At 39.2% G+C, this 221,731-nt stretch overlaps 1 protein-coding gene across 2 annotated transcripts; it reads left to right on the top strand.

Annotated features, from left to right (window-relative positions):
* The first annotated feature begins 251 nt into the window (after window positions 1–251).
* LOC124160200 (moesin/ezrin/radixin homolog 1) lies at window positions 252–190,059 on the top strand. Of its 2 annotated transcripts, XM_046535981.1 has the most exons (12): window positions 252–339; window positions 3,127–3,190; window positions 121,299–121,478; window positions 173,459–173,563; window positions 176,571–176,740; window positions 177,704–177,787; window positions 179,088–179,234; window positions 179,593–179,853; window positions 182,680–182,890; window positions 184,533–184,679; window positions 186,177–186,407; window positions 187,646–190,059. In XM_046535981.1, exons 2-12 carry the CDS (start codon window positions 3,179–3,181, stop codon window positions 187,808–187,810), a joined length of 1,713 nt encoding a protein of 570 aa, XP_046391937.1. In that variant the 5' UTR covers window positions 252–339; window positions 3,127–3,178; the 3' UTR covers window positions 187,811–190,059. The 2 variants fall into 2 exon arrangements, with proteins under 2 accessions (XP_046391937.1, XP_046391936.1); XM_046535980.1 differs by lacking the exons at window positions 252–339; window positions 3,127–3,190 and adding an exon at window positions 93,674–94,038.
* The last annotated feature ends 31,672 nt before the right edge of the window (window positions 190,060–221,731 follow it).

Here is a 221,731-nt window from a genome sequence, read left to right as displayed (position 1 = left end):
GGAAGGGCATGGAACAGTGCGCAATGTCCGTTGAAACGATTCAAAACATAAACACATGTGCGAATTAAAATATTACTTTGCGTTATGTAATAATGTCAAAAATATCAATAAAAATAAAAATACGAATATCTGAATGTACTTCATCATTAAAATTGAAAAAATATATTTGAGTTATAGCTTACTCCAACTATAGGCGGAGTGGCGGACGCTGGTACCACTTCCCCCGGGCCTGATAAACGGCCTTGCTTTAACTGCGGCCATATTGTCAGTTCAGTTTGGTGTCAACGTGAGTTAGGTGTGTGTGCGAGGACGTACTCCGTACTTTCTGTGACTAAGGATGTAAGTATATTGTTGTAAACAGATTGGAATGTCCATGTCTATTCCTTAAGGTTGTGGCTGTTCTTATGTGTGGTTATTGTGGTCATTTAATATGTTTTACGTGTAAAGTGCCGGGTTATGTGGTGGCGCTAGTATCATTTTACTTGCTTACGGTACTCTTGCCCTGTATTTTTGAGTGCTCTACGTGATTTCATTGAGATTATGTTTTATCATGTTAATTCACAGAACTGTAGCTTAGAAATCAGTTGGCTCATTTCCTTTAGGCTTATTAGGTGTCGCTTACGTATTATGGTTAGATTGTTAGTTTTGTCACCACCTGTGAACTTGACGATTTTCATTTGTTCGTGATTTGTCACGTTTCAGTTGCACGTAGAACTCATACTTACAGCAACTCTGGGGTGTTGCGTTTCTAATCGTCATTAAGGTTTAGCTTAGCTGTTCTACACCATTGCCCTCCATAAACTTCATCTATTAATATGTTGGTGCCGTGTGCTGCCGCAATTGAAGTCCAGAATGGACTACTGTGAGCCTGCTGAATTCACATTCTGAAGCAAATATATTTGAATGAACGTAGTCTGTGTCCCTAAGAACTAATGTTGAAGTTTTGAAACAACTAACCATTCGATGAATACGGGCTATTGGCCTAGTGATACTTCTTGTTTCATGGTAAAATTATGTTTACATTGTGTAAGAATTCTTGTCTTGTTCGGTTAGTAATATGTTGATTTTTTTGATTGCCCATTTGATTATTTTATAATACGAGAGGGAGTTCCGAATCCTTGATCTGACTGCTTGACATTTCTTGCAACAGTGGAACGTGGCGTAAAGGCATAATTTTGACATTGTCACTCCACGTATTTACTGAACGTACTAACTAGGCACATATGTTACTGAAGCCCCAGCACGTCGTAAAAATTTTATAAGTAACGTCAGAGTCATATTCAGTTGATAATTGGTACAAGTAAGTCCTGGTAATAATTTACATTTTTTGATCAGCTCCTAGAATGAGAGAGGATTGTGATAACCTAACTGTTTTAAAGTAATTTATTCTTTAGTGCGGTCACTTATGCTATATCATAGTTTGTTCTTAAACTACGTCAGTTTCAGTTATCTAGCGCTGGGTCTGATCAGGAGTCTGATGAAGTTACAATTTATTTTGCCACCATATCCCACACGTTTAATAATTCCTCTCAACTTATGTCAGCCAGATATTTTCAACTTACCAGACTTGAATGAATAGCATAACATTATCAGAGCTCTTTAAATTGTGTATCTTTTAGGGAAGGAAATTTCAGGCTTACTATCAGTAATAGGTAAATTATGTTGCAGTTTGGTTAGGTCAATGGTGTTTTTTATTCCTTTCGAAATTATACCTCTTGCCAGTCGTATCATTAGAATGGTTCGAATAATGTAGTACTTCATCCCCATGAAGTAGTGTGTTTTGCTATTTTTGTCATAAGTAGGGCTGTGCGTGTAAAAAGCTGCATTTCGGGCAAAATTCTCTCAAGTTCTCGGTGATTTGCCATGAGAATGCTCGTGAAGTTCATTGCCTACTATCTTTTCTATGTTCTCTAATTATTCAATTAACACTGGTTGATTTCAACTGTCGACATGAGGCAATGCCAGATATAGGGGGCAGAGGGGCTGATAGCCGCTGCCAAAAGAATGGCATTATGAGGTTTTTAATGTCGTTTTAGCAAATATTTCTTCTGATAGGAGATTTTACCTGGGGTCCCTTTGGGTCTAGAAAATGTAATCCTATTTGGGGTACGGCATGTGATACTGCTGTAGTGAATCCTGTTACTTCGACTTCTTTTGCCTCTGCATCTTGTCTTGTGAACTTTTTGTATCCCTGTATTGCATTCTACCTACATAAAAACGGCCTTAGGTTTGAGAAGCTGGTGATTTTAGGCTATGAAATAGAGAAATGTGTAAAAACAATACCATCAATGTGAGTCTGTTGTGTGGTGCGTTCTAGAAAAAAGTTTGCTCGATGATGGGTCACCATTGATGGGTATGTGCAGTGAGAGAAGGAAGTGGTGATATGTGTTTTTTCATTGGCTACTACTTTTTGGTCGCCTATGGGTATTTTTTATTGTGTATGATCAGTTTTTAATGTTATGGAGACTTATTGATTACTATACGGAGAAAGTTAGGCCACAGTATAGTATTCGCAATGCATCAGAAGTCGAAGAGTGCTCTTTTTTTATGCATGCAGGGGAATCTATGAGACAAGTCAGCAGAAGGTGGAAGTGCTGTTTGTTGTCTCTTACTATAATGTAATCTAAATTAACTAATCTTTACCAAGCACAATAGTGGTCATTAGAGACGAAATCATTTCGAGACCGACTCATGGGATCTCCTGCAAAGTGACACGCTTAAATGGCAAAAAATAGAAATGGAAATTTATGAATTGAAAGCTATTCACTCTCTGATGAACGGGTGTTCCTGTGATATACTTGGAAGTTAATATATTTGACCGCCGGACGTGTCGTTGTGCGGCAGAGTGTATTCATGTGTAACTGAGAGGATTTTTTGGGGCTGCTCACGTCGTTCCATCACCTCGTGAGCGCCAATATTTCTTGTGCGAGAAACTATCCGTGGACAGAAAGGGTCAGGCAATCCCGCGCTTATTTCGAAATTCGGGGCGGTGCGACTGTGGGTGATGTCAGTCATTTGTTTTCATTGATGCATGCCGCGCCCACCCTCCGCATGCTTCACGATCGAAAGGTCATATTTCTCCTGTGTATGTGCCAGTTGATAATTTATGTTTTCATTTGCTTCCAGAGACACCAGGGTGGTATTTGATATTCGGTGGGAAGAACCCTAAACCATCAAGATGCCGAAGTCGGTGAGTAGCGACTTGCACATTAATCGGTGATGAGCCCTTATCCGGTGTGTCCCCACGCTTGTGTAATTCATATCCGCCGGTCGCCGTCAGCTTCCATTGGTCCATGGTCGCGTCTGCGTGCTTTGTGGATTTTTGCTCGGATGCCGGCGGCGGGGTGGTAGGGGAAATACGTTTCCGCTTTAGTGCCTGCGGTATCGCGTACGAAAGGGATGCTTCTCAAGTTATGCTACCTCCGCACCTCTGCCAAAAATAAGGAACGACTCTTGTGGAGTATTTGCTCACTGCAATTGGAGATGTTGGTGTTACGGATTTCATATTCAAAAGCCACCATTCCGAAGATTCGATCGACGCAGCTCTTCGCTCAACTCTACTATCGGCTAATGTTTTCGTACTGACTTATTTCTTCCCTTTTACATCCTTAATAACATGTGCTATGTAACTCAGTCGAGGTCACCCTTCGCCCATCTTCGTATCCAACTGTCTTCAACTATTGTCTTCATGTGACCACCATGTCTCATGATGTGGCCGGCTAAGTTCTCCAGACTTCTTCCCTGACTTAAAATACTTTCCTTCTTTCCCATTCTTCTTAGCACTTCATTATTACTTCTTTGTCGATCCATTTTTATCTTCACCATTCTACGAAAGTCTGTCAATCTCTTCAGTATTATGGTATCGAAGAGAACGCATCACTGCTCGTGCTGGGTCTTAAGGGGAACGAGTTACTTGTTTTCAGGTTACGTTTTCAGCTTGAAATTTTTAGGGTTCTTGTATAGTACACCTTTGTCAAAATGTGGCTTTATTTCAAATCCAAAAATACAGCATCTAAAAAAGATAATGAGTGTTATTTTCTAATTTGAGATGCTGCCAAATATTGACAAGGCTTTATTCTCACTACACTGAACTTATCAAGAGGATAGCGTAAATATTTCACGAGTAATTCGTCGCTGTGATGTAAACTGAAGACTGATTTAGCAGGAGCGATGCTTCCTCCTAATCATTATTTTTGGAAATGCGGGTACATGCGGTGATCTAACTTCCTGCGATTAAATTAACCTCATGTATGAAAGTGAATATTCGTGTGTATATATCTTTGTACTTCATGCAAGTATATAGTTTTTTAGGTGAAGTTTTTGAAGTGAAAATTGTGTGTTGTATGTGTGAAATAACGTCAATATTTCATCAATAACTCGTGGAAATCTGTTTTATGCACGATTATATTTTATTTCGTGAAAATAATCCCTCGGAACGAAACCCTGTGGGCAAAGTGTCATTCCCACCGGAAAAGCTCAGGATAGGATTCGGAGATGTTTTCATATCCTTTCTTTAATAATTATTTATATCTGAAGTTCTTATTCGTAATTCTCACGAGCGGCAGGAGCATATAAGTTTTGTTATTATGTTTGAGTATAATGTTATATCTTAACCATTGCCCACGATTCTGTGTAATGCACAAGTTCAAGGCTTAATTAAAACCGTGGCGAATGAAGCTTGGGAAATGTTGAAGTTGGCATGGTACCGTTGAATGTTACTACAAGGCAATTGTTATGGGTTCGCGGCTTAACTTTGTTGAACTACGATATAGGGAAACAAAATTCTCGCTTTACCTTCTACACTGAATATTAATGAACACCGACCGCACTTGAAAATGTTGTTGCTACAGAGAAACGCGTCGTGCCCAAATTCAGTCAGTGGAAATATTGAAAATTTTCATTTAACTCGGTAGTATTGATAACCTCCACTACATTGTGTCATATATCATAGAAAATATGATTTTGATACTTCGAAACCTTGATAATGATTTTTTAAAAATTCCGGAAACATTATCAGTAGTAATAAATATTCAGTGTGAAAATTACGGTGTTTGTTTTATGAAAGCCAATTGAATCGATCACCCAGGTCCGAAATAGCTATTAATTAGGTAATTTAGTAAATGGGTGGGAAAAGTTAGCTATAAAAGCTATTTTCTCACAGCTTTAAAATGAAAAATGCAAAAGTTATCGCCCATTTTTATGAATAAGTGACGCAATTGACGGACAGAATCACGTATTAGATTTTTAATGATTGCGAACCGCATGAGACGGATGCGCGAGCAGGAGGAATAGCGGATAAGTGATATGCCCCTCGGCAAGAGTTAGTGACGTCATCAACTTCTCAGCGAGAAGGTGAGGTAAGCCCGTCGCTCTTTCGTCGTGAATAGCTGGAAAAGCTGGCGAAAGATCTAAAAATGGCATTATACCGTTTATTTATTTTTCAAACAATTTTTTTTTAATTTTGCAATAGGCAACAGTAAAAAAGTGAGAGTCCATTCTTTTTTCATTATCTGAAAGTTGAAGTCGGACCTGTGTTTAATGCTATTTATTTGGCTAAAAGAGGTCGGTATGAATCTTCTGTATTCATGTTGAAGAATTTCCCTCGGATGTTGGTGTGAAGTGGGAGGGGAATACCGTTTCCGCTCGCGTGCCCACGTTATCTCATATTAAGTTCCTTGCTTTCGTTCCCAATGCCTCTCAGCTAAAGTAAAGAATTTCTATCCCGTAACGTATTCTCTAAAGTGTTTACCACGCGCAACTAATTTTCCTTTTTAGCGGCGTCAAAATGGGGTGTGCGTTATACACGCGGATACTCAGGTCACCCTAGTATTTCCATTTTTAATCGTATGTGTGGGAAAGACGCTTAGCGGCAATGAAGTCAACTAGCGAGCAGCTTGTGTGTTTCTTTAACCCTAATACGGGCAACATATTTTTCTGACGTAATCGGGCAAGGTGAGTCCGATGGACTCTTTTAACTTATGCTTTTAATTTAAACTATTAAACAGTGAAAAATATTACTTTTCACATCAAGTTTTACATATTGTGCACTATAGAATCATTTAACATAAAATTGATTATTTTTTGTTTAACAAAAGTTTTACATTACTTATTAATTTCATACATAGTCAAACAGTGAGTACAGTGGACTCTTTTTACTAATTATTTCTGTTTTCACTACATAAAATACCAAATATTTATCTTTACATGTAAATAGTGATAATTTTACATTATTTTGACAATTCGAACCAAATATTTGTAAAATGCATATTGCTTTTTACATTTCGTGCAAACAGACTCACCTTGCCCGGATTTGTGGGAATTCACGGGAAAAAATTATTTCTATGTTACTTTCATTCCGAAAGAAGTTTGAATTACTCTAATTTATAAGAAATATACAATTAGAAGAAGTAAAAAATTTACATCATGCTGACATTTGATTAACATAATAAAATTCTCAAAAATGTGATGCGATGAGTCCAAGAGACTCACCTTGCCCGTATTAGGGTTAATCTTTCCGTGTCGGTTTCGGTGCCTCGAGGGTTGAGAAGGTGAAACGGACGGAGAAGAAAAGGGAAGAGGAAATGTTAGACTTGTTGGGCGAGAAGTGAAGGCACCTAGATGATGCCTATCGCCTAAAATGTTTTCATTGCTCGATTGATTAATCCGTCGGTTGTAAATTTTCTATGCTTATGCATTAATATTCATGACTTGATTACCACATCATTTTACCGCTCCTTTTTCTGCTGCCCTTGAGTTATCGAAACATAAATACGTGGTATCAATTTTGACACCCATGAGCATTATATCATCTTCACCAATTGTCTGAAATCCGACGATTGGTTTGACGTTGCTCATCACTCAAGTCTCCTGTCGGCTAATCTTTTGAAACGAGCATAATTATTCTCTTTTACTTCCTCCCATCATCTGCTATTTTTATCTTATCCACTGCATTCATTTAGCGTTTTTCTCTTCTTGTTTCGACGGTTCGTTTCGTCAGACCATTGCGTCTCATGACGTTGCCACTAAAGTTGCCCATGAGTCATTTAATGGGTACGTATTGTTATTGTGTTGGTTCAGTGGCTAGTTAGTAGGTAATGAGTTTCGGCTGCGGAATACATTTTTATTCGAACAGACCATGGCGCATTGCCCGAAATTTGCTTCGTGAACTCTGGTATTAGCTCTGCGAATGGACGCGATTTGTGTTTATAAAACTGTGCTTGCTCATGTTTCCTGCCAAATGTGCATGCCTAAGTGATATCCTTGAATGCACCCTTCAGATTCGGGATAAGTTTTCTTCTCATTTTACTAATAAATAACGCATTTGCGATCCAGGTGACCGTGACTCTCTATGCTTTCATGTAAATTTGATGATGATGGAACGCAAATAGTATTTTTTTTATTGTTATGGGCGAATATACAACGATCAAGACAAGGAAAACGACCGCCAAGTTTTCCATTGTGTGTGAAATTCCACAGTTTTCACTTTGGAATCCACATTGTAGAATTTTCATGCCCTGTTACCTGTTGTCTGCTTCAAAGGAGTTTAACCTGAAATATATTTATTCAGTGATTAAATGTCGAATAGAGCAACGTGTAATAACGGAAATTACTATTTTTCAGAAGAATAGCGTGGACGCTTACGACAGATGGTATTGAACAAGGCCTTATAAGTTTTTTCTTCACCTTTAATATTTTTCTTGTCCGATTCTATGTCCCATTGCCTAACTTGGGGTGAGGGTATTCTTGGGCTATGATCAAATTACCACAAAGTGAGTGGAATCACACCCAAAATAAGTATGCAAAAGAATCGCAATGTATTATTTACTTTAATACTCTGGCGGACAATTCGTGCCCATACTTTCGGAGGGTCTCTGGGAGTTGTTTGTGGCTCTATCTCTTGGAATTCTAACATATTAGTGAACTAAACTTTTCTGGCTATGCTCATCAAATAATTAAATTTAGCAATACATTTTGTGCTGAAGATAGTGCAAAATGTGTTGCTATTGGTCATGAAATAAAAATATTTTTTGGAAAATTGCGAGTATGTTTTGGATTACTAATTATGAAGGGGAAGTTCGCTGGATATTTGTTTGCATCAGTGCCCTAGCGTTCTCTATGCTGCGTGTCGCGTGTGACACCACTCCTGGCGAAGACAGTAAATCATGCCATGCATCACGAAGCGTAATAAGCGGATTAACGCATGGTTTTTTAATCACCGATATTTAGGTCGAAGTCTGCGTCGTAAAACGGCAGGGTACCTTCCAATGAAGTTCATCCTATGCCTTCATTGCCGATCTTCAGGGCAAATAGATTTGATTGATGTGCACAGGCTTGAGTTTGCAGTGACTCATTTTTCTCTGGCAAATGGAGTAATTGCACCTCTCAAGTTCTCGACTCCATTTTCCAGACTTTGTGATCTTAAGTAAGGCATCTCAAAGATTATTTTATGTCGATGTGAAAACGAACTAAGCGGAATTTTTGGAATATACTTCATGTCCATGTAAGGGTTTAAGAATATGGAAAGTTAACCCACTATGTTTTAGTAAAGACGCCACGATTAAAACGGGATGGTTATTTAATTGAAAATACCAATAGGTGCTGAAACCATGTCGGTTTTCAAGCAATCATAATATATTTGTTTAGAAAGTTACTACTGTCGGCATATTAATGTGGATGAGTGTGATTTCTTTTGAAAAATTTTCACATACCTAATTATTTAAGATATTCCTTCGGAGGATTAGAACAGCATTCAGGCAATGGTGGACGTCCCCAATACGGAACTATATTCTAGTGATTTCGACGCTAAACGTTGTCTTCCAAATCATTACACTTGTTTTTTTGGGCAAGTTAACAATATTTATGGAGGTTTTATACCTAACAATCTACTCATCGAAGTGTACAGTGCAAGCTTCGCTATGGTGTTTTCAAATGCTGTGTGAAATCTCTTAAGACTTCCTTATTGCATCGACATCCTGTAAGATAGGCCCAAGAGAATATTGCGAGCTTCGTGTGCGTGGCCTTGGATTTGCTTACATCGGTAGATGGTCTTATTTTGTCCTAGAAAATAAGTTCAATTCGTTGTTCAAAATTCAATAATTCACTCAGCTCGTCGGGTGACCTTTTTGACCTACAGTACCGATTACCGATATTGCTAGGTTAATTTTAAGCTTTTTGAGTTGCCGTCAGCCAGTGTTTTACCTACGTCCCATATAGGGCCACAAGACACATGTTTGGCAGCCTGCCTTGACCCTGAGTGCCTCGTTGGTCGCCCTCTGCTTTTTTGTCGTTTTTCCACGGTCGAAGCGAAAGTGCTGCCTCGCACCGCCATCCATCCATTGTTGCGTCCCTGGCCGATTGTTTCGTCACCTTTGGGCCCTTGGGCGGTGTCACTGTGTCATTCGTGTGATCTCCGCCCTGCCGTAAATTTATCCGTGCTTTCTGTTCGCTCTCGCGCTCCAACGTCCCATTTCATTCCCTACCCACTATGGTTTTATTCGCGTCCTGTGTGCGTCGGGAGAAGATGAAGCTGCAGAATAAATAAGAACAGTGCTTAGAAATTGTTGCACAGTAACCAAAAGGTGAGGGTATCACTAAAACCCTCAATTTCTCCATAATTACGGTAGGCGAGGTGATTCGTGGCTTTTGGAATCAAGCAATGGCCAGTTTTTCTTTGTCAAAGAGAAATAAATATTCGATTTCGGCCGTTGCTATTAAGGCAGGTATTTGGCGGAAGTGAGGTTATCTCCTTCGCAAACGCGCCTGTTCGAAAAAGGTATTATCTCTTATGCAGTTTTCAGTGTGCGCTATGAGATAATGAGATGCTCGCTGCTTAAGAACAAAATGAGGCTCATCGGCATTTTATTAAATTTAGCTTTCGATGGGCGTTTTTGTTTTTCTCTATGTGCAAAAATGTAATTATGAAAATTAATGTATTATTTCTCTTTTTTTCATAGTTTTTATGCATATCTTCAGCTTGGTGAACTAATTCTGCAGTAGAGTAATAGGCCTGTATCGTTTATAAAATATACTAATTATATTGCCGACGTTTCCGAATGTATGCGCCTGCAGAGCCATGTGTTCTTGTGTTCCTCTTAAATTAGTGCTGTTAAAAACCATATGCGCAATGAAATGCTGATACAAGTAGGCAAAAGGATTGGTTTATATTATTAAAAAATAGTGACCTTCTCTTAAAACACATTGTGATGCAGCGGACCCGCACTCCATGATATTAATCTGTTCCGGTGGACCATTCGTCGATCGAATTCCATCGTATGTAGAATATGCATTTTTTCAGATGAAGAACCGGTTAAAAATGCATCAGCCATGAAAATATTGTAATGTAAATTTATTTCGTTGAAACATAAGGCGTAGAATTACATTATTGATGACATACTAGGCGAGTAGAAAAATAGCCCGCGAAATTAGAAATTATGAAAGTCGCGCGTATAATCATTTCACGTCGTGTGCCGAATCTGTCGTAATTCGAGCCGATCGTAAAGCGAGTGTCTACTTTGTATTGTTAAAATTGTATATGAGAGTCATATTTCATGGATATTCCCCGTTCGACCTTGTCTGCGAGGAAGAAATCGACGCGACGCTCATACGTTGGCCGGCTGTGAGTTACCGAGACGCCGTGGTACCGTAACGCTGAAACTCGCGACACACGCCGTGAGCGGAATGCCTAATGGGCTCCGTTGCGAGAGTCGTGTTTTTGTCATCTCCCCCCACCGTCCGTCTCCAGCCAATCTCCTCTCCCATTGTTCGGGGAAGGAGGTTAGAGCGGGGAAAGGAGAAGGTACATATATTTTTATGTATAATTATTAAAAAGCAGCCGATTTGGCGTGATAATGAATACAAAACTTACCATCTGCAGCTTTAACAAATATAAATTATGAAAAAAACTATAGAAATAATGAAAGCATTATGATTCGGAAGAAGTCTTTTCGAAGCTGCCTCTTGAATGTTCCGAAGTGCGTATAGAGATTCAGGGAAAGGTAGGTGGACAAAATGGTGTTGAATAAACTAGGAAGCCTGGGAAAAAGTGATACCTGGGAAAGAGAAAGATGGAATTTTGGTTGGTGTAGTAAGTGGTTGTTACGAAAGGCCCGGGTGGCGATGTGAAGGGAAAAGAATGGATGAAGAGTATTTCAGAGGATCGCTCTAACAAATTATGGCAGTGTTAATAAAAGAATGATTATAATTTTTAATACGGTGAATTGTGGGGCCAATAAAAGGGCAGGCATTGTTCTAGAGCTAGAAAAAGTAATTTCTATTATAATTTTGAGTTATAGTGAGGAAGTTCCTGTATAATCTTCTAACTGTACTTCATCGACGCCCGTCCTAAAAAAATAAGCCTCCCGTGCCGCATTTTCTGAAAATTTATCATCAATTGCAATTTGAGGATCCGTTTTTTAAACACGCTTTATGAAAGCACTTCTCTAAGCATGGAACATTTGTTATTTTCTACAACTTACATGTCATGTTTACAAAAACATCAATATTTTGCTCGGTATGCCGTGATAGTATTGCACACAATAAAGTGGCCCACTCGTCTTGACGGCGAGCCACTTCACCTCTTTTTTTATTATTGGGAAACGGATATGCCGGATGAAGTCGATGAACGTTAGGTACCCTAACTAGTTAAAACGATATGAGCTTTTAGATCTGATTAATGAAAGAATCCTTCTTCAGCAATGTATCCGAAAGTTTCTTCTCATTGATGGCATAATTGAGAGTAAAGGGAAAAAAAGGATTGAATGAATCACGCCTGAGGATGACGCAGTGCGTTGAAACCATGGTAGTGATCTAAATATTTTATGTGGAAAAACATAGTTTAATTTTCATTCAATATGGATAAATTCAACGCCTCAAACCATCAACTTCTTTGAGGAAAAAAGGATGTTATAAGTCAATATGGTTCAGTCTGTCTTTTTTTTAGTATAATCATATCACAGCTCTTTGTTATCATTGTTTCCTACCTGTTAAGGTAGGTTCACAGAGAGCATTTCACGATTTGCCTCATTCGCTTTCATTTTATCGATAAATCCTATTCTCTTACTTTCTTTTTCTCGCTTACCTAATGTTCTTCCCTCTTACACGGTTTTTAGCGTCCCCTCCCGCTCCCGCTCACTCCATCCAAACATTCTATCTTTTACCTGTGAATATAAACCTCCCTTATCTCATTTAGGAGCTTCCTCCATTTCCCCATGTCCCGTCACCTTTTAAATTCTTCTTCACGCTCGCATCTCGAATGCCTCAAGTATTTTCTCATCCTCCACCCTAAGTGTCCCATGTGTGTTTTGCACCCTAAATCGCTACACTCCAAATCATAAACCTTTATTTACATAATTCTTACCTAATGATGCTTTAATCACTGTTTCCTTGTCATGAACGCCTCCTTTGGTGACGCAATTACTTATGCCAATTCTTACGTCTTTAATGTTGTGTCCGTTTTCCAGTAATGTGTTGCCCAAATGGTGCTCTACCTGCTCAAGTTTTCGCCCTCCTACTTCTATCTTTAGTCTCACATTCCTCGCTCGCGATGAATGTGAGGCTCAACAATTTACAAAACAGCATGACCTGGTCTTCTGGATGTGTCATATTTATTGAGTTATATGATTTTATGCGCTCTGGTGATTATAATGAATACCCATTAATATGTTTTTCGTTTTTTAGAACTTGTCACATTGTCAATAAAATAACGTTAATTGGGAAAAGTTCTTACTTAATGATTCCCTGATCGGCTATTTTCTTTTCATGAATACCTCCTTTGCTATTGTCCGTATGTCTTTACTGCGGTGTCCATTTTCAACTTACGTGCTGCCAAATTAGTTGAACTTTTAAGAGTAAGGTGTCACGAAAGGAATTCGGTTCGTGCGGGAGTGATGCGTATTCTTAAAGACGTTTGTGAGAAAGGGGGCTTGCCGTGGTGTTCTGCGCGGTGTCGGCTTCGTTGCGTAAGGGGCCACGGTGTCTCGATCGCGCAGTCAAGACTTACGATCGGTGGGGGAGGGGAGTGGGTAACGGTCTTCTCCTCGCCGCTATCCGCGTGGACTGAATGCCGGTGGAATGAAGGAGAGGCATATTTCATAGCGTGGCATTCCATTGGGAATCCGGGAGCTTCTTCGACGCATCCCCAATGTATGGCTTTGATTGGCTCTCAGGAGTGCCCTGGCGGATGACCTATGGGCCTCGTTAATACTGTATACTCGTACAGAATGCACTATAGAATCATTTTGCTCCCTAATTTTTTGTCCATGTTAGCCGGGACTAATCCATAAGATTGGTCCAATGATTTCATCTCTCTCTTTTTAGCCAAAACAGTCTGTCTGGCAATAAATACTCTTACAGATATCTATCTTCGCTCACTTGGCAGATGTATTAATGTGATAGGAGCATTGGAAAATTATCTTTGAAACAAATTTGGTAAAATACATCGTGAAAGTTATGGAGCATCATCCGGATATATTGTGGAGAGGTGTTTAAGTATCGACTTGTTACCTGGGAGTTGAGGGGATGAGGGAAAAATCAACGGATGACCAAGGGGAGCTCATGGAAGGAGGCCCCATTCCACCACATTGGAGATGGATTTCTTTTCATTCCTTCTGATTGAATTGATGAAGGCTACCAACAACGCGACGATGTATGCCGCGCTATACGATGTTTACTAAGTGTTTGCAATTCCGAGGAATAGCATTGAGAAGTTTTGAATATGATAGTTCACTTCATCAGGACTGTAAATTTTGGTTAACAGTCCCGAATATAGATTGTATCTCCACGAAAATCGGATCGCTTTGGCCGTCGGGGACACGAGTGACGACCTCTGTAAACCCAATTAATAGGGTAGTTTCCTTCATCAAAGAAAACGAAAGGCATTGATTGCGATTCGTTACCCACCATTAGTGTATTCATAATATACAAATTGTATGTACAAATTATTTGGTTTTAAAAATCCCAGTTTAGACGAATGACAATGGTCAATTTTAACCGCATTTGAAAAAGGCCAGATTAGCGGCCATGCGTTGCCACTCCACGTGACGTCACAGGGACCTAGATTCTATGCTAGTAGTTAGGAGTTTTACATCGTCTGAGATTACCAATGCATGCATGTGGCACAGATCTCAGGGAAACATCTCTTAATAATCACTTATTAAAATTACCTGTGGTCGGAAAGTTTCCTTCGTTTGATAGGGTATTAATAATCCTTACTTAAAACAAGCGCCACCTGCTAGCAGCCTGCATCGTAGCGGCGCTCATAACATCGCACCAAGGTGGCCTCACACAGCGGCAGCCGGAACCATAATGATATCACACGGGCTTTTCCCAGCATTCATACTTAGCCGTCGCGTTTTAAATATCTAAAAGCGGGAAATACGTACTCCAGGAGTAATAATCTTTCGATTTAGGCAGTAAAAAAATAATAGGAAACCACCCTATTGCGCTGAGGGTGACAACACATCTACAGATGGTTTAGGGATCCTTTTTTCTAATATTCGTGCGAATGGCCTACAAAGCTAGGATGATTTTTGTCCCATTTTTTTACGTTTTTCTTGAAATTTCATGATTTTCCAGGCGCAATGAAATCTCTTGACCCTCCAGGTTTTTTCAGAAGAGTGACTACTCTGGAGCACCAACTGTTTTATGAGAGGCCAAACTGTGATATTGCCATGGCACTCCTGTTTATGTTGTAACTGGGGTCTTGCGCGCTTCTTTTTTGTCGCTTTTCCTCGTATTCTCATCGCCGCGGAAACCGCATCTCTCTCTCTCTCTCTCTCTTTGTGCCTCTATCTCTCGTCTGCTGCAGCTCCATCGTCCAATTAGCCTGGAAAGTGTCCGGAGGGACATCCGGTCGAGAATCCGCCACTCAATCAATCGCCAGTGGACAATGGCCAGTCTATTCCCTCCCTCCCTTTTCTCTCCTCGCCAATCTATCCCATGCCCTGCCCCGGAACACGAATTCTTCTTCTCCATCATTCCTCGCGGCATAAGCTTTTGACCTCTAATTGCCCCCAGGGAAAAAATGACACCATTTGATTCGTTGCTTCGTCTCTTCCGTTTGAGATTCGGCCTTGTTGCCATCCTCGTAGGCTCGCGATGGAAAAAAAGCGTCGCTAGCATTGTGAAACACCCATGAATTCGTTTTTATGGATCGCTAGCAATGCCCGTTTGCCCTCGTATCGTAGAGGTATATTGGCTAGAGCGATTTTCGGCGTCTGCTCACGTCAGTCAGCATTAGCAATCGTGAATACTGGCGATAACTAGTTTTAAAACCCCATAAGCATTTAACATTCCCTTATACTTTCGTTCCATTAGAGGCTTTAATATGTACAATAAGATTGAACAAAAAGTATCATTTTGTTTTCATTATTTATTGATTTGGTTTTTCAAATTATTCATTTCTAGTTTACTTGGATCTATGTTTTCTCATTTTTCATTTGACGTTTTGACTGACCCTTAATTCATTTGGTCCAGTTGTGTCTGATGTTTAGTTACTAACATTCAACCAATGCAATCCTGAAGAGATGGAAGCGAAACACTATTTATAAATAACATTTTTCTTGCAATGGGTGTTGGGCGGATTAATGTGGAACCCCCAGAGCTCAGAGAAATGTTTAAGTTTAATCCATTTTACTTAATTGTATTAATATTACTTACGGAATAGTGTAAAGATTAATAAAACATCCCTCCGAAAGCCGCAAAACTCGCTATTTTGAACTATTTACCTTAAAAATTTTCTAGGGGAGGGGCCCCGCACCTCCCACTTACCCTAGCAGGTATTCCATACACTCCAGACATCCTAGTATTTGTTGCGTCTAAAACCCCCCTAGCCTTAATTCCTAGCTGCGCCCCTGTGTACAGGCACTCCTTTTTATGCTCGAGACGTTTCATTCCTTAAGCAGTCGGGATACAAACAAAAAAAATTGCATTTATACCTACCGATAACGTTTTGTTGACTTACGGAGATGGAATTGGATCAATTTAGAATGTTCACCCAATTTATTGTGATAGTTGCCTTCCATATTGCTCCTTGTCACCTCCAGGAAGATCACCTGTGACAATTTACCGCGCTCAGTTGCTGAAAAAGTTATTTCCCCTTTGCGTTCTGTGTAGAGCAACATACTGTTTGAATATATTGACTTGACGGGCCCGTCGGTCTTATGAGAGCGATGAAATGAAAAAACTTCATACGCACCCATTTAAATGGAATTAAGGTAAACTTGCTGGTTTTATGGAGTTGGCCATCTCGTTTTTCTCCTGTAGCAATCGGTAGGAAAAAAAATTTTCCTCCTTTTCTGGTTTAAGAGTGGTACGAGAATGTTTTTTACTCGTTTTGTTCTGGCGGGTTTACCTGTCTCTGACTTTGTGGTCATTATTTCGTGCGGCTGTTGCATCTTCGGCGGGATACTACTGAATGTAGTCCATATTTACCGATTATGATCTTTGAAGCCTCCAAAAAACGATTCTCCGATAATAGTACATTTAATACACAAGATTTATGAAGAAGCGTTTCAACTGAACATGGTGGCAGTGGGTTCTGACCGATTTTGATTCAGATTGTGAGTTGTCCTTCCATTTCAGGATACGAAGTGATTCTTAATTACGATTAATGAATCATCATTACTCGAGCCATTTTATTTGTAAGTATTCGAAGAAGTTGCTTCGTTCGGCGCTGCCTGAACAATCACTTTATAATGAGGAAGGTACGGGAGTCACTGCGTGATTAAAAAGTTTCGCCATAATGAAGGCCACATTCATCGAGGCTAAAAAGCGAAACTAGTGTACTGAATGTGTATTTTACAGCAATTTACAGAATACTACTTTCACTACATCAGCAGCAGCAGTGGTCAACAATCCTAAGTATAGTTTGACAATGCTCTTCAATCAATTATACTCTCAGCTTGTCTTTTCACGCCTGTGTATTTTTTCTTTTTCACGTCCTTCTGGTCCTGCTTCATATATTTAATTCGAGATCTTCCTTTTCCATCCCTTCCATCCACTTGCTCTTCAGCAATTGACTTCGTCAGGCCACTATGCTGTATTTCCTTTATACAGTCTTTTGAGCCAACCATCGTTTTAATTACATGCCATGAACATGATTCGACTTGTATTACTAGATTCATTTTCTAGTTACGCTTACATAAGAGCAGTCCGGTGACGAACTTCGTTTTTATTTTGATCATGATTTATCTGCTATTACTCGCCTTGTGTAAAAATTTTTAGTCAAAATGACATGTCTATTGTAGTATTAATCTGCATTTTTCATGTACTTAGACATCGGCATAAGAATCGGTGTAGCAATATTTCAAAATTAAATTTTCCTATAAATATAGTATGGAAATACCTACTTCATTGGCCTTCAGGCAACGAAGTAAAATTATTAGATATATTTTGAAAATTTCATGTAAATCACACGTATTTCATTTATCCTTTCAACATCTTATCTAGTGTTATATAGGTGTTCGATTGGGATGGGTGAGATAGGAGATAGGATGATGAACTTGAGGGGAATATGAAGGACTTACGGTTATGGAAGATTAATCTCCTGTTTGGTTAGCGAAAACTACTGTAAGGCAGGATGTCCCAGTGAATTCTTAATCTCGACTCACGTCCGTAATTATTAAAATTACAAGATTTTAGGATAGAATGTGGACCAAATTTGGGAAAAATTGTGGAGCTCACGACGTGAGGGAATGCGTTGATATTGCCATCACCTAGATTTCCAGCAGACGAAGAGAGTCTGGGGTGAGTTGCCAGTAGTTGAATTTGCGCGAGGATTTCCTCGACTGCTCCTCGGCAACAGCCAGTCTCGCCTTTCTCTTGTTGAAGCCGAGCCAATTTCTTTCTCGACCCCTTCTTTTTACTCCGAAAGGTCGTTTCGAGTCGAAAGAGTTGCGATCATGCACTGCGAGCGGGAAAAAAAAGAAGTGAGGTGACCAAGCAAGTGCACAAGCACGCTATTGGATATATGTACGTATGCATGCATGCAATCGGTCCTCCAGTGAAAGTTGCCCAACGCGTCTCCAGTGCGTGTTTGCTCACGCGAGTGGTTCATTACCGTCGGGTTGGTCGCGCTGGTCCTTCCACGATATAGTCGCAGCACACCAACCTCTCTCACTTTTTCAGTGCTTGCGAGGTTTCCCATCTTGTTTGTGTGCCCAAGGAGCCGCCGACGTCACCGCCGTAAAAAAAATTCGATGCCTTTCGGCGGGGATCTGTGGGGCTGGTGTTAATGGCCTGAGGACATATATTCCATCCACTCCTCCCCCCCCCCCCGCCCCCCCGAGGGCTGCGCCTAATAGGAACGCCTCTCCTTCAACAACCATATTTCTCACTCGCCTATCGGAGAGACATTCGTTCATGCCTTGGTTCCTCTACGAAAGCTCTATACTATGGTTGAGAGGATGCTGGGTAACCTCGAGCGCTTCTGGGAATACACACTTAAACAGAAAACTGGTTTGAAAACTGAAATGCTGATGAACTTATCCACGATTTTGTTAAATACACAGCGCATTTCAACGCACACGGTCATCCTCAGGTGCAAGGATGTCTCTGGGAGTTAAAACGCGTTGTTTGTTTAATGGATTTGTGGAGAAGTGCGTCGGGATTTCAGCTATGTATAACTGACTGAATATGGACTGAATAAAACATCGAAATTTTGGACACGCATTGCTACCGCTGAACAGGTCTCTTTCATGACGTATTACTTCTTAAATCTCACGCAAAAGTCTATTAGTTTTCAAAAGTTGTTTTTACAAAATTTGTGTTAATCAAATATGAAAAAAATACCTCATTATCTCAATTGTTGCGTTTCCATATTTGAGATTCAGTTAAATATTGACGAAGGTGTGCTAGGATATTTCAAGATTATAGTTTAAGTTTTAACCGAGTTTGTTGTCGTGTAAAAAGGAAAATGTGACCGGTCGCGTGATGCGTGCTCTTTTAAATTCTTCGGCCAATGAAAGAAAGTTTTGGACGTCGTACCAGTAGCTGCAGACACACAGCTAGCGCCCCCCTGCGTTTTTAAACCTGTGTTATCGGCTAACCTGCGTCATACATCCTGGGATACAGTTCTAACTTCAATTGGCGCTGACTGCCGTGTCCACGACGAAAAGTAACCGTGGTTGGACTAACCAGCATAATATGAGCGTAGTGGAATCGAGACGTTATGGAGTCGGGCGTGGGTCCTCGGAAACTTGGTTATTTCAACATCCCAATCAGAGCCGTGCAGTGATGTCCTTATTCTCCAGACTATGTTTGGTTTTTCTTGGGTATGCCTAGATTCCCACCTAGAGGTCCATACGGATATTCTAATGAGGGGTGTAACTTTTGGTGTTATAGGACTGAGGAGGCGTTAACTGTTGTGGAAAAAAAGTGTGAGAGAATATACTTCTAGGCATTTACAGGCATTCCAAGTTTGGGCATGGATGAGAATGTAGACGGTGTGGACAACTCATTAACTGATTCAACACAAAGGCTGGTTGGGATCGGCGAGGCTTGAGCTCACCCCAGACTAAGCCACGGGCGTGTGAATATCGCAGTAGACTGGGTATGAACCGGGGGTGCGCTAAAAGTAATTACTCATTTTTACTCCAATACTCTTGTGATCGTTTGAAGTCTAATGATTACTTGAGTGCTGAAAATAATGCATGATTTACCGAATTAATGCCGAGGACTCATGTAGTGAAAAGAAAATTAATAGCTCTGCTAACGCTATTCCTTTCAATTTTTCTTCATTCCGAAGACCATGACGGCGGCACTTTTCTTTTCTTAATTATTAAATGCGTAATGACTGCTCAGACGAATTCCATCGATACCAAGTTCATTTAATTGTTTTGACGGGTTTAACATTTTACCAAAAAACTTCGGGAAAATGGAAGTGCAGTGCAATAGTTCATTTGTATTTCTCCTTCCATTCATCTCGTTAGTAAATTGCCATAAATACCCAGTAATTATTCATAAATCGATTTAGCTGTCCAGGTATGTGTCCTAGAAATGCAATGTCATTACGCGCGACCCCCAGACACAAGTTGTTGTACCGGAGCTCAGCCAATTTCAGTGAATGAATTGGGATTTCCAATAATATCTATAGTCTCCCGCTCTACTCTATGGAAGTTCATTCTAACAACTGAAAGAAAAACATGTACGCAGTAACTATGTGTATGCAGTTATTTCATCCCAAGGATTCTACATCTGGGATTCCCAAGTTTTTTGTTATTATGTTATTTATGCTACAAATGTATCAAATGTATCATTAAAATCTCCGCAACATGATTTGTCGAACTGCCGGGCATCTCCCGATCATTATTCATTTTACAGTAATTACCAATTATTGTACATTTTTATTACTAATCTTTCAAATGTCTTCTATTGCATCATAGGGAATTTGAAGTAAGCCTACCTAATTTTCTGTTTTATGACTTCCTGGTGTTGTCATGTGACTGGTCTTTTAACCACTCTAATATGCCCCATTTCCCCCGAACGATCTCAACAATTTCCTGGGCGGCCTGGTGTTACCGTCATTCATCTGTTGCTCCAGGTTTTTTTTCAATGGCTCAGCCCCGTCGACGTCTAAGAAATCGTTGAGAGAGGGAGACCACGACATGTCAGTCAATCATCTTCTTAATTGCTCTAAAGACGTCATTTAGACCTAAGCGTCAGTTCGTTCGATCGTTTCAGATCACGCCTTCCAAATTTTCACCAAGTGATGTCGCGTCTAGTTTGATGCCTTTTTTCTCGTCTGGCATTCATTTGTGCAGTCCCGTTAGTTCTAGTGCCACTGCTTGGTCGTTGACATTATAATGGAGTTATCTGTCGGTTCAGGTTGGAATTGGAGGAAAATATTCTCACTAAGTGTTTGCCATATCAGAATTTACTTGTTCTTTGGTGTTGCTCAAATTTGGGTCGAGTACAAACAAGTGACGTACTCATTTAATTGGCAATTATTTTCAGGTACAAGTTTCATTTCGTGAAAACAAACCAGTTTCAAATAGATTATAATACATTTTAACATTTTTGCAAATCGTCGTAATCGATAAACACGATTATTTATGTTAATAACATTATTTCTATTTTATTATTATTCACATTATTTTTTTCCTTGCGTTGTTAGTTTTAAACACTTATTAGTATTCACCTCTTTTTTTTTTAAAGTGCCCGTGTCATAGCCTTCGGAATATAGAAGAGGAAGGGATTGCGTCAGCAGTGCTATTCATTTTCTTAAATTATTCCCAGTGAATGCTTTGATAGTAGTATAGTAGGCACTACAAAGAAATGAGTCCTGAAAGTAGGGTTTGTGCGAACACGCGGCTGCGTTTCTCGCATTTGAAAGACTTTCGTTGAATTGCATGGGTATCCGTATTTCGCATAAGTTTTTCCGTGTATTTAATCTCTCATTTTCTTTAATAATTTAATGATGCTTTCCTGTGAAAGGATCATTCATCAACTAGGCTTCCAATTGATTTTGGCTTGGATAAGCGTTTTTCGAAGTTATACTATTTTCGACTTCATGTCGTTTTCTCGCGTAAATATTGTCATTTTGCTATTTTCTCATCGCGACTGGAAGAGATGGGTGACATCTGTATTCCAGCATTAGCGCAGTGAGTCACCAACTGGTCGTGCTTTCTATCGTGTGACCATGCTGCCTTGATAGCCTCTCTCTTACACTGTGACCTCTAATTTTATCGAGAGTAAAACCGCTCACGTTCTTCAGATTAATGTCATAACGCTTACATTGTACGATTAGTATGATTGAACAGTTATTTTAGACATATCGTATACGCTCATGTTTTCAATCGCTTAAATTAGAATATTATTTGTTCCGCAGCGTTGTATAAATTCAAGGAGCGCAAAATGTGTAAGTAATGTCACTGTTGAACTGAAATGCTCTTTCATGTTACCGTGAGTAACCAAGAAACAAGTCTAATTTCTTTGTTGTTTAATTCTTAAGTTTTGCTGTTCTCTATTTTTATTTTTCATCGCCATTTTTTTTAGTCGAAACAGTTACTCCATTTCGGAATATTTTTATTACTATAATATAAATTTTTCTGTTATTCAGACTACCTACTTTAGATTTAGTGCTTTCCTGGAGTTATTCGAAGGAGCTTTTTTGTCAACTTTGTATGAAATTGAAAGAAAATTAATTCCCCAAGGCCGTAATCTAAGAGTACGGCCTTGGGGAATTAATTTTCTTTCAACTGTTAAACGGCCGTAGTTCGTTCAATCACTTATATTTTTATGAAATTGATTTTATGAATTTCCCTCCAGATATATTTTTCCCTTTGAACTAATTTGAGTGCATGACAAATGCGTTTTTATTTATTTTTATTCACATTTGTCTTCATGTATCAACAATCAATGATTGGTATGACAGAGGCCGCCACTCCAAGAGGCTTTTTCACTTAGGCCCGCCTTCTTCCTCTTCCCTCCTCGGCGAATTGTATTTTGTCACTTTTCGTGGAATATTGCTCCTTTCCAAATCAGGCTATCATCTTGAAATTTTCAGGATATATGCGATAAATACCTTACAATTAATTGCTGCTCATATTCTGTTGAGAAAAGTTCATGTTTGAGATTAAGGTTCCCTCGAAAGTTAGCAGTTAAACCTCTGGAAAATGCTGTGGTAAAATTATTGTATTTAAGAGACGGGCAAGTTATGTTATGTCTCGTCCATCTATTCTAAAAAGTTTGAGCTGATATCATAGAGTACAAACCAGTACTGGGCCATGAAAATTGTCAGTACTAACGGAGTCGATGCTTCCTCTACCATTATTATATTACTGTGCATTACAATGAAAAATCCTTCTTTACTGGCATCTGGCAGTGTTCTCTTGACATTCGCGACGTCTCATGCGTTGGCTATTTGTTAGTCGATGTCTGTGGACCAGTTGAGCATGTGTGTCTTCCGACCGACTGGGAGGAGGATGACGTGAAAGAATTCCTCCCTCTCTCTGGCTTCAGAATCTCAGCGTGAGGTAATGTTCCCGCGTGGGGCGAGTGTCATCCTCGAATAAAAGCCGCTCTATAGCTGCGGTGACGTCTCCCTCGCATCTGCAACTGACTCAGACGTGGTTCGCGGTAACGTTTTATTAGCCTCTGGTCGCGCCTTATCATTTTCGCTCCCATTGTATGGAATCCGCAATGAAAATACCTATCGTTCGTGATACATCAATGTTTTTTTCACGGGCATCCGGTCAGCGCAATCCTCGGAAAACATCGTCATTGCTGTGATGATTACATTGATCTTTGTGTTTAATGATGAGATGATAGACCTCATTAGTCAACTCTTTTTCAAGAAACTATGTTTGTTAATCTTGCTGCCTTATGTGATGCGGACGATTTGTGTAAAGTAGTCGAAGGGAATGACTAAGTCATCTCAAAGAACTGAATGAAATAAAGAGTACTCCGAATCTCTTGGGAATTCAGTCAAATTTTGTGTGATAATTTAAAATCATGCATGTAAGTATATTTACCTTATTGCCAAAGCTTAATTTAAGCCATATGCATTTCGAATGCCTCAGCTCTGAACGGATTGGAAATTAGCATAGACTGTTATCGGTTATTTTTCGGATTTGAATGGCCGTGATAATTCATTATCTCCTAAATCCACATGAACTGAAAACCTTGTAACCTCACAATTTTTGTGCACTTGAACAAAGATAACGCTTTTCTGTGAAATCTCTCTAAAATGATCTGGGAAGAAGGTAGTTGATTTCCGTCACCCTTTGAAGTAAGTCCTTCTAATTTTCTCAGGCGTCACATCGGTATTGATAGCAGCCATATTTCTGAATTCTCTCTTCTCAGTGACTAAATTTCGTCTCTCATTTTTAGCATTGATATTTCGAATGGCTTCAAAAGTAAGTGTGTCCTCTGATTGCTATTTTTTCGTCGTCCCATATATTTGAGCTGTAAAAGATCTAATCTGTGATGCCTTAATAAAAAAGTCTTGTGGCTGTAGTTGCTGAGCATCTTTTCAAGCGTATCGCATTAACTCTTTGTAGCGTAAATTTTCTAGGAGATTTCACAATTCCCGTCAGGTGTAGGCGTTTTCTTGCATCGGTTATTTTCGTGATGGATACAAGCCAAAATCATCAGGTTCTCCGTCTTCTAAAAGTCTTAAAAGTTGTTTTTTTGATTCATTGTTATCGAGATATCGTATTTTTTTTATGTATTTGCTACCTCAATCATTGAATGGTGTGTACGTGTGTTAAGGGATGGAATTATATCTTCTCCGTACTTGTTATTAATTGTTTGTCATTTCCACACTTTGTGTCCCGTGGGGCCCTACTAAACGGCAATGTGTCTTCCCACCCTTTGGGTCCGGGTTCTAAACCTGGATGGTGGTTATTTTTCTGCTACTGCCCGATCTCTTCTTGATAGCTTTTTGGAAGACACTTCGATTACATCATTCTGTCCATCATAAGGAACGTTAAAAAATGGTAAAAAATGGCCCCCATCAAAACAGAACACAGGATTTTTATCATTTACGTTTATTTTTATTCCTCCGCTCCTTTCGTTAAGAGAATGCCAGTACCGAAGCCGGGTTTTTCTCCACCCTTCGTTCAAAAACCTCATCTGACGGTCGACTCCTCCGTACCACTGACGTAAAACGCGGAGATACATACTGCATAGGGTATTGCGTAGTAAGGTTCTTTTTTAATGCAGTCTCGCGGATATATTTTTGCTCGTCGGTGTTTTGTGCGTGGGAGGGAGTCATAGTCAGCCGCTGGCAACGACTCGGTAGAACCTACGCTGTCACGGAGATGCCTTCCTCCATTTTGCGACTCACGGCCATGCAGCAGCCGATGACGACGACTAGGATTTGATTTATGCCTGTTGCTTTGATTTTTCCCTCCCGCATGATGCTTGCTCCAAGCCCTTCTTCCTCGCTCATGCCATCTTTTCGTATTCTCCTCGGTATCATCTCTGCTGCCGCCGTCTCAGCCTTATCTTTCCTGCCACTCAAATGTGTATGTTCTTGGTGGCACACTTAAGCCTTTCTTGAACGATAAGTCAAGTCATCTCTTGTGAAACAATGGCGATGCTGGCGCAAATATTTCTCCATCCTTCCTTTCTCCAAATTTTTGAAACTCTATCATCCGACTCTAGTTCTGTACTAAAACTCTCCTGCAAGATATTTCTATCGTCAAACTTTATTGAGGTTGTTTCGAGATGCTTGTTGCATGTATTTTTCACTGTAATTTCTAAATATGTAAATTATAATTTTAATTAAACACTATCGGGCTTAGAAAATGACTCAGTATGTTGTATTTTTGGTAGTTGCGTTCGAAAGTCTGCATGTTTAATCTGGTAACAGTGAATTAAAAATCTCACGATGAATTGTACCAATATCGACTTTTTTTATGATATACAAGGCTTTTCTATGCTATGATTTTAAATTGATCTCTCTCCGGCTCTACACATTCAAGAGCATCATCTAATGGAAGTTTGTGTTTTATAGAATATTGATATTTCTGTCCCATTTAAAGCATTCTTTTGCAAATGTATTTGCAATAATTGGCAACATTCACGAACGAGCCTGCGACCAAACGTGATGGAGGCACTTGCAAGTTCAGTCGAAGTGTGAAGTTTCTACAGGAGTGTCCGAATTATTATATTTGTTTACCATTTAATTTTACTTTCGCAATTTTTAATGACTATTTTGACTGTGAAATCATAAATTAAGACCGTTAGGTGGTGGAAATCCATCTTTTATGCAGTCTTTCGTTGCTTTCGATTTGCCATTTCGCTGTTGCTTCGGGGATTATTTACACGAAGCCAAAATCAATGAGCATAATCTCTTTGCTCCAAAAAAGATTTTTTTTCTAGAAACACGTGATTTGTATTATTAGCGTGCCATCTCGACAGCAAATATATCCACGACAGGTGATTCCAGGTGTGACAACGTGGCGTTTAGTACGGCTTTTGATCGCGCTAATGAATTCCTCTCGTGATAAATTATCCGTCTGCTTCGGTGCAGGTTGAGTAATGGCTTTAGCCCTCATTATTTACTTTTAACTCTCGCCCCCCACCTTCTTACTCTCGATTGGACCTTTGCGTTTCACCAACTGCTATGTATTCTTAAATGGACGATGCGTCCTTCACCCATATTCGTACGCCCGAAATCACTGATGCGTTCCTCGTTTTTACGGCCTTTGAGTCCCTTGACTTTCCATTCTTGGTTTTCATGTAACCTCTTTCACTTGTCTTCCGAAACAATAAAAAAAGGGATTGCCTTCCTCAAAAATCTTTTTCTTCCAGTGAGAGGTCATTAATAATCAAGTATGGGACGTGGCGAAACTGTTTTCTCGAGTCACTGCGTTGATGAATAGTTCGCGAATCCTCACCATGAGAAAATAGTCATATTGAGGCTCTTGCTAGGTTTTTTTGCACTGCTAAGCGTAGTATTCTTGATGAATACTCTCGTATTGTAGGTTATAATGTCATGCTTGCTCTGTGCACATGCCTTACCTTCACGAGTAGATGGCAAGTTTAGCCTTTGAATGAATGTGGAAGTTTAAATTGTTAATATACGTAGGTAACATTTTTATGACTGTGTGTTGTGCATGTGGGAATCTTTTTGCATGCTGGTAATCAATCACCCCCTGCCAAACACCCTAGAGGTGGCTATTGTGTATATGTAGATTTTTTTAGTGTCTGCGTAAGTTATCCTCCAAAGATCTGCCAAAAGGAACCAAGTTATCTTAACCACTCTTGCGTTTTTCAAACCTCGGCATGAGATGACTTTTTACCCTTATTATAGTGCGTACAATAATAATATTACTACATTTCATTCGTTTCCATATTTAGAGCGTGCGATACATATCTGCGATAATGGTATGAAATTAGGAACCACGGAAAAGCACTCTTTTTGGTGGGGTTGCTATTCGATATGTATGGTAGAACATATAAACAAAAATGCATAAGCATCAAAGCAAGTTTACGCTCATAAAAGTGTTCATTATTACAAAAATATCAAAATCAGTGCAGAATGACAACACAGAAATCATTTAAAAATATATTTTAGGGATACTCAAAATGCTTATCAAATGAATCCCTATTCAAGAGTATTAAAATTTTCTAATATATGTGTGTACTCCTAAAGAGGACATATGAGGTGAAGTGATGGCCGGCGGTGTAGCTCGACGCCCACCTAACCCGAAATCTGGAGATGGGGTTCATGTCTCGTTACAGTCTAATGTAATTTTTTGCACGAAAATTTCCACCTTTGATATTTGCATCCCTTATCGTTTGTCGTTGAGAATGCCGTCAATGTAGTTTTGTCGATGCAGTTTCCCTTAAAGCATATATTTCATTGCTTGTTTCATGTATTCTCTCTATTTCCGACGCAAAAGTGCATTAAAAGAGTTATTTTTCCGAACGGAGAAGAATTGGAATTAGTTTTTCCTCTGGAAAATATAGTACTTCAATGAATGTTTGGTGGAACTCAGTACGCGCCCTTTTTTTCGGTTTGTGTTCTAACGCCTTCCGCCGCACTCCTATTGAGGAGACTTGCGGGGTGGTAAGTTGGTGTAACGTAACATATGCTATTTTGTGTGGAGTGCCGACGTGTGAGGGACCACCACGATTGGGCCAGTCGGTGAACTTGAATTATTCATGAGGATAATGAGCCTTGTGAATCCTCCTCGTGATGATATTGCATTGACCTATTGGCTCAGCCTTGGCCATTTTTATTTACCGGAGGCCGTTGCGCGTAAGAATTTCGAAGGCTCGAAATATCTTACCCTTAAAGGGAACTTCTTTTTGCTTGTTAAATTTTCCCTCTCATTCACTTCCTTTGGTGATTTCACAGACGTGAGTCATCCCATTGGAGTGTTGGCTGTGCCATAACATTTTGTCATGCTTCTGCTAACTACGATTGGCAGTGAAGCAGGTGATGATGACATTCGTGCCATTTCCTTGTAATTGAGATGTTTTCTTGCGGAGTAGCATGGTTATTTTTCGCAATTTTCTAACGTGTCTGTTTTGTTGTGGAAAAGTTCTTTCTTCGGAGTCGAATCATCCGTCAAAGATATGTATTTGGTGACGACATTCTAGTGCACAAAGTTCTGTTTTACATGCATTTGCTTGCTCATTTCTGCACACCCAGTGTAATAGAGGAGTAATATAGTTTTCAATAAATTGAACCATCTTCCTTGTGGAAAAAGTTTTCTACTTGTAGTCAATGGCCATTATTGTTTCGTAAAAATCACCGCGAATTCTTTTCCTTGAATCATTTCTTTTTGCTATGTTTTTATTGCAGCTATCTTAGGCGTCGTTTTTTTCTTAGTGCCCGACTTGTATTTTTCGAGCGTGGTAAAGTGAGCATATTTATCTAAAGCGTAATTTGCTTTATAACCATCAAAGAATAATTTTTAAAAACTTATTTAGGGTTTGGATATAATTACTACGTTTTCCAGTACCGTGTTGCCTTTTTTAGATGAGTTGGGCAGTTTTTAAAATAAATCCTAGGTCTTTTGAGGAAATTAAAAGAAAAACACGAATGAGTTTAGTCATTATGTCTTTACAACGTAGCGTTTTCTGACTCTGAATTCAATATTATAACTCTTACTATATTTTTCCCATCACTTTCTCAAAGTGATTTCATGTGTGATATCTTTACCACCCTTCGATCGTATGTTACCTTTCTCTACCTTATATCCCTCTCTTGTTCTTAACGCCAATTAGAGGTCTTCGCTTTGCTACGAGTCTCGTACATCGGTTGATGCAAGCGTGGTCATGTCGGGTCCTTTCGTGTCGACCCTTTCGACCGTGCACGACACACGTCATCGATTCCCGCCTCGCCTGTTCAGCCGTCTCTTGTCACCCAAAGAGATTAGTGAGTGCGGGCGATAAATCATCATCCAGCGGTGTTCGCTAGGTCTTCCGATTGAGTAAGGCGATGGTGGTGGGGTAGATTCATTGGTTATTCGGTGACGGATTGGGCTCCTATGCCCGTTTATTTTTATTTCGCATGTCCAGCCTGGTTTAAAGTACTTAAAATTGACTTATGGTATGAGGTCACTTCTGTTAGTGTTTCAGAAAATTGCTCATGTGTCCGAGAAAATGCGTATAATACCTTTTCATCCATGCCAATGCTGTTTAAAGAAGATGTAACTATTGCGACAATTGTTACGAATCATCATTAGGCCATAGGATTTTGGGATCCTTGTGGCCACGATGTTGAGTTATTGAAAATTGTTATTTAGAAGTTTTAAATGCTTATATTTGATGTATTAGTCAATGTCACGAAACGCATAGTTCGTATTAAATTCTGCGATTATTTTTTCTATGTATTACTTCGTTTTGTTATTCCAATGGGAACTAAATTCTCAGAGTGCCTCTCAAAGTATCAAATGCAGTGATGAAATACTCAGTCACCAGGGTTCATTATTCAATATCATGTGACATTTTATTGTTTGATTATTGTCTTTTATGCCATTCGAGTACGTATATATGTCTTGTATCAGCAAAATGCTTAGCAGATGGACTTATTAAAATCAGAAATTAAAAATGTTCTTCCTAAAAGTCCGGAATAATCTGCTCTGCTCTGAAAACATTTACTAACAGGGGATTTAGTTAAAATATTTCAATATGGATACACTGCTAACTTTCATCGTGTTTATTTAATCTTTAACAAATTTTCCTGTCCCAATAGCTCTAATTATACCTGCAACAAAAATCTAACGCGCCTAAGAAATTATTTTATTTTAAAAATTTCCGGTCAGTTCAGTCGCCGGAGGCGTGAAGTGACATTCTAGGAATTTTCTCGTCATTGTAAGCAATTTTTTCGAGCCCCGACTGGTTTTATTCCGTAGTAGCCGAGCTCGGAAACCGTTTGTGAGAAGTGATGTGTATGCGAATTGGTTGCTTTTCATAATGGAGTTAAACACTCCTTTTATCTGCTTTGCAATTGTCCGCTTCATTTACGTCACTCCTCCACGGTCAAGACATGCTATTACTCTTGCACCGTGTTCTTTTACGGTTGAGTATGATGGACGGGCGGTGTATCGCCCATGTCAAATGATGTGGACGGGACCCCGCCCATTCGGTGTGGAAACCCGCCAGATTTGGTGCGCGATTTATGGTGCCAGTCTGTTCGTTGGATCGATTCACTAAGTCCATCGCTGGGCGATATGATTTAAAGGAGAGGCGATACCGTATTTATTTTTATTCCAGGCTGACCACGCGGCTTGCCTCCTCCTCCGCACGGTCCCGTTTTTCTTCTTCAATTGATGGCCTTCCTGTTTATTCACTCCAGTGCGGCTCCAATCAATGAACCGCGGATATGGTCTCGATTTTTAGATTGATGGCTCGGCATAATTTAAGTAGAGCGTGCAGGTTCATCGAAATTCTTGCCTTTGTTTGCTCGATCCGGTTCGAGCAAGAGGTTGCTCGTTCATTTGTTTCTGTGTTTTTAGATGACGTCGTGTTGTTTTCGAGTGACGTCACGTGGTCACACGCCAGTCACATGGTACCAGTTAGTAAGCTCTTCGTTAATCCCTCGCAAAGTTGGCGGGCTAATGATTGTCAGAATTCAAATTCTTCAATATTTCTTACTGAATATATTTCTATTTCCTGGAAAAAAGATATTATCATAGTTAATGGTTACAGTAAAACGACTATTTAGAGGGTAAGATATGTTAAAAAACGTGTTACAGGAAAAAATATTAATTAAACTTGTTAGGGGAGGAAGAGAGTATATGATGAAAGTGAGTTAAGGGAAAGTTTGTCATATATTGAATTGAAGATAGAAGTCCAATTTGAGGAAGGGAGACAGGCTCCGTAATTCGCAAAATGCTTTATGGATACCTACCATAAACGGTAGAACACTTAAATATTAAGAATAATACCGAAAGCAGGGTTTATTATTTCCTTCCCTTGATGAAGGGGAGTGTCAGTTTCTTTGAAGATATTGATAGTGTCACCTTAGTTCAAGTACAATCGGATTACGGTCGAAATTTAGTTTTAGTCACGTTGAGGATATTTTTGTCCAAACCTCATCCTGTGCCATTGTTTTTCTTTGGGGCGGCCTCTCTTTTATCGAAACGTTTACTTCTTTTCCTTCTCGAATTACTGAAATGTTTAACCACCGAGGGCAATGTACAGTGGACCACTTTAAGGGTGTGTATCAGTACGAGAAGTGTTAATGAATCTGAATAATTATTTTCCTTTTTATGGTTAATATTTGATTTTGCGATGCCGTGAAACATGGGTCTTCTCATGTAATCAAGAATAGCTTCAATATCTATTAAGGATGGTGTGCCTTACTGAAACTCACACTTATGCTTTTCCAGTATTAAAAATTCTAGATAAAGAGTTAATCATGGTGTCATTGCCATGTCATAAAAAATTAAGAGAAATGGAAGCATCTCACGAACAATATTTTCTTGCATGCCTCTATCTCGAAGGAGAAATTTTTCACCTGAATACAAGTATAGGTATTTATTGTGAATAATCCACTGCACATTCAATGAACATTTAATGTGTGAGCGACTGCTTTTAATGAGCAAGTACTGCATCATTACATTGAGACAAAATACGACTGAATGACAGGGGATGATGTCTCCCCATAAAAAGGAATATATCCTCCTCATTGTTTACTTTTCACTTTCAACAAGCTACGTAATCTATCTTTCACTTTCGTCATGACGTCTTGAGGTCGTGACCGGACCCCCTTCGTCATGGGTTACGAGTTGAATTCGTCACGGATTTTTTCCTTCATGCTTCGCGAAATCGTTTTTGAATTCTTAGCCCGGTTCGTCTTCATCAAAATTTTGTAGCCAAGCACTTTCTTAAACAATCAACTTTTCCCCCAGCGGCAGGATTTTTTCTCTCGTCGCTTTGCTCGCATCAATGTTTAGCATGTTTTAGGTAAGTGTTTAGGAGGCAGCTGTCCGCCCTTTCCACCCCATCATACTGTGGAAGTAGAGGAGTTCAAAGAGTAATGGGATTTTTAAACTCAAGTTTTTATTTCACCTGCTCGATGTGCTGTGCTTACGTGTTGTTGGTAGGTAGGCGTATCATGGGGTGTACGGTAGGTTGGGCAGAAAAGAAATTTTTTACAGGATCAATTGTGTCTTTTATGGGACAAAATAACCGTCCTCGGGATATTATTTTTCTGCGGTACGCCCTCAATACAGCTGTGGACCCCAAAAATAAAGATGTCACGCAATAGCAGTAAATGTTGGTCCTTATATCTTGCTTAGACGGAATAGTAAACAATAGTTTCATCAATGAGTGTCATGCTGCACTATGGAATATGTAAACTCATCTTCGAGTTTTTTCGCCGATGTGTTCGTGGTGTAATAGAAACTCAAAACGGTCATTCGTATGTTACCCAAGTTAAAGGGGTATTCCGTCCAATAAATCCCTGCTAAAATCATGGGTCTCAAGTGCACCGCTATTGCACTTGGAGAGAGCATCCTCGAGACAATTTAGAGGTTCTGGGTTTGAAACCCAGTCCGGCCACATTTTAACCCTCTGATTTTTTGATTCTACCATAAATAACCTGTTCCTGTTGTTAATATAAGGACTTTTTGCTTTCTACGTAGGTAATGAGCCTCCTTAAGATTCTAGCCAGTTTCCGCTGTTAGATCCTCCAGTACCTCTGTCATTGCTTCTGGTCCTTTCTTTAAGATTTTCCTGTCGATCCATAAAGAATTGAGCCTCACTCCCCGGAAGAACTGCCTTCACCCGGCCCTGGTTATTTGGTCGAAACTCGACACCGGCGGCTCTAGCATCCTACATGATGTGAAAAGCTTAGCAGATGTGGAGTGTTGCGACCCGCCAATTCTTGAAGAAAGCATCACCGTATCCTTTAATTGCTCGGTTCAGAATGTTTACCATACTTCGGACGACCCTCGCTTTGCGTCTGTTTTCCCTTTCTCTCAGACCAGCTCTGTCCTTTTTAATTTCGGCGGCGTTCAATTCGTAGATATGAACGGGCGTGAGTAGCTTCTATGAGATCGTAGAATATTTCCTAAACTATATCCGCATTACCTTCTTCGTTTTTAATTACGAAATTCTCACGCTTGCCCGGTCTCCATAGTGATTTATGGCGGGGGTTGGTTTTAGTACATTGGCAAGTGTGTTAGCTTATGATTGAGAAGGTCCTGATGTAAATCCCGGCGGATATGTTGATTTATAGAAGAAGCGCGGTAGGTGTGGTGGTGTGTGGAGGAATTTTCTTGCACTGCGCACTCTCCGTTGGATGGGATGTTGAGGAAGTAGCAGAAGAAACGAAGTACATGCATGTCATTTTAGATAAATTCCGAGTATGTTTTTCTAATTATCCTTCATCGACTCAAGATCAGGGGCGCCGACTAATAAAAAATATTGGGGGGGCCCATATCGGAGGTCTTGCCCCGGGAAGAGGTTAAATTCAAAGTGTGTCGCAGCACCGAAACACTACCATGATTATAATCAACAGATTTAGGCGTTACTTGGTGGAACGATGAGATATTCATGGTTAAATAAAAAACACAGTACTATTCCACAACCTTATATTTTTGCAGTCTACTAGTTTCAACGATACAACGTCATTATCAAGACTAACTGAGAGAAGCATACAACATCCAGCCTTATTTATCCAACAATACGTCCTATATTTATGTGATTCCTTCTTCCCTCACACTATTGTTGGATAAATAAGGCTGGATGTTGTATGCTTCTCTCAGTTAGTCTTGATAATGACGTTGTAACGTTGAAACTAGTAGACTGCAAAAATATAAGGTTGTGGAATAGTACTGTGTTTTTTATTTAACCATGAATTATTTAACCATGAACTACCATGATTCACACCACTTGATTCAGTTAACCTGCTTAACCTTATAATTATTTGTTTCAACACACATCGTTGAATTTATTTTAAAAGGTAACTATCGTCAAACATGGGAAATAAAAATAACAAATATATTTATGTGATTTCACAAAGCATAATATAAATTAATTATTTTCTTGAATTATTGAGGGGGCTCCGCCCCCCCAAACGAATCTTTGAGGGGGCTGGGGGCCCCCTCAGGCCCCATGGAGTCGGCGCCACTGCTCAAGATCACAAAAAAGTATACTTTCCATGCTTTTATTTTCTGGAAATCACATCTGAAATCAGTATTGTTGCCCAGTCGCATAACTGCTCCATAAAAAGTGTAGGAAGAAATATGTTGGTAATTGTCATATGTGTCATTTAGATAAAAAAACCTGACGTGACGTGCGGTATGCCTTGAGAATCGAGACAAAAATAAAATGTCGTCACTAAACTGTATTACCTTTGGATTTATTTTTCTTCCCTCAATGCGCTCTTGAGATTTGCGAAAGGTGGTCTCCTCCAAATACCATACCGATAAAAGAATGTAATGGCGGTGATTCCATTCTTGATTTCGTCTTACGAAGGTCTCAGACGGCCCTCGGGAATTATCTCAGGTCAATTTGTATGACTGTTGCCTCGGGAAGGCGATTTATTTCTGGAGCACGCTAACCGCTCACAAGTCGTGAACGGAATGGTATCTTTTTGTTCTGGACGTTGATATCGCTTGATCCTCGGCATTGATAGCCTTAATTCGTCAGTCTGTCATTTCTCAAGCGATTGAGGATTTTTGGGAATGGGTCACATGTCGTCTGATAATCTCTGCCCAACGTCTCTCTGTGTGAATAACTCTATCTATTTTTGAACACATCCATGGTGCTTCATGTATGCTGTTGTCGCTCGAAATTATGTGAATATAGTTCTTTGATTCGACTCGCGTTTCTCCTCTCTTACCCATTGCATGTAAAGTGTATGCAAACACGTTAAGCGCGAAATATTGCGCGGGTTATCTTTATTTTTTAGTTAACTCTCTAAGGCTTGTTGAGACTCGGAGCAGTAGACTAGCATTAAAAAAATGTAGTTATTAATTTTACATATGGTGTTAAAGTGTACGTATATTTTGGTCTTAATGGGAACTACATCCAGATGTTGATATTGGCGTGATTGCTTGCTCCGCTGTCTCTCCGACGTCTTATTCCTGCGACCTTTCGTCAATCGCCTCGCCGATGCTAAGTGGGCATGAATTGACTGATAGACGACTGAGTCATGTGCGTCTTGAGAAATTATCACTGGCCATCCGCGTAAGTTTTCGCTCTCAACAGTTCGCTGCTTGGCGAGGGGACCATCGGGAGTGGATATGAACTAGAGAAATTTTTGGCCTTGGCGCGTGCGACCAGATTGAAATGGCCAAATCCGTGATCACGTGACAGATCTGATTCCGAAGATAGCGTTTGGTTTCACGTTTTTAACATCGGTTTGAAATTCTACTTCAGATAAATTTAATGCACACTTACGGGAAGAATTTTCAGGATTTTTAAAAATTAATCTTATTTCCATTGTTAAATTTTTCTATTCCCTGTTAAGAATGAAGTTGGAGTTTGAATGCTAGCCTTAGCTTTTGGGAACCGCGTTGCCACCACCGCTATATCATCTGTGTGTATAAAATTATCGTGAGAAAAATTTAATCGCTGTTATTTCAACGCACCATTTCTTTAGCCATTAGTTACAGAGTGCTTTAATATAAGTCAAAATACGTTTCATCCACACCCGTTAATCACACTTTTATGGCTTCTCCAATTGTTCATGGAAATGATGGCTCTTATTCGTTCATAACCGAAGGTGAAAATATGTGTTCACTTTCCTTTTGTGACTTTTCTGCAACCCGTGTATAGCGGTTTATCTATTTAAGCTAAGACCAAATTCTCGACATGAAAGACCGGCTTATTACCGCATTGGCACTTTAGGGGATCTAAAGAAGGTTACTAAAACTCTTACGGAATGTTTTACGTTATATGACGCGGAAGGAAACCCAGAAGAGTAGTTTATTTTGAGTCCGTCGTTGATAGGTACTGTGTATAAGAAGGTAAAGGTTTTGATGATGTCGATAAAAATATTTCCCTCTGCCAGAAGCTAGTTATTTAGTGTTGTGCTAAGTAACTCGTTGATTGCGTACCCAAATGATTTCTTGAAGACTCAGATGAATACTTGATTACCAAATTGATTACAGGAGTACTCTTTTAATCAAAGCGAACTCTCGAATACGTTAATTAAAGGGCAGACTAGTATTACACGGACAGTATTACCTTTGCATTGTATTCCTACTTAATGGTATTCACTGCGGAACCTTAGAACTTGATTGGTTACCTACCTGATATTCATTGTAACAATGTTATTACAAACTTGACCATTTGAGTTCTAAATTATCCATTCTATTTCGCAGGTAATCATTAATGAAATGAAAGTTATTTAGCATATTCTACTTTAACTTTGTTCACTATCCTATCCGACGCGTTTCGATCTTTCACAAGTTTATTCGTTTTCCATTGATGTGAAAGCATCCCAACGCGTCAAGTAGAAGTAGATATGTATTTATTTTTCTATATTTTATGTAGTTTATGATCGGGGAACTACCCTTGGAGCAAAACAAAATTTACAACGAATGTCGCATTAAAAAACTCATTAGGTAAATCCATAGGAAGTAATGACAGTATGGCACAGGAATAATAAAAAGAATAAAAAGAACCAAGGCTTCAACATTCGGCTGCATTTTATGTAGCAGAGTTTTATTTTCTGCTCCATTGAGTAGAGCCGTATATAATTTGTATTTGAATGCATGATTGGAACCTTTCTTTTGTAAGCACTCTGGGAAAGAATTCCAGAATTTATATGCCGTTAGAATTGATTTTTGCTGGCAATCGTTCGTGGGATTGGGCATGGCAAAGAATAGTTCCGTGTGAGAGATGTCATCTGAGTGGTTTCTGATCTGTTTCGAGACATTTCCGTGAGGTAATTAGGAATCGTCTCCCTGAAAATCTTTAAGAAAAGTAGGGTAATAAATAAAGTGAAAACTGGTTAATATCTTTCATTTGCAATGGAACGGTTCCACCACATCTCACCTTAAACTACCAGTTTAATTGAAAGGATAAATAGATTATTCAGAAGAACAAAGTCGGGGACTCGTTTAGCAATGAGTTGTTACTTTTGGCACACCCCTTTAGTGATTGCTTGTGGAGCGAGAACTCCCCTTCCATCACGTTGCAACGCCCTGTCCGACTGTCTTCTGTTCTCGGGGGCATTCTCCATTGTCTAGTGAGCACAGCGCTGTCACCATGGAATACCAGCACTGCCTCTCAACCACACCCCGTTCTTTCTCTCAGCCTCTTTTTCTTTCTCACGCTGCTTTTAACTAACACTCTCTTCTTTCGAGAATCGCGATATGAAACATTTTCGCCACCTTAATTTTTTTAATGCTTTTATACTCCGTTGTGAAGTGAGATATTCTGAAAAAAATCTTTGGACGCGCCGGATTCCGTTTTCATTTCATCTTTTTTTTTTTCAGAAAAATATTCTCGTTAAATATTTCTCGTCATTCGAGAGCTTAAATGGACGCCTTAACAGGAAAACATTTTATCAGGAATCTGCCGGTTTTTTGTGCAAAAGAGCCAAGAGCAGTTGACAGTTCTCTTCAGCTTATAGTCATGTCTTAATAGTGGCTTGCTACGGTCTGATTTCTTGCGAGATGACATCGAAGGAATGGTATAATCATACGAGGTTTAATCTTTTAAATTGATGTTGCAAGCCATTTTGCAGATAGGTATATGTAGGTATTCGTAATCAGTTCGTCCGTTTACTGGAATAATCTTATCATGCTATAGAAGAATGTGTGAATTTTATTTCAAAACAATGCTGACAGTTCATTTTGAAACCAACTTCTTTCACCTCGTACGTTATGGTCTCCTCCCGTGATTGCATTTAACTACCACTCTTTTCGTTGTTTTCTCTATTCTCCGCATTATCTGTCTTTCATTCAACATCGAGGTAAGCTTTCATCTTAGAAAGTAGAATAATGAAAGCGTTATTTACAAGAATTTGGAATGGCCAAAGCTAGTTGTTACGCGATGCGAAGGAACGAAAATATTGCTGAGCGAAAATTATTTAAGGATATTATGTACTATTATTTTTTAAATACACTGACAAAATGAGTTTCGCTTCGATTCAACCGTTGCAGGAAGGTGGAATTCACTCTGATATGGGGGTTAGAATTTAATATTTAATCAGAATATTTTGTATTGCGGCTTTTAGTATTTAAATAGGGTGGTCCAGTTAACCAAGTGAATGACCTTTTCAAGAAAATTTCGAAATACGCTCCTCTAAAAGTATATTATCCACCAACGGTCACAAAAATAGGCTTCGCGTGCCATTGCATTGGGATATCTACATATTTATGTAGATGACTATGGTGATTCTTAACTAACAGAAGCATAAGAAAAATGCTGATTAATACTGGATTAATAAATATATGACGTGTTGAAACAAAAGGATATACTTTTCGCTCCGCAAGCTGGAAGCAAAGTTAGCTAAAAATACATGGTAAAATATTCACTAGGCAAACGTTTTTATGATCCAGATATCTTTATTTTCCGACCCAAGTTTCGTGCGAAATATCCACAGAGAAAAAAATCATCCGCCTTGACCGGGATTTTTTTCTCTGGATTTTTCGCACAATTTGTGCATTGCGGGTGACTCCCGTAAAGGTTATCACTGTGGATAGTCCCGGTATACTAAAAAAAAAACAAGTTTTAACGTGCTGTCGTTAACAAGGACTTTCCTATTAAGTGGCGCAGTTTTTCTAAGTATAGGTCGGTTAATAGGAGTCTGTGGATCATACAAACGTTTGTCTTAGATTGTTACCTGCCACACGGTTCCACAAAAAGATCGCCATCTACCCTTAAGTTGGGGAGTGATTCAAGTTGAATACGTTAATTTCTTGCGTTTAGTTGAGTGAGGGTCACTGGAAAGCAAAGTTTTTTCAACAACCTGCGCAAGAACTATTTGTGCTGGCTTGCTTAGTCACGGTCGAATAAGTGTAACTCAGCCAATGCCCATTTATCTATCCTCTGTTCTCTGTGTTGTAGTTAGTTCTGAATTCTAACCAGTCGAGGAAATCATGGGGAAATACACATATTTGTGATTTTAGTTGGCCAGTGCATCACTTTCTTTTTTAGACCAGTTCAACGAAGGCAAGATCTATAATCATTGTTGCGGAGTTTTCTTTAACGACAATGATGATGAGAAATAAATATTAGGATCAAATTATTCACACATTTTGTCTTCTTAACCTGTACGGATATAGTCTATAATGGTAAAACGTTATATTAAATAATATATGCGATTATTAATCGTTTTGAACTCACCTTTTTCTGCACCCAAACCCTCCTCGATGCTGACGCCTTCCTCTTCCCACCCTGCTCTATCCTGTTGACAAGTTGCACGTGCTGGAGGAGGCGTCAGCAGCCCCGTACTCGCCTGCTACTTCAAAGGACCTTGCTCTTTGTCTCTTCCATCCCCGACGTCTCACCCCCGGAATTCACGCACTTTCCTTCACTCACCTCCATCTCGAAGGCCTGGCTAAACTTCACCAAAGGCGCCGAAAGTGGCGCTAAATAAGTCAAGGGATCCACTAAACTGTAAGAATACAAGCCTTGAAGTAAGGCAACACTTGGATCGTTCACTCAGACCGAAAGTCTCAATTCTTTAGAAGAATGGAATGATGAATGGAGAAGATAAAAAGTCCTCCTCGTTTAGCCATTTTTTATTTTCTTAAAAATGAAAAAAAAATGCGAACGTTACCTCCCACTTTTCTGGAGTTGGTGTCGTAATTGGAGTTTTGGCTCATTTAGGTACTCGTGCAAAGAGAAGCTATTCATCATATGCCGCATCTGGAACATGTTTATATTAAGTAGTGAGGCATGGTTTTCGATTTGCTTCCGAACCTAATCGGTTTTCCTCATTCATTCTCCTTGTTTACGTTATTATTTAATTGGTAATAAGTTTTCTCTTCATTGGAATACATGTTGGACCTCTTCCAGTTTAGTAGTGTATTTTTTATGTTCTCAGGATTCTATTTTTTCCGATCAGTATTGATTTATTTTAATGTGTTTCTTCGCCGGCTTTGCGTACTTACACTCAAAAAAAGGATTGGATGTGGCATCCAATTTTTATTGGGTAAGTGAAAGTTGGATGCAGTATCCACTGCAAAAGACACGGCAGCTAACGCTATTGGGTGTACTATCCAACTAAATTGGACGCTCGCAACTTGGTTGTAGGGTCCACGTGTTGGTCCCTACACCAATCTTGAAGAGATCGCTCATCCAACAGTTGGATCCCACAGCCAACGCGGTGGTGAATATTGCTTCTACGCCAGAGCCATCTAGCGATAAAATCCCATACAGTTCTTAAGTGCACATGTTTAGCGTGCTTGGAGGTAAGTAAATGGTTTTTCTGTTTGCTCTTGCATTTGTGAAAATATAGCCATCCATTGGCATAATACTTTTTTATATTCTTAGAACACTTGAAGACGAGAAGATATGGATAACCAAACTAGGGCTTTTCTTGATACTTTGGACCTGACCAGTCTCGCGGGAAAATTTACTGGTAAGCTTGCTAATTGTACTTCCGTTACTATGCGCAACTCTTATTATATTTCGCCGTTAAAGGTTTTACCTTGTTATTTGATGTTATCCTCAGGTTGGTTATTGTGTTTTTAACCCTTGTTTTCTCGAAAATAATTCCGGTCAATGTTCAATGACTGCCATACAAATTATGGTTTTTGTTACTAAATGAATGAATACATTTTAGCTTGCATTTAGTACATGTGTAGCATAATATCACTACTACTAAATGTTATATTGGAATTCTCTATTAATCCATTAACGAAAAATTTCAAGCAGTTTTCCACAAATTCAATATCCACTAAATGTGTGTCAACTCGAGGATCATCACCAGAAGCCAGACTCTCGTGGATGATGTGACATCATGTGACTCAAAAAAGGCTATAATGAGATAAAAATTTGTGGAAAAGTACTTGATAGTTATCATTTACGGATTTCATTATCAATGATAATTTCATGCAAACTATAGCCTGAGTATCACTATGCAAGGTGAAATGCAGACACTTGTATACTAATTATTCAAGGCCTGTACCCTAAATGCATACAATATCATGCGTATGAACTGCAATTCAGAACTGTGTATCACGAAATTTAGAACTCTGGTCGATATAAACCTTTTCTGCCCGTATTCGAAGCTGTGTAACATATCACAGAATTTTATCTATAATTTTCCTCCTGATATACTTACTCTTGATGTTTGCACGTGCAAAAAATAGATACTGATTTTGCATTAATTGTAATTGTAATGCATTAATGGCTTATGCTAAGAGTAGGAAGTTGCTGTCTTTTCATGTATAACCTAGGCAACTAACTGTAAAAGAGGAACCAATAAACGAAACACGTATTTAATGGTGTAGAGATTTTAAGTATGGTCAATAAGACTATTTAGCAAGAGTATTACCTTTCTTTGATCATCATTCATTCATTCAACAGCATTCTTTCTTTGATCTATGAAATAATTAAAAATGGAATATTAAATAAGCTCTTTTTCCATCATGAGTATTTTTAATGGCATAGTTATTTCTTTTTTCAGATGAATACATTGACTACACAAACCTAATGATGTTTACGAGAGAGAACGTTCAATGTCAAGTGCCTCCCATTAGGCCTTCAGAAAAAGTAAATGAAAGGTGATAAAATACTTCATGTTCGGAAGCACGAAGGTAGTATCATATTAAAAGGATATAGACTATCATTTATTATTTGAATTGACTTTAATGTATTTATGAATTTTGTGACTATTGAAAATATTTTTCGTGAAGATCATTTGATATATGTATGTGACTATATATCATCAAATTTCTATTGTGAGTGTGTAAGGCAACTGATTTTTTCTGCCCCTTGCCAAGATTTGCCACATGACAAATTTGAATATGCTCGCGATACAGTGATGGCTACAGTAAAAATTATGTTTTCTAATAAATTTTGAGGGACTACGATGTTTGTGTACACATACGTCTTCATTCGTGTTTAGCCTCTAACAAGTGTCCTAAGCAAAATATGCGTTACACGTGCTCATACGTTGCCTCCAGTATTACATTAATTAGACGTGATTAAAATATCTTGGGTAATTTTATGTGATAGACATCGGAAAATTAGTGAAACCTCCAGCTCTAATGTTTCTAGCATTCTAATCATTATTCGAAATTTATACCATGGAATTTGGACTACCACTTATTATATCTGTACTTACATTTTGCAGAATTTTCATCTTCCTGATATCTATTCCCGATATTTGGCTGTTGAACTGTGTATATGTCGAAACAGGGGATGGAATGACCGAGTTTTTGGGAAGTTTTTATCTATTATGTTATTCACTTCTTCCTGAAGTTATAGGAGGTAAATATTCCACTTAAGAAAGAAAAGGACTCTTTTGAATTACGTTAACTAGAGGTGACATAAAACAGGTAGTCTAAAAATGCAAACAAAAATAACAGGCTACCTGAGAACAGAATCGGCATAACTTTAGCCTATTAAACCACACTTTCAAAGAAAACGAAAACGAACACACACAACTTCAAACCATTTGAATGTACAAGAAGCACTGAAAAAATTCATCTTCGACACTTGAATCCAAAGTACGCACAGTTAATTCCTTGAAAATCGTGTGTGAACTCATTTCACTCCGTTCTTCTCGAGAATCTTGCCGTTACTGGAAGGACGATTCAAGAGAGATAGTCCACTAATGCCATGGTCCACTAAGACTGATTCAGCTGAGGGACGAAATTGAGGTAAAAAAAATGCATTTAAGTAAACAAGAGACGTCACGGGCCATCTCCTTGAGAGCCTAATATTAATGTGTGGTAAACTCACGAGACACTAATGGGCCTCATGCGGATATAAATGACCACGCCTGGCGTAATCACGTCTAAAGTAGTCACGCCTTCGTAATAGTTGCCATGATGAAATAGAAAATAAATTCCGGATAGTAAAAGTAGAAAACTTTTAGCCACAGATGGAAGCAGTTAGAATATCCGCTCTCATATGAGCTCTTCGAAGCCACTTAAATCATGCCCAAGTGGAAATGTCAGACAAAAGTACCTTTGCCGTTAGGGGGAGTGCGTCACCAGAGAATAATGTAGATTTTTTAAGTTGATGAACATGAAATAAGTAAAAGGACGGCTAGAAGGTGAGGGGCACTTCTATACACCATACACTTCTATGTCTCGCCACTAAACACCTCATTATTAGGAAATATCTTTTTAGCCCTTCTTTCTCGTTGTACAAATAGAAAAAATACCCAAACTCTAAGGTCTTTAACATCCTTGTGGAAGGCATAAATTGTATGCAAAAGTATGGAATTGAGGCTGATGCAGAGGTTGGCAAGCAGAGAATTCTTTTTTTTCTCTCTTTGGAATTCTTGAAGATAATTTGGGGTTAAATGACATATTGGGATTTGTTACTACAGTTTAAAGCCAATTATTTCTGTCATAGATGTAAAAGTCAAATGCAAGTCACACAGATTTACAGGAGAGGAAGGAAAGTGTACGGAATATTGATAGTTATGATAATGATGATGTCTTAACAGGATTGATAAATCTGGCATTGTAGAATGTTCTGTTTGGAAAAATGTGGAAAATTTTCAACAGTACCTTTGGCATATGTATGTTCTTTTTAAATTTCTTTATAAAAAGTTTCTTCCATTTTTTAATAAAGGCGTATATTAAAATATTATTGTTATCTTTTATTATTTAACCTACATACAATATTTAACTGGTGTCACTAGTAATAATAATAATATACGCTAAAATATTACCCATTCATTAAACGCTACGGCAACAATTTCGCAAAGCTGCGGCATCCAATATAGATGGGCGTAAGACCCAACGACGCTGGCTGTGGTATCCAACGAGTTGGTTGTCACAGCCATCTCTTACCCAGCCATTTAAAATGGCTACCTCATCCAACTAAATGGATGGCGCCCCAGCATCCATTTAAATTGGGTGTGGGATCCAACTCTTGGATACCACAACCAATTTTTTCTTTCAGTGTAGCTTTTTTGTATTCCTCTGGGGAATTTTGTCTTTCCAAATGCTATACTGCTGGTTATTTAATGTATCATTCGCCAATCAGTTGTCTCGTCTTGTCGACTTTAAACGATATTTGCCATAGATTTGTTAGTATGCCTGTAATTAGACATCTTCACCGACCTTAGATGGTCGACGATCTATTCCGACATCGTTTCATTAATGAGAGGTTGGGTGAGATTATGCATGTATAATATGCTAATGTAATGATAACAATACCGGAGTGAATGTATTTTAGGAATTCTTCAAACGATATGAGGTTATTTAATTATAAATAATGAGGAACGGTTGTATTCGCTCTCCTATGTACTCATATCGTGAATTTATTTATATCCATCTTTGTCCTTGTATGAATTTGATTAACGGAGGAATTAAGCCTTTGAAGATATTAAAGTTCTTCTCCCTTCTCCCTAAAGTTTTGATCCCAGTTGAAAAAATATATTTACATGATAACCTGAAATATTATTTCCTTTTAATAATTCGCTTGGGTAGGTGATGGTAGATGTTGATGTTAGTCCATAGGTTTGCCGGGCCGTTGCCAGGATTATTGGCCAGTTGGGGAGACAGGTTGTCATGGCGGACAATAAGTGTACGTTACTTGGGGTTTATGGGTTGGGTTTATGAGTACAACGAGCGTGATGCGCCCACTCCCAGCGGGCTTCCTCCGCTCTTTTCAATGCAGGTCCACAGAGGGATAGGCGCGTTTCTAATTTTAAAATGTAGAAAAAAAGGCAGGATGTTTTGTACAAATTTAATTGGAATGTTAATGTACAAATTGAGGTCAGAGAACCTCTTTAAATACAACATTGGAAGTAATTACATTATCCTCTGTTAAACGAACATGATGACTCATACTTACGTATCAACAGGAGACTTTAATGTGGAATTAGCCGCATTTTGATAAAAGTTATTTAAAGAATGCGAGATATTGTTGCAAATGAACAAATGTATCAGTTTGTGCGCCGTTAATGTCAGGAATATTTACCGGTTTTTGTTCTTTTTTTGTTTTTTTGTTTAATTATTTAAAAACCAATTTCAGGAAACAATAGCAATATTTAGGAAGTAAGGTATGTCGTCGCATGTTCTCTGATAAATTCTGTGCATTTTGGTACCTCATTTGTATGTTTGAGTTTGGTTGCGTATAAGTTGAGAAAAAGGTATCTATACAGTAGAAATAATATAGAAGAAGATAGTAAAATGCCTGCAGTACAAGTTAAGTTTCGTCTCCTCCGGCTTAGGCCCTGGTTGTTTGTATTTTCGTATAATTTGGATAAATTTAGTATAGCTTTTAGACTCAAATCCGTAAGAAAAAGTCGATCAATTCGGGTTTGGGAAGTGTAGATGGGGCTTCTGCTTTGGATTTGGTAGAGTCCTCTCATAAGAATGAATTTCGATTGGGAAATACTCGATGAGGAGGATTAAGCAGTGTGTGTGTGGTCCGGAGAAACGTACCTTTGATCGGTCTATTATCTTCGATGGTGACTTTAGTCTAACTATGGAATTCTGTTATCGGATTATCTCCTCGGTGTGCAAAACTGATTTATCATGATCCACGGTGAGAAGATTGATAAGCAGTTGTGTACGCTAAAAGTCAATCGTAGGTACCTGGTACAATCATCAGAAGAAATGATTTTGAAGCTTAAATCTCCATACGACATTGAATTTTATTTGTGATGTACTGCGTTCTTAGAATTTCTCTTGGCAGTGGGTTTTGAATAGGGCATGCATTAAATTTTGCGTATAAAAGGTCATAGCATGAAGCCGAGCAGTATTCCGAAAATAGTGAAATAGCAGCAGTGTTCTCGGGAAAGATTTATTCATTTACTTATATTTGTGAAATTTATAATAAGCCGGCCTCGGTAGCGGCGGGGTAAAGTCGTCGCATGCCAAACATGAGGTCGCGGGTCCGAGTCCCGCCTGGTAAAGTTACCCCTATCCAGGTCATGGTTGTTTGTGTACTTTACTGGTGACATGTTAATAACCCCGATGTAAAAGGCCATTTAGCGCTGTTTTCGGTGCTATGGAAATAAATAATTGTTTATGTACTTCCAGGACCATTGAGAACCAAGTAGGGGTCGCCATAAGCCGTCTTCAAACATTTCTATCCTTTTGAATTTCAGAGATTCTGCTTCGATTTTTCTCGATTCATTCTCTTGTACACCTGGCTCCCTTCTCGTTTTCCTTTTCATGTTTTCTTTGGTGCACGATTTTAATCCTGTATTGTCACATTATCTTACTACATTATTCTTTTGCTTTTTTGTCCAAAATATTTGCTGTTTCACAGCTCTCTTATAATTTTCTAACCGCCATGTCTCTCCGTATGGGGTAGGATTAGGTGTTCGTCTTTTAAAATTCACTTTCTGAAGTCATAATATTTTATTTATTGACCTTTACAATTATTAAACCATCCATTCAACTGGAATTATGGCTAGGTTGATTAATAGGCATATTGGAGGAGGAAATTTGGCGTGGAAATAGTTAGGTTTTGGTGATAAGTAAGATACTATATTTAAACCTAATCTTACCCTAATATTACCTGAAATTACCGGTCCAACTCAAAAGCTGGTTTTGTTAGGTTGGGTAGACCTCACCTCAGGTTAAGACTCAATTTATTACATATGATCAAAACTTATTTGCGTCTCGAGTGAGCATCGCGAAGTTTTATCTCTATGGTAGGATTTCCGTAGTCTGTTTCTACACGCAATATCTTCCGGTATGTTATTCGAAGAATATAGTCTTTCGTCGTACACTCTTTTCCGAAGAGTTATCCCTCGTCCGCTTTTTTGGTTCTTTAAACGGACCATTTTTTAGCGGCCTTTAAGCAAATGGTCCCGGAGAAGTATTTACTCTCCGTTCGTGTATGGGAAACTGCTTTGAGAGACTTTTAGACGACAGTTACAAAAGCGGCCTCCTGTTCGCTCGTGGACATGGCGTGACGTGTGCGCTCGCGTTCGTTCAATTGTTTGCTCTGCCTCCGTCTCTCGGGACCTGTCGTTCACGGTCACGGAAAGGTACTTGGTCACTAATCACGCGAAGGACTCCCAGGTGGGAGATTTTGATAGGAGGAAGTTTCAGTCAGGGAAAGTCTGTTATCGTATCTATTTTTATACCCTCCATGAAATTTAATTTACGTATATTATTCATTACCGAAGGTATTCAAATTGTTAATGTAGGATCACTCTAATTACTCCCTTAATAATGCAAGTAATATGTAATTTTGTTCGCGATAATGTGCCCCATTGCAAAGTTAATTGCACTGAGGACGAAATTCACCATGAAAAATCATCCCGGCTGTGTCAAATGATTTTGATACGGTTAATTTCGACTTTGGCCTAAATTACTCGGAAGTGTTTTCCTGTTTACCCCCCCCTCTGTTCGCCTTCCCTCACTGAACTTCCATTTTAAAATCGAACTTGGGATGTTCAAGACATCTCACATTAAATCTCTCCCTCTAACAACTTATGGTCTCGTACAATGGGAGTTTCATAATTGATGTACTGATGCCTATCCGTAGGAAAAATGTTTTGTTTGAATATACTTCAACGCGGAGATGAAAATGGTTATGACGGGCAAATTATCAATGGTGTAAGAGAGGAGACATGAGTAAATATGAAAAGGTTAGCCGATGAGAGGGTTCTGTTGAGAACTTGCGCCAAAACAGTCCTGGAATTGCTGACCCATGGCGATGATAAAGATTTACTCAAATCCCAGATAATCAACCGTCGCTGTTGATCCCATTGATTCACCTATGAAGAATTCTAGGAAATCGCTGTAAATACACTCCCTGTCGCCTGCCTAATTCCTTACTTATTGTTAGTTGCCTACGTTCCAGCATGGGCTATGGGCAGCTGTTCGTAAAAAAGATGGTTTGCCTGTACCCAACTGCACCTAGAGGTTCATTCTATTTTTTATGGTCTCGTCGCATTTTCTCCCGAAGAGAAAATTTCGCTTTGAACTAATACGCATGCGTTATTCATGCTGACGCTGTGTGTGTCTTGGAATTTATCATTAATCTTGGTAATGAAATTTCCTTAAGTATTGCGAAATTTAGAGATTTAGGAATAACCAGGTGTTCCCTTTACCCGTGACAAATCGCCCACGTCTGACGGTTATCGGGGAAGTAACATGATTCCTTCCTTCGTCGTATGGTTTCCCGTCTTATTGCTTTTGTATTCATTTTACCTCTTTGGTTTTCCTCGTATGGGATCATTTTAAAATTTGTTTCCTCCCTCTGTTTCGAAACCCATTATCGGTCGTTAAATAGGTAATACCAGTTTTTGTATTTTCTACTAAGGGTACAAACCTATTTTGCAACTCGTGTTTATAGCATGGGAGTATTTGTTGCATTCACAATTGCAACTCGATTTTAATTCAGTTCAGAAATGGTTCTAACATAGTTATTCCATTATTATATGGCCTTCTCCCTACTATTTTTATGAGGACTTTCTTTCGGTGTCGTAACCCGATCTAATGTGACTAATGAGGACATACTGTACCTGCCTGCCTAGTTACCTTGAAAATTAAACTTAGAATTGCAGGCCTTGAAAATGGATTTTTTTATTCAAGCCTAACTCAGATTAGTTGCGGAGAGAAATGCAATTGTGGAAATTTGGAGGTGTTAGGTCCTGCATTTACCTTTCATTCATTTTGGTATTGATATTTAGGGAGAATTTCATAAACGGCATACCTCTTTTACGTTTCTCTGCGAAATTGTTTTTTCATGACTTTTTCGCCTTTCTGTACGTCTTGCATGCCTTAATTCTAAAAAAAAATAGTTCTCAATTTTCCTTTCTCCACCTCCTCAATATGCGTCCGATTAATGACTTAAGCATCCCATCACCAACTATAATTGTTGCTACAATCCACTCTGTAATCTCTTTATCTTTTCCAAAACTTATCTCAACTCACGGACTTGTCTACCTTCCTTACGCTTCCCTTCATTCATGTCTATCAGATGGTATGCCCTCTCCTTTTTTACCTGCATATTAAAAGACAGCAGTCTTCTCCGAGCTACCCGTCCATGTTGGCCACTTTTTCGCAAATTGAAATAAACACGCAATTTCATAACCGTGGAAAATTGCAAGTGTTGATTTCAATGTGGAAAAATTCCACTCCATCACGCTTGGGTCTTCGGATTTTTTTTACTTTTTCGCAACACACAAAGTGACCCTACGTATGTCTTTTCTCGAAACTACTTAGGGGAGTACTAGCATGAATCCCCTCTCCCTGTAGCTGAGTATCTTTTTTGCCAAATTCAACTTAGCATGTTTTCAGCAAGCGTTCTCGTTAATATTTGCTTTACTCAATGGACCGAAATACGGGTACTCGGTATCACACCTTCGAGTAAAGCCAGAATTGTGCATTTTTAAGTATACCGGGACTAGCCACGGTGATAACTTTACGGGTGTCACCCGCAATGCACAAATTGTGCGAAAATCCACAGAGAAAAAAATATTCGCCTTGACCGGGATTCGAACCCGGATCCCTCGATTTCCGGCCGAGTGCACAAATTTCCACAGGGAAGAATGACGCCTCGGTAGCTTAACTGGCTAAAGCACTCGGCCGGAAATCGAGGGATCCGGGTTCGAATCCCGGTCAAGGCGAATGATTTTTTTCTCTGTGGATTTTCGCACAATTTTCCCAGAATTGTGCATTATATTATTTGGAAAGGACTTCCGAGCATGGTTTTACTTTTGAATGCTTCAAATGCATGACAAATATTTCCTTAAGTCATGTAATATACGAGATTAATTACTGGTAGTACCGTTGGATTGCAAATTGTGTAGTCATTCACGACAGTTACGCGCTTCAAAAAAAGCTCACATTCGTTATTTTCATGTATTACTATGTGAAATACTTACCTCTCTGCCGTCATCTTCGCTGATGCCGACTTTGGTAAATTCTCATAAATATGCGGTGGGTAACAGCACGTCAGTGGAATACTGGAGAATCTTGTATTGTCGGTTGTCGGCCTCGGTGGCGCGGGGATAAGTCCTCGACTACCATACCGAAGGTCGCGGGTTAGAGTCCCGCCTTGATAGGTTTCCCCTTGCAGGAAATGGGTGGGTGTTATCCTCTGTTGTTGATTTTTTAAACTCCCGATGTAAAGACTTCATTGTGCTATTTTCGGTGGTGATTGAGATAAATAAATGAAATAAATATTACTCGTGGCGATGTGCTTTAATCATCTTTTCCCGACTTACAACTTGAAATATCCCTCTGGCCCGCATGTATGCCATCATGTGGGTGTACATTTTCAAATGACATGGAGATGGAGAAGTTCGAGGTACGTTAGGTTCAACTCCTCGAGTAATCAACTCAACTACGGAGCACATGTCTAATGATGCACGGTCGGTGGCCCTTCGCTTGGAGTCTGGAGTCTCGCGGAGCACGTTACTCGACTGTTTTGAGGTGCTTTCGCCCTTGAGGAAGGGCAAGGCGAGAAGGAAAGAGACCATTCGCAACGCCTTGGTTTTCACGTGCGATCGGGAGGCGGCGCCGCCGATCTCCCCCCTCCCTCCCTCCACCATTCTTTATGTGCCGGGGCAAGTGATCTTCTTCCGTGCAGCCAGACTCCCTTCGTAATGACTCCGCGCCATCAAATCCCTTACGGCCTTTGAGAGCTGCTGCACTTTGTCCCTATACTCATACCCGAGTAAAAGTTCAACGTTCTCTTCATTTTTATTTAGCCTCGCATGTTTTTTTTTTCTTCCGCAGTCATTGTCCTTTCTACTCTCCTTTCAGGTTTCTGTATTGCTGATGATTGTTAAAAACAAAACCTCCTTTAAATGCGAGTGTCTTAAATCGGTTTGAAAGGCGTCTTAAATTAATCGCTGGGTTATTTCTCCATTCGTCATTTCATAGCGGCAGTCATTGCCCACTCTGCTGTTCTTTTTTGGTTTCTCGAAGATGATGATCGTAAAAATGAATACGCTTTTTTATGCGAGTTTGTAAAAACGGTTCTAAATGCGTGTCTTCCATTACTCGTCGTTTCATTTCACCCACTGTCTTTTATTCCTTTCATGGCGGAAGTCGTTGTAGTTCTACTTGTCTTTTTGGCTAGTTAACAGAAGCCGATGGTGGTTGGACGAGACTTAAGTCGTGGTTGTGTCGTAAAGGCTGTACTCTGTTCTAACATGACTTTTTTTACTTAACATTAACTTTCTCTGCGTCTATTTAATTTCTTGAGGGATGTTAATTACGCAGTCATGTGTAATATTTCCCCCGGTCATATCTCTGTAGAACTTTCCTATTTCCTCACGGTATGCGATTTTTGGGGGCCATCTGCCAGCTGAAATAATTTACTAAATGCGAATTTGCCAAGAAAAAACTGATAAAAGGTGTTTTAGATTAGTCCTATATTTCTCTTCAATTGCATGTATTCTTTTATTGCCGTCTATATTCTATGTTTTCACTGATCATAATATTGTATATTGCTATGAATATTGCTTCTCCTAATGGACTCCATTTAATGGTATACCTGCCCGTAGCCATTTGTTAATGCCAATCTATGATTGGAGTTCAACGTTTTCTTCATTTTTTTTTCGAACGAGCTGTTGTGCTAAAGTCGCTCTCGGATGTCTATGTCTTTCTGGATGACTTATTAAAGTCGTTTATGTTGAAGAGAGACTTGTTGTAAGTGAAATAAGTTTTAAAAGTGTAATTAATTATACTCGTTTTCTATTTATACCTGTGTATTTCCTGGATAGTTTTTATTCGGTGAAATTATTTGTAAATTTCAGTTTTTGCAATGAAAATTCGTCGTGCCGTAATTTAAAGCTATTACTCCGCTCTGCCATTTCGCAGGGCACATCTCCAGGAAGAGTTCAACGTTCACATCTTACAATCTGTTTGTAGCAATGCTAGTGGATTAGTAGTTGAGTAGCAGCTACACTAACGTCTCTACCTTGTCTAATGATCTTATTTCTGAAACCCGAGTGTCAATAACGTATATTCCCCTTGTTTCGGACGTTAACTAGAATATTTATAGGCACAAACAGTGTTCAAGTTAGTTAAAAAGTCGTTTGTGAAAGACATTTTAATGGATTATTGTCAGCAAATAAGGCTTTGGAGGGTGGGGGGATCACATTATTGCCACTATCATATCTCCCTAATGTGGAGTTGAAGAGGAAATGTAATGTCTCTTGTTCAGTTTTCGTTGAATAGCAAATTTAATATCAAGTTTACCCACATTCCTATGACATTACTGTCCCGCAATAAAAAATCTCTTTCCTCGTAAATTTCGGCATTCTTTTCGCAACAGTATGGATTCATTCTAATTCCTGTGAGTTAACTTCTATTTTCTCGCTGTTATCACTTACGGAATTTTTGCGAGGCCGAGATAATTTTAATCCCCCGTGTGTCGATGGCGTCACAGTTGTGGCATGCCAGGAACTTCCTCTGCTCGCGTCAAGTCTTGAAGCTTTTGCTAGAGCTTTTTGTCACGCAACCTATTCCCCTTGATAAATTCAATTCCTCGAAATCGGCATGAATACAGCATGCACACCGAGAAAAGTTCGCTGTCCTTATGAAAGGTTCCAGTTAATATTTGGAGGCCCTTAATTTTACTGATATTAATGTTAATTATTTTAATCAGTTGTAATTAGTTGAATTATGATATAGTCCTCCAAGCTGATGGACCACAGGAAGTGTTGGGAACGTTTTAAGTGTATTTTATGGAATATGGGATGTACACTGGGTACACTAACTTGAGTACATAAAGTTTCCTATCCAAAATCCAGCGTTAAATGGCTTGGGAAGGTGCGGTGTTCTGTTTCATTTGGTACGAATAAGATTGAGATTTTTTTGGGAAAATGATGATCGTCGAGGTTTTTTATTTTTTAAATACGATATTAGTAAACGAAATGGGTAGATATCCAAGTAATTCTCGGATCGTTTTAGAATGCATTAATTAGTGTTTTACTCTTGTTAGTATCAATTTTTTCTTACCTTTTATTTGCAACCATGTATTCACAAATCACCCTCATTGTCCTCGCCCAGTTTTGGCGTTTCTCATCATAAACATCTGTATTTCATTATATATCTTGTCATTCACACGCTGATCTACGAATGCTATTAATCATTTTATATCTTAGCTTGTATGATTTTCCCCACTAGTAACTCTTTAATAGCACTCAAACATATTTTTTTTATTTTAAACATGTTCATTTTCCGTAAAAAATCACTGATATTTATGAACGTCAGGAAAAATGTAATACTGCTTCGGGAATCTTTGCGAAATCGGAGACGTCAAACTTGAAATTTCACTACGAGTAGTTCTTAGCGATCTCTTTGTAACGAAAACTTGACCGCCGTGTGTGGAGCGGGTTGCGTCTCTCTTCTTAGTGGTGCCCTCTTTCTAACGATCGCCTCCGTGGAAACAATGCGGGCGTGCGTTTCTTCGAGCAGAGTTCGGGACATCAGTGTCGTCTCCCGATGGCACGAGGCAACTCGAAGTTGTAAGGTTTCGTGTTGTCTATTGATACCCTCGATTGATTTTTTTTCGTCTTAAAGACAGCCGAGAATGCGACGAGAAAGTCCTTTGGGTCAACATCGCCTTTAAGAAATCCATGTCGTTTTTACCCTCTGGCCCTTCAAAAATCTGGCTGGCTTAGTAGACGTTCTCTTTTATCCTAATGCTTCTATAATATGCCATCGCTCACCAGCAGAACTTTAGAGTTGCAGTTATTATGTACTTCCTTATGGAAAAAACTGGAGTGCTTCACATATCCTAGTTGATTAGAATGATTCCGCAACTAATAGAATTGGCTACCCTTAGACATATCGTATTAATAGATACGCTTTAGCCGTAATTTGTCGTGAAACTTCTTTTTATCACAATAAAACGTTTTGTTTCAATTTGGCTTTTTATGGTAAGAGTTTTTATATGCATATTAATGAAATTTTTTAGGAGATGCTATTGATAAATTTTACTTATTTGTGATTATGACTCAAAAAATGTTTTTGGGTCACCGAAATCCAATTTTTTAAATATAAGGTCTATGGTCTCCCATTTATCCTCATACTTTGGTGTGGTTGCTTTCGGTGAAAGTAGCTACTCAGTGTTTTACAGGCTTATTGTTCTTTTACTTAGTAATGGCTCTCATGAATGTATTTGCTAATTACCATTGTGCTTGTTTTTACTATCTATAATAATTTCTGGTCGTCTTTCTCTTTCAGGTAAGTGATTTTCGTGTCTATCGCAGTGCTGAGGCTTAATAACATTCGCCGTTGGCTCCAATATCGTAAGTTGTATGTAGCAAAGAGAATTTCAATCATTTTCAAGAATGGAAATTTTACTATAACATTCTCTTCTGTCGTGGCAGTATGTGTGTGTGTGCATATTTTCGATCGATGGTAATCATAGGTAGGTTTGGCGTTATCACGGGATTATTCTCAGCATCAACGGAATATCCTATACACGCTCTTGACGCCGTAAGTACTCCGAATTGAATTGTAGATACCGAGTTATTTCATGGAGAGTACGATTTGTTGAGGAATATAAGGTCACTGTTAATCGTGTCGCGAGTATTCGCGATACTGTTCTATTAGGCGTGTCATCGCGGTTGTGAAGCGGTATATCTTCTTAAAAAATGTCGTTTGACGAGTTGTTATTCTCCGTGTGAGCCTCATGAGGCTGTGGTGTTGTTACGACGACTTCCGGTGCGAGTGAGTTCATCTGCACCCATCGCTGCATCCTAATTTGGCCGCCTACGTGGTAGCGGAAGTAGGGACTGGCGCAGCATCTTGAATTCACCACATACACTCAACGGAAGGGAGGATAGGGTGCAGTGCGTATGCCTCATCCCCTGGAAAATTTCCAATTGGGGTTATAACGGAAAATGTGTTCACATAAATTAAAGTTTGAAGTGCGAATTATATCACTGGCGGTTCGTAATTAATGAAACCTAGAATAAAATCGGCTAAACGAGCTCTATGGCTTTTGGCATTTTAACACGTTGCGTTCGGATCACGAGAACCCTCGTTTCTCTGAGCCATGAGAGAGACGGATAAAAAGAATCTTCGTTTTTACTGTTGATTCCATTCATTTTTCCAATTTAATTTAACTATGCATGTTTTGTTCGTATTTAACGGGTATCTTCCATTAATGCAATTTTGCATAAGTTGTACACTTTTAGAATGTCTCCATATATTTTTCGTATAAAGAAAGTCACGTTTTCGAAGTTTCTACTTTCAATTATCACACTAAAAAGGATCACTAACATCGTACCTGAGGAAGTACGAAAAAAGTTTAGATTAAAAATTAGTAAAAAGTTGGAAACAATGGCTATTCAAAGAAAAGTGAATATTAAAGTGTTCAGGATTAAATACCTGTCGTAACTGAGGGGTACGATGGATTTAAACTCTGCCGTACACAACATGTTAAAATACGAAATTACGCCAATGGCCGGAACGTTACGGAGATATTTTATATTTTAATGAAACTTCGGTCTTGATCACATATTAACGTTGTAGTTTTTAAGAAGAATCCTCATGATCCTCGTGGAAGAATGTTACAGATTTAAAATGAGCCTAGGCTACCTTTCATCAATTCTCATGAATTAAGTTTGCTCAGTCCCGTTTTTACCATGGAAGTATCTTGAAGTAATTAGTTCAATATCTCGGTGCATCTTTTAACTGGAAATTAACACCTGATAATGCTCGCTGCGTTATACGTGATCGTGTATTCAACTCTTTTTGTTATCTACGGACTGCCGCTGTTGTCTTATCCGAACCGAATTCTTTATCCCATGAATTTTTCTGATTTTTTTCCCTTTTAGATATGACGTGGTGTTGGCTAATGTCTCCGATGGCACAAACTTATCTCTCTCGCAATGAATTCATCCTCTTTTTGTTTTACGGTGTGCGTCGGTAGTTCTGAATCATTTACGAGCTCGTACGTCCGTGGTCGTAAATCTTACGGACAGATATATTTTGCCGCCCGTTGCAACACTCGAGGAGCACTGTGATAGTTTTCATGTGTGGATAAAATTGAATGCTATAGGCGAGTGGCGGAGATGACGTAGGCGAATTGTTTCTACAGAGGCTCTGCCTTCCGAGCAGTCATGAGAAAGCGGCACCGGTGTGCGCCAGTTTCAATTTCTCCCCTCCACTTGCCCACACTACCGTTGGCGTCGTCCTTGTCAAGGCGAGATGCTGACACACGGGGATATGGAGGGTGAGGTACACCTACCCCGAGAGTGAACTTTCTCGTATAGAGGTCCTTTCAAGCACCTAGCAGCCGTTGGAGGGAATTCCATTGTAGGGTAGTCTATGTTGCCAACTTCTCTCCCCCAGAATCCAAAGAGTTTAATGATATTAATTATAAATTTACCCGTACTGCATACATTTTCTCTTTTTCATACTGTCACGTAACTGCTGGAGTGCAAATAAAATGTACAAAGCAGACACATAAAACACAAAAAAATGTAGTGTCCAAAAGTGGTAATTAAGTATGCAAAGTTAGGAAAGTAAAAAGATAACAACTCTTCACAGCACCCGTGCATCACACCTCGTGTGTTGGCGGTAGCTCCTAATCTAAGAAAGTGAGCAAAATCTCAACAACCTTAACAGTTTCAAGCAACCGGTCTTTTAGTGATTTCATGAACTTCATTGTACTACTATGGTCAGATCCGGCGGTAGTGAGCAAAATATTTTTGTTCCCAAATTATTAAAGGATTGTCTACTCCGTTCCTTTTTTTGGTCAAATAACCTGAGGTTCTCAAAAAATAAACCGTTTCTTGCTAAGTTTTAATTTTCGGAAAAAGATATTTTTGGTCGTAAATGTTGTTCACCCACTTAGAAAGCCAAGTGTTTAAATAATACTTTTGGTACTAGTTAATATCCGTTTTCGCATTTTAACGACTTCATTTTATAGAATACCGATGAAATTTTTGCAGAAGTCTTTCATTGGCATTTTTTGTGGTTGTGGTGAATGAATTTAATAAATCTTATTTCGAGTAAAATATCTCAATTGTATTTGTACTCGCAATCATGATGGGGTAAGGTTTAAATTTGAATATTTTTAAGGCCTTAAATTACTTTTAAAAGTTTACACAATTACAGCTACAATATTCAGAAGTGAAGTGGATTTAGTTTTGGGGTGGATTGGGGTGAAGTGGATTTGTTGATATGCCCCCTCAACCTAATTTGAATACCGCTAATTTTGGTTAAACCTGTTAAATATATGTAATTATATTTCATGTTGATGTTATATATTTTTCCCGGCATTTTTTCATTTGTTTGCTGTTCAAACCTATTTAATAAGTCTTTGTGCCGTTTGTGGGACCTTCGCAATTAAAATGTGTTGATTTGGCTTAGAAGATTTCTCGAGGTTTACATCGGGTAAGGTCCTCCATATCTCCTTCCAACGTTTTCATGTGGAACTCGCCCATCGTGCATTCAGGTATCCAAATTAAAATCAATGGCTTCCTGAATCCCTGAGGACTAGGGGCGAATTGTTCATCGAAACGTTGGAAGGAAATACAGGGGACCTTATCCGGTGTGAAACCCAACAAATGTTCACTGCCACAGTTGGCTGGGAAAAACTTGACATTACAACAAGGCGTTTATTGAGTTTCCATACCTTGCTTATCTTGTCGTACCCCGGGGTGTAGATGCTCTTTTGTTGTGTGCATCACCCTTTCAACGATATTTTCCTTTTGGTCACCAGCAGTCGGATGCGTCACGCGCACGGATGACCGCGTGACTTCGTCATGCCCCCGCTTCTTGTGTCTCTCTTGGCTCGCGACCAAGGCCGCCATCGAGGGGTGCAGCCGCTCCACGATTGACCCTCTTCGGGCGAAAGTCCTTTGTTTTCTGAGAAAATCTGATTCCTCAGCGCGGCATTCTAAGCTCCAGATAGATTGCTGTCATGTTGAGGATACGAATGGGTGGACGCGTGAATCTACAAGTCGTATGTCCATTGCGTTACCGTTTGCCATTATCGGGTTGCCACTCTTCTATGAAACCTGGAAATTCTGGGGGAAATTGTTCGAAATTTATCGTGTCTGGAAAGACGTGGAATGCTAGGGGAAATTAAAAATGAACTTGGAAAAATCATGTTTGCTCAATAATTCCATTCGTTTAAGTATTCTACCGTTTAGGGAGGTTTCCTTATAGTATTTTAAACGTTTTCTGTCATTCTCCCTCTCTTCATGGACTTCCCTCTTAAATTCACTATTAGGCCTACTCCCTTTCATTCTATATAAAAATCCTGTTCTCTTCATTCGTTTACCTCGTTTACCAAACAGTCTACCCTCTAACACTGTTCTCAACGTGCTCAATAATTTAAATGTTAATTTTTCCTCTCGTTTTGTCGTTGTATGTATTTTTAACAAATGAGTAACTTTTGAAGCCAACCGTATTGCTTAATTTGACTGAATATTATCGTCACAAATAAATGAAAATGGAATCATAGTCAGTACTAGTCATATGTATCATTGTTGAGCGTCCTTCAATCGATTACTTTCAGGATGTCACCAAGCTTTCTTTATTCCATCCATTGAAGCCTCTCTTCCTCCCAATTCACCATTTGCCTTACACTCTTCCCTCAAATTCTGTGTCTAGCATCCCACCTCCTTCGTTTCCATAGGTACGGTTCACATGCACACACTCTTGCTTAAACTCGTCGTACAGTTTATTCTTTTCGTGTGCCATACTTACTCTTTTTTTCGTCCTCCTCTCCGTCTAACGTGTGAAAAAGGCTGAGAATACTGGGAAAAAAATTGATGAGACTAGGTTGACGTCAGTTTGACGTGGTAGATATTGCGTCAAGCCCGCTGTGGACATTTCGAACCGAGGAAAAAGGTAAATATGCAGCCAATCTCATTGATTTACTATTCTGTCTTACGTCAGTTATTTTTGTGAACTTGTTTTATAGCTAGTGCCTTTAACAGGTAAAATGAACTTCGTAGCCTCATTGGGGAAACATATAAGTAGACTCCTTTGGCCGGAACGTGATTTTAATGATTGGTTTTCATTGTCAATGGTGACACTGTGAAACGAATTCTTTACGTCGAAAGGAGCATATTTTCGCCTTCAGAGAAAACGTAGTCTTTAGCTTTATGTACTAAGTCAAGGTTGTTCTTGATGAAGAGCGGACTATGAAAATTCAACTGTCCAAACTGGGCTACTAGTCATTCCGATATGTGCTAGGTGGTGGTCAATCCCGGACACAATGGGTCTCATGAGGTAAATGGTCTTGTTCACTTCAGGTAGACATTATCATCGAGGGAGGTTAGGATTGGAAACACTAATTTTGAAATAATTAAATAGATAAATTGCGAGTGAACAATCTTTTAGTACAGATTGAACTGAAAAATTGTCTGATAGGATTCATGGGTACGTTATAGCCATTGAGAGTTAGCTATTCTGTTTCAGCTGTCATCCTGCTTCTGCCACAAATATCACGATCAGTCGTTATCTTTTAATCCATAACTTCCCGTTGACTTGGACGGCCTAATAGGGTAGTTTCCTTCATCAAAGAAAATGAAAGGTATTGATTGCGATTCGTTACCCATCGTTAGTGTATTTTAATAATATACAAATTATTTGTTTTTAGAAATCCCAGTTTAGACGAATGTTAATGGTCAATTTTAACCTCATTTGAAAAAGGCCAGATTGGCGCCCATGCAATGCCACTCCACGTGACGTCACAGGGACCTAGATTCTATGCGAGTAGATAGTAGTTTTACATCGTCTAAGATTACCAATGCATGCATGAGGCACAGAGCTCAGGGAAACATCTCTTAGTAATCACCTATTAAAAATGCCCATTGTGGGATAGTTTCCTTCTTTTGATAGGGTATTAATAATCCTTATTTAAGCCAAGCGCTACCTGCTAGCAGGGTACTCTACGCTACCGCCATGCTCGGCAGCAAGCAGCTTGCATCGTAGTGGCGTTCGTAGCCTCGCACCCAGGTGGCCTCACACAGCAGAAGCCAGACGTCACATGGACGTTTCCCAGCATTCATACTTAGCCGTCGCGTTTTCACCCACTTTAAAATTTTCACTTTTCATTAAATCGTAAAAAATAGATATTGTCAGTAAAAAATCTAAAAGCGTGAAATACGTACTCCAGGAGTAATAATCTTTCGATTTTGGCAATTAAAAAATAGGAAACCACCCTATTATCCTCACCTGTTGCATATTGCTGGATATGATTTGGCTATGCATTATGTAACTTAAGCCCTATCGTACTAATGAATTTCAAAGTCAAGGAAATTCTGAGCCTAGAAGCATACCCCTCATCTTTCCAACGCAATACGGATATTAGTCTCACGTTTGCCAGTTTGGTATGCGTTATCAAGGTTTTCGCTCGGGCTCTAATATCAAGGCCGATTTTATTAGAGTTTTTGAAGAGCTTTTCTCGCATGGACTCAAAACTGTTACCCAAGCTATGGTAGACCTTGCCAACCAACGGTTGCTTGTGTAATAACCTGTCTTGTCTATTAAGCGTGTGTCGTCAGTGGAAATCGTGATGATATATTTCTTGGTGATGGATCTACTAAGTCATTACCATAATTATTTTTTTTTTCCTTCACTGGGAAGACCATTTCAGTTTTTATCTGATGTTAGTTGAACTGGGCAATTACCTCCCGCATCCCTATGATTGTGTTTCGAGGGCCTCGCATGCTAGTACTCCCCACTGACGTCCCTGCAGTTGTAGATATGTCATAGATACCTCCATGAATAATCGTATATGTTATCTTGTGGTATGCCGCTAAATTAATCTTCTCGTGTTGTCCGTATGTATTGCCATTTTATCTCCGCTATTAGTGTTGTTGTCACATCTTTTCCTTCTTAAGACCTTATGATTGTTCTTGCGGTCATATAGTATTAAAGATCTGAGTGCAAGAACCAGCTTGTGATCACTTTTTGCTATTATTTGATTTCCACAAAAACGTGAAGCCCTTCTTCCCCACTTCCAGCGTACATTGTTTTTTTCTACAAACATTTCAATAATAAGTTCAACAGGCATTGTTTAAAACTTACGTTACACTCTCAGAATGCAAGAACCATTATAATTTGCTAATTTTACTCCCAACTTCACCTTTGGTTATTAACTGATTCTAGCACCGTGTCTTCATTACTTAATGACTGCAAGGACAATTATAAAGGGAAGAGATGTGTCACTAACACTTATAGCGGAAATATAATGGTATTAGATACGGAGACCACGAGGATATGAAGATAGTAGCAAAGCCGTTTACGTGAGTGATTTCGTATTAATCAATAATATCTCATTAGATTATTTCTGCAGATAATCACAGTTCAAAATGTATTACATAGAACTGCACATAACCGTTTCACTAGCCCTTCCGTCTATCCTTATTACCATTATTCCCACTTCTATCCGGTATGTGATCTGTCGTTCGTATCTTCGTTCTTGCCGTAATTTACGTTCCCTTACCATCTCTTTTAGGCTTACTTTATGTCACACCTACTGTGTGTTCAGACGCACCTTAGCCGTCTGTGCTGTCTCCTCGAAATATGATCAGTTTTTTATCCCATATTTTTGGCGTGATAGGGTGGAAAGGTTGTATTCCTCCACGAAAAAAAGCGTTTCAATTCCTAACGTAATTTATTTAATCCTACCAATTCATTAAATCCTACCACTCTCAGCTCATTTTTTCAAGTGAACTTGGGGCGCAAAATATTTTTGCGGTAACAGTAAGTCCGCCGTTTTAATTGGCTCCATTCTCGACGATGTGATGCTATTTTCCTTGGTTGCGGAATTTGATTTGCTCTTGTTCGTCGCCGGTTGCGGAGGACCAGAAGGTGGTCGAGTGGTGGACTTCAGCGAGTGATTGGGCTTGGGATTTGAAGTGGGTGGTGGTTTACCTCCCTCCCTCTCGTCCGTCATGGCCGATCGAAGGCCCCTGACGACGCCGGCGAATTACGCGAGGGGTGCAGGGGTCGCTGGCCATCGATCCAGACACCCCTTTAATTCCACCCCTTGGTACCCTCGTTGAGCACCGTCAGCTCCTTATAAAAGGAAACATTCGAGCAGTTTTCCTGTCTCCACTTTTTTAAAGAGGAGGCCCCTAAGAATAAAAATAAACAGTTCACTCAATTTGTCTGCGCGGTAGCCAAAACTGGCGAAAATATAGAAACCCCCGACTTCAGTATTAGTGCCCAAAATTGAAATTTTAAATAAATTAATTACTTCTAAACAGTTTTTATTTAATTCCTTTGTTCTCTCCTAAATCGTGAGCGTTAATGTTTGGAGTAGCAAAATGTTCAGTTCAGTTCATCCGGACACCCTTAATTACTATCCCTTTATATCCACGTAGATCATCGTCAGCTTCTTATAAAAGGAACTTTCAAGCAATCTTTCTTACTTCTTTTTTATGTAGGATACCCATCGGAATTAATATATATTCAGATCACGCATTAATGTCTATTCAGTATCTAATAACCGAGGTCGTCATTCAAACTCCAAACTTTGATGTTACGACTGGAAATGGAAGAACTCAAGAAATAAATTACTTTAGGACTTTATTAAAATCCTATCTTTTTCTTCTTGATTGTAATTTTTGATGGAGATGAAATATTCAATCGAAATAAACTATATGTAGGAAAACGCAATTTCCAGAATCGACGATCCTCCTAGATACGGGAACATCGGAGGGGAAGTGATGGGGATCAGGTGATCTTTTTGGTTAACACAGAAACGAAAGCGAATATCGCTCTTGTTTGCATTTATGCCTTGTATTCCACAGGATAATGTGATTCAAAACAAGCACATAAGTACATAACCGTCGAGGTTCACAGTCCCGAAATATACATGAATTGCCATAACAATAAATTGCCGAAATAAAGCCCGGGACCGGGGATAGGGCCACGGTCCAAAGGCTTTCTGGGCCGCTGCTTAGGCCACTGTCCAGGTTCCGGATTCCCCATAGCAATTGTACCGACTCATACGGCTCATGGTGCTAGATGTTTGGCCCTCGCGGTCTACCAAGGATAGTAACGCGAAGGAGAAAGGGCTCCGATGAAGCCACTACCAGTTGAGATCCTTAAACCTGCACTAAAGGCGCGCATAGCGGCATATGTAATATTTCGATGTCAGCCGCGTGAATGGTGGTTAAGTATGCATGAATTGCCAAGAGAATATATTCCCCTGGACCGGGAATTGAACCACGGACCTTTGGCTTTCCGAAATAGTCCAAGGTCTTCTTAGGGTTATTAGATGACGTCCGATTTCTCTAACTCTTCGGAGCACTTATCAGTCACTCTGTCATTCCACATAATTTTCATTTGAATTTACCAGTCAGCTTAAAAGCCAAAGGTAGACCACGTACGTGGGTGTAAGCCAAAGTATATTTTCTCGTGATTTTTCCAGTTTTTTTTGGCAACCCTTACGCTATTTCCATTCATCTACCTTTTTTGACTTCTCTTGACTCGTAAGTGTTTTAATGGCTGCGAAAATGTAGTGTTAGCTCCTATATAAGTTTACATTAATCTCGACCTTTATTTTGACATATGTATCAGTGTGGCGGTGAAAGCAGATGCCCTAAATGTTTACGACTGTTTTTACAACGTCTTCGTAAGTGTAACAGCAGTTAGGTAGAATATTTATGTTACGTCCCTTGGATAAAGCGTTAATAGCACATTTTTGAACGCCGGATGGAATAAGTGTTGTTAAAATTGAATACTATAACACTTAAAGAAAAACTACAGTAACATTTATTATAATTGGATCATGAATAGACAGAAAGCCATAAACAATAACAAACCTCTAGCCTTTGTTAATCAGCGCGTGGAGTTAATGGCGTGTTTTATCAGAAATGATATAAAGTGCCTCATAAAAAATATTGATGTCTTCTATTTTGAAATACGACGCATTTCTTTGAATTTAGGAATCACTCATGGAATCGAATTTATAGCGCGTAAAAGTAGCTATTGCTGACAGGAAGTGAACGGCCTGGTGAAAAAATGTTTATTTGGGCGGCTTTTGATTTGAAAAGGAAGTCATGTTTGAAGCTGATAACGATATCCGTCTCTGTTATCCGTTCTATTTTACATTTATATGATACCCCAAGAGCCACCCCTAGGGCGTCTGAAAAGGGGCTGGTTATTTCTCCCAAGCATGCTCTCCTGGGGCACATAGTCAGGGGGAGGGGGATTTGGCGACTGCATTCCAGAGTGCAGTAGAAATATTTTTCCCTTATGTCGACTACCCGCAATACACCTGTTGATGATACATCTAGCCCTAGGGTGCCTAAGCTGTGGCACCCCATTTTTCGTTGTAGTTATTTTCATATTATCTGCAAACAACCAACGGTTATTTTAACTTTAAGCACAATGCAAACAAAATGCACACTTGATTAATTGAAATGCATGGTTTTCTGATTCGTAGGAATTAACGACAAAATATCAGTAGGTACAGGCAACCCGCATACCAACCTGTCAAAGATCAAAGCCTATTTCTGGTTACATGCCTGGTTCTACTAGTCATCTACCGGCAAGTGTCACCAAAATAACACTTGCTATTGTGTGTCAGGGGTTGGCTGTTGCCAAACGTGCACCATTAATTCGTTTACAACAATATTTAGACAGACCTTAATGCTTTAAAAACTATGGGCATCCAAAGTCATGTAAAAAGTTATAGTTCAATGCATGTATACTTTATATTTCTATGGTTCTCTGTTGGTGATTCATTAAATTGGACATAGAAGGAGTGATTTTTGAAAACCCTTTGCCATGTTCATTGTCACCACAAGTGATTATTGCCTGGTAGATTACGTGTTGTAATGAAAATACAGCAAAACACTTCAAGTAGTCACCCTGGTTTAGTGCTTGCGCGGTGGCCACTCCAGTGGAAAACAAGAAAAGTGAGAGAATTTCATTTGTGGCGGAAATTTCTAGGAACATGAAATGTTAAATCTAGAAAATTACATTTCCTGTAAGAGTGAAATGGTGATATTTCCTCTACCTCTTCAAGTATTGGTAAATATACTATTACGGGCGAATTAAGGAGGAGGACGTGCCCCCCTCCCGCCCAGGCGTTTAAAAAATAGATAGATGTTTTGTGTATCACGGAGCCTCGATCTTTTAATATCATATTAATAACTATTACATTAAAAAGAGAATATTCCGTTCATTAATTGTTGTACGCCGTTTTTAATCTCAAATACGAGAAGATCGTTAGTCTGTCAGACCTTTGTGCCCCCATCCCCTTGAAAAAATTCTCAATCCGCCCTTGTTTATGGTATTTGAAAACATTGCGATGTTATGTACCTGTATATAGTCAATCATTCATCGAGTTAACATGTAGCTAGGCCAGTCTCAATTCCAATGAGAATGAAATAAATTTAATCTGTAGCTTATGCTTTAAAGGTATTATTCCTTTATTATTAGCTTTTGTTTACTCGTTATTAATTTCTATTGAATACTTACTTCATTTTTCTTAAAGTTAACATTCATGAAGAAAGAGAAGGTCCAATGTTTTCGTTAAATCTATGAATTTTATTGCAATTTTTATATTTTATGACTTGTATATATTATTTATTCTAAGCATTTTGTTTATTTTTCTGTGATCAATAACTGTTTTGAGGTCAGGGGTTTCAGTATTGTTCTTTGATTTCGGAAGCGGGCAGCAACATATGCCGCTATGTTTATATTTATATACGGAATTTTCACACTGGATCGATGGCTGGAAGGTGATTATCTGTGTTGGCCCACGCGTCGCAGAGCCATTAGCTGACCTGCCTCAACTTTCCCAAAGTAGAATGTGTGCGGGGGTTCCTCTTTGGAGGGCGCTGCCGCCTTTGGAGGATATCGGAAAAGGGGGCGTGGTCGATCCAAACCCCACTCGTCCCCTCCTCCATTGCCCCCAGACGCCCCCCGTCGCCGACCGCCCGCATTCCAGGCCCATGTCCGCAGTGCGTGGCGTGTGACGGTATGCGTTGGCTCTGCAAGAAAGACTCCGGGCGACGGGCCAAAGGGTTTTTTTTTTGGTCTCCCCTCAAGGACATCCGACCCCAATGACATTCCACCCGTGGTCATCTCCAAAATTTTCGTCCCAATTATTTTTCCGCCAATAAATTTGTCCGCTTGTAGGCATCCCTTAAATGTAGTCTTCCACTTCTAGTTGATATTTAAAGAATAAACTTTGATGTATTCCACCCAGTGTTTATTAGTATACTCGACCGGTTTCAACCTTTGCAGTTTATTGTCTTTGATGGAGCTATCAGTTATGACTTGCGAAGGTGGAAACCAGTCGAGTTTTTTAATGAATACTGTATGGAATGGAGTAAAGTTTATTCTTTAATTTATAGTGCCAAGATTCCACGAATTAAACCCACAAACCATTGATTTCTCCATTTCTAGGTTTACATTTAGCTGAAATACATGTGTATCTCCTCAATGCATCTCCTAAAACTGCATCTTTAGTCTGTATCTAATAAATAATAAAACCAGTATTCTCCTTAATTCCACGGCATTTTTCCTCGTATATTGCACGTGCCGGGGAATATTTTCTCCTAACTCCCTAGCATCCTGCGCTAATGAAAGTAGGATTATTTTTCGCGTCGATGACGTTTATCGTTTCAGTGATAGTTGCTTTCTTTGAAGTTGGCAGAATAGTCTGAGGATGGATTTGTACTATATTTCTCCCTATATGATTTTTAAGCTAGCGTTTATATAAATATTCACGTATGAAATTCCTTTAACTATTAACCAGTGTATTCGAATTGGTCACAATCCATCTAGTGTATTATAGGTAAATACTCGAGAGAAAAATTTTCCATTTTTTAATTTTCCATGCATCAGGGAAATTTGGGTTTCACAAGTATTTTTAATGACTGAACAATGTGATTAGAGATGCAAAATTGTTCTTGTGATATCGTTTGAATCTCATCTTTTCTTTTACATCTTCAAGTAGTGGAGAGTGAAGGGATGTGCACTTGTTTACGAAATGGGCGCAAATATGCCTTTGAATTGATGAATTTAATATTTTGATGACTTCAAAGCATAATTGTGTTCATTCCTAAATTCCATCAAATTAATGTTTCTTATTTCTCTCGTATTCTTAGCTTATGTGTATACCCTTGCTTTACGGTTGGTCGCCATGGCATGCATTTTTCAAGATACAGCCATTTGTCCTTGAAACGCCGGTCCATATTTCTTTGTATGGAATAATAAGTATCATGGATGATAATAATAATATTGTAAAAAAAACTTCGCTTTTTATAATCCAATCTGTTATTTTTTAGCGTCGTTGGCGTTAATTGGTTCTGTGCCTATCAAAGTTGGCTCTATCACTGTCACAATGCCTTGATTCGAACTATAACTTTTTAATCTATCCTCGTAAAAATAAGTGCGGAGTGTATGTAGCGGGTAAAGTTTCTTTCTTGTGACAGTGCAATCTATGGAAGCCTAAAACTTAAAAACTTGGTTGAAAAATTTTTCGGGACAATAATTGAATATCCAAGCAGCACTCAGAATACTGTTTTGTCAAAGTTCTCTTTATTTCTTCAAATTTCACCCATGAATCGATAGGTTACTCTTTCCATTCATTGGGCATAAATTATAGCAGTAGTTTTAGTAGCCCCAAAGATACGTTAAAAAATCTGTTCATCATAAATTCCTGTCCAAAGCTCGTTTGACACTTTCCAATTAATTGGCCAACAAATCGGCGAGCAATATTGTTTAAAATATTGGTCGTTACGTAATGTATGACTCGCATCAATATTTGTACCAGTATTGGCCGAAGTAGTGTTCTAATGTTCCGCGAGAGAAGGCCATTGTATTTCAATGATTTTACTTTGTATAAGCATTCGTGTGACTTCTTTCGTCCACATTTTAGAATCTTCAAGCGAATTTTCGGAACAAAATCAGTGTTTTACAGCCAAACCGGATGTTTTGCGAAGAGCTTCTTGGTTTGGCCACTAGTAGTCAACAAAACTGACTTCTGATTGGAGATTGGCCGCGAGAATATAGAACATGTTCTAAATTCCAAACTGGGCGGGAAATTGTGTCCAATACTGTGAAAAGGATATTGAACTAGAAGTTGGTGTGTGTCAGTTGGACCACAATCCAATATCCAATGGATTGGTCAATAAATTGGGAAGTGTCATACGGGCTTAACGGGCGTTGTGGGTTCAATTGAAATGGCTATTTCTGTGACATTTTTCGCGTTTTTATTCAAACTTCAGCCTACACTCTCAAAATATGAATGACTACGTTCTTCTTTTCGATTGCGGCGATATCTCATCGTTGAAGCTCACTCCCTTCTTTAATCCCAATCGTCCAACTAGAATGATGCGAGCAAAGCTTATCTTGCGCCGCAAGTCAGCTGACAAAGTGGACACGATAAGTCGTTTAAGAATTACACCCCAAAACTTTTATCGGGCGTACGCATAGCATTCATGCCCGATTCATTTCGTCTTTTCATTAGAACTGTGCGTCTTCTCAATGGCATCTAATAAATGCGAGCGCTGTGCTCCTTTTTCGACTGAATTTATGTAATTCGAATAGCTAAATTAATAGCGTGGAAAGACTGATAGTATCCCAGTGACTAGAAAGATTAACAAAAAAAGCTGGGTTGACAATGGGCTCGGTTGGCCTTACAATGTGCAATAGTGGTGATGGCATTGTTCCTTTTTCCTCCCAATAAAAAAGCCTGTATGTGTTTATCTCTTTGGTATTTTCTTCTATTTACGATGGATGAATTACGGAATCTTTTTTTCAACGCTCTACAGTTATCTGATTGTCACATCTAATTTCATTGGGGAAAGGGTTAGCCGTTTAGTTCTAATCCGATTTTGCCTATTTATTTTCTAGGTATTACACGACAGTTTACTGTTCACTCAGATTTAAATTACTTCGTGTGTGTTACTTGTAGCAATAATTTAAATATTTTAAAGAGTTGTAGTGAGTCGGTATGAGGAGCATGTAATTTTTACGAAGTATTAAGTTGGATTCTTGATAATTTTTGCTGGAAACAATAATATTTTTCTGGTTCATAAATTAGTATACATATGTATGAAGTTGACAAATCTAATAGTTATGTACTATATCGTGTTGAACGTAATTAAAAGTAAAATCTGTGGCACTCTTAAAACAAAAAGAAGATATTTGGATGGCAATATTCAAAGTATGCATTGCTTTGCGTTCGGACAAAAATTTATGAATAATGGAGAAAAAAAACTTAACTCACGTGAGGAATTTATCCCCTACCTCATATATTGCGTATTAAAAAAATAGTTTTAAGCCATCTTCTGATCTCCATATTTTCCTTTCGGTGAAATCATCGTGGAATTCCAGTTTTGGATACTTCTAATGACTATTACCTGCCACCACCAATTAGATAAAGGCTCCAAACTCATGTCATGTCAGTAATTAATTGGTTATGTAATTGAAGTCATGAATTCCAAGTCAGTAATTCTCAACTCAGCTAAGTTTTGTAACAAATCACCTTTTCTGCACATCTTCTTGGGTACTTCAGTAATTCCTTCAACTTTTCGAATAGATATTTTTACGCTTTGTAATATCCGTTAATTGATAAAATCATAGATACAGCTTATAGTAATGGAATCCTTTCCGTTTCGTTCCGCTAAATAATTCGTTAATTGAGAAAATGTGCTGCCCAAATTCTTGCCAATGGCAGCTTGTCGTCTTGGAAATCATGGCTGCAATTGTTACTCGGTTGCGGATGATGAAGCAATTTCCACCATATTCAACCAGGAGAGTTGTCCCGTACGTTTCCATTATTTTATTTTCGCCGAGAAATATTCCGCACGCGGGTTCTTGCCGTTGCGTGCCACCTGTTTCATTGCCATCACGATTTTTTCTGGTCTAGAACTCAAACCTTTGGCCTGACCGGGCAGGTACTTAATGAGGAAAAAGGTTTACTCGTCATCATGTGCATAGCACGTCGCTTGCTTTTTTTATGGAGGCACGCGTCATTTAAGCACGTGCTCAGTTTCATAAGTCGTGCCACGGAATTCTCTCCTCCATCGTCCGTAGAATTTCGAATTTTCCTCATCGTAGTGCGGACATTTAGAAAGTTCCCCTCAAGAGTAAACTCGAGTCTCTTTGCGCTGACCCCAATTTCTAGGGTGGTTTGCTGAAGCTAGTCCCCGGCATAGCTGCATTGATGTACTCGGGGCTCCTTATTCCATACCCATTTCTCCAGATTTATTTAATTGCGCTTGATCTCATTAGTTCGTAATTGCGCTTATTCTCTGTGTAATAATAATAGCAATTCATTTATTTTCTCGATCCCCCTGGTCCATTAGAAAGTAACCGTACATAAATCGTAACATTTTCGGGTCGAGCCATATATTGAAACAAAGGAAAAGAATATACATTAAAACAAATGAACCCTGAGCGAAGCGACGATACAATGGAGAGTATCCAAGATAACAATAAAGTTACTCTGACGCATTAGCTCGCGAACAGTGTGCATGCACAGTACAATACAAACAACAAATCCCGCATCGGTATTATAGTAATTCGGTCGTTAGCTGTCCTTGGTTTATACGCCAAGCAAAGAAAAGAAAAAATTGCACAATATCAAAGACCTAAGAATACGACCCTGGATGTCCCAACACGTCAACTCATTAGGTATGTCAACGTATGATCAGAGAGTACCGAAAGCATATAAAACATACTTACTTTGTACGTATACATAGAAAAAAAGAAATATTTGTGCCGGATTTGCGTCCAAAAATAAATTTATCTCAATACTCGAACGACGATTGAAGAGATTAAACGATAATTAGAAAAAAGTGATGGATTCTTTGCGTCCTTTCATTATTCATTTCGTTGTATTAATGTTTGACTTCATTACACTGTTTGCTGTTTTATTGTTGGAGGCGTAGTTAATGATACTTAGGAAAAATGAAGAACATTCATTGCGAACTCGAATGATTTCTAGTATGGTTAAAATGCTTTCGGTGCAGCGGCTTTAGCTAGGGGCTTTTTCAAAAATTCCCGCCTATCGGCTGAAATTACTGGCGAGGGTCAATATTTTTTAATGCTTTTTTTTCATTGTTGCAATATAACATCTTTTTATTATTGCTTTATGCAGTATTTTTCACATGGTATAACATAGTTAATTAATTTTCAGGAGTAGAAGAAGAGTTAATCTTTCACTTCTCAACAATTTTAAGGTCTTTGTCTTGCGGTTTTTTGATTGATTCAGTAAAATTTAAAAAGTTCTGTATGGATACAGCGGAAAATTTTGTAAGACATTATGGTTGGTTTTACATGCCACCCACTGTGCACAAAGTGGTGCAGATGACATCGAGTCGGCTCTTCGTATTGGAGAACTGTCGGAGGAGGCCCAGGAATCTCGCAATAAAGACATTAGAATATATCGCGAGCATCACGCGATAAAAATATCTCGACTTCAAACTAATGAGGATATTTTCCGGAGACTGATCCTAATATCGGATCCTTTTATTAGCACATTAGGAACTGAACTAAACAAATGCCGGGGCCTTTTAGATCTTCCGCAGGAGGTTCGTGATCTCTTGGTCTTGCAAGAGTCAAAATTTTTCGAGTGAATGAGAAGAGGAGGATGGGTGGGATTCAGAAGAATCTGATGCTGAACAATTATAATACATAATTGTAAATTTATGAGGAATTAACCATGCTTTTATGAGAATAAAAGAGTCACTTAAATACTATTTTGACACTAATTTAGTAATTACTTTTTAGTCCATACAGAAGAATCTCTCGAAATCTGGAAATCGTACCTCTTTAACGTAAGTCAATGCACCCAAAAACCCTACTTTTAGCCGTTTTTTTATTGACTAATTTGAAAGAATATTAACTCATTCTATACAACTAATTATCATTTATTTTCATATTTTATCATGATTACCGTTTATCTATGCAGTCAGCGTTACAATTAGCGAGTTAATAGGTAAAAGTTCCACGATATCGCATGAAATAATAGTTTTTTCGTAAAAATAACTGCAGAAATGAAAATAGCTCGCCAAATAACATGTAGGGAGCAATTTTTCAAGACATCCAACGAAAATCTGATTTTTGTCTGACTTTCTCGCGATCCGGACCACTGTGCGACGTTTCCCTCGTTGTCCGTGATAATCTTCTCACGAAGAATATCGGATTCAATAAAGTGTTTTTCACAAACAACTTGCGGATACTTGACGATAAAATTATCACGAGGAATGCACCTCTGCCACTCAGCTCGTAGTCTTTCTTCCCTTGGCACCAAAAAGATATGCACCTTTTCTAAGTTAGAGTCATACCCAGAGGTACAACCTGGCACGATACATCTTTTGCCCACCATTTTCCTTTTAAACCGAAATAGAGAGTTTTTCAAACTCCTAAACACTCGATCAACGATATACCATAAGTAAAACTGGCCTCCGTTGCAGGAAAAGACTGTAAAAAACGTGGTTTATCGCAATGAATCACCAAGACGCATTACTTCCCATGCAATCGCAAGGCTGACGTCGGACGAGTGCACAAGTAGCGCCAGCGGCGAAAATGACGAACTAATCGGACAGTAGGGGTCGCATGAGCCTGCAGGGGAGAGGTAGGGAGAAGCCGGGGGCTGGCTAGACCAGAAGTTCCCTATCCTTGGCGACTGTCTTATATTTATAGACTCACAGAAGTTGTACTTGCTTTTTTTATTCATAGTAAGCCCTCTTTAGCCCAAATGCAGGGTGGTTTCCATGACATGCTGGAGTTTAGAGCAAATATGACATATCTCTGAAGTGTTTCTGATTTAAGGAATATCCCATCCCTTGAATTTTCTTCCGGCAGTCCAATATTGCGGTGCGTCTACAGGTGAAAATGCGAATGCCCGTCCTCTAATGGCTATTGACGTAGATAGCGCAATTTGATGGGCAATTGGGATTTCCAGCTCACCAGAGACGAGAAAATGTTCCCATAATTGTTGTAATGCTCTCATTTTTTCCTTGTAAGTTTTCTGCATTCCCCCTGTTGTTTTCGTCACGGTGATGGTATTATCCTAATTTCAGTTGCATTGAAATGGCTCTGGGCTGTTTCTTAGACCGATGCTAAAGACCTCTGTCCCATTAGCTATCCGACTTTTGCATGAATTAGGCTGGGAGTGAGAAGAGATTCGGAGGCTCCTAGCATGGTTTATATTGCTTGAGCAATTAAGTACAAATATCTTTAAGGCGACGCGGTAATTATAATGTGAGGATGTCACTGTATTACCTGGCCTACCGAAACGATGAAATAATGGAGCTATATTGTCAAACGGATACTCATATAAATTCGTTTATTCCCCTAGCAGTAGGGACTTGAAGAAATAATTGGTGAAAGTCATTAGTGAAATCACGGCGACGCGTACTTTTCTGACGGCTAGTGTCCTTACACGTCTCTTCGGTATGTAGATACATGTAAGTGTCTTTACGTAATTTCAGTGAAAACTGGGTTTTGTCGGCACTGAGGACGTGGAATTCGACGATGCTCAAAGACGGCGTATCCGGTTCGCCCACTCTGCTGAGAACTCTTGAAACTGTAATGCCTACAATTCTCGTTGCGAGTGGACATACCCATTCACCCACGCTGCTTTACTCCCTGGTGCCCTCCCAGATTTCCTCTCTCGGTTTTTTCAGTTATGCCTCTACCTGAATAATTCGATGTTGCTCAGGAGAAATGAAAACCGCCTGAATAATTTTTAAGTGGGGCACTTTTGGCCAGTGTCTCGTTGGAGTTCAGTATAAATTGTTGATTGTCTCGCCTTTTTTATCACTGTATTGATTGTTATTAAAGTATTCACCCGCTTAGAAAGAAGACGAGAGAAGATTGGAGGCATTCGAGATGTGGGTATGGAGAAGAATGGAGAGGGTGAAATGGACGGAGAGGAAAAGAAACGACGAAGTGCTGGATATGGTTGGCGAGGAGAGGCAGCTTTTAGATGAGGTACGGAGGAGACAGAATGTATGGATGGAGCGAATACTTAGCGGGGAGGGGACGTTTAAAATGGTGTTAGAGGGTAGAATGTTGGGGAAGCGAGGGAGTGGAAGGAAAAGAATAGGATTTTTAGATAGATTGAAAGGGAGAAGGCCTTACAGTGAATTGAAGAAGGCAGCGCTGGAAGGAAAGGGAGGCTTCCAGATCACTTCTTTAGTACTCCATGGAAACCTACCTTAATCGGTAGAATACTGTAATAATAATGGTGGATTTCAATGGAGAATTAAGATTAGTATTCCTGCAATCCTCCTTTCATGGACTGCCCACTTAAATTCACAATGTGGCCTACTTCAACTTTCATTCTATCTAAAAACCCTATTCTCTTCCTTCCCGTCCCTTGTCTATCAAACATTCTACCCTACAATACAGTTTTCAATAAATCCCCCGATCAAAACTCACTCCATTCATACCTTCTGTCTCCTCCTTAACTCATCGTGAAGCTTCCTCTCATCACCCACCATGTCCAGCCTATACGTCGTTCCTCCTTCGCTCCGTCCATTTCTCCTCTTTTAGTAAATATAGACTTCTCACTGAACCTTGTGATAAACAATGGATGGATGAAAATGTCGGTTCCTCATATATTTTGTTTTCCTAGAGAGGTATTTTATTCTGATCAGAATTCGGTTGATAATTGTGGAAATAGATGTAATGCTAAAGTTGAGACTCAGCTGAAAACTATCATACCACTAGAAATGTTCACTTTTGTCATTTGACGGGATAATATTATTTTCTTCCCTTCAGTACATTGAAGGGAAGAATTTTAAGTTAACGCGGAAGCGGGGGGAAGAGGAAAGGATAAATAGATATGATGATAAGGAGTGGGGCTTAAAAAGTTTATATTGATTTTTTCATCAACTTTTTGCTTGTTTACTCCGATAATGAATTTTTTCGTCTCCCATGCTGGTGATGTTTTGACGTGTAAGTGAGCAAATGGTCTTTTCATGCCCACATTGCTATACACTTATTATTTAATCATGCTCTGCCCTTCTTGAATTCTATTGTGCGTCAAATGACCTCTTTCTTGGCCGTAGTTGGATTGAAGAGGAGTGTTGTTTTGTACACTCATCTATCTCGTGTTCTTATCGTGAGTGGGATGAATTTCCGCTCTCTGATGCTGGAGCAACTGCCCTGTGACTGGTATTATTACGCACCCTGCAAAGCTTTCACATGAATTTTCCAAAATTCAATAGTCCGTTGCTTTTTTAAATGTTCATAACTTAAGTTCAATATGGGTGTATGTTTTTAGTTACGAAAATCTTCATTGATCTTTTCATTTATCGTCATGGCGAATCATTTTTAACCCAATGCTTCCAAAATTTTCTCTCCATTGTATTTTGCCGATATTTTTCGTTTATTCATGTATCGGTATCTTTTTGTAGTCGTTGAAATATGCGCAAAGCAATCAACCTTTAACCTTCTAATCAAGTCAAATACAATATTAAGTCGCGCTATTTCAAAATTCTATGTTAAATGAATATTTCATTATTTATTAATGCAAAAAATGTGTCCGTTCCTCTGACAAATATACGAACTTTGAATTCATTCAGTATCGTCGGTGGATGTTTTCGAGCACGATTGCTGTCCTATGTTGTGGTATTGGGCCGGTATGCTCCCCAATAATCATGCTTGCTCGCCAAGTGTTTCCGTCATCAATAAAGTTATGGTTCACCTTATACCCTCAGTGGTGAACGAATTTCCATTTATTTGTTTACCATTTCTATAATCACCTTTGTGTGTTGTTAATAACTTTTTGAAGTTTTGCTATTTTGAAACACACCCATATCGAAGTTCCTTTTTGGGATCTATGTTTATGTATTTTTTCATATTTTTGTGTGCAAAATTCAATTTCGGGTACCACCTGAATATTCATAGCTTGGCCCGAATATGAACAGGAATATTTGTGTGTGGGAGTGTTCAAGTTCAGTGATCTTATCAGCGACATGGGACGCATGACATTACCTAAGTTTTGTGTCTATACTTAGTTGAAGCAGTCTTCCATTCGCTACTGCTGCATCGTAGAGGCATCGTGTGGCATCATATTTAGATTATGTTGCTAATCGGTGACATTTTGAAGTCTCCGATTTCTACTTCCTCGATAAAGCTATGGATTAGTGTTCATATTTTTTACCGCGGCAAAAGCGAATTTTTCCTTGTGCCGTGCTGGCATCATTCGTCCTTATCCGTTTTTCAATGCACAAGTTACCTTTTCCTAGTTAGCCACTATTTTTAGTTACCGTCTTGCGTTAAGATTAGCTAGAATCCGCCCGTTTCCTTAGTGGAGGCGCTTCGGAAAACTTCTTTATCTTCATTTCCTTTGGAGGAAACATTTTAGTGTTTTCTGGGTCTCACCCGCATTGCTCATCAATTTCATTCCCCTTCTCCCTTTGCTACCAAGTTCTATGGAAAACTCTTTCAACTCAACTACGCATACGCAAGATTGGTTTACACGGAGCATTTGGTGAATTACCCGGGCTTGCCCTTCTTCCCAATTTTAACATATCTTTACCTCTCGGAATGAGACCTGTGCCGTATGATTCCATGTATAAATCCTTTTTTCTTCCTTCCCTTCTCTCATTTACCTAAAAAAATCATCCCTCGAACACGGTTTTAACATCGCCTCCCCGCACAGAACTCGCTCCATCCAAACCCTTTCTGTCCTTCGTATCTCATCCAAAATTTTCCTCTCCTCGCCAAACATGTCTAGAAATTCGTCGTCCATCTTCCTCCTCATTCAATCCACCTTCTCTTCCATTCTTCTCTTCACCCACAACTCGAACGCTTCCAGTCTTCTCTCATCATCCTTCATAAGTGTCCTCGCTTCTACGCTATAAAAGCTATTCCCGAGAAAAGACTCTTTCCTGGCCATTTTTAAAACTCTTGCCCCTACGATCCTCTCATCAGCTCCCTTCCTTATTTCCCTAATGCATTATCCGTTTTCCTCTTACTTTCCTCTCTACTAGTTGAACTGTTGCTCCTGCTCAATTTTATTTCATCTAAATATGTTAAGCATCACAGTCCTTGCTGGCGATGCTTTATAATACCCGCATGAATTTGATCTTCTTGTGTTTAACTCGGAAGCATGGCAAAAGAAAATAATTCTCCCACCTTTCCTGTTTTTCTTCGCGACGTGCCTGGAACGCGCTCAGCTTTTCTTCAGCGATGGCGCCACGTGCTCAAGGCGTCTTTCTCTTCATCCTTATCCCTAATTTTCCGTGGCGCACACTGAAGAGTATTCCCCATTCCGTTTTACGACCGCGGGCACTAGCATACACCTTCCTCCTTCTATCCATCCCTCCTGTTTTTGGGGGGGGGGAGGGGAGGGGTTTCCCCACGGGGAGATCAACTTTCCCCTTTTCCTCGTCTCCCACGGCCGTAAAACATTCCCCTCGTGCAACAAACACGGGGGAACAGGGGCTTGGGGGTGTGGTCGGCCGGCTTGCGGTGCTAAAACTTCTCTCCTCCGCGAATCCCTTGGGTCCCTCATCCTCTCCATCCGTCCCTTCCACTGTTACACCGGCGCGGCGGTGCTGTGGTAGGCAGGTATCGATCTTCGAGATGGTGTGAAGAGAAACATTCTTGAGGAGGGTCCAACGCGAGCACGTGGTTCTGCACCTATATTTTATTCTAAAATTATGCTAAATCTGATGCTTAAATTAAAGTAGTGGTAGTAAAACTTATATATTCAAAAGAGTTTTAATATTTATTTTGAGACAAAGAAGTCGTTGAAACTGTATAAAGTTTTTTTTTCGATGCGTGAATATGGGGTTTTAGTCAGTTCAGGAAATATAGTTCGTACAGCGCCTATCAGCCGATACGCAATTTCCCTTTCCAGTTGGAGAAACAGAATGCTTTAAGTACATTAAAAATTAAAGAGGTTTATGTTTAAATTTTGTGACCAAATCGTAATCACTTTTTCCTTGGGGTTGAATACTGGGTATGGTATTGAAGGATGGTATTGAGGAAACGATATTTTCTGAGTGGTATATGAGAGTATTTAACCACCTCTGGGTTTTTGTTTAGTCCTCGGTATTCATGAATTACTTCGCACAATAAGGGACGCTGTACCGAGTGTATTTACTTATTATAGCTGTAGAAACTGGTTTAATCGTATCATTGAAACGTTTTTTAACGTTACTGGTTTTTATAGTAAAATATTTTTATAACGGTTCCATTTGGATATGCATGGTGTTACATTTGTTTATTTAAGTGGGTGATGCTCTTAAATTATTCATTCAATCGATAAATGTGAAAGTAATCATTCCTTACCTTCTAGTAAGTCACGTCCTCCTATGCTATATTCTCCATGCATGCCATGAATAAACAATTAACACTTGTGTAATTCGATGAAAATAAGAATTAAAGCGTGTTTACGGTAGGAAGAAATATTCCTATTTACATGTGCATCAAAACGGCACTCGAATCATTAGCCGAAAATAAATCATATGGCCAGTCATTGAGATACAATGTATCGAATATTTTCAATTTTAAAGAAGAGATCTCATTACTCTTTCCGCTTATTGATGGGCTTTGCGTTTGCAACCTGTCCTCACGATTCGGTCCTGAATGAGGGAAGACTTGCATTTGGAGTTATTACAGGTTGTTTCGTAAACTTCGTTTTTAAATGGTCCATTTTTAACGGTCCAGTTGCTCTGTTAATGCGAGAGAAAGTAACATTCGCGAATCTGTTGTGTAACTCTCCTTCGCCTAGGAGGAAGTCATTTTTTTCCAGAATTCGATTACGATAGAATTTTCTGAATCGTGATAATATGCCATTTACGCCATTTTCAGGTTGCTACCGTGTTAGTGGCAACGTTTTTCCGCATGAGCCCAATGACATTGGTCCTTTGAATTTTGCTACGCCAATTTTTTTCTTCCGTAAGATCTTATGGCATTAATAATAATATTAACGAATCTCTGTACGCTCAAAGCGTTCATGATGATTGTGTGAAGGTGAGTGGAGAAGTAGCGACTCAAGGTAAAAGAGCGACGAATGGGTAGCGATGTTTGAGGATGAGGAAAGACTTCTGTAGGAAACGACGAGGCAGAATTAGACCGAGTAGATAATCAAAGATAATGGGAATGCTGGAGTTGGAGTGGGGTCGTTCACTTAACCCTGAAATCGCGTAGTACTGAACAAATTCTGTAGATAGATGTAACGTCGATAACCAAAATTCATCATGTAGCCATTTGCTCAAAATTTCAATTTTTAAAAAAGAGAACTCGAAAGTTGACGCCCACTTTTCATGTGTCGTTGGAGATTTTAGAGTTTTAAGGTCATTAAGTATTTCAGAGGCAATCTCTCATTGAGTGAAGGAATTGCTCGCTAGTGTGTCAGTAATTACGTAACTCGAGAGGCCCATGGGTGAAGCCTTGGGGATGCTGAGAAGCGGTGCCCAGCTCATCGTGAGCGTGAGGAGATGTCATTAACATGTCTCCAAAGCGTTTATTCCGGAGTCCATTTTTCGCGGTGAATAGCTGGAGAAGTAAGCGACGAAACAAGAATTGGAATAATGCAGGTCTCTCTATTTTTCAAATCTATATACTACTCCGCAAGACACCTCAGTAGAGGGTTGATTGGGCACCAGCAGTTTACAAATGTAAAGGAAATGGTCTGACGAAGTTCCGCCTAGGGTTTATTTAAGTCCTTTATGAAATGAAATTCCCTATCCTAACCGTTCGGCGAAATATCTCTCTTAATTTATCGTTTCCGTCGAACCCGGAAATATTGTGGGATTCTAATACAATGTTATCCGTGTCGCTCTCGAAGATATGAGCGTGTGGTGATGTCATCTATTCTCAATTTGTCAAGACATTTAACCCTATCGCGCAGCCGCGGGGTCTCACGCGGCTCCTAGTCTAATTCGTTTAGCATATGTGTAAAGGCCGTTTTACACTGGGCACGGAATTGCGCAGGTTAGAAATGCATTAATTTCTAAAATGGTGTGGAAATGCGCGAATGTATGAACGAAATTAGAACAGGGGCTATTTTGCCATCTCACGTCAACGCATTTTCACATGTTTTCTAGCAATTCACCGCTTTATACGACGCAATTTTGACTGCGCCTTCGTACGCACGTCAGACTGTGCAAGTGCGTGCCCCGTGTAAAACGGCCTTAACACTTTCTATAACCCCGTAGCAGTTTTTGACGAATCGCCCATGTTTCCGTCATATTTTTCTTTATAATTTCTTTTATAGCTGGACACCCGGCGTTGCTAGGGAAGGATAGTATCCAGAGAAGTGGGAAACCTAGAACTTTTCATGGTCACACGGTATGATTTTTGTCTTCTTTTTGATCGCGTCGAGAGGTGTGCCTACCCATCAGGATACCAAACCGCAGAAGTTGTATGACGCGACAAAACAAACTGTAATGAGGAAAAAACGCTAAGGACGCGTCGGACGCAACCGAATATACCACTAGGGGTACAAGAACATGAGAGGCACTTATATACTAACTTTGGTCGCGATCTGTTTGGCCGTATGGAAACTCATAGCGGACAGACATCCTCTTTTATATATTTTAATAGATTAAGATAGAATAAGTTAAGTTCATTTATAGATTAAATAGTTAAGATAAATTAACGGATTGAGTCTTTGGGTGCCGGATCCCTTATCGCTGTATGTTCAAAGTGTGGCCGAAAGGCAAGTCCAAATTAGGTATCGTAATCGCATGTTTAATAGAAATTGATGTGAGAGTCTATTGTACCACTTCTTAAGCGTGCCCGTGGAGCAGCGTTGATAAGCGCCCTGCCGGAGGAAATGCTGGATGCTAATCCTCCCCTCCTTCCGCCCTCCCCATTTCTTACTCACTCCTCCTCCTCCCGTCTCCCTCCCTTCTTTATTTTTTTATCTCGATCCCCTCGGCTGACTCGAAATGAGTAAGCACGTAGAGGGAGTCCGTTTCACTCTGGAAGGGGAGGGAGAGGGGCAAGGAAGTACATGCGTATGGGTACAGTGTGTGTGGCAGCCAGCCGTCTTTGCTGGTGGATAGGAGCGGCTACCAACCTCAAGAGGAAAACCCAAGTTTCCTTCCGTTCTGTGGCCGCGGTTTTGTTGACTTTGTGATAAAAAGTCTTCGCCGTGTAGAGTTTGATGGATGGGTCATCATTTCATCCCGATGAAAAATAATATCTTTGAAAGCTCTCGGTCATCAAAATTCTTTTGGTTTGCGCTCAAGAACAGGTTAACGTGAGACGGTCCTTAAAGAATTTGCTTTACGGTTGGTTAAAAAAAAATATATTCTATACATTTTCTTGCGATGCATGCACTAATTAATGCCGACATTCTGTACCTTATCCTTGAACACCTGCCTATTTTGACGGGGTTGGAATTATGTTATTATAAATCTTGGTTATCAATCACAGACACTTTCTTACTTCTGTTATTCATAATATGGAGCCCTTCCACCACGCACAAGCTTAAAGTTTCGAAATAAATCTTGTTTTTTTTTGCTGATCTGCTGACGCTAATGTCGGGGCGTGGTACCCTTGTTTTTGGAGCGTTGTGCTGCTGATCGGTGGGTCCCGGGTTCAAAGCCCTGGAGTCTTTGGACATCCCTAAACAAAAATCCAAGAAGTATGGGGCGGCCCAGAGATAGAAACATGCCTCTCTACCCTGGCTGTGTGCAATTCACACGCATGTGATCTTACCCTCGCCTATCCAAATCAACCTACGAGTTGAAACCACTGATATAATCGTGAATTTTACTTACATTTAAAGGTTAATGAATGTAATCTGCGTTGTCACTTCGTCTGAAAGCAGAATACTGTTGGTTCTCCGTTTCAAGAAACACACTGCGACTAGCTTTGTCATTGACAACAGTTACGCAAGTTATCCTCTCAGCCACCGTCGTCAACGATAGTGGCGGGTTGTTCACTATAGATCTGTTCATAATGATTGCACCATCGAGTGTATGAAAAGACTCATGATACATTGAGCTAATACAAGTCGATCATCAATCGGAGTTCCGGTTTCATCAACTTGATTATTACGACTACCGGTTTAGCTAGAAAGTGATGTTTAACACCTGGGTTAGAGGATTGACTGTTCGTCTCTTATATAACTGTATGAGCTTCAATTTAGTGAAACATCATTCTTTGGTTCAAAGAAAGTATATTATCAAATACAACAATGTATAAAACTATAATGCGGTGATTGTAGCACACACCTTTCCTATTCAAATGCTTGGCTGTATGAGGGCTTCACTGCCGCGCGAGCCCATGTTGTATTTTTCGTTTACCTTGTAACCCGTGTAACTTAAATAGCATTATCATTCTTGGAATCTAGAATCAGTCTTGGGCGATACGGTAAGCGTCTTCCATATCAAGTTGTTCGAGCGATCTGCACGCCGCCATGCGAACTTTAAACGGTTGTTTCAAGTTCATTGAGCAACATGATTTAATGACCTATGATGGTTTTAATGAATGATTATGTTTTTTATCCATGTGTAGGTAAGTCTGCATATGCAATAAGAAAGTAATTACGACCGGAGTAGGTATCAGGGAGTTTTTCTTCTCTGTATTCATTTCGAATAGACGTGTTCAATTAAATCTCTTTCGTCGGTTTTTTTTACGGTGGTCTTTGGGTATTGCCTTATTGCTACAACTAGTCTTATAGAAATGACTTAGGTATGACAAAGAATATGATATCTTTGCCGAAGAATATTTCGAATTATTCCTATCCCAAAGATTTCTTAACAGAAATCAAAATTCACCTTCGGACGATAAAGATAATTTGTGCATTTAATTATCCTGATCGGGTGTGTTTACTCGGTCGCCTATGATTGATTCTTAATTTTATTATATTGCTCCTTATAGTTTTTGGTTATATTTTTTCAGTAAATATCTTGTCATGAATAGTTGAAAATGTACCCTACGGATTGAATTTTTTTGCCAACACTAAATCTAAAACATAGAAATAGTGTGCTAGAGTTGAAGAAACTCTATAGGTTTCGGCGGTAGTCCCTTCATGGGTGGAGCCATTTTAAAGTTTCCTTTAATTAATGCCGTTAAACCGCAAAGAGTGGGTATGATTATGCGTTTGTACTGGGCTCCCATGCAACCGTGAAAAAGCGTGAATTTTATCCACCGTGAAACAACCTGGAAAAAGCCGTGAATTTCGTCATAAAACCTTTATGCATCTCTCAAACTTGATTTTAGATCTACTATTGACAGATCAATAGTAGATCTAAAATCGGTGATAAATCGGTTTGTCGATCATATTTCAAGGTCAGTCACGATACTGTCCACGCATTTATGTGCAATAGTATATTCTAAGCTCAATTATGGGCCCATGTGCCATGATGACACATTGATCTTAAGCCTGTACCAAAGTCATAAGACTGGTAACGTAAAAGTGTTCATTAACCCTGGCGAAAATTCAGACTCTTCTTAACTTCCCTGGCACCCCGGTCCCTCCCTTGTCCCACTCGCAACCTTTAGCCGAAGCTGAATTTTGCAAACGATATTTGAATGTGACGTCTGGAGAGATAGCACTTTCATTGCTGCGTTTCCATTCACGGCGTCTGTCGCGTTTGTGAAATTTTTAGTTAACGTGCGGCCGATGATTGCGCGATCAATATTTCTGCCTAAGATTGTTTATCTACTAACCGTGAATTTGACGGCATGTAGACCGTGGAAACTTAAAAAAACGTGAATTTTATAATGTAGTTGGAGTAGGAACCCTGGTTTTTAGTTTTCAGCGGAAATGCGTGCGAGAATATCGGAATTTAAGTAGAAATCGACGCCGAAAATCTCTTTTTTTGACTTCCGCAAGGTGTGGCCAACATTAGTACTCACGCCCTTTGCTTCATTGTAGCTATCTGTAACGCGTCTCCATAAACAGGTCGCATCGTGTATGCAGGTCACATTGTTATCTACACTATTTCCGTGCGCGGGTTAGTAACTCTCTCATGTTTATGCTTCTGCCAAATTTGTCTCTTTTTGTTTATTCTAAGAATTATAAATTGAGATCCACTTTTTTTCCATTTCTCATGTTTCCGTCGGTCTTTTTGAAAATTTGGTTTCTTGTTTTCCCAAGTACTCTTCTTCCTGTGCATATATGCGTACGATGGAGTGCGTGGTCTTTTCAGATAAGATACCGGTTCGTGTCGAAGCCTTCGGGAAAAGCTTTTGATAAGGTTTGGCGACGGCTGTAGTGAAGAGGTGTATTGTTTCTTGTGTTTGCTGATGGCTAAGAGTTCTTCAAAAGCCGCGGCGTAGTTTGTGCTTTTTAGAATCATTCATTGCAAACATAAAATCACTTTCCAACTTCTTCGATCATAATCATATCCTCGATATTGTCAATTGAATTGGAAGCATTTAATAAAGCAGTAAGCAGATTTCTGGGTGTGTTTTGTCACAGTTTAATTGAAGTAGAATTTTTCAGTGTCACCTTAAACTATTGTGTACATTGTTTGCCTTACAACACACATCTCCTTTACTAAATTTTCCCTTCTTCCTTTCGTTTAAATTTCCTAATCGCATCTCCAAATTATTTGGATATCAACAATGCCTCTCTCAATGCAGACCGTGAGTGCCAAGTGAATAAAATTACTGAGAAACGTTATTGGCATTGATTCAAATTTTATCCGCGCTAGAAGGCACTTCGCACCGTTAGGAGGTAATCAATAGTTGGCCGAACACTGGTAAAATATTTTGTTTGGCTCAATCATGTTTTGAGCACAATCTTCAATTCGACTTGCCATTGCGCACCCTCTATGTGTTTTAACTCCTGCTGTGGCATTAAAAGTTTGTAACCTTCTGGAAGTAGTTAAATCGTACGTACAACTTTCATGAACACATACCTTAACCGGCAGACTGCTTTGAATGAGAATCGTCCGTAAATGCGAAGATTTTCTTTCCTCGGGTTCGTTTTTCTCTTGACCCATATTCGTTGCGTTCTCTCGAGGCGGCGAGGTCTGTGATCCTTTTTCGTCTCGTTTGACCGTCGCACCCCGGGTTCAAGGACTGCTGTTTCTCTGCCCAGCCTCACGTTTTCGGGAAGGATTTTTGTGGGGAGATTAATGGGTATGCTTAAGATGATGGGTATGATGAATGGGTTCTAATTCTTTGTAACGTTGAGTCGTTGACAATATCCTCGCGAGGAAAATGGCACCAACTCATACCTCATGGTTGCTCGCCAGTGGGGTAACACGGACCCCTGCTCGATTTAGGGCCGATTTTACAATACATATATCTGGTTAGCGCCAACCACAACATGATGCTACCGTAAACTTTCTTGTGAATAACAAATGAAAAGAAAACTATGTACTTATCCACCAATTCATTCTCGCGGTACAACTAGTTTCGACGCAGTGGCGTCATCTGGTATTAAGGTTACAAGCATAAAATACGTCCTTATATATCATGAAAGTGATGTGATTTCAGTGGGGGAGGAAGAAGGTAGGTGGAAGGGGTGGCTGGAAAAATCTCAACGAGGTGATTGGCGTTGTGAGTTTCTTGTGAATCTTATAGTGTTTTCATGCCCCGCAATTTTAACTATGCATTATAGAACCGGCGCGTAATGTTTCTTAATAGAGCAACATTGAATTCCTCGCAAGGGATTGATGATACCGTCTCCACGAGTAAAGCCGAGAAGTTGTGCACTTTGGCCAACTAGGTCAGTGCCTCAGGCATTGCGCTCCGTTTAAATATTTGGTATGAAGTTTTAATTTGTTTTTTTTTTTGCTCTACTCTTTATTGATCAGGTTGAGCTTTAATTTGAATTACAAAAATATTGTAGACCTATGCGAGAGTTAAAGCTAGTTAAATGCGCTAACCGTACCTGCCAGTTTATCGCATTATCCCATGTAAAATGAAAGGTAGTGAAATGAGTTATTTGGGAGGAGTACAGGGAGTAATTGTAAATGAGGATTTCGGAGTGAGGTTTTTCGGAAAGGAAGGTTTATAGCTTATTTTTAAGTTAGTAGAGAGAGAAGTTTCCTGTTTTTATTTATTATTGATCAGTCAGAATTTTTCACGCCATCTCCCGGACTTCTTTTTCGATGTATTCTGTATGACCTCCTTGTTGTTCTGTCCCTTCCACTTTCGTTCTCGTGGAGACAAATGAGTTTAAGGTGCCTCGCATTTCGTTTTATTTGGTGAAAGTGTTTTTATCGGAGCCCCTGTCTCGGCTCTGCGTCGTCGGTTTCCCTCTGAGCGTGGCTGACAGCCCAGGATCATTCGAGATGAGAGTGCTCGTTGCTGGATGGAGAAAGCTAGCGGGGTCCTGTGGGATATTTTCCGAGGTTCATTGTTCGCCCGTTTTTGTTGATGAGGTTTCGTCTCAAAGTGGTTCCGCGGAGAAACCAAGAAAACATATTTCTCATTCCAAAATAAGCTAATAGTGCTTCGTAGGCTGGTGGTTGAAAAATAAAATTCTATTCCATATTTTCTGTAAAGAGCCATTGAAGTTCAGAAATATTACAAAGGTGTTCTGGCGGTACTGGTCTTTACGTAGCAGATTTGTGTATAAGTAGGACAAAAAAATCCCCGAAATGGGGAAATATTTATTTTTAATGTGAAATACCCTGGGTTGCGCTAATTCAAAATTACTTTTCCTAACTTTACTTTCGTCTTGTTCCCCTCACCATAACTATAACCATAGAGTAAGTATATTTATTTTATGTACATAAACTAAGCTATAACACATTCTATGTACGCTACTTAAGCACTGTAATTTTAGAGATGGCTTATCATTGTCGTTCTGACAGAAAGTTGATACAAATTTTGCTCTGATGTATGCCTGTCGATATGTAATGTCTGTTATACATGTACTCAGCATTTTACCATTCTTGCTGGGATAAGGAATTCAAATTGAAAGAATAAGCCAGCAATGCGAAAATTGGCTCGACCTAGCTCTCTTTTCAGCTAACTTCAATAATATTTACGGATTTTTTTCTCTTTGATATCCTAAATTTTCCGTCATAAATTACTCATTCGGGGCCATCCTCTACCTTCCTTTCGGTCCACCTTCTGTCTTTCGAAGTTTGTCTTCATCAGTTTGTCGCCTCTACCTCGTAAGGTGTTTGGAAGACTTCTATTTTCTTCTTTAATTGAAATAAATTTCCTCATTTCTTTCGATTGATCCATATTATCTTTACCATTCTTCTGTTGCGCCATATTTCGAATGCTTGCACTCGGAAATGAGCATTTAATTAGTTCGAAAATATTCATTACAGGTGGAATGCGGTTTGATTTACGCATAAATAAAAGCTATAAATGGGCAGTCGCGAGCATCAGTTCCAAATTATTGAATTAGCCTTGCGATGAATGTCACGATGGATATCTAAGAATCGCGTGAAATAATCTTAATGTGGATCACGGCCTACTTCGTGGTATCTTTATCTCCGGCTATTGAGCAATTTCTCTGTCGCGAAATGTGTCACTGACTCTTGGTATTCTAGTTTTTTATTATCGTGTACATAGTTGATTTTATCATCCCCATATACATCGAATCGCTTCACGTCATTCTCATCATCAAAAAACCGATTGAGATCTCCGCATGATATCAATTTATCATATTATCAACACTATTTTCTTTCGTTGATTGAATCCGACAGAGCAACTAATAGCTACCAAATTCCTCATCTTTAAGAACCGCGTTGACTTATGTACTTGGTAATAAACGCGTGAGAAAGAAAAACTATCATACGGCTGGGTAAAAATATAAGGTCTTAGAAGAACTGATTTTGAGTGGATTGCGTGATCGAACGAATTTTGAGATATTATATTCATGATGATAAGTCTTATCTCATTAGTAGAAAGCCTGTAATAGACCATCGGTCAAGTTGTATTTGAATCCAGCTCTGGGGAAATCTAAATTGCTTTCTAATCAAATGAAAATTTTCGAAAATCAGGTTATTTGTTAAGTGGGGTGTGAGAAGAATAGTATATATAGATAGATCACGTCTAGTAAGCCTATTTGAGAATTGAAAAGGAAGTTTTCTTGTGGGAAGGGAGAGAGGTCGGGGTGATTAGAAAATGCTCCATGTAAACCTACCTTTATTTAAAGAATATTTTTACAGTAATAATGTTCGGGGTGATCTATCGTAAAGTGAATCGTTTCTACCAGTCTCTCTCCCCCCGCCTCCCCCTCCCCGTAGATTTGGCCACATTCTGAGGAATCTGGTAGACGCCAGGCGTCATTCGGTCTGCGGGGTCTTTTCCCCTCACTTGCTGGTTTTTCAGTTTACTATTTGGCTTATTAAAATTAAAAATAAGAACTTTGTGCTTTCACATTAATATTTGGCTTATGTATCGTATTTACGTTGTACTTCTGAGGACACTGGAAATCTTGGTCGATACTGTTGAGACGGCAGTTAACTGTTACAATATACGGCAGAACGGCCCTGACTACAGTTTTAGGCTCTTAATTTTCTTGCGACTTGCGAGATTTGCGTTGTATGTTCTTTTCATGGCCTAAGTGATTTTTCTATCGCTGTATCCGTTTTTTCTGGAATGTTTTCTTCTAATAGCTCATAGCTCAGCTCATTAGGGAGACTCCCGGTGTCAGCTATGGCCATTGCACTATGTACTAGGGTTGAAAGTTAGGTTGGTATGCATGTAATGCTTTCCGTTTCATTCCTTCATATTTTCATTTTCCCTCTAGCCCTCGTTTCGCTCTCTCCTTGGTTTTATAGTCGCCTTTTTCAAACCATTCCCCTCATGTCATCCTAAAAGGTTCTTCCCCTCTTCGTTCTGCACTTACATGGCACTCGCTTGCCACTAAGGGAGGACGACTTTACGACTCGTCTTCCCCTTCGCTTCTCGTGCTTTTTCCTTCTCTACACCTGACCCTCCATCCAGCTCTTCCTTCACTTTCCAGCCACTAACCACTATTACTTATCATTTATTCGGTTTCCAACATGAAAGCTTTTCAGTTGTTTACGGGATGATTGATGCTGTTTTTATGATGTGTAACTTATTCTCCGACGAAAGTGTTTAGGGTCCACGTGTTTTTATTAACCGACCTAAGTGTCGACAAACTTATGCCGTTATCAATGAAAATCTGTGCACAGTAGTATATTTTGTCTGTGATTATGTTACCTCTCACACGGTTCCTCAAAAGATCCTTAATCCTTAAGTGGGTTAGTTTATAGGTTGAAGCCGACAGTACGAACCCAAGTAATTTATTGCCTTTATGAGCAATTTTGCTGGAATGAACAGAAATCCTTTTAACATTAAGTGTGCCCGTATAGGCCCGAATTAAGAAACCTAACTCAATGCCCGTAAAACACTCGGTGCTTTGCGTGCCCATTATTTGGCCATACTGTCCATTGGCTGTGACTCAGAAGCCGATAATTGACGATAGTTTTCAATCATTGTTTTCAGATATCTGTTTAATTTAAGAACTTCGTTTTTCAACCTTCAATAGCAAATATTTAAAAAGAAAAACATTTTCATTCTATCATTTGCTTTATAATGTCCTGAAGTGATCACCAAGCAGCAAAGGTTGGCCATTGGGAATAATTTAATTATACCTGGCAAAAAATTGTATGTACAGCCTCAGACTCAAATTCAGCCTTTTCGCTTCCATTTTAACATCGGAGTAAGTATAAAAAAGGCTATTTTCGATTGAAATTGCAAAATTGCTGATCGTGGCATCCCTAATGGCTGTGATTGGCTGATTCCGACTATAGTGGTTACATGTGTTGAAAATTTTATTTCAGTTCATTTTTATGCTCAAGAAGGAATAGAGGATTCATCCTTAAGTCTTTAATCTTTGGCCTAAGTTTTGGTTGATGATTGATCGCTTTTGTTTATGTGCGTCCTTCGGTAAAAATCGACGAGTGACTTCAACTAACATTTAAACGACGGGTTGTAACTTTGGTCGTACTTGACCAGAACATGGGAAATATAAGTATTACTTTCACCCCATTCCTTACGGCATCGACTGGGCTTGGCAGGGTAGGAGAGAAAAGAAACCCTTTCCCAATTGGTTAACCGTAGGGGTATTAGCCGAGATCTCACCCTCTTCCCCCCTCACACTGAAGGGCTCGTCACGAAGGAAATTCAAATGCATAACGAAGCGTCCCACTCTGGCCATTTTCCGCCCTCCCCCTTCTGTCCACCCACGCGCCTTCTCCAAATCGAATTAGGCCCTTTGGCGTTAGCGGCTTTTGGGGGTTGGAACGGTCGCGCCTAATGTGTTTGGCTGGCGGCCTAGGCAAGTATGCGTGTTATGGAGTCCGCGTAATATCTTGTGACGAATTTCAGGTCACCGTGTGACCCTTTTCCTTCGTAATATTTGTTTACATTAGAATCCATCTACCTCATATGGGTAATTTATTTTTATTTCCTCGGTTTATTCTGGGGAACTAAAGTGAATAACAGTGCAATCAGTTCATACATTCCCGTAGCACATTATTTGAGTCGAGAAAGGGGGCAATGAATTCAATTCATATCACTAGCACACTGTCATACCTTTTGTTGAGGAAGTTCCTATGCGAATATTCTGCGGAATAATTGTATTGCTGAGGGGTAACGTTCGCCGTTTCTAAACGGGTTTTTTCTCTACGCATTGGCTTGGTTTATGTTAATGGTATAATTTTAATTTATAGGGTGTAATTTTTAAACATAATCTTCAATACAAACAATGCTCCGGAAGGGGCCTTAAAATCATGACTTCGTATCTATCTTTCGTCGTACAAAGACTTCATCGTATTTTTAATTAAGGTATATTGAATTGTATGGAATATGATTGAATGTATAGAATTTGATTTTATTGAAGGGGAGATTGTTTTTTTTTTCTTGAGAGAGAGTAGTGTTCAGAGACCTAGCTACTCCACATACTGGCTTGGTGCAATGTGAGGGAGAATGACAATTTTTATACAGGTAGTATTTGAAACTGGGGAGGGTGTTTAATTCTCGGGCTTCTTAGGGAGTAGCTTGCATTTATATTTGATCAAGAATAGTGTGGCTACGCCCTTGTCAGATAAACATGTCATCAAAAAGGAAATCCCCCCGCCTTTCTGTTTCTAAACGTTCTTTTCTATTCAGACTTCCTTCTTCCATTAACTCATATGCCAAATGTGTTCCAAATTTTGATCCTTTTTTTCATCCCACACCCAACTTGCACCATCACTATCGTAATTTTCCCCCTATTCCTCGCCCCACCTGATGACTATTCTTTGTTATTATTTGTAATTACTGTTGAATTTTTTTTGTTTTTGTTGGTTACGTTGCTTAATGTTATGTAATTATTTCTCCTGTTATTGTAGTCCTCTGTAATTGGCCTCGTGCTGTTTTAGGACTAAATAAATAAATAAATATCAAGACTTAGCAACGTCGTACGAAGGTCGTCATCCGATACACCCAGACCAAAAAAAACGAATTTTGCCTTCATTACGTAAATGTTTTGTTATATCAGTTAATGTATGTGATTCTAATGTATTGCTAACCGGTGTAGGAAAGTATTTTTAAAGTTTTTATGCTTTGATTTGTAAGCACGTGCCATTGCAGCGATAGGCCTACCCAGTTCTATTTCCGCGAACCATTTTATGCCCTATGAATACCGCGCCTCTGTGGAATTTCTTCTCACGTATTGGCTGATCCTATTGTTTCTTTTCCTGTGAAAATTTTCATTTGGCGCTTCCATTACATTTTATACAACATATTGTTTGTTCTCGGTATCATTAAAAAAAAGGTGAAATATAAGAGTCATCATTTTTATTTTTTCTCGTATCATCATTTTTATTCTGTCGTAAATTTGAGCATTTATCCTGCACGAGTACTCTTTTATTTCAGCTGTTTTTTAACTAGTGGTCATGATCCATAGATTCAACACTACGGAGTCCGTTCAGTATCTCGCAATCATTCTCGTTGATATGATGCCTAAGTGATACATTTGCTCTTCTTTGCTTTGGATTTTTGAAATTCTTGTTTGTGTAACTTCAAATTTGCAACAGTTTCTTTCTTGAGAATTTATTTTTATCGCATGTTGTGTTATTGAATCGTAACAACATTCAAAATAGTGAGCCGATTCTTTTATCGAGTATTGGATAAATAACGATCTCTGAATGTCGATCTGCTTGTGGAAAAATGTCGGGAGAAGGTCTGTTTTTTTTTCAGGGAAAAAGTCAGAGAATTTCATTTCCTAATATCCTGTTGCAATAGTGGAGTTCTAAATTCCTTCAAAATAGCGTATGGATTGATAAATGAAAATTTTGATAAGACGTATGCTGTATCAGGACTCATGCCAGCCTGGGAAATAAAAATTGAGACTGAAAAAACAGGCAAATATCAGATAAATCTGGTGATGGACAATGAAAAAAGCCAGCGGCGCAGCATAAAGATGAAAATTGAATATATCCCAGCTTACCTTGCTACATTTTCCCCCGGTATGTCACTGTTTTGCTGTTGATATAAAGTTAAAGGAATTAAAAACAAACGGAAAGTTGGTGTTAACCAGGTTTTATGCATAACATATCAAAGTCATCATCATCAACAGTCGCGGGTGGATCCAGGATTTCTTTCGGGGGGAGGGTGAGAGAGGGGGGGCGCAAGCAAGGCCGTATCCAGGATTTTGTTCTGGGGGGCACAAGGATACCTAGTAATCGAAAACGAACGCAATGATAATGGGACCGTATTAAAAATCTTGCGTATTTTTTAAGGGTTTGGGGGGGGGGGGGCATGAGATAGGCCTACCCAGTCCTATTTCTGCGAACCATTGTACTCCCCACGAATATCGCGCCCCTGTGGAATTTCCTCTCACTTATTGGTTGACCCTATTGTTTCTTTTCCTCTGAAAATTACCTACCCTCCCACCCCCTAGATCCGCCTATGTCAATAGTCCAACAGCTCGGTGTGGGCCTTGACTTCTTCTAATATGTGCCTCTATAAAGTTGTTCTTCTTTATTCCTCCATATTGTAGCTTCAATTGCCTTCAAATCGCCGTACGCATCCTGTAGCCATTTCTTCTGCGATAAACCTCTAATTCTGACCCCTTCCATCTTGCCATTAACAATTAAAATGGGGCATTCTGTCCTTTCCGATAATTTCTACATGGCCCAACAATGCCATGTCAGCAGTCGAAATATTTACGTGTACAATTATGGAATCGCTTTATGGAACTGTTTTCAGCTTCTCCGTCTCGTCTTGCGTGGTATGCCGCCACAGTCTCCTCGTGGCTTTCAGACCTCGTGTTTCGCGCCATGCGAACTCTGGAGGGTGCACCCACTCTCCTTGGAAGCGACTCATGTCACCACCGCCGCCCGCACCCTCTTCCTCAGCACGAAGCAAGCCTTTGTGGGGGTGTTTTGCGCGGGAGGGGTAGTGTCGGTCTTCAAGTCCGGTTGTGCCCTCATTTTTTCGACTTTAATTTTTTTCCAGTCTTGCAGCGTGGAGGAGGTTCGAGTCTGGGTTAGAGGGGGGTAATAATAATTTCGAAGAGGAAAAAAACCTTCCCTTTTCAAAGGAGACCATTCTTCTAGTCCTTTTGAGCCCACCCCTCGCGTATAATCTCCCCCTCTCCACTCTTGACCTCCCCTCCTTTCGGAAACCAGACTACCCCTCCGCAACTGGCCTCTCCCCCACCCCTTTTTCAGCTCCAAAGCCTTCAACCCCCCACTTCTCCTCGTTGTGCCTCACGAACAAACTCTTGCCTCTCTCACACCCCCCACCATTTCCCTTTCCACCGTCCCGCTACGATATACCGGCTCCCCCCACTCCTCGCTCCCTCTTTCGAGTCTTTGTCGGTTGGGCTCTCTGCGAGCGTCCGTTATTCGAATTGTGTGCGCTCTTGTCTGAGGGTTCGTTTCGTTCAGTCTGTTCTCGTCGTTCGTGTGGCTCGGGACGCCTGTGCTGGATTTTTATATATTATCGCGCTCTTGAAGATTTTTCTACGAGTGTTTTCGGTTTTACCACCCGCCTGGAGTTGGCGTACTCGCCTAAATTCTGATATCCACGGTTTATTTTTTCTTCGTTTCTGCTGTCCCTCTTCTTTTTTTCCAAGTTACGGATATTTTTCTCTTCTCCTCCTCTCATTTGGGAGTGAAACTAATATCCGCCTTCTCGACTATTATTCTTCTTTGTGCTGTCCTCGTACTGTTTTTTAATACACCCAACGGATATCTGAAAGTGTGACAAGATGGTTGCTGGCGGGAAAATGGTGAGTGTGTGTTTTGATCATTTTCGTGCCTTTAAAACGCGTTTGTGTCAAATGTTTACTTTCGTGCATTGCAGGGTCCTAGTTTTTAACCCCCCATAATATCCTTTTCTTTTATATTGTGTATGTTTATGCGGTTCTATGCAATGCGTAATGAAAGCTTGTTCGTTGTTGATAAAATATAATTATTATATGTGAATTCTCCTTATCATAAAGTATATGAACGGTGTAGGAGAGATGGAACTTTCGCATTTGGTTGATTTGATCATCGTTGGCTAAGCTACTTTTCCCGAACACGCATGGAGGAGGAATTCTGTTCGATTTCCTGTTCCATTACTGCTATGAAAGGTTTCCTCGTATCGTCGTTTCCATTCCTTACTTTCATTGGTAGGCGTCCGGATTTGTGCTTATTCGGTTAGTGTTGGGCATCAACCCTTTTGCCGGGGCGTTGGTTTCATCAACACTTTCGTACTGCGCATCTACTTCAGCGATTATGAGAAACGACCCGTCATTGTCACCTGTCGCTAGTCCTGTATCCACCAGCTGTTGGGACTTCCCTTATCTCTTCCGATTCTAGTTCATTATCTTGAAGTTTAATCGCCTAACATTTATTTCGGAATTCCATTAATGGTTGAGAACTCTTATCGACGTCTCATCCGCGAATATTTCGATACCCTTTGCTGATCTCGATACTGGATTTTATTTGTGCTTTTCATCTGCTCCGTTGCCGTTTGCTAAGTCTCTTGATTTCGCGCGCGTTCGTCTGCACTCTGCCAACTTCCTGCCTCCCAGAATTCACTGCGTTCATCCCAGCTTTCCTCTCGTCGCGTTTCGTTTCGCGTTGATGATTTCGACACTTGAGTTTCTGTGACCGTGTTCCATTCTCTGCAAAGTTGCTGAAATGCGTCCCGTTCAAAAAATAGCTCTCGTTACCGATCGATCAGTGACCGCTAGCTGATACAGTTTTTATAATTTCTCTGCTTCAAATTATGTTCAAGCGAGACATCAAGGGAACCTTGTTCTAATTCAACGATTTGCTTCGGTTTAATGTATTTAATACTGATGAGACAAAATCAGATTAACTAAAACCATCACAGCAAACTTCGATGGTGACCAACATTAGCCTGTAATCCTGAGATTTGTTTAGCGCCGCTCACCACTCCATACCCATAACATTTAATATTTCAACATATTTCCTTTTCCTCTCTTTAAAATCGTTAATTACTGGACGTATAAACGTAATCAAAGCGTGGTTTGCCGCTCTCCCCTAGTCCTCATGCCCTCCCAATGTTTCCTTCAACAAGCTATTTTGTTCTATGACTTCACTGATTTTCTGGACTTCTGTTGAAGGATATCAGAATTTTCTACCTTGTCTTCCAATGATTAACTGAACAGTTGTTTGAATTAAGAACGGGAAACCTTGATTTTGAGAAGAAAGCCGAATGAAGCATAATGTTTCGTGATCATTAGTTGGACGTCGATTTTTGTTGTGAAATCGTCTAAGTAGCCATTGGATGAATGCTAATTTATCTGTGACAAAAGGATTACGATGACTTTAGCCGAATTGTATTTCATTGATGCATCCTGTGGGGTGAGGGTATCCGGGTGTAAGGGTGGTTGTGCATACTTCTAGGCCCAGTCACATTCACACCCCTATTTATAGAAGTGATTATATCATGCGAGACGTTTGAGTTTGAATCAAACCGTCGCGGCGCGGATTCGAACAAGTGGCTGGGAAGGAGGGTGGGCGACGACGGTTGGCCGTTGGCGTGACTCACACCCGCGCCTCCCGCCAGCGGAACGATGGGCGGCGCGATGCGGCGGGTGGAGGGAGGGAAGGAGGTAACCCCGGCCTCTTCTTCGTATCCTGCCACCCACGCCCTTGCGCGCGGCCGCGTTATTGGTCGAGAATCTCGCCGGAGGTCGCACGATTCGAAAAAGTATTGCGCGCGTATATCAAGAGTGTTAAAATCTAGGGACCTATGTGGAACAGGCCCCGGTCAGTTCATCTACATCTACGTAATATCCTGCGAGCCACCATGAAGCTAAAACATGGTAAACATGCGGTTTGAATCATTAGGAAAATTCAGAAGCCAGTAAGAATGTTTGGTTAGTGACACACAGTAAGGCAATCAGTACAGGACTGGATATACACTGGATAAACATTTTATGAGCAATATTCTGTGGCAGGTTCTTGCGAGAAAAATTGAACTGACTGAAGTATTTGGGTGCCGTTAAATAGCAACAATTCTCTTTTTTCAACATTAAATAACTCAACAAGCATTTTGTGGAAATTATTAGGAAAACAAAAGGATAATGCCGCTCAAGATGTTTCTAGTTATGATGAAACTCAGTTTTAAGGCGACCCTGGAAATCATTCAGCATCAACTAAAGAAATTTGTTCCATTTTTACAGCATCTACCAGTATGTGGCCGACTGGTAAACATAAATTCTGGCGTCTATTGTAATAGTCGTGGACCAATATTAAGGAACCTTCTTGTATCTTACTTTGGGGTACGAATTGTCGAATGAGTCGTTTGACTCGGGACTTTTTACGAGAAGGGTGGTAGGGACGAAGCCGGAAACTGGGGCAGCAGGTGGTCATTTCCTTCGGAAGGAACAGCTGGGTCTACCGAATATTTTTGTGGGCAGAGGGAGTTTATTTTTGCAGCACCATATCCAAAACTACTTTTTTAACGGCGCAATATTGAGATTTTGTGACTTAGGGATAAGCTAGCGTTTAAAGTCTGCCTTAATCACCTCTTCTCAGCTTTCAAGATTTCTCCATAACGCTCCTATCTTCTATCGCAATTATTGAACGAATTTATTATGTTATTTTAATAGAAGAATGGTGTGATCGCGGCGTCAGGCCTTACTTTTGATTTGCTGATTCTTTACTCTCGACACCCATAACTTGCAATGCTGTAAGATGTGGAGGGCGAAGTAAATTTGTGCAATTTTATCACAGACGTGACCAAAATGCTGTGGGAGTGCACTAGGTCCATGTTTACATCATATACAGAGTATAATGCAGCCCTTTTGTTCGTTGCAAGTTTATTTAAATATGATTGTAACCCTCCATTTATAGAAGACTGTAACCATGAATGTTTGGTTCAGTAAAAGTGAACCCTTTTTGAAGTTTGAGGCTAACGTGCGTATAGAATAGTTCCAATGAGGTGTTTAGCAGTCGTCGACCTTCAAAGAGGTGTGTTTTGCTGTCATTGACTGTCCCGGAGATGGTCCTGACTGTCAATACATCATTCTTGACGTCTTCATGTTTTCCCTGATATTGTTCGCGGTTGTGATTCCTGGTTAACTTCGTACTTCAGACCGGTACGTGCTTGGCCTTGTTCTTCATCGAGTCAATAGTTCTTTTGCAATTCACGCCTTTGCTAACCATAAAACTTTATAACCTACCTACCTACCTCTTTGGGAGGTGTTTATCGCGGTGAGATTCTTGGTGGCTGTTGTTCATTGTAGCGATTTTTACTCAGGCTGTGCACTCTTTAGCGCCTTGATACCGTTACGCTACAATTTTTCGACTCGGAAAGCTCCAGATTGTGAAACGAGTCAACCTCGTTTCATTCAAATGGTTGTGAATTCAAATAGTGCGAGATGTTGTCTTTATTTCGTAGAGATAGTGGTTTTTGTCGTGTGGTTCTCGATACCAAGCATGGTGATAGTGGCGCATGCCCGCATTCAATTGTCGACTTGCTGTCTGTCGGATCGACCCTGAGCCGAATGTGTATTGTTGTTGTTGCGAAATTGCACTTTCGAATTGCCCAACTGTCTGACGCACCGCCGAATCACGTCACTATATTTTTATGAGAATGTGTTACAGCTTTTAAGCTACACGTTTTTTTTATAAGACGGTGGAGAAACCTCTCGTAATATTATGCATCGTTGACTTTTTCCGTAAGTGCTCGCTGATAGCAATCTTTTGTTTCCCTCTGCTAATTCTAAATTTGACTTTCAAGTCTTTAGGAACCTTGACGTTGGCTATTTCATGTTATGTAACTTTGTTAATAGGAAATCAGACCTTCTATGAAAATGCGTATTAAGCCATAATGGTGGTTGCCTTTCACTCATTTGCCTAGGAATTCGCATTCAATGTATGCATCTATCTTAAGTTATAGAATATAGAAATTTTGGGAATTAATTCGAGCGACCAAAGACCAATTGTTGTAGAAATTATGATGCCCCTAGACTTTCATTTTCAAATTAAACTGGTTCCAACCACCATGCACAGGTGCAAATGAAATTTCAGTACCACGGAAGAGAATGCCTTCGTTAAGCCAACCAAACTTATTATAGCTCAGGACGAAATACTGTCATATAGAAAGAACTTTTATAGCACTTCATTCTCAGGAATTGAATGATATCACTTTTCATTTACGAACAGCGGAATCTGCAAATACGTTAATGTCAACGTTTTACGATGTTGTTTCACCTTATAAATCGAGTATTATTGTAAGAAACGAGTGAACCCAGTGAGATACGTATTTAAACGGTAGGTACTGTTATAGTCATAAGTGTAAAAGTATTATAGAATCTGGAGGTTTTGCTTGCGAGGCTGCACTTGAACGGATTTTAGTGTTCCTTAATCGAAATATTAAGCATGTATAATTAAATTAGTTTATTATTTAATTTATTTTTTCCCAATTTGTTATTCGGTGCATCTTTTTGTAAGTGGCCCATGTATACTTATGTGTATTTCACTTTCCATCCGTGAAACTTGTTGTCACCATTTTTAAGTGCTTACACTTTATACATCAATCGTTAATTCGGGTACTTAAAGGAATTTAACCTGGGTTGATTGTGAAGATATGTATCTAATTAGTGCCTATCACTTTGGCAAGTTTTTCATATGCCCACGTGAGAAGTATTTTAGAAGCTTAAGACAAGCTAAATATGAATATGTTTATTCAGTCACATGTAGTATGGCTTTGGAGACGAGTGACCAACAGGTGATATAGGTTTACGTTGAATAAGAATGTGTTCATGGACTAATCATTTGCGAATAAGCGGTATAGCGGTATTAAATAGCTTCGTAAAGCTGTGGAAGGTCCACATTCGGAATTGGCATTCAGTGTTTGCAACTAATAATAATAATATAAAAAGAAACTTAAATTACTACTCTCCACACTTCTTTTGATCTGATCAAGTATACGATATAGATCTCGATAATGACGTCATCTTGAAACAGTGGTTAGAAAAAATATTGAGGGATGTCCATAGTGAAATTTCCTGTCTTGTGTGTCTTTGCTGCCAAGTGTCCCTTCTTGCGCTGCTCCATTTGTTAAATAAGCATTGAAGATATAATCTGGTCATTGCGAAGAATGGGTAACCTGGGCGCTTCTAAAGTGTGTTGTCGTTGGCGTGGGAATAGTACCGACTGACTTAAGTCACTACTAACCACAATTAAGTTGATATTTCATGGTCTTTTGGGTGGGGATTTTTATTTCAGCATTGCGTTTCGGAAGTGAATCTTCATGAACCGAGGTATTGCACGGTTTGAACTCAGTAGGTCAGCAATATTTCATTTATGTAATTGAATGCACACACTGTATGGAAATGCTTTTTATAATCTTATAGGCTTATCTTTTTAGCCTATATTTAAAGAGAGGAATATATGTACTGTTCAATAGAGCGCTTTATCGCGCGCTGCATAGTTAATAGCCGACTGGAGATAGCCATATTTGTGACATAAGCTTTCAGCGTGGGCCTAACATTCGTGACCTAGCCAGCCCATTACTTGCATGGAGAGTGGAATATCCCCTCCCACTGTAGCATTCCATGCCCGCTTCTCTAATTCGCTGAGGAGTTTTTCATGGGAGAAATCAATTTGCGTACGCCGTAGGGAAGAGGAAACGACCTCTCGAAAAAGATTTTTCCGCTCCGCGTCCCCCGTTGTCTCTCTCCACGGGTCGCGGAATTTTCATATCTACTGGCCGGCTGATGACTCAACCAGTTAATTCGCCGGAAAGGAGAAAGTTTAGTTTCCTCCCACCACCCCCCGTCCCATGGCCTTTGATGTGAATGCCAGCATAAGAAGCGCCCCTTCTTTTCTCTCTCTCTCTCTCTCTCTGCCCCTTCCACATCTTCTCACGGTCATCGATTAAGCTAACTCTTTAGCTCTCCTGGCCCTTACCCTCTGGAGGCCACTCAAAGGCGATTATTGTCTCTTGAGATGGTCTGGAGTTTATACAGGAGATAATGGTTGCAATTTGAGCAGTACCACAGAGACTTTTTCTTTATATTATACTCAATCCCTCAGTGTAACAATAGTCAAGCCTTTAGTCTGTATAATGTAGCCCTTTCAAAACTATAAGTGTAATTTGAGAATAACATTAAACTTAAATTCAAGCAACTATTCAATAAAATTGATTCAATCGTATCAAACAACTTCGTGGAGTATGGTCATCTTAATGGGAATTACAGCTACTGTAATCCATATTTATACAAGATGATATCTGTTTTACTTTTCGATATGCATTTCCGTACGGATGCACGGATTGCTACCAACGTTAGTACGTTGGTGTATCTCATGCTCCCAAATGCAGTAGTACTAGTTTTGGTTGTTTCCAACTAGTCATTTGCTGTGTTTTCTCATTACCGTTCGTTATGTCACGTCAATCAACACCTGCCGGGTAAGCACGCCTTGACATGCTCAAAGGCAGTTAGAATTAAATTTGGAAAAATGCGTCGTAATGAATTTCTGGAAGAAGAATAACTCCCTACAGCGTAACTATGTCATTCGGGGCACGCAGTTAAAGGCAGTTGAATCCGTGAAATATCTAGGGGTTAGACTCAATAATGATCTATCGTGGAATAAACATATTCGAGAAATAACCGGTCAAGCTAATCGTAAAATGGGTTTTGTTAAAAGAATATTAGGAAAGTGCAACGACAAAGTGAGAGAAATTAGCTACTTTTCCCTCGTTAGACCACATTTGGAATACGCTGCCAGTGTTTGGGACCCTCATGAAAAAGGCTCAATAACAGAGTTAGAACGCGTGCAAAGAAGAGCTGCCAGGTATGTGAAAGGTCGTTACGATAGTCTTGTTAGTGTAACTGACCTCTTACATAAACTCGGATGGGAATCTCTGTCGGACCGTAGATTGAAAAATAGACTAAACCTTTTAGATAAATTCAAGAGCAGTGTCTTTTCTGACGAAGTTAACCATATCTTACGGACGCCAACGTACTACGGAAGATCAGATCATATAAATAAAATAAGAGAGATAGATTGCAGAACAGACAGATTCCGAATGTCATTTTTTCCACGATCAATAAGAGATTATAACGGCAGCAATAGAACGCGTAAATAGATTGCATGACTTGTAGTGTAGCCTACTAACCTATGTAAAACTTACTGCATGTTTCTGAATTTCTATTCTATATTCTATTTCTAACAGTATATAGTAGTATAGTTTGTTATTATACGGGACGTTTCTTGGACGGTGTGGTGTGCATGTGGGAGTCCAAATGCATGCTGCATGCTGGTGATTGATCACCCCCTGCCAAACACCCTAGAGGTGGCTCGCAGGGTAATTTGTAGATGTAGATGTAGAAAGGGAAAACGTTACTGAAATAATTCTTAACACTATTAATCCTCTTCGTGGAAACCTAAGGTATGTAATCACACGACGTTATCGGTCCACAAACGCACGGACACACATCAAGGATGTGGAGAATTTGCTCGGTATACGGAAATAGTTTTTTTACCTTGTTTGCTGTTACATATATACGAGCATAACTGATTTAAAATATACAGTGTCCGGCGTGATACGGTGGAAATCTTTGATATTCAGCTTAGGAAAACCACTTGTCTGTTTCCACTCACTTTTATTTAAACCGACCATGTTTTCGGCAACTCGAAAACCATGGTTGCCGAAACCATGGTCGGTTTAAATAAAAGTGTGTGGAAACAGACAAGTGGTTTTACTAAGATGAACATAACTGATTTGTTCCGCTATCTAAAGATCCTTCCATGTGACCATGAATTCCAAATTCCGCACTTCTCTGGGTCCTATCATTCCCGAGCAACGCCGGATAGCCTGCTAGTTAATAAGAATCATGTTCTTCTTGCATCAAAATCTCTTGGCCTTACTTCCATTTTATCATCTTCCGTTAATTTAGTTAGCCTGTATCAATAGGCGTTTTGTAGTTTTTATTAATACTCGCGTTTTTTCTCCGAGCAAGTCCTCTTGAGTTCGATTGTTCGCACTTCATCCAGCTCGCGTTGGATTTTGACTTTCGTCCGCGGACTTAAAGATAGTAGTGCTGCTCACTGCAAGGTCATTCAATTTGCTGGCTCCACAATCGGCTTCGCCATTCATTACACTCAAGTCTTTATCCCGTGTTTCATAAGAACCTTCCGAGAAGATAAATTAAGGCCGTTAAACAGGATATCCGCTCATTATACGCCAATGCGCGTTTGTGAATTGCAGTCCTTCAGGTGTTATTTGCATTGGATGTTTGAGTACAAATAGCAAGTTTTTTTTGGTAGAACCATAAGTGTTATTCTCCGGAATATTGCAATTCTAGCTGAAAAGTTAAAATTTGTCGACCTCCCTCGTGCTTGCAAAATTTGGTCCTGTCGTTCCTGGGGTTAAACATGTTGGGTTAATCACATGGCACAGGTGTAGTTTAAATGTAATAGCAGTGTTTGAAAAGTTATGCGCGGCCTACGACGATGTGAATACTTCAAATCCCGCATAATAAGGATCAATGAAAATAATAACTCCATTTTATTCCATGTGGTAATCCAGGCTCTCAGTTTTTGGGGAAATATACCGATATTTTTTTATTTATGAATATTTACTGAACCGTAGTAATTTTTTAGAATATTTATTAGTAGTGATTTGTCCGTATTATTTTTCACGAACTCACTCCCATCACAATCCAATCCAATTTCATCCAAAAGCATGATGGAGGTTGTCTGTATATTTTCCTGCAGTGCAGAAGAGTAGTCACATAAATGGATGCGGCAATTATTTTGTTAAGACTTGTTATCATGAATGAACAGATACTGATATTTATGTAAATTAATAATACTCCATTGCTGTCGCCTTCTAGGAAACCCAATTGTATAGTGTATCAGAACTAATATCAGTAACTTCCGTGATTACGCATTGGAGGGTGAATTTTATAGGTGGCTAAGTTTATTTTAAAGGTGTTCGTCGTTTTATGGATTCGCCGTCGGTTATTATTTTTTAATCCAAATCTATAAATCAGAATACATCTGCGGGTGATGAAAGTTGGGATGCTTTCCTAACCGGGGGACAGGCTCGGTTCCATGGTTGCGGATTTTCATTTATGTACCATGCCGATTTGGTGATGTATCAGTAATATGCAGAATTGCACGATATCAGCTATCCCTGGTGACATAGAATGAGTGACCCATCGAATCGTTCACAAGCCTGGAGCCCGTTTGGTATCCATAGAAGCCTTCCTGCGCATGCCTCTACGGGAATAGAGAATAAAAAAATGAGGATTGCTACGTTACTACGTTTTTCACCCAGATCAACGACAATGCACGGTGGAAGTACGTCTTCGCTTATCGCATGAGCAGTCGGCAATCGCAGATCACTTGCGAGGAAAAAAATCGATTTTATTTTCGTTCGCGAGATCGCCGGTCCAGATAAGTGGAGGGGAAATCCTTACGCCTCGGGCTTTTTAGCGCTCGTCGAGCATCCGTGATTGCGTCACGCTTTTGGTGAGTGGGTGATGATCTTGAGTCTGGCGTCACGGGCGGAATCACGATTTCTCTAGAAAATGTTCGGTAATGCACGAGCGTGTCTCTTGGGTGTTTCATCTTAAGAGGGAAAGACCGCTGTACTCTTGATCAGTCGTGATTCGTTAGAGAAATATTTAACGATTTCATTCATGTTTTAACTCCGATGGAGTTAGTCATTTTTTTTCTTGTTAAGCTGTTTTGACATGAATTAAAGTCATTGTATTTTCGCTGTTTGCTGGTCTTACGCAATGGAACCGAGCAAAACCTCTTAGATGTTAATGGTCGTTGGGTATTTGCCCAGGAATAGTCATATTTTTTGTGATTTCTTGCGCATTGTTAGCTTTTATGGCCGACTCATTTATGTCTGAACTAGCTCTCCAACTTTTGTATTTCACTGTATTCTGGCCTCTTATTGCTCAAACCGCGGGGTATTTAATTGAGGTTATCCCAGAGCTTACTTAAACCCTGGACCCATCGATAATTACCGCACTTTACCCACTCTGCTATCAATCTTATTATATTTTTTTCAACGAGATTGGAAGAAATGTGGTTTCAGACTCTTAAGGATTTGGAGAAACATGGCCGTGAAGGGTTTGAATGTCGAATGGCCACTTTTCACTGAATTATAGAAGATTTTCCCGTACTCCTTTGTAAAATTCTATTTACTTCATTTCCTTGGCATCAATACGCTACAAATTTCATATTTATGTTCGACTCCCCTAGATTTTCCCTCGGTTGTGAGATATTTTTCCGGAGTGTGAACTTACTTTTTTCCATGAACTGCGAAGGCGGGGTACCAGAATGAATGCGACAAACCTCTTTTTTATTAGGTAAATACCACGCGTTACGACGTTTCCATATTATTTACATCTCTGGGATGCGCCTTGAAATTATATGGTAAAGTAGGAACGTGTCTTGTGATTATGTTATAAAGATATTCGAGGTGCAAGGGCATTTTTCCCATGGAAAGATTCGTGAATGTTAAAAAGAAGTAAAGTGTGTAAAATGTTTCATTCTTAGCCTTGAATAGGCTGTTTATCATTTAAAAAAAATTATTTCTATTCTCTGGGAAAGCCCTCTGCTTGAATGCTGTGTGGAGGACATTTCAAGCGCAAGACTCCGTCCGTCGGGTGGGACGTTAAGCCGTGGTCCCCTTGGCGCCTTTCGTTAGCCGAGCAGGCTAATGCCGACGCCGGGTTTCTCTTCACCCTTCCTTACCTAGTCTTCCCACATGGCGCAAATGACCTCAGCTGTCGGTCGCCTCCTTCAAATACCATACCTAACCATTTTCTGGGAAATCTGCGACGTTCAATTTTTTCTTCGCGTATTCAGTGGGCATGGGCATCCATGTCTTGTGCGGTGCGCCTCCGACCATGCTGTGGGTGTGTTTTGTAGGGGGGTTGCGAAGACTCGAACACTGTCAGTTTCGCGGCTGTAGTCTCTTCAAAACGGGGGCATAGAAATGCAGTGAGCGGGCGGCGACTGCGGCGGCTGCCTTAATTGGCTTAAGTCGTATTTTTATCCTTCCCCGGAATGGGGAAGCGGTGAGCCAGAGACACCGTTTCGAAAAATTACCCGTGTCACAGTTTTTTTTCCCTTTCGCACGTGTTTTGTTCCGCCCGTTCTTTGCGGGGGTGATGTTTTCATTCGAACGCCTCGTCGCGTGATATTGCCGCGCGTTTAACCCAAGCGACCATCCCGGCGGTTATTTTACTTTTAGCATTCCGCCGAATGAGGCATATTTCTCTATTGCATTGAAAACCCCTAAATACCCAGGTATGACGCCCACTTTTGCGTAAATCGCTTAAACTTGCGGCTGTTATCTATGTTATGTCTCTAAAATTTAAAGGATATCACGCACTCGTACTCAACGCGCAGGACAACTGCGTACCTTGGAAGCTGAAATTCGTATTCTCAGTACCATTGAAATTCTCATTCGCCGAAAGGAGGATTTTTTTTTAGGTTGCCGGAATATTGTCATTTCAGTGATCGAGTATTTATTTACGTTGTATGTAAAAGATATTTTTTATGGAGTGCATGCCTTGTAAGTCTTTTACATAACGCCCACTCGTTCACGCATATAAATTATCTTCGAAAATTCTGCGGAAAAACCTACCTAATACCCCCGCGTTACACTTCAGAATTTAAGGTATAACGATGAATGTCTACCGCTGAAGTGCATAGCGATTCGTACCTACTGCATCTAGGGAAGTTAAACTCGTTGTTGAAGTGTGGCACTACAGATCATATTGATGATTGAATACCTTTGGTAATAGTTAAGTTAGAAACTATAGCACGTCCCGTTTATTCTGGATATACTTTGCCAACCAGTAATCAATCATATCGAATACAGAATATGAAGGGTATTGCTCCGTAGATATATTGGTAGGCAGGTGTCCGTAGTATAACTTTTGCGTAATCATATGGAAATCAATGAACTCATGCGAGCTCTTCTGGCTGGATGGGGATTTGGGCCGTATGAAGTAGGGTTGAAATGATGATAAAGATTTTAAATTGATTGAAAAAGAGAGGTGGAACTGGTTCGTGTGGTGGGGATTATTGTGTATAGAAATGGTTAAAGAAATTGAAATAGTAAAAGGTTTATGAGGGAAGAAGGAAGAATTATATGAAATAGATTTCTCACCTCTTAAACACTTCATATTTCTGGTAAAGGCAAAAGGTTAAATTTTAAGATGACATGCGCTCAAAAGTAATTGAAGAATTGAAAAACTTTTCCATTAGGAATGGTCCTGGAAACTAAGTCGGAGAAAGGTATATTAAACCAAGTGGAATTAACTGTGTCAGCCGAGATTTTGTGGAATATAATGATATAAGATGAAATATGCTAAGGATGTATTTCTTCTTTAATGGATATATTTCCAAATATGTATATTTGATTGTAAAACCATGTGTACTTTATTTAGTTCATCATATCCAATATCGATGGCTATGTTCTAACAACACGTATCTCAAAAAATAGCAGATTTTCAGGAGAGAAAAAAAAACGATTAATATTCGTTAGTTGCACGCTGAAATTAAAAACCAAAAGTTCATAAAATTGAAAAAGAAGCATTCATTTGCAAACGAAGAGTTGTTTTTTGCTTGTATTTTCTTTTTTTAATGTTATTACGCTTTGTTTAAGATGCCTGTTTCACACCGGCCGAATTTGAGGTACGTGTTGTCAGAACTTAGCCATCGATATGTTTAATTTTCAAACGCTTCTTCTCACGTTTTCATCGATTTTATCGAAGTGCATTCTTAATTGGTGTGTTGGGCATGTTACTCAGCGATGAACCGTGCGAATGAATTGGTAGACATGCTCGTGACTCCATGATCCCGTATTGCATTTTATTTGTATTAAGCTGCAATTTCATTTATCCTCTCCTGCATTGTTTTACGGGGCTTAAATGCGTGTGGAACGTGAATGAACAGAAGGTGGGAAAGGTGATGGTTAATGAGATATATTCAAAGAAGCCATCGTGGTGGCTGAGTTAGCTGAACGGACTTCCCCATTCATCCCAGCTTCCAATATAACCCTATTCCCGAGAGATTTCTCCGAACTTTTTGAACCTGTTGTTCTCCCATGCACGAGCTAATTGTGATACCTTCAAGTTTCGGGTCCCAATCTCTTTTTGCGAATGATTTATTATCACAATGATCCATTCATCGAGAAGTAATTGAACGCTTAAATTTCCCGCGGGATGATCTCAGGTCTTGAACTATTCATGCTACACCGTATGAATTGGGGCATGCAAATTTACTCACCTTTGAATTCCAGCCTCAATGGAGTTAAATATTATAATTTTAGCAAGATCCACGGGGCAAAATTGACTCAAGACATGGATAGTAATCACAAGATAATGGAAATGTTGCCGTATTTTTCATTATATACACCAAAAAGTAATTCATAATAAATAATTTTGTATATCCGAGATCCTTCTTTCATTATTAATCTCTGTTAGTATCATTGTCTACGCTACGATGCGATTAAGTCATGTCCGTTAATCTCAAGTCGTGGAAGAGGCGATTTTTTAGGGAGCCTGTTTTTATTCTGCATCAGCATACTTCGCTCCGCAAGCCGCATCATTCTGCATGTGGCGGAAGGAGTTTGGGAAGCAGTAGTTTGTAGCAGAATACAAAAGAAATTTGTTCGCCTTTTATGAGTTGTGCCAGCGTTTGAACACTGGCTCTTATTCAAGTCTTTATTCGATCGGATGAAATAATTCCTTTACCTATCAGTTTGGCAAAACGTAGTCTCTCTCGGGACTGGAAACAGTACGCACTTGGTGTGACTCTAAGCAGTTTTCGTATAGCTCTGAAGGATATCATAATTGCTCCCGCAATCTAAACCTATCCTCCAAAAACATAATTAAAATGCACCTAAGTTCCAAAAAATTAATATTAAATTTTTTGAATTGCATGATTTGTTTCGATATTTTTACAGAATAATTGTAATTGATCCTGGTATTATTTGAGGTATCCTTGTGTCCCTTCGGGTGAATTGTGGGGGGGGGTAACTTTTTCAAGATAGCTTCGCCTGATTATTTGAAGCATGGACATTCGTTTTCGCCTTATGCTCGCTCGTATACTCCCTTCCATTTGTCATTGAGTGATTGAAGAAATGGCAAAAACTCGAGGTCGCTAGTCTTATGGCTCCGTGATATAATCCTTTGAAACTTAGTGGCGTCTTGCTGATTTCCATACCTTATTAGGTGCGGTACCGAGACGGGAGGCGATAAAACCTCAGTTTCATTGAGGGAGTAAGGTCATGCCGTTCGTTTTCTTAGGTCCTCCAGTTCACGACGCCGCGCTATCAACGTATCCTGTACGTCCACATATGAAGATAAATACTCACGGGCTTTGCTCGAATTTAGGTTGCGCTCAGAGGACGTCCTTCAGGCGCGAGTGTGGCGATAAATTTCTGCGAGGTCGATCGAGGGAACAGCACTGAACTCAATGCTGTGAAATGGCGATAGAACATCCCTGTGGGTTATTATTACAGTATTCTACCGATTAAGGTAGGTTTCCATGGAGTACTAAAGAAGTGATATGGGAGCCTCCCTATCCTTCCAACGCTACCTTCTTCAATTCACTGTAAGGCCGACTCCCTTTCAATCTATCTAAAAATCCTATTATTTTCCTTCCCTTCCCTCGTTTCCCTAACATTCTACCCTATAACACCATTTTAAACATCCCCTCCCTGCTAAGTATTCGCTCCATCCATACATTCTGTCTCCTCCGTATCTCATCTAAAAGCTGCCTCTCCTCGCCAACCATATCCAGCACTTCGTCGTTCCTTTTCCTCTCCGTCCATTTCATCCTCTCCATAGAATAAAAATATTCGATAAGACCCTCAGAACGTAAAGCAGCATTTGATTGTGGAGTAAATGCATGTTCATTTTTCCCAGTAGTGTTATTCGCATTGGATTACGATGTGTACGGTCTGTATATGGGATCGTTTTAGACTTCAAGCTAAATAAACTTGTGAAAAATTAACCATATAAAGTACATTGGCCGAGGTCTTTCTCAATACGGCTCACCTGACTTCAGGTGTTTATTAAGAAGGAAATAATTTTTGTAAAGGGAGGCAAATCACCGTAGTTGGTGATTATGACGCTTCGGTCGGAAAAAAAGATTTTCAAATATTTAATCAGCGGTGTAATTCTTGACATATCCGCTGTGTGCGCGCCAGAATTTTTCTTTTTGACCTCAATAAATTTCGTCTACGGGAAAAAGATTTTTCCCGTTAAATAGTCGAATTAATAACTATTGCTCGCATAATCGCGAAAACAAAATAACAGATTAATAGTTTTCTCTTTACGCATCTTTTTTCGGGGAAGTTCGTGAATCCATCCGCTAAAAGTGTGGTAATGATAGAAATTAATTGTGGTTGCCGCCTGGTGGTGTAAAGAAAGAAATATTTTTGTAGTCACATCTGGACTGGTGCAAAAATTATCGGACCGTTGAACTTATTATTTGCTTCATTGCAAAAAAAAGATCGCATCCTCTTCACATACCTGACTGCAAACATTAATATGTATGACCAGTCATTCTAGAAAGAACGTTATTGGAAGTTAGGTGTATCCTGAACGTGCCACAAACTTAATTACAAATACCTTATTTTTTTCAGAATTCGTTTTTGTCATGCCGGTGAGGTATCTCAGTCATTCGACTTATCTCACCGTGAAACCCGTGTTTCGGAACATGTTAATGGACAGGATGATCATTTGCACAAAACTAGCTCTTATTCACTCTAATCGTCCTAAATATGCATGCAAATTGTTCGTTACATCCTAGGTTTAACAGGTATTCCCATTATATTCGAGCCCGCCGTCCGTATACGACGGTGCATAACACGTCCATTTGTGTAAATCTCTTGAATTTTTCCGTCGCTCCGCGGAGAGTGAAGTGTGTCAATGACCCACTATATGCATTGCTCTATCCTCTCTCTCTCTCTCCCTCGCTAACTCACGCCACACCACCCGACTGCTATACGTTTAGCGGCAGAAGGCGAGCGTGCAGCCAACCCACTCTCCCTCCTTTGGCAACGCGCCAAGGAGAGTGGATCGGTGTGTTTTTTCTCTCTCTCTCTCTCCCTTTTTGCAACTGCTTTCCTATAGTGCAAATGTTGGTGTCTTCAAAGTGGGAAAGCGACAAAGGGCCCCGCGAATACATATTACCATAGAGTAAGTATATATACTTACTCTATGATATTACTGTAGAAAAACCAAAGTGATCGCTCAGGCCACTTTGAAAATTTATCATGACTCAAAAATATGAAGTTATTCTTTCCGTGGAGTGTTCTCGCGATTTCCGCCAGTTTAATTCGTTGTTTAGTTCCAACGGTTCAACGGACAACTCGTTCATCGTCATCAGTGTGAGTGATTAAGTTTTACTCTGAGATAACCATTGTAAAGATTATTCGTTCACCCTGGTGACGATGGACGAGTCTGTTTGAAACCTTGGTGATAAACAACGAATTACACCGGTCTTAATACAGAAAAGACTTCACGCAGTATGGCTAAATTACTTCTTTAGTACATTAATGCCCTTAAAAACATTTTAGTGTACAGTTTTGCTCAAGTTTGGGTTGTGTAAAAGAAATATATAGTTTGCGAAAGTGTTGATTCGTGAAGGACGGAAAAATGGCTGCTGTTTGGCCACGCTGCAATAGACAAAAGTGGAAAATGTTTTCTGTTCGGCCTTTGGTTTTGTTGTCACTCATCCCGCATTCAATGGCGTTTTACCAAATTTGGCACTCGCGTTCCGACGAATTTGATCCGGATGTCACAAGCAAATAAGCTATCATGAGGGCTGCGTACCTAGTTTTTTTTTGCGATTTGGTGTGAACTTTGGAAATTATAACTTTTCAGTGTTTCCTGGCGAGTGCGAATACTGTCTTGTAATTGGGAATTTAAGGTTCGCTCTGTTGCGTTGCGGACGGTTTTGACAAACTATTAAAAACCTCTCGAATTGCAGGCATTGGTCAAGCTTCTTGGGGACAGATTGGGATCTTCTCGAAGCTGATCTCTTGAAAGGCTCGCTCTTCATTTGTTTTTACTGTTAATGATGTTTGCGTTGATATGGTTGGAAAGATATGTTGCTCGAGAGTTTCCGCTTTGAAAGCGGAAACTCTCGAGCACTCTCGCAGTTTCTGCTGTCATCGATCAATTTATACTGCTTACTTGATCACTTACGCTCTTATGCTCATAATACTTAAACTAATATATATACGTACTTTTACCGGTTTTTCAAATTGTGCAATTGATTGCACAATTATCGGATCACATCGCGACATCTACGGACGGATAATTATAATATTTTTATGCAATAGTTTAATTACATGACGCAGGAATTATTAGCGTGATTACTACTTGATGGCCGTGATTCCACTTATTTTTATCAGATATGCGTTTATCTCATGCAATTGAGCTGTTATGTGGAATTATAAGTACTCTTACTTCCTACTACTTACTTCTTACGTACTACTTACTTCCATAGGCGGAGAATGATTTGCATTCATACATTCTATCCCCTGTTTTCTTGTATCAGTATCTTTTGCTCCTTCCCTTTTTTATAGCCTTCTTTCTCCATTATCAATGTAGTTTTCTTGAATCGTGATTTAGCCTTTCTTATTTAGCCAAATGCTTTGAAGATGGCTTGCTACTACGCGGCGTTTTGGGTAATAATAGATGTTCACTCCCATCCTCCTGTTTAACTCTGCTAGTCAATTGTTTCTGTCGTTGTTGTGCGTATTAAGTATAATTTTTCTGCTAATGTCTGCAAAAATTATATGAATTTATTCAAAATGGCCGGATTTTTCCGCAAGGCTTTTAAATTAGCGAAAATGTTAAGTGTTTTTTCCTCGATTGATGAGTATTTCGTACCGCTGCATTTTGAAGGGCAATGTGGAGGACAGATCCTCCCCATGCCTCACTGGTTTTCCAGAATCGAGGCTCAAGCGTTGAATCACGTCATCGATCGTGACACCTTCGCCGCCTGCCTATCCTTTTCCCCCTGCCACCTCATCCAAAACGTGACGTAATATTTTTTTAAATCCTTTTTTCACCCGTTCACATCTTGTGTTGGAACTTGTTAACCGCGCGTCTGGCTTCTAAATCTTTGTGTGACGCGGGAACTCCTGTGGCGCCGTATTGACCGCTTTTAATGGGTAGTATGTATTAAATTCCAGTTGAATTTCAAGGCTGTTTTTCAATTTCTTTCGTATTTGCGGATCCCGCGTCCGGTCACCGATTGCTGATGATTATTATTTAGTACTAAGGGTTAAAAAAGAACTATTTTGAAGTCAATAAACTCGGTGAGAAAAGCCTTTTTATGTACCGTAATCTCTTTTGAATTTAGCCGGACAACAATCGGTACCATCTCTACTAGGACATGCTGCCAAAGAGCTCATATTATTAATGCATTATCTCGTCAAGTATTAATTTTTGCTCAGCATCTATTATGAAAGATGCATTCGTAAATGATTTTTTGGCGGGAACATTATTTATCTCAATATAGCCGCAAGTTTTAACTTAGTCACTAGGATAAGGTGATTTGGTGGTGTTGTAGTAACTCAATTTTCGCCTAGGATGTAGATAAAGTTAGAGGCCTTGTCATGAATTGAAAAGGGATGTGCTATTTTTGAGTGGAAAGGGACTACTTTGTTTGTAGACCTGCATTGGCCATTGTAATACCTTAAGAAATGACATGTCCTTCTCGTGTGGAGATAATTTTTTCCCCTTCTCGTTCATGTGTAATATTTGACGCGCGTGTTAAGGGCTTTGAATAATTTAAGATGGTTAATCCGTAATATCTGTTAATGAGAATCTTTATTGGGTTGAAGGGGAAGGGAGCGCCGTTGGAGAGGATCGGAGCTTAACAGACGTGTACACATTTTGACACTTGATAACTGTCGTGTGACGCAACTGAGGAGACACCGACGATGGCGCGTGCTTCATTTAAGCTCCTCGTAATTGGTCCTCTTGCTGCCGTCACGCAGATTGTTAACCCCAATTGGCTTAAACTGTTCATTTCGATGTTTTTGTCCACTTCCCCGCGTGGATAGTAATTTTGGTGCTTCTTCTCGATCATCGCGATGATCTGTGGTTGCCTCAAAGCCATTCGTGGTTGCGTCAATCAGAGAGGTGAGGGTATGTTTTTGCTTGTTACGTGCATTACTACCCAAGATGGGTCTATTTCGAGCATTTTGCGAGCCACCCTTGATAGTACTCGGTAAGAAATTTCTTCATTAATTCACCATAAGTTTTCTTCCTTCTTATTCTACCCACAAGCCATATTTTCTTCGCCCATTTTCCCGCTTACCTTATATTCTTTCTTCAAACACGGTTTTAACGTCGCATGTCCACTTAGTATTACTCCATATCACCTAGAGATGTTTTGGAGGATCTATTCCAATGGAGGAGTCTGGCGAAAACTTCCCCGTTTGTATGCAAACATAACCGAAGTGTTTTGATAAAAAATATTCTATAAAACTTCATGACGTTAGTCTTTTAGTTATCTATATTCATGTAGAGAAAAGCTCTGTACTAGCGTGATTATTCAACACTAGCCATGCTTCCAGTGGACTCTGCGATGCGCATTAATGTGTGTTAAATTCATGTGTTTTTGAATTTTCGACAGAGACCCACCCAAATCAGCATTTCATCGGTAGGCATTGCACACCCTCCAGGCGCTTCTATTTCGTCTTTATGAGAGCGAATGCAACATTACTGTCAAAAAACTTGTGATTGAACATTTTCAGAGCATATAAATTGGACATATTTACCTAAATATCTATTGGAAATGTTTTCCTCGAAGAAAATACTGTGGTAGAATTTTGGTGTTTGCTATGCAGGCAAATCGCTACTAAGGTTTTCATGGGTCTGACATTTTTGTTTGACTTCAAGTAAAAAAAAACTCAAAAGTGGGCAGAAAAGAGCTAATGGTAGGATTGTTAAGTAAGAGTTAGTACTTGCGAAGAGTCTGATCTGGAGAGTAGCCCTACAGTCTGGTAACATGAACACTTGGGCGGAGGACGAGAGAAGAATCAAGGCGTTCGGGATGCTTCTCGAATAGATACGGGATCACACTGGTTTGGATGGAGCGAGTATTGTGCGGGAAGGGGATATAGGAAACAATGCCAGAAGGAAGAATGTTGTTTAAAAGAGGGAGATTTTTGGATTGAATGAAAGGGAGTAGGCCTTCTTACGAATTGAAGAGGGAAGTTCATGAAGGGAGGGGGACTGACAGATTACTTATTAAAAACTCCATGGAAACCTACCGTAATCGGTATTCTACCGAGTAAGGTAGGTTTACATGGAGTACTAAATAAGTAATCTGGGAGCGTCCCTTTCCTTCCAGCAGTGCCTTCTTCAATTCACTAAGGCCTACTCCCTTTCAATCTACCAAAAATTCCTATTCTCTTCCTTCCTCTCCCTCTTTTACCCAAAATTCTACCCTATAACACCGTTTACAACACCCCCTCCCCGCCAAGTACACCCTCCATCCAAACCTTTTGTCTCCTACGAATATCATCTAAATGTTTCCTCTCCTCACCCACCATGTCCAGCACTTCGCCGTTTCATCTCCTGTCTATTTCACCTTCTCCATACCCACATCTCGAATGCCTCCAATCTTCTCTCGTCCTCCTTCCTAAGTGTACACGTTTCCGCACCGTAGAGAGCTACACTCCAGATCAAACTTTCCACTAACCTTTTCTTTAAACTCTTGCATAACGATCCTCTCAGAAGCTCCTTCCTGTTCATGGACGCCTCCTTTGCTAATGCAATTCGCTTCCTGATGTCCTTAATTCTGTCAGTTTTCCTCTGACGTGCTTCCTAAATAGTTGCATTGCTCTACCTGCTCAAGCTTCTCTCCACCTACTTCTATCTTGAGTCTCGCACTCCTCGCTCGCGATGGTTCACAAAACCACATGACGTATACTTAATACTTGAAAAATATGCAAGGGTGGAGTCTGTTCGTAATGTGGTGCTTCAGAAAAATGGGCGATCAAGGAAGAGGAAGAAAGAGAGAGAAAGAGTTTTAGATGGAATGAAAGATAATATGCCTTAATGGGAATTTAGTGGAGGGGAGACAGGCTGGGGTAATCTGCAAAGCGATCCGTATAAACCTGCCTTAACCGGTAGAAGGCTTGAATAAATTAATGTTCTCCCCGATTAGGGAGTATCCTAACAGCGTGAAGAAGATATGCTCAAGTTCCTCGGCCAACCCTCGAATCGCACCTGCGCCCGTGCTCTTTCACGTGTCTCCTCCCCTCTTCCCCCTCCTTCCATTTCCCCTCCCCTCTCCCACCTGTTGAATGCATCATGCCGTCCAAACGGAGGCGGCAGACGTCCTTTCCTCCCCTCATTTTTTACCTCCCCTCCACTACTCTTCCCCTCCCCTCTACGTCTGCGCTGGCTGCGGGTGAAGGTATGGCATCGCCGCATTATTCAAGATCTCACTGCGTGCCTGCAGGGGGAGCTATCTGATGAGCGAAGCGTGCTATGTATGTAAGGGCTTCTCTCGGAGGTCTGTTTGGGAAGGTGCTGGAAGCGGAATGCGTATGTGCCGTTTACATTAAAATTTGAAACCTTTCTCTTCGAATTACTATGCATCGACTGACGTCTACAAGAAATTGAATTTTAGTACTAAATTTATGAAAATTTATTTCACAATTCCCGTTTTTACGGAGGTTCTTATGACTGTATTCACATTTTCATTTAATATAATGGCGATTAATTTTAGGATGAGCTTGCCATTTTGACTGAAAACTGAGGTAATAATAATCGTTAATAATGAGCCATATGAATCGTGAGTATAATAGTCTAGGTATGTCATCCTGCCTTTTTTGAGTGTTTAAGGTACAAATACTTAATATATAAGTTCCAAAATAATAAATGAAGCGAAATCAAGTTTTCAACAAATCAAGACGAAAATGTTGCAACGGAAAACTCCGCTAGATGGCAAAAGTGTAACCTTAAATATATTATATAAGGAATATAATTTCAAAATTCCGTTAATCCCCATGTTCGCATCCCAATGTGTTCATTGATTCATAACACATTCCTCAACATGTTGTTGTAAAAATTCTTTCCTTCTTCGAATACCTAGATATTATTTTGGAATCTAATGAATATAATTTCAGCAATCTTTTTTTACGATTGTGTGATGCATGGAGTGAATTTTAGGAATGATTCAAGCAAGCCTTTCTTCAGAATTTAGGTAAAAAGGTGGTAATGAATGAAATATTTATAAGTTATATTTTATTTATAATTTCGTTATAAATACAACTTAGGTTATAAATTAGCTTTTAGTTGTTGTCGTGCTTCTTCCACTTGTTTTGTCGTAATAATTTAGTTTATCAGCGGTATTAGTAAATATAGGGGTTTTCCTCTACGGATGAATGCTATGCTTATTAATTCAATATGGCATTGCTTTATCCTTCACTGATTGATTGACATAGGATAGTGGGATTGCGCTGCTAGTTGTAAGGGTGTTAAGGCGATGAGGAATATTAAGCAGCCATGGACGGACGATCCAGCGCAGAGAACTTAATTAGTGAATAGCTATCTCTTTTATCTCTCACTCCCTCTTGTCCTATGAACGCGTTACGCTCTCAGCACCCCATATAGTCTTCACCAGTCATCTGATACGCCCTTTTCCCTTCAATAAACACGTCCCTAGATCTCTATACTTGTTTCTTCCCCATACTCCGCTTTGTCTACATCTCGCGGCGCTGTCATGAAATAGGAGGCAGTAGTCTATGCGTGAGGTTGCGCTAACAAATGTTATTTCGTAAGCACTCAAAAAAGAGCATTGTCCGTCTTTCCTTTTCATCTGATGGTACCCCATAAAGTACAAGCACAATATCCAATATAGTAGGCTGTGAATCATGCCGTTTTCTGGCATCTGAAGCCGCAAATTAATTCATTTCTGAACATATCTTTTTCTGCACCGTAGCTGTAAAGAATGCGAATACAAAAGATAATTTTCTACGCTGTATCCCTTCTTTCACCACACAAAAATTAACTTCGCCCGATAATAGCGTCCATTCTATCTTTTCTGCATCATGAAAGATCTATGCTATCAAAATTGAGAGCATAGATATGGAAAGCTATATAGATAAAGATATATATAGTGTTACCATCGTGGGAAATCCATAGGGTACTTTTTACTCCATTTTATGCTGGCGCTGTAGTACATATAGGGACACACGAATCTCCGCCATATTTTTCTTTAATCATGGCGTATTGCTTGTTTTTATCCTCGGTAATGTTATTAAAAATTTTAAGGTGCATGTAAGACGTAAATCCTTATAAAATATTATCTTGAGAAACCAAAATGAAAAGTTTCTTCAATGAAAATACTGGGGTGAAATTTTCTTTTAAAACTTATGGACAAGTACTCGCTACACCATAAACATTTCAAATTGACAGCGTTAGCTTGAAACAAATACGTGTCAAAAAAGGTCATTTCAGACCGAGTGATGAGTCTTCAGCACGATTTTATGCTTCATCACCAAAGGTTGCAATAGTTCAATTAAAGAACGGTTGGAGCTATTGGAGCAAATGGGAAAATCATGTTTTCAACGAACATGTTGTATCGGGAGATCCATTGTTTTGAGCGGTGTAGGGGGGAGTGGAGTGTGATTATGTATATCTAGTCGCTTCTAGCCCGTTGTGCCAGTTCTATTTTAGGGTATGGGGCGGTGTCGCTCCAAGGTTTTGCTTGGGAAGGGATGGGTCTCCATTCACGTTTCTCTCCGACGGGAAGCCTTGTTTCGACCTTGCCGTCGAGCAGTCAGTCGGCTTTGTGTTCGCGCCCCGCTATCTATTTTTTTTCTCCTAGCCATCCCAACTGTTCTAGCCAAGTAAATCGTGTTACTCTGTCCTCCTGACTAGGCAAATTTTTTATCCACATATTGAGATCCATCCCAGTTCTCGTGACAATCAAATCACATGGCAATTGCTTTCAAATGACGTGCGTTATCGTTATTGACCCTACAGGTTTTCTCTAATGCTTCTTCATGCGCTGCTTTCATCATAGGGGAGATTACATATTGGTATTTTTATAAATCGTGTTTGCTTCGGTCAACTGTTGCCTTCGCTATTTCCTTGTTTGTAAATTCGTATTGATGTGGACTAATTTTAGTTCAAATAGTTGGATCCAACGAGTCACTGGGAAAATTCAACTTTGTTGGATATTGGTAATCACATTTGGAATATCTTACCTAACTATAGATGTGATCATGGAATAAATGTGCCGTAAAAATCGCGAGGATACGTGCCACCGCAACCCACGCAAGGTTCTTGACTAATTTTTATAGCTGTTGTAAAAAAGAGAAGCTATATCTTCGATCTTATTTGTTATTAATGATCTTTAAGTGTCATGTCATTTTGGAATGCCACGTTGAATCGCGTACTCCATCACAACTTTCCATGTTGAAGTTAGGGATTAATTGTCAAAATGGTAAATTAAAGCCTGTCTTCATATTATCTATCCCCCCACCTCTTTGCGAAAATCTGTATTTTGAAGTCTCCTAATTGCCCATCGTCTCAAAAGAAGCACTCTTCTGTAAATTCTAATTGTAAGTATTGACACTTTGTCTTATTTGTTCTGTATACTGGTAAATGCCTACTACGTTGAATATTATATACACCGAATGGTTGTGAATCTTGGCGCTACAATAAAATAGTATTTATCAAATAGCTAATTGTTACACTGGTTTATTTTAAGGAAACCCTTTTTCTGAAGAAATGTATCAAAGCCAACGCATTCAATTGGCATCTAAGCTTATGTTGCATTTATGCCAAAAGATTATTTTTGCAAGTACAGTTTGCAGGCAATAAATTTATCTAATGTATCCACTGATGCCAAATTGCCAGTAATGTGCTGGAATATGGCGTCCCAGTCACCGTTGTCGCTCGCCTTCCGCCGCGCAAAATAACTCCTTACACGGTGATAAAGTCAGCCGACCGTGAGAGCTAAACATAGTTTAACCATTTGGTGCGTTCGCGTGCGCCTGGTGACTCGAATGTTCTCCTCCTTTTACAACATATTTACTGTTCTTCCCGGGAATTGCCTCCGGGAACTGAGCTATATTGCTGCTCCCGCGTTATTTATCGCGCCTCCGCCAATGGGTTCAATTGCTCCCTCCGTCTGCGCAACAATGGCTCGGCGGCGACGGGCGTAGTGATTTCGCGCTCCCGTTGATAGCCCCGGCCTCGTTCTCCTGTTAGCGCGTTGCATTGAGCGGCGTTTAAGAACCCTCCGCGAATATCTAGTCCCTCCTCGCTCATTTCTCCATCCGGGCGACGCGTGCCCACGCGTCCGGCAAGGCTATGCAATCGGGTCAAGCGTTGTCGATGCCGCTCGTCATGTCGATCCGACTGTTCTCTCTCCTGCCGAAGGGTGTAGGAGTCGGTACCCATTTGATCGCAAACGATCAGAGGAGCCGATGCGGTTGTTAACTTCGTTCCGAGCAGATGGGTGCTTGTAACTGTAACTCACGGTGTAACTGGATCATTGGGGAATTACAGTTCCTCGGAATGGATGAAAATGGGAGTAGTCAAACTGAATCTATTCCGACTCTTCCTTTAAAAGGACCTAAACTATCTGGATTAGTTACCTATAAGCTCCCTGCGATCCCAAATGGCGGTTAGGTAATTAAGGTTAGGCGGTTCTCTGACGGAAACCGACGAGAGTAGTGTTATGGAAATGGTTAGTGGTCTGCACTCAGAATAAAGATGGGGACACAATATCGTATTGATGGTATGCTTCTTTCTCGCGTTGATTGAAGCATGTGGTATCAGTATAACATTAAGTAAAAAATAGGAACTTGGTCATCTGTCACTGTCATGATGGTTTTCTAACCAAGAAATTGCTAAACTTGTGAATAAAATAAAACACATTTCTTGTAGGTATGAAACCGATATTGCACTGAGAAAGGAACAAAAATTTTCATAATGAATAGAACCATAATAAGTATATATAATATATACTTACTCTATGATAGAACTCGAGTCTTTTATAAGTTGGGTGTGGCGTGGTTCAAAATTGATGCATTCCATGGTAGTATGAAGGATGGCGTATTTTTTATTATTGTTCTGAATGGTGCATATTTGTCTTCCCCGTTTTAAGTCCATGGAACGGAATCACATAGCCGAAAGCGTGCGGATGCATTTCGTTCTTTCGTCAGTCTATATCCGTATTGTGGCAGTATATTATTAGCGTTTATATTTAACCTCTCTAATCTCATTTTCATATCCTATAAAATCTAATACCCCGTGAAATTAATGATATCGAACTTTCTAGGAGATAACTGAAATAGTCTGGTAAATTTGAGGGATGACGGGCCATTTTTTGAGTGGTCATTCTAATTGTGATAATTTTACTTTAGCATTTTCATGTTGTTGTAAAATCTGGAAAATCGTACGATTTCATTGCGTCTGGAAATGATGACAAAATACAGAAGTCTAGAATAATAATATTGGCATTAGAAATCAAATTTTGATTTCCATTTCTCTTACGTTTAATTTCATCTTTGGTATGACACTTAAATAATCCCAGCATGTCGTTCAGGTGCTGCTTCATTGTTGATTTTTTTATTTTATGTCGTGATTGTACTCACTTTGATTAAAGGTTAATATTCACTCGCTTTTAATTACATTTCTATTCCCTTTGGTCTAAAAAAAAATAAAATATTTAATGGGGTGAAAAACTTTTGAAAATTCAGGAAAAGTTGAGGAATTTCAGATTAATAAATTATTGGCATCCTTAGTTAATTATGTAATTTTGTTCTAAACGCGTAATTCTTTGTTCTTCCTATCGGTCTTATAGCCTGAAATATGAAAGTGAAAACTCACGAAATTTCGCCTTAGGAAAAGGAGCTTGTATAAAAAATGGCCTTTTAAAATTATTATTAATTATGAATGAGGATTATTATCATGCAAATTATTAGCAAAAACATGGCGTACATTTGTATCTAATTTTGTCTTTTTCATTTCTCTGCTAACAGATGAACGTGAGGGTGACGACGATGGACGCGGAGCTGGAGTTTGCCATCCAGCACACGACGACCGGCAAACAGCTCTTCGACCAAGTCGTCAAGACCATCGGCCTGCGAGAAGTGTGGTTCTTCGGCCTACAGTACACCGACTCCAAGGGTGACCTCACCTGGATTAAGCTGTACAAAAAAGTGAGTGCCGCTCTTTTTATCTGCACCCCCCAAAACCCGCACGACGATAAAATAATAGCTCCCTCATCCTCGCTCCTTTTGCCTTTATGAAGGTTGAACGTGGTGAATATGGTAAGCGACGTTGTCGGCGTTGAAATTATGCTCACTCAACGAAATAAGTGAGGTTTTGCCGCTGAATAGTATGTGTGATTTCTCCTCGTGTTGTCAACCGCGGTAATAGCTCCTTATCTGACGTTTTGTCAGCTCACTCTGATAGTCATGCTGGGGTTAGGAGAGCTTCCCTTCAACCCTGGAGACGGAAGTGAGCAGCCGAAACGTAAGAGATGGATTAATTCACCCGGTTGATAACCTTAGAAGAATTTATGCGTGTGTACTCTAGCTTGGTCTTAGATCTTGAACGCAAACCGATACGACGCTTTTGATTGAAAGCTTCATTGAATTAGCGCATCATAGCATAATTCTGCTGAAGTCACTATTTTTAGCCTGAAGAACTCATTGATGGCATAGCTTTCATCTCTTTATGAGGGCGACTCATGAGAAGTTTGACGCTTGCGGCCCAGGTTTAGCTTCTCTTAACTCATCCCTTAGGATCGCTATTTTGCCTTAGCAACGTGTCTAGTGTTTACATGTACGAAAGTTTGGTCGTCGATCCTATCTCACTATTAGTATCCGTGTTTAATATTGCGCAGTATTTATTTTTCCCTCCATAATAAGCGTATGAGAGGAATGTATGCTCTTGTCAAGTAAATTCAATCCTGTGGAGTTGTAAGGAGGTTTGTAATCTTTAAAGTTCAATTTTAATGTCTTTCATTACCCACGGTTGTGAATTCTCTTCCAAGTCTTTACTCCTGAAAAATCTGATGCCAAATTTCGGAAGCATCTGCCTCCATTTTTTTAGCGTCCGACCGCATTGTAGATCTTGTAATACCTCTGTCAGACTCGTAGATTTTCGGTCGCTATGAGTAAATTTTTTTCATGCTAATTTTCGTCGTCTTTAGTGAAGGGTGTGGTGGTCATTACTTGGAGCCTAAGTGAGCCAGCGCTAGAGCCGTCGAAATACAGTAGTTTTTACGATCATAAACGATGTCCTTCGCGGCGGTTATTGTCAACATCCATTTAGTCCGTGTTTTTTTTTTACTGGCTTCACGCGAGTCAGTTTACGGAATACTCTTATGAGAGGCATGGGGTTGATCTCGTATCTGCGGCCTTTTTTTGTCAATACAGGGCAGCAAATTTTCCATTCTTTTGGGGGATTTTTCCATGCTTTTTCCGGAGAAGATACGTAATGTCCTTCCTCTCCGAGGTTTCAATAATTTTCCACGGATGTTGTCATCCAAGCAGACCGCGTAACGGAAAGTTTCGGTAGGGAAATTGGAAATTTGAAGGCTTTGTATGTAGTGTTTTTAATGCTTTGGATACACTATCGTGTGCCAATATTTTTTTTTCAAGGTATTCAGTTTTTCCATGCATACTTTTTTGCCTTCTTATATTCCGATTTTGGAAATTCTCTAATACGGAAGGAAGTCGAGGACTGTACAAATTATTTTATTAACAACTCCGTTTTTAGGTATTTTTCCCAATAGCCGAGAGATTGTGATTATTAATTTGGTGTTATCCGTTAATTTGTCATGTAGTGTTTTGCATTGAAATTTTACGATAAGGTCACAACCATCTAATTTGAAGCATCACGCTATTCTATCACGGGCTAATTTGTTTTTAATGTTGTTGGTGGCTCAGTTGCGATATTATCGAGTAATTGATAAAATTATACCTATTCATTAAGATTTTATCCAATACAATAGTGAAAATTAAATGATCCTCAAATGAATATCAACTGTTAGAGGTTCGTAATTTTTTAATAAACGACGTAAAGATCGAAAACTGAAAAAATCTCTGAATTTGCGGTCTCCCAGTAAGCTCCATTGCATTAATATGTCGTTAAATCAAAAAGGGCTATTTATTCTTAAGGTTGTCATGTCTGATATCTTTTATTTTTCAGCTAGAAAATTAATGCCGAATTATGAAGAAATAAAATGAAATAAATGCACCTATTCTTTTACCTGCGCTGTTAGCCTCAATCGTGACGCATCAGTAGTGACAAATATGAGGAATATTTACTCACGTAGTCATCTCATTAGTTTCTTGGTATGTTCATAAAGTACCACAGACCTCATCCTCAATCCGGGGAATACTGAAGTGATTGAGGAAATCGTTGAGTTTTCCTTGCCGATACGTTTAGGAATTGGCGGAAGTCGAAGTTTTATGGCCTATTGTTCGATATTTACACAGAAGTTAGAAGTGCGAAACTTATCTTGAACCGGGTTTAATGGATACTTTGCTATTTTTAACCGGTAATACGTGCTTGAACGTAATTGAATTTTTTTATCGCCTAACCTCCAGTCAGTCTCTCTCATTGTCTTGGGTGATAATTGTTCTCTTCCTCGGAAACAACCTTGTACTGCTTCCATTTTTAGTTTGAAACGCCCCACGTGTTTTTCTTTTCCGTTGAGAAGGAAAGAAGCAAAGCAGGAAAAGTAGCGTCTACGGCTTTATTTCTTTTTCTTCCGTTTCAAAAGTGACGCAAACAGCATGCTTTCTAGAGTCTTGAGATAAGGGTAATTAGTTTCTCATTCTGAGAGTTGCCATCCAACGTGATTCTTTGGCGTCATCTCCCGTTTATGTTTGGGCGGCTACGTAAAATTGAATATTTTAAGCTGTCTTCCGTGAAGCCGGTAATAACTGAATGCAGTTATCTGTTCACTTTGTATTCCTTGGTAATGGTCATTAGTCCGTTATAAATATGTTCCTTTTTGGGTTCGAGGTTGGTATACATGGGGAAGCTGTGATGGACGGAGATGAAAGAAACTGTTTCAGGATGTAATGGGGAGACAGGGGTCGTATACGTTGGGAGGAGAGGATGCTAAAAATCATGATTGAAGGAAGGGAGTTTGGTAATCGGGGAAGAATAGGAATATTGTTGGACAGAATGAAAGGAACGGCGCTTATTGTGATTTATGGGAGGAAGTTTAGTGAAAGGTTGCACATTTTCCCTTGTCACTACCTTAATTCCTCTCGACTGCGGTGATATCTTGTTTAACCTATAACTCTAGTCTTGAAAATGCCGCAAGTGGCACAACCCGTATTTACAACATTAAATAACTTTTGTGATGCATCCAAAGTTATTGTGATTAAGTTTTGATGTAGTTCCGCGTAGAAAACGACAATAAATCATTGATTGTACTGCTGTAGTAAGTAATCCTCTTCGTGTTGGTAGTTTTTTTCGGGCTATTTATGAAATCGACGAGCTTTTTTAATGGGCGGGATTCACGACAAGGTTCTATTATTTTTAATTAAATAGAATACGTTAAATTTTCACCCGACTGCTTCATGTAATAGCCGGTAGGACGAGATGCTTGTTAAATTGATAATCTCAAGCGTTGAGTACCGAAGACGCGGAAATTATGTTCGCAAAAACTTAAGTGGCAGCTTATCATTGAAGGATGAATTCTCATTGCTAGGAGAGGGCGAGAAATTAAATTAATGAGGAATTAAATGCGTAAAAAATTAAAGTAACTCTTAATGTAATGATTTCGCACGTGTTTCACGACCCTGTAAAACTTCTCATGCCTTCACTTTTAGTTTCAACATATGCTTTTAACTTATTTTAAATTCATATATTTGGGAAAAAAATAAGGAAAATGTATACAGCAGTTTGGACATCAGGAAGAGAATTGCGTTAGCGAAGGGGGCGTCAAGGAACTGGAAGAGGCTTATCAGAGGATCGCCATGTAAGAGTTGGAAGAAAAGGTTAGTAACGAGTCTGACATGGAGTGAAGTGCTTTATGGTGCGGAAACTTGAACGGTTTGGAAGAAGGACGAGAGAAGACTAGTCATTCGAGATATGGGTGTAGGGAAGAATGCAGAAAGTATAATGGACGAAGAGGAGGAGGAACGATGAAGGACTGGAGATAGTGGGTGAGGATAGGCAGCTTCTACATTTGATAAGGAAGGAGACAGAAGCTGTGAATGGAGGGAGTACATAGCGGAGAGGGGATGTTGGAAACTGTGTTGGAGGGCAGAATGTTCGGTAAGCGAGGGAGATGAAGAAGATAATAGGAGTTTTAGATATAATGAAAGGGAGTGAGCTTCACTGCGAATTTAAGAGTAGTACATGAAAGGAGCGGAGACTGTCAGAATACTTTTCTATTTAGGGAAGAACTCCATGGAAACCTACCTTAGTCGGTGGAATACTTTTATAATGAAAAAAATTATTTTAATCCCAGAAAATTAATACTCCTGGCGCACGAGTTAAAAATGTTTCATAATGCTTTTCAATGGAAAATAATGTCACGAGTAACAGGCCTATAATGGTTGGAGCAGTTGTTATTATCCTTCCCTCCCCCTGTCTCCCTATTCACCTCTCTGGCATACGGACCGTCCCATAATTTCTTACCGTTGAGCAAGAATCCTCCGAAGGCAAGAGTTAATATGCATGAGGTGCAGTCATTGCCGTCAGTCGGTCGAGAAGCCTCTTTCTTATTTCTTTCGGTGCACTGTTAAGTTTCGTCACGTAAGCAAACCACGTGAGGTACGATTCTTCGCTTTGAAACAATGGAGGATGTAGGCATTACGTACTCTATGCGTGCGAAGTTTCCAAGGATCTTGCCCGTTATTTTCGAAAAAGTTGTATTCTCATTCATACACTCTCGTTCTCGTTCTAGTCTTAGCAATTCATTTCTTACGGCAGCTCCGGTCTTCCGATCGCGAAGCTCTTTGGGAAGAGGTAAAAAGGAAGGGGTGACGCGTTTCGTTTGTCATATTTTCTATGCTTTTTCGGAGAGCAACTCCGTGCATAATTCTCCCTTTTAATTGCTACGAGTTAGAAACGTTACCATGGAGACTTGTTTCCTGTGCAGTTAACACCTTTGAAATCGTCTTTTTAATAACATACTTTAGAGTTACCTGTTATTCCATAATAATTGTAAGAAGGTTATGTTTTAAACGTAATGCTGGAGGATTCAATAAAAAAATCAACGTACTACTGTGATATGAATAATTTTGCGATTGGGTCAATGTTGTGATCGTTCTCATTATGTGATAAAAAAAGGAGTCGTCCTTCGCGTCGCCCCTAGAAGTCTAATAGTTTAAATCTTTAGCCATCGTATTGAATGTTTATTGTTGTTAGATTGATACCATATCAACTCGTTTCCAATTACTCAGATGTGAAATCTTTACATTGATACGCAGACATTTGCTAACTAGGGTACCCTTAATAATCAAGGCGATAGCTTAAATTTTTAATGATCAGTGCGTTTCGAATTAGGCAAAACTGGTCGAGCTTTAGTGATGAGTATTACATGTAAATCTTTTGATTGTACTTCGATAACAGCATCAATTTTCTAATGACTCACAAATTATTCGGATGATGAGGATAAGTTTTACTTTAATTAATATTCTAATGATATAACGGACATCATAACAGTTTTTATCACGCGTTCTAGCATTAATCAACATTGCGCTTACGCATGCACGCTTACCTCACCATCGTCATTGAAATCGATGTTCAAATACAGATTTTCAAAGGAGGGGATCCCAACGGCTCATCCCTTTCTCCGTCCACTCCTTTCTCTGTCCCTCATCTGTATACGGCAATGGCCTCTCAATTTGGCTCCTGAGTCGGCGAGACTCAACATTAAGGCCGACGATTCTCGAGCTTGCTAGTCCCCTCATGCCTCAATCCGCATAAAGGGATCTTTCATCTCCCGTTTGAAGGCAAAACGGTGTGCAGAAAAGAAATCGAATGTGAGAGTTAATATTGGCGCCATCTCGGCGGGAGCGTACTTTCCGAAACTCGTCAATTTAACGAGTGGAGTAAGATAGAAAAATGAAAGTCCCATTCATAACCTAATCTTTAGTCTGAAATTGCCGTCTTGCTTGGTACGTTCCGAAGTCCTTTCTTTCCCCTCAATTTTTTTCGTTAATTAAAAATAATTATGATCTCTTAATGCAAGATGCTTGGAAAATTGGCGCCTTAAATTTTCTAAGATTTTCGTGAAAAAAAAAACAAAATGTTAATGAGCTGTATATGGAGTAAGTTGTGGAAGAATTCCATGTCGGTTGTAGTACGTGAGTACGGCTTGAAGCTTCAGGCGTTCAGTATTATTGTATTCTCGTTCTGTTTGGATAATGAAGTACCCTGTTGACGCTTGGGTGCTGAACGAAGAGTCCCGACGAAGACACGTCACATTAAATATAAATAGGTGCAGATTTCCGGCATCTGCGCATCTGGCTAAGATCGAATTGCAAAATTCGTGGGCATGTGATTTCCTGTTGTTTTTTTTTTCGATTAAGTATTCTACCGGTTTAGGTGGTCATCATTTTGCCATTCCCCCCTCCCTGTCCTCCTCCCCGACTTGAACTTCCATTTTCAGTGAGGCGTATTCCCTTCCATTCTACCTATAAATCCTATTCCCCTCCTCCCTTTGGTCAAGAAATTTTCTTTCAACTTGAACGCTCACGAAGCATTATTCTCAAGGTTTTAATAATATGTACATCTTAGTTGTATTGTTTCAAGTTTTCCCCCACGTTAGGAATAGATAAAATGTTTTCTGTGTTTATACTTAAAAAAAAACTTTTCATGAGATAACTTATTCCAACGAAACGACGGCAGATTACCATTCAGCCCTGAGGACGTTTGATAAGTAACCTAATGAAGCGTCGGTAACTATGGAGATGTTAACGCGGTGCAAAACGAGTGATGGATCTATTTCTAATTATTTTTATCTATGGTTACTAATTTAATTTATCTATTTATAATTATTCCATTTGCTAATTTGTACATTTCTCGTGATAGTACTGAAGATGTAGTTTCAATATTGGTCTTGAGTTTTTGGGCCCTCGCAGTCACTTACAGCTCTCTCTTTACATACTTTTTACTAACTCTGAGTAAGGTTCAAGAAGAGGAACTGCCGCTAATCTGGATTTATCAAATTTACACACCTCTTAGCCTGGAATGAGCTCTCCCTTCACCTATCTAACGCGAGACGCGTCTGGTACCCCAACAACACCTTCCTACCCCCGGCTTCCCACTTTCCCCTTTAATTCCGGTAGAGCAGTGTCCTCGTTACTCAGGAGACGATCTTATTTGTCTATCGCCTCTGGCGTTTGAGGTAATTGGCTTCGCAAATAATAGCGGCGTGGTGTCGCCGTCGCGGATCGAGTTGTTCGCGCGAGCTCTTGAGATACGATTTGTGTGTTCTGCTTCTGACGCACGCCAACGACAGTCCTGCCCCCACTCTGCGCTCGCCTTTACCGCCCTCTCCTCTCTCGTGTCATCGTGCGCTCGCATTTCACGCACATGACAGGTCGTGGTTGAAGACAATCGTCGAGGGGCAAGGAGATGGGAAGGATGGAAAAGGAAGACCGCGAGTGAAACACAGGGTTATCATGAAGCAATGGCGTGGTTTCAGTAATGCATAGGAAGATATGTGGTAGGGAAAGGGCGGCTAAGAATTTTCAGAGGCTGCCCGATCCCTGCTTGAGTGCGTGGAGAAGGGCACTTTCCGTCCGTCGAATGGGACGTAAAGCTGTGGTCCCCTTGGCGCCTTTCATTAGGAGTAGGCTCATGTCGACACCGGGTTTTTCTCTTGTATAGCGCATAAGGGCGCACATATTGAAATTTAATGATCATTTAAAAAAAAACTTAGAGACCATAAATCCGAAAAATAAAAACATAAACTGTTACTAATTCTGTTTTCATTTAAACTATGCTCGAAACATATCTTTTCTTTTATGATAACCCTGTTTTTTGATATGCCTTGGTCAACGACTGAAATTTATCGACAGTCACATCAATACTTGGGGCCAAAGTTATTTAGTATGTTGCCAATCAATGTGGCAGAGATGGAGAAAATATGGGGATTTACATCCGCTGTTAAAAAATTGCTTGTGCGCTATGTTGAAGTAGAGTTTTTGCTAAGAAAGGTAGCATAAAATGTTTTCAATACAAGGTATATTGTACGTATGTAATTGTTATGCGTTTCTAAAAGCAAGTTAGTTAGCATTAAATTGTTGACCAGGCTTGATGATTACGGTTCGTGAGCGGTATTTAGCTTAACTAATATTCTTATGACAACTTGTTCGAGTGAAACTTGCGGATAGCGAAAAATTGCTTACTTAAATCCACATTTTAATGTTAATACCATCCCGGATTTTATCGCAACATTACTGTCGACATATGGGTAGTTTGGTTTATATATGTGCGGATTTTAAGAAATTTATTGTTCATTATACTTTTTATGATATTAAAGTTATTGATTCGTGGTCAACTAATTCAATCCTTTTTCCCCGAGGTTGCGAAAATTATAATTTCATCCTCTATGCTCTTAATTTCAAAGATGTCAGAATGTATTGTGCCTGAAAGGAAATGTAAAATCGAAACGGAATTTTTCGATGCATATAATGGTGAGCTGCCAAGGTGAAGAAATGGGCTATAGTGCATGCTGAAGCTTACTTGGCTAATTTTGCGGAGATATTTACTTTCTAAATTGCGAGTTGTGGGCAATAAATTAAGCCCCTATTTTCTCATTGTCAAATAGAATAATATGTAGATACGTGGAATGATATCGTGTCACGGTTTCGTATTTGTCATTGATATAGTTTTAAGGCGCACCTAAATATTGGATATTACTCATAAAAATATTCAAGATGTGGAACTTACTTTGGCTTGGAAAAAATATTGAAAATATTTAGCTTCCTCGTTGTAAAAGGCCAAGAAACAATATATTCGTCAGATAAATTGTACTGTTTCTCTCAAAGTAAATCCTCCCATTTTCGAGCTGTCGCTTATTGCTCGATCGGAATGAAATTTATTTCGATGATTGAGAGTGCGTAGTTAGACGTGTGGGTGGGTTGATAAAATGGTCACATTTTTTAATAAAGAAGACGAAGGTGTTAAAATTGAGTCAAACGAGCTGCTGTGACTTTTTTTAGATCTGATTTCATTCAAAGGCAGCTCGTAAGTTTGTTTTCACAAAGTATTTACGGAGCCTCTATTCAGCCGTTACTTTTGTATTCATTTCTCTTCATGTTCCTCTGCAAATACTTTTCTATATACGCCTGAAAGGCATGCTAATGTGGGTCGCAATTTTATAATTCCGCCGGCTTATAGACGATTCCTGTCGCCTTGTTATGACTACGCCATCGGCTTTGAGTTCATCCGGAGGAAAACTGAAAAGATGTCAGTGTGATGGTCCTCTTCATTCGTTTTCTCCTCTGAATTTTTTGTTTCCAAGCAAATTAGGCCTAGTAATTAATTTTTGACCCATGTGCGGGTATTTGAATGCCACATTGGTGTTATTTTCCTGAGTGAATGGCAGGCATTATCTTGTGAAAGTATAGCTTAGCCATAACCTTAATACTATCATTAGACCTTGGCCTCCTATATAATCTTCTGGTAATCTAAAAAGTGAAGTTGATGGTGCCGTGACATTATGCTGGCTGGTACAGTGGTGGGGGACGACGTGATACGAGTGCATATATTTGGCGAAAATAAGTAAGAATTGGAAAATAACAATATGAGGGAGCTGTCCGAAGCAAAAATGGAATTATATTTTCGCACAGATTAAACGAAAAAAATTTCTATATCACATGTATTCATGAGTGATATAGTGGAGGTTCGACATGTTAGGTTGAAATGGAATTGTCTTCATCCACAATTATTTATATATCCGCAATGAGTTTTACTAAGATTTCCTATATCATATTATGGCTCTGTGAGCCAAAACGCGTCATGCGCAGTAAATTAATTGCGGAAAAGGGCAATTTCTTTTTCTCTCCTGGAGTTGCATTGTTTTTGCAGCATAGTTTAGTGTGTGGGCAAACGAGGCTAATGGGCTTGTGTCAAGACCGTTCACATGGACTCGGGCCCCCAGGAGGTTGCCCCGATCACGTGACGTCAGCTGGAGAGCAAGCGAGTACCTCGGTGGCTCATTCGCACTTCTCTCTCTGTGCGCCAGGTGACATCATCGGCCTCAGCCACTCCTCTCATTCTTCTCCTTCAAGCATCCCCTCAGCACGCCCATGCCCTCCCTCTCCCTAACTACGCGTACGCGGCAGTCACGTCTACATCAAACACCAGCAGGCAACCACGAGGGTTCTTGGCCGAGGGTATTTCTTTCCAACATGAAACATCTAGCTACCAAGATGAGAAGTGTATCTAAGTTCCAGGTTGTTAGCACTCTCAGCAAGCATGCAGCATTCATTCGGCTATGGTAGAATCCACATGCATCACAAACTTAGAGCACGAAAAAAGCCTAGTGCATATCGACTAGGTAGTAATTATGGGCATACTATTCTGTGATATTGAAGCAGGAATCGGCTAATTAACTTAACTGTTAGGCGAAGAACTAAGTGAATTTTAAATCCCGATGAATTCTTGTGCGTTCTTTGTATTATATAGTACCTATTATTTTCTCGTTCTTGGGATTAATGCCTTATCTTCAGCGTACATAGATTCGCGCTTCCCAAAGAATCATGTTCCTACCTCAATTAGAATCGAAGTGTCGTTTATTCAATCAAACCAGGGGAGGACGTGTATGAATCGTGTCTGTATCTTCGGAAAAGGGCTTTTGTTTATATTTACTCTTAGGTCCTCGTTCGCGGGATATGTGGCGTGTGTGTATGTGTGTACGCATGCGATCAGTATGGCGTGCTTGGCGGTCGACCGGAAGCGCGAATCGGCGCGGTCGCTTCCGCCGCCAAGGCGTTTTCAATCTCGTCGTCCTCCCTGCTGTTGTTTGTTTGTCGGTTACCAGGCGGACGAATTTGGTGCCCGTGACGAGATCGGTGCGCGCTTCAACTGTTCCGATTGCAGAAAAAAAATGGAGGCGACCGAAATATACGGACTCGTTGGCATTCAAATATCTCTGTTCTCGATGAAACTCCCGTCTGAAAAGTGCAACAGATGATTTTAATCAAATTTTGAGAGAGGGGGAGAAGAAATACATAAATTTCATGATCAAGTTTGATGACACTCGGTCTATCAGTTTCCCATTGGATGTTCTCTTAATCCTTCATAGAATTTTGCCACGAATGATACAAAAGAGAATCCTAAAGACGGCCTCTAAATGTGTTGTCATCCACCGTGCATTTTAAATTGATTGCAAAACTCACCACTCGCGTCGCTGACGGACAAAGTGGTCAGTTTCGAATTTAAGTATACCGGGACAGGCCACGGTGATAACTTTTACGGGAGTCACCCGCAATGCACAATTGTGCGAAAAATCCACAGAGAAAAAATCATTCGCCTTGACCGGGATTCGAACCCGGATCCCTCGATTTCCGGCCGAGTGCTTTAGCCAGTTAAGCTACCGAGGCGGTCAAGGTGAATGATTTTTTCTCTGTGGATTTTTCGCACAATTGTGCATTGCGGGTGACTCCCGTAAAAGTTATCACCGCGGCTAGTCCCGGTATACTTAAATTCGTCGAAAAGAGAACACCTTTATGTGTTCAAAGTTCGGACTTTACTCTCTGGCTGTGGCGCCGTGCGCACGATTTGGACTGCTCGTCGCATAATATGCTCAGCAGTCCATACCACCTTGTCCGGTATAGTCCACAAATTTCCACAGGGATGAATGACGCCTCGGTAGCTTAACTGGCTAAAGCACTCGGCCGGAAATCGAGGGATCCGGGTTCGAATCCCGGTCAAGGCGAATGATTTTTTCTCTGTGGATTTTTTCGCACAAGTGGTCAGTTTCCACGGGAAATGAGGTAAAATTAGGGGTGTTAATAAAAAGTTCTATATTTTAAGATGTGATCTATGAAATTCATAACTTTTCTATGCACTCTCTCGCAATTACAAATTTTTTTCCTGCAAAAGTAGATCGCATTGTACTCATCACTGCGCCGTGGACAGTTTTGAAAACAGATTAAAATGCGACCGAAGTGGCAACAGGAATCCACCTTGACGGGATGGAATTGGGCCTCCTCTATGCAGTCCCCTTGCAGTCCAGGTTAACGCCCCTTTGAAAAGTAAATAACGTATGGAGCCCATCTCCAGTTTCATGTCTCTGATGAACATAGGTCCCAATCTGTCCATGATGGAGGCAATCTGTCTTTCTTCACGTGCGCGTACTATTTGGCAGTGTAATTATTCTCTTTTTACAATATATTTTTGATAGGTATTCTTGGAACTTCGTTTTACCAATCACCTTGGCCTGTTCTCCTTTCTGCGTTAATTTTTTTCTTTATAATTGGGCATGTTGTCAGTTTACCCTTCATTACAAGCATACCTTTATTCCATGCACACACCCCAAGAACAACAAAAACACCCCTCGCTGAATTACTGAGAGAAATTCAATACGATACAGGCCGTGGTTATATGTAAAGTATTCCATTGAAACCCAGCAATCATCTTTTAAACGGGAAATATTTTCCGAACAAGTGTATATAACCAGATTTTCCCTCGCTCGTGAAGGGAATGAGTCCAGTGCTTGGGAGAATGCTTATTACGAATAACCTCTTAATCTTTTCACAATCGGTTGTGTAGATTACGCTCTGAGGGTGATAGGGTTAATTCCTAGGGGTAAACTGTTAAACCGAGTATTATCAAACTTGATGATATAAGTTTAGTGTAATTTCTTTAGCAAATTCTATATCACTTAAAGTACGTAGTTTTTCGTAAAAGAAATATGGAAAGACATGGTAATGGAGGAGTTGCGTGAGAGCTCCGCCAAACTACCCTGAGCATTTTTGCCCGGTAATGATCACTGTGCTTCGATTTTTGTTTATTATTTCACTATACTGAAGTGAGTAGATGTTTTATGAAAGTCGTTTGAGTGTTGATATGGTGGAATATCAACTTAATTCCCAAGTATAAAACCTCACCTCAACCAGTTTCAATGCAGCATATTCTTGACTTCAGAGGGTGGTCAGTACTTCGAAATTTATCGGAGTGTATTTAATTTTATAATTAATTGAATTATTAATTGGTGAAAATTTAATTTTATATCGTGGAAAATCTTTGATATTTTTTCTAATGTGTGTGCCAATGTAATAATGACGCCATATTATGGTTTGGAGTTATTTTTTTATTCTGCAAAAGCTCTTTCTTTGGACGGAGAGATGTGTAGAGACCGAGTGTACTGATGCGCATTTGTTTTTCGTTTGCTGCCCATTAGCGGTCGACATTCGAAACCGCCTTCTCTTGTTTGTTTTGGATGGACTCGCATGTGCGCCCGCGTCATTTCGGAGCATTATTTTTTTTGCCTTCCCATCATACTGAGCAAATAATAGACCCTGTTGCGTGGGAGGGAAGTTCTGGCTTTTAAGCCATCTGTAACCTACCCGCATCCTGTTACGTCGACTGGGGGAACAAAAGCTTTCGTACCTTTTCGATAAGATCTTGATTCGGATTGAGAAACAGCTGTCAAATCTTTCATCGATATCTCCTCATCCTCTTGTCTCTAATTTTGCGCGGTACGCTGCTACCCTCCTCTGATTAGCCTGGAAACTGGCCAAGGAAAATCTAACGTATATTGACGTTAATTCTTCTGCTCACTTCGTTGGAAAAACAATGCATATGTTAGATTGGTTAGCTGTGATCACTATCTTTAACAGAGTAATTCATTGATTCTACGAAATTAAATAAAATCCGACCCAATTAAAATAATTTTTTTTAGGTGTACTCTCAACTTTCTGGGTTATTATTTCAACTTCAGTCGTGGAAGTATCAGGGACAATAGTCGAGTTGTCACGGAAACATTAAGTCAGCTAAAGTGAGTGGCGAGAGGACGGCACATCCTTAAGTTTAAGTTAATTGCAATTTGTTATGGGATGACTATATTCATGCCTATTTTGTCATTAGATATTAAATGTTTGAATAAATTTGATGGTCTAAAGTAACATTTGTGTATTTTCTCAAGTTGAATTTGCGCTTAAATAGTCTCTGCTCTCTATGAAAATAGTACTCCTTAAAGAAATAGTCAAAAAATTAATCTATCGCAAGGAAAAATATAAATAGTTTGATAATCCTTTTTGACAACTCGTAGGAATTTGAAAGAAACGCCGAATAATCTTTTACAGAACTTTGTCCTTTAAATGTGCAGATACGATAGCTGTTGCTGTTTTTGCTTATTAAATTGAGCCTGGGATTTCTCTTATCAAGGTGGGTCTGCTCATCGATCAGTGATAAATCGTTTGATAATTCGCAGGAATTCAGAAGAAACGCCGAAATTTATTCGAAAAAGGCTCTTAGACTACCACGATCTAACTAAAAAAGGATGTTATTAAATCGGGAGAACGAGCTGGCTGCTGTTTCCTATGTATATTTCTCATATTTGCACGGGCCATTTTGATTTCTGTCGGACTCTCTTTGCTCTGCGGAACAGAAAATAATGATTTAATAGCGTATGAGAATAGTTTCTACCTGAATTGGAGTGGTGATTTTTCTCAGCTTGCTGAGATTGAAATTTGGTCTATTCTGCCGTGTTTTGGAATCTGCGGGCTACTTCCGCGTCGTGTGAGAACTTCAGTAATTGGGCTTTTCTCCTCTCATCGTCCGCACTCGTCGGCCAACTTCCGCGCTTGTTCTCAGGACTCGTCGCGAGAAAATTTGTTTGAGCTCCCGTGCAGTCTCGTTTGTAAGTGATACGTACAGGTAGCCAGAAATTTACCTTGCGAGCTTTCGGGCTAGGGTCGCCAGATGTGTGGGGGCTAAATATTGTTGAAGGTGCTAATACACCCCTTGAAGGAGGCTTGCATGGAGCATTTTCGGAATCAACTCGGCTCTTTTCTAATACCAAATTTAGCTTCCACCTTTAGTTGCTATTAAGGTGTTATCCCGTTTATTTTATCTGTAAATCCTATACTCAACCTACCCCTTCCCAGGTTTGTGAAAAAATCTCTAGTCTCGTTATCCTGTATCGGTCTAATTGACCTAATTCCAACAAGAGCGTTTGAATGCCATGTTTATTCGATTGGAAATTTTATTTCCATTAAAATTAGTACTCCTGGGAAATGTGAATTATCAGGTTGTATTTACATTGTTCATTTGATATGATGTATTTAAGTATTTCATTTGGTAATTTTTTCCATTTCCCGTGAAAATTCCGAATTTGAGGGCTTCAAAGTTGGCTTCGGCTTTTGGACACTGCGCCTCGCCGCCACCCTGAGCGCTAATGTCATTACATACTCTTTAAGATGGTGCATCTTTCCCACTCGACCGGTCTTCCTTCGTTTGGTATCACTCTTTTAAAACTTTCTCCATCATTTTGGAGGACTTATAATATGCGTAAATAAGACCCTTGTCATCATTTGCCTGTATCTCTAATTTCAATATTATTCCTCGTTTTAATTCCTTAATTAATTATTCCTCAGCTGATTTTTAAAATCTAGATTCTCCTAAATGTTGATTTATGCGAATTCCATGTACCCTGAAAATTTTAACTTAGCTTTTAAACGCGCTGAAAAAAAAGTCAACGGAGATACCCACGTCTTAATTTTTGACGCTCAGTTAAATAGGCTACCAGTCTAGGTACTTCAGAAAAGGCCCCTCTTAAGTAGGAGTGCAGTACATAGTTATTTTTTTGAGAGTGGATTCCACTAGGTGTCAAGAAAATATTATTAAATTAAGAATATTTTGTTTGACTCTGGATGAGACCCTAAATTATGAAATTCAGAATATATCTCTTTGGTGTCAAGTATGTACCTAGTATCAAGTAAATTTTCATCGACTTAGCAAGTTTCATGCCTTGAACTCTACATGATATTTTTTAGCTGTTAGATTTATTATTTAGTCGGTTAAGAATCTAGAATCAGCTCTTAGATGTCCGCGTTACGAATAATTGTATCTCCATTAAAGAAATTTTTTTTGTCGTGGCGAGTTAGACGGTCTCGGAAAACCGCTAAATACACCCGGTCGAAACGAAGTGATGACTCATCCTCTAAATAATGCTCAAAATTCCGCGTCTTTAGGAGAAACCCGTTTGTAGCCGAGGTTGAGAGAAAATTAAACCGGTGAGTCCCTTGTGATTGTTTTCAGTGTCCATTTCCCCGGATGTGACATAATGGTGTTTTTTTCATCCTTATCTTCATTTCCGCTTAGGAAAAAACTTTCTCCTTCGCATTTGTTTTGTGGGAGGTCCCTTGTTTTTCCCACGGGCGTATTTTTTTCTCTCTCCGGCGATGAATCCAATTTAAGGTCCCTAATTTTCGATACCGTTGCGTGTGAACAATCCCACGGGAGATCCCGCCTCTCCCGCCATGTCGGCATACCACTCTCCCGGGAGGACTGTTGGCACGATGCCCCAAATCCTCAGGGACGACTCCTCGAGCCGGCTGGGTCATTTCTCGCCGTGAATCGTTTTATTCTCCATCATCCCAACCCTACAGATTGCTTTCAAACCTTATCCCAGAGTGCTGGATCTAATCTACGGGGTGCGGCGACATAATTTCCTTTTTTCAAAACTTATTAAATCCCATTGTAGCGATCAGAAACTTTTTTCTTGTTTTTTTTTGTAATGTAGGCACATGTCTAAATTTATTTTTCGCTCAATTTTGAAGACCAAGCCAGGTAGGTGACGTCCCCCATTCTCCAGACAATGAGTAAACCATTTTCTGGCGTTTTTCATGGCTGTTACCAGCATATCAGGGGGTACGATGGCAAATTCATCCGGATTGTTGGTATTCAAAGCTTGCAGGGTCCTGGGACTGTGCACATAAACATGATATGTCAAAAAATTCTATTGAAAAAATCACAAGGGGCCAAATCGGGAGAAAGGGCCGGCCACTCCAAATTGCCCCTAGTTGAGATGAAGCGCTCAGGGAAGTGTTCATTCAAAACAGCCATCTTTGCTCTTGATGTGTGAGCAGACTTAACGTCGCATGATGGCGAATGAATTTTGCGGAAACAAAACTTCATGGTCACTCCTCTCGAACAAGACCACTGGCGCTCCGCTAAGACATCAACTGACTGAATGGCGCCCGTTTAAAAAAAGGAAGTTATGTTGCCGCACCATTTCTATACATATTTAAAAGAGTGTCTGTTTGTCTGTCCGCTATGCGTTTCCATACGGCTGCACGGATTGCGACCTAAGTTCGCACTAAGGTGCATCTCATGCTCCCAAATCCCGTAGTGCTACTTCTAGTCCCGTCTCTTGCGTCGTTTTCCCATTTACGTCTGTTACGTCACGGCCTGTGACTTCTGCGGTTGGACATCCTGCCGGGTAGGCAAACCTTTAGACTCACTCGAAGAAAAATAAACGAAAATCTTGTATGATCATGAAATCCAAGTTTCCCACATCCCTAGGTAGAATCCATCTCGGGCAACACCGGGTGGCCCGCCAGTATCTAAATGAAAATAGTATTTAAGAGATTCTCTACCTACCCTCTTCTTTATATTGTATTGCTTTAGCCAGAAAAATTCCAGAGCTCGTAATCCCTCATTGGTCTCATTGGCCCAAGTGGACGATTGTGTTTGTTTTCGTTGCAATTTCGATTGAAAATTTGATATACTTTAAATTGAATGCTCACGAGGAAGAAATAGCGGGTCTTAGTTACTTGGTAAGTCTCATCTTGTTTATTAGTTATTCATTCGATTATTTTTTCTATTTCCTATGATAATTCTGCTGTTTTTTAGATGTTGCGCAGCTATTTCGTGCCTTCAGGTCCATATGTTTCAACTCATTTTCTTCTCTCTCCTCACAACTTTATTTATAGCTTTCTAACGTTATCTGAAAGTGCTGGATCCAATATGTAGATAAAAATCCTTTGGGCCATCTCTTGCTCTAAGGTCGGTGGCCGACGTACCATAATTTAAGAGGACACATGCCCTAGCGATCTTTTTGGTAAAAGGCTATTCACTACAAACTTGGTGCCATTGACTTGGAATTTTCATGGGATGTAAAGTATACCGTTTTCAACATTTATATGTTTCCCAAATTCGATGGATTTACCTTTTAGTTCTATTCTTATGTTAATGTATTTATTTTAATATCAGGCAGATATTGATTGGTGTCTACTCTGCTTTCTCTCAGCATTGGAAGGTGATAAGTATTCCTTGGGTTATCCGTCGCCAAAAAAGACTGGTCAAGTAGGAGGTATATGTTCCTTTAACTCTTATTGCGATTTGAGAATGTATGTTTCTTTTCGTCCGCAGGTATTAAAGTTACCTATTAATTGGATGAGTCGGAGTAACGTTGGTGTGTTTTCTCAACTTTCATCTTGTCTAATCGTCATACCCTCTTAAGTAAACTTCAGGGTACGGACTTTTTATAGTTACTGAGAAAGTCTGCTTTTTCCATTTTGTAGCATTGGCCACATTTTCGCATCTGCATTATATACGTAGGTTATGCATATTTTATTTTTTTCCCCCTGCGTAATTTTCAGACGCGTATGTAGCTAAATGATTCATGTTCCAAGTTCTAAATTTTTCTGTGAGTCATAATCACCGCGGAAAAAATTATCTATTCTTAGAATCTGTTTATGAAGTGGGCTTAGAATGGCCTGTTCTTTCATTAAGTCCTTGTATGGATGGCTTTAATCGGAATTCGGAAGTCTTGATGTTGGCATTTTATATATAAGAAGAAGAATGCTGAAATTCTCCCCAAAAAACCAAAGTTTTTGTTTTGCTAAGTCCTCCTTACTTTTATGTGCTTTCTTATCCACAAAAGCTGACTGAACTATATATTCCGTTCGCTGGTTAGTTTGAAATTCTAATGAATAAAAAAAAGGAATCACTTGCAAATTTCCTGACGCTTTTTTTTATGGAAAATGGCCATTTATTTATATTTTATTAAAATATTATATTTTCACGAAACTAAGCGTAAGAGGACACTATGCTTCAAATTCCTCTCTCGACGAGAATTAATTAGTATTCTAAGGATCGGTGCTTATTTTCATCGCAAATCAGTGAAAACCAGTGACATTGTTTGCAAATTATTAATTCAATAAATTGCCAGTCAGCAATTTTCAAGTCACCCTTTCCAATCAAAGTTACGGACGCTGTATTGTAGGCAATTTTATGGGGATATTTTAACCGTTTCTTGCGCCTGAAATAATTTTCTTCCTATGTCAATTTTTGACAATGAAATGGCCGATGCGTTTCATATTTGAATAATAGGGAAGTGCACTAATTTTTTTTTATTGCTGAATTTGAAAGTTTAGCCTAAAAAAGAAACATTAGTATAGTCACTTTTATTTTCTGCATCTGGGGTATGCACTTTAAAACGTTCTGAAAGTCGGAAAATTTCATGTTGCGCTGAAACACAGTGCCTCCATCTTGATTGAGATGTGACGTCACAAGGCAGTAGTCACCAGTGGAGTATCGCTGTACTCCGTCGCCTTCTTTAGCGCCGCGAGAGTTTCCGGGAATCGGTGGAGTTTGCTTCCTAAAAATGTCGTCAGGTACCGAAAACATGAATTCAAAATAGAATTATAAATGATTTTTTGTTCCAAATTGCATCTCGACGTCGAAACAAAAGCCTGGAGAAGATATTCATTCCCGTGCCTTAAGCACAAGCTATACGGAATAAATGGTTCAAGGCTGCTCCTGACTCTTACCTATCGATGCTATTCTGTTTTGAAGATCATTTGAAGGTATTGTAAGATCAAATTGATATTTATATTATAATAATTTACTTAATAGGTACCTCAGTCACATCAGAAAGTGTGTTGAGTCAAAATATAGCATCTTCCGCGTAGACCTACGTAATTTATAAACTGAAAGTAGTTTGGTTAAAGAATAATGGCGCGACTGTTTTTTTACACGACCGGGCAAAATGCGTACTTTGCCCATGATATGTGCATATATGATAACAAACGATTTTTGTTAAAGTTAATCTTTATTTGTTGAAATTAGTACATTTATAGGTTATACAGATATAAAGGTACACGGCAGGTCGCGCGGCGTAATTTGTACTCCACTGGTGACGGGTTCATCTTGCTGATCTCAAAAATTAGCTACAATACCTCGAACTTTGAAAACTCGCAATATAGGCAGTCAAAGTGCATTGTAAGAATACACGAGACCATTATAGCGCAGAATGTACGTACAATGTCGAAATCCTTGGTTTTCAAAGATTGTCGTATTTTATACGCCAGCGCGCCCGGTCCAGGGTTATCAACATTTATTTCATCCTATTTGTTAGTTGAAATTATATTTCAGAATGGTTCTTTTAGCACTGCTACTGAGGTAAACTGGTAGGTACTGAGTACAAGGTACTGAGGTATGTACTGAGTAAGTAAACTCCCTTTGGAGTAATGTGAATTAAAAGTGTTCGAGATATATGGCATTTTATATTCGCTTTGTGTTCTTATTAATTATGCCTGTACGCATATTGTTGCTTGCTGCGAGCCTTTAATGGTATGTGCTCTTGCAAGAGTGGTTTTCATTTTTAATGTGGAAGTTGGTCAGTATAAGCAAAGAAAAAATTAACATTTTAGCGCCCACCAACTCTTGTAGTCATCGTATCTCGGCGTTTGTAATGACACTGCTAAAATACCTAAACGCCATAATGACGATAAAAAATTGTCTCATGTCAATGATTGCTGCAATTATAATTAATGATAAACTAGACGCCGTATGATCACAGTGAAGGCAACAAAAAATAATGCCATAATGTAGACTTGTACCACGGTCCTTCGGGTTACATCTTTCCTTTGACTCGTGCACTCTACCACTACCCCAACTGACCCAATGGGAAATTAAGGATATTTTGGATTTATATATATAACTTGTAAAAAGTAACGCATGAAAATTAATTAATTACAGCCTAACTAACGCCCTAATTGAAAAAGATGCAGCAAGGTACTCGGTCTCCCCTTGTTAGCCTTAACGTCTCGCATTTCTATGGAGCGTTGAACCTGTCCTCCTTATTCAAAAATTCAGTAACCATAAATACATCAAAGTTTGGTATACCATTTATAAATCGTTGGAATTTTCCTTCTCCCAACCAAGATTATCTTTTCTTTAACCCATCCTGGACAGCGAACCATTGCAACAACCAGCCAGCTCGGAAATAAGGCTAACATCCCACGATTCTAGTAGCGAAGGGCGAACGTTCCGGCCGGCGTGAATACATACGCAACAAATAAGTCTTGCAGCAAACGTCTGAAATAGGTTTATTAGTTTGACTCGGTTCTTACAAAAAAAGTTTTGGCATGATAAACGGCATTGTGCCAAAATATACCCAGCGAAAAATAAATGCCATCATGCATTTATTAAAGATTCAATGTGCTATTCGTACTACTCTTTCCAAACTTGACAAGTTGACACGTAAATGAATATTAATATATTACGCAATGATGAAGTCGTTTGCTCAAAAGAGAGGCAGCCACATATATAATCTGAAGATATTTTATGACAGCAAAAAACGGATACCCTCTAATTCAGTAATTTTTCTATGCAATAATAGTGGTAGAACTAAACGGTGTAGAAGCTGCCTTCTGCTACTGCCTTGTGACGTCACGGCCAATATTCAACATGGACACCCGTTTTCGCGGCCTTTGAATTTTTCCATATTTCAGACGGTCATCTCGAATCAAGTATTCACTATTAGGATTTAAACTGTGGTTTTACGACATTATGTTATTCTGAACTCTAATTTAAAAAATGTGTTTGGTGCATTTGAAACACTAGTGCACTTCCCTATTGGGTAGCATTCAGGCGCCATTCAGTGTTATATTTGTAGAGATGGCGTATTTTTTTCATGCATACTAAGATTTGACTAACAATATTAATTTAAAATCCTCGAAAAGCTTTCAAAATTGTTTTTATTCGATGATAATCGTAAAATAAGACATGCGTAACTCCCGTACTTGCGAATGTGGTTTAATAATTGTCGCATTTGTTTTCAATGAGATACGTATTTAGCCGGAGCAAGTCCATCCGGTAACTCATTTGAGTCATTGCGCAAGAAGTGGGAGTTTTCTTGCTGGAGGAGAATGAATCTCCGTCACTGCTGAATAGTGTCGCAAGCACGGTTGGCCTTGGTTAGGAACGACTCGGTCTCATTGGCCTTGTTTCTTTGCTCGCATGCAAGACACGCGTCAAAGGTCGCGCAAATGCATTGCAGTCGGGAATCGGGGGCATGCCTGGTCGGAGGTGTCCTCGACCTGAACTCGCGAAGAAAAACAGTCAAAAAGATGCTTCGAAAAACGTCAGTGTCGCGTGCATTCATTCGCATGTTCTCGAGAGCTGTTCTTGCATTCAAGTGGTTGATGAGACGGCGTCAGGAAATGGTGTGGAAATCAGTCGATTTACGGTGCAACGCAAGGATGGGAGGGAGAAAATTTGAACGGATATGTTCCTAGACCTGCGAACAAACACCCTTTATGGAATGTACTTCACCTAGTGCTGAATTCGACTGGTAAAGGCTGGCTAACAGTAACTGTTTGAATTTCTGTGGGGTAAATAGTGTTGTATTCCACTTTTCCAGGGAAATCACGTAGATTTGCATTGCACCCTTACTACCTTTCCTATGCTAATCGCCAGCTTTGTCTTGGTTGAGCGATTTGCTTTGATGTCAGAAGGACCGAACTTGCTTTTAAATATCTCGGCGAAAGAATTTCAAATAAAAACGAAATGACATAAATACTCCGTTGGATTGATATTTTTTTCGTGGCATTTTTGTAAAAAGAGCTTCCAATGTAGGCTTGCTTCGGATGGTGACTGCTGTTGATCATTTCTAATTATGGATACGTTCTCTCCCAGCGATCTAGTTGGATGAGAAGCTATTGAATCGAGCCGGTGAATTGCCGTCATCTTCTTCAAAGGCAATGCTGGGGGTTTAAGGTGTTTAAAAGACGCTCTTAATCCAGCATTCTTCGTGCATTGTCACTTTGTTTCGTCTCCAAAACATCGTGTAGATGGGGCGAGATAACCTGGATTCATCATCCTCTCTTATCAGCAGGAAGTTATAATCGAAAGAGGTGATATGGAGATAATGCGTTTCCCCGTGTAGAGACTTAAACCGGGAAAACATCTTCCCAGCCTCTCTCGCCTCATCATTGCCTTCGGAAAGGTGACTCACACCCGTCCCATTTTGGAGAGCTCTTGGCATGATGTCGCAAAGGTTGAGATGGCTTTAAACATGTTTAACTCGGACGATGTGTCAGCCTTCACTGTTAATGAGCTCCCACCTATAGAAACTCTCGATTCTTGGAAATTTCCTTCGCGATTTTGCAAATCAAATATTCCATTGGAATACCAAGAATTAAACTCAGCAAACTTGAATCATTTATAACAAAGCGGATGAAATCCTAATGGTGCCCTTGTCTTTTTTTCTATCCTTTGGTCGGGTGAAGTCCATCAAATTAGAGCTTTTTTATGGTATTTTTTTAGTATTCCTGTCCTTCGAAAGTAGTTAATTTGGTGACGATTCGCTTTTCTATCGGAGATAGCTTCAGTTGTAAAAAGTGATGGTCGTCTAAAAATAATAAAGGAATTGATTTTACACTCGGTTCTTAAATCTGTTTCGTGCACAGTACGTTTTCTGCTCTCAGCACTTGGTATAGGTAGTGTTAATTTGCGATTCTCGTGTGTAATTGTGAGTGATTGGGGGCGGAAGATGTTTCGGGACCATTGTTAACAAGGCCTGTGTAAATTTTCGTTCATCAAGTTTCCCATGAAGGGTCTTAAATGGGGAAAGTTTTTAACGCCAATTAAGGAGCTTACCGCGGGATCAATTTGTTGGATCCTGGCCATCGGTCGTGTTTAAAGAGAACGGCTTCGTATTTTTTTCTCGTAACCGTCGTCTGGAATGGAATGTGTGAGTCCGTGCAAAAACTAGATTTGAAGTATTCCATCTAGAAGATTGATTGTTTAAAAAAAAATAGATCCCTATTTTTTCTGTTTCGATTTCTTTTCAGTTAAGATATATATTATTACCAGCCATGGTTATTCTTAAAAGGCTATCCCAAATGACTCGCGTATGCCTTTCCTTTGGTTAAAAGAGCTAATAATTTTATTCCAAAACTAGATTTATCCAGAAGGAACAGAATTATCCTTTTCTGGAAATATTTTTCCTTTACCACTACCGGAGAGGCTTTTTTCAACATAAAATTAAATTCGCTGAATCCCCGGTTGTCAAAACTTTTGTTTATTTTGGATTTATTTGGTGCATTAGGGTCATCAGTTGTTTTTTTTTTCAAATTTCGTTTCTGATTCCGCTTTTGAGATGGAAGAAAATGTTTTTCCCGCTCCTATACTTCCACCAAATTTGATTAGCATTGCGTGTGCATAATAGGATATAGTGACGTGGCGACCTTAATTTTTGATATCGTTCTTTGTGTGAGTATTTTTCCTCGTGTTTTGTGACGTTCCTCTCGATTTTGGTGAAATGCTTTGTCTTCTTCACATTTATTTAACGTCATTTTATCCGAGTCCTATTCTCGCCGTTCACCTGCAACCTTGAAATCCGAAGCGGGACGAATTGTTGGCTCGATCCGTGATAGATCCGGAATGAAGGTCGCTTCATTTCCCGGTCGAACAATCCTCGTTCTCACGAGACCGTTTTAATCGGCGTTCTCTTCCATGCTATTGCATCTTCGCTACTTTTTCGTCGTCCAATTCTCAAAACCTATCCATGCCATTCGCACGACTACTCATATATTGTGTGTTCTCCCGTTCTTTGCGAATCTTTTATGGCTACTTTTTTTTTAGATAATTGCATTCCAAACTTATCTTTTTAGAATGGTCGATAAAGGCTCTCGGGGTCATATTTATTCTCTCTAGTCAATAAATGTTTTTACTTCGTAAGCATTGAAATTGTTTACTTGCCTCTCTTATAATCACTGCTGATAGCTACCAAGAACGCCGCTAGCAAATGTTTTGTACCTAATCAAAATGTCAACGCTACTGGGGCATAGGATATCTGCTCGCACTACTGATTATATTTTCATGGCATGAGAATGGGGACAGACGTGGATAATTAGTAAAACTGGTACTTTGTTCTCTTAAGCTTAACGTAGATTGGTAATTACTTGTAATAATATATGAACCTTTCTCGTTTTCCCTATTTTGGAATAAACCCTCATGTTCCGAGGGATGTAAAAGAATTGGCTAATAATTTTTCTATTGTAAAGCGGAATGTTGCTCATTTTAGGAATGAGCTACTGTTCAAGACAGCTTTCAGTGGAAGCTGATATATCTCACTCCGAGTTTCACAAATCAGGCTAGGTTAAGTGCGAAAAATTCAGAGAAAAAATCATTCGCCTTGACCAGGATTGGAACCCGGATCTTCCGATTCCCGGTCGAGTGCTTTAAGTGCGAGTGCCAGTTAAGCTACCGAGGCGTCATCCCTCTCTGTGGATATTTGTGGACACACACCGGACTACTAGTAGGTGCTTTGGACTGCTGAGCATATGATGCCATAAGCAGTCCAAATCGTGAGCTCAGCGCCACAGCCGGAGAGCAGGCTCGGGCTTACAGCAACTGGAGGTGTTCGCTCTTGACTAGTTCTAGTAGAAAAAGAAAAAAAAACAGGCTAAGTTAAGTTACTGATTTGTCCAGCGATGGTGTAGTATAATCTGTTTGTTGTATCTGTATAGTAGTATCTATACGTTGGGTTACTGTTTAAGTCCTTGAGGGTAGGGGAGACTGCCGGAATACTTCTTAAATACTCCGCGGAAAATTACCTTTATTAAAATACGTAGGTGATAACGATGAGTGAAAATTCGGCTGCCGTTGGTGCATGCTTGAGGAGCAGTTTTTGGTCAGGAGAAATTTAAACCGCGGCAAGTGTGCAGCGGAGCGGCTCTTTCCTGACGACGGGAGAGAGGCGCTCTCAGGTCGTCGTCTTTTCCCTTTCGGGGTCGCGGGTGAAACCTGTCCAGGCGGAGGGGGAGGGGCACTTCGAGCAACCCCCCTTGTAATGTGAGGTAGCTCTCCGCTTACATTTCTCTCGAGGTGGAGCTGCGGGGTAGTGAGATCTCATTATCATCGCTGCTCAACAATCCTGAGATTGGATTGACGCAATGCTCCTCTCAGATACTTCTTCCCTCGCCTAAATATTTCTTCTCTTTCACAATATTTCTTTCTTCCTTCCTTATATATATTTATTTTTTATTCGAGGTCTTTCTTTTTCCATCCTTGCCATCCTCTCGACACCCGGATCAATTTTGGATCAATTTTGCGGATGTCTATCCGCATTATTTCATCAAAAATATTCTGTCAGCTATAGGAAGATCGGTTTGACGCAGCTTTCCGCTCAGTTCTCCTGTCAGCTAATCTTGAAGCCCTAATTATTTAATTTCGTGTCCTTCAACTAGTGACGGGAGAAGCAAGAAAGAAATTATCAGCTGAATAGCCCAGGCGAAGAGAGCATTCCACCAAGAGAGAGACCTGCTTACAGCGGGAAACTTAAATATGGAAGTAAAGAAACAATTTATAAGAACCTACATCTGGAGTATGCTCCTATACGGAAGTGAGGCATGGACAATGACCGCAGCGGAGAAAGCAAGGATAGAGGCCATTGAAATGTGGTGCTACAGAAGAATGATGAAAATCAAATGGATCGACCGAGTTAGTAACGAGGAAGTCCTAAGAAGGGTAGGAGAGAAGAAAAGCCTCATGAAAACCTTAATAAGAAGACGGAACAACCTTATAGGCCACATCCTGAGACATGATGGCCTGATGAAGACAATCGTCGAAGGACAAGTGGAAGGCAAGAATGGAAAAGGAAGACCTCGAACAAAATATATGGAACAAGTAAAGAGAGATGTGAAAGAGAAGAAATACGTAGGTGTGAAAAGATTAGCTGATAGGAGAACTGAGTGGAGAGCTGCGTCAAACCAATCCTAGGATTGTTGACCAGTGATGATGATGATGATGACATCGCTTGCATCTTATATTTCAGAGGACTTCTTTTACTATGCCTTCCATTACCGTTCTCTTCCACATGTCCTTAAGCGATTGTCTTCATCACACCTTTGTCTCATGATGTAACCGATTAAGTTATCTTTTCTTCCTTGCTAAGGTTTTTAAGGATATTTCCAACCCTTGAGACCACGATTGGTCTACTTCTGTAATCCTCCCTACTAATTTTTAAAATGAGATTTGAATATTTTTTTAATGGAATCAGGTAACGTTATTTTATGGCCATGTTACTGAGGAGATGCTTTAAGGCAGACCACTCATGTTGATGGCGATCACGCCTTACAGCTGTATCTTGCCATCTTTCGACGAGGAGACTTTCTTTCATCCTAAGACGAAAGGTTCTTCCACTCCCGTCTCTAAGCAAGCGGATCCATGATTTGTCTCGCGTGTTTGGAGAAAGTCAAAAGTCTGGAAAATGCCTCGCTTAAGGGAAAAAAAGCTTCGCAATTTTCGTGGAACAAAGAAATTATCTCGGAAAGAGTGCTTTGAAACTTCCTCTTGTAGGGCTGCAAAAAGTTACCTGAAGGTTGCATTCTTCACATCGAAAAACTTTTTTTCGTTAGTGGTACATATTTCAGTTAGCAGAGATTCAAAGTATTAACAACCGCATAGTTAGGCAGTGGTAAACTAAAAGTTTTAAATAATTGTCCGAAGAAGCCCGTGTTTGCGATACTACATCCCCGATTCGAGTCATTCAGGACTATGGTGGCGATGCTTGCCTGAAATGCATTAATTTGGTCTTATTGTGATCGACCCACGAATGTTGCAATAGTAGATTCTAAAGTCGACCACTGAGTATGCTCTCCTACCCTCCGCCTATTTGAATGGGTTCATAGAAGTCGCCACGCGCGCCACTGACTGTAGAGCGATCCGAATTAAGCGAGGAATCTGTCAATAATTGGAGCTATCTTCTTCGAAATTTATATTCGATGTAATTTAGTCCATCGAATTCTTAACCTCTCACTGTTATTCCGCGCGAGTGCATTTGCTCTCTTGCAAACTTTGGGAATAAATGGATCACTCGGATCTCATCGCTGCGCTGCAGACAATTTCGAAATCGGTAAAAAAAGCGAGCAAATTGGCAGAATAAATTTCACAGCTTCTACCGGACGGATTGGAACATCCTCTATATAGTCCCTTTGGCCTTACCAATGGTATAATGCATTCCCGTATTCTCTCCTTCAGCTTGTCAATTCAAATTTCCTGTTGGACAAGGTTCATGCCAATGATGGAAATAAAAATCGGTACTGAAAGTCATGGGGTTTATATTTTTGTCGGAGAAAAACTTCAGCGGCGCGGAATAAAGGTGAAAATATTGAGTTCGATGAGTATTGTTGCGTTGGAGCGGCAAGGTAGGCATTTAGTTTTGTTTGAGTTCATAAAAAGAGAGAGAAGGCGAAGGCATCGTGATTACCTCATAATTTGGCTCACCTGAAAGACCAAAAGTGCTAATTTAGAACTGAGAAGGCTGCTGCGGAAGTGCAAACGATGAACAGAAATAATGGCAAACCAAGGATTAGTTCCTTTGTAGTAATGGTTTGTGTGAATTTTAATAATCTCAGATTTTAAGGAACAAAATGCTTAGATTTTACTTTTTTTGTTCTTGAATTTCGACTGTAATATATACCTCCCATTGAAAAAATAAATTTCGTTTCACAATGTACCCTGCTGCATGTTTCTACCAAGTCCCTATATACTAGCGCTTTGATATTGGTATATACTCAGGAAAATGAAAATAATTGAACTTGAAATCGGGGAGTAGTCATGGAAATCGAAAATTTATACTTGAATAGAATATATATTTATTACTCTGTGGGCATAACCCTTGAAGCAAAACTCAAGTTACAATAATTGGCCCACTATAATCGCATTAGGAACAGAAAAAAATAAAAATAAATGGCTGTTAATGTAGAGCAAAAATAGAAAGAACAGTAAAGAAATAGGTATTGCTGTATAATACAACAATAATAACAGTATAACAAACAAGGATTTATGTTTTATAATATTCGTAATGTGTAAGCTGTGATTTATTTTGCACATTGAGTTTAATTTTGAGTAGAGCCATGTATTAATCATTTTTGAATGAAGCCCCTCTGTTTTAATCCCTCGGGGAGAGCATTCCAAAATTAAGATACCGTAATGAGAAGTGATTTTTTTGTGGGCAGGTTACGTGGAATTAACCACCTCCACTTCAATTTATTTTCTGAATGTCGTGCCCCTTTCCTCCACTAATTTTTCTGTGGTTCTTCTTGAATGGAATGGTAAGTAATGAAATTATATTTTGTAGCTTGTCATCTAGGTAGAACAGTGAAATAAAAAGTTATTATTATTTCATTGTGTGAAGTATCCAGTTAAATGCATCTAGAACGCAGCTGTCGTTACTCATATAAAATCATTTTATTACTAAATTCACAATTCATTGACTTCCAATGCATTATATTTCGTGAAATGTGAGTTTTTTATGTACATTATGGATCTTTTAGCGTTGTTGAACTATGGAAATATTTAAATTTTCCTTAAATTGTGCTAAAATTATAAAAATCTGATGAGCTGCACTAGTCATTGCGCCGTTTGTAATCGGAAGTTCATTTCAGCGCAAGGGATTAAATAATGCAAAGAATAGTCCTATTTACGGGGTGTCACCTGAGTGGTGTCTGACCTATTCTTGAAAAAGTTGTTATGATGAGCCTTGTTGGCGGTTCGGATGCACCGGGCACAGTGACTGACGTCCTCGGGCGAGGCCGCCAAAGTTCGTTCCCTCCTCTCGTGCCTTCCCGTTTCTCTTCTCAATCATTGAGGTCGAGGTTGCCCAGAAGAAGAAGACCCGCTCCAAGCATTCTAATCGCCCTGGGAGATCTCCCTCCCTCCCTTCCTTTCGCCTACTACTCGAAAAGACTCTCTCTCTCCCATCTGTTTGGAATTCTTAGGAGGTGCATCTTACTCGTTTTTTTTTATTTTATCTTGGGGCGTCTTTAATTTTGACGTGATTTTTTTTTCCGGGGTCCTGCGATTTTTTTGTGAATTCACGTTGTATCTGTGTCTCCTCACGTTCGTAATCACTAACTCACTCCCATGCCATTTTATCCCTAAATGGTATTTAACCTCGCTGTCTGCCTCCAACTCTTTCTAACTTCTTCATCCGCCTCGCTGACTCCCATTTTTCCCCATATCAATCAGCACCTCATCCATCCATCTTTTTCTCGGTCTTCCTGGAGGTCGTCTTCCATCAGGGTTTTCTGTTCAGACTTGTTTACGAGGGCCTCTTGCTCTCTTCTGATATGTGCCCTGTCCATCGCAATCTGCGGCTCTTAGCTTCAGCTACTACGTGTGGCCCTCGTTCGTAATATTCGCGAAAACAATCCCCGCTTCACGTGACTAGTCGGGCTCTCATAATAAAAATGTGCGTGTATTTGTTGCGCCTTTACAAAAGCTGAAAAACTTGTGGAAAATATGAACTTTTTCAAATAAATTTTATTAAAATAAAATTAAGGGGAGTAATTTTATAAATACTTATTAATGGACTTAATATCAATGTTAGCAATTGGTCTAGTAATTAAAATAAGTTAGAGCCGTTTAACTCACTTGGGGTTGACTTCCAATTTAAATTTAAATTTGATCGGTGAACGTCCCTAGGAATTTTCAGTTGAAATCTGAGATAAGCCAGGTGCAGTCTAGTTCAGTTGTTGTTGACGGTACTACACTCATCGAGAAAAATGGACAAAAAATACAACCGGTGTAGTGGTAGTGACTCCATCCTCTTGAGTATTATAAGATTGATAAGTAACATTAGAGATGCCCAGCATAATTTTTATGTTCGCGATTCTAAGTTTGTTATTTAATTAACGTTCAAAGTCTCTTGGGGGCGTTGCCGCCCTTGTGGTAATTAATTATGTGGGGACGGTCGTGTTACCTCGGGGGGCGGCAGCTGCTTTCCTCCCGGTGCAATGGAAGTCGCTGAATTCCCGGTCGCGGCGTTCCAGTATCTGTAGAGGAATGGGCACTCCCTCCCTCTTCCGCATAGCTCGACTCGGTCATGACAGATTTCCATTGTGATGCCTGCGTACTATTCTCATGATACTTTAACAAGGCACTCTCTTCCGTCAGTGGTAAAGAAAGAAAAATAAACCTCGGAGAATTTGACCTACTGCAGTTTTCTTTCGATTTAGCTAGTAGTCTGAGGTGGAAGTGGAGTTATTTGTTTTATTTCTGAAGTAAAATGCAGATGAATAGCGTTTTTTCTCAGCTCAAGTGTGTTCCCTACCGTTAAAAAAATGGAATTGCTCTGGACGATTAGCTTATTAATTGTAATTATCTTGGACAAGAACTAGTTATGTAATATTTTGATTAAAATACGAAGATTACGAAAAAGTTAAATAAAATCTGTTACTGTTTTTCGCTCTTCGTTATATTCACCTTCTTGAAGTCGGCGTTTTAACAACAGTCACTGTGATATTAATATATATTCCCATTTGATGTTGTTAAGTATTTCTTGTGGTTGTCTGGGTGAATACTGCCTCCCACTCATCCTGGTTCTCGAGTTCTAAAACTAATGCATTTATATTTTAGTGCAGAAAAGGAAGCCAATGACAACTATTATTTATTTATGCGACCGGTTTTGATGGAAGGTATTACCATCAGGCATCGAATCAATGTATCATCATCAGGCATCATGTGTCGAAACCGTTCGCATCAGCAAATAATTGTGGAACCTGCCATTTCCCTTCCTTTCTCAACTACCATCATGTTTCGCTTGTCACCATTATTTCGAATTCACCAAGACCAAACATTCAATTTTTGTGAAGATGGTTAACAGTGGGCAAATTCACTGCGGGTAAGAGGATAAATGTAATAGAATCACTAAAAAATACTCTCTCCTCGAGAACATTAATGAAACTCTCAATACCAAAATTCGCTAACTCTTGTTTAACTATGTGATACATATTGTATTTGAAAGTTTCTTGGATGACTATCTACTCCTTAACACCATCGGGCGTCCAAACGAAGAATTTACTTAGGAGGAGAAGGGCGTTTACAGAACACATGAGTTTATTTAATGCCTCCGGGAGAAGAGCTTTAGATCCCTTTCATGCATTCCTCTTTCGAAGTAAGTCCGTGAGGAAGGTGTACGACCCTGAGTCAGGAGAGCATTTCTTGCCTCGGGCGACTCCGCGGCCGCATCACGCGCGCCGCAATCCCTTCAATCGTTCTTCGTTGAGCTCGATTCTTAACTGGAATGGTTCTCTTCTTATCTCGCCGCCACGGACTGGCCGAGTGGAAGGGTTCTCCCACGGTGCCAGCGCGCTGCACTTACATGATGTGCTGCCCGGCACTGGGTTATCGGAAACGGAGGAATATTTATCTCGCTTCGTGAGAGAGAACTCTTAAGGCCTTCTTCGTTGGTAACGCTTAGAAAGAATCTTGGGTTTGTAATAACGAGAACGCCAATAATGTAGTGGAAAATCTTCAGGACCGACAACCCACTTACCGCATGGGGCCTCTGAAACCATTTTATGCCCGCTCAATCGCTGCCTAAAACAGCTTTTTCGGTTTGAATTACCCCTTGAAAAGGCATCATTATGCCATATGGATTTGAATACAGCTAAAGTGCAATTGTTTTCTTTTTCCCCTCGGCCAATTTTCTTCCGTCGGTGTTTATAGTGAATAAATAGGTGTTCGCCACATCGGAACCTAAGGCAATGAGTGTTTTGAGGAAGTGCTTTAGGAATCGAGTTCTAGTTGTAATCATAAAACTATGAAATATTTCCCGTGAAATAGATGTCTTCGTCCCACGTAGCAATGCCAATTAGTCCAAGTCGCCCGCAGACATTAAAAGTACGCCGTGACGTCGAGAAAGTAACCGAATGCTATGGTAATGCATAAGTATCTGCTTTTCCTCCAAATAAATTATTTTTTCTGTTTTACCTCGTGACATATGGCGCATTTCGTCTAAATTCGGTTGGTGAATGATTTGAAATTATATAAAAAACAAATAAAATAACTGTAGTAAAAATAGCCTTCGGATAAAAAGATACAAATCGAGGCATGTTTTATCCCTTTTGTATTGCATCTCTTTTTGCTGTACAACAGCTGTGGCTTTTACTACATTTTCTCCATTTTTTGTTAGTCTTCAAATCCAATTATCGTCTATTCGATATGACCTATGCCTTTTTAAGCTATTTATCTTCGTAGTGGTGTTTTTTTTATTGGGTGCACAAGATAAAAAAATGTCACTCAGATAGCGAACGCACCAGACCGCTTAGCTGTCGAAATTGACTCGGGCCTTTGATGTCCACGTTTTTTCCGTTTCGATGGACTTCATGGCCAATGATCAGGCAATAATAATCCTTGACACGTCTATCGCCTTGGTGATTTTTTTCTTTTGTTTTTGTGGGAATTTGAAACGGATCAATTGTTGGTACTTCCACTGAAACCTCAAATAATGCTCATTCGTTGTCAACGAAAATAAATATATTATTATTAAAGGGGTAATATTATTCGTAAAAATATTATTTTTTAAAGTATATTATCATCTATTTCTTGTTAGGTTTACCTCGTATAAAATTCTCTGATTTGTATTTTAAGTAAAACCTGTAGGTATTTTGAAGTCCCCCTTTTTTGCAACATATTCGTTTTCCGTTGGAATTCTTTTGGCTTTTTTTTTGCCTATATTTTCGCGAGTCTTTGATGCGTAGATAAATGTCGGCGCTTATCGAAAATTGAAGGCTCTTGACAGCAGAGTTAAGTGAGTGCCTGAGGTTATTGAGGAAATTTATGTCCAGTAGAGTGACATGGGAGATGAAGATTTGGCTGAGTGTGTGCATGGAGCGCGTCCTATTTGGAGGAAGGGATTCTTAAAACTGTGACATGGGGACGTATGCTGCGGTAAACTGTGGCGGATGCAGATGGGGGGCCCCTTGCGGGCCCGCCCGAATTGTCAAACATTGCAGAATCACAATTATAACTTTTTTATAAGGTGAGATGGCATTGTCTTATATATGTGTGTAATAAATTTAATTAAAATTTTCTTAAATCCTGCATGTCACTAAATTATTTCTTATTATGATAAAAGTAAAGGTAACTCAAGATATCTTTTGCACCCCCCCCCCCCCCTCCCTTGAGGTTTTTTCTGTAACCGCTACTGGCGAGAAAAGCGGAGGAAGGGAACAGGTTTCATGGATAGAATAAAAAATAGCAATATTTGCATCGCACGGAATGTAGAAATGAAATTTAAAAATGGTAGCAGCTTGAAGTGATACTTGGAATACCCCCCCCCCCCCTGGTAATAATTAGTCCTTGGTTACAAGAATGAATTGCTTTCAAGATTATGCACACCAATCCCGGCTAAGCTTAATGATTTTTTCATGGCGTTCCATCATTGGTGTGTATAACTTTACATTTGTACGCGTGACTGCGTATTAAGTTATTTGCTCCTTGCAGTTCTTTTGATGCCTTCAAAATAACTAGCATCCGAGGCTTTTCTTTGTGGAACTGAAATTGAGCGTTCGTCGTGAAAATTATATTGATTTCCAATATGTGAGATTCCGCTGTGCATATTTTTCAACCGGATTTTTTTTTTTGCACGATTCGAGGCAGGTATGGATGGAGCACGAACAGTATGGAGTGGATGCCGAATATCGCGATAGAATTAAGTTGGGGAGTATGAAAAAAGGGTTTATAGTTCTAATGAATGGTAACAGCCCTTACGCCGCACGCAAGGAAGATTTTTGTGTAATATGGGAGTTACTATACCGCGTGGATTATTAGTAAAATCGTTTTGTCTTCAGTAGGAACTTGTCAGTAGGTCTTTTATCAAAAGAAAAGAAAATCTTAGATTACTACAAATTAACCTTTATTGTCGAATAGTTTCTTTACACAATCATCACCAAGACTGGTGACATATTGTCATAAATACTATGTAGTCTTGATACAGTAAATCGAAACTAATCGACAGTGGAAGTTTATTTGTTGGAAGCAAATTTTTAATTTTCTTTCCTAGAAATTGAATTCTACAATGTTAAAGGCCTCAACTATGAGGTACAGTCGGATTCAAAAGTATTGCAACAAATGGAGCGGCGCCCCTTTCGCCGCATTTTGGAAATCGAGTTTCGGTATTTTCTATTGTACCAGTGGGAGGGAAGTTGGAACAATATTCCCACCTCCTGCAATATTTTTACAACAACGTCATTAAAGGGAAATGTATGCGGGATATGTGCAATGTTTAATACCACATAACTTGTGCAGCTCATGCTAGATAACAAATCTACGTCCAGATAACTTAATTAAACATTGCACATATCCCGCATACATTTCCCTTTAATGATGTTATTATATAAATATTGTGGGAGGTGGAAATTTTGTTCAAATTTCCCTCCCTCTGGTACAATAGAAAATACCGAAACTCGATTTCTAAACTGCGGCGGAAGTGGCGCCGCTCCATTTGTTGCAATACTTTTGAATCCGACTGTACATTAATGTTATCAGTTTATATCTTGAAGCTTGAGTAATATGGAAATGGTTCAGGAATTCAATGCCTATTTTTTACTTAAGTTTCAATTGCACGGTATATTTTTACTGTTTTATATATTTGTCGGTGTAACGGGATAGTTCCAAATGATAGGATTTTTTCGCGTGGTTTCCTAAACTGCTTATCGACACCTCATAAAAAGTCTCTTATATGAATGAAAATGAAGCAAGTTTTCTAATTAGGACCACCTTTGAGGTTTTAAAATTTATTAAGTTAGCGTTTGCGCATCGTGTGGGTTATAAGGTGAAACCCTTTCTTGTGGTAGATCCTGAGTTATGAGGGCGTGAGAGTTAAAGGCGAATTCAAGTTTAGATTTTATATTAGATTGTTTTATTTTTCAAGGCTACTTTTGCAACCCCTGGAAATAGCGCGTGGATGCCGATTCTGTGGAAGTTAATATACGAGAGAGCGCTTTGTCTCCTGCGCATGTAGCCGAGATAGAAATGCTAAACTCCGAGATCTTATGATTGATCTGATGGTTCTGCTTGGCTTACTGCGACGATTGCGTTTGTTTTCGTGTTGATTTTTGCAATCAGGAATTTCATTTCCATTAATTTTAATCCTCACTAAGACGGAGAAGTATCGGAATTTCAAAACAATTTCTTTTTCGCTTTGTTAATTTTATTTACTTCGTTAATGCCTCGGTCAGATTACGATTGTCAGAGCGATCGTCCTAACGATAGTTGGCCGAACTAGCAGTGTGAATTGCATGTCCTCACAATAGTTACTGTAGTTCCGAACGTTGCCTCTTTACGATGGTTAGGCGCTGTGAGACCGGATGAGGAAGAGTCAAGAGAAAGACGAAAAGTTCGTAAAGCTCCCTTTTCATGGATTTGTCCAAGCAAGGAAGAACATGAGCGGAAGGAAAATTATTCGTTAAATACACGTTGAACAAAGTTATATCTTGACCCTGAATACATCAACAGCTTTCCTAACCGTCAATTTCTCCATCTCATTTCTCCAATTTTAATCATCGTTGTGTGGATGCACGATAGTTCCAACGATTGCTGGAACAATCGTAATGTGACGAGGCATAGCAGTTACAATTTCCCTTATTATTGCGGTAGTTGGGGTTTCCATGTTGGCCGCTGGCTTTTGGTTACTGCGCGACCATCATTCGCGCTCTTGTATGTATTTCTTCTGAGGGTGCCATGGCGCCCACTGTTTGCCCATCAAACACGCTATCAGAAACGCATATTCATCTCCTTTAGTTTGCAATCTGAAGATTAGTTTGACGCAGCTCTCCATTCATTTCTCTTGCCATAAAAGTTGTGCATGTCTTCTATTTTGTATCCTTCATCACACGCTCAATTATCTCAATGGAGGCCTTCATCTGCCGGTCTTCCCTTTCACCTTTCCTTCAGCGATAATATTCATTATTCCATCGTGTCTCACGAAGTGGGCGATTAAAATGTCCCGTCTTCTCCTTATGGTTTCCGAAAGACTTCTCTCCTACCCTTCTTAGAACTTCCACCCCACTCATTTGATCGAACCATTTGATCCTCATCATTCTTCTATAAAACAACATTCAGAAAGTTTCAAAACCCGGTTTCTCCACTTCTTGAATGCATATTACAACAAGTAATGTGGATAAACTCTTCTCGGGATTCCCACCGGGTTAATTTTTCTATAATGGCCAACGTTTCAAACTCCCACTCGGTGCTCATCCTCAGGGCCAAATAAAAAATAAAACAACAGGGATAAAAAATAAAACAATTAACTCGATGGGAATCCCGAGAAGAGTTTACCCACATAATTCGCCGGGAAAGCGTCAAATCATGAGTAGAGTAATGATGGGGTGATAATACAAACGATCTTAGTGTTAGGGACGACTGTTCCTCTGCATTTCAGTTTGGTATCTCGTTGTGTGCCTCACGTCACGCCTTTTACCTTGCCAGTGCTATCGACCCCAGCTTCTCCGTGTTGTTATTTCACAGCCAGAAACTCAACTCTGCGTCAGAGAAACGGTTATAACAGCGTTTCATTCTAGATCTTGATCCGTCTTCCTTCGCTTTTCACAGACGCCTGGTTGCGCAATGGGCGTATCCTTGACTTTCATCCTACATCGTCTGGAGCGTCGAAAGTGGATGTGCGTGTTTATTATTCTTTGTCACTTGCATTTTCCCTTTCTGCCACTCTCATTGCCCCCACTGAGCTTGCTTGACGCCTTTGACTCACGGCCTGGAAATAGCCCTTGCGTCTTGCCTCCTACCGTATATAGAATCCTCCCTCAGATGAGTAACCCTTAGCTTTTGAAGTGAAATGCCATATTGTGCAATTCGGTGAAATGATGGGCGATACGTTTGATCGGTGCTCCAGTTCGTTGATAAATTTTTTTCCGAAATATAACTGAGAACTTAAGGCTTGACTTTGTGAAACCTCTCCATATTGGAAACAGAGGAGTAAAACTTTGTCAGGTTCACTATTGTATTAATATGGGGACGACCCTGGTTTCGTAAACTAACCTATTTTAGTAGCTCTTTTCAAATACTTGGGGATATTCCTTTTAAAGTATCATTGGTTTTTCTCCTTACTTCTTGTACGTAATGTTTCACCTGAAGATGTAACTACGTTACGAAACCCGGGTCGTGCCCATATTAATATAATAGTGAACTTGACAAAGTGTTACTCCTTTATTTGCAATTTTTTTCTGTTTAGGCAATTTAAAGTGTCCTTTTAACTTTATTATTGCTTCAAAGGTACTACCAATGATACCTTGAAAGTAATATTCCCAAATATTGGGAAAGAGCTACTTAAATTGGACTCGTGTTCCGATGTATCTAACTTAGTCCTCAACTGCTACTCCAGCCATGATCTGTTTGGTGAGAATTACTCCTTCAAAATATCCACTTCTTAAAAACACTACTAACATGAAGATTTCACGGGTTTCACACCGGATAAGGTCCTCCACTTCTCCTTCAGACGTTTCGATATGCAGCTCGCCCATAATCCTCAGGGTTTCAGGAATCCTTTCATTTGATGGGCGAGTTGCAAATCGAAACGTCGGAAGGAGATGTGGAGGACCTTACCCGATGTGAAACCCGAAAAATCTTCACTGCAGTTATTCGCCGGAAAAAAAAACAAAAAACGCTACTACTTCGCCCGCGATTCGCTGTTTTTCGGCATTTTGCGGTGCATAAATTCACGATTAAATAATTTAGGTAATGACAAAATTACTCATTTTATAATTCCATCGAGTTATTATTCATTTTAAAAATTGATTAATACATTCCATAGTGGAACAGCTCCTGCACGTAGACTCATTTTTTTAGTAACGGAATACATGCATGAGGAGAGGTGTACGAAGTGGTAGTGGTTTTACTAACTACATGTTTTGAAGTTTTTTTCTCACTAAATATTTCATGGCTCGATTGGCAGTTTAGGACCAAAGTGATGATTATTGTTTCGGAGCACGTGTCTACTTTTAGTAGCTCTTTTCAAGTACATGGAAATATTCCCTTTAAAGTATGTGTCATCTGTGTTTATCATAATCGTTTTTCTCCTTACTTTCATGTACCTAAACGTGATTGTATTTCCCATGCCACAGTAACGTTGGATCACTTAAGTTTTCCCATCGGATTTATATTTAATGACCGTTGCATCATCGCGCAAGTGATAAACAGCAGAAGTTGAAACTGTGTGACTCATGTATCACCATTCTGCGTGGTGTATTTTACGACTTCATAATGACATCTCATCATTGCATAGTGTGGAAAATGAATTATGCCGCACTTTAATCTTTTGAAAAAATTGTTAGGAAATTCCTCAGTTTTCAAATAAGAAATAATCATCTGTTTCGCATTACTGTTCGCTCCCTAATTTGAATAAATATGCGCATCTCTATGGCAACACTCTCCCGAGTAAGCGAGGTAGTCGTCACATTGAGTCAAATTTGATTAATTTGACTAAATACTTAGGAACTTATGGAATATGTTAATGTAATCACGGGCAGCCTCGTAGAATTTGAAGGGGTTAATGGAAAAAGAGAAATTTGCCACACCTGTCCTTAAACAAATTGTATTTTTATTAATAAATTATCATTGCACTAATGGTTATTTTATTAATCCAAATTCATATTCAAGACTTTTAGTTACTGACGTAAATATTTTTCAGTTTTCGTTAATCAATTTTTTAATCAAAAATTTGATTCAGTAAAAATCTTATATTTAATGCAGTTAGCATGAACTTCCCATTTTTTCTCGATGTACTCAATTTATATCGTTTTTGGAATACAACATTATCAAACGTAAGTAATGTCTTCTAGCTTTCCCTGAGTTAGTCAAGTTTGTTAAAAATTAATGACTTAACTATCATTTCTTTAGGCAAAGTTTTGGCGCTTCTTACAGCCATCTTAAGGGCTTGTAAGTGAACATAGGACTCAGTAAAAAATCCCCACCAATGAATTTAATCATAACATGTGCGTTGAAAGTAATGGGCATATCTATTTTATGCATTAATTAAATCTATTGTGCTCTCATTTACTTCCCACTTTGAAAGAAGGTATATATATTTCTTGAAAAGTCTTGCCTCTACTTGCATTTCTGACTTCTGAAGGTGCATTATGTCGCTGCGGTGCCTGGCACTCGATTGAGTGCGTGGCTTAAAATTAGATTTCTGTATCTGTGGAGAGCGCATCTGTATTTCAAAGGGAGGAGGCAATGAAATCTCTTTTGACGGGCTTGAACTAGTATCGCTTGAGCAACTGGGTACGGGCGAGCAGCGTATACGTTCTCGCTTATTTCGGCATCTCATTTTTTTCGGAGGAAGCACGCAAAGGTCTCTCAAGGAATGTCACGTGATATTACGGAGTTGGAGATTCATAGTGTACTGTCAATCACAAGATCTCTAATTGTTGACGTTTCAAGTTTATTATCTAGGATACTTAGATCATTACGCATGTTAATTTTACTCAGGTAACTTGATAACGTATAATAATCTCCTTCGAATACGAATATACGAACTATTTCCAACGGTGGAGACATCTAGCGGTCACCGCAGCGTCAATGACTTCGTCACTAATGGTACTAATGGAAATTCGATCCTCTTTTTTTCAACTCAGCGATGTATGTCTCCTTCGTTGTAGGTAGTTCGCTCAGGTAGTTCGTAAGTTGTCCTATGTGATCGTTGTCTTACGTCATCAAGTGGACTCGAAATCAAGTTAACTTGATTATTGGCGCCTTCGAAAACTCCCTCAGCTATGGTTCATAATATGCTTTTTAAGTGCGAAGTGCATTCCTAACTTACGTGCGGGTTGAATCACTGTGTGACTGATCTACGAAGCGCGTATAGGATTTCCCTCATGAGGGAAATCCAATTCTGCAGAATTAAGCGGATAAAAATTAAAGGAAAAATGTAATGACTTTCAGACGGCTTTTATGTGCATGCATGTGTTGACCAAATATTTCGTCGTGAAGTAGTGGGAATTGATTTGCTTTTTTTTTGCACTAAATTCCATGGATATTTATGTAAATATCATAAGAAAGCTAATTTACGATTGAATATACCTGAGTTAGAGCTGATTCTTAAGAAAAGAAACATGTAAAGGCTTACGTCAACGTTAACTTTGAGGTCGGACTTCGGCAACTGATGTAGGTTTTCCGGTGTAGGTTATATATTCTTCGTTCTCTGCATTAGAACTGTTGCCAATTCTCAATACCACCTCTGGCCACCTGCCCTGTGGGAGACGGTACGGTTAGCGCACATCTTGAGGTTCTCCGTAAACCTGATGCTCAAGGTGAAACACTTCTTCCCTTTTGAAAGATTCTTTCATGTCTCGCCGAACCTGTCTCGCTGTGCTTCATTTGGGAAAAATCATTTCTTTGAGCTGATAGATAGTCATTGAATTATAAATATTGATTTTAAATGCCCTGAAGGTGTTTGGGTTTTGTTCTTTCTTCGTGAAAGAGTGGGAATTAGTTTACAGTAAATTCCATTGAGATTTATGGAGACGTCATAAGAGAGTTGATTTACGTTAGAAGCTGCCAGAAAACTGTACTATGCGTTGAGTTGTAGTAAATAAACTGCCCCAAATAAATTCTCAGGAGCTCTGTTTATAAATTTGTATCAAAATTATATTTCTAACCCCGACCACCACGATGAGTGTTTTTAAATTAGTAATATTAAAACTCTTATAAAGTTCATGGATAAAATCCTATCTCGACTAGTTAATAATTATTATCATTTCATCATTTTGTATATCATCTTCATCGTTGGAATATTGTAGTATCAATCATTTATATTAATCAGCCTTTCTGCTCACCCCTTTACTTAATTTTTGCTTGTCCGTACTTAACCCGAGTTAACTTCACTAGTAATATGGCATATAATTACTATGTGATTGTTAAAAGTGATACCCCGTTTTCCTTGGCTGGCGGTATTTTTTATCGCCTCTCACTGAAGCATCGCAATCCCAATTTTCGCAATTTTCCTGAGCATTTTGTGTGGGATGCTTTTTTCACTGATCACTTCTTTCGGCCTATTTATGTTTTCCCTTTACTTTGGGCTTTTAAGGGTAAGCCATTTGCCCTTCTAAATCTTATTGCTAAAAGTGACTGTTGTAACAATCCATTTTTCTTTTAATTTTTGCTGCTGGCGTAGCCAAGTAAAATGTCTCAATACACTTTTTATGCGGCTGAGGTTTTAACTTTTTGTCGCGCTGCTTTCAAATTACTTTGTCTGGAAATAAAACGGAACGATTTGCTACCTTTTTTTGTAGGTATTCATGTAAAAAAATCGTGATGCAGCAGCCAATAAGGTTATGTACTGGAGATCAGTTTATTTTGTAAAAAAAAATAATTGCATTCGCCGCATTGAAATGTCCTTTTTCAGTTCCAAGTTAACTGTGAATTTACCATCTTAAAAAAAGTTTTTAACTTTGAAGTATCAACCGGTTAAATTGGTAATCCTGTGTAAGCACAGAGAATTTCGAGAACTGTGGTGATTTGGATAACCGTTTAAAAATGCATCTTAAATCGATAAAAATTTAACTCAAAGTAAAATAAAAGGATATTTGAGACTTTTTATCTCATAAATGTATTGAATTTGTCATAGAGTGGGAAGAAAGATTCTTATTCGCCTATTGCGTTAATTTTTTGGTAGATACTCCTATCGGGAGGGTTATTTTTTGAAGGAGTATATTCACCTGTTAATTCTTTGATCTACTATTCATACAAAAGAGGAGAAATAAGGCCGTGCTGATCAATATTTTCGAATTGGCGTATGGAATTACGGTAAAGAATGATTATTTGGTGGTACTGTTATCCTGAATTTGGACGTCGTAACGCAAAGATCACCAGAGATAAAGACAGATAAAGAGACTACTAGGGCAGTAGAAAAGTTACTGATTATATCCGATTGAGGAGAGTTAGTGTTTGACGGGAAATCATTTTGAAATAAGTCAACAAATGGTAAGAGGTGAAGACTTGATTATTGCAGTGATGCACCTACTTGAGATGCTCTTTGTTGAGTTTTAAATGGCCTCTCGAACGCGAAGTTTACTCGAAGATCTATTCTTATAAAAGAAGAACTTAAAGAATGACTCAGGGTTAACTGAAACTTTGAAAGTATCGAAGACGTTTTTTTCAATCAACAACAATGCATTCGGATCAGCGATCCTTCAGAGATTCCGGCAAATATCATTTTGCCCATTTCGTTGATGGTTAAAGTTATCTCGTAGGCCACTCTTGTTTTCCAAACAGTGTATCACAATTCACCGACTTATTTTTTTCTCTCCTTCCTCTTTTCCATCTGCTGCTCGTGCGGCCAGCTTCTATTTTTGTACCCCCGTATTTATTTGCAAGAACACATTTTGATTTGCCGAGACTTGATTTGTTTCATAAAGGAGAGATGATCTAGGAGTTCTCTCTTATGTGAATGAGACTGAAGCTATCTCAATTCTTAGCATGTCATACTTTGGATTTTAATTCTGTGAGATACATTCGAATACGAATTAATGTCCCGATCATTGTTTGCTCGTGTAATGTTTCATATATTGGAATAAGGTATGTCTTTAAGAAGACCAATTTTATTCTTTGAGTAAAAACCGTGTTATCTTTGCTTATACGCACTCAGATGTCTTCTAAGCATGGTTTCTGAAAAAAATATTCCTTTGCCATGGTTAGAATAAAATAACTGTTCTGAATTTTAACTACTAGTCTAGCCAACATGATTTGACAATTATTTTTCATTGAGTATTGAATTCGGTTGTATGGTGTCCTTATTTTTTAATGCACGCCTCAGCAAGAGAACGTACTCCAAATACTTTGGAAGTTATTGAAGAAGACGCGTCAGAAGGAGTCGGATGACGAAGAAGAAACGGACCTGGTAAGGAGTTCAATTCGACAGCTTTTACCTAGCCAAATATGTTTGTAGACCTATGAGCCCTTAGTTTTGCGCTCCCGCCTTCCTGTCGCTGCTAGAGTTTGCTATTTTTTTCTAGTCAACGGCGTATTCATTCGGCTATTTTCATTTATGCTAGCCTTTGTAGAGAGGCGCTAGATTTTTAAGCGCTAATAAGTATTTCAGCTGAACAATGGCCGCGTATTCATTCTTGCTTCTCCGTTTTGACGTAATTTTTTTTATCTTATATCACTTGGAAGGTTAATTATTGTCATTTTTATCACATTATTATTGGTGTACTGTATTCACATATAATATAATCGAATGCCGATAAGAGACATGTGTTTGCTTTCCTCGTATTATCATTTCATCCCATTTCTTGATTCATATTTCATTATCATGTCGTTATATTTCTTTTATAGTGACAGCGATTTTCTATTTAAATATCTTATATGGGATTTTGCTTTCAACTAGTTTTAGCGAATGAAGGAATTTGTATTTTCGGTTACACAAGTGATGTTTCCGGGAAAAAAGATCTTCATTTGTACACTGTATAAAAAAATTATCTGAAATGAGGAATCCAGCGTATTCTCCCATGTCAACATTACGAAATAACATTGCGTACATTTTTACTCTGCAGGGCGATCAATTGCTGCTAAAGTTGGGGAAGATAAATTTTTGCTGTACTTAAAGAGAGTATTCGAAATATCAGCATAATTTCTTTTGGAACATTGGGTCTGATTATTGAATTATTGTTTTGATATTCAAGTGCAAAATTTCGCGAGTGTCCATTCAAAGTATTTATATCAGCTCACTCCAATTATTCAGGAGTATTGAGTTGAGGAAATACCAAGGAATTTAAAACCTGTCGTGGAAAGACATCGAGTGGTCAGGAAGTAATTGGATTGCGTCGGCCAGCTACCGACGTAGCCCAGCGTGACGGAAAAATATATTTCTGTTCATTTCGCCTTAGATTCATTAACTTCCTCTGTAAATATTGTGGATAAAAGTAATATAGGCGTATTTTCATAACTCTCATTTTCTCTTAAAAATTTAATGCTCTAAAATATCAATACTACTTTAGAAAATATCAAGGAAAATGCAGGGGGTATTTTTTTCGCCGGTCTTTTGAGAGCTCTGCCGCGTCATCTGTCAAACCACTACAGCTTCCAATATCCTAAATTCGTTTTTGGATCCACGGTAACCTATCGCGGTAGATGGCGTCAAGACAGATACGCTCGTCCAATGTCTGGTGTTGCGAAATTAGTCTCTTGCTTATTTCTCACCGGCGGAGGATCTTCGGCGAATATGTATTTCTGTCCGTACGAAAAGATGGTTGGGCAAACGTGCCGTTCACGTGTTCAATTTCCACGCCATCCATCGCCTTCAGACGACGGATCTTGTTGAACTAAGGGATGGATGCTCTTCCCAAAGAGCAAAGAGAGAAGTCTGTATTGGTTTCTCAAACAAGATCCCGCGTTGCCTTGGGAGTGCGGGTGACGTCACTGTTAGCACATGATCTCGCCCCCACCCCCTCTCCTCTCATCTTTTTTTCTCAATCTCTCTCCCCCCCCCCCTTCCCACCTCCTCTTCGTCCTTGCCCCTTTCGCCGCTGCGAGGCATCTTCTTTATGCGTCGAGCCCACCTTTCGCATGCCATCTCCCGATGCCCGAAATCGTAACCAGGACGCGGCACTGTTGCGCAAGGAATCGTGGAGCCCCGTTCGCAAATACTTGGTGTAACGTAACTTATTATGAACCACACCAATTGAGGACCCTAGTAACAAAGGTGTACAAGTGCAATGTTTATAATTTTGGAGATAATGGTTGATGGGGTGCTCAGTATTGTTGTGTTAATAAAATTATACTTGTGCTCCTTGGCTTCTAGGGTTCGCAATCAATAATGTATTCCATCAATCATAGCCGCAAACTGCGCCTTATCAGTTTGGAAGACTTACGGCAGTTTTTGTTTCTCGATGGGCGAAACTATTTTCCCTGCCGCTGGTTAATTTCAAGGGAAATTGTTTATTTTGTCAAATAATGACCACGCCAAGTCGAGTTTCATAAAATTAAGTGTTGTGTGCCAATTGACGTTTTTTTATAAGTCCCCAACTCCTGAGAGTTAAGTCAAAAGGGCTTACTTTTCTCTAAGGTCAATGGCGACGTTCATAGGAATAAAATATCGGATAAATCACCGGAAAAGTTAGCCAAGGGTTTGTTCGATGTGGGATGACTGAAATTTCTCGAAAAAATGTTTTGTTTATTCAAACCGTGACTCTAGGAATATAACATCTCGGGATGCAAAATAACGTGGCTATCAGAAAATTTACCTCCGGACGAGGGGTTAAGACAGTTTTGTTACCACCCAACTCGATGATTATACAGTGCGTGCGGTACGTTGTTATTAGTTTTCCGAGGGGTTATAGATGGCGCCAGTATGCGTTCATTTTTTTAAATAAACCTCCGAGAGTTATGAATATAATTTTTCGTTAAGTGTTTAATTTCATTTAACGCCATTTTTTCTGCGCCTCGGTTTGGGCAATTTAATTCTTAATTATCTAGAGGATGATCTTTTGATGACTTTTAATAATATTTCATTTAGGAATATAGCGTGGAAAATCGGTTGCCGAGGAAATCAATTATCGACCCTTCACGGAAAATGACTTCTTATTGCGGTCGGAAATTTTTTTACCGAGAGGTTGGTGGAAACTTCAACCCCATGCTTAAACGTGATGCTCCTTTATAGACGTTCAATGCGATTTGAACACAAGTCTCAGGGAGCACTAGATCGAATACTGTGAGCGATAGTTCGTTTGCAAACGAAGAAAATCATCCTTTCAGGTTATAATATGCAAAATATTGGTGTTGAGGTTTCTTTGAAAGAATCGACGGATTTCGCGCACACAAGGATAAAAAAAATACATGATGTCGAGTTATCAATTTTGCTGATGTCAAAGTCTAAATCATTTGATCGATGTAGTTGTTTAAATTCAATCAAGTCAGACGTTATATTGTGTAAGTTCGACTTATAAAAATAAAACTGAGTTGCACTTCTCCTCAATTGTCATTGTTGAATTATAATTTTCATTGTGTAAAAGTGCAACTACGTGTTATTTTAATATGTAGCTGTTTAAAATTAGTAATATGGGTTCCCAGATGACAGACTACTTCAATAGCCTTAATCACTAACCGTTCAGTTTTTTCGTTCTTATTTTGCTGTGAAAGTTGTGGATTACTTAATTTTTATCAAATTCTAAGAAGAAACGGAAAATGAGAAACGACACAAAGAAATTGCTCTTGGCATTTTGTATAATTCTCTGGTTTCGATCATCGTATGGAATGCATAAAGCTGCTAGCAGATTCCGACTTCATAAAGAAACCTATATTAATTTAAATTCATCGTCTCCGCACTTTGTTTAATTATTCCTCCCTGAAGGTTTTGGCTCGAAGGCTTCGTAGGAGTCTTTCAGGTTCTCTGCAACCGCATTAAGTGTGTGTACGATACTTTCCCCGACGCTGCAGCGCTCCGCCCGGCATGTAGGCATAAAAAAACAACAGATCTCAGCGACCATGACTCAGGAAGTTTTTTTTTGTCGACGTCGCAAGAGATGTTAATCAGAGAAGTAATTTCTAAAAGCCTCTCTCCCGCCACACCGGGGCACTTTTTCGCTAGCAGGTCTCCGCCTTTTAAGTAGATTCCACGTAAAAATTGAGTAAATCACCTAACCACTTTTTGAGCCGATAAAAAAATGAATGCTGTTATTGAAATCCAATTACGTTAGTGCAATAAAAATAGCACGTGCTGTGGACTCGATCAACTTGAAATTAAGCTGAACTTACATTTCTGCGAAAACCTGTATACAAATTTAAAAAATATATACATAAGTTTCATCTTTTGTGCAAATTTTAATTGTTAGCGCTGGAGGATTTTAAAATTTGCGTCGCGGCCGACATGATGTAACACTTCCTTTGTAGGATTGGTAAGTGGATATGGCTGCGAGAAACGAAGTATATCCTCGTATGCAATTTTTCACGGGAATTGTGGATGCACTGACTACTAATTTCATTTCATATCTAATTTTCATTCATCGCAGACTTCAAGTTGGTTAATCCGTTACAAAAAAATAGGCTCCAGTGCGTCTTCAACTCCTACCCCTGCCATTCGTCTGGAAAATTGGACTTTTAATTAACATTCCATTGTCGTCTGGATGTCTCTCTTGGGCTACCATATAAACGTACGTCATTAACTAACTACCACGTCATTACCTAACGTATGGATCAATTTCGTGATGATCGCCCAACTTGCATTTTCCCTATAATTGGCAAAAACCTTTTACCGTTATTAACCGATGGAAAAATACCATACCATTTTATTTATGGTTTTTCAGAGATGCGACAAATTGACTGAACCTATTTTTATTCAATTCTTGCATATTTTGTAATGAAAATAAAATTGTTGGTGCCGCCTGATTACGCTCAATGAATTATTTCTCGACAATCTGAAAAGTTTCCAGAATAACAAAAATACAGAAACATCCTGCGCATGTATTAATGGGGAAGAGGCTATTTAAGGAGTATTAGGTATTAATGTTCAGAATATTCTCGTGAAGAGACTGATCTCAAGTGAAATGTGTGACTTTTGTATCAAATTCCAATAAATAGGCCTTTCATTGACAATATCGACGGAATCAACAGAAATAGTTTGAGGCTTAGTTAAAGATCTTAATGAGCGGAGGTTTTGTCTTAGATGTTTCCCCTCCAGTTCGCCACCACCCTCTAAACATTTTTCTGCCTACGGCCTTGGAATACTTCGGCATTTTCTCGCACAATTCTTCGCGGAAATGTGGTCACTTCGGAAAGAGGACGAAATTTGACTCATTGCGATCTAGATGTGGGTCTAGAGAAGAATTGGAGTAGTTGAAGGGAACGTAGTGATTTTCGATCCAGAATTTTCCTTCCTGGATATGTATGCGCTCATTCCGGATGTTAAGGAATCCTGGGTGGGCTTCCGTGGGAGGTGGTGGGGTATGCAATGGGGAAAAACCGCGCTTGCTCGCTTGACCCGTGATTCACCTTCCTCCTCATCGACTAGTCGCACGCGGTGTCTTTCTGCTGCCGCTGCGAAGGAGACGGAAAAGAATCTTCCATCCGCCAGGTGGCAGCAGCAATAAGGGAAAGTGCTGGAAGGCGAGGAAGGCGGTCATGTGACCTGGGCTGGTCGTACGGGCGCTCCTTACCGGTCCGCACACGCCGCTCATTGCCGCCTTCTCTCTTTTTCTACGCCTCCCTCCAACCCCCCTGTGTCTGCCATTCCCTCTCCACTGACCAAGCCACTGTCGACGGCGGGGTGCAGGAGGGTGGGTGTAGGCTTGGGGGACGAATGACCGCGTCGGCACTGGGACGAGGGATGCAGTCACTGCTAAAATTATCATTTGTATAATAGGTGTATCAGATCTCGAATTTAAATGGTGTAAATGTATTTATGTATTCATGTAGAGTAAATAGCACCATTAATTTCACAATTTAATAGCCCATAATGTCACGGAATCAACGTAAAAGAGCGGTTTGACTTTCTTTCTTACACGGTGGTGTTTATTAAAAACAGAGATATTGCTATATGTAGCTCCTGGAGGAAAGAGAGAGCTTATTGTTGCATATTTGTGAAACAAGGTCGTGGTATAAATTACTGCTGTGTAATGTACAGTTGTCATAAAGATGGTAACTAGAGATTTTATTTGGCGAAGTAGTAGCTGAAAGAGAGGATATTGTTATATTATTGAGGAAGTTCTTGGAGGAATAAGCGAAGTATAGTCTTTACTATGGATAGTGGCGTGACACAAATTATCATTGTCCACAACAGTCGCACTATGAAAGAATGAACCATGGCCTTTTATTGGTCTGAATTTCATGGTGCGCTATCGAGGGGAAACAGGTGTGGCTGGGTGAGTGCATGACTCGACGAATGTACTCATCTGCTCAGGGGCAAGGATGCTGTCACTGCTATAATCGGTATTTGTGTAATGGGTTTCTCAAAAGTTCAAGAATCTAAAAATTATCAAATACCAATAAAGAGGCCTTTAAGTAGCCGTAATTTGGCAGTATCTTCTTACAATAGCAATTATAGAGAAGGCCATCATGAGGTTCTATAAAATCATAGATTTTTCCCCTCCAGTTAAACCCTCATCCTCTCCTAAACATTTTTCTGGCTACAGCCTTGGAGTAGTTTTCTAGCACAATGGTGCTAATTACAGTCAGAAGATGTCTGTGTAGTTGCTGGAGGAGGAAGAGTATAGAGGAACGTATGCCCCGAAAACTGTGCAATATAAATTGTCACTGTTTACTATGCTTAAAAAGTTAATCTCACAGTTTATTGCATGGTATAGTAACCAAAAGAAGGGGACTTCAGTAGGGTGGTTTCCTATTATTTTTTTATTGCCTAAATCGAAAGATTATTACTCCTGGAGTATGTATTTCGTGCTTTTAGATTTTTAAATGACTATATCTATTTTTCACAATGCAATGAAAAGTTTCAAGCACGCAAAAACGTGACGGCTAAGTATGAATGCTGGGAAAATCATGTGTGACGTCATTCTGATTGTGGCTGCCACCGTGTGAGGCCATCTTGGTGCGAGGCTATGATGCAACAATGCAGGCTTCTAGCATGTAGCGCTTTGCTTAAATAAGGATTATTAATACCCTATCAAACCAAGGAAACTTTCCGACCATAGGCAATTTTAATAGGTGATTATTAAGTGATGTTTCCCTGAGCTCTGTGCCTCATGCATGCATTGGAAATCTCAGACGATGTAAAACTCCTATCTACTCGTGTAGAATCTAGGTCCCTGTGACGTCACGTGGAATGGCATCGCATGGGTGCCAATCTGGCCTTTTTCAAATGAGGTTAAAATTGACCATTAACATTTGTCTAAACTGGGATTTCTAAAACGAAATAATTTGTATATTATGAATACACTGATGGTGGGTAACGAATCGCGATCAATGCCTTTCGTTTGCTTTGATGAAGGAAACTACCCTATTATCCTGGTAGTTAAGGAAGGAAAAAGAGTGCAGAGTGGTCTTAATTGTGGAAATTACCATGACATAAATTACTGTTACCGACATTTTTTATCTGCATGGGCACACTGCAATAGAACGTTATGAAGCCTTTTACTTGGAGCAGTAGAGGGCCTGAATTTCACAGTACCATTTCCAGTCAAACAGTGCCCTATGTTGAGGGTTATGACTTTGACATAGAATGACTGTATCTTCAATAATGGGTGGATCCACTGTAAAAATAATTTGGGAAAATGTGATAGTATTAATTGGCACCAAAATTGCCTATGCACACAAATGGGGAATAGCTCGAGTAGACGTTCTTTTCATGCTCAGCATAGAGATTTGATAAGTGCATAATGACTGAAGTGGTGAGGTTCATTCTGGCCTTACCAATTGAGTCATTATGGTCGTTTTTACTTCAAGGTCTGTGAAATTACTTATAAAGTGAATGTGAGGTAATTAAATTAGTTAATTGGAGTTGAAAGTATGGCTTATCAAGCACACTGGCGTCGCAAAATACCGTTGTATATAATTTTATTAACTCTCGCACGCAAATTCGGGTATATATTTATATTAGGCTGAATATTAATCCTGAATTGGGTGATATTAAAATATCTTTTCCATGTACTACATAGACTCTTAAAATGGTAGGATGTTATTGATTCTTTGAATCCCAACCCAATTTGGTATTTATTTAATCAGCAAGTGATGAATGCTGTGTGAAGAACAATTTTTGTTGCTCATATTTTTGTGTCATTGTCATAAGTGGACAAAATTTCAGGTTTTAAGCAAAAATGGTTATGATGGATAATATTTTTTTGTGCAGGTCCTATCATGGTCATGACTTATTAATTTTACAAGCTTTTTGTGATAATGATGCTTTTAAGGGCTAGCAAGTCAATAATTACCCTATGTTAATATACCAGTACCATACAGTCACCTTATGAATTGCTTTTTAGATATTTTCTTAGTTCATTTCCATCATTGTTATGAAGGGAAAACATATTGCGATTTGCATGATTATTTTTTTAACATCTACAACACAATGTATTGCCTACATATGCTCAAAAATGTATATTATTGTTTATTTTTGTTGTACTTGTGAGATGATTCAGAGTAGTTTATTTAAATCTATTAAAATGTATGCTTTATTTTTCTCACTATATTTAATGTTGGATTTCTTATCTTGCAGGTTATGAGCCAAGATGTAAAGAAGGAGAACCCACTTCAGTTCAAGTTCCGAGCCAAATTCTACCCTGAAGATGTTGCTGAAGAAATTATTCAAGACATTACCCTGGTGAGTTCATCTGTGTAACTTCTTATTTCACGTACAACTTTGCTGAAAGAGGTGTTTCTTTATTTAACTAAAACATAGATACATGAAGTGAATGATGAATGTGTTGAATGCATGAATTGAAAGCATGAGCTTGTTATATCATCTTATTACAGTATATGATTGATACGAGCGTGCTGCGTCCGCTCCCACCGGGCTTCCCCCGCTCTTTGCAATGCAGGTCCACTGACGGATAGGCACGTTTCTAATTTTAAAATGTAGAAAAAAAGGCACTTCTGTACAAATTTAATTGGAATGTTCATGTACAAATTGAGGTCAGAGGACCTCTTTAAACACTACATTGGAAGTAATTACACTATCCTCTGTTAAACGCACATGATGATTCATACTTGGGTATCAACAGGAGACTTGAATGCTGAATCAGCCGCATTTTGATAAAAGTTGTTTAAAGAATGCGAAATATTGTTGCAAATGAACAAATGTATCAGTTTGTGCGCCGTTAACGCCAGGAATATTTACAGTTTATTTTTTTTGTTTTTTTTTTTTTTTAATTATTTAAAAACCAATTTTAGGAAACAATAGCAGTATTTAGGAAGTAAGGTATGCTGTCGCATGTTCTCTGATAAAGTCTGTGCATTTTGGTACCTCATTTGTAGAGTTTGGTTGCGTATAAGTTGAGAAAAAGGTGTATATATATATATACAGTAGAAATAATATAGAAGATAGGACACATCCTCATTTCAGTATGGCATGCACAAGAAATAAAAGTCTGCACGAAGGCACAGCACTCCAGCAACTTAAGTTAATTCCTTTGAGATCTTATACAATCGTATTAATTGAAACGAGATATCAAACAAGCTTGAATAATATACTATCAAGCTCGTTTGATATCACGCTCCTAACTCCTTTGATGTCGTAGAAGTGAGCGAAATGATAGTTATATATAATATAATAGATAAACAATAAATGACATCACATATTATCAATGAGATTAATAATAACGATAACAACTACTACATTCTTCAATTGTTTAATAAATATTTATTAGTAAATATAATGGATTCAGTATTGAACATTAACCCATGGTGATAGAACCTTCACACATAAGATGCAGGTGATTGTTTTGAGCTATTATTTTGGAAAAAGGTGTCTTATATAATGTCAAATACAGTGATTGCACTTAAAATGTGTTCAGGCTGCTTATTTTTCACCAGGAATAGTTGGAGAAGTAGGCAATAATTTGAAAAATGCCATGATATATTTTCTCCATTTTCAAGCTCTACTGCAATCGATTATATTAAATAAATCAGGGTACAATGCCAATCACAAGCTTGAAAGATGCTTGATTGATGTCTTTTCTCTTATTTAGTGTTCACTTGAATACCTTATATGACTGGAATGTTATTGAGTAGATTGTTTTCATTTCTAAAGTTTGGGTTATCAGCTCTATTGGATGCTTGGTTTATTTTTAAATTAATATTTACTGTATTTATTTTTGGGATTGATATTATTTTGGAAAAACATTGGCTCCCTGGTTTGTGACTCAGTCATTTTCGTGAAACTGTGGGATTGCTGGGACTTCGCTGAAAAACAATTGACAGTAATTCCTTCAATCCTGTAAACTACAATAATTTAAGTACATATGGTGAATCTCACAACTCAAAGAAATAGTGATAGAAAGTACCGTCAAACTGAATCATTGCTCACACATTGAACCATTAAAGCAGTACATGAATGTTTATGACTAACAGTCTTTGCTTTACTTCGATATTTTAATGTCAATCCGTGTCTGGAAAACATATTTCTATTATTTGTACTGTGCATTGACTTTTTCAAGACTTAAAAAGTTTTTTTTTTTGGAACGTAAGATGTCTTGTGATACATTAGATACCACTTACAAACAAAAATAGAATGTTAGCTCGAAAAATATTCATTCATACAATAATGACTATTTTCACACCCGATGCACAGTAATAAATATTTGTTAATGAAAATTTTGTCTGAAAACTGCGATGTGCCGAATTAGATAATTATGTTCCATGTAAGAGGATACAGTTTGTCAGTGAACAAACCAATTGCTGTGTTTAAAAAACATGCAAACAATGACCCTGACCCTATTACTCCCTGTGAATTTTGTAATGCACCCAATGCCTGCTGTTTGCATTATGAGGACATGGGTGTTGCAATATGGCTGACTACTGGTTGAGTGCAATGTACAAAATAAAAATTAATCTGTTATTGTCAATAAATTAGGCAACATATCATCGTAAAATTTGAAATGTAAATTTTATACACTATATATTTATTTACCATTCATCATCATTAGTCAACGATCCTAAGATTGGTTTGGTGCAGCTCTGTATTCCTCTCTCCTATCCGCTAGCCTTTTCATAACGACGTATTTCTTCTCTTTTACATCCTTTATAACCCGATCTATGTAACTCATTTGAGGCCGACCCTTGCCCTTCCTCTTTTTTCTCAGGCAATCAAGTTTATTCCCATTTTTTTTTTTTTTTCAAAAAATGGGGCAATTAGATTGTTCCAGAAAATCTTTCCCTTGTCACTCCTGACTGAAGCAATGAGAAAATGACAGCACAGCTATCGCCCAATGTAATCCAAAATTTTCTGGATTTGAAAATGTTTGTTTAACAGGTATAATGAGGAAGATTAAATCACCTTTCTTTTGATAATCTCTACCAACATGAACCTAAAATATTAAAAGTGAACAATAAACTTATTACGAATTGAGGTATCTTCCTTTAAAAATTGATATGCAAGTCATTAGTCAGTCTGCTTCATTTCCCTCCGTATTACATCCTAATTCACTTAATACAGCCTACTTCATGATAACACTGACAAAAGGTGAAGATGTGTGTGTACAAGGAATTTATTTATTCAAGTCAAAGCTTTTTTTACTCATTTATTCTATAAATATATAATGTAGCTTAGTATATTGTGCAACTTAGTATGATATGAAAATTAATGATATTCATTTTATTTCTTTTTTCAGAGGTTATTTTATTTCCAAGTTAAGAATGCTATCCTGTCAGATGAAATCTACTGCCCACCAGAAACATCGGTCCTCCTAGCATCATATGCTGTACAAGCAAGGCACGGTGACTTCAGCAAACCCCTACACCAGTCTGGATTCCTAGCAAATGATAGACTATTACCTCAAAGGTAATCTCATTTTATATATTCTTTCGTCTTAAATGCAAGGTAGATTGAAAGAGGATAGTGGTACCCTCATTTTTCGTTGTTTAGTTTTTTTGATTCTAGAAACTACTTTTTACAGAGTAAAGTTCTTGTTTTTAAATTTATCTGATACTAAATTAGGGTTTTCAATGACCTGGAATGCTGGGAAAATCAGGAAAACTCAGAGAATTTTGTTCCTTTGGAAAAACTCTGGGAAATCTGAGAGTATCCTGGAAAAATCACATTTTGTCACTTGCCAAAAAAATGATCGGATTGTCGTTCAATTTTCCCAATACTATAAACCCTTTAAATTTAAGCTCCTCTACAAATAATTCTCCTCTGCAAGAATTTTCTGTTACCATATTTGCTTAGCTGATATTCTTCACATTCACTTATTCGTAATTACAGCTTATATGTAATTGGAAACTTGTTAGCAGAACTGTTGGTGCACAGGACTCTTAATTCCTTAAATTTTCTATCTGGGGGAATAAATGATGTAACGATAAGTTCACTGTCATGTTGAGATCAATAAATCAGACGTCATCTTTTGGAGAAGGTAGTAATGAATGATCAGGATAATGTGATAATACCTGAGATTTATTTTCCTCAAGTTTCAATGTAACCTAAATTACTAAAGAATATGAATGTAGAATGTTTATTGAACATCATGTATTTGAGGTAACTTGTATAAGTAGATATGTTTTCTTATTATTATCATTGCACACAGCATTAAAATTGTGTGGCATGTGGTCAATAATTTCCTGCCCATGAGCGATATTTTCCCAGAAATGCTAATGTTAAGAATTGGATACGGCTGTGGAAAACAAAGCAATTCCCGGGAAACTCAGGAAATTATTTCAAAGCATTGCAGTAGACTCCTCATAAATGCATATTCTTTATTGTGTGTTATTCATTATATGTACTTACTTACTATTGTTTTTTTTTCAGAGTTATGGATCAGCATAAAATGTCAAAGGATGAGTGGGAGCAGAGTATCACGACATGGTGGAATGAGCATAAAGGAATGTTAAGGTGTGTAAATACCTTTTGAATCAAATCACATACTAATTACCATGATATGTGCCCAGCCTCTGTTCATCAGCCACCTACAGAAATAGCTACTTTTCCATATCACTGATCATATTATCTTTGCACACAATGTAAATCCCTTCACCTCCTTCAATTGTTCAGCGGCTGTATTTTTTTCTGCCAAAATCCAGTTCTTAAGCGATCAGGTCCAGACCTAAATGCCTCTAACTCCTTTAGGATACCATTTGGTAACTGCTCTTCTAGTATAGGAAATGTACATTCTAAATTACATTTTATAGGGCCAACAACTTATATTATATTGCTTCCATCATATCCCTGGCATTGGCATTTATAAGTGTAGGTAAAATTTTAATCCTGGCCAGATAGTGAAATCAGTTTTTGGTAGAAAATCTAATGTAAGGCTCATTTTGATATTGCTCATTCCTGAGAACCTAAAATCTCTCTTACCTCAATTCATCGACCATCTTCTTCACTTTTCATTTGGATTTTATGTGGGATGCTCCATAGTCTTCACCCTAATTTGAACTGGTGACCCTTTTGTCAGTTGCAAAGCAGTACCAACTAAACCAATATAGGCCATCAGTGCAATAGGAGATACACCTGAATTTGAGATTATGACTGAAATTTTATGATTCCTCTGTCCACGAAGTTGTGCCGTATTATTTCAGTGTGTGCCCATTCCTCTTGATTCTATGAGATATATCAGATTTTATTAAAAATTATTGGTTTCATAGGCATCACAATCTGATGTCCACGTTGAGGGCATATTTCTTCAGCTGTAGCTCCTCCCCTGACTAGATCTCCTACGGAATAGTTTTTCAATTTTTTTTTTTTCAAATTTCACGTCTAAGAATGAGACTTAAAATTGCATGATTTTACACTTTCCCAGCAAACAAAAAAAAACAAACTTACTTACTAAAATGATGTTATGGTTTAAATAGGCTAAAATTGTGCAGGTTTTCAAAGTTTGTCATAAAAATGAAAGTTACACTTCATGGTAGGTGTAATTGATTAGGGATGTTTTGATGTTAAACACCCTGGGCCCCTCCATATTTCTACAAATGACTTCCCTCACCACTTTACAGCCCCTATTAATTCTCCTGCTGGTAAGTTCTTTAACTGCCCATGGTATGATATCTGTATTTAAATTTCGATGGAGAGATTTAAATGTGTACATTATATGGTGGAAATCAAGTTGAAGTTCCTTTTGAATTTCTGAATTCTGTTTTAATTTATGCATGGAAAGTTTATAAATGGTTATTTTTGTACTCTTTCCTTATAGGGAAGATGCTATGATGGAGTACTTGAAAATAGCCCAGGATTTGGAAATGTACGGTGTTAATTATTTTGAAATTCGCAACAAAAAAGGCACAGAATTGTGGCTTGGAGTGGATGCTCTAGGCTTGAACATTTATGAAAAGGATGATAAGTGAGTATTTATAATTAAAAATTATTTGCTGCTTGACTCAAAATGCTGTTTTTAATTCTTGAATCCTAGTCTCATTCTTTTTGATAATTTCCTTATGAACTGTTGAAAGATTTTAGTTAACATTTTTTTCTTAAAATCACTGCATTTTCAGAGCTGGTGTTTATACAGCCCTAAAACTAAGCAAAAATACTTATATTAATGCAAGTGGTTTCAATTACATTTTGACTTTTATATTATGTTGATATTCTAATTTTTCCTAATTATCAGTTATCGCACTAAATTTGATTCATAAAGTTTTGGAAAAGGGTTTTATGTGGTCGCATCCTTATATTGTTTGTCTTGTTTAATTTTATCACAGGCTTACACCAAAGATTGGTTTCCCGTGGTCTGAAATCCGCAATATTTCCTTCAATGATCGCAAGTTCATCATTAAACCAATTGATAAGAAAGCCCCAGACTTTGTGTTTTTCGCTCCTCGAGTACGCATCAACAAGCGCATCCTGGCATTATGCATGGGTAACCATGAACTTTACATGAGGAGACGCAAGCCAGATACTATTGATGTCCAGCAAATGAAGGCCCAGGCACGAGAAGAGAAAATTGCAAAGCAGTTGCAGAGGTAAGGAACCATTTTGGTTTCATTATTTCTACTCTTATTCGAATCTGGATTGGCTGTTGTGTAATAGCTTAAGGTTTGTTAACTTCTGGTGAAATTCTTGGAGCATAATTTTGCTTTAACTGCCAATTACATGTGTCAATCCTATTTTCATTCATCCTCTCGCTAATTTATTAATGCCCTGTATTAGTTCTAATTCAGTTACCTTTAAACTTGATTTGTGAAGATGGAAGCTTAATCCTAAATAGCAATTATATGAATGAAACTATATCAGGATTGTTATATTCCATTCCCATGTTTTACCTTACCTGCTCTCTACAAGTGTCTTCATCAATGTTTCGATAATTGAAGCTTGAATTGTATTGACTGTTTTACCTCCTTTGGGATTGTTACAGTGAAAGGAAATGAGGGTAATCATGAAAAAAATCAGGGGATTTGAAATGGGTGGGGCTTATATTAAGTGATTCTCATCCATGGAATCAGGAAAAAATTCAAGTAATGATATGTAAATGAAAAGAACAGCCACGCTGTTGGCTGGCTGAGGGCCTTAATTTTTATCGCTTTCATTCAACTGAAATTCAGTTATAAGTTACTCAATTAATACCATTCAGGGAAATAAATATCTGGAATGGAAGTCATGAAAATATCAGACTCCAGGGAATTAAAGTAAATAGACAAAAATGTGGGTTTAGAATTACAGTAAGTCCTCGTTCTACGTCACCCCATTTAACGTCATTTCGCGATAACGTCACGAAAATTTTGAGACCGTCATTCGTTTATCGCTCCTTCACTTCGCGATAATGTCAAGTCTTTTAAATTTCGCGCGAAAAAAAAGGTGAAGTGGCGGGCGTTGCAGGTTGTTCGTTTTATGGGCGGTAGTACAGCAAGCAAGTCTAAGCAAAGTGTAAAACGGTGTGCTTTAATTGCGATTACGGTTTTAGCAAAAATTTCTGCAAAATGAATTCTTGCGTAGGTGCGCAAGGTTTTACTTGAAATAATGGTTTTCAGGAACCTAAAAAGTGATTTTAAGGCATTTTTCCGTGTAGAACTCGGAGTTTTTGCCGTCACTTTTTTCACCGAGTTCACAATAATTTTGGTTCCTGTAACTGCGACGATGTTTCAGCGATGATGATGCCCAGGCGACGCTCGCCCGGGCGACCACCATAGCGAAGCCGAAAAGCAAATGCTGGAAGATACAAAAATGGAGAAGGATTTACGTCACTGCTGCTATTGTCGTCGATGAAGACAGGAACTCGTATTTATGCGATAGTTTGGCATTCCCACTGTAAAAAATGCCCCAGATTTGATACGCTAACATTTTTTTCGCGTAGGAATTGTGAGGTCTAGGAACCGATATTCAATTTTTACATTGTTTTTATGGGATATTATGCTTCGATTAACGTCATTTCGTTTATCGTCACATTTTTCAGGAACGGTAAGTGACGTTAAAGGAGGACTCACTGTATTGCGTTTGAGCTTTGTGGTGGGCATTATGTTGTCAACATGGCTTGGTGGCTTGGGGTAGTGTTGACTGAGTGCTACTTCACTCCTACTCCTTGAATTTATTTCTCAGTATTCCTTGCTGAATTTTTCTAAAGAATCCCTTTACACATCTGCTTGGCATTAACATAAATTCAGGGGAATTAAAAAAAAATTCAGAATGGAAATTGGGGAAAAGTCTAGGAAATTATAATGATAGAAAGTACGTATGAACCCCTGTCACTGTTTTTCTATGTATTCATTGGCTCATAAGCTGCAACAATGGTATGTACTGATTTAAATGAGAGTGTAAAAAGGGGGGATTTGTGATAGGATTTTTGATTTCACCTTAGGTTAATGAGGCCTGGTGGTCCACTTTTCCTCTATCCCAGGCCTCATGTAACTCATAGAGGTTTTTGCAAAGAGAGACCATTTAAAGAGTTTTACGTATTTATAGATTTTTGTATTATTATTGTAGTTCCTTTTTTTGTATCCAGCTTTTCTTTCGAGGGGATGTTAGTAACATACATAAGAATATTGGGAGGGATCATAGAATTTCCTAGTTCAATGAGATTAGTGGACGCTTTTCACGTAGCCCCTGGCTGTGCTTGTCTTTCTTCACCCGGGCATACTCACTCCTTTCATCTCCTGATGATATGTCCTTTGTTTCACCTTAGAGGTCTGCACTTTAGTAGCATCATCCTGTCTCACAGGTCCATTCATGGTCATTTATGTGACGAACTCATTATCTCAAAGGGGTAAGGGTTCTCATAAGTAGGGCCCTCACTCATTGTCACTTTCAAATGAGTTTTTGCTCACTCCCTTACACTCCTTCATCACAGCATTCAATTATCGCTGGTGTCCTGACTCATATTCCATGTTAAACTTCTTTCCTTGTATTATTCCTGTTAAGTTGGAAGATAGCTGGTTCTTTTGTCCAAAAACAAGTCATTGTTGTAAGTCCCTTGATCTGAATGAAAGCTTAGTTTTTCAATAAGTCTAACTTATTGAATGCTGCAATCGGTCACAAGTCCTAAATGTCATAGATAGAATGAGTAAATAAAATAACAACTAAACCAATTTCACTATATCTAGCAGGGTAGATCATGTATCGATACCTCCACTGCATAAATGCTCAACAACCGCCCACCGATTCAAATCCGCTCATCTAGATAGCCCTTATAATACTAGATGAGCGAATTTGATTCAGTGGGCGATTGTTGAGCGTTTATGCAGTGGAGATATCGATATTCTCAACAATTTGGTCATAGAATTTTGAGTGATTAGTTAACGGTGAAATCTATTTGATTTCCATTGTATGCACGTATTGACATCAATTTCTCTGTGCAGGGAGAAGCTTCAGCTTGAAATTGCCGCAAGGGAGCGGGCAGAGAAGAAGCAGCAAGAGTACGAGGAGCGTTTACGCAGCATGCAAGAGGAGATGGAGAAGAGGCAAAAAGATCTTAACGAGGCCCAAGATATGATTCGTCGCCTTGAGGAGCAGCTGAGGCAGTTGCAGTCAGCCAAGGAGGAACTTGAGGCCAGGCAAAATGAACTCCAGGTAAAGCATTGACAGCATTCATCTGGTTTCCTAGGTGTTTCATGCTAATCTGTGATTATCAACTGTGTGAAGCATTTGTCCCCATAACTAAGGCTGCAGTTTACCTAATTGATGCAATGATAGCGGAAGCAATATCACTGCCACTTGAAAATGTTTGGTGCCAGTTTTTTTTTAATGTCTTGCGAAAATTTTGCTGGTTAATTAATTCACGCAGTTTAAGTTACAATGTAAAAATGTCCATTATTTTAAACTGTATTATTTTAATGTCTCTTTCAGCCACTCTCAAGTTAAGGCTATAGCTGTATAAAGTTATTGGTAACACTAATCATGCATTTAAAAACCAACCACTAATATAAAAAATACCTCTGAAAACAATTCAATTTTATTTTTTTTATTGTTACCTTCCATTCCGTATTTGGGAATCTAAAATTTGGTATAAATCTTGGTTGGAACTTTTCAAAGTTAATATTAATGAATTTAACATTGGTCCATAGTACATTTAAATATTGTATTAGTGTAAATTTAGTGAGATATTTATTCCAAATTAATTTGCAATGCGTTGCACAAATTTATGGAAGCCCAGGTTATATTATTATTATAATTATTTTTTTTTAATTCTCGATTCCCATAGTTTCCTTTCATTGTTAAAGACCAAAATTCTAATAATTTTCATTGCATGCTTGTGAGCTTAGGTGGTTACTAATAATACCCCTACTTGCCAGACCAAGGGTCATAGACACAAAAATCTCCTGGATTATATATCAGATTCCCAGGGCGTACATTTGCTCATCGTGTTCAGTTCATTGTTAACCCTTTCGCGCCGGACATTGGGTGGAGCCGACGGGTATTTTCAAAGGCGTAACACCTGACGTCGGGTATAGCTGTTGTGGATTTTTCAAAGCAGACGACTGGACATCGGCTCTGGCTGATGCGAGGGAAGCGAAGTGATCGCTAAGGTAGCAATTGTCGGATTCATTCAGACCCGGTTTGAGACCCAGGTTAGCGACCCAGCTTAGGGTCACTCCTCGGCAATTAAGCCTGACCCTCCCAATGATTTATGACCATCCTCACCGCAGGAATCCATTGCGAAGTGGTTATGTTTTCAATATCTTTTTCAGTGATATATTTTATTGCTTTTTACAATTTTTCATACTTTGAAATGAATTCTTCATTTTGTTCTGTGCCCAAGCAATTTTTAAACGAAATTTTAGTGCTAAAAATAACGGACTTCCAGACTTATAGCCTTTAAATCTTGTATTTACTAACTTTGTTGCTATTAACCCTAGAAACCCGTTTGAAATTCCACAATGCTTAAAAAAATATTAGTAATTCTTTTAGAAGAGTAAATTATTGAAAATCAACTACAAATAATGTTTGGTTGAAAAAAACACTTGTTACACATTGTTGACCGTGGATTAGTGCTATTAGGGTTAGAGGGTCTAGCCTCCTAGCACAAAAAGTTTTCCTATTTAAGGCGCTGGCAGGAAAGGGTTGAGAAGCATTATGTAGTGGTTAATACAAACATTTACAAGGTTAATAGAGTTATGCTATCTGCTTTCTCCAAAGTGTTGAATAATTTCACTGTATACATTTTAAATGAGGTGTGCTTATAATGTATTAATTGATTGGTATTTTTCTTCAGCGAATGATGGAGAGATTGGAGGAGAGCAAGGAAATGGAAGCTGCAGAAAGGCTGAAGCTGGAGGAAGAAATCAAATACAAGCAGGAGGAAGTCATGCGCATTCAGACAGAAGTAGAAATGAAGGATGAGGAGACACGCAGACTTCAGGTATTCTTGCCTTTCATCTTCCTGCCCACTATGACAAATGCTGCCTGTAATGAACTAGCATTATATTTCCTCTTGCTTTTCATTCATGTCATTCAATTCATGTCAATTCATTTTACATGTGCTCGAATTTATAATCATCTGCCTCATAAACTTAAAAGAATTTCTGAATTAGTCAATTTTAAAAGGCAATTAAAGGTCTTTTCTTCTTGAGAATGCCTTTATAGCATTGCTGAGTATTATGAACTGTAAATTTTAGGAATGTATGTATGTTATGTGTGTTTTTATGGAATGATTATTTATGTTTCTCTCTAATGTAATGAGATATTTAAGACTATATTATAATTATTATTTAAAAATGTAAATCTATGGATAAGGAGAGATGTGGTCATATGCTCAATATTCTCTCTCAAGTTATATTAATTGCCAAAATTTCCTTGACAATTTCTGAGAAAATAATTTTTCTATTATCAATAGTAAAAGTTCATGGTTGGTAAATGTCATGTTTTTTTAAAAGAATATGTATTTGACAGTCATTTTAAATATTTTATCAATGCAGTCTGTATTGTAGTTGGATGCCCCCATTCATGTACAGAATTACTTTTATCATTGCATCATATAGCTTATTACACTATTTTTATTCATGTGTCCTATTGTCTATCTTCCACACTCTTATGTGTCATATATGTCTCCTCTGTTGCCCTATTTCTTTGCCCAACCACATTCACCTCGTAGTACTATCTCAATGCATGCATGTTTTACTTCTGTGTATATCCTAAAACAAATAATAATTATCATTGGACAACATATAAACTTTAAGAGACAAACCCTGCTTCATTCTCCAATTTTGAGAAAAAATTGAGCTTTATTCTTAATTCTGTTGAGAAATGTTGGGGATCTTAGCATACTTTCAGCCATCCTTTAAATTTGTGGCGGTATTTTATTATGTTACTTAAGGTTAACAGCAATTTTTTTGCCTCTTTATTTTTTGTCATCTTTCATGTATCTCTAGTCTTGGGTTTTTTAATCTAAAAAATTATTATTATATGTTATTTGAAACAACAATTTCTTGATTTTTTTTATTCTGCAATCAGTTGTTTAGGCTGCATAAGGCTTAAAATCTCTGGAGAGTAGGGCAAACATAGCACAAAACTTGTGTAAGAGACTCAATCTTAACTATGGCTGAGTTTCCAAGAAAAATAGGTGTGAACTGTTGTCTCGGGTTGGTTTTCAAGCTGGATGAGAAATTGGTAACTTGAATCTTAAAAGTAAATGTATTCTCTGTTGTAAGATTCACATACTGAAACTTACGTAAAAAAATCAACAAACAGCAATGCACATGGTAACTTAGAGAAATAAACATTGTAATTACATGCACATATATACCAACATGAACCTTTCATGAATGAGCCTGTATGGTAAATGATTTTTTGATTGTCCAGGCCTCAGGTTGTTAAATTTGCATAACTCATTTGACATACTTTTGCACAATGACAACAGGAAGAGGTGGAGGAGGCCAGGCGCAAGCAGGAGGAGGTGAAGATGGCACTGATGGCTGCCACGACGACGCCACAGCACCACCACCTCGAGGAGGATGAGAACGGTGAGAATGACGAGATGCCCAACGGTGACGTCAGCAAGGACCTTCAAACAGACGATGCCATTGTCGATCCAGTGGAGGAGCGAAGAACCTTGGCTGAGAGGAACGAGAGGCTGCACAGTCAACTTAAGGTATGGGGTGTGCCCATTCAGTCTGTCCAATTACATTCATTGGATCCACTCACATCTTAAACATTTAATTTCTTGAGGTTTAGATAAATGTTATTATTTGCCTAATGTTTTCTCATATGCTGGGGGAAAACTTTTGCTACTAATTCTCAATCATATAAAAGTTATAAAAAATCTAGTTGTAAGTAAACAACATCAAGTATAAAAATGCTTGCCATTAATCCATGAATGCTTTCATACAGCACTGTTTTCCTTGCTCGTTCTTAAAACACAACAACATTGCAAATTTTAGCAGGCGAGTGAGTACATTAGTGGAGGGAATAAGGTTTGTTTGTTCTCTCATTTATTGAGGAACGTCAGAATTGTATATTTAAATGCATTTGTTTAAAATAACTATGACTCCAAAGCAAGATTATTTTCATGACATGTTTGTTTAGGGTGAAACCTATCCTCAAGACCAAATTTTTTCCCCACAACAGAATCCTAATCGTGACTCACAATATTGTAGATGTTGGTACAGGTTCACAGGAATGAGGGTAAAAGTTGAATCCTTCCTCACACAATATCTATGACAATTTAATATTCACAAAAATTAAGAACACTTACTTAAAGTTGGTGTCCCCATTCCAAAAGTTTGTTTTCACCTAAGATTCTATTCATTTCAAATGTAAGCACAACTATGTTTTTATCAACAGTGTGTGTTTAATATTGAATAATTATTTCATCACTTCAAGGATGTCTTATGTACTTTGACTCGGTTAGCTGTGTACACTCTTAATAACTAGAGGTGAAATCTTGTGCAGATCTTCGGTAAAGAAACACGCTCACTATTCTTATACATTTGTGATTTTGTTTGCACTTTTCTGTTAATTATATTAATTCCTATCTCAATGGAGAAGTATTCAATAGTAGAGACGTACAGTACAAAGTTTGTGTTATTTATTAGAGGTGCATGTGTTTCAATTCTCTCTTGAACTTTTATGTTTGATTTGGCCAAATTGTCTTCGTCAAATTTTTTTGTAATTGGCTAGATCTCTGTTGAAACATGATGAAGAAAAGGTTTTAAGTGTACCTCATCCTATAAAACTATCGTAATTTTAAAGTTGCTATGTTTAAATCATGTCTCAGTCTTCCTCACACTTCAAGTGTAATTTCCCTGTGATGAAATAAGATTTCAAATGCAACTTTACCCCTGAATGTTTCAATATTTCTGATATTCATGTTTAAATTTTCTGTTGCAGGCTCTTAAGCAAGATTTGGCCCAGACCAGGGATGAAACAAAGGAAACGCCAATGGACCGCATCCACAGAGAAAACGTTCGCCAGGGTAGGGATAAGTACAAGACTCTGCGTGAAATCCGCAAAGGGAACACCAAGCGACGAGTGGACCAGTTTGAAAATATGTAAACAAAGCAATAATATTGGATGGATAGAGAGAGCCTAGGTGAGAGAGATATAGAGAGGATGCGTGGCAGATGGAGAAATCATATTTTTGGTATTATTGCATTTCTTGAGGAACTCAGTCGTCCGTCTGCCTTGAAATGGTTGAAATTAACACCACCCCCCACTGAACTGTTGTGAAGTGGCTCATGTTGTATGCTGACTCTTGAAACAAAATAACAATTTTGCTGCGTAAACACTTTGTGAATTGTGATAAGAGCTGAGCAGTTATTTTGCGCAGTACGAATTGAATGAATAATTAGAATGTCTGGTGGAGTATAGTGATGGAACCCTGTTAGAAATACATTTAGAAATTAAACATAAAAAGCTATTTGAATGATGGTGAAGGTTTGCAAACTTTCCCGTGCAGTTGGGGTGATGTATAGTGTGAATGGTTATTAGCGAGAAAATAACTTTTTTTTATGAATAGTTAAATATGAATGTTGAAGTTGGCTCAACTGTGTGGGGGATGAATATTCGTGGTGAAGGAAAAAGCACTTATTAGTGGCCTTGGCAAGATTTGCTGTTAAGAACCCTTATAAAAAATAACCCCTTTTTTATACATGGATGAATGACTGCATTCAACTTTGTTATTGATTGGATTGATTAGTTAGTCCTATTTTCAATTTGCATCCATCACCAGAATTCTGCTTAGATTTCTTTTTCTTCAGTTTTCAGAAATTTAATCCGCTTCTTTGGTAAGGTCAATTGGCTAAATGTGTGATCCTTAAGTAAGTGTTGTAAATGAACAATTTTAGTTAAATTATATATCTTGTGTAACTAATTTTGTTACCCCTTTATGAGGCTTGCATCTCTTTGTATACTTAACCATACTCATTTTCTGCCTTCAGGAACGCAAATTGTTCCCGAGTCTTCATTGCATCCTCAACCGTGTATGTGTAATTATTTTGTAGCATTCCAGAAAAGTATTTTGTCAAAAATATTTCGAAACATAATCTAATTTATGTTTTTTTGCCTTTCACTTGGCATTTTGTGTTTACCCTAGTTTTCTTGTTGAGAGTTCATTTCTATATTGGTCCTTGTTTTTGAATGTGTGTTTTTTGCTTTGGCATTGCTCTTACAACTCTGTGCATTTTTGATCAATTTTCTACAGTCTTTTACGATTTTTATAGCCCAGAGTAATATACATTCTCATCGCCTTATTACTCTTCTTACACCTTCAGTAATTTATTTTTGGGTGTAGTGTTTAAACCTGTTTGAAAACTATATGGGTTGATGCCTGACGATTTGTTCTTCAAAAAACAAATTTAGCTTATATATCATTTGGATGCTGAATGTGGTGCTAGACCAGTTGAATCATGGTATATTTAATACATATCATGGAGGAACATTCTTCGTTGAGGTTCTTAGAGAGAAATGGTCATTCTGAACAGAAGAGAAGCATCTCGCCCATTTTCACGCTGGGATAGTGCAAAAACATTGCTTTTTTCCTCTATCTATTCTTTGAAGACTTCAAAAATATCAAAACATCATTGAATTTTGTGAATGGTGCTCATTTGTGTAAATAGTTCTTTACATCGTTCTCACAGACTCTTTAATAGGGCTGTTTGCTTTTGTCAAACCAAGCCTTAGAATTTTATGCTACTATCCTTAAACACTCGCTCATCAATAAACTATTGTTACACGTCTATCGTTGAAAACTTCTACTCAGTGTGCATCTATGAGAGACATTTTTGAAACCGAGTTGCCTTTCTTAACAGGAAACAAATCAAGGTAGCAGCAATGGGTACTTATTTGCTAGTGTCAGTTTTTTTATTGTCTTAGTAAACTTGAAGTTGGAGACAGTTGTTGAAATAAGAATGGCAGTTGATGCCTCAGTCCTGATATCTACCTGGTTGCCTTGTATTAAGTTCCTGTTTGTTGTTACTCTTAAGCTAATTTTTATATAAACTTCATTCATAATGGCTTTCCTGACAAATTTCAGGTTATGTATCTAATTTCTCTTTTTGGTATGGGATGTATGTCTTATCTTATTACAACAAGGAAAGTGGAACCTGACATAACCTAGTGAGTAGCTTCACTGACAAGACAATTTGTAATACATCGGGGCTGATGGGGAAAAAGTGTTACAAAAAGGAATCAAGCAATTTCTTTGGAAAGTAAAGAATATTTCGTCCAAAAGTAAGCATGAATTTGTGAAATAATTTTTTAAGTGCTTTATGTACAATGGATATTAAAATTTGAAATCTATTAAATTTGTTTGTTATTTAAGTACCATGAAGGCAATTTGAGAGTTTTTACTTGTTAAACTCCTTGGCTGAAATAAAACAATGCCTCTTTAATTTTTCCTTCTTAATCATCGTTTTTCCCAGGTAATATTTGTAATCATCTGTTTGCAGGCTTGTTATAGCTGGAGGAAGCATGTTTTATAAGGTGATCCTTGTGCTTTGGCATCTCTAGTCATACACAATTGAACTGCTAACTGCAGAAAAGCATCATATCCAACTTTGCTAACTTTACAGGAGTGAGGAAAAACCTAGTAAGCGCATATATATCACATGTATAATATTTTTGTTTGGTATGACTGGGAATTTGGAGCTTTTATGTGCTTATAAAATAAGTAAAATATTTTAAGAGAGTTGGGTATAAATTTTTTTGTATTAAGGACATGTTTCTTTTCTGCCGTAGACAAGAATATTTTAAGGTATTTTATGGAGAACAATTGGAATGCAAACAATTTATTTTGTAAAAATTTATTTGAATGAAGAAAAACATTGTTTGGCTACATTATTTCAGTTTTCATATTCTTTGAGATATTCCATTTTTTTGCTAATTAGAACTACATACTGTTGAATAAGCTTTATTGATAGGAGCCTGGATTGATTCTTCTGCATTCCTTAGTCTAAAATAATCCATTGTCAAGCAGGCGATGTTCATGTTACAGTGTACCATGTGGTGCTTTTTAAATGAAAAATTCATTTCTCTGTATTTTAAAATAAGTCCTTTTTTTGTTGTTTTTTTTGTCAATTATTTTTTCTTGTGTACTAGTTCAACATTGAGCACACCTTGTAAGCCCCCTTACTGCCATCACCTTCATAGTAGATAAAGGTTGTACATTCCTTAATTGAAAGATTAGTTGCACCAAAGCAGTTAATAGTGAGCTTTCTGAGGTAATAGGTGTCTTGGACAGGAATACAAGGGATACAGGATGCAAATAAAGTGAACTGGATGTTAGTTCACGCATCTGCCATGGCTAGCAGGCAGCTGTTTACTGCAGAAAAGGAACTAGTCCTGGACTACACAATATTGAAGGCATTGTCATGCTAATAACAATATGCAGACATGTTTCCTTTTTGTAGAAAACGTTGAGTATTGCACTTAGCAACAGCTTAAAGAAAAATCGTCCAGCTTGGACATGATGCCTTTCTGCAGTGAGTGATGCAATTATGGTGTTGATTTTCCAAAATAAAATTAATCTTGGAATGTGGTTGCTGCTTACAGAATGAAAACCATTAGAAATGGCAAGAAAATGTCAAATTTCTTTGGAATGATTGGAAACTCTTTGCCAATGAATTGCTACATCATAGGAATAAATGCTTAAGATTTTCATTTATTTTAACAAACAAGACACTGTTCCTAGTTTCGTAATTAGTAGAATTTCGTGGAAGAATATTTTAGAAGAGGTTAAGTGTGTCTCTGGTTGTCAAGTTTTCATATTGGAAAGCTGTGACTATATTTGTATCCCTGATTTTCTGAAATGTACCATTCACTTGGGACAAAAATGGATTATTTGAAAGGGGAGTACCAGTTGAAGAGGTAGTTATTGGTACCTACTGAAAATGATGTATGTACATACATATTTGACTATTGATTAGAATAACTTCCAGAAACTTGCAGAGTAAACTATTGAAACTGGGCCTCGGTGATTACTTGTAAAGGATTTTTGAAGTAACATAAAAATTTTGTCCATTTAACTTAGTCATTAGTCGAGACATTTATTTTCCTTATGTTTTCTTATATGAATAGGCACTAAAGTAATGTCTTTGATAGAAGGTGGAAGAAGAAGCTGATGTGTAAATGCTCCTTAGAAAAAAAATCTAATTTACAAACATCATTACTTGATAATTAATGTGAGAAACGGAAATTCCTAATTTTCATGGGCGAAGAAAATGTTTTTTTAATTTTGGTTGAAATTTCTTACTTATTTTAAATAGCACTTTGATGATTGGTTCATTACTATGGGATACACCATGGGGTCATTCTCTTAGACCAGAAATCGCAATTATTTAAAAGAATGCAGTACACAGAAAGGAAAGATGAGCTACGGTGAAAAAAATCTTCCCAATTCAGCTATTCTATTATAATTTTCCAATGAGAGAAATATTATTTCTCCTTGATTAATTTTTCCTTTGCTGAGTAGGCTATTTTTAAATATGTGCACTATCAAAAAATTATTTTCATAAGCAAGACATTGAGTTAGCTGAAAAAAAATTAGAACATTTTTAAACACAAGACCATTTACTCTGACCTAAAATAAATAAATAATTGTTGATAATTTCAGGTGTTAACCCAATGTACAGAAAAAGTCACATTAATAAGCGTTAGTGTAACATAGTTAGGTAGTTATATATATGAAGCATATAAACATTAATAAGCATTATTTAACACGTTAAAAAAGTAAAATAGCAGTTGAAAAGTAAATTTTAAAGATCAGAGGAAAACTGGTCGCCACCGAAATAAAAATCAGTTGCATGCATTCTGCTGCAAATTAGTAACTTGAATAAAATATGGCTAAAGTTGCCTCTCCCCTTTCAAGTTAGTGAAGTCATCAGATCTCTGGTTCATCACACAATTCGGATGCTGGACCGATCAGTGTTGGATACAGAAAAAAACTCATTGGGGGGGCACAAAATATATCTTAAGCTACCTTTACTTTTATTGTAATCAAAAAATAATCAAGTCGTATGCAAAGGTTTAGAAAGTTTTATTTGAACCAATTATTCACATGTACAAGACCATGCAATCTTATGATGGAGAGGAAAGAATTATTTTTATCATAGTAATCTGCTGATTAAGGTAGATTTACATGGAGCATTTTTCGAATCTCCAGCCTGTCTGAATGCTGGAAGTATTTTTGTTTGTGAAGATTTTCTTTGTGTATATGACTTCTCTGTGGAAGCATTTTCCGATGCTACAAGATTCCACGCGGCATGGGTATACTGAGAGTACTCAGTGGTGGAAATGGCTCTTTGAAGAGACCTATTACATTATTTGGAGCAGAGGCTCATGCGGCAGTAACTGCTGGAAATCGTGTTTGAATTTTGAAATTAGTATAATGGAAGGCTGCACGATAGTGGTTTATTGTGATAAAAGTGCTGTATTTTAATACTTATGCTTTGCAGAAAATTACTATTTAAGTATTCTGCCGATTAAGGCAGGTTTCCATGGTAGAAGTAGGTTACGGTTATAAGTATTCTGGCAGTCTTCTCTACCTTCATGGACTTCCCTCTTATAATCACAAAAAGGCGTACTTCTTTGTATTCTATACAAATATCCTATTACCTTCCTACCTCTTCTCCGTTTACTCAACATTCTACCCAAGGGGACTGCATAGAGGAGACCCAATTCCATCTCACAGACGGTTGATTTCTGTTGCGAATTCGGTCGCATTTCAATCGGTTTTCAAAAATGTCCGCGGCGGGGTGATGAGTGAAATGCGATCCTTTTTTCGCCCTTATTTTGCATAATAATGATTGTAAAAGCATGGAAAAGTCGTTAATTTGATAGATCACATCATTATCTATATAAATTTGGGTTAACACCCGCTAATTATGCCTTATTTCGCCGTGAAACTCGGATCAATTTGTCCGTCAGCGACACGAGTGGCGACTTTTGTAAACACATTTAAATGCGCGAGGGTGAGTACACATTTGGAGGCCGACTTGAGGATCCTCTTTTTTAGTATTCGTGATTCTACCATTCCGAATAGCGGGTAGGAGATGTTGAAAACATCCCCTACCCGCTGCTCATCACTCGCTCCATCCCATACCTTCCGTCTCATCTGGAAGCCGCCTCTCCTCACCCACTATGCCCAGCATTTCGTCGTTCCTCTCCCTCTCCTCCCCCATCACATTCTTAATTATTCTCCAGACCCCGCTTGTTAGTACTCGCTTCGTCTCAGGGGCGCAGCTAAGAATTTAGGCTAGGGGAGGTTTTAGGCGCAACTAATACTTTGGGGTATGGGGGTATTGCATACCCGTCAGGGTAAATGGGAGTTGCGGGGGCCCTCCACCATAAAAATTTTAAGATTAATGATTCAAAATGACTAGCTTTACCGCTTTATGAGAGATATTTTATTAATCCTAACACTATTCTATGAGTAATAGTGATCCATTAAGTAAAGTGGATTAAACTTAAAAATTTCCCTGAGCTCTGAGGGGAGTTTTATCCCCATAAAAGCCCCCTCGCTGCGCCACTGCTTCGTCTATCCTCCTCCTAGTCCTTTTAGCCTCGAAGAAATTAGCATTCGTCAAGCGAATTGTGGGAAGATTTCGGATTAGAAAGTAAAAGAAAGGTCCCATTTCGCACTCGTCCGACCGCTCCTTGAATATGCAGCGAGCGTATGGGATCCGGTGTAGAAAGACAAACCGCGAGCTGAATAAAATACAAAGGAAGGCTGTGCGTTTCGTAAAAAACTGCTATGGGTGTACAGACAGCGTTACCCAGATGTTAAGCGAATTAGGCTGGGAGCCGCTGGAGACTCGGAGGCTGCGCGCTCGGCTTAGATTGTTAGAACGATTGAGAATGAATATCTTTACGAGCGACAACGAGAACATAATATTATAGCTCCACTATACTTCCAGGTCCGGCAGAAGCGATAAATTAAGAGAGATATTTTGCCGAACGCATAGATATGCGAATTCCTTTTTCCCCCGAACCGTGAAAGGTCTGCAATAAATGCCACTCATAATTTCGTTTGAGCATTTCCTTTTTATGTGCAAATGGCTGGTGTCCTAACACCCCCTGCCACACGCCTTTTAGGCGCCTTACGGGGTACTATGTAGATGAATCCTTCGTATTTCCTCTGCATGTTCCTTCTCTTTGCCCACCGTGTCCAGAATTCCGTCGCTCCTTTCATATCCATCCATTCACCTATTCCAATCATACTCAATCCCAAAAATTAGGGTATAAAATGCCAATATAGAGGTCTCTTAACTTCGGGAACTTAATCAAAAAGTTGTGAAATGATTGCTACTATGATTTCAAAATATAACCATGGTATAACCTTTCGTAATGCTGCATCGCAGTCAGTAGTCGCATCTGCTTTCGTACTTGTAGGTGTGATGCATAGCCATATCGCAAAGAATATAATGCCCTCTCAGCAAAACAATCGTGAAATCATTCAATCTGATGTTAACTCCATATGGGAGAAGTCTGTTGCTAAGTTGATGATTATCGCGTTCTTCAATAATTTTGTACGTGCTACTGAATGGATTTCTCGATATGATTTGGATGACACTGCAGGTGATACGCACGCCTTGAGAGTACATCCAACTTCCATAAACAAGCGAATCCAGAACTGGCCTCACTGTTGTGTCAAACATCTTGGGTACTACGCTTGAGTAATAGATAATCAATTTTAAGCATTAATCGCGGGAGAAGCATGTATGGACCTCCCTTTTTTCGACGATTTAATCGCAAAAAACTTATTTTATCAGCTTGAAATTTTTGGTATTATCAAGGCAGACCCAGGGAGGAGAGTGCTAAAAACTGATCCAAATTATTACGAACGGTTAATCTCGATCGGTTGTCAACGCGATCGAAATTAGTTGTGCGTGAAAACTTTATTTCCGACGGCTTTATGAGCCCTTCTATTGAGTCGGAACGAAAATTTTCAAAAGCAATAAATTCCAATCGCGTTGAAAATTATAGGAATCAACCTGCTCAGAATGAAAACCGATCGGAATAATTTCGGTCATTGTCGAACATATCCCCCCTGGCCAAATTCGCTTGTTTCTCAAATTTCAAAAATTTACATCTGTATTTTCTTCGATTCAATTTTTTCATGTTTGAGAAATAGGCAAGTGTTGAGAAAGTTATTTCCTGTATACTCTGGAAATTTCAAAGCAAGTATAAGTTTGAAGCGATTAATCCGTCACCAAAAAAAATAAAATACGACCGGTCAGGTGTAGGCACATAGCCAGAAATTAAGTTCGGGAAGGGCTTGTGTGGTATGCGGGTCGCGTTTTCTGGTAATTTGCCGTCAAATCGCAGGCACAGTAACCTCTGGCGGTTATAACAGATGTATACAGTTGGGAGGCGCGCGCCCTCCCTTGCGGGTCCACCCGTATTGCCAACATTGCAAAACCGCAATTGTAATTTTTTTATATCATAAGATGGCAGTCTTTTACATGTGTATAATCACTTTAAATAAAATTTTCTTATACTCTGCCTTATACTGGATAATTTTTATTACGATTAAAGTAAAGACAACCCAAGATATATTTTACACCCCCCTTGAGTTTTTTTCTGTATCCGCTACTGATAGTAACTAAATCCATTTATTTCATGATATAAGTTATAAATTTCGTCAATGTGATGCTGAATGTTAAATTCTTCTTTTGCTACTACTGACTGAATGGCTGTAGTAACTTCTGATTGGAATCCGTAGGCATTTGATTCCGAAATTCGCCTGACTTTTTGAATCATTTTAAACTCTTGGTCTATTGCGGCGTATTTAATACAATCCGATTTTGAGAAAAACACTTTTTGCAGATCAATTATTTCAGATCAGATTAATGAATACATTCGTATTCGAATTTATGTTTTTCTTTATGTTTTTCTTCCCGCTAGAAAATTCTGAGGATATTTCTTATAAAAAATTGTCTCTTCATATGCAAACCAAGCTGCATTCAATTGATGCATTGCGGCAAAAACAACGTTGTGGGATACTTGGTCAAAAGATAGTTACTTCTAGGCTCCTGAGCGGATATATCGCGGGCTGTCGCCATAAGGGAAAAAATTTCGTCTTAAATGAAATATAACGAATAAATAGAACGAGCGCCTCTTTCGCTGATCCAATTCTTTTCGTGCTGTCCTTACTGCTGCATCCGTTTTCCTCTAATGTGCTGCCAAAATAGCTGAATTGCTCAACCTACTCAAATCTTGCCTACCTACTGTTATCTGGAGTATCACATTTCTAGCTTGCGGTGCTTCGCAAAACTGCGTAATCTTGGATGAGGAGAATTTTAAATTAGTATCTGCTACGCATTAAAAAATATTATTTCTGACGTGGGTTTCGATTTTTTGTTTCAGGAATTTCAAGATTTTTGTGTATTTAAAACCTAGGTCCCAAAATATATTTCTAAAGTGTGGAATATGCCTACTAAGATTATTTTTCAACAAGTCTTTGCCACTGAATTTCACAAAGTTTATCTTTCAGCCATTCATTTTGTTCGATAGCTGAATGCCTCTGCCGATACCGATATTCTATCGTGGCGTATTAATGGTTTAAAACAAACATTATCATATTGATATATTTCATGTAGAACCCACCATTGTCCACATTTTATTTTCTTATATTTAGAAATTTTCTGTCTTATATTTAGAAATTTTCCCTCAGCAGAGGCGCAGCTAGGTATAATGGCAAGGGGGGGGGGGGAGATTTAGGCGCAAATAATACTGGGGAGTTAGGGGGTATATAGTACCTGCCAGGGTAAGCAGGAGGTGCAGGGGCCCTCCCTCAGAAAATTTTAAAATAAATGTTTCATAGTAATGAGTTTTACGGCTTTCTGAGGGACATTTTATTAATCCTTAAGTCTTATCAATCCAATTACGTAAAATAAATTGAACTTCAAAATTTCTCTGAGTTCCGGGGGGGGGGGGGGGAAGTCATCCCCCAAAACCCCCTCTCTCGCTGCGCCACTGTCCGTCATTGCCCTCTAAAAAGTAAAATTCTTAAATTTGAAATACGAGGGAGTGTTGGGAGAGGGATACGAGTGGAGCAAGGTCGCTTCCTGAAAATTTTAAGATGATATATTGAGTTTTAAATTAGTCAAACGTCGCGAAAATAGACTAAATACTACGGGTATGAGGCGACCACGAGCGTGGATTTTGATGCTAAAAGTACGCATGTACAGGGCCAGAACTAGGAGTTGTGTCAGGTGGGGCACAGATCAGTTTGCCGCCCCCCTCTTCTGATCCCCACCGCCACCGCCCTGCCCCTCCTCCACCGATAAAATATAATACATCCGTAAGCTATTTTTTTGTGATGCGATAGTTTAAATTCCTCAACTTATGTTTGATGTTAAGAAGTTTTATTAATATTATAGTTTAATAATTTATAAATTAACGATTACTGTTGAATAATTTAATTAGAAAAATTAAATAATTTTAATGATAAACTTTTCAAATCTTGCCGCCCCCTGAAATCTGCCGCCCGGGGTACATGCCCCACCCCCCTTTGCCCTGGTCCTGCCCCTGCCCCTCCCTTGTAGTTCCGGGCCTGCGTATGAATTACGGTGCACGAATCATGATTTCGATGAACGGTGGTTGTCGAATTCTCTTTCGTTTGATCTCTGCGACGCAGCTGGTGCCGTTGCATTGTGATGAATAAATATGTCTTTAAATGCTGTCATGTTGTCTCTCATCGCTGGTCCCCGCAATGTTAACGGAAGATGGAACATGAAACAGTAACAGTTTTCTGCAACACCCTCAGTAAGCTTTGGCGATGCTTTTTGCAGCTACAGCTAATCTCGAAAATAGAGAGCAAGTGCTTTCTTCACCTCGCAGTTTCTTATCAATGCTTCGCAAATTTACCCGACAAGATGATGAGAAATGGAACATTTGTTCATTTTGATGTATTTTTTCATCTTGTTTATTGTTTAATTATTTATAAATTAATAATTATTGCTGAATAATTCGTTTAAAAATTACATAAACTTTTCAAATCTTGCCACCCCCTGAAATCTGCCACCCGGGGCACGTGCCCCCTTTCAGTGGCGCAGCAAGGAGGTGGTTTTTGGGGATAAACCCCCCCAGAGCTCAGAGAAATATTTAAGTTAAATCTATTTTACTTAAATGGATTAGTATTGCTTATAGAATAGTGTGAGGATTGACAAAATATCCCTCAGATGGCCGTAAAACTCAGCATTTTGAACCATTTATCTTAATTTTTTTCTGGCGGATGGTCCCCGCACCTCCCGTTACCCTGGCGGGTATACCATACCCCCAGACACCCCAGTATTAGTTGCGCCTAAAACCCCTCCCAGCCTTAATTCCTAGCTGCGCCTCTGCCCCCTTTGCCCCTCCCTAGTTCCTGGCCTGCGTATGAATTACGTTGCACGAATCATGATTTCGATGAAAGGTGGTTTTCGACTTCTGTTGCGTTTGATCTCCGAAATATTCTACCGGTATGGGTTTTGTTTGTCAATAGAGTGGTATCCTATTATTTTTTATTGCCTAAATCGAAAGATTATTACTCCTGGAGTACGTATTTCACGCTTTTAGATTTTTAAATGACGATTTCTATTTTTCGCGATTAAATGAAAAGTGAAAATTTTCAAGCTTGCGAAAACGTGACGGCTAAGTATGAATGATGGGAAAACACCGTGTGACGTCGTTCTGGTTCCCGCTGCCCCAGGTGAGGTGACCTTGGGGCGAGGCTTTGAGCGCTAATACGACGCAGGATGCTAGCAGGTAGCAGAGTACCCTGCTAGCTGGTAGCGCTTGGCTTCCGACCTAAGCCAGTTTTAATAGGTGATTATTAAGACATGTTTCCTTGAGCTCTGTGCCTCATGCATGCATTGGTAATCTCAGACGATGTAAAACTCCTATCTACTCGTATAGAAACTAGGTCCCTGTGACGTCACGTGGAGTGGCATAGCATGGGCGCCAATCTGGCCTTTTTCAAATGAGGATAAAATTGATCATTGCCATTCGTCTAAAACCAAATAATTTGTATAGTATGAATACACTAATGGTAGGTAACGAATCGCAATCAATGCCTTTCGTTTTCTTTGATCAAGGAAACTACCCTATTCACAATACGACTTACTCCTTTTCACTCTGTCAGAAAATCCTCTTCTCTTCCTTCCTCTCCCTCGTTTATTCAACATTATTTCCTCTAGCACTATTTTCTACATCCCATCTCCGCTTAGTACTCGCTCGATCCAACCCTTCTGTCTCCTCTGTACTACATCTAGAAGCTTCCTCTCCTAACCCACCATGCCCAGCACTTTGTCATTAATTTTTTCACCATGATCCGATTTTTATTCACTTTTATTATCGAAAGTTGCATCTCACCTCAGATGCTAAGAGTGTGTCAATAACGGTAGGGGCATGGATAATATTTTTACAAAAATGTATCTGCTGCGATGTTTTCGGCTGGTTGAGCATTTAGTTCATAGTGCTCTGCTATGAGTAATTTTTCCCTTCATCGCGGTGCTGGCGAGGGTTTTTGGGGTTATAGGCGATCATTGTGATGCCGTTTTATTGATTGCCTTTAGACCAGTCATAGAAGGTTTTCACCTCCGAATTCCTTAAAAATTAAACCACTTAACTTGAAATTTTGTTTTACATAGTTAGATAATGTGTCTACAAACATTGCTGACGTAATACCGATTGACTCTTCCATCCCGGAGGTGGTTGCCATACCTTCTCAGGGATGGGATTTTTTTAAAGTAACCCCGGAAATCGATGGAGGGCCAAATTTTAATGTTTTTAGTTTGTTTGATAATTCAGTACTTTTTTAATTTCTACTTATAGATAAAACTGTTTTTTCGAATAAGTAAAAAACGACTAGGCTATTAGTACAATATTTAACATGCACTGGCCGGGACGATCTGGACACACAGAAACGATGTAAGTAATGATATCAAAGAGAAAGACGATGATTTTTGTAAAAAAGTGGTATGTAAAAGATTTCTTTGCAGCAAAATGTAAAGAAGATAGGGATGAGTCTAATTTGGAGTCTTAAGGAGCTCAAGTGAGGGGAAATAATATTTAAAACAGTGAGGTTTGCAGATCATGCGTTGATTAGTGACAAGGAATTTTGTTACCTCACAAATAACATCGACGATTGCTGCCAGGTCTTCGCCGACCACATCAATGACTGCCATGGAAACCAAACCAATGACTAGGAAGGAAAACGTCCTGTGGAAATTTATGAAGTCATTTTTGAGCCTCCAAATAGTCACTGAATGGGAGAATTACACGACCGTGCTGTAGAACAACCGCCCCTTTTGGAGCTGTATAATATTTTGTTAACTGGATAGGAAGGCTTTTGGAACTGTAAAGAACAAATGTAAGATTCAAAAGATGGAACGTGAAAAGAGTTTTATATAACATTAGAATAGCTACTGCTAAAGAATGGCTACTATACCGCCAGCACTGCGAACAAAGGGGAGAAAAAGAATAGCCTTCTCTTCCTCTTTTTAGTTTGAAAGCAGTAGACCTTACCCGTGACTGGACAATTAAAATAATCTCGGAAGTGTGTCAAGTCCAAGCGCCGATTATCCGCACCACCAATGTCACAATTTGGTTATCTTTGTCAATGGGTACTTTGTCTTCTTGTACGTATAATTATTCACGGTAGTCATTAGAAGACATTCTCAGAGTGGAGAAAGAAGATAATGCACGGAGGATAATTCTAATGCAACAGCTTTTAAAATTAATTTTAACCATGCAATTTGTACTCAGTAAAAATATGTCAATTCTACCTATTAGTTTTCATCTATGCGGGTGTTTACGGGCAAGTATATTCCTTCTATCTATATCACGCTGCTTCATATATACAGCGCACGAATACGGCGATCGAAGTCAGCAATGTTTTCCCTCGCCTAAGTCACAAATTACTGAACTTTTGAGGGTTATACACATTGCTGTAGAAGGCATATTTGAGTATAGATGAATTCTTGTTGAGTGTACATTAGCTTCGTGTGATCCAATATTTAGGCCTGTCTTTATATCAAATATAGTACAATATGCAGATAATGATAATGCGCGAAGTTCTTTAACCTCGGTCTCAAAAAAATTATCATTTTAGGTTTTATTGCTACGTTACTGTGCAGATGGTGGGGAGAGAGAAACCTCATCCCTCATCACTATCCTGACATCCCTTGTCCCTACGTTTATTGCTGCCTTCTTCCTTTCCATTCCCCGCCACCAGTGGCGAATTCAAGGAGGGTATGATCCCCCAAATTTATCGAAATTCGAAATTTTATTAATTTAATGGTTTTTGTATCCTTAAATGTCTATAATGGTTCCATTTCATCTGTTTTTAGGAATAAAAATGAAATTTTAGGCTACAGAATGTGTAAAAAAAATGGATATTTTAAAAACTTTTATACGGGAGAACGCTTTTTGCTCTAGGGAGTATGCCATAATCTCCGGACCCAGGTCATGACCTCCCCCAACCCAATTCGATGCTGTTTCCGCCCCTGCCCGTCACACGTATATTGAGGTGGCTTGCGGAGTATTGTATAGATGTAGAGATGTCTGTCTCTTCTTCTTTCTTGGATGCTGCTTCTGATGATAAGTCTCAGAAGCGTTTCGCATGTTGACGACCTCGAGGACCTTGCCGACCTCGATGCCGTGAACGCACCCACCCTTTGCGGACGGGTCCCATTCGATGAGTTTCTGAGGCTCATTTGATTGTATTCCATGTTTTCAGAGAAGAGATAGTTGATAGAGTTCTCCCTCTTCCATTCCACTTCTATTGTCATCCTCGGTGGCGGAGGGGTGAAGTCCTCCCCTGCCAAACAGTAGGTTGCGGGTTCGAGTCCCGCCGGGGTATATTACCCCTATCCAGGGCATTGTTGTTTGTGTAATTTAAAACTGTTAACACGTTAATTACCCCGCTGTAATAGGCCGTATAGATCTGTTTTCGATGGTTTGGGAATAAATATATAAATATAATAAAAATAGTGAATTTTACGAAACACCATCACGTGGACTACCTTCCTTATAGCTACAATACTTCGACTTATCTGGCATGGTTAGACCGGTGGGCACTAGTGGGAGTAATTGAGAACAACTTCCACCAGTTCATCCATAAGGACGTCTCAAGTAGGCCTCTCCAACGCATCAAGATTGTAGACCCAAGGGTAGATACATGTTCTAGTTACATTTCATAATGACTGTCAACAACAAATTATGAATTTAACTTTCAGCATTATTCAGCGAAATATACAGATGATTTAATGAAATGAATGCTCTTTCGATGCGTAGGAATTGACAGAAAATGTTAGAATTGGCAACCTTTATACCACACGAACTCTGAAGTTCATATCTAGGGGCGTGGTCCTTCTTCAATAAAATTCGCCGAATACTTTCATGAAAATCCCTCATTAGAATCAAATTCTATGTGGGTATGAATGGACGTGAGGAATGTTAGGTAAGGTGTGTGTCGTCTGGATGCATTGGAGCCAACGTAGCCAAGGGCGTACCTAGGATCAAAACTAGGGGGGGCAAGCCATTGTTGATCAAGTTGTAGGTAAGGTAGGCATGGAAAGAGTGAATTAAATCAACATTTTAAGGAAACTGTAACAGCTCTTTGTTAGTTCTTAACATTATTTGCTCGAAAAAATATTATTTCCCTTATATACATGTGCGATTTTTGCTTCTAGGGGGAGAGGGGGCAGCTGCCCCCTCCTACCCCTCGCTGGGTATGCCCATGTACGCAGCTTTTCTTTAGCCTCATAGACGTCTTCCACTTCGTGCTCATATGAGAGTTTTCACGCCACCGTTCCTAATTTTGCGCCGCTCAGCATGATTCCCGCAGATGTTTTGCATTGAGGCACGTGGTTTCTTATCCTCGCTCCCCTTACATAACGGGGAAGAGATAGTGCGGCAGCTGACGGAGGCAAAGTTGCAGACGCTTGGAATGAAAATATTACGTCCATTTTTCTTCTTCACCAAGCAAGCATTTGTTTCTCTGAGATAAACTGGCGATGCATAAACGAGCAGTATAAAAGCTAAAGATATGAAAGGATTAATGGATGCACGTCCAGAAGTCAATGATCTTCAGGAGATTTAGACCGTTATCTCAGTTGTTGATTGTTATGCCAGCAGTTCGCTATCTGATCGGGTGATAAAGCAGAGGCTGGGATTGACAGTTAACCTCCGATTGTGCCCTCGAAACAATAGTGTATTGGACGAGGCCCATGGAAACAAAATAAGCATCCTGTTTCAAGTGGCTTAGAATTTTAAGATGTTGCTACCTATCCCCCACTTTAAGACGTATTCGGTTTTTTCATTGCGTGTATTCTCTGTGCCTACTCAAGCCCTTATAGCTTCCCAGATAATTTTGAATTATATAACATATTCTAGACATCTAGCTAAGATTTCTAATGATTTAAAGCATTCATAGATATATTTGGAGACTTTTCATTCCGATAATTGTAATGAAATGATAAGTATTGGAAATTAAGTGTTCGATGAGATGAACCATTGGTTAGTGGCAGGAAAAAAAGGCTTTTTTCTGCAATTTTACCTCCCCTTTAATCAACTTGGCTGCCCAAGGAAAACAAAGCTGAAAAAAATCTAAAACTCTGAGTAGGCCAGTGGTAACTTTTGCGGCTGAGACGTGGAGACAATGAAGAAAATTTCCGTAGGAAATTAGAAAGAAAGATCAGAGCGAGGATCCATTTCTCAATAGAAGGAAGAGAGATGCGGGGGGTTAGACAGGGGCGGATCTAGAGAGGGGTCACAATGTCATAACCCCCACCCCAAATTTTATCAAATATTTTAGATTTGTATCTGGAGTGTAGTGCTTTACGGTGCAGAAACGTGGACACTTAGGAAGGAGAACGAGAGAAGACTTGAGACATTCGAGATGTGGGTGTGGCGAAGAATGGAGAAGGTTAAGTGGACGGAGAGGAGGAGGAACGACGAAGTGCTGGACATGGTGGGTGAGCAGAGGCAGCTTTTAGATGAGATACGGAGGAGACAGAAGGTATGGATGGAGCGAGTACTTAGCGGGGATGGGATGTTGAAAACAGTGTTAGAAAGAAGAATGTTAGGGAAACGAGGGAGGGGAAGGAAAAGAATAGGATTTTTAGATAGAAAAAAAAGGTAGTAGGTCTTATTGTGCACTGAAAAGGGAAGTGCATGATGTAAGGGGTGGCTCCCGGAATTCTTCTTAACCGCTCCATGGAAACCTACCTTAATCGGTAGAATACTTTAATAATAATTTTGATAGTTTTTGTAGCCTTGTAAAAATAGTGCATACGCAAATGCATGGATACAATTCCCAAACGTGAGAGAAGTTTGAGTTGTATTTATTGTAGAATGTAGCACTAACTACTGTAAAAACGCCCCTCTCTTTCGGGGGGTACTCAATGTTCTCCGGAACGAGGTCATGACCCCCCCCCCCAATTTGATGCTGAATCCGTCCCTAGAATTCGGATGGACATGGAGTTGATATCCTGGAAGAAAGGACATAATTATATTCCCCCGGAACAAGGATCTATATTATAGCCACTTGGCAAATTTATTGCGTTCTTCAGGGCTTTGTATTTTTAGTTAGTTAGTTAGTTAATAAACAGGGCATGATTTAAATAATGTCAAAGCTATGAATGCATTCCAATGAATGGATAATAAATAATGAACCAATCTACCCATTCTTATTTTGCCACAAATTCTAATCTTTAATCTAAAACTCAAGAAAAATATGTATGCTTAAATATTAATCCAAATGGTTTATTTGTCGATCTCTAACCAAACAAATGAGGTGGATTCGATTCTGCAAAATTCAAGATAGAGGCATGAAAGTGAAAACATCATACGTTTAAGTTTAACAACCGCAAATTTGGCATACGATAACAAAGTAATAAAGTCAGAGACAAGTGCAGTAGAAGTACCCGAAAAAAAATATTTCGCCTAATATACCATTAGCAACCTTATTGACTCTAAACTGCAACTTCGGACGCTTGTGGTACAGTTGGACACATGTCAGGGGAGGCGAAAATTAAAGCGATCGAGAGTCATAGTTCATGGAATAAGATTCTGCTCGCTCGACTCGCGTACCAACTCAGGAAGCGTACTTGACTCACCCGGAGGAAATTTATTTCCCGAAAGATCTTATTTCCCCACCACAAGCTTGGAAAAAATTCCACAACCCCCTATTTCCCATTCGACCCAATGTCTATCTAATGCTTCAAATTTACTGTTGCAGTTGCTGCGTAGAGGAGGCCCAATTCCATCCCACAGAGGGCTGACTTCTGCTGCCTCTTCGGTCGCATTTTAATTGGCTTTCAAAGATGTCCGCAGCGCGCTGATGAATGCAATGCGATCCACGGGCGTACCCAGCGAGGGGCAGGGGGGGGGGCAGCTGCCCTCCGCCCCCCTTGATGCAAAAATCGCAATAGTCTTTAAGCAAAATCAGTACTGAATTGAAACGAAAGCATTCAACAAAGTTTCTTTAAACCCACGAAAAATTATATGGATTAGTATAAGATATGTAACTAAAATAAAACTATTTTTTCAAGGAAATAATCTCATAAACTAATGTCACAACTTTGCCCACCTAATGTCACAACTTTCCCCCCCTAAACCATGGCTTGCCTCCCCCCTAATTATGATCCTGGGTGCGCCCTTGATGCGATCCAGCTTTTCCAATATTTTGCCCTAAAATCTTTTCAATTGCAAGGATTAGCAATGAAAAGTCATAAATTGGATAGATCACATCATTATGTGTATAAATTTCGGTCAACACCCCTAATTATTCCTTATTTCCCCCTAAAACTCGGATCGATTTGTCCATTAGGGACACGAGTGGCGGCTTTTGTAAAGCCATTTAAATGCGCGGAGGGCGACAACACATTTAGAGGCCGACTTGAGGATCCTCTTCTGTAATATTGGTTGGTTTGGTTGGAGTTAACATTGCAAGCGGAACTGCAGAGTAGTAACCCTTATTATTAAAGAAAAAAAACGCATAATGCACTCTTCTTAGTCCTTGATAAATTTAAAATGTAGGGAAAAACACTTATCTAATCTCACCGAGAATTAACCTTCAGCGCCCTCCCAGCTCCGCTGGCCTGAGGTTCGCCACCCGCGACCCAGGCATTATATTGCGAATATAATAATAATAAATAATTTTATTGCTCCACACACAAATTACGTGACAATAGCAAAATTGAGTAATTTTAGCTAGCCGCGAAGGATACCCTGTTTGAGGCTACCATCCAAAATAATAATACATTATGCTTTACATATAGTGTAGCTCATTTCGTGTTACCTTGATAATCTATACTAACAAAGCTTAAGTGCGTACATGAAAACAACTAAAGTAGTATCTATAATTCGTTTACATCAATATTTTATAACAATATTTGTTCTACACTTTCTTTAGTGAGAAGCTAAGAATGTGCATTTTGCAAAATCTTTTTCAAAGACTTTGAAATACAGCATGACTGGGGTAACAAATTAAAAACCTTTGGTCCTACGTACAAAAAACATATTTTAAACAAAGTCAATTTTGGTTGTGGTAAGGGCACACTTATTTTACGCAGGATAAAGGGAGAAGGCAGAGACTGAAATATTTTAGAGTTGCCATTTCTGGCATAAAAACATCGTAGGACCTTATGATGCAAACGCAAATGAAGAAAAAGTGGGAAGGATCTTTCAAATCTGTCCTTTTTCAAAAAAATACGTACATTACGATCGCAGATTACGCAACGCAATAATACGTAGATTACGAACAAATACAAATCCGGAGGAGAAAAATTATCGCGTTAGACGCCAGAATGTGATGCGCCACAGTGATCATAATAAACACCACCAATCGTCGTGGAAACTGTTGTCCACAAATGGACACACGCGGTGTATACCCCGCAAACCTCTCCTCTGAATCTTTCTCTTTTTTTTGCTTTATTTTGGAATTTGTTTGAAAAACAACAATTATAAAACTGAATAGGAATTAGGCTGGAAAGGCTATAGAGAGACTCATAGACAAGAGATTAACGTAGACTATTTTTGCTTTTATCAACAAATGACTGTAGTGTGCAATGGCCTTACTAGGGGGAGATTTTAGGGGATAAACCCCTCCCCACCAGAGCTCAGAATGTTTTTTTAAAGTTTATTCCATTTTACCTAATTGGATTAATAATTCTTATAGAATATTGTAATTATTAATAAAATATCCCTCAGAAAGCCGTAAAAATCACCATTTTGAACCATTTTCCTTAAAAATGTTCTGGGGGAGAGCCCCCACAGTTACCCCCTAGTTTCCCCTGTATTAGTTGTGCCTAAACCCCTAGCCTTAATTCCTAGTTGCACCCCTGGTAGTGTGTACGACGCCACAGCTATAGCTAGTGCTCTGTTTTTACTCGATCCGAGGTTTAAAGATTTACATCCAATGAATCCCTCTCCGCATCGACATTTACGGAAAGTCTCGCGTCGTTTCCTGTTTCCGCGGAAACGCATAGCTGCGAGTTTTAACACTGCTTTGCGGTCGCATTGAAAAATGTCGACGTCGAAGAAAACATTAGTGACGGTGTTGGAATGGAATTGGAGCGATAACAAGAACTGTGGCCGTCTTCAATTTCTTCATCCTGTCTTCGTAGTCATATCAAAGGAATCTACGGAATTTTGAAACTCTTGATTTGCGGGCATTCTCTGCCTCTGTCCAGGAATATACATATACTTAATACCCTGCGAGCCACCTCTAGGGTGTATGGCAGGGGGGGGCGAGAGGTCCCACATAAATTTTTAAGGTCTACCGACAAGGTACACGCGAGTGGTTTTTTGCTGATATATTCGCGGGTATATTCTCTTTTTGTAATTCACTTTCATATTTAGCTATGCTTCTGGTGCGATGTCTAACGGTTCTTTTTGTTGTGTTCCTCCTGCTTTTCTTGAAAACCGAATACTTCGATTATTCGCTAGGTTGGTTAGTTTCATATATCCAACTGTAAAAGCATCTATTTTAGCGAAAGTAATGTTGATATTCCATTTTGACTGCATTGCAAATAATGTTTTTTATTATATTTTTGCTGACGGTCTTGTTGTTCTTATGACTGAAAAATTTAATTCACTTCACGCAATTTCGGATTATACTCGTAAGTTAGCTGTTTTTCTCATTAACATTTCCTGACTGGAACACCACTTTCTTTTTTCGTATGTATTTTTCTAAATTTCTCTCTTTAATTCCATCTAATTTTAGGCTCTGTTATAAGTTTAGTAAAAACCTTAGGTATCAATATATCCCAATTTCACGTTTTCAGCTGCATAATATCCTACTGAAATATAGGAAGCAAGCATCGAATGCTAGAAACAGTCATGGTACAAAATATATCGCTACAAAGTTGCATTTTGCATCTGTTGAGGATAGTCTTAATGAATTCTTGAATTGAATTTATTTTGGAAATACGTGGGGAATTGGAATCAATGTTCAAGAGTGAAGAATAGATTCCTTAAACGTGATGGAAAATGGCTCAAGACAGTACTTGATTTTGCCAAAAAATCAAGTACTGTCTTGGTGCTTGAAGAGTACATTATTATTATCCAGTAAGTTTATTTAGTTTATATCCTTGATTTAAAGTAATATATAACTATTCCTTATGCAGTATAATGTACATGTTGCTTTAGTTTAGCCAGTGCAGGCAGACGTTAAATCGTATGTTTTCAGGGTTGTAGCGAGAGAACGAAAAGGAGGAAAACGAATGCATAAGGAAGATACAGTGACCATCCTCGGAGGCAAGAGGGACCCTTGCCAAGTGGATAAAATGCAGCCCCAAGTATTATGTGATGGCAGATTAAGAGGCCCTCTCACTAAGTAATTCCATGCAACTCAAAAAATTTCAGTACAAGGGTCTTCGAAAAATCTGAAATGCCATTGATATAATCTTAACCCCAGTTATGAAAGAGTGAGGCGAGCATACGATCATAGGCGGATCCAGGGGGGGGGGCACGGGGGCACGTGCCCCCCCCAGACCCTCAAAAATATGCAAGATTTTTAATACGGTCCCATTATCATTGCGTTCGTTTTGTATTACGAGGTATCCTTGTGCCCCACCCAGAACAAAATCCTGGATACGGCCTTGCTTGTGCCCCTCCCAGAAAAAAATCCTGGATCCGCCCCTGCATACGATTCCATTTACGCGAGTGAAATTATTGTAGCAGAGGCTACTGGAAGCTGGAAGCTGTTTAAACTGGAAGAAACATACAGCTTGCCGAAAAATGTAATGGATCTGTTTTTGAAAAAGGAAAACAATGCTTGTCCTCGGATAGTGAAAGTGATAAGGACTCGTCAGATAGTGAATTAAAAAAAGGTAATTTTTTATTGCTGAAAGTGCTAATTGCAGTATGTTAGTTGGGAAAAGTGTAAATTGTGTTATTTTTGTTTATATATTGTTTGTACGGTAAAATATTTCCAAGAAATAACGATTTTGTCAGCAGCGCAGTTCATTAAGAATAATGACTGTGATTTATACGTAAGATATTTAAATCAATACATTAAATTGAGCATAAGGCATAAATTTAAATTAAATGTAATTATTTGAAAGCATACATTATCCGATGAAAGTAATATGCCTTTCGAACCTTCTACAGCTAGCAGGAGACCATACCAAAAACAAGGTCGAAGGGCTCCGCACTTCAACAATACTATAAAACGACCGTTGTCAGCAGGCCTTTAAATATGTATGGGAGGTTAGGAAGTGGAGGCCATGGATCATCGACGGCTCTTAGAAATAGAGTTTGTTTGTTAATAAAAGAGTCCGTTTCCCTACTTTAAGCACACGATTGAAGTCCATTCTCCGTAGTATTGTATGGAATGCACCCAAAGAAAGAAACCTTTCAGTGCAACTCTTGCAGTGCCCAGCGATTGCATAATAAGAGTTATTCGTAGCAATATTTATTAATTTTACTTTCTGGTGATTGTTTTCTATCACTATATTATATATTATCTACGTTTAAAAGGGAATGAGACCATATTGCATCCACACGCTTGCCGCGTCGCCGTACTCTGATTGTTTTCTATCACTATATTATATATTATCTACGTTTAAAAGGGAGTGAGACCATATTGCATCCACACGCTTGCCGCGTCGCCGTACTCTCCGCCGCGGCGACGCGTCGCCGGCCAGAACCGGAGTCGACAGCACGCTCGAAAAAACGATTTAAAATTCGGGGTTGCAAGTTGGTGCAAGGTTTTACTTTAGATCCACGATGTAGAAGCTCCATAGAACGACGTAGTATCAGTCACTTAGCGGAAGTCCGGGGTAGTACCTACTTTTTCTCTACGTTTATGTAAAAAAATGGGCTGAAAGTACGCTCCGCCATTTTGTTATATATCTATGATTATTGACGAAATCTTTGAAACCCCTTCAAATGGAAGAAAAGGAAGTGTCAATTAATGGTGATGGTATAACAGTTTTGTCAATAAAACTATTCATGAAATCACTGCACGAGGATAAAGTTGGCAATTTTCAGAAAAAATCGAGGGTGGTCGTTTTTCGCTAAATTTGTTCAACTTTGACCTCACATACAGGGTTTGTCCGGAAAGTAATAGGACTGAGTCGATTTTAAAAAAATTATTGAGCCAATCGTTACAATTCTTTAAAAATTTTCAAAATAGGCTCCTTCTGCGTCGATGCATCGCTGCCAGTGCGATTTCCAAGCATTCAAGGCGTCACAGAAGACATTCTCCGAAATAGCCTCGAGAGTCGAGGTGCATGCTGATTGGATCCCCTATGTCGTCTCAAAATTCTTGCCTTTCATCGGCCATTTCACACAAGGAAACAAAAAAAAAGTCTGGGGGGCACATCTGGGCTGTAGGGCGGCTGCGGAAGCGTTGGGATGCCGGCATTGGTTAATTAACTGTTCACATGAAAGGCGATGTGAGCCGCAATTTCTAGTCGTCAGTGAGCACTTTTGGGACCATCTTCGCGCACACATCTTGCGCATGTTCAAATGCTCCGTCACAATGTCATGAACCACAGATTTTGATAAATGTAACATCTGGGCAATTAAACGAATGCTTAATCGACGGTCTGAGTTCAAAACTTTGTGCACACGAGTCAAAATGTCGGTGTTTGCCGAAGTCACAGGTCTTCCAGCACCGTCTTCATCAGCAACCTCTTCCCGGCCCTCCAAAAAGGCCCAGTGCTACCGAAACGCACCACTTCTTGCTAAAGCAACATCTGGGTAAGCCTACTTGATCATAACAAACGTCTCTGTCGCATATTTACCGAGTTTCACTCAGAATTCAATCGCGTACCTCTGCTGTAACGAACGCTGCATTTTCGGCTTGCACCACTCACAGAAACACGTCGTGCAAAAACGTCTGTCCTGACTCTCCAGGTGCTCGCAGACAACTGACCAGCCGCTCGTTCGTTAGCTAGGAACACCCTCTACCAAATTCAGTCGGTGCAAACAGGCTCCGAAGAACAGTCACGGTGGAAGAAAATCAGTCCTATTACTTTCCGGACAAACCCTGTATATTGTTAACGTGATAACACAGGAAAGAAATAATCTGGGAAGTTATGCACAATTTATCTGAGAATATGTATGCGAAGTTTCAACTTCCTAGCTAAAAAAAAAATCGTTTTTGAGGTTTTGGCCAGCTTTTTTCGATTCTAGCCCACTGTACTCCGGTGCGAATCATTATCTGCGTTTCTATTCGTCCCAGAGGCTTAGTTTAGTTTGGACCCGAAGTAGTTTTGACTCCGATTTCGTTTCTACTCCGAGTTTAGTTAGTTTAAATCCATTTCGTTTCGTTTCTACATTCCGCTCCCGGGAACGAAACTACTGAAATTTTACTAGTTTTGACTTTTGTTTCGTTTCACTTGCCATCCCTGATTTTGACTGCGCCCAGTGGCGGATACAGATGGGGGGCGCAGGGGGCGCGCGCCCCCCCCTTGCGGGTCCGCCTGTATTGCCGAACATTGCAAAACCACAATTGTAACTTTTTTATATCAAGATGGCATTGTCTTTTACATGTTTATAATTACTTTAAATAAAATTTTCATATACTTTGCCTGTGACTTGATCATCTTTTATTACGATAAAAGTAAAGACAACTCAAGATCTGTCGCGCCCCCCCCTTGAGTTTTTTCTGTGTCCGCCACTGACTGCGCCTTCCTACACACGTCAGGTTGTGCAATTCAGGGGCGCAGCTAGAAATCAAGGGAAAGGGGGTTTTCAGGCGCAACTAATACTGGGGTGTCTGGGGTGTGGTATACCCGCCAGGGTAATCGGGAGGTGTGGGGGCCCTCTGCCAGAAAAACATTAAGGCAAATGGTTCAAAATGTTGTTTTGCGGTCTTCTAAGGGATATTTTGTTAATACTCACACTATTCTATAAGCAATATTAATCCAATTCAGTAAAATAGTGTTATGTATGTCGCCCCCTCTTCTAGATGTAAGTATCAGGGTGGAAGCTGTCATTGTGCTTTATGGGCCCAGGATGCTGGCGTGGGAGCGTCAGAGGGTCACGCTTAGAGTGAAGGGGAGATTTTAAGGTCCAGCTGTCCATTTCTAGGTGGTCTGGTCCACTCGTCAGGCGTCATAATTTTGGAAGACGTCCTCCCAAACCGTGTTGGGGTTTAAATGTTAAAACAGAGGTTTCGCTTATTGGGGCACTGGCACAGTGGCCGAATATTGCAGTTGCTCTCCCTGGGAAACTGTTTCCGTGGGAATCCTTCGCGAAGGACCCTTCTCACGCCACCCTCTGCAGCCTCCTGGTCCAGGGAAGCGTATAAATACCCCAGAATTTTGGTACTCGGGGAACAATCTCCAAGGTGCAGCCGGAGGCTCTGCTACGCTCCGGCCAGGGCTAAATAAACATCTTTTAAAGCCAACGCTTGAGTTTCTACTCTTTGGTGCCTATACCCACTCTTCGAGACTTCGGCCTAGCCACTCGGGTCGGGGATCTATATTGTTTATTCCATCTTGCGTTCTGTCTTTCGGGACACAACAATAGATTTAACTTAAAAATCTCTCTGATCTCTGGGGGGGGGGGAGTTTATCCCCAAACCCCCCCCCCCTCGCAGCGCCACTGGTGCAATTATATGCCCTGTGTAAAACAGCCTTAATGCTTTAACTTTATCCGGATCATTGAGAAGGAGGGAGGGAAAATTGCATGGTTCGAGAGGCGGCTTTTGCGGCGATGAAAGTCAGAGGAATAATTTCTCTGGACCGTAAAGGGGGGATGGGAGGGTTCGGACGGAGAGAAAGTCTTCCGCTGGACCTTGGACGACGACAGTGACTCAGGGAAGAGCGGAGTCATTCGGCCGAGGCGATCAGTCATCCCTTCAGATGCTTCTTCCTCAACAGCAATCAGCTTCGTCCTCACCAGCGACTGTTTCTCGTGCGTTCCTTGCAAGGGACCCCGCGCACTGGCAACCTTTTCAAAGCAACCACTTAGTTGCTAAAAACCCACGTGGTCTATTCCTGCCAGCAACAGTTTACTCACCCTCGGAAACATGTAGATTGAAAAGTAGACTAAACCTTTTAGATAAATTCAATAGCAGTGTCTTTTCTAACGAAGTTAACCATATTTAACGGACGCCAATATACCGTGTGGTTTGCATGCGGGAGTCCAATTGCATGTTGCATGCTGGTGATTGATCACCCCCTGCCAATCACCCCAGTGGTGGTTCGCAGGGTATTGTGTAGATGTAGATCAGTGGCGTAACTAGTAATATGCTTTGGGGGGGATAAGGAGGCGTTGTGGGGGGGGGGATGAGGGGGGTCAGTGGGGGCTACCATCCTAGGAAAATTTTTGAAAAATAACATGTCTGAAAATCTTACGATGCCTGAAAATCTGACGATGAATAACATGCCTGAAAAAAATCTGACGATGTAACCGCGTTACGAAACCCGAGTCGTGCCCATATTAAAATAATAGTGAACCTTGCAAAGTTTTATTTCTTTATTTCCAACTTGCATTTTAAATCATTTTGGTTATTAAAATTTAACTTTAAGCAGATACAGTTATAATATTTTAAACATTTTAAAATATTTTTTTGATTTCTCTGAGGCTTTGGGGGGGATACATCCCCCCCCCCCCCATAGTTACGCCACTGCTCGGAATAGGTCCGGACGTAATTATTTAGTTGCGGCCACTAAAAAGTCGCCCGTGCGCGAGGCCACAGTCAATACCGTGTGTTTCATTGGAACTTCCACAAAGCAACTACAGAGTAAAAGTTGCCAGTGTGCGGGGGCCCTAAGGTGTAATGCTTTCCCGGAGAATATAGTAACAAAAAGGCTTTTCGGGCCTCTAAGCGGGTTATTTCTCCCCATTTGGCCGACGTTTCGGAACCTGAGTCGCGTTCCATCATCAGGGCTGGAATCTTGCGTCCCTACCGTACCAGGCAACAGTTTGGTGGAGTTTGGTGGCTGTTTCTCACCTGGCGTGATGACACCTCCTGTCAAATACCTACACTAGCCATTGTGTGAGATGACGTATGGGAAACCTCGTTTCGTGTAACCGTCAATTGCACGCCTTTACTCTGTCATTGCTCGAGGCCTTTTTTGGCTCAACTGCTTGACTCGTTCGTCAAGGTCCTATGTGACATCTGTGCGTGACTCGAGCGTGGTGCTGCGAACCTTAGGCAGGTATGAGAACGGAGGTAATCGCAGGAACCAGAGGCTCTCCAAGGGTGCGTAGGTTTTCGAAGTAATGATTCAAACATGACTTCCTGCGCCGTGTCCCAAGAACCTGCCATTGTATTGATGCGCCTTGTTTTCAGCGTTTTCTGCGAACTTTATATGGTCGTAAAATACTTTTATGCGAATATCTTCTTGTGTATTTTAGAAAAAAATTAAAATTAATATATACATTCCAGAATGAATAAATAAGAGACCCGTTTCCGAAGTAATTGAAGCCTTCTAGCAGCAATAAATTAGGTGATGCTTAATGCTCTACTTGCCTATTATTACTAACTTCATCATTTATTTACACTATTACCATCTGATAACGACTAATGCGCCCTCCACGTATATCCTTGCAGGTTGCTGAAATTATAGGAAAAGATATAACATCAATAGGCTACTGGTAACTTTTTCTTTTTTTTAAAAGACTGTATTGGAAAATTAAAAAACTTTATTGCTCATTTGTTATTGTAATAGATATTAGAGTTAAAATTCACTAATTAATGTGCTCAATAAAGACGGCAAAATTTGACTCTTGTTTTTTAGTTTTTCAGATTTTCCACAAATTAAGACTTTGTTTATATTAAACTAGCTGACCCGGCGAACTTCGTACCGCCTAACAATCAATGAACTTAAAGTTTACTCACACCATTTATAAATCAAGAGCGGCTGTATCGTTTTTAATCATGTTTAATTTATTATAATGAAATAAGGATACAAATTCAATAAAACTACGTAAATGAGTACCAAAATTGCTTGTCAGAAGGACATTTTCTTTATTGAATCTATATAGGGTGGATCGGAGCACGTCTACGCGGATATTTTTCAGCAAATTTTCTTACGTTTTAGCTTAAGAAATTTTGGGCATTGTGGTTTAATAAAGCAGTTCATGAAATAAAAATTCAGTTGTTGGCTATTTGCGTTATTAGCTGTAAAAAATGTTTTTAGGTCCAAGTCTGTTGCATACACTTGGCCCATTCAGGGGGCAGGTTGACACGACCCCAGACCGACGCTTGACTGATGCTCAAAATCGTGCAAGAAGAGCCCCTATGAGGCAGCATTCGCATTAAATGACTTAAGGCGCGCCAGTTTTAGTATCTCTGTTTGAAAAAAATGCACTGCGTAAACGTACTGCATGCGTAAACGCACCACGGTGAGCTCTACACATTCGGGTTTAATTTCTTGCGTCAAGCACCTTCTGAGAAACAACAGTTTTTGTTTTGTTATCAGGCGCAAGATGAAGCGGATGAAGCTAAATAAATATAGCGAAGCAAAGCAGTGACGCAGCGAGGGGAGGTTTTGGGGGATAAACCCCCCCCCCCCCCAAGAGCTTAGAGAATTTTTTTATGAAAGATTTTGTTATTAATATTAGGGGGACGGATGACTAACAAACAAAACATATTTAACTATTCACACAGACGCAAAACCCACTATTTTGAACCATTTATCTTAAAAAATGTCTGGGGGAAGTGCCCCCACACTTCCCGCTTACCTTAGCGAGTTTTCTATACCCTACAGACCCGTGGTATTAGCTGCGCCCAAAACCCCCTATCCTAGCTACGCACTTGAAGCGGAGGAAGAAATACAGAGGATGGTTTATCGACTCGTGAACATAGCACGCTAAATTGACCATGAGAAAATCATGGGTTTTCATTAGCACATGAGCACAAACAACACAAAAACTGAAAGACTGACCATGCGATTTTTTAATCGTTATCACGAATGCAACACGAATTGGAAATTGCATACGTTTAATCTCAAAAGGGCATATGAGTTGAGATAATGGAATCTACGGAATAAGGACTTCCTCACCTTTGAATTTTCCTTTGAGTGAAGTTGCGTGAATCACATTCATTACCAATTATTTTAATCACCAAACACGTTCCGTTGGATAGTTATGGTTGGTTTAGGCTTCGAAAGATCATGAACACAGAAACTACATTTTTCTGTAAATCGTGCCTTGGTAAGCTAGGTATGTCCAAGGACTTAAAATATTCAGATAGGTAGTTGGTGATTTCGTCTTCGTTTGTTACACATTTAAAAGATTCGAATTCATGTAGAGTACGAACTATTTGAATTTACCTCGTTTTAGTCATCCGCATCTTCGTTCTTGCTCGCTAAATCAACCATCTTTGATTCTTTTGGTGATCAATCATATTCTGGAACTCTTTGTTGATGAGCTCACTGAAACTAATTTGCAATCATTCCAAGGAAATGAGTTAAAACTACTCGATTCCTCGACAGGAACACGGACATTACCGTTTGTCAACAATTGCTTGGAGATTTGTTTACAAACACGGTAGTGAAGTGTCAACTCGAGCTTGGCCACAGCTGGGCTTACAATTAGCTCGAATTAAATTTTAAAAATGTAATTTCAATTTAATTAATATTTTGAATATATTTAGTAATTAAAATGTTATATTGTTACTTAATTCAGTTATTAAAGTGGTAAAAACAAAACAAATTATTTAATTTGTAGTTTTGACCGACTTATCAATTGTTGTGTTACTATAACTCCTAAAAGCATGTCCATAGGAAAGAGATGATTTTTTGTGTGAAATTATCCTTTTTTTAATGGCCTATATGTTAACCCCGCCTGAGACGAATCCAAAGAACCAAATCTCATTGAAATCGGTGCAGCCGTTCTCGAGTTATAAGTGTTCTAACTAACACGATTTTCGACTTTCTTTTATATATATAGATTTCTTTTTCATCCTAACTCAATCCATATCAGCCGATATTGGGCATCAAGCGTAGCCAAACAAAACAAATATAACTGACACATAGCAACTACCACCAAAATTAACGATTTATTATAACTTATTACTGCTTCTGAAACCTTCCTTTATTCAATTCCTGATTTTTATTTTATCTTTTGTTTACTACGGGATGATGGTTCAAATGCATTACAAGGTTCATAAGTGACATAGGTAGTAAGAAAAAAGGACGCTTCGAAAATCCCGCATCAATCATGAGTATATCAGTAGATTCGGTAGCTCCGTTTTAAAGCGCCTTAGACCATATAAACAACGTAGTAGCTTGTATGGTTTAAGTACTATAATGTAGTTTATATGGTCTATGGAAAGCGCGGCAATACTCAAGCGGTCATGCGAGAATCTGTGATCGCACTTCCTCAGTCACTTTTAATCAGAATTTAGATTTAATTACTCTACGAAGTTGCATCAATGCCGAAGATACACTCTGACTAAGTAAGCGGCAACGTCAGATGGAGGTGAGGCGCCTATGATCTCAGTTGATGCGGCAGGGCTAAAATGATTGCAGTTACATTAGTTCACTTTTCCCTGCGCACACTTCGCTGCTTATCGTGGATGATTTTAGTTTTCCCCCTAAATCAATTCGAAAGAAACTTAGATAGAATATTTTAATACATGATACTACCACCATCCACGGTTGAAAAAACATATCCGTACCGCAGTCAATGTCCAGCTGGTACGGGCTAGTTGAGAATTTAACCATCAAGATATTCGCGACTCATATATAGGTCAATTCGATGGAATTAAGTTTAAGTGGGTGGTCTGTGGGGGGAAGGGAGGCCAAAACTGAAACATTGTAACAATCATTGAATTGACGCTGATGAGTGGCCGCATGTATCGCCACCGGGAGGGACGCAACGTGAGAGAAGAGCATGATGCCCTGTGGTTGTTGATCCTTAGGTGTTGTAGACGTTCTATGTATAGGCATAACGCTAAATAAATTGCGATAAAACAAGAGTTCATTTTATTTTCGTATATTTTTGCATTTCCCTTCAAAGTAAACAAATGTTGAACACGAAATCAGGGAAATCATTTCTTTTAGAATTATTTGAAAAAGTGCAATTCAAAACTATACCTCAACAGGTGCACTGAAGGTGAGGCCAGACTCAAATATATTTTTTTAAATGTTAGATTATTTATTCAATATTGACAAACAAAGAATTCTCATCTCACTCCTCGTACTATCTATGTTACTAGTGCCTAAACAGATCTTATTATTTTTATTTTTAACGAATATTGAAATTTCAAAATATTTCGTAAATAACTGTAGCTGTAACGTACTAAATATTTACAGAAATTTTATTTTCTATACGAAAAACAAACAAATTGTTTGAGTATCCAAAATGCGTATAGGTAATACACTTATTTATCCGCCATCCTCTGCATAATCGGTAGATCTTCGATTCATGAATGATTTGGCATGAGGACTCTGTGTTGAAGAAGAACAGTATTCGGTCACGCGTCCCGACTACTAATGATAAGGATTCGTTTCCATGCCAAGGACAACACCACGGAACTCATTCACCTGCTCCTCTGCATAAACCGGTCTATCTTCGACCTTTTTCTGTGCCTTCCCGTATTTGACGTGTTTTCTCGGTAAAGTGACTTCAGTGTTTATTTTTATGCACCACGCATGATTATTAGCTAATTGGGAAAGTTTTGGAGATAAATTTCGAACGAACGATTGACCTGACGTCAAATGCGGACAGTTAGTCTCAATTTTCAGATGTTATCGTATAAAATATGCTCAAAAAAGCTGACGATTCTACTCTCTCATTGAAAATATTTATTTTTCCTGGTAGATGATATCTATTACGATTTTTTCAGTTACTTTCAAAAATTTCATTTATTCCCTGAGGTCTACATTTTTTTAAGTGGGTCACCTCGTTATTGGGTGACTTTGTCTCATAGGTAGCGGTTAGGTCAGGTAAACGCCATTTTTAGTACTCAGCAAACACTTCGCAAGATAGGAGATACATCTACAGCTGGAAACATATTCATATTTCAAATTCATCGTATTATAGGACAGCATAAATATATAATCCCACTATACTCAGCAGTGGCGTGTTTATGGGGGAATGAGGAGATAGATTCCCCTCAAAGCCTCATAGAAATAAAAAAATTCTTAATGCTATTGTATAGTTTTGATATGAAATAACTTCATCTGCTTAAAGTTAAATCTTTAGTGCCAAAATGATGTAGAATGTATTTCCAGGTATGTCATTTTTTTTTTATTTTCCCGGACCCACCGATGCTTAGGTGGGGTGGCCATCCCATCCCCCCAAAGCGTTTTCCTAGTTACGCCACTGATACCTAGAATAAGTGTATGCCAACTGACGTGATCAAGAACAAACATCTTAGTTAATATCGTATGAGGAAGTTACAAAATTAGACATAAATTTCAAATACGTATTAATCTAAATAACCATTTATAACCATTTTTTATCGAATCTAATGCCAATCCACTTAGATTGGAAAAATATCGTCGGCAAAAGATGAGTAAAAGGCATACCAAAATGAAATAAACATTGCGTCGCCACACATCATGTAAACTGGATGCGCGACTTTCTGAGTGATCCAAAACAAAATGTAGGTAGTTCTTGACGGAATTCGCAGCGATGTAGTTTGAGTAATATCAGGCGTTCCACAAAGAAGCGTAATCGTGCCCCTTTTGTTCATTATATACAGTAAAGACCTCTGCTCCCGAATTAGCGGTAATCGCCGACGGACAAATTGATCCGAGTTTCAAGAGGAAATAAGGTATAATTAATTGTCAACCGAAATTTACATTCATGATGATGTTATTAATCAAATTCATAACTATTCAATGCTATTCCCCGCTATTACAAACATTATACTGCCAAATATCGGAAAAAAGGGGATCGGATTGCATTCATCACTGCGCTGCGGACATTTTTGAAAGCCGAGTGGTAACAGAAATTAACCTTCCGTGGGATGGAATTGGGCATCCTCTATGCAGTCCACTTGATTCAAACTGAAAATTCAAAGCAATTGATAGACGTTGGGTCGGATGAAAAAGAGGGAGGTAGTGGAATTTTTTGCGAAGTCACTTCAAGGTAGAAAAAGTCACCCCAGATGACAAAATTTCATCTGCACACTCGTTCTCGTCGAAAAGCCTCATGTTGCCAACAAGGAAGCTGGAACACAATCTCGAAAAATGCGTCACTACCACCATCGCCGACGCGTAAATAGTAATGACGCGAGGGGTGTAATCTATAGAGCTATTCTACGATGGGGTGTATGTGGAGAGGGCGAAGAAATCAGTAGCATGAGGCAAATTAACGAAGTACCTGCCGTAGTTAGAATCACGAAATACTGAGGTAGGCCTCCAATTGTGCTGTCAACCACAGCGCATATGGAAGAAAGGCAATTTTATCGGTCCTTTCGTCCATAAACTCACCAGAGTTAATCAGTTCATTTCCCTACAAGTCTATTGTTCTATTGTTCCTCGTGAAATCTCGTGAGTTTGACACCCTTCCCCCTGACGAAGGCGTAATATCTAATACTAAATTATATCCATAAAGACTGGAGATCTC

This window comes from Ischnura elegans, chromosome 6 (assembly GCF_921293095.1).
Source record: "Ischnura elegans chromosome 6, ioIscEleg1.1, whole genome shotgun sequence".
Taxonomy (NCBI): domain Eukaryota; kingdom Metazoa; phylum Arthropoda; class Insecta; order Odonata; family Coenagrionidae; genus Ischnura; species Ischnura elegans.
This window is presented reverse-complemented; position numbering and strand designations above follow the sequence as displayed.

Excerpts from the sequence above, each read along its gene's own strand:
- LOC124160200 (XM_046535980.1), top strand. The coding sequence starts at position 94,018 with ATGGTTGCTGGCGGGAAAATG. Across the intron at positions 182,891-184,532 it reads CCAGGCAAAATGAACTCCAG|CGAATGATGGAGAGATTGGA; the intron begins GTAAAGCATTGA and ends ATTTTTCTTCAG. Across the intron at positions 186,408-187,645 it reads GGCTGCACAGTCAACTTAAG|GCTCTTAAGCAAGATTTGGC; the intron begins GTATGGGGTGTG and ends TTTCTGTTGCAG.